Genomic DNA, 243,793 nt, shown 5'->3' on the forward strand with positions numbered 1-243,793 from the left:
TTGCCCCCAGTTGCCTCACCAAAAAAAAAAAAAAAAAAGATGGGAACAGGGGGATAATTATGGAGTTATCTATGGAAAAAACATGCATAAGAAATGTAAATAGATAGGAGGAATGAATAATGGGAAGATGGCAGAATAAAACAAATTCCATCCAAATAACTTAAAATAATTCCTCAAAATGAGTTTTAAAGTGGCAAAAAAAAAAAAAATTAAAATTGGGATAAAGCAGACTAAGACAACTTGGTAGGACATTAGGAAAGGTCTGACTTACGTGGGTGATGGTCTGGATGAGAGTAACTTTCTCCCCACAGGGTATAGGAAGGAATCCAGTGGGGATCAGGAGAAGATTGCAATATAGAGGATGAGGGGGAGGGACACCTCCACAGGAGTTGAAAGGTATTGGTGAAACATAGTCCCAGATTTGACTATGGGTTGAGAGAAGAGAGCATATACCAATGAGTCCCGTCACAGAAATGTAAGGGCCCTGCTGGGTATGGTCACTTCCAGGAAAGAGTAATCCTTGATTTCAGTTCCAAAACAAAGTCATCTGAAGGATTACAGGGAACATATGTGTTTATGGTGACAGCTATTCTGTGAGCTCTGCTCATGGATCAGGGGAAAGAAAAATATGTTGAGGTCATTCATAAACTAGAGCATGTGCCAAAAGAGTAGTGACCATACCAGGCCTTCCTGTGCTTCATAGTACTGTAAAGCCAAAGAGTCAAAAGCCCTCCAAATAGAGGTCTGAAAACAATAGCATAAAAATCCTGAAGCTTGAGACAGTATTCCCTACATACAAAGAGCAGAGCCCAACCATAACATAAACTTAACAGCCAAGAAATGGGCCATTATTAAAAAAAAAAAAAATGAGTAAACAATAGAGAAAGAACTTGATCATAGATAATTACTCGGGTGACACAGAAGATTGGGGTTCAAATTCAGAAGACAATGAAGTCAGAGCAGCTATTTCTAAAGCTTCAGAGAAAAGTTTTTGATGGTCACAAGCCCAAAAGAGTTGTTGGAAGAGCTTTTAAAGTATTTTTTAAAATAAAATAGGTAGAGGAACTTTAAAGATCAAATTAAAAAGTCAGGAACAATCAAAGTAATGCAAGAAAACAAAGACAATTATATAAATAAAGTCAATCAATTGGAAAAAGAGATCTAAAAACTTACTGAAGAAAATGACTTCTTAAAAATTAGAATTGGACAAGGGAAAGCTAATGGCTTTATAAAACATCAAGAAATAATAATAAAAGAATGAAAAAATAGAAGAGATCATGAAATATTTCATTTTTTAAAAAATGGACCAGATGAAAGAGAGATAATATGAGAATTGTTGGACTACATGAAAGTCATGATCAAAAAAGGAGCCTAGATGTTATGATTCAAGAAATTAAGGAAAATTGTCCTGAAGTTATAGAACTAGAGTTTAAAGTAGAAATTGAAAAAAAAAAAAAAAAACCAATGACCTCTGCCTAAAAGAGTTCCCAAAATGAAAACTAACAGGAATGTTGTAGCTAAGTTTCAAAGCTCTCAGGTCAAGGAGAAAATAATACAAGCAACTAGAAAGAAACAATTCTAGTACTGTGGAGCTATAGTCAGAAAACCCAATATTTAACAACTTCTATTTCAAGAGACTGATCAGGTTTAGCAACCAAGGATAACCTACTCAGTAAAGCTGAGTATAATCTTGCAAGGGGAAGAAATGGATGTTTAATGAGTTGGGGTATTTTCAGGCATTCTTAAGGAAAAGACAAGAACTGAATAGAAATTTTTATTTAGAAATACAAAAATCCAGATAAACATAAAAGACTAGTCATAAAAAAACTTAACAAGGTTGAACTATTTACTTCTTAGATGGGAAAGTGATATTGATAAGTTTTTTTAAAAAATTTGGGAGCAGCATGACACAAATGGAAATATGTTTAGAAGAATTGTGCATGTTTAACTTATATCAGATTGCTAGTTGTCTTGGGGAAGAAGGGAGAGAGAGGGAAATTTGGAACAATTTGCAAAGGTGAATGCTGAAAACAATCTTTAAATGTATTTGGAAAAATAAAATACTACTTAAAAAACAATGTTGTCATTACTAAGGTAATTGGAAAAATACACATAGTAGAGGACTTGGAGTTGAATTGATTATGATGAGATGATCTTAAAAAATAAAATTGTATAGGGAGAGGTAAAATGGAGCAAATTATTTCACGTAATAAGAGAGACAAATGGAATAAATTTTACAGTGAAGGAAAGGATAGGGTGAAGAGAGTACAATAACAGTCTGTGAACTGATTAATAACATATATATCTAGTTGAGTATAAAAGTCTTCTTAACTTACAAAGAAATAGGAGAGAAAGGACATAGGATAAGTGAGGAACTCTTAGAAAGAGATCAGGGAGACAGTAATCAGAAGTAAATTAGAGTTCTTTGGAGGGAAAGAGTAAAAAGATAACAAGAAGGATAAACGGGGTGGAAGGTGAGATAGAACAACTAATCATTATAACTATGAATGTGAGTGAGAATAATTCATCCATGAAATGTAAATGGGTAAATGGGTAAAAAAAAAAAAAAATGGATCAAAAACCAGAACCCAACAGTATGTTGTTTACATGAAACACAACTGAGATATATATAGAGTAAAAAATAAAGGACTGGAGTAAAAATTTATTGTTCTTTAGCTGGTATTTAAAAAGCAGACAAAGTTAAAACCAAAAAAAGATATTTTTAATTAAAAGAGATAAGCAGGGAAACTGCATTATAGTAACACAGTAGTTATTGCAGTTGTACCATATATAATGAAGTAACATGAATAGTAAATATATATACACCAAAAACTGTAGCTTCTGAATTTACAAAGGAAAAGGTAAATGAATTAAAGATGGAAAGAAAAAGCAAAACTATAAAAATGGGGGACTTTTCCTCTCAGAATTAGATATTTGAAAAATAAATAAGAACTCAAGATGATTAATAGAATTTTAAATAACCTAGATATGATAAACTTCTAGAGAGAACTGAATGGGAATAGATAGGAATATGCTTGTTTTTCTTCAGTGGTACAGTACATCTTTGCAAAAACTGACTATATGTTAGGGCATAAAGATTTTATAGTCAAATGCAGAAAAGCAGAAATATTAAATCCTTTTCAGGCCAAATGCAGTAACAATTTCATTCAATAAAAAGCCATGGAAAGAAATTAAAAATTAATTGGAGACTAAACAAACCAATCTTAAAGAATGAGTGAGCCAATGAAGAAGTCATAGAAACAATAAATAATTTTATTACAGAGAATGATAATAATGAAACAACATGCCAAAACTTACAGGATGAAGTAAAAGCAGTCATCAGAGGGAAATGTATTTTTCCAAATGCTTATATCAATAAAATAGAGAAAGAGTAGATCAATAAATTGGTATGCGATTTTTTTTTTTTGGTGAGGCAATTGGGATTAAGTGATTTGCCCAGGATCACACAGCTAGGAACTGTTAAGTGGCTGTGGCTGGATTTCAACTCAAGTTCTACTGCCTCCAGGGTTGGTGCTCTTTCCTCAATGTCATCTAGCTGGCTCTGTAATTAAAAAAAAAATACAAAAAGAAGAAATTTTAAATCCCTAGTTAACACCAAATTGAAAATACTGAATAAAAATGATTTTAATAAAACTTAATATAAGAAAACTACTGAATTAATAAATTTAACCAAGAGCTAATTTTATGAGAAAAAAATAAAATAGATAAATCAATGGTTAATAAGTATTTTAAAAGGAAGGAAAGCACTAGAATTAAAAGTAAAAAGGTAACATTAATATACCACTAAAGAAGATGAAATTATATGCTAATAAATTTAATAATCTAAGTGAAGTGGAAGAATAAACTGCCCAGATTAACAGAAGCAGAGTGAATATCTTAAATTAACCTATCTTAGAAAAGGAGATTGAATAGACTATAAACGAGCTTCCTAAAAAAGAAAAAAAAAATCAGAACAAGTTAGTTTTACAAATGAATTCTATCAAACATTTAAATATCAATCAATTACAATATTAAATAAATTAATTGAAGTAATAGACAAAAGAGTCCTACCAAACTTTTTATGAAACAAATATGGTGCTGATACCTAAACTAGGAAGCACAAAATCAAAGAAAGGAAATTATAGATCAATTTCACCAATGAAAATGTATACAAAAATTCTACATAAAATACTAAGTAGGAGACTATAATAGTATGTCACAAAGATTATATATTGTGACCAAGTGAGATTAATACCAAGAACGTAAGGATAGTTCAATATTAGGAAAACTATTAACATAATTGATTACATCAATAACAAAATCATTGGTGGCAGAGCCAAGATGGCAGAGAATAGACAGGTCTTTGAGCTTTTCCTGGCTTCCCTCAGATCAAGGTTCTGAATGGGTTTTGGAGTGACAGAACCCACATACATTTGGTGACAAATTTCCAGCAGAAGATATTCAAGAAAGATGTGTCTCAATCAAGAAGGAGAGGAGGTGTCCCAGTGCAGATGCAGAGCAAGGACCCAGGCCAGAGAGGCCTCCATGTCCTGGGAGAATCCAGTGGGAGGCTTTAGCCAAAATACAGTTCAATTGGCCAAATGCAAAAGGAGATAAAAAAAGCTAACTGAGAAAAATAGTTCACTAAAAATTTGAATTGAACAAATGGAAGTGAATGATTCAATAAGACATCAAGAATCAGTCGAACAAAACCAAAAAAATTTAAAAATAGAAGAGAATGTAAAGTACTGCGTAAATCATTGACATTTCTATATGTTACCCAAAAAGTCCAGCAGCAAGAGAAACAAAGAGAAATTCCACTCAAAATAGTCAGGAACTATATGAACACAATTACAAATAGAAATTTTAGAAAAGTTAGATGTCATATAACTTTGAAGAAAATTGAATTGGTATAGGAAAGAATATACTTTTTTTCTTGGTGATACCTGGAACCCACACAAAAATTGACTATGTATAAAGCTCAAAATCAAATACCAGAAAGACAGAAATAGTAAATGCATTTTTTCAGATCATGATGAAATAAAAATTACATGTAATTTACAAGAAAAAAAATAGACTAAAAATTAATTGGAAACTAAATAATCTTAAAGAATGAATGGGTAAAACAACAAATCATAGATACAATTGATAATTTCATCCAAGAGAATGACAATAATGAGGCAACATACCAAAATTTATAGGATGCAGCCCAAAAGGTTCTTAGGGGAAATTTTATTCTTCTAGATGGTTATTTGCACAAAATAGAGACAGAAAAGATAGATGAATTGATCATGCAACCAAAAAAAAAGCTAGAAAAAGAACAAATTAAAATCCCCCAATTAAATACCAAATTTGAAATTCTGAAAATAAAGGGGATATTAATAAAATTGAAAGTAGGAAAATGAACTAATAAACAAAACTGAGTTGGTTTTATGAAAAAATCAACAAAATAGATAAACCTTTAGTTAATTTGATTAGAAATGAAAAGGGTGAAGAGGGAATTAGATCAATAATTAGGAGCTATTTTGCCCAACTGTATGACAATAAATCTGATAATTTAAGTGAAATGGAAGAACACTTATGAAAATATAGATTGCCCAGATTGACAGAAGAGTAGTTTTTTAAATAGTGCCCTTTTAGAAAAAGAAATTGAACAATCTATTAATCAGCTCCCTTAGAAAAAACCTCTAGGGCCAAATGGATTTACAAGTGACTTCTACCAAACATTTAAAGAATAATTAATTTCAATACTATGCAAACTATTTGGAAAAAAATAAAGGAGTCTTACCAAATTCCTTTCATGACAGAAATATGGTGCTGATACCAAGTAGAGTCAAAATAGAGAAAGAAATTTATAGACCAATTTCCCTAATAAATATTTATGCAAAAATCCTAAATAAAATATTAGCAAAGAAATTATAGAAACACATCCCCAGGATAATACACTATGACAAAGTAGGATTTATACCAGGAATGCAGGGCTGGTTCAATATTAGGAAAATAATTAGCATAATTGATTATATCAATAACCAAACTAACAAAAATCATGATTATCTCAATAGATGCAGAAAAAAAAACATTTGACAAAATTCAAAACCCATTCCTATTAAAAACATTAGAGAGCATAGGAATGAATGGAGTTTTCCATGAAATGATCAGTAGCATCTATTTAAAACCATCATCAAGTATCATATGTAATAGGGATAAACTAGAACCATTCTCAGTAAGATCAGGGGTGAAACAAGATTGTACACTATCACCATTGAATTCAATATTATATTAGAAATGTTAGCTTCAACAATAAGAAAAGAAAAAAATTAAAGGAATTAGAGTAGGTAATGAGGAAACAAAATTGCAAGATACAAAATAAATCCACATAAATCATCATGTTACCAACAAAGTCCAGCAGGAAAAGATATAAAAAGAAATTCCATTTAAAATAACTGTAGATAATATAACTGAAAATCTACCTGCCAAGAGACAGTCAGGAACTAGATGAACACAATTACAAAACACTTTCCACAAAACTAAAATCAGATCTAAACAATTGCTAGAATATCAAATGTTAGACTGAGCTAATATAATAAAAATGACAATTCTACCTAAATTAATCTACTTGTTTAGTGCCATACCAATCAAACTGCCAAGAAATTACAGAGCAAGAAAAAATAATAATGAAGTTGATAGGGAATAAGAAAAGGTTAATAATTAATGATTTAAAAAAATGCCAATAAAGATGGCCTAGCTCTACCAGACCTAAAAGTATATTATAAAGCAATGGTCATTAAAACTATTTGGTACTGGCTAAGAAATAGAGTAGTTAATCAGTGAAATAGTTAGGTTTATAAGACACAGTAGTCAATGACTATAATAATCTAGTGTTTGATAAACCCAAAGATCCCAACTTCTGGGATAAGAACTCACTATTTGACAAAAATTGCTGGAGAAAACTGGAAAACAGTATGGTAGAAACTAGGGGCTGACCAACACCTAACACCCTGTACCAAAATAAAGTTGAAATCGGCTCATGATTTAGACAAAAAGAGTGATACTATAAGCAAATTAAATGAACAAAAGATAGTCTACCTCTCGAATGTGTGAAGAAGGAAGGGATTTTTGGCCAAAGAAGAATTCGAGTACATTATAGAAAGCAAAATGGATAATTATGACTATATTAAGTTAAAAAGGTTTTGTATGTACAAAACCAATGTAGACAAGATTAAAAGGGAAGCAGAAAACTGGGGGTGGGAGGAGGAATTAACATCCAAAGATTCTGATAAAGCTCATTTCTAAAACATATGGAGAAGTGACTCAAATTTATAAGAATGTTCCATTATCCAATTGATAAATGGTCAAAAGGCTATGAACAGACAATTTTCAGATGAAGAAATTAAAACCATTTTAGTCATATGAAAAAATGCTCTAAATAACTATTGATTAGAGAAATGCAAATTAAGACAACTGAGGTACCATTACACACCTCTCAAATTGGCTAAAGATGAAAGGAAAGGATAATGATAAATGTTGGAGGGGATGTGGAAAAACTGGAACACTAATATATTGTTGATGGAGTTGTGAACTGATCCAACCATTCTGGAGAGCAATTTGGAACTCTGCTCAATGGGCCATCAAACTGTGCCTACCCTTTGATCCAATAGTGCCATTACTGGGTTTGTGTCCCAAAGAAATCATAAAAAGGGAAAAAGATCCATATATATAAAAATATTTGTAACCATGTGTTAGCAAGTACGATCCCTGTGAGGCCTCCAATTGTAAAGAGGAAAATGAAGCCTAGGGCCCACAGTATGGCTGGAGATCATTTAATGTCTCCCCCATGTAGTGTAGCCAGTCAGCTAAATTCTTTAACACCAGTAGGAATTGCAATAATTATTGTAGCTGATGTAAAATATCTGAGTGGATGCCCATCAGTTGGAGAATAGCTGAAGAAGTTCTGATATGTGAATATTATAGAGTATTATTCTATAAAAGCTATCAGCAGGATGTTTTCTGAAAGGTCTTGAAAGACTTACATGAATTGATGCTAAATGAAGTGAGTAGAACCAAGAGAACACTGTACACAGTAAAAACAACACTATGCAATGATCAAGTCTATTAGATGAGGCTCTTTTCAACAATGAGATGATTTAGGCTAATTTCAATAGGCTTGTAATGCAGAGAGCTATCTGCATTCAGAAAGAGGACTGTGGGGAGTAAATGTGGATCACAACATAGTTTTTTCACTTGTTTTGCTGTTGTTTGCTTACTTTTTCTTTTCTTTCTCATTTTTTTCCCTTTATGATCTGATTTTTCTTGTGCAGCATGATAATTGTGGAAATATATGTAGAAGAATTGCATATAGTTAACATATATTGGATTACTTGGCTGCTAGGGGAGGGGTGGGAGGAAGAGAGGGGGAAAAAATTGGAATACAAGGGTGAATGTTGAAAACTATTCATATATTTTGAAAACAAAAAGCTAAAAAAATAAAATCATCAAAAATCATAGGATTATGTCAACAGATGCTAGAAAATTTTTTGACAAAATACAATACTCATTCTTTTTTTTTAAATGGAAGCATAGGAATACATATTCCAGGAATACATGGATTTTTCTTTCAAGTTTTAAGAAAACCTGAAACCACCAGCAAGCATTATCTGCAATAGTAATAAGTTAGAATCCTCCCCAGTAAAATCAGGAATGAAATATCACCAATATTATTCAATATTATACTAGAAATGTTAGAAAAAATTGAGTTAATCAGAATCAATAATAAAAACTATTTACTTTTGCAAGTGATATGATGTTAACGAGGTTCAACTAAGAAAATTAGTTGAAATAATTTTAGCAAAGTAACAGAATAAGAGAAAGTTGTATACATTAATGGCAGTGTTGTTCAAAGAATAACAGTGAATGACTAAAGTATTCTAAGTAATATGAATGTTCAAATTAACTATAAAGGACTTATGAAAGAAAATGCTATCCACTGCCAGAAAAGAACCTGCTTTGTGTTTCACTTACATATCTGTGCAGGTTTGAGAGGGAGGGAGAGAGACAGCTTAGAACTCAAAATGTAACCCACCCCCCCTAAAAAAAAGTTAAGAAAAACATGCATAGAATTTGAAAACAATAAAAAAGCTATAAGATTACTAACAGGATTGAGTGCTATATAAAACACTACGTAAATATTAGCTATTATTATCACTGGGTTCACATGTCCATTTAAAGCATTAAATAAGTATATCCCCTATACCAAGTAGAGTGTCTTGAGTAAGGTAGGTGCTTTAAAATATTAGTTGCATTAAAATAATAGCTAGCATTTATATAGTGTTTTAAGATTAATAAAGCACTTTTAAGAAAAGTATAATCCAGTAGTCAATGACTATAGTAATCTGGTTGGAATAAGGATTTATCCAGTGGCGCAGTATCATTTGGACATAAACTCAATGGGACTAAAACTATGTACAAACTACATGAAGTTTTGCTCACTTTCCCTGGAAAGCAAGGTGGCAGAGAGAAGAGTGTGCTCCTGAAATATTGCAGGGGATGGGGGGAAGAAGACATGAAATATTTGTATATTTGTGTTTGCATTACCTTCAAAATAAAAACTCATTAGGATTAAATGGAACTAGGTGATTAACTGTTGGGAACTAACAGTGAGAGGAACACAATGGAATGTCATTTTAAGCTGACAGAGAAATTTGCCGTGGTCTGAGAAAAGCAGAAACAAAATAATCTCTCCCCTATAAAGATCTTCATGAATTTTAGCGAAAAATAATTATCTCCTGAAGGTTTTCCCAATCTTGGCTTAGGGAGGTTCTTTGGCAAGTTATCCTTGACACCTTTTCAGTAGAATAGGCTCTGCCACACCTTGTATTTCTATGGCCAAGTTTTTAAAAACCTACAGGCCTCTCCATGTCATAAGGAGACAACAGAAGAGGACTCTATGTAAAATATACAGGTAATTAAAAAAACAGTGTATCCAACTTTTAAAGATTTAAAGGTTGAGGGTGCTAAGTGTGATAACAAGGATTGACAAATGAAGGAAACCTGCCAGATAACTGTTCTAAAAATGAAAGTTATAATTGAAGAAAACAAAAAATATGAAGTTCTATTAACTAATCCCATGTTTGTTTCATATTCACTGAATTCATTTTGTGAGAAAACACTTCTTTTGTTATTTTTATTCATAAACTTCAATTTGTAATGAATCTAATAGTCATATTTTAAATTGTTCAATAATTAACTGGCTTTCAAGTGATGAATTCTTGTGATCACCCTAATTTATAAAGACTGTCTGTTGAGATTGGAAAGATGTACATTCTATATCAACAAAGGGAATAACCATGCTGATTAAATCATCCATCCTTCAAAGTATCAAAGTTAATAGTGCAAGTAATTACATTTGGTGATCATGTTTTCTCAACCAAAAATTGGGACACATGGTTTAACAAAGTGAACCAAAGGTTTCACTTGCAAAACCTCTTTAAAAGCACTCTGTTTTCTTGAAATTGAAAAATCCAAGAAAAGGAGACATGAGGTTGATATATCCACATCCACATAACTATCAGTGGTAGTAATGCTAATTCATTCTTAGAATTTGAACATATAGATATGAAATATAATGTATCTCAAATAGTTACAGTTTCCCCATGTTTTCTTGTTTTTGTTAATAGCAATTCTTTTTCTTGTTTAGTTCTCAATGACAAAGCTTAGTGAAAGAGACAGTATGTATGGAAAGAATATACAATCTAAGAACATCTAGGTTAAAATTTAGACTATGCTATTACCTTGTGACCTTAGAAAATTCATTAAATCACTCTGGAACTCAGTTTCCTTGTTGATAATCGGGTTTTCATTTAAACTATATAACATCTCCAAAGTACTTTCCAACTCTGATCTTATAAACAAACCCCTATTGTTATTCCATCATTTTCATTTGTGTCCAACTTTTTGTAGCATTTATGCTACTTACTTTGTTATTAGTTGTTTGAAACATAATGTTATTAATTCCCCCTTAAAGAAAGTGTTCAAGAAGAATCTTCTTGATTGTTTGTCAAGAAAGACAATACCCTTGGCTAAGAAATAGATTAGTTGATCAGGTTAGGTTCACAGGACAAAATTGTCAATAATTACAGCAATCTTGTGTTTGACAAATCCAAAGATCCCAATACGAATTCATTATTTGACAAAAACTGCTGGGAAAACTGGAAATTAGTATGGCAGAAATTAGGCATGGACCCACATTTAACACCATATACCAAGATAAGACCAAAATGGGTCCATGATTTAGGCATAAAGAATGAGATCATAAATAAATTAGAGAAACATAGGATAATTTACTTCTCAGACTTGTGGAGGAGGAAGAGATTTGTGACCAAAGATGAACTAGAGATCATTATTGATCACAAAATAGAAAGTTTTGATTATATCAAATTAAAAAGTCTTTGCACAAACAAACTGATACAAACAAAATTGGAAGGGAACCAATAAACTGGGAAAATGTTTTTAAGTAAAAGGTTCTGATAAAGGCCTTATTTCCAAAATATATAGAGAATTTATTCTAATTTATAAGAAATCAAGCCATTCTCCAATTGATAAATGGAGGATATGAACAATTTTCAGATGATGAAATTGAAACTGTTTCTACCCATATGAAAGGGTGTTCCAACCCACTATTGATCAGAGAAATGCAAATTAAGACAACTCTGAGATACCACTACATATCTGTCAGATTGGCTAAGATGACAGGAAAAGATAATGATGAATGTTGGAGGGGATGCGGGAAAACTGGGACGCTTGTTGGTGGAGTTGTGAACAAATCCAACCATTCTGGAGAACAATCTGGAATAATACCCCAAAAGTTATCAAACTGTGCATATCCTTTGATCTAGCAATGTTACTACTGGGCTTATATCCCAAAGAGATTTTTTTTTCAATTTTTATTTTAACTTTTTATTGACAGACCCCATACCTGGGTAATTTTTTTACAACATTATCCCTTGCACTCACTTCTGTTCCGCCTTTTCCTCTCTCTCCCTTCACCCCCTTCCTCAGATGGCAAGCAGTCCTATACATGTTAAATATGTCACCATATATCGTAGATACAATATATGTGTGTAGAACTGAACAGTTCTCTTGTTGCATGAGAAGAATTGGATTCAGAAGGTAAAAAAATAACCTGGGAAGAAACCAAAGAGATATTAAAGAAGGGAAAGGGACTTGTATGTGCCAAAATGATCGTGGCAGCCCTTTTTATAGTGGCTAGAAACTGGAAAATAAATGATGCCCATCGATTGGAGAATGGCTGAATAAGTTATGGCATATGAATATTATGGAATATTATTGTTCTGTAAGAAATGACCAACAGGATGATTTCAGAGAGGCTTGGAGAGACTTACATAAACTGATGCTGAGTGAAATGAGCAGAACCAGGAGTTCATTATATACTTAAACAACGATACTGTATGAGGATGCATTCTGATGGAAGTGGATTTCTTTGACAAAGAGAAGATCTAATTCAGTTCCAATTGATCAATGATGGACAGAATCAGCTACACCAGAGAAGGAATACTGGGAAATAAATATGGACTACTTGCATTTTTTGTTTTTCTTCCCAGGTTATTTTTACCTTCTGAATCCAATTCTTCTTGTACAATAAGAGAACTGTACAGATCTGCACATATATATTGTATTTAGGATATATTTTAACATGTATAAGACTGCCTACCATCTAGGGGAGGGAGTGGAGGAAGGGAAGGGAAAAGTTGGAACAAAAGTGAGTGCAAGGGGCAATGTTGTAAAAAAAAAAAAAATTTACCCATGCATATGTTTGTCAATAAAAAGTTATAATTTAAAAAAAAAAAAAGACAATATCTTTGAATTATAATTAAGATTTAGACAAATGGCCACTATGCTACACTTATCTGTCTTATAAAGATAAGGAGTTTTTTGGTTTGTACCTATTATTCTATTGGAATAAGAAACTCTCTTTACCAATGAAACTGTTCGGCAATTTAGAAAGTCTTAGATTGTTCTTCATTTATTTCAATTGTGTCAACTCTGTGATTTCATTTGAAGTTTTCTTGGTAGAAATACTAGAGTTGTTTACCATTTTCTTCTGCAACTCATTTTACAGATGAAGAAACTTGAGACAAACAGGGTTAAGTGACTTGCACAGGGTTACACAGTTAGGAAGTGTTGAAGGTCAGAGCTGAATTCAGGGAGACAAGTCTTCCTGATGCTGGCCTAACATGCTATTTGCTGTGCCCCCTAGCTTAGCATGCTGAAGTTAAATGTTTGCCCAAAATCACAAAGTCAGTATGCTTCAGAGGAAGGACTGGACCTGAGTACTTCTGACTCTAAGACTAGCTCTCTATCAATTATCATCAGTATCTATTTGTTGAGGGCCTACAATGTGCCAAACACCAGGGATAAAAAGAGAAAATCAATTCCAGCTTCTATGATATAAAATAGATACAAAATACTAGCAAGAGGCAGCTAGGTGGTGCTGTAGTGCATAAGGTGACAACCTGGAATCAGAAGGACTTCTCTTTCAGGGTTCAAATCTAACCTGTGACACTTCCTAGCTGTATGATGTTGGACTAAGTCACTTAACCTTCTTTGCCCCAGTTATCTCATCTGTAAAATGAGCTGGAGAAGGAAATGGCAAGCCCCTACAGTATCTCTGTTAAGAAAATCCCAAGTGGGTCATAAGAAATCAGAGACATGGCTGAAACAAATGAACGACAAAATTGTAGGGGACATTAAAAACTAGGGAGGTGGAGAAGATACAATTAAGAAAGGCCTCTTTTAGATGTGTCACTTAAGTTGAGCTCTGAAAGAAGCTATGAATTCATTCTAAGACACAGACAGAAATATATTCCAGACTTGAGGAAGAGCCTTGCAAAGGCAGAGACAATAAGTGGATGCCATGTATGGGCAACAAGAAGTTAGCCAATTTGGCTAAAATACAGACCACTCTTGGTGTTCTGTGCTGATCCTATAATAGTCTCTAGTCCTTGTGATGACCACGTATTTAAAATCAGCTGGAGTCAGGAATTTAGGTTAAGGGGAAAATCTTCAATCTTTATTCTCAGTAGAGGTGATGGGGGGATTGCAATGCAATATGGGCAAGAAGGATTGCGATAGCAATATGGGCAGGAAGGATTGTGATAGCAATGTGGGCAGCTGCGACAAGAAGCCAGCTAGCAGAGGGAGATTGGAGCTGAAGGGCCATCGCAATGGCAATGCATGCAGCTGGGTCAAGACGCCAGCCAGAAGTCTCTCCTTCCTTCCCTTTCCACTCCCTTGTCTCCACCCACCAAAAACGTCATTTCCTATACAACACATCAGGACTTGCACAGAGTGAGCGGAGCCATTCTTTCTCCAAGCATATATATTAATAGAGTATGGTCCAATTTATTTAGCCTCACATGCTTGGGACCTCAGTGCATCAACTCAAGCCTCAGCCCATTACAAGTCCTTTAATAGTATCAGCTCAAAACAATTAGCCCTAAGAAAATGTAAAAACACTCCATTAGGTCTCAGCATACATCAGTTACCACTACTAGAATCCCTGCTCCACACCAGATAAACTACCAGACACCTACAGCCTCCACCAGAGCTCTCTCAGCACAGACCTGAGAGTCTCCCGTGGGTCTCAGGCAATGACCTACAGCCACTGGCACAAGAAGCCTGAGATAGTAATCCTTCCACACTGGGAGCAGAGCTCAAATTAAAAAAGAGAGAGAGAGAAAGAGAGAGAAAACAAAACAAAGAATCTGACCATGGAAAGTTATTTTGGATACAGGGAAGACCAAGACACAGACTCAGTAGAAGAAAAAAAAATGTCATATCTATGGATAAACCCCCCCCCCAAAAAAAAAAACAGGAAGTAGTCTCAAGCCCAGAAAGAACTCTTGGAAGAGTTCAAAAAAAGGAACTTAAAAATCACATTGAGACAGAAGAAAAATTGGGGAAAGAAATAAAAGCGATGCAAGAGAATTATAAAAAAAGAGTCAACAGCTTGGAAAATTGTTTTAAATTAGAATTGACCAAATGGAAAAAGAGATGCAAAAATCCACTGAAGAAAACAACTTCTTAAAGAGTACAACTGGCCATATGGAAAAGAAAATACAAAAGCCAGTTGAAGAAAACCACAGCTTAAAAGTTAGAACCGGGCAAGTGGAAGCTAATGACTCTTTGAAATATCAAGAATCAATCAAACAAATTTAAAAGAATGAAAAAATGCGAGAAAATGTAAAATATCTCATGGGAAATACAACTGACCTGGAAAATAGATCCAGGTGAGACAATATTAGAATCATTGGGCTACCTAAAAGTTGTAATCAAAAAGATGGATACCATCTTTCAAAAAATTTTCAAGAAAACTGTTCTGATATTCTGGAACCTGAGGGCAAAATGGGAATTAAAAGAATCCATAGATCATCTTAGGAAAGAGATCCCAAATAAAAACTCCAAGGACCATTGTAGCCAAATTTCAAAGCCATAAGGTCAAGGGAAAAAATACTACAAGTTGCCAGAAAGAAACAATTCAGACATCAGGAAATCACAAACAGGATTACATAGCTGCAACCTTAAAGGATTGAAGGTCATGGAACATGATATTCTGGAAAGCAAAGGAGCTAGGTCTACAAACAAGAATCACTTACCCAGCAAAATGAAGTATATAATACATCAAAGAAAAAAATGGTCATTCAAACAAATAGAAAAAAAAAAAAAAAAAGAAAGAAATAGAAGTATTTTAAGCTTCCATAAGGAAAAGTCCAAAACTAACTAAACAACTTGACTTCCAATAGCAACACCCAAAAGAAGCATAAACAGGTAACAAGGGAAAAGAAAATATAAAGGATTCAACAGAGCTAAACTGTTTACATCTGCACATAAGAAGATACTTATAATTCTTAAAAATTGTATCACTAATAATATAATTAGATAGAATTTACATAAACAATGGGTATAAGTATAAGGTGAATTTGAATAAATGACATAAGAAATAAAGATATGAGAAAGAATACATTGGTTGAAGAAGGAAGGGGAAGTTAGAATGGTATAAATTATTTCACATGAAGAGGCTTAAAAAACCTATTTCAGTGGAGAGGAAGATGGGAGGGTGGGCAATGAAAATCACTTGAATCTTACTCTCATTAGCATTGTCTCAAAGAATGTATAATATATGCAATCAGTAGAAATCTATTTTACTTGACAGGGAAATAGGAGAGGAGATGGTTAAGGAAAGCAGGAAAGGAGAGTGGTTGATGGAAGAGAAGAAGTAAGAAAAGAGAGGGCATATCAAGAGAAGTGGTAGAAGCAAAACACTGGTAAGGGGAGAAGGGGTAAAAGAAAAGAGAAAACTAATAGGAGGAAGAAGAGAATGGAAAGAAACACATAGGTAGTAATCATAACTCCCATACAATGGAAGTAGACAGCAGACTGGATCAAAAAACAGAATCCTGCAATATGTTGTTTAAAAGAAATTTGAAGCAGACACACAGAGAGTAAAGGTAAGAGATTAAGGAAAATCTATTATGTTTAAGCTGAAAGTATATACAGCAGGTAGCAATCCTGATCTCAGACAAAGTAAAAGCAAAAACAGATCTAATTTTTAAAAGATAGGAAGGAAACTACATTTTGCTAAAAAATACCATGGACAATAAAGCAATATCAATACTACACATAAATGTACTAAATGGTATGACATCCAGACTTTAAAGAAGTTAAGTGAATTATACGAAGAAATAGATAGCAAAACTGTACCAGTGACCTCAACTGTCTCTCCTCAGAACTTGTTAAATTCAACCAAAACATAAACACAAAAAACCCTAAGGAGGCAAATAGAATATTAGTCATCATAAGTTAGTAGAGTAAGGAATAGATCACCTAACAGATTTATGGGTGGAAGAATTCATGACCAAACGAAAAACAAAGGACATTACAAAATGCACAATAAATTTGGTAAAAACAAAACCAAGAATAAACGGAAAGCAGAAAGCTGGGAAACGATTTTTACATCAAGTGCTTCAAATAAAGATCTCATCTCTCAAATCTATAAAGAACTGAGTCAAATTTATAAGAATACAAGTCATTCCCTAATTGATAAATGGTCAAGGAATATAAACAGGTAATTTTTAGGTAAAGAAATCAAAGCTATCTATAAACATACAAGGAAGTATTCTAAATTACTTTTCATTAGTGAAATGCACATTAAAACAGGCCTGAGATATCACCTCACACATATCAGATTGCCTAATATGACCAAAAAAATCAAAGTGATAAATGTTGAGATTGTGGGAAAACTGGGACGCTACTGTACTGCTAGTGGAGTTGTGAACTGATCCAATCATTCTGGAGAGTAATTTGGAACTATGCCCAAAGGGCTATAAAACTGCAGACATTTTAAATCAGCTGTGTCACTATCCCAAAAAGATCATATTGCAAAAATGTTTGTAGTGCTCTTTTCATGGTGGAAAACATTGGAAATTGAGGGGATTACCAAACAATTGGGGAATGGCTGAATAAACTAGGGTATATGAATGTAATCAAATACCCTTGTGCAATAAGAAATTATGAGTAAACTGATTTCAGAAAAACCTGGAAAGACTTATACAAGCTAATGCATTGTACACAGTTTTGGCAACATTATATGATCAACTATGACTGACTCAGGTCTTCTCAGCAACATGATGATACAAGATATGTATAAAAGATTCACTATGGAAAGTTAGCTAAAGTTAGAAAGAACTAATGGTCTCTGAATGTATATTGAAGCATTTTTTTTTTCACTTATACTTGCAGTTTTCCCCTCCCTTTGGATCTATTATCTTCTTTCACAACAATGGGAATATTTTACATGATAGCAGTGTATAAACTATATCAAAATTGGAACTCAAAATCTTATAAAAATGAATGCTAAAAATTTTCTTTACATGTAACTGGGGTTTGGGACCAGTGTCACAAGCTGTCAGAGAATTTGTAGACTTAGGACATCTCTGAATGAAGAGGCAAAGATCTTATTATTATGTCATTGACTGGTGTGCTAAGTTCTGAAAGAGAAGTTGGCAATTAACAAGGGGAAAGACAGAGGTCAAGTTACCTAGCAGAACTTGCCATTAACAAGGAGGAAGACATTAATAAGACAAGTTAAGTCCTAATGAATTAGCTATTGTGACACTTTATTCACTATTATGACCCTTGTTAGCAGATTAATTTCTAAAAGGAATTAGCTACTGTGACACTTAGTAAGTAATTGGAATATAAGTATGGTCTTTTATAGAAGGAAAATAACCTCAGGGGTTGATATTATAACTTGGCCTTCTGATTGGATACTGAAACTGTGAGGACAAGTCAGTGCAAGGAATTTGACAAGGTATTCAACCAGGGCCTACTGCTAGAAAAGTCCACTTATCTTGTCAGTACTTCTCTCTATTTAGTTCAGGTTGTAGCTTAAATATTAAAATTCAGGCCCTCTCCTGTTACCTGCCCCTCCCTATGACCCACAAAGCTATCAAGGATCTGGAATCTATTTATTAGATTCTTATTTACCTCATCAAGATCATGAAGAATTGAGCATGACTGAAACCACTAAAAAACAACTGAACAAAGTGACTGCTATGTGTCAGGCACTCGAGTTCAGTAATAATACAAAGAGCTGAGAACACAATGAAAGGCTAAAAAAAAAAAATGTTTTCTGAGCTTTAGACATGGTCTAAAGGGATAAACAACATACAAACAACCATATATACAAAAGCTATATATAAGCCAAATAGATAATCAACAGAACAAAGAACTAGAACTAAAAGGAAGGTAAGCAAAGTGAGACTCAGGAGAGTTAACTGATTTTCCCAAGATCACAGGTCAGAAAGTAGCAAATCCAACTCTTTCTTCTAGATCACATCATTCCCAATAGTATTTTATTTTTCCAAATACATGTAAAAATAGTTTTCAACAATCATTTTTGTAAGACTTTGTGCTCCAAATTTTTTCCCTCCCCAAGACAGCAAACATTCTGATATAGGTTAAATATATGAATCCTTTTAAACATAAGGACCACACATTATTCCCAAACTAGTTTCTGAGTTGCAAGGGATAATAGATTAAGAGCTGGAAGAGGCTTCAGAAATCACTGAGGCCAATTCTATTATTTGATAGATGGGGAAATTGAGGCCCAGAGAGTTTAATCACTTGCTCAAGATCACATAAGTAGTAAGTGGCACAGCCAGGATTCAAATAAAGATCCAAATCCAGCATTTTTTCCAGTGTATCACAGCACCTCTTTATTAAGCACAAATATAGGCAGTATGTGAGATATGAATATATATTACTTTTAATATATATTTTCGCATATAAATTCCTACTATAAAGAAGTTTTCCACTTCCCCCTAAAGATAAGTACTCCCTTCATACCAGAGTGATGCCAATGTAGAAAAATCCCACCTGGATGCTTATTCAAATATGGCTTATTATTATTCACCAAAAATCTATTCCACAGTCTAACTTCATTATTTCTCTGTAGATACCATCATTTACCCTGTCCTCTCACATTCATGAACTTACAGATGTCCTTAATGCTCCCTTCTTTCTCAGCCAGACAGTTACTAAGTCCTGTTGATTCTACACCTGCACTGTCTCACTCTCTCTACCTCTCTGTTCCCACTGCCATTATCCTAGAACCTAATAAGATAATATTTGTGAACTGCTTAGCATAGTGCTTGGTATATTTTGGCCACAGTAGCACCATAGTGCTTATTCCACTCTCTTCCACTCAATAGGACAACCTGTCCAATCTTATCTAATAGTACTTTCCAGGTATATTGAGTGATTCTCTGAGTCATCGTGTCCCTAATAAGTGAAGTAATTGTCCCTTAAGATTTAGCCCTTGCTAAAAACATAGCTAGAATATTATTAGTTCTAATAATTTTAGAACAAAGACAAGTGGAAGTGTTTCTAGAAGAAAGACTCTGGGAGTAAAAGAAATGGAGATTTCATTTGATGAAAAAAGTAGGGATTTTAACTTGGAGAAAACAATAGCCCAAAGATAGAGAGGAACTTGCAATCACTTGGAAAAGGCTGGACAATGATTCAGAAAGACCTTGGTTCAAGTGCCAGAGGCACTAATGAGATTGTGTATCCCTGGGCAAATCACTTAACCTTTTCTCTATCTCATTTTCTTCATCTCTAAAATGGGGATAATAACACCTATGTTCCAGAATTGTGAGGATAAAATGAGAAGGGCAATGCAAGGTTGCAAAAAAAAGAGCCAAAAGAATACTTTCAAATGACCTGGGATCAAGTATCAGAACAGAATACACTATGGAACAGAGTAACATTTATTAAACATTCTGTGTCAAGCACTTCACCAAGTATTGAAAATATGTTATGTACTGATAAAGGCCTGATTTCTAAAATATATGAAAAATTGATGCAAATTTCTAAGAATACATGCCATTCTCCAATTGATAGTAGTCAAAGAATATGAACAATTTTTAGATAAATATTGGAATCTTTACAAACTGCTAACTCATTAGAGTTAATAGATTATTGATCTGATCTTGCAAGAAGATGTTTTGGGCCAGAACCTGAAACAAGGTACTAAGTAGAACTAATTGATACAATGCTTATGTTCACACCTTTACTCACTGGAGTTCACAAGTATGCCAGATTCACAAAGTAAACTTTGTAACTTTGTGAATTCACACTTCCCTTGAAGCTCTTAGGGCCAGAGAGCACTATGGGAGAAAACCCATAATCCCTCTCTCTTGTATCCCACAATTCCTCTCTCTCTCTCTCGGATAAAAGAAACAGATAGAGGCTCTTGGACAGATTTCAGCGGAATTACATGAAGAGAAGAGCATCAAGTCAGAAGAAGCCACGAGTCGGAGCTGAACTGAAGATTGAGAGGGCTCTCTCAGAGGCACAACCAGATTCATCTTCATCTCACACCACTGTGGTGGCTGGGCTCCTGCACTTCCCCCACTGAGACCAGGCTGGTCTGAAAGACTCGCCAGAAAGCTAGCCGAGCCCCAAGTGAAGGAGACAAGACATTCCTTCCATCTTTGTGCTGGCTGGAGGCAGAAGAAAGCAGAGGCAGAGGCTGAAGGACAAAACCTTTGGATTTGGAGACATTCGGAAGGAGCAGAGAGAGAGGCCTCAACTAACCAGGCTACTTTGGAAGGAGAAAATAAACGTTTGCATTTTTACCAGCTGGCTGCATTTGGGGTAATTATTGATCTAACTGATACTAAGGCTGCCTCCAAGAAAACCTCCCCCGAGAACCCTGCACCTCTCCCCCAGAGAGAATCTTCTCATATTATTTTAAAGAAGAAAAAGAACTCCAATAGATAAATAAATTAAAGCCATTTCTAATCATATGAAAAAATGCTCTAAATTACTATTAATTATATAAATGAACATTAAGACAACTCTGAGATACTACTTTATACCTCTCAGATAGGTGTAATGAAAGGACAAGATGATGAATGTTGGAGCAGATGTGGGAAAATTGGGATACCAATGCATTATTGATAAAGTTATGAAATGATCCGACCATTGTGATGGACTTGGCTTTTTTCAACAATGAGGTGGTTCAAAGCAATTCCAAGACTTATGATGGAAAGAGCCATCCACATCCAGAGAGAGAACAATGGAGACTGAATGTGAATCAAAACATAATATTTTTCACCTTTTGTTGTTGCTTGCTTGACTTTTTTTCCCTTTTGATCTGATTTTTCTTGTGCAGCATGATAAATAAGGGAATGTTTAGAATTGCACATTTAACCTATATTAGATTGCTTGCTGTCTAGAAGAGGAAGGAGAAAAATCTGGAACAAAAGTTTTTGCAAAGGTGAATAGTGAAAACTATCTCTGCATGTATGTGTAAAAATAAAAATCTATTATTTTTTAAAAGGTAAAAGAAGATTATGTGTAAAAAACAAAATAACCCTTATTCTAAGAGCTCACATTTCCAATTAGAGAAAACAGATATGGCTAAAGTATGGATGGAAAGGTCTAGTAGCAAAGAAGAGACTCGCAAATTCTGAAGGTGTATTGTTAAGGAGATCCTAATGAGAGCTGCTTTTGTGAGCATAATGTTGGACTTATTATAGATGGCCCCACAATATGGTTGCGTAATGAGTTGGCAAGTCGTTTCACTCATAAGTCTGATAAGGAAACTGCGTTTCAAAGAAAGTAAGTCACTTGCTCACAATCACAAAGCCAGTAAGCTTCAGGGATAAGATCGGAAGCCAGGCTTTTTCAACTTCCATTCTAGTACTTAATCTAGTATACCATGTTTAAAGTTGATAAGAAATATTTATTGCTTTTAAGGAAAAATATGCATCCTTTTCAAATCATAATACAATAAAAATATATTTGATAAGGGACCATAGAAACACAGATTAAAAATTAATAGAATAAACAACCTAATAAATAAGAATGAGTAGTTTGAAAAATCATAGAAGGGGAGAAGATCATTAAATGGGTAAAAAAAAAAAAAAACTTGGAAAAGAACAAATTAAAAATCCCCAATTAAACACCAAATTGGAAATCCTAAAAACTAAAACTAAGATTAATGAGACTGAAAACTTAAAAAAACTATTGAATTAATAAATAAAACTAGGAGCTGGTTTTATGGGGGGAGAATAAAATAGTTAAATCATTGGTTGATATGACTAAAAGAAAAGAAAACTAAATCACTAGTATCGAAAATGAAAAGAGTGAATATACCACTAAAAGGTGAAATTACATCAACTATTAGCACTTGTTTTGCCTAATTGCATACCAATAAATTTAACAATTTAAGTGAAATAGAAGAATATTTACAAAAATATAAAATGGCTAGATTAATAGAAGTTGAAATAAAATAATTAAATAAACCTATTTAAGAAAAAGAAATTGAATAGGTCATAAATGAGCTTCTTTAGAAAAAAGCATTAGGATCAGATAGATTTACAAATAAATTCTGTCAAATATTTAAAGATCGACTAATTTGGCCCTGAAGTCAAGAGAACTTGAGTTCAAATCCAGTCTCAGACACTTATTAGTTATGTGGCACTGGGCAAGCCCCTGACTGCTTCACACCCATTCCCCAAATAAATAAAGAACAACTAATTCCAATGTTAAATAAGTCATTTGGAATAATAGGCAAAGAATTCTTTTATGAAATAAATATAGTGTTCATACCTAAAACAGGAAGAACAAAAATAGAGATTCTTTTATGAAATAAATACAGTGTTCATCTCTAAAACAGGAAGAAAAATAGAGAAATAAAATTATAGAAAATGGGATATAATTGCAAAAATTCTAAATAAAATACTGAAACTACAATAAAATATCATAAAGAGTATATACTGTACTTATAACCAGGAATGCAGGATTGGTTTATCATAAGGAAAACTATTAACATAATTTGTTACATCAATAACAAAAGTAATAAAAATCATATGATTATACAATAGATTGCAAAATAGCAATAGATGCAAAAAAAGCTTTTGATAAAATGTAATATTCATTCCTATTAAAAACACTTGAAAGCAAAGGTATAAATTTTTTTTTCTTCAAATAAGAAGTATCTACCTAAAATCATTAGCAAGCAAATGTCTAATGGGGATAAACTAGAAACCTTTCAAAACTCAGGAGTGACAAGGATGCCCATTATCACCAATACTATTCAATACTATATTAGCAATAACAATAAGAAAAAGAAATTGAAGGAATCAGAATGGGCAATAAACAATATAATGATATGCTTGGAAAATAATAGAATTCAACTAAAAGTTAGTTGAAACAATAATTTTAGCAAAAGAGCAGGAGATAAAATAAACCTACATAAATCATTAATTAGCATTTCTATATAACCACCAACAAATCTTGCAAGAAGGGTAGTAAGAGATATTTCATTTAAAATAATTGTAGAGGGGCAGCTAAGTGATGCAGTAGATAGTGTATTAACCCTGAAGTCAGGAAGATCTGAGTTCAAATCTGGCCTCAGACACTTAAAACTTCCTAGTTGTGTGACCCTGAGTAAGTCATTTAACCCCAATTGCCTCAGCAAAAAAATAAAATAATTATAGACAGTATAAGGTACCTAAGAATATGCCTGACAAAATCAGGAACACATGAACATAATTATAAAATACTTTTTATACAAATAAAGTCAGATTTAAATAATTATAAAAATATTAATTGTCCATGGACAGGCTGAGCCAATGTAATAAAAATGACAATTCTATCTAATCTACTTATTCAATGCTATCTAAATTAAATTACAAAAAGTAATTTTATTGAGCTAGGAAAAAAATCATTTGAAAGAACAAAAAGTCAAGAATATCAAAGGAATTAATGAAAAAATATAAAGGAAGGAGGTCTGGCAGTGCTAGATCTCAAACTATATTACAACGTAGTAATTATCAAAACTAACTGGTACTAGATAAGAAATGGAAAGGTGAATCAGTGGATTAGAGTAGACAGACCACATATGATAGCAAATTACTATAGTAAACTTATATTTGACAAAGGTAAAGATTTAAGATTCAGGGATAAGAATATACTATTTGGTTAAAATAGTTGAGAACCAGTTGAAACTATTGAGAAAACTGGAAAGCAATCTGGCAGAAATTGAGTATAGATCAACATCTTTCACCATTTACCAAGCTAAAGTTATATTACCTAGATATAAAAGGAGATAGTGTAAGAAAACTTAAAGAACATGAAATACATTATCAATTGAAGAATTTACGAATCAACAAAGAGCTTTGTGCAGTATAAAAAAGATAATTTTGATTATATTAAATTTAAAAGATTTTATAAAAATAAAACCAATGTAGCTAAAGTCAAAAGAAAAGCAGAAGGCAGAAAGAGAATTTTTATAGACAGTTTCTTGGATAAAGGTTTCATATCTCAAATATATAATGAACTGAGACAAATCTATACTCTATAAATCATTCTCCAATTGATAAATGGTCAAATATGAGTAAGCAATTTTCATGAAGAAATTAAGACTATAATATATTCAAGTAAAAATGCTCTAAATCATTATTGATGAAAGAAATACAAATTATAACAATGTTAAGACAGGAAGAAGGGGAAAACAACAAATGTTGAAGAGGATATGAAAAAAGTGCAAAATTAATACACTGTTGGTAGAACTATGTACTGATCCAACCACTTTGGAGAACAATCTGGAATTATACCCAAAGAGTTACAAAACTGTTTATACCCTTTGACTCAACAATACTACTATTAGGTCTATTTCCCAAGGTGATCAGGGAAAAAGGAAAAGAAACCTTATGTTCTAAAATATTTATAGCAGCTTTCTTTTTGGTGGCAAAAAACTAGAAATTGAAGGGATGCCCATTAATCGGGGAATGGCTAAACAAGTTGTGGTATGATTGTGATGGAATACAACTGTTCTATAAGAAATGATGGCAGATTGTAGAAAAACATGGAAAGATTTACATGAAATAATAAAGAGTGAAATTAGCAGGACCAATAAAGCAATGTACATAATAGTAACAGTAATTGTTCCAAGAACAATTGTGAACAGCTAAGTTATTCTTAGTATTATAAATACTTAAATTAAATACAAAGGACCTGTGAAGGAAGATATTTTTCAACTTCTGAGACAGAACTAAGAAACAGCAATATGTGTGGTAAGGTTTTATATATTTATGTGTGAATATATACATACATATAAACATGTATACACATTTATATACTATATACATACATACAACACACACACAAACCCTATATGCCAACTGGCCTTTTCTTATGCAGGGTGAGGGGGGGAGAAAAAATAAAAAGTGCACATGAGAGAACAAAAGAAAATGTGGAAGGAAACATAGAAAAGCAGAGTAGTTTTGAAAATGATGTGTAGTATTTAATAGTTTTTCAAAAAAAAATAAACTGAACTAAAGATTCTAGATTTCATATTAAATCCCCTTTTTATGTTGTGCTGTGCACATGGAAATTTTTGGGGGGGTCTTTTTGTAATTAAGTTAAATATGAATAAAAAACCAAAAAAGAAATAATGTTTGTGGCAGATTTGTGACTTCATCTATTAAACCCCCGGTGAAGCAATTCTCTCCCCAGGTGCCAATCTGTACCACCCCTTGCAATATAGCCTTATGGAATTACCTAAATCACTGAGTGCTAAGTTCCCAAGTTCAAAAGCTGATATGCTGGAAGGCAAAACTTTGCCTGACTACAAGACCAACTTTTTATCCACTACAATCGCAATGCTTTTCTTATAGACAAGATATCACGTCTCAATTTTTTTTAAAGTAAAATTGTCAGGAAGTGATTAAAATCTTGGTTGATATTGGCTTAACCTGTTTTTCTCTATTACTGCCTCTCATGTAAGTAATAGAACATAATTTTGATACATATTTGAATGTGCTAAGTATATAAGAAAAATTCACAAAAATAGGTCCAGAAGTTGATATGAGGACAAGATCATTCTTGCCTAGTCCTACTAAAGAAGTCTTTAAAGAAGCAGCTAGATGTATATAGGCTCAGCGAATAGAGTTGGGTCTAGAGTCAACAACTTCTTAGTTCAAAATTTGTCTTCTGACAATAGTCATGTGACTTTAGGCAAGTCATTTAACTACTTGTCTCAGTTTTCTTCACTGTAAAATAGGGATAATAGTATTTCCCTCCCTCAAAGCTTGTGAGGATCACATGAAATAATATAAAGAGCTTAGCATAGTGCCTGGTACATAGTAGGTATTGTATAACTGCTAGCTATTATTATTAGAAAGCATCATTTGAGCTTTAAAGGGGACCTCAGAAAGATGGGTAGAATGTCAACCAGTAACAGTATCACTCCAATTATATATAATTTATAATATCTTATTATATTATACCATTATTACTTTATATCATATTACACCAAACACAGGGACAAAGACTAGAAATAAAATTAAGCAGTATCCAAATATTTGTCACAAACAGGTTGTCTCCAAAGCTTTAATTCAGGCATGGAATCAGTAAGACCCAAATTCAGATTTGATCTCAATTAGCAGCTGTATGTCCCTGGACAAATCACTTGACCCATTTGCTCAGTTTCTCCATCTATGAAATGGAGATCATAATAGCACCTACCTCCTCTAAGGACTATTAGGGCAAAATGACATAGTTCTAAAGTGCTACACAAACCTTAAAGCACTATTAAATGCTAGCTGCTATCATTATTCTTGTTATTTTGTGCATTTAAATCAGAGAAGGAATCCATAGCCTTCACACAAGATGTCAAGGGACTTTTAACACCAAAAATGTTAAGACCTCTTGACTTAGATTTTTCAGGTTCCTTTTCATACTATGGACCGGGGCTGTCAATCAGTCAGAAAATATTAGGTACCTACTATGTACCAGTCACTTTGGGTGTCTTCCGGTATGTTTTACCCTGGTCAAGATATGTTTTTCATCTACTCTTTTCCCAGCGTGAACGGTTCAGCCTCTTTTGTACAATTTAGATATCAAGTGTTCTAGAGCTCAGGAACATCATAATTTATCAAACCACACACAAATGAAACAACAGAATCCGCATTTGTTAATGATTATACTGATATTCATATGTCAATTCAATCCCAAAAGTATCTATTGAGTTATAGATATGGAAAGAGAATGGAGGAGGGGGAAAGAGACAGAAAAGACTCAATGAGTACACTAGATCTTTTAGAAAAAATCAACATCCTTATGGGTGAATTAAGGCCCAGAAAAATTATTTAATTTTTTAAATAATTTGGTCACAGAGACAGTAAGTGATAGAGAAAAAATTCAAACCTAGGTCTACTAACTCCATTATTTTGATCATTATCTCCAGAGCTTTTTCTACTATAGTAACAGAATGAGATCTATACATGTAAAGCTATTAGAAAACAATTCCAAAACAGCAGATAAACAAGAAAAGAGATTACGAATAAGTGCCAACGGTTTCCTAAAATTATTTATCAAAGACAAATTATGCCTAATTATTTATGTAGATCACTAAGTTATACTGAGTTTCCAATAGGACACAAAGAAATGAAACCATGCAGTGTCAACCAATTCAGCACTTCATTCTTCAAAAGATCTCTAGGATATAAATGTGGACCCTACTTTCACTGCAGATCACAGTCTTTTTTCATGCCTTACAAAAATGGCATTGTGAGTTGATGTTTTTTTTAAATCTGATAAAGATACTCCTGTGAACCCAGCTAAAGCTATCCTCTGATTGATGAGGTTTCAATTCGGAGTGATGAGACTAATGGTAATAAGAGAATTGTTAAAATCCCCTTTCGGTAGGCTGCAGGTTTAAAGTGAAAGAATTCACTAATCCCAAATTATTAATGGCAGAAATGAAACTTTATTGTTGGAACTGAGAAGCCAGCCTTTGCTAGGAAGGTTGACTTCCTCAGAGGCAAGGTAAAGTTCCTAGCAGTGAAATCCAGACAGAGAGGTAAAGAGGAGTGTGGTCCTATTAATGAAACAGATGAGAAAGATAAAGAGGGATTAACGCTGAAAAGAGAATGTCTTCTCAGCAGGCAGAGGGTCCTCAAAGGCAGCTATGCCAAGGTGAGAGAGGTTCCTTGACATGGCAAGTCCTGCTTTTGGCCCTCTGCAAGGAGTGAGTCCAGATACTGCCCTTTTAAAGGAGTCTTGAGGCTTCAGGAAGCCAAAGTTCCCAGGCTTAGATGCTTATCAGTTTCCAGGCCAGATCTCCTATTGGAATTAACATTTCAGAGGGGTGCTTTTTAACCAGCATTTCTAATTGAATAAAAGCTCTGGCATCCCCAAAAGATAACTTATCTAGGGGGATATGCCTTCCCCAGGAGGGGCAGAGATTTCAAAAGGGATCGCAGATCAAAAAGAAATAGTTTCAGTAAAGGGAACACAGTTTCAGAGTGATAATATTAAAGGGAACACAGCTTCAATAAAGGGAAGTTTCCCTCCCACTTCATAATGAGAGTTAAGTCTAATGACTTGGAAGGAACTTTATAAAAACTTAATGAGTCCCATAAAGAAATGAGAAGCCTGGTCATTTGCTCAGCCTTATACAATAATAATATTTAAGGTGGGATTTGAACAATTTTCATTCATCCTTTTTTAAAACAGGCCAATGATATCACAAGGATGTCTCAAGCGGTGCATTATCAGGCTTTAAGTGTAACAGAGATGCACAATCATCAGCATTACTCTCTCTTCCAAAGTCGTCAAAATACCATAGCAAGATAAAAGTCAGATCCCCTGGTGACAGCTTGGGAAGCAGTGGGTGACTCTGGTGTGTCTGATGTCTGACCAAGCTCCAAGTATTCCACAGCACCTCCATCAGTCTTCTTCATAGCCACTAGAACTGTTCTCATCCATCCGTTCACCTATGGAGAAGTCTTCACACACTTGGGGTAGGCAGTCTCCTAAATCATAGCTAGGATTTCATTTCAGTTATCCTCAATCTGGTTTAGTTTATCTAAGAGAGTTTTACCAGGTTATGACAGCTGTGCATGCTACAGCTTCTTGGAGCCACAGATGAGAGCTGAGTGCCAGGGACACACCAAAGGAGGATGCACAGTGTACAAAGCCCTCACAACAGAGGTGCTAGTCCTCCCTGAACACTCCATAACACCCCTCAGGTATTCCTGATTCTAAGTTTGCACTTAAAGTTTTTCCATTTTGGTAGGAACCAGAACTTACATTCTACTGGCATCACCTTTGGGCAAGGAAACTCCAGGCCCCAATGAAGCCTTAGAGCAGAATTCAATGGAGAATATGATCAATAAACACTGATAAATGAATAGTCCACTTTCACTTCCTAAATAAACAAAACAAACTTCTGAATTTTGATCGTTTTTAGGACCCTCTTCTTCTAATCTTCTAATCCCATGGAAATTGCTGAGAATTCACTTAATCAGCTTTTTCTGTGGATCATTCACTCCTCAAACATCTGAGCTAAGTCTTTTTCAATGGACATTCTAGAATTTGAGGGGTAAGGATTGATACCAGCAAATATTCAAAATTCTATCAGGCTGTGTGTTATGCAGCAATAAAAAAAAAAAAAAAGTTTGAGAATGCACAGCAGTCACATGGCACTGTAGAAAGAGACAAGGGGATAGGGTAAGAGATCAGGATGTTGGTTTCAATCTGTTTTACCACTTTCTGCCTATACAACCTTAAGTAAATCCCTTCATTCTCCCTAAGTCTGCTTTTTTAATATAAACTCCAAGGTCCTTTATAGTTCTAACATCTATGATCTTATGAATTCTAGTAAGAATTGCCTCATTTAAGCCTAAGACTTCCTAAGATTATAGATAAATCCTTTTCTTAGAAGCAGATGATCTCTTAAATTCCATTTCAATCCTATGATTCTGTAATTATAATGACTTCAGAAGATGAGGAAAGATTTCTGGCTAGAAAGTTAAATAGGATCCTCTTTCCTGGAATGTTTCAAAACTTGAACAAGCATGGGAATGAATGGAGAGAAAACTACAAAGCAAAGATTCTGTAACAAAACCCTGCGTGATTCTTTTTACATCACAAAAGGCAAGCTCATGTTGTGTTTGCTATTATCACTACACTGCATTCAATGCAGAATCAATTGCTATCATAAAGAGAGATAGGATTCAAATGGATAAGTGCTCAAGTTTCTCCATTTCAAATTTCTTTCCCATAATACCTCCAACTCCATTATACTGTCTTCTCCATTCTAATGATTTCAAATTTTCCCAAATGCCACTGTACAAAAGGTATGATAAATCAAACAAAAAGATAATAATTTGCAATCCTGAATAGAGAGCTCAAGAAATTGAATTTGACATATATTTCTAACAGGAATAGGGAAAATATATATATTTTTTCAGATACTCATGGAACATTGACAAAAATTCATTGATGTATTAGGGTACAAATAAGTGACAAGGCAGAATGCTTTCTACCATTGCACTTTAGCACCTTTTCTACTTAAAATCTTAGAGAAGTGTTAAGTAACTTACTTAGGGTCACATAATCAGATATATGTCAGAGGCAGGACCTGAATCTAGATCTTCCCAGTTATGTTCTCTTAACTGCTCTAATATCAGATATCTAATGTTTAATATCAGATTAAAAAGAAATAAAAACTGATTAATAAGAAAAATAGAGAATTATATGAAAACAAAGGTTTGCTTAGAGAGCAAATTACAGAAATTTTATATATTATATTTATATATACATATATATTTATAAAGTGATAGTTACAGTGATAAAGTTAAGTACATAATAATAGAATACAGCCAAAATAGCATTCAAATACTTTTAAATATTTAAATAATTACATTAATGTTCATATACTATATATCAGGATGTATCTTCATAAGTTAATTTTATCCTTCAAAGAATTTTTTTAAAATATACCATATATATTTTTTTAAATAAAGGTGACATTTTAACTGATTATTTTAGGAAGGTAAATACAGTCCTGATTCCCAACCTAATAAAGAGACAGGCAATGAAAAAAAACTAAAGGCCTTTATCATTAATATCTGTAAAAATGTGAAAATAATATAATATAAAGTATAACAATGTATTATCATTAAGTAGAATTCACATTAGAAACACAAATTTATTTTACTACAAAAACTTTTTGACACCAATATGAAATTATATAAACAGAAAAAGTTCAAGATACATCATCCATTGATAAAATTTTTCAGATTTTTAAAACAAGTATTTGACTCCAAAAGCTAGCAGTATGCTTTTTCCTTAAAAAAAAAAAAAAAAAAATTATTTGATATTTTATTTTCCCCCAGTTACATGTAAAGTTAATTTTTTAACATTCATTTTTAAAATCTTGAGTTCTAAATTCTTTCCCCACCTATCCTTCATCAAGAAAGCAAGCCATCTGATATAGGGTTAGATGTACTCATGTAAAAAAATACCAGCAGCCACATTATGAAAGAAAAAAATAGACCAAAAACAAAACAAAATCCTCAAGAAAAATAACAAAAGTGCTAGCAGTATTTGTGATGACAAATATTAGAAGTTCTCCAACTATGAACAGGGTTAAAGCAAAGATAATATATTTTCACCATCATTAACTCAAGTTTTATAAATATTAGACAATTTTTTAAAATTAAGAGGATATAGACAAGGAATAGACCTAAATATCTATTATTTTGGAGGTATAAAGGCAGTTAGGTAATTGAATAGAGTTCTGGTTTGAGAGTCAGTTCAAACCTAAGTTCAAATCCTGTCTCAGACATTGAACAATGGAGAAGTCTCTCATTTTCTTTACCTTGTTTCATCTCTAAAATAGGAATAATAGCCTTTATTTTCCAGAGCTTTTGTGAGGACCAAAAAAAAAAAAAATATATATATATATATATATATATATATACACATATATATATATATATATGTATACACACATATATATGCAGTGTATGATAGATTCACAATATATTAACATTTACATGTGCTCTTTAAACTTTGCTAACACTTTATATCTATTCTCATCTGAAAAATCAGAATTCTGCAAATTGTCCCTATTTTACAGATATTACTTGATCCTAAGACATATATGTATATGTATATATTTGTATGTGTATACTATATATGTATATGTGGCTACATCTATGTAAATAAAGTTATATAAATAACCTTAAAGAGTTACATAACTGTTAAATATTCTTATATACAAATAATATAGTTTATTTAGAAAACTAGAGAAAAAAACATTAAAGAAAGAAAAAACAGAAGAAAACCAAAGGGGGAAGGGAAAGAAAACTGAAGAGAACAAAAAAGAAAAGGAAAAGAAAGGAGAAGGGACAAAGGGAAGAAACAAAGGGAAAATCTCACCCTTAGCCCACCTACTTTTCTGTCCCCCAATGCTGTTGTCTCATACTCCTCATTCCTAAGATAAGACCATCCTTTTCTGTCCCTTCCTCCCTCATCTTTCTGATAAGTTCATCCTTTTCTAGCCCCAATTCCTATATATATGCCACTCCTCCCCCATATCTCTGATGAATTCATTCACTTCTGGCATAGCATCCCAATAAAGGGCTCTTTTTTTTTTTTTTTTTTTTGCCTCCAGAACCCTGAGATGAGTCATCTTTTTCTTTTTCCACTTCTATCTGATAAGCTCTTCCTTTTCTAGTCCCCCATCAGTCCGATGAAATGCTAACCGCTTCTCATCCACTTCTGCCTCCCATTCCAATTTGGAACCCCTCTTTTTTGGCTCCCCCATCTTTATGATAAATTCGTCCTCTTCTACACTCCCTCCCTTGATGAGCTATTCTACTGAACGTCCGCATCCCAGATTTTAGTCCATCCTCTTCCGCTCCCCACCCCTATCCCCTGGACGAGCAGCATTCTGCGAAAAGCACTCCGTATGCCACTTCTCTTTCGGGAAAGGGGGAAAAGGGGATCTGGGCTGCAGCCGCGGTTCCATCAGCTACGCCAGAAAGGGCCTCAGTCCCATCCATAGCCCCGGTCCATTCTGGCCCTGACTCCTCAACTGGCCGAAGGCCGAGGCGCCCCCTAAGGGACCTAGAGGCCGAAGCAGCAGAGCTCCTCTGGGGAGACGCCCAAGTTCCCTTCGGGCAGCCTTGCGTGCCCGTTCGCTGGAAAGTATGTGAGCGTGCGCGTGCGTGCGTGCGTGCGTGCGTGCGTGCGCTCTGCCGGCTTACGCTACGACATGAGTGCACGCAGACCCTCTAGGAGTCCGCTCCTGCGGACCCGGTGCGACTGAAATCTAGAGCTTGGCTGCTTCACGGATGTCTGGAGTCCTGGAGTCCCCGAGTCCCCGGCCTGGGAGAGCCTTGCGCAGTTGGGCCCAGTACATGTGGGTCTTAACTAAATTCTGCGGGTTTCGGTTTTTCCCCCTCTTTCTTTGTCCTCGATGAATCCAGTGGTTTGTAAAGTATGTTGGACTTAGAAAAACTTCGTTTTTTATTTTCTTCTGTGTTCTGTTCATAACACTTGTGAAGTATCAACAGTTCATGGCAGCAAACTTCCCCATATCACCCAGTAGCCACCCCCCAAAAATGAGCTTTTCTTTCCGGAAGAATCTTAGGATCATCAAAAATACTGTCTGATTTCTGAAGTCCCCTCAACTCTTCCTCTTCAGCACTAGCCTGCCTGTTTCGTTAGAAATTCATACTCAGGGAAAGATAGACATAAGCATTGCATATACATATATATGCAAACATATGCTTTTAGCTTATATATTCTACATATTTAGATATATGTGTATGTGTGTACTTATGGATACATGTATATACAAATTTATATTTTATTAACTATTCTATATATTTAGATGTGTGTATACATATACTTGTATATACATATGTAAATGTATATTCTATTTGATAGTATATTCTACATATCTATTATATATTTAGGTATATTATTTGTATGCACACAAACACACACACACACACACACACACACACCCCTAGATACATTCAGTGAGATATCTGGGTATCTACTACATAGTTGCGCATATCTATGCGTACTTAATTGTGTATATAAAAGGATATGGGGTCATTAGAAGGTAAAAGCCTTTTGACTCTAAAAACAGATCCTACTAATATCTAAATATAATTTATATATATATATACACACACACATACACACATATATATATGCATATATATATACATGTTAATAAATGCTATTAAATATATCCTAAAGCTTAAAACTGCACTAAGACTTTTAAGGAATTTGGTGGGTATAGGATATCTTTTCCCTTCATCTGCATTTATTATAAATATCCACATATAGATATTTGCATATAGAATATAAATATAAGTATATATTTATAGATACATAGACTATGTATAGGTATGTTTTATGTATATCTAGCTCTATATGTATACATATAGTTATATAGAGAATATAACTCATCAAACAGTGCATACCCTTTGATCCAGCAGTGTTACTACTGGGCTTATACCCCAAAGAGATCATAAAGAAGGGAAAGGGATTTGTATGTGCACGAATGTTTATGGCAGCCCTGTTTGTAGTGGCCAGAAACTGGAAACTGAGTAGATGCCCATCAGTTGGAGAATGGCTGAATAAATTGTGATGTATGAATATTATGGAATATTATTGTTCGGTAAGAAATAACCAACAGGATGATTTCAGAAAGGCCTGGAGAGACTTACATGAACTGATGCTGAGTGAAACGAGCAGGGCCAGGAGATCATCATATACTTCAACAACAATACTATATGATGATCAATGCTGATGGACCTGGCCATCTTCAGCAATGAGATGAACCAAACCAGTTCCAGTGGAGCAATAATGAACTGAACCAGCTACGCCCAGTGAAAGGACTCTGGGAGATGACTAAGAACCATTACATTGACTTCCCAATCCCTCTATTTTTGCCTGCCTCTATTTTTGATTCTTTTTGTACAGCAAAATAACGATTTGATCATGTATATTTATTTTGTATCTAATTTATACTTTAATATATTTAACATCTACTGGTCATCCTGCCAGGGGGTGGGAGGAAAGAGGGGAAAAATTGAAACAAAAAGTTTGGCAATTGTCAATGCTGTAAAATTACCCATACATATAACTTGTAAATAAAAGGCTATTAAAAAATTTAAATTTAAATTTAAAAAAGAGAATATAACTCTAGATGTTCATATCAAAATATATAATTATATTTTTAAATATCTCTAACTATATCTACATACCTAGATATGTTTTCATATATTTAGATATGTATATATATTTTTGATATTCAAATGTACATATGTAATATAATTGTCAGAATAGTATATCTAAATATATAATGGATGTTTAGTATGGATATATAATATAAAAATGTTCTATGTGATATCCAAATCTCTTATATCTACATATAATATGAAATAGATGCAAAAATCTCATATCTTGATATAAATTGTCTGAATATGTTTAGATATTTATATTCTATATATGAACATTTATATCTAATATACACATACACATACACATGTGAAATATACTGATGGTAAAGTTCAATAAGTAATGACTGCACATCAGAGTCTGGATGTTATTCATTCACTTGGTTTTTCAAGTGTATAATTAGGCCAAATTCTTTTAAGTGATTATGTATCTCATTTAAGAAAATATAATGTGCTTTGGTGTTTTGTTTTTTTGCAATTAGCACAATATTACTGGGAAACAAAAGTATCTGCATTATCTTCTATCTATTGGGAAATTCCTCTTTGATTTGGGATGCAACTATCACAATGATAGTTGTCCCCTTATAAATACCATGCTTTCAAGCTTATTTGATATTAAAAGTCTTTTCTCAGATCCTTTCCATAAAGACTCAGCCCAGGGCAGATACCACATCATTTCCCACCAGGATCCCAGACTTCACCATACCCATACACAGAGTACTTTTCACTCCTTCGCTTTTCCTTTCAACTTCTCTTTCTCTGTCATCTTCGCTATTTTCTTGTGAGCTCTTTTAGGTCAGGACTGTCTTTTACGTGTCTTTGTGGCCCCATGGCTTAGCACAGTGCCTGGCACAGAGTGACAATAATCATTTATTGACAATGGACTGGGCTCAGACTTAAAGTGATGGGTTCACAATGTTCTGTCCCACAGCTGTACCACATGCATAAGCCCATACTTAAAGCACAAAGACATTAAACTAAGATGTTAAGGACACTTGTGGCCAAGGAGGCCCTCTTGGCTTTTTTTTTTTCCACAGTACAGTGTCCCATCGAGTTCATATTTGAGCTTGGCTTACCAAAAGGATGAGTCATCCTCTTATTTGCAGTTGTCTTGGCTGTGCATTCTTTTTCCCCCCAGCTTTTATTAATATTTTATTTTTTCAAATACATGTAGAAATGGTTTTCAACATTCTTCATTCTTATAAAACTTTCTGTTCCAAATTTTTCTTCTTCCTCTTCCCCTCTCCCTCAGCTAACAAGCAATATGATATAGGTTAAATATGTTGAGAAAAAATAAACCAAGCAAAACAAATGACAAAAAGTGAAAATACTATACTTTGAATTACATTCAGTCTCAATAGTTCCTTCTCTAAATGCAGATGGCATTTTCCATCCCAAATCTATTGGAATTGCCTTGAATCATCATATTGGTGAAAACACCCAAATCCATCATACTGTCTTATTATTTCTATGTACAATGTTCTCTTGGTTTTGCTCACTTCACTCAGGATCAGTTCATGTAAATCTCTGCAGGCTTTTCTGAAATCAGTCTGCTCATCGTTTCTTATAGACAATAATATTCCATAACATTGATATACCCTAATTTATTCAGCTATTCTCCTACTGATGGGCATCCATTCAGTTTCTAGTTCCTTGCCACTACAAAAAAGGACTGCTACAAACATTTTGAACATGGGGATCCTTTTCCCACTGTTATGATCTCTTTGGGATACAGATTGGCTGTAGATTCTTAAATCAAACATATTACTTCTTAGAACTGGCACTTCAACAGACTTGCCTGCTAGGGCTCCTAGCAGAATTGTGTTGGCATCTCTAGTTGCTAGATCTCTAGAAGTACGTCTGACCTTTTAAAGATACTAACCTGTTCTTTCTTCATTTTGTATCCCCAGCACTTAGCACATTGTCTGACAACATATCTGTTGAATTTATTGAATCAGGAAAGCATATAGCAGCTGTACAGAGATGGGGCTTCCCTCTGTGTGCTTTGATGGGAATCTATCACCACCATCACCCAGCAATTCACAGGAAAGGGAATGAGAGGTCTGTCTGTGCCATTTTTCTGCACTCTTAGTTCTGGCTCAGCAGCCAATGACCTGCAAGTGTATCAAAAGATTTTTCATCCCCATGAAGTAAACTGACAGGAAATTGTCAGAGTATAGCAGTATGTTCTCTGAAATGGAAGGAAGGGCCCTTCCATTATGCATGCCAGACATAGGCTCCCCCAGACTCCATGTGGACTGGAATCAAGAAGGTCATACTGTCCATGCTATCAAGAGTAGATCTTCACTAAAGCTAAGAATGTAATGTCTTTATACTTTGGTAGAATCATGGTAGCACTTTCCCATTCTCCAACATATATACAAATTTCTTTTCTTTTCACTTCATGTCTTCCTTATCCCTTCCTCTTCTAGTACATTTTTTCTTCATCTCTTATTTTTTCCCTTTCTCCCATGCCTATACTTTGAATCTGCCAATGACCTGCAAGTGTATCAAAAAGGCTTGGGAAGAATAATTAAAATTCATATAGTGGTTTAAGGCTTGAAAAATAATTTATATCCACTGTCTGTCCCATTTGAGCCTGACAACTCAATGAAGTGGGTTTCCTCAGTTGAGGAAACTGAGGCTGAGAGGTTTAATGGTGTGCCAAGGGACATAGAGTTTAATATGTGACAGAGGCATGATTTGCAACCATATTTTCAAACTGAAGATTCTCCCTTCATCCACTATGCCGTATTGTTCTTATACAAGAAAATATGGATGTAATCCACAGTTAAAAATCAAGAGGATGTGTTAATTCACTTAGTTTTTGGTCATTTTTGGTTATCATCACACACAGAACAGGTAATACCAAACAGCATGAGACATAGGAATCTGTGCCAAGTAAGTCAAACCAGTTTCACCACCTTAACTGCATCTCCCCTCAGACCCTGGTAACATTTAATAATAACATTAAATAAAAGAAGAGGCATTAATATCTGCTTAAGGACCATGGGGATGTCTCCATCTCAGTTGCAGTTGAAAGCTTCTATCTTCTATTTCCTTGTTGAGATATGGTTCCCAGGAACTGTGTTACTTTTCTAATTGAATCCCCAGTGCTTAGCACTGTCTTTTGCACATAGTAAATGCAAGCATAATAAATGCTTTATTTATTCTTTCATTGTACCAAATAAAATTACAGCTTTTCTTGAGGACAAAGGAATAAGGATTCTTTTGTCCTTTGTGATGCCTGAGAAGAGATTTATCTGGTCCCTCTGTGCTTCATAATTAAAGCTCCCCTGCTTTGGAGGTCTTTATTTTCTTTTCAACCAGTTTCTCAGCTGAAACTTTTTCATATAGAATTTTTTTTTTTTGGTGATACTCCTGAGCCTTATGTCAGGAAGGCCTAATTTCAAATTCATACTCAGATACTGTGTGTGACCTTGGACAAGTCACTTCCCTTTTATCTAACTTTTCTCAATTGTGAAATGGGAATAACGGTATCTACCTTACAAGATTATTGTGAGGACCAAATGAGATAATATTTGAAAAATATTTAGCATAGTATCAGGCACATCATAGGCACTGTTTAAAATGCTTATTCCATTCCATGTTTACCTCCTGCCAGTTCCAGATATCATAAATTGTGTGTGTATGTGTGTGTGCGCGAGCGCACGCGCACGCACTGCTTATTTCATAAGCCTCATCACCTTTTGTCTTTTCCAAAGCAAAAGCAGGTATTTGACAGGCAAAGATTTGTGTTTGGTTAGGAGAGGTAATTTTTAAGCATTAGGTAAGTAAAAATATTTTTTACTTACCTAAAAATGCTGATGTTGGATGGCATTATTGTGGTGTATTTTACATAGCTCCACAGTTAGTAAAGGTAATAATCCTTTGCAGGACCATTTCTTCTTATGGCATGCTACTGGCCTAAGGTGTAGGAATTAAATGGTCCATAGAAAATATTTCCTAGTTCCTTTGCTTTCTCACTATCTAAAATGGAGTCTTGAACAGTCATGTGGGAAACTGTGTTGGGCCCAAAGAAAAATATTTTCTATTTTACAATACAGGCTCCAAATAAAGCCAACCTGGGATTGAATTTAGATGAAATATTAAACCTTTAGAAATATGGGGAATACAAAGAAATGTGAGGACATATTTGAAGTCATGCAAAGTAAAAGTAGAATCATAAAAATTGTAGAATGCATGTGTGAAAAAATTATTTAAAAAATTATAAAAGAAACTAAGACAGAAATTACACAGAGAAAAAGAACAGGATATGGAAACTAACGAGGTGATTGCTATAACTTTGTTAAAATTAAAATACATACTTTAAAATTGTAGATATAAAATTTTACAGGTTTATTAGGTAGAATCATTTGACATTAATTATTAAGTTTATAATTTTTTAAATTAAACACCAGATATTCAGAAATCAGCTTTGTTATAGCTGCATCATCTCGGGCAAGTCACTTTACTTCTCTGGGACTTGGTTTCCTCATCAGTAAAAATAAAGGGGTTGGACCAGATGAATTGTAAACTCCCTTTTAATCTAGATCTAGGATCTTAGAACCCCATGATTTCCAAGCAACCTTTCCCTTCACCCTGATAAGATTCTCTAGAAACAATAGCCTCCTGCCATTATTCTGAATCAGGAAACATCTGCACCTGCTGGTGGGTTAGTGAGTCTCCACTTCTTACAATCAAAATGGGGGGGAGGGGGAGAATCATTTTTTCCCCACCTTTCTTACCAAACTGTCACATGTCTTAGAATACTGAAAAACAGACTCATATATAGTATCTCTCACTTGTGATGTTAAGACTTGTTTCCCAAAGATAATTCCAACAGGGCTGGCTCAAACCATAAACTTGAATACAGACAATGGTTTCTTCTATGTGTGTTTTACCTGATAGACAACCACAGGAATTTCCCAAAGATCAAAGTTTTATTTAAGTCTCTGTATATTGTTTTCTACAATATAATGAGGTATGTTCATTTTCATCTGTGCATATCAGTGACTGCTTGTGCTTGATACTGACCACCATGCTTTGCTTTGTTTTCAAATTTCATTGGTTCACACATGTTAAAATTTGTAAGGTGTCAGTTGTTTTCCTCAGATCCCCACAACATTAAGTTGTGAGGCAAAAGAAGTCAGTTGTGTGTGAGGCACCACTTGTAGAAGAGAATTTGGTGATAAGTGAACAAGAGATTAAAAAAGCAAGAAGAAAATAGGCACAGATATGTTCCCTTCAGCTTACCCTTTTACCCCTTTCAAAGTCATTATGAAATACAGGACAGAGAAATGAGTTCCAGCTCAGTGTGCCCTTTCTAGACATATCTAGATATCAAATGATCCTGTCAACCTGCATTATTTCAATGACATTCTTATCCAAAAGTATACATTAAGTTTTGAGGAAACCTTGTATTTTTCACAGAATTTGAAATTTCCTTGACCTGCTAGCCCTTGGGACCCACTATAAGTGAATGTCCCAAAAGCCTTCAGGGCAGGCAATCAATAGTGGCCACCTACTCCTTCCTCCTATCCTTTATTAATCTGCTGCAGCCTGATAAAGAGCCCTAAACTTAAGTGGATTTTCATAACATTGTATACTTCATTACTAAAGTATTAGAATATATATTGCAGGCAATAAATTTCACAAAGATAAAAAATTACATTTTCTTTTTTCCCTTGTAAGTACTAGGCAATACTACTAATAATAACTAGCATTTGACACTTTAAAGTGCCCAAAACATTTTAAAATATTATCTTGTTTAATCCCTCTAACAACCTTCAGAGACAAGTGCTATTATTTCCATTTTGCTAATGATGAAATTAAGTCATTCAGATTAAATTCACAGCTAAGTATCTGAAGCTAAATTTGAACATAGGTCTTCCTGATTCCATATCTAGTACTCTATACTAATTATATTGAGAGATGAGAATACTTATATATGTAAAATATTACCATGCTATTCCAAAGAAACAGAAGAACAAATGTCAGCCAGAATTTCTAGCTAACAATTACAGGTTGGGTGGTGCAGTGGATAAAGTGTTAGGCCTGGAGTCAGAAAGACTCAACTTCCTAACATCAGATCTGACCTGATTAGCTATCTGACCTTGGGCAAGTCACTTGATCCTGTTAGCCTCAATTTCCTCACTTGTAAAACAAGCTGGAGAAGAAAATGGTAAATTACTTCATTATCTTTGCTGAGAAAACCCCAAATAGAGTCTTGAAGATTTAGATGACAGTTGAAAAGGACTGAACAACAAGAATATCTTCCTGATGGACTTCTCTGACCATGCCATTCCTCCACTAAAAAAACAAAACAAAACAAAACAAAACAAAACAAAACAAAACAAAACAAAACAAAACAAAACAAAACAAAACAAAAAAAAAAAAAAAACCCACAAACTTTCAATGGTTCTTCATTGTCTACTATACAAATTTCAAGTTACTTAAAACTAACATTCAAGTCTAGTCACAATCTGACACCAATTTCCCTTTCTGGTCTTACTATATAGTAATTTATTTCACATATTCAATGTTCTAGCTCAGTTGAATTACTCTGAATTTATCATTTGTGGGGTAGCATTTTTTTTTTACATCATTTGACTGGCTTTTGTAATCCTTCTGATTGATAGGGTTTGGTTGTTTTTTTTTGTTTGTTTGTTTTTTGGTGGTGGTAGTATTGGTTGGTTGGTTGGTTGGTTGCTTTGATTTTGATTTTTTTAAGACTGGGTCTCCCCATTTCACCTAAGAGGGTAGTATAAGGGATATACATGGAGCCAATTCTACAGGTGATAAGCATAGGAGCTGAGAAGTGCTAATCTGGAAAATTTTACCTCTCCTTAGGTACTCTAATGGTCCCTTGCTCCCAAAGGCTCTCAATATTAATGTCAATAGAGTAGACATTTGATTAGCCCAATCTGATGTAGGCCAGAATTCCTGAACTCTCCTTGGCTTCTCTGGGACTGGGATTACAGATGTGTAGCACCAGCCCAGCTGTTTTTAGATGTTATTTTTTTAATTGGCAAACTTGTTCCAATACCCCCCAATAAGCTTGAGTGGGCATCAAGGACAAAGAGGCATTTGGTAACCAATTTTTGACTAATAAGATGCCTTAAGTAGTTTAGAGGTCTTCCTATTTAGAAACAATACTTTTTTTAAACAACTTAATTTGACAATAGTAGTAGGTCAATTGGACTTCCTCTAAAAAACTATGGATTCAAAGCTTGTCCTTGGTTAAGATTTTAGAACATTATAGCAAGTTAGGCTATGGAAAAACTTCTTTAATGTGTAGATAGTGAAACCTATTTATAATCATATTATTTTCCTTCTTTCTGGCTCATGACATAACATTATTAGTTTGAATCCTTTACTTTGGGGGAATTTGATCTTTTTGAAAGCTTGGTAAATAATGATTCATTGCTTACATTCATAATAGAAGGAAATGCTCTATTTTAATTAGAAGTTAGTGAAAATAAAGATGTAGCTTTTTTCCATCTAAATTCACAGACCTCCTGAAATCTGGTCCATGGATACAATGTTAAGAAATTTTGTCTTAGACAGTAGTTTTAGCCAAATAAAGCAACATTTTTTTTCAATCTATTCCTTTTATTAACTCATTTTAATTCATCTATGATGTAGCATGACAAGGTAGATAGAGGCATGAGAAAGCTCTTGAGTTCAAGCCCTGCTCTGATACATAGTAGTTGTGTGGTCATGGAAAATTGATAGCCTCTTAGCACCCCTGGAAACTCACTAAGCCTAAAAATTAGAGTTTGTGACCAATTTGCATGGGCACAGGAAGTCTCTACATTATAAGTTCTCTACAGTGATGAAATCACAGACCTAAACTTTTTAAAGGAAGAGAAGCAAATGAGAAGCAGCCTACAATTCCCATTATGCTATGTAACAGGTACAGGCCCATGTAGAAGTAACTGCATTTTCTATGAGGCCCAGAAACCAGGATTGAGGTTTTTTTTGACAGAATTCAATATTGAATTCCCAAGGGATACTATGTGAGTATTTAAGGAATGTTATAATGATGAAGAGATGGTTAAAAACAAAAAGTTAAATTGAAGGCAAAAAGAGGATAGCCAGGGATTCCAATTCTTGTCAAAGATTGATAAGAAGCATAGATTAGAAATAAAAGGAATTTTAAAATCAGCTAGTCTAGAATTCTCACTTTACAGTTGAAGAAACCAAGACTAGGAGGTTATATGATTTGCCCTACTCTGTAATCCAGTCAAACTGGCTTGCTTTCTGTTCCCCACACAGAACACTCCATCTGCAATCTCTTTTTCATTGCACTGACCATTCTCCATACCTAGAATGCATTCCCTCTTCAATCTCCTATATCAATTAATTGCCAGTGTTGTCCCTTCCAACTACCTTGCATTTATTTGTATTTGCCTTATTTTTATTCTATGGGTGCTTTTATTGTATACTGGTTTCTCCTGGGAGGACACTCATTTGGGAAAGGGGTGATATTGATGCTTGTAATGTTAATGGGTTGGGATTTAAAAAAATTTTTTTTTCTTTTCATTTAAATATTTTTGCTAAGTCTAGGATTTTTTCCTCAGAGTCTTATTATCATGGCAATAGGCATATCTAGACTTGTATTGGTTGATGTCAGAGGTCCTTAGTTCATCCTAGGGTGAAGGCTTGAGCAATTTGAATTATACTTAATGGAAAACATACTTCACATGGCGTTGATTTGGCTGGCACATGTGACATAAGCACTTTGCATATTCTGTTGTGAGAAATGATTAAACTTAAAGGTCCACCTTTGAATCTGAAACATAAGAAATCATTTAGTTTAATTTCTCTGAAGGTTATCAAATTTTAAAAATATTGACTTGTTCTATTTTTTCCTACAACCTTAACCTCCATCCTTGAATCTTTGAGTAGGCATCTGCCACAGAGGCATGTTTCCTTAGATGGGTTTTTATATCAGAACTGCCCATCTCTCACCTCTTCAGGAATATACAAGGACCTTGCATTGATTAGTTTTCTGGCATGGTGGGGCCTGTGTACACAGCTGGCCAGGCTGAGCTGTTTCTGAAACATTGAACTGTGATGACTCATCCGTTCCATAGCTCGTTAGCTTCCCACTCTATTTTCTAACCCTGCTATTCCTCTCATTCTGACTGCTGCAAACCCACTTATTTTCAAATTTGCTCAACAGCCATTACATACAAACCAAATCTTGTTCATATTCAGAATACTAAGGGAAAGCAAGGATTAAAAAAGAGATAAATGATACAAGATGTTTTCTTAACATACTTCTTATGTGGAGAGAAAATATCCAAGCCTGGCTGCCAATAAAAATAAGTAAAATATCCTGATATGGACCATTATTCTAAAATTAGGGCAATCTAATCATTCTAACTTAAGATTTTTCAGTAAAATGTATTATATTTTAATTTGAAGATACTATCCCACCACAATCCTAGAAATGAGAACTGGCAAAAATCTTAAGGGGTTCATCTGATTTAGCCCCATTATTTTGAAGATGAAGAAACTGAAGCCCAAAAGAAATATCTGATTTGCCCAAGTAACAGAATTAGTAAGTAGCAGAGCCATGATAAAGCTTCCGAGGCAATGTAGTGCCATAGAAAGTGTGTATATTGCATTCAGAAAATCTGGGTTCATAGCCTTCCTCTGATACTTCCTGCTTATGTGACTATGGAAAAGTTATTTCCACTGTGGGCCTCAGTTTTACCATCTGAAAAATAAAGGGCTTAGACTATAAGGCCTCTGAGGTCTCTTCTAGCTACAAATCTATAATCTTTTATCTTCAAATCTGGTTCCTTTCCCACCTTACCCTATGGTCTACAATGGTGTTTTTCAGACTTTTCTACCTTGTAGCTTTTTCATGTCCCAGTGCCAAGATCAAACCTTCTACTATCACTTTCATCAAAAATGCCACAGGAATCTTCCTTCATTATCCCAAAACTGATTTGAGCCTACACTGAATGCAATGAAGAGGAAACAAAAGAACTTAGAGAAAGAGGAAGACACTGAAGTCACTAGAAGCAATCAAGAGGAAGAACAAAATTCTCAACATTTCATTTAGTAAGAACTCTGCCCCTAGAAGCATGAATATAATTATGCCTAGTCACCCAATCACCTTACATAAAATCTGTTTTAAGCCTACTGGTTTCCTAGTCTGTTTTGGGGCCTAATGCAGTCTTCATAGCCATGCAAATATATGAACCGAACCAGTGGGAATGGGAGGACTTCAGAGACTTTCTCCCACTAAGGGTTATAAATTCTGAGCTTACAAAAAGATCAAGTTCAGCCCTAGGAGAGCCTCCTTTCAAAAGAGGGGGATCAAGCTTTTCTTCATTATTTGACTTTTTATAGCCCTGATCTGCAGTGTCAGAAAATTCCTTAAAGCTTAGTTGTTCAATCCTGTGTCTAATTCTTCCTGAATCCATAGACTGCAGCACTCCAGGCCTTTCTGTCCTCTATTATCGTATGAAATCTGTCCAAGTTCACGTTCATTACTTTCATGATATCTATCAGTCTGGATAGCTAAGGTAGTATAGTGGATAGAATGTCAGATCTGGAGTCAGAAAGACTAGAGTTCATATCCAGTCTTAGATACTTATTAGCTCTGTGACCTGTCCAAGTCACTTGGCCCTATTTATCACAATTTCCTCATTTTTAAAATGATCTGGAGACGAATATGGCAAACTACTCTAGTATCTTTGCCAAGAAAACCTCAAAAATCACAAATAGACATATATGACTGAACAACAACAAATCTATCCTTTTATCATCTGCTTTCCTTTTCTTCATTTGCCTTCAACCTTTCCCAATATCAATGAATCTTGGCTTCTTATGTTGCCATAGTATTTTAAGCTCCAGGACTTGTCCTTTCAAAGAACAATCTGAATTAATTACTTTTAGTATTGACAGTGGTTTGCTTCACCACAATTTGAGATTGTGCAACTTTCTTATAATCCAATTCTCACATTCCTTCACTACTACTGAAAAAGAAATCATAGGTTTGATTATATAGACATTTGTCAGCAAGGTGATATTTCTGCTTTTTAGACACTAGCCATATTTGCCATAGTTTTCCTTTCAGATAGGAAATATCTTTTAATTTCCTGGCTGTAGTCACTATTTACAGTGATCTTTAAGCCCAAGAATATGAAATCTAACATGATTTCCATTCTTCTCCAAATTTTTGACAGAAAGTGATGGAACTAGTTGCCATGATCTTAATTTTTTCAGTTTTTTTAAATGTTAAGATTCAAGCCAGCTTTTGCATTTTCCTCTTTTATCCTCGTGAAAGGGTTTTTCATTCTTCACTTTCTGACATCAGATATTGTTCATATTTCTCCCAACTTTAATTTTGGTTTTTGGTTCATCCAACTTGACATTTCACAAGATATATTCTGCTAATAAGATAAATTCAGTGACCATATACAATCCTGTTATACTGCTTTTCTAATCTTAAATGAATCAGTTGTTCCATGTCCACTTCTAACTGTGATTTCAAGTGTTTTATTGTTGTAAAAATATAGACAGGAGAAAATTTTTAAATAATACATTATGTTTGAAGGCATTCTAAATAAAAACAATATCAGTGTTAGATATGTATATACCAAATGGTATACTTAAAGAGAAAGCTAACCAAACTGTAAGGAAAACTACATAGAAAAACAATAATCTTTAGGGACTTCAATATACCCCTTCCAAATTCAAAATACCCCAACAGCAGAAAAGGAAAAAAATGGAAACTGGTAAAGATCTAACCAAAACATTAGAAAAACTACATATGATAGACCTTTGGTGATAACAAAATATGAATCATAAGGAATATGCATGTCTTATCTTAATCAATTGGGGCAAACTCAGGAAAAAAGACAAAAGGAATTTATTATCACACCAAGGGGAGTTCTGGAGGTAAAGCCAAGATGTTGAAGTGAAATAAGAAAGCTACTCAAGTTTTCCCAGTTTCCCTTGAAAACCACATGAAACCAAGCCTCTGAACAGAGTTTGGTAGAATGAAACCATTCTCCACTTCATATTAGATTAGAAGGACTTCAAGAAAAATCAGTCTTATTAGGGTAAAAAGGGTGTTTAGCCTAGCTCAGACAGTATCTGGGAAAGCCAGTGTCTTAACCACAGCAGATCAGCAACTGAGACCCTGAGTCCTGGCTCAGTGGCAGAGCAGACCAGTGAGGCAGCCTTCAGTCTCAGCTCAGAAGGCAAATTGCCAGCTAGAGAAATCAGACTGTTTTCTTGAGAAAGTCCATAAGGCTACCCGTCCTGTGAGCAAGACACCTAACACAAAGGGCCCTTGTACTCAAAGCCAAGGCTCACAGCTGCATGGGAAGCTTGGGACAGCATCCCTTTTATCCTGAGAGCAGAGCTCAACTATAAAAGGCACAAAAGAGGGGTGAAAGAGAGAAGAAAAGAAAATGAGCAAGAAACAAAAAAAGAACTTTAACCATAGAAAGCTACTATGGTAACAGGGAAGACAAAAACACCAAACGAGGACAAAATGCCCACAGGAAAACTCAAAGAATGATATGAATTGATCTCAAACCCAAAGAAGCTTCTTAGACACGATCATAAAAGATTTTTAAAAACAAATAAGAAGGGTAGGAGAAAAAAATATGAGAAAAGAAGAGAGAGGTATACAAGAGAGAGTCAACAGCTTGGAAAAAGAAGAAAACAATTCCTTAAAAAATGCCCAAAAAAATCCATTAAAAAAAACCATTTTGAAAAGTAGATTTAATCAAATGAAAAAAGAAATACAAAAACTAACTGAAGAAAAGCACACATTAAAAATTAGAATTGGGCAAATGGAAGCTAATGATTCTGAGACATCAAGAATCAGTGAAACAAACTAAAAAGAATGAAAAAATGGAAGAAAATGTAAAATACCTTATTAGAAAAACAGCCAACCTGAAAAATAAAACTAAGAAAGACAATTTAAAAATTATTGGTCTGCCTGAAAACCATGACTGAAAAACAGAGTCTGGATGGCATTCTTCAAGAGATCATCAAGAAAAACTGCCCTGGTATAAAAAAAACCAGAGGATAAAATAGTCATTGAAGGAATCCATTGATCACCTCCAGAAAGAGATCCCACAAGGAAAATAACAAGGAACATTATTGTAAAACTCCAGCACTATAATTTCTGGCAACAGTCAGGATTATCCAAAATCTGGCAGCTTCTACAATAAAGGATCAGAGGCCCTGGAATACCATATTACAGAAGGCAAAGGACCTGGGAGTACAACAAAGAATTAACTACCCAGCGAGAAACTGAACATCATCTTTCAGAGAAGGAAATGTATTTTCACTGAAGATTAGTGAAGTAAGAGATTTTGAATCACTTCTATTAAAAGAAACCAGAACTAAAAAGAAATTTTGATCTTCAAACACAGGACTTAAGAGAAGCATAGAAAGGTAAACAGGAAGGAAATATATGTGTGTGTGTGTGTGTGTGTGTGTGTGTGTGTATTAAGGTTAAACTGTTTAGATGGGAAAATGTTATTAGTAGTTCTTGAAAACTTTTATCTTATTGGGGTATTTAGACAGGGCATACATGGATGGAAGATGTGAATATGACTGGAGTCTATGTGATGATATTAAACAAAAAGACATTAAAGGATGGAAAAAAAGTTTGTACTGGGAGAAGAGGAAAGTGGACATAAAATGGGACAGTTTAGATAACATGAAGAGCCACAAAAGACCTATTATGATAGAGGGAAAGAAGGGAGGGAGATGAGCATTGTCTGAAGCTTAAAACCATCAGTTTTGGCTCAAAGAGAGAATAACACTAACTCAGTTGGGTATAAAAATTTATTTTACCTTATAAGGAAGGAGGAGGAGAAAGGAAAGAAAAGAAGGGGTTGGATACAAGGGAGGACAAAAACATTGGAAGAAAGGAATAAAAGGGAGGAGGGGTGATAGAAGGGAGGGCAAATTGAAGAAGATTAGAAACAAAGCACTATTAAGGAAGGATAGGGTGGAAAAAGAAGTAAATACAGGGAAGAAAATAAAATGGAGGGAAATACAAAGCTGGTAATCATAACATATGAAAAACTAGTGTAATAAAATATGTTGTTTATAAGAAATATATTTAAAACAATTACATACAGAATAAGGGTATAAAGCTGGAGCACAATTTATTATGATTCAGCTAAAGCAGAGAAAAGTAAAAGTAGGGGGCGGCTAGGTGGTGCAGTAGATAGAGCACCAGCCCTAAAGTCAAGAGGACCTGAGTTCAAATCTGATCTCAGACACTTAACACTTCCTAGCTGTGTGACCCTGGGCAAGTCACTTAATCCCAATTGCCTCAGCAAAAAAGAAAGAGAGAGAGAGAGAGAGAGAGAAAGAGAGTGAGAAAGAAAGAAAACCAAAGGTAGCAATTCTGATCTCAGATAAAACAAAAAAATAACAATAGATCTAATTAAAAGAGATAAGAAAGGAAATTACGTCTTGTTAAAGGGTACATATACAATGAAGTAGTATTGATACTAAATGTATATGCACCAAGTGGTAGAGCATCCAAATTCTTGGAAAAGTTAACCCAGTTACAGGAAGAAATAGATAACAACACTATATTAGTGAGGGACTTCAACCTCCCCATCTCAGAATTAGATAAATTTAACCACAAAATAAACAAGAAACTAGGGAAGTTAATAGAATTCTAGAAAAACTAATTTTGATAGACATGTCACCTACATGTAATGGGCCAGAACCCTGAAGAAATATACTTAGGCAAGGAGTCTTACAACAAGGTGTTAACTCAGTGGAATTGATAAGACAATGGTTATCTAGTTTAGCATGGTGATTAGTAGTTCTCTAGTTCAGTACATGTACTTAGTACTTAATATAATTCTACAAGATTGATACCTATTTTACAAGATTCACACCTATAATGATGTAATTATAATAGAGTATGTAAGCTGGGACAAACTCGGCCAGAGACATTCATTCTATCTCCCACCTTTGTGGTGGCTGGAGGCTGGAGCACAAACTCCCAGACTCAGGGAGACTTCAAGACAGAGACTATCGTGGTGGTCCTCTTGCCTCCCCCCCAGAAACCAAAACATATTCTAGAGGACCTCCAGAAAGGTGGCCGGGCCCCAAGCAAGGAGACAAGACTGTGAAGAAGACAATAAAGATTTTTGGACTTTATCTCTGGCTATTCTTGTGGTGAAACAAAGGCTGGTCCAGAGACCTCCAGAATACCAACCAGAACACTACACCTACATAAAAATTGACCATGTAATAAGGCAGAAAAACTTCACAATCAAATGCAGAGAAGCAGAAATAATAAATGCTTCCTTTTTGGATCACAATGCAATAAAAATTATATTCAATAAGGGGCCAGGGAAAGACAGACTAAAAACCTGTTGGAAATCAAATAATCTAATTCTAAAGAATGACTGGGTCAGACAACAAATCAGAAACAATCAATAGTTTCATCCAAGAGACTGACAATAATGAGAGAACATTCAGCCACAGCAATTCTTAGGGGAAATTTTATATCTCTAATTATATGAATTATTATATCTCTATATATGAATAAAATAAAGAGGAGATCAATGGATTGGATGTGCAACTAAAAAAACTAAAAAAAGAACAAATTAAAAACTCACCAAAACTGCACATATTGGTGGACAATAAGGATTTGATCTGTGTGCTACTTTTTATAGACAGGAGTAAGCAATTTCCATAATAGAAAGATAATATTAATTTGTCCACATTTCAAGTGAAGAGATGGGATCAGAGTCACTCCAGCTCCTCCGTTGTTACAGTGTCATGGGAAGACTGAATTAGTGAGCATGTGTATCACTGCCTTATACTGCCATGTACTCAAAAGTTTTTTAAAAGGAGTCATCTAGAGTGACTCATTACAAATGGCTGACTTTCCACAATCCCCCTTTGGTACTAACATAATTTCTGCTACTTCCGTCAAATCAATTTGAGTAAATATTACTGGCTATAAGATAGGGGACTTAAATTTACAACAGGAAACAGTGTGGCCACGACTATCACAAAAACCATAACCCATGTTTCCTTCAATGATTTCAAAGTTGAATATAGTTAAGTAGAATCATAGTTCTATACATTTCTTAAGGAAACAAATCTTGTTAAGTCCTATAGATAAATATAAGTTAGGTTAAAGATTAATCTACATTTAAAGGCTTATAATGGACTAATTTTAGATAAGAGTTTCACATATTCCCATTTAGTAGTTGAAAACAATTAAGTCACTTTAGAAAGCACAACTTTATTTTATTAAGCAGTTGACATTCCATAATTCAGGTTTTGATCAGATGAGGTTATTGTAAAACAGAAGACTTTGAACTAGCCAAAAACATACAGGAGAAATGGTCCTTATCCCCAATCAATAAATAAAAGGAATCAGGGCATGCCTCTCTTCTAGACAAAACACTATGGGGAAAAACCCTCAAAGTAATGCAATTATCACCAATATTAAGTAATTTCAAGTTACCTTGTAACTCACTCCCAATGTCTATGCAGTTAGTACATTTTGACTCTCAAATGTTCCATGTCATTGTGGAAATTTACATTGTCCTTTAGACATTCTAGAATAGGTTTTGTTCTCTTTTGAATTCTTCTGATTCCAAGTCACTTGCAAAGATTCCTTAGGAAATTCTAAAATCTGTCAGTAAGAAGACAACATAATTTACCACAACTTTCTAAATATGTTTTTTTCCCAATAAACATGGTAAAAGAAAAAATCTCAAATCTTGTGGATTTCATTCTATTAATGACAGAATATTAAGAAGAACATAAAATTAGGAACCCATAATTATCCTAAAACTTCAGAGAATTTAAGTTTTTACATATTACTTATTTTTTCTATCTTTACATGAATCTTGTACCTGATACAGACAATGCTGTTGAAAGGCTGAAGGAATAATCTTTTTAAAAGATTGATGAGGGTGTAACTTGTAAAGTGAGTCCATTCATATTATCAGAGAGTTCAAAATGAGAGGAAAATGATTTAAAAGTTCTTCAAAATTATTGATGTAATTTTATTACTAAAATATTATTCAAGGTCTATATATTCAAGTAGAAACACTTGGAAGTCAGTTATATTTAGATATATACATATATATGTATATGTACACACATACACACACACACACAAACACACACATCCCAATTCTTAGAGAAAGTAGTCTATCTTACTGCTTTCTCAAAGTTTACTGTTAACCTTTAAATTTTTTAAAGTTTTATATCTTTGCAGCAAAGTTCTACGTTATTCACAGGGTTCCATAGCCAGATGGAATTTACCAGGTGGAAAATTTCCTGTTCAGGAAGAAAATAGAACAATGGGGAAATTGAGGTTTCTACTTTTACCTATGCTTACATAGTCAATCCCCCAATTTTCTTATGCATAGCAATTCTCAGATAGCATTCCCTTTAAGCAGCACATGGTATTCCACTTGAATGGTGAACTACTGGTTTAAATGACAATTCAGATAAACATATTTAGTTAGAGTAACTGAAAACAAAGTAAGTCATTTTAGAAAGCTTAAACTTTCTCTTGTCAAACAGTTGACATTATTATTCCATAATTTAGGTTTTAGTCAGATGAGGTTAATATAAACAGAAGACTTTCAACTTGCCAAAAAAAAAAAAAATAGAACCATATAAAATTAAGGTCTCAAGAGTTTTTTTGTTTGTTTGTTTGTTTGTTTTTTAACCTCAAATACCAGATTTTACTAATCATAATTTAGAATTAGGTCATTATTTTTCTCATGTTGCAGAAGTAGTTAGCAATGAGCACATCTTTTTTATCCTTCAATTATAAATTGGGTTTCATGCATATAGTGAATATAGTGAATAATAGCTTAGTCAAACTCCCCAGAAAATTATTAACTATAATAACTCTCTAGACTAACATATCTTTATACCTGCTAATCCCCAAAGGTGTAAATGAAATCTTTGAATCTAAGGTCTGTTCTTTCTAAGTTGGTTCAAAGATGTAACTTTAATATATATTATGTTTTAACAGGTGGAGAAGAAAACAGCAAGTTTGCTCCAATATCTTTGCAGAAATAAAAAAAAAATTAAAAAGCAACATTTCAAATGGAGTCATGAGTCAGGCTCAAAAATTGACTGCAAAAAAATAATTTCATAATTTTCATAAAGGATGAATATGTAATCTCAGTGAATTATTTACTTTGAGCAAACTTGTAAGTTTCCCCACTTTGGCTGAGAGTGGTCCTAGTTTCTCATACATCATTACCTTAGAATTTTATAACATGCAGTCCATAAAGCTGATAAAATTTTATGACCTTGCCCAAATAGAAAGTCTCAAGAAAGTGTACAGTTAAGGATAACTAAAGACATTTTTTGTTGCTTTTCTCCCAAAAGTAAGACATTATTATCCATTTAAAAGCAAAATGTACCTCATTAAATATTTAATTATTTTCAGACTTTTTGATCACATTCTTTTAATAGCTCAACTCATAATCTAACAGTATCTAGATTAAAAGAGGTTACTTTTCCCAAATTTTATAACATAAAAAGTTTTTATTAAAAAAAATTTAGAAACAGTAGTAACACATACAATAGCATGTCTACAAAACATGACATAAAACAAATGATATCATTTCAATTGAATACAGTTCCAAATTATTTTACACAGAAAATTATTCATTTTATAACTTTGGCATTCCATACTGATTGCATTTCAGTAAATTCAGTAAGTAAGAGTACTTACATTTACTAACATATATATAGTGCTTACCATATTTACAACTATGTCATTTGATCATCACAACAAGCCTGAGAGATAGATGCTCTTATCATCCCTTTTATAGATTAGGAAACTGGTAAACAGAAGTAAAGCAACTTGTTAAAGGTCATGTAGCTAATAAAATTCTGAGATTAGATTTTCCTGATCCCAACATTTTCCCAGAATGCCTTACTGCCAACTAGCAAATGTATTTTGCATTAAATTCTGATTATCCCAATTATCCTAACAGGAAAGTGTATCTCATTGTAAATGATATTATAATTTAGTTTCAGGACAAATTTCAACCAAAGAAAATCTGAATTTATAATCACAAATAGTAACAATTCAGAATCGCAATTTTCCCAAGGGGTATTAAGTGCCAACATTTCAAAATTCAGAGCCCACTGCCTTTAGTTGTCTCACTTTCAAAAATTCTTGATGGCCTTCCCACCTCCCCATAAATCTTTTTGGTTCCTTTAAAATCGAGCAGTGAATCAAATCAATTATTTTGTGTTCTAACCAACCCCTCCTCAATACTTTAAAAGAGTAAACATCTTACTTATTCTTTTCTATAGGTTGATTATGATCCAGTTGACATTAATATCAGAAGTTCTCGCTCTTTATTTCCCACTGAAAGTCTAATCAAAACATAGTAGGAGACTTTTTTTTTTATCCTCTAAGCTCCTTTTTCAGTGCTGTCTTAGCATAGTTTTTATGGGTAGCAAAAGTGTTCATCAAACTGGGACACTGATACATTGTTGGTGGAATTGTGAATGTATCCAATTATTCTGAAGAGCAATTTGGAACTATGCTCAAAAAGTTATCAAACTGTGCATACTCTTTGATCTAGCAGTGTTACTATTGAGCTTAGAGATCTTAAAGAAGGGAAAGGGACCTGTATGTGCAAAAATATTTGTGTCAGCCCTTTTTGTAGTGGCTGGAAACTGGAAATTAAAGGAATGCCCATCAATTGGAGAAAGGCTGAATAAATTTTGGTATATGAATGTTAAGGAATATTAATATTCTATAAGAAATGACTAGTATTATTGTATTTAATTTATACTTTAACATATTTAATATGAATTGGTCAACCTGCCATCTGGAGGAGGAGATGGGGAGAAGGAGGGGAAAAATTGAAACAAAAGGTTTGGCAATTGTCAATGCTGTAAAATTACCCATGTATATAACTTGTAAATAAAAAGCTAAAATAATAATAAAAAAGCAAATAAGTGGGGAGAGATGGGCAGATGAGAAAGCAAAGAGTGAGGGGAAGAAGACAAGGGAAGGATCTTTGGTTGGAGGGAGTGATTAAGTAATAGCAAGGCAAGTTTTGGAGCAGAATTTAATTAAAGAAGCAACAAGGATAGCAAAGATGTGTGTATATATGTGGTGGGTGTAGGTATGAATGTGTTGCATATATCTATATATCTTTACTTGTATACATAAATATATCTTTTCTTAAATGTAACTTGCTTGGGAGTGATAGGGAAGATGAAAGGAGGAAAAAAGAATAAAGTAAATAAGGTATGCAGCAGAGAACCAAAGAACAATTTACAAGGAAGTAAAGAAAAAGTGATCATTCATGAATATAATTTCTTCTACATATATATATATGTATATGTACATTCTTGATCTGACAATTTGTTGTTATATATTTTGAATCCTCGCTGATGTTCTTCTGGGCACATGACAATTCTCTTTTGTTTTGCTTTACTTTGTTTTGTATTTCTTTTCTGTTTTCTTTTTTTATTTGTTTTTTTTTTTTCAAATAAAAAAATGAAAAGGCAACAACAACAACAACAACAACAACAACAACAAGAAATGAGCAGTAGGATGATTTCAGAAAGGCCTGGAAAGACTTACATGAACTGATGCTAAGTGAAATGAGCAGATCCAGGAGATCATTATACACTTCAACAACAGTACTATACGATGTTCAATTCTGATGGACATGACTCTCTTCAACAATGAGATGAACCAAATCAATCCCAGTTATTCAGTAATGAAGAGAATCAGTTATACTCAGTGAAAGAATTATGGGAAAAGAGTGTGGACCACAACATAGCATTTTAACTCCTTCTGTTATTGTTCGCTTGCATTCCTTCTCAAACTATTTTTACCTTATTTCTAAATCCGATTTTTCTTGTGCAGCAAGATAACTGTATTGGTCTATCTGCAATCTAGGGGAGGAGATGGGGGGAAGAAGGGGAAAAGTTGGAACAGAATGTTTTGCAAGGATCAATGCTGAAAAATTACCCATGCATATATCTTGTAAATAAAAAGCTAAAATAAAAAAAAAGTGTTCATCTTCAAACTTCTCCAAGGTAAAAAAAAAAATCTTATATATAATATAAATGGAAGCCCATCAAGCCCATCCCACTTCCTGTTTAACCTCCTTCATGGAGCCCATTAAACTCTTCTTTTTCTGATTATTTCCTACAAAAGTATTATCTTAAATTTCAAAGCTATGGTCTTTGCTTTTTCCTTTTTTTTTCCCTCCTATTTTTTCAAGTCTGGTTTTTAATGTGTTCAACTAGCAATCACATTTATCTGGTCAAATTTGTTTCCCCCACAATCATAAACCTCAATTACCAAGTCCAATCTATGCTGGATAACCAGTTCCTGGTTTTTCCAAACTTTTAACATTATGCCTAAACAGGAATCATCAATCTTCTTACTCTGTGTTCCCATATTAGTACTAATACCCCTTTGACTTTTCTGTTCCTGGACAATCCAGTACTGGGTAAGGATCCATAGTCATCCTGCCTCCTCTTATGTGTTCAGCTTCAGTTTCTTTGTGCACAAATAAGAAAAAAATCAAATCTTGAATATGGAATTTAATTTTTCTTATCCTTTCAGAGTGTAGAGAGTTTAATTCTATAACTACTTCATGACTAGCTAACCACTAGGGGAGAGTCTGGATCAGACAAAGGCCTTGGTACTAGTTGCAAGCCAGAATGGACTTTTTCACTAATAGCTGCATAGGCTAAGAGCCCCTAAACTCCTGCCTGATTTGTTGAAAGATATCTAGGTTACTATCTCACCCTCATCAATGAAGGCAAACTCAGGAAGTAAAACAAAAGAAATTTATTAACACACGAATCAGCACACATTGATGGACCAGCCAGTATTCAGTCTTTTGAATTCTACTTTTTATAGAGAGAAGTAAGCAATTTCCATATAACAGAAAGACAATCTAAATTAGTGTTTCAGATGAAGAGATTGGATTAGGGTCACCTCAACCCTTCCTTCATTACAGTATCATGAGAAGATGGAATTAGTGTTCATGGGCTACCATCATCTTATATAGACACATTCTCAAAGTTTTTGACAAGATTTGTAAAAAGGAGTCAACCAGACTGATGCAAATAGCTGCTTCCCATAGCACTTTACAAAAGTTAACCCTTTCCTAGGGCATAATAAACATAAATATAGAAAGGTAGAAATGTTTTTAAAATAATTAAAACATTCTTTACAAAACACAGCACAAAAATTATAATTACTGAGGGAAATGAAAAGAAAGCATTTAAATTTAGAAACAATGTAATCTTGAAAAATAAGTAATCAGAGAACAATCATGAAATAATAATTATATGAAGAAAATGATAAGATGACAACATGCCAAAATTTATTTGGATATAGTCAAAACAGTTCTTAGGGGGGAAATCATTCTTAGATAAGTAATTTTCAAAGTTAGAAAAAACTAAGTCTGGTATAAACAAGACTTTAAAAAAAAAGAAAATTGATAAATCACTAATTTTTAAAAGAGATAAAAATCAAATTGCAAAAAAAAAAGGATTTTGAATGAAAAGGAGGCATTCCTAACAAAGAGAAAATAAAGAGAATCGTCAGAAAATGATACTCAATTATGTATTTTAAGAGAAATTGAAAACTTCAGTGCAATTTGATACATAAAATTATACCCAAAAATCTTCCACATACTCCAATACTTCATTACAGGTTGCCAAAGGCTATACCAACAGAATATAAACTTGATTCTGCCAGCTGGAAAGACTTTGAATTCCAGCAATAGTTTGATTCTGGTTTTTACAGAGCAGTTTAATGAATTTCAGAGAGGCTCATCAACTATAGCTTGGATGCTACTTAATGAATTCTTTGGCAATGGCAAACCATGATATAAATAAGAATATAAAATGATCCTCAGGCCTCAGTTAAACAATAGACTATTTTATAGAATTAAACAAGATAAAAAAGCATCTGGAAGGGAAAGGGACCTGTATGTGCATGAATGTTTGTGGCAGGTCTCTTTGTAGTGGCCGGAAACTGGAAACTGAGTGGATGCCCATCAATTGGAGAATGGCTGAATAAATTGTGGTATATGAATATTATGGAATATTATTGTTCAGTAAGAAATGATGAGCAAGAGGATTTCAGAAAGGCCTGGAGAGACTTGCAGGAACTGATGCTGAGTGAAATGAGCAGGACAAGAAGATCATTATATAGTTCAACAACAATACTATATGATGATCAATTTTGATGGACGTGGCCTTCTTCAACAATGAGATGAACCAAATCAGCTCCAGTAGAGCAGTAATGAATTGAACCAGCTACATCCAGCGAAAGAACTCTGGGAGATGACTATGAACCATTACATGGAATTCCCAATCCTTCTATTTTTGTCCACCTGCATTTTTTATTTCCTTCACAGGCTAATAGTACACTATTTCAAACTCCAATTCTTTTTGTACAGCAAAATAACTGTTAGGACATATATGCTTTAACATACTTAACATGTATTGGTCAATCTGCCATCGGGAGGAGGGGATAGGACTGGAAGGAGGGGAAAAATTGGAACAAATGTTTGGCAATTGTCAATGCTGTAAAATTATCTATGTATATAACTTGTAAATTAAAAGCTATAATAAAAAAAGACTAAACAAACAAACAAAAAAGCATCTGGAGGAATAAAAGAAACTGAAGACTATCAAGAGAATAAAAACAATAGAAGTGAAAAGAGTCTATTATTACCACCTATCAAAATATATTATAAAGCAAAGTTAATAAAATTATTTGTTACTGTTAAAAATAGAAGATCTGGTCAAAAGAATACACTAGACAAGCAAAATCTTGAAACTATCAAATATCTTAGCTTAATGTTTGGTAAACTCAGGAATACAAGCTACTAGAGGAAGATCTTCCAATATGTCAAAAATTACTATGAAGACTAGAAAGCATTTTGTTAGAACGTGGACTCAGAGAAATGTATTATGCCATTGGCCACAATCGTATAATCCACAATGGTTACACAATCTGAATATAAAAGGTCCCAACATAAGGAAACTTGATGAAAAAGGAGGGACTTGGCATACCTAGGTCAAGCCCAGTCAAGTTAACAAGCATTTACTAAACACTATGTACCAGGGCAGCTAGGTGGTATAGTAGATAGAGCATCAGCCCTGAAATCAGGAGGACCTGAATTCAAATCTGACCTCAGACATTTAATACTTCCTACCTGTGTGACTCTGGGCAAATCACTTAACCTCAATTGCCTCAGCAAAAAAAAGAAAAAAGCATTCTAAATACTATGTGCCAATCATTGTGCAGCTTTAGAAAGCTTTTAAAAGTTCTTAGAACCTTTTTTCCCTTCAAAATTTTTCTTAGATGCCATCTTGTAAAATCTTTCTGGATCTTCCCAAGTGCTGAATGTTCTCTTCTCCAAAAATTTGCTTTGTGTTTATTTTAAATGTATTTTGTATATGTTATTTATCAACATATAAGAGTAGTGAGTGTTTCATTTTTGTCTTCATACTCCAAATACCTAGCACAGTGCCTGGTACATAGTAGGCATTTGATAAAGGCTTAATTGATTTATTAACCTTAGAAGAGGTATATATGAAATGATGTAATTTTTCATTTTTTTGTCAGAGAAGTTATGGACTGTTAGTAAAGATGAAACACATATGAGAGAGGCCAGTTTGTTTATTTGTTTTATTAATTGTCATTTGGTTCAAAGGTTAAGAGGTTATTGAGAAACTAATTGGATATAAAATAATAGCAGAGTTTATAAAAGGAAAGCAGAAGGTGCTAAAAACTTTAAGACATTTGATACTTTAAATACGATGTACTTTTCTAATGACCAACAAATTCATATAATTCTAGGAGAAATGAACCACAGCCATTTTAACATTCTAGCTAAAAATTAAAAGACATTAAGATATGGCCCCCACATGGGAAGAAAGGTTGCAGGTGGTTCTAAGAAAAAAAAAAAAAAAGGAGTTAGTTTTATCGGCTTTGTCATGAGTTCAACAGCAAAATTTTACAGGATACAGTTATTTCATAGTTATTTTATTGGGCCAGCTAGATAGTTCAATGGATAGAGTACTAAGCTTAGAATCAAGAAGACCTGATTTTAGTAGATTTTGAATAAAGGTCAAAAGAGATGAAGATTGAGAAAAAGTCATTAGATTTGGCAAGAGATCTTTGGAGAGAGCAGTTTCAGTGGAATAATGAGATATAGAGTTGCTAAGAGTGTGACAGGAGCGGATACAGGGGCACAGATTACAGACATTTTCTCAAGTTGTTAAGACACAGGAGACTAGCTAACAGATTAAATAGATCAAGTGAATGTTTTTAAGTATAGGGGTAACATAGGTATCTTTATAGATAGTAAAGAAGCATCTGGTAAACAGGAAGAGATTGAAGATAAATGAGTCAATCACTTGTCCATGTAAAGGGGCTTGCCTTGGCAAGGAGAAAGGCCTTGTGGTAAGAACAAAAAGTAAAATTGTAAATGCAAAAGTAGCATTAAGGGATTATGAATAGATGAAATTATAAGGTTCTATCCCCCTTTCCTTTTCTTCCCCCATTTTCCTTGAGATTACTGGTAAATGTCCCTATTCACGGTAAATGAAAATACTAAAAAACAAAGAAGATAAGCAAGAAAGATGAAAGGAGGGAATGAAAACATTTTTTGCTAGTCTTTGTTTAATATAAAAGCAAAAGAAAGAAACAGCATGGGTCTAAAGAGGACGTAGCAAGTTAAAAAAGCTGGGGGCAGTGCAATTTGTACTAAACAAAGGATTTAAAAGATAACATCAAGAACAGGTGTGTCTTATTAAGGAGAAGCAGCATAGTGAGATGCTTTTGAGAAATTAAAAAAAAAAATAGAGGAAGCCCCCCAATGTATTAGGTGGATTTTCTGTAGAATTTAAGGGAAAATAAGGATAAGAATCTCACAGAGCTGGAAGACAAGAAAGTGAGAACTTCACCAAAGACATCACAGCTTCATCAAAGCTTCTAAAAGGTTACACAAGAAAAGAAGGAAGAGAAATAAATGAAAGACCACTTAGCAGCTTTTGAAAGGAGGAAATAATAGTAAGGACCCTTCAAAGTGAGGTGTTTTGAGAATACACAAGAGCTATAGCTGTCCACCAAGAGACTTTATTATGTGATAAAACAGGTCAAATGCAAATGATATTTTCATTAATTCTAAGGTCAGGAAATGAGGAATTCAAAGACAGACATCTTTGTAATCTAGGGATTTTGGTTATCTTGCCTCTTGAATCACTCTCTGTCTTTCTATCTCTGCCATAAAACAAAGCACCTTAGTGATTTTAGTAGATTCATAGATTTATTTTTTTTTCTTCATTCCACATTTTACTGAGGCTTTCTTTCTTGATTGCTTTTTTTTAAACAAAACTTTACAAATTACTTTTGCTTAGTGAGAGTTTTCTTCTAATAAAGGTAAACAGCTAGTAAAACTAATAACACAGTGACCCCAACTGGAAGTACGTGCAATATTTGATACCTGTAGCATCCACCTCTTGATTTAATAAAATTTATAGAAATCTATTTTTTCTTCCTCCAACTCAATGGAGAAAAACATTTTAAATAAAAAATACATAATAAAAAATCTCTAAATTGTTGTATGCAAAAACATATACATGTTTCATTCTGTACCCCAGATCTATCTATAATGGGTAGTATGTTTTATTTTTGGTCCTCTAAATTTTAGTCCTACATTATCCTTTTTCTTGGAGTTTTCATTTTGGGGTCTCTTTCTTGGATTCTTTCAATGGCTATTTTATTCTCTGGTTCTAGAATTGGGCAAGTTTTCTTTGATGATTTCTTGAAAGATGCTGTCTAGGCTCTTTTTTTTTTCATCATAGTTTTCAGGTACTGAAATAATTTTTAGATTGTCTCTCCTGGATCTATTTTCCAAGTCATTTGTTTTTCCAATGAGGTATTTTATATTTTCTTCTATTTTTTTTTCATTTTTTGGTTTTGTTTCACTGATTCTTGATGTCTCATTGAGTCATTTACTTCCATTTGTTCAATTCTATTTTTTAGTGAATTGTTTTCTTCAGTTAGCTTTTTTACCTCCTTTTGCATTTTGCCAATTGCACTTTTAAATGAGTTGTTTTGTTCATTAGACTTTTTTTTTCCATTTCACCAATTCTGTTTTTCAAGAACTTGTTTTCTTTTTCCATTTTGCCAAATCTATTTTTTAATGAGTTGTCTTCAGACAATTTTTTTTCCCTTTTACAAACTCTCCCACAAAGCTCTTATTTCCTTTCCTGATTTTTCTCACTTTCTTTTAAGATCTTTTTTTAATTCTTCCAAGAGAGCCTTTTGAGTTGGAGACCAACTTATATCACCCGTTAAGGCTTCATTTGTAGGCATTTTGCCTTTAGTGTTCTAAGGGTCTGTGGTCTGTTCTTCACTATTTTTATAATAGCTATCTATGGTCAGAACTTTTTTGCTTTTTTTGCTCATTTTTAAAAGTTGAGGTCTGCTCCTAGGGCAAAGGGAGATTGTCCCATGCTTCCTCTAGAGGGCGACAGGGTTTTTACACTTCCCTGGGACTGTTGCTCCTGGCTTCTTTCCTGTGCTGGTTGGGCATGGCTAAGTCCCACTTGTTATGCTGGGGTTCAGGGGCTCACTATTTGTCTTCTGTAATTGTGCTGGAGGTCTCTCAGCTAGTCTGCCGATCCAGGACATAGTAGCCAACTCTGTTATATTTTGGCTAAGAGCCTCCCACTAGATTCCCTGCACTGGGCCTCCCTGCATTTCACCTGTGCTGGGCTATGTCTCCCCCTGACCAAGAAACAGATCGTTCCCGAAGTCCTTCCAAGATATCTTCTGCTGGAAATTTGTTACACTTCAAATATTTGTGGATTCTGTCACTCCAAAATCGATTCAGAGGCTTGCTCTGTTGTTCTGAGGGAAGCCAGGAAAAACTCAAGCAGAGTCCTATCTACTCTCTGCCATCTAAGCTCTGCCTTCCAATGCTCCCCCTCCCCTCCCATTTTCTTTTTTCTTCTATCTCTTTTGGGTATTAGACTTGCATGGTATGGCTGGATCAAAGGATCACTGTTAAGTAAATCTTTTCAGAATGGTTGTATCTCAAAAAAAATCCACAGAAATCATCAGCATTTTTATATATTACCAATAAAGTCTAGCAGCAAGAGATACAAAGAGAAATTCCATTTAAAATAAATGTGAATAATATAAAATATTTGGGAGTCTACCTGACAAGGCAAAGTCAGGAACTATATGAACACAACTACAAAACACTTTGTACATAAATAAAATCAGATCTAAACAATTGGAAAAATATCAAGTGCTCTTGTGTAGGTGAGAGGATATTTTTTAAAATGACAATACCACCTGCATTTATCTATTTATTTAGTGCCATACCAATCAAACTCCTAAGAAATTATTTTACAGATCTAGAAAAAATAATAACAAAGTTGATCTAGAAGAACAAAAGGTAAAAAATTTCAAGAGAATTCATGAAAAAAAAAAGATGACCTTAAACTATACAATAAAGCAGCAGTCATCAAAAACATGTGGTACTGGCTAAGAAGTAGAGTAGTAGATCAGTGGAATAAGTTAGGTTCACAGAACAAAATAGTCCATGACTATAGTAATCTAGTGTTTGACAAACCTAAAGATCCCAGCTTTTGGGATAAGAATTCACTATTTGACAAAAACTGCTGGGAAAAGTGGAAACTAGTATGATAGAAACTAGGCATTTACCCATACCTAACACCATATACCAAGATAAGATGGAAATGGGTCCATGATTTAGGCATAAAGAGTGATATTATAAGTAAATTAGAAGAACACAGGATAGTTTACCTCTCAGACCTGTAGAGGGGAAGAAATTTGTGACCAAAGAAGAACTGGAGATCATTACTGAACACAAAATAGATAATTTTGATTATATTAAGTTAAAAAGGTTTTGTACAAACAAAACTAATGCAGACAAGATGAGAAGGGAAGCAATAAATTGGGAAAACACTTTTACATTCAAAGGTTCTGATAAAGGCCTCATTTCTAAAACATATAGAGAATTGACTCAAATTTATAAGACTTCAAGCCATTCTCCAATTGATAAATGGTCCAAAGATATGAACAGACAATTTTCAGAAGAAATTAAAACCATTTCTAGTCATATGAAAAGGTGCTCTAAATCTCTATTGATCAGAGAAATGAGAATTAAGACAACTCTGAGATAACACTTCTCAGATTGGAAAGATAACAGGAAAAGATAATGATGATTGTTGGAGGGGGGTGGAAAAACTGGGACACTGAAACATTGTTGGTGGAGAGCATTCTGGAGAGCAATTTGGAACTATATGCAAAGGGCTATCAAACTTTGAATACCCTTTGATCCAGCAGTATTTCTACTGGGCTTGTATCCCAAAGAGATCATAAGGAGGAGAAGGACCCACATGTGCAAAAATGTTTATGGCAGCCCTTTTTGTAGTGGTAAGAAACTGGAAACTGAATGGATGTCCATCAGTTGGAGGATGGCTGAATAAGTTATGGTATATGAATGTAATGGAATATTATTATTCTGTAAGAAACCATCAACAGGATGATTTCAGAGAGAACTAGAGAGATTTACATGAACTGCTATTAAGTGAGATGAGCAGAGCCAGAAGATTATTGTACACAGCAACAACAAGATTATACAATAATCAATTCTGATAGACATGGCTCTCTTCAACAATGAGACATGGCTCTCTTCAACAATGAGATGATTCAGACCAGTTTCAATGATCTTGTGATGAAGAGAGCCATCTATACCCAGAGAAAGGATTGTGGGAACAGAGCATGGATCACAACATAGTATTTTCACTCTTTTTGTTATTGTTTGCTTACATTTTATTTTTTCTCTTTTTTTCCCTACTTGATTCAATTTTTCTTGTGCAGCAAGATAATTGTATAAATATGTATGCATTGGATTTAACATATATTTCTACCATGTTTCACATATATTGGACTATTTGCCATCTAGGAGAAGGGATTACAGAAGGGGGGGTGGTGAAATTGTAACACAAGATTTTGCAAGAGTTAATGGTAAACAATTATCCATGCATATGTTTTGAAAATAGAAAGCTTTTTTAAAAATTTTAAATATTATCTACTCTGGGGGGGGGAAAAAAAGAATTGTTATATCCTTTTGTAAATCCACTAAGCAATGCATCAATGTTCCTGTTTTCCCATAGCCTCTCCAATTTTTTCATTTTTTGTTTTTTGATCTTTGGGACTCTGATAAGTATAAGATGGAATCTCAGAATTACTTTAATAGGAATTTCTCTTAGTTACTAGTGATTTGGAGAACTTTTTCATATGTTTGTAGGTAGCCTGGATTTCTTCTCTTGAGAACTGCCTGTTTTTCTCCTGAAATAATTTACAGATTAAGAAATGGCTTTTCCCTATAAATTTGTTTAAATTCCTCATGTATCTTAGAAATAGGACCTTTATTAGAGAAATTTGCTACAAAACTTTCCTCTAATCAATTAATTCTGTTTTATTAACTTTATTAGATTTGTTTGTGCAAAACCTTTTTTCATTTATGTAATCAAAATTGCCCAATATATCTTCTGTTTGGTCATGAATTTTTCTCTTACCCTCCAATCAGAAACAATTTTTTGCAAGTATTTATAATGTAACTTTTTATATCTCCCTATCCATTTGGAATTAATCTTTGTATAAGGTGTGAGATATTGGTCCATATCTAATTTCTCCCATCCTACTATCCAGATTTCCCAAATAGGCAAATTGTCAGATAGTAAGTCCTTATCCCAGTAGTTAGAAATCACCTGAAGATCTAAAGTAAAATTTTTAGAGCTTGATGAGAAAGTTTTTTTTTAAATATCAAAAAAAAAAAAAAACCCAACTGCTATGTGAATACAAAAAAAAAAAAAAAAAAGGTTTATCTGCTTAAGCTGACAATTGTTAATTTTAAAAGCTCTGATGTGATTTAGAAGAGCAATTGGCAACAAATGTTGGGGTTTAGACATGTGAAGAATTCACAATGGCTATTCTCTTTGGCAAAAGATAGATTTATTTATTTATAAACAAAATGAAGAGATACAATAAATACCAGGAATGGTAAATATAAAATAGATTTAGGAAAGGATATAGTTAGCAAGCAAAGGGATTTTAGCAATTAACAGTGGAAAGGACAAGTTCCTTAGTGGAACTCCCAATTAACTAGCAAAAAAGGAATACTCCTTGAGGTGGGAACATGCCATTAACTGCAGGCTAAATCCATAGAGGTATTTAGTACTCTAAAAGAGTTAAATAAGAAGGAGAAAAACACCATGAGCTATGATGGGATGAGAGGAAAAACACCATGAGTCAGAACATGGTGACAGGCTTAACCCAAAAGGAGTTCAGCCAAGATGTCATGGACCACAGATAGATTTATAAGGGGAATTTAATCTCAGAGGGTTGACATAACTTGGATTTCTGACTGGACATAGCAAGATGGGACTACTCAACACCTCCATAGACATTAAACTGATCCCCATCAGTGCTCTTCTGTGATTGCCTCAGGGAGTGATTTTACCAGTACTTCGAGCTCTCTCTGCCAATCCTACTTAGTAATCTAGGACTCCATCAGCTCAGCAGTGAATTAATCCAGAAGCAGAGATATGGTGTATTCCAAGCAGAGGGATGACTTTTCTAGTGGCTGGGCCATACCTAGAGATAAATTTGATGAAAGAAATTTTGTAGCAATTGCTAAGTTTGAACTTATTCTTCCCATGGACCAACATTTTTGAAATATACACAAAAGTGAGTTTTGTCTTATCAGTAAATATACCTTTGTAAATTTAATTAATATTACTTGTCTATTACAGCAACCTGCTAGTGGCTGCTGGGGATCTAATTCTGTCCAGCAGAATAGATCCCTTCATGTGAGAGCATGATAATGATAAAAGGAGACTGAGAGGCAGTTGAATTCTCTGATCTCTATCTTCTTACCTCTTATCTCAGATTTATTTCATTCCCAATTCACAAGCAACATCTGTGTCAGTAAAGAGTGATTTGCAATTCCTTATGATTCACAGGCTTTCAGAGAACCAACCCATCCCTTAATGGGATCCCATAACATTTTACAGGCTTTCTGGGTTTCATACTTAGGTGTAAAGGGATGAAACTCTGAATAGGTGCACTGGAATCAGACAACTGAGCACTTAAGGCTAATTACCTATTGGACAATAACTTTATTGGCATATGCTTGGAAAAATGGCTCTTCCCACTATTCCATGCTGGTTCGATCTTTTGGTATATACAGATAATTGTAGGAGGGATTAAGGGGTGGAGTGAGACAAGCCAGAGTAACTTTGGAGGAGGACAAGGTGAGAGAGGTTGGTGGAGAGTTTGTGGCAGTTTTGTCCATCTCTTTTACTTCTCCCCCTAAAGACCAAGGATTTTTGCTTATCCTGATTCTGGCTGATTCTGAAGCCTCCAGGGAGCTATCCTGGAACTTAGACTTAGGCATGGTCATTAACACTTGTAAACAAGTGTAAATACTTGTCCATATCAATGGACAAATTGATATTGGTGCTGCTAATGACTGGTTAGATGACATTGAGGATTTGGTAAAGAATTGATTGATATGGAAGAGAAAATACCAGATGGAAGCTCAAGAAATGATTGGCTCATTATCAGAGATAATATTATCTGAGGTAGGGTCCAAACTCAGGTCTCTTGACTTCATCCTGTGCTCTATTCCACTATTACTATCCTTGATTTTGAGATTTTTAACTTTTTCCTGCTGAGAGAGAGGCTTGAAGTACCACTAGGCAGCTTGGTCCACAAAGAAGGTTTGTGTTCAAAGGAAATATGGCATGCTGGAAAATACAATAGGTTTGATATCAGAGGATCCAGGTTAAAATACTGCTTATTAGGTCAAATGATACTACTTGTATGACTTCCCTCAGTTTCCTCATCTATAAAATGAAGGGATTAGCCTAAAGGACCTCTAATCTCTAATTCTTCCTGTTCTTAATATTGCTTTGTAATTCTTCCCCACTAAATTTCCTTATCAAATCTGTCAAGTTTACTCCTAAAAAACACACCACACACACTCCTAAGAATCTTATCTGTGTTACCTGAACTAACACTGTCCTCATTCAGCACCACTAACCACTCTGTCCCTCTAGGCATTTTCTTCCAGATATTTTCACAGCTAATGGCCCATTCCTTCTGTCTTACCCTTGACTTGATAATGCCCTCAGCTGTAACTGTTCTACCCTTGACCTAACAACATTATTATTCATTAATTATAATCATCCTGAGTAGTTTGCTGACACAGCATAAAATCCTTTATCTTCTCACATGTACTGACCAAAGAATTCTACAAATTCCCCCACTAAATCCCCAGATTAGAGTATGATAAATCTCAATAGAAGATTTGGTCTCAATTTTTTGAGAAAACAATAGGCATACTATTATATTTGAGGGAAAGAAGGGAAGGGCATGAACATAGTGTGAATCTTACTCTCATCAGAATTGGCTCAAAGAGAAAATATTAGACGTATTCGATTTACAGAGAAACTCCTCCCACCTCATTGAAAAGTGGGAGGGGAAAAGGGAAAAGAGAAGGAGCAAGCTAAATAGAAGGGAATACAGAAATTGTAAGGGAAAGGTTGAAGAAAAGGGGAGGAACTCTAAGATGGGGGGAGGGATCCTAAAGAGGGAGGGCTGCATGAGACAAGTGGTGCTCACAAATTTAATACTTGAGGGGGAAAAAAGAGAAAAGCATAATCTGGGGTTAACAAGATGGCAGGAAACACAGAATTAGTAATTTTAACTATAAATGTAAATGGGGTAAACTCCCCCATAAAGTGGAGGCGGATAACAGTCTGGATTAAAAGTCAGAAAATAATAGGTATATATGTAAGAACATTATAATCTATGTTATGTCTTCTAAAAGCAGAATTATAGAACATATTTCTCTATTGATGACTGAACAAATTACTGATTGGGCTAAATACAGTACATACACCTTCCTCCTCACAAAAATCTATCTCACATATAACTTGAACATGCCTCAAATTAGTTTATTTTACATTGTATCCCTATTTTACATTTTATACTATATGTATACCATTGTATACATATTTATATATTGTATATCCCTTTCTTCTTTCCAGAAAAATCTTATTTTAGGGATCTGGCTTCAGGAGCAAACTATATTTTGGATTAATTCGATAATTTATGTAACTTTATAGATCTTTGTAAAGCTTTTCACATTTTATGGATTCCAAAGTTCTCTCTACTGAAATGTAATAGCTCCAAATACCTTGATGACTTGGAACCAAAAGCTAAAACAAATGCAATGTAAATTAATAGTTTTAACAGGTATAGCTGCCAGATAGCTAGAGACTGAGGCAAAGAATTTTTGTATAAAAGACCTAACACCATTATTCTCAAATTCCCTTACATCCCATATCCTTTTTGTCCATGAAGTTATAATCAGGAGAGTTATCTCAAGTTTCTCTATCTCTATAAACTCAGAACCAATTAACCATGTACTTGAGTTTTAGAATATGGTATATTATGATCTGAAATTGATCCCTATCATCTAGCAATTCTGAGTTCATCACTGGGGTTTGGGGACAAAGAATTCATCCAGGAAAGAGGTTTTTGACTTTGTTAGAGTCTGTGAATCAAATGAAATGTATAGGCTGTCTTATAGATTTATTATGTTTTTATTTTTATTACCTTCTATCTAATCTGATTAAATGTTTTACAAATAAATAACTCAGCAAGAGATGAATTATCAATGTGCACAACCAGTGATGTGACAAATGGCAAAGGATAAATAGATGGGAGTAACAAGCTGAGCAATCTGATTGATGAAAACAAATGCATTCATTTCCTCCTGCCAAGGTAAGTGAGAGAATAGGCCATTCACACAAAAGTAGGGATAAAAATGAAACACACTGAGATCCTGACTAAAGAATAGACAGGTTGACTGACTCTGATAGCAACCCCTGGTGGAAGATAAGCCATATTATAATATGAATAAATGCCAAGTCCTTCATGTAGGCTCAAGAAATCAAAAGCTTAAGTATAAAGTTTGGGAAATCTGGTTTGAAAGAAGTTCAAGTGCAAACAGAGTTAGAGGTTTTAGAATCATAGATTGAGCAATAAAAGAATTTGCAAGTCATCAAATTTAAGCCCTTCCCTTTACAGATGGGAAAGCAAAGGCCCTGAGAGGTTCCATCTATTACAGAAGTGTGACACAGGAGAATAATGCCACCAGAGGCTACATTAATAGAAACATACTCTCTAGTACAAGAGATATTATAATCTCACCAAATTTTGCTCTGGACAGACTCTGGAATAGTGCTTTCTTGGAATATATTTGGGAAGGAAAATTGATACCTTGCCACATATTCAGAGAAATGTGGCCAAGATGGTAAAGAAAGAGAAATTTGGGGTGATAGGAAGTGAGAATGGGAGAAGGCATAACAGCTGACTTCAGTGATTTTAATAATTGATAGAAAGGAATGATCAAACATTGAGTATCTAAAAGAACTAGGATGAACAGTTCTTTTCCTGCACTTTGAGCTGCTCTGCAGTGGAATGGTGTATCTTCTAAGGTCATGAGCTTTCCTCTCTTGAGAGTTCAATTTGAACAGGGTGTGGATTTCTATCTGTTTGGGATGTCATAGGGGAGAATCTTGGAGTTAGGGTGGGAGATTAAGGGAGTCTTAAAGCCCTTCCAACTTTAATAATCTGGGCTAAGTAAATATAATGGATATGAAAGCATTTCAGAAGTCATAAAGTTAAATACAAATTATGGAAGAATGAGGAGAAATAAGGATTGTTCTGCTTTTTATCACACGACTTGAACATTTTGTTGAATATTTTGAGCTTCTAGATTTTTTTGGAAGGATATAAAAGAGAAAGAACTATGGGAAAGGACTACCTGTCACACTAATATTAGCCCTTTGAATGACTTGTTTGCTTCAGAAATGTTTCTGAAGGCAGCTAGGTGGCCTGGTGGATAGAGTCAAGAAGATCTGAATAGGGCCTCATTATTCCACGGGGCATCCTGATTACTCCTCACCCCCCCACTCACAATTTTCCATCGAGATCATGAAAACTAGTACTTCAACAATCCTTTAAATCAAAAAGCCTATTCCTGTATTGCTCCAGGGCCATATGCAATGATGAAAACAAACAGTTCTAAGACCATTGTGGTTACAACTGGGACAGCAGGACAAACTGGAAATTGTGGGGACAGGGACTAGAAAGTATGCCATGAGAAAGAACTCCTGGACAGGACTGAAAAAGAGAGTGTAATGTCCAGACTAGCTCTCTGGAGGACCTCAGGATTAGCCAAGTCCTTGGTTTTAGCAGGAGGGGTGAAGGAGGCAGAAGAGCTACCACATGGCTGGTCAGAAATGGAGTCTGGAGTCTGGAGTCTGGCATCTTCTCTGTGAGAGTTGTGTCTCTCAGCTGAGAGCTGTGGCTGAGAGAACGTTCCCAGTTGTTCCAAACCTTAAATACTTCAGTACAATTACATCACTACACCATACTGAGCATGTGCCAGCTGTAGAACATCACATCATTATATCACATTAAGTACCACACTAAGTATGTGCTTAGCTAGAGAATCATTATCTCATCAATCGTACTGAGTCATAAGTATACCTTTTCAGAGTTCTTGCCCTCTACAAGAGAGGACTTAATATCTAGACCCAGTGGAGTTTAGCATTTCAACATTCCTCCAAACAGCCTCTGCTTTTCAGCTGGCATGTAGCATTCCATGTGTACCCACATCAAAGAAGGTATGGGTTCTGATTTTCCCCTCCTTTTCGTTCTACCTCATTTTGAGTTGTGACCCACAGTTTGAGAAATACTACCTTCTAAAGCTCATGTCTCATATCCATTTGGACAAAATGCATCATTAAATTAATTAATCTCCATAATAGAGCTCAGTATTTACTTATAGGTCCACAAACTAAACAAGATTTTGTTGAATCTGGTCATAGAAATCCACATCTTTGTTTTAACATTTTCCTGAGTTATTGTTGTTTTATATGAGTCTGATAGTGGGAGGAGTGAAGGAGGCAGAACTCCAAACAACAATAATGCCTTTTACAGCAACAAACAGTCTAGGTAACGTTGTTAGGAGTGGTAAATTGAGCTGTTTTTCTTACTTGTTTTAACTTCCTTTTTTCCTTCTGAGTTCATGTTTATAAAGAAGAAAATTACAGAATTACACTATTTGACAAAAACTTCTGGGAAAATTGGAAACTAGTATGGCAGAAACTAGGCATTGACCCACACCTAACACCATATATGAAGATAAGGTCAAAATGGGTTCATGATCTAGACATAAAACATGATATTATAAATAAATTAGAAGAATATAGGATAGTTTACCTCTCAGACCTGTAGAGGAGGAAGGAATTTGTGACCAAAGAAGAACTAGAGATCATTATTGATCACAAAATAGATAATTTTGATTATATTAAGTTAAAAAGGTTTTATACAAACAAAAAGCAATAAACTGGGGAAACATTTTTACATTCAAAGGTTCTGATAAAGGCCTCATTTCTAAAATATGTAGAGAATTGACTCAAATTTATAAGAAATCAAGCCATTCTCCAATTGATAAATGGTCAAAGGATATGAACAGACAATTTTCAAATGAAGAAATTGAAACTATTTCTAGTCATATGAAAAGGTGCTCTAAATCACTATTTATCAGAGAAGCACAAATTAAGACAACTCTAAGGTAGCACTATACACCTTCAGATTGGCTAAGATGACAGGAAAAAATAATGACAAATGTTGGAGGGGATGTGGGAAAACTGATACATTGCTGATGGAACTTTGAACTAATACAACCCTTCTGGAGAACAATTTGGAACTATGCCCAAAATGTTATCAAACTATGCACATCCTTTGACCCAGCAGTGTTTCTACTGAGTTTATATCCTAAAGAGCTCTTAAAGGAAGGAAAGGGACCCACATGTGCAAAAATGCTTGTGGCATCCCTTTTTGTCATGGCAAGAAACTGGAAACTGAGTGGATGCCCATTAGCTGAAGAATGGCTTAATAAATTATGGCATATGAATGTTATAGAATGTTATTGTTCTGTAAGAAACAATCAGCAGATGTTTTCCAAGAGGCCTGGAGAGACTTACATGAACTGATGCTTAGTGAAATGAGTAAAACCAGGAGATCATTATACACAGCAGCAACAGGATTATACAATGATCAATTCTGATGGACATGGCTCTCTTCAACAATGAAATGATACAAACCAGTTCCAATTCTTCAGTAATGAAGAGAGCCATCTACATCCAGAGAGAGGACTATGGGTAAAGAGTGTAGACCATAATATAGCATTTCCACTCTTTCTGTTATTGTTTGCTTGCATTTTTGTTTTCCTTCTCAGGTTTTTTTTTTCTTTCTAGATCCTATTTTTCTTGTGCAGCAAGATAACTGTATAAATATGTATACATATATTGGATTTAATATATTTAATATATATTGGACTACCTGCCATCTAGGGGAGGGGATAAGGAGAAGGGAAATTTGGAACAGAAGGTTTTGCAAGGGTCAGTGTTAAAAGATTATCCATTGTATATGTTTTGTAAATAAAAAGCTATAATAAAATAAATTTTAAAAAAAGAAAAGAAAATCACAGAATTATAACTCCAAAACATAGATGAACTTCAGATCTCATTTAATCCAAGAGAAACTTCTAATTTAAATATAAATTTACTTGTATTATGAAGTTTTAAAGAGCAGTCACATGGCAACAGATAGCATGCTGTTCCCTGAGTCAGGAAGTCTCCTCTTCCTGAGTTCCAATTTGGTCTCAATCTGGCCTTGGGCAAGTTATTTGCCTCAGTTGCTTTTTCTGTCAAATGAACTAGAGAAGGAAATGGAAAGCTATTGCAGCATCTTTGCCAAGAAAACTCCAAATGTGTAAACAAAGAGTTGATTGTGACTGAGATGACTGAACAATTTCCATATACACAGTGGAAAAGAAAAAGATTGCATATGAAACTACAAATCTCTATTGCATCAAGATTGTTTTTCTTTTTAAGAATATAAATTCATTATTTCCAAAACATGTAAGAACATTAACATGATTGTCTGTGAGACCGGTTATTTTATTGTTTATTGAAACTAAAGCCAAAACATCTTTAATATTTGTCTAAACTGTATGTCCTGTGACATAAATATGTTTCCTTACATGAAAAGTTGCTAGCCAGTCTATATTGGCTTCCCTAAATCTTATAGCAGTCTTTGTGGGCTTGTCTATTTAATATATTAAATATAAATATAATAAATAAATAAATAAATGCAGAGTAAGTTAAACATAAGGTTGGAGAATAGGTGTAATAAGTATAGTTATTAAACCACGAGTTTATTACTGCTAAGAACCTTGATTTATTTTTTCTTATTTTGTTAAAGCTTTTTATTTACAAAACATATGCATAGGTAATTTTTCAACATTGACCCTTGCAAAACCGTTTGTTCCAAATTTTCCCATCTTTCCCCTTACTTCCTCCCCTAGATGGCAGATAGTTCAATACATGTTAAATATGTTAAATTATATATTAAATCATATATGTATATATATATATACATACATACATACACACACATAGTTATACAATTATCTTGCTGCACAAGAAAAATCAGATCAAGAAGGAAGAAAAAACTGAGAAAGAAAATAAAATGCAAGCAAACAACAACAGAAAGAGTGATGATGCTATGTTGTGGTCCACACTCAGCTTCTACAATCTTCTCCTGGGTATAGATGGCTCTCTTCATCACTGAACAATTGGAACAGGTTTGAATCATTTCATTGTTGAAAAGAGCCATATCCATCAGAATTGAACATCGTATAATCTTCTTGTTGCCGTGTATAATGATCTGGTTCTGTTCATTTCATTTAGCATCAGTTCATGAAGGTCTCTCCAAGCTTCTCTGAAATCATCCTGTTGGTCATTTCTTACAGAACAATAATATTCCATAATATTCATATGCCATAACTTATTCAGCCATTCTCCAATTGATGGGCATCCATTCAGTTTCCAGTTTCTAGCCACTACAAAAAGGGCTGCCACAAACATTTTTGTACATACAGGTCTCTTTCTTTTCTTTAAGATCTCTTTGGGATATAAGCCCAATAGTAACAGTCCTGGGTCAATGGGTATGCAGAGTTTGATAACTTTTTGAGCATAGCAGATCTAAACAAGATATAAGAGAAGAGGAAACTTATATTTAGCATAAAAGTAATATGCAATTAACAAACAATATAAGAAACAAGCTGATCACAGACAACATACAACACATATTATTACCACTATGAGGAAATGCTAACATCTGAATTCCAGCAACTGGGAGAACCCTGAGTCACAGTTATCCAGAGTCTCAAGGGAGAAGCAGTTTTAGGCAAGTAGTATCAATCCTCCTAACTGAGTTCTCAAAGTCCCTTTCCACTAAGGAATTTCATAGGCTGAGAACAAAGAAGGCACTATGCTAGATATTTTCATTTGATATGTGATCCTTGAGACAGAATAGCCCCCTTCAGGTACAGAGATGTTTTATCACAAAAGGTCCATCAAAGGTCCATCTTTATTCCTTTAGGAGATTATGTTTACTCCAGGAACTAGAGTTGACCAATCTTCCTAATGCTTCCTGAGACCTATTAGATAACCGGGAGCATGTTCCAAAGTTCTCAACAAACAAATTTACACAAAGGCATGCCTGAAACTCACTGGAACTCCTCTTTAGGATTTTCTACAATTCGGCCCTAGGATTGGGCATGTCCCCAATTTGGTCAAATAAAACAACAGGACTTTAACTTATAATCACACGCACACAGTCATTTATAGATGCTCAAAGCTGGTAGTCTAGAAGAAACCATAGTTAAAAAGGCAATTCATAATACAAGATTTAAAGCATAAACAAATATTTCAAAATGATAGGGTATAGGTTTGGCAAGTATTTCCGTATTGAGTCCCATCTTGATATCTAGGGAAATAATTGCTCTTGGATCTCATGCATCCAATATGCAATATCATAAATATTATGTATATTAGTTTCAACGGCACTTGATTTATTACTGTAAACACAACATGAGATATTTATGATCATGCACATTCTTCCTTCTGCAGCTAATAAGTAATAAGATTTGATTATTAAGGTTTACATAAGCTAGGGAATCTAGGGGTTCTTGGAAGTTCTGTAAACCTTAGACAGTTTCATCTGTAAGCTCTTCAGCAGCAGCAATTACATTGGTTAAAACATTTTCATAGTTTATATATCTTGCTTGTAGTATTCCAGTAGTCAGCAATATCCTTCACTGCCTTTGTAGTATAATTTATTCAATAATAGTTACCCACCAGAATAGGAATGACTTATATCTAGAACTAACTGGATTTTTAATCTTGAATCTACCAGGTATTACCCTTGACTTAATTTTTCTCAATTTGGTCTTGCATTCTTCTTCAAATGCCAAGGTAAAAGGAATAACCAGATTTGATCAGTGCACGGGTATCCCCTTAGTTCTCAGGCATTCCATAGCCAAAGAAATGGTACCGTTTGGGTGATGGGGCAACCAGTAGCATAGGCATTGAGATGTCTTTTGTCCAGAGTCTTTGCAGAGTACTTTAACAATTTTGCTTAGACATTGGTGTTGATCATTTATCTTAAATTCTTGACTTTCCTCAGAACCTATACTTATTACACCTATTCTCCAACCATATGTTTAACTTGCTCTGCATCTATTTATTTATTTATTTATTCTTTTATTCATTCATTCATTAATTTGTTGATTTATTTCAGATGTCCGACTCCTTAACACTGACATTATTCTATATTGTAGAGGCAGTTCTATAAAATTCTCTTTCTCCATTAGGGCACAAATACTCATTGTAATTACTTGTCTGTATCTAGTCACATCCATATACATTCTAAAATTTGACAAACATCAAACTGAATTGTTAGTTGTATATTCTTTTTCAGTGATAGTTACCTATATCTTAACCCAGAGTTTCCCATCTTAAGTCCCAAATACATTGTAACAGGGGACCTATCTTGATACTGTATAATTTGGGGTCCATTCACCAACCAATTCTAGTTTCTCCCCAAACCAATGGGGCTCAAAGTCCTTTGGGGATAGGAGCGATGATCTGATCTTTTGAGACTACTTCCTGCTGAGAATGGGCATAGAGCTGAGTCATCCTACAAGGTCCCATTTTTTTGGAGGGGGTGGTAAGCTGGAACTGATTGAAGTATCCAGTGGTTGATTCAGCTCCTTGAAGCTAGTCAATGCAGCTGTAACTGACCAAAATCTAGAATACAAAAACAAATCTAACAGATAGAGGTTAGGATAGTCTGTGATAAAAAGACAAACCCACAAGGACTAAATAAGATTTAGGGAAGCCAATATAGACCGGCCAGCAACTTTTCATGTAAGGAAACAGATTTGTGTCACAGGACATACAGTTTAGACAAAAATTAAAGATATTTCAGCTTTAGTTTCAGTAAACAATAAAATAACAAGTCTCACAAACAATCATGTTAATGTTCTTACATTGTTTTGGAAACCTTTAAGGACTTTATTTCATACAGACACAAACATCTAGTATTAGATAAATGATTAGGCCAAATACTCAATAACCTAATTATTTAGGAGATGATGACTACATATTTTCGAATGAAAACAGCAAGATATTACATAATTGAATTGTGCTCATAACTCCTATTGACCATTTATTCGAATTATAGAAATTTGCCATGGGAAGAAAAAAAACAGGGGCATGATTATATCATCAAAACTGATTCTTCAGTCCTCAGCCTGGGATACACATGACAGGATAAAGCATCTTTAGCTCAGTTTGATAACCAAGTATATCAATTCGACCTTATAGTCAGCCTCAGAAATAATTAAGTAGGCTCTTTTTCAAAGAGACATTACTGGAAGACTGAGTCAGAAGGATCCCACTTTGAGCAAAGGCCAAGGTTGTTTTCCCAATTCTTGTGCAGATACAGACTTCCATCTGTAACAATTCAGGATCACATTTCTCTGAGTAGCTTATGATAATTTCCTCAAGTGGTGGGTTACTGATTTAATAATTCGTTAGACAATCATTCCCAAATTCAAAATTCAAAATAATATTAGTTACAATCCCAAGAGATTTTATCTGAATAGCAAGTTTCATCAATCAGAGGCTTCAGAACTATCTATCTATGTATCTATCTATATACACACACATACATTTGTGTATATATATGTATATATATATATGCATATATATAAATGGTACTTCAAGTTCTGCTCTGTACATGACCATGTTTTTTTTTTCTTTTTCCTATTTGTTTTAAATACATTTTTAAAAATCAGAGCAGAATGAGAATTTTTTAATGTAAATGCAAGAACTCTAACCTGGAAAGGTAAATTTGAGCAATAAGAAGGGACTATATGATAATGGGATGCTAACATTCAAGTAGAGGAAGAAGAGAAAAATGCTCCTTAGGAACTTTCATATTTTCAAAGGACATTGATGGAGTCAAAGTTTTTTTTAAGGGTGTTTGTTATCTAAAATATATTTTAAAATAAAATATGTTAAGAAACTAAATCAAATTCATGTAACAGCAATTCTTCACATAGGTAAGTTGTTAAGGATATGAATTAGTGTTCCTCAAAACAATTGAAAAGCAAACTATCAGCAACCATAATGAAAATTTTCCAAATCACCAATAATTTAAAAAATGCACATTGAACAATTCTAAATTTCCACCTGATACTCATTAGATTAGCAAAGATGACCAAAAAAAGGGAAAATTAACAATTGTTTGAAAAGATGTGAAAGAACAGGCCCACAAATGTATTAATAATGAAGTAATGAAGTAGTGCAACCATTCTGGAAAGCAATTTGGAACCATACTAATGTGTTGAATTTATTAAGTTTTTTTTTTTTAAAAAGGTGTATATAATAGAAAGTCACAGCTACAGTTACAACCTTCATTTGTACAAAGAAAAAAATTTTTTTGGTGTTTTTCAGGTTCAGAATAGCAAAAACAAAAACAAAAAAAAAACATCAATTTTAAAAGTTTTTGAATCTTTCCTAGAAATGAAGTAAAACTCACTGTTGTGTATGACTTACAAAAGCTGCCTTCTTGAACCCTTTTTGGAAAATGAAACATTTACCACTCTATAATTCTGTGACTTCTCTTCCGTTCTCCATGATCTTTCAAAATTCATCAATACTGACTCAATAATCATACTTACTATTACTTCCAGTACCATGGGATGAAGTTTATTTGGGATAGTTATAGTATGATAAACACATTAAGAACAAAGAGCTGCCCCCTCATTCATTTTGGGTTTCAACTGCATATGACAAATTTTTCCCACCCTTCTCTATATACAAAAGTTATTTTCCTTTGAAGTGAAATCAGAAGCAAATTAAATTATTTTGGCTTCTTTTTTTTGAACATCATCATTTTATCTGTCTTACATAGGAATCTCATTCCTTCTTTGATTTTCTCTCATCTTCCATATAGCTTTAATAAACAAAAATGTCTTCAACCTCAATGCTATGGAGAAGTTTCAGGTCCTAACATGAACTCCTATAATTTTATCCCTTCTGAGATAAAAAAAAACAAAAGGAACTTCAGCATAGAGAACTGACTGATGTTATCACCTCATATTATCATTGATCTGCATTATTAAAATGGCTAGAGATTAGTTTAATTAACCATGAAAAATGGTTAATTTTACAGTACAGACCATCATCCAGGGAGGTGACTCCTGTGAAGAAGAGATCAGGCATCTCTCCCACAAGGCAATCAAGTCAATCTAATTGAAGCAGCCATGCACCATGAGGAAGAGAAAGAAAGTATCATATGTCTGGCCATTTAGAACATCACTACCATCATGACCATTATCCCCTCTCAAATCCTGATGGAATCAGCACAGGACCCTGAGCCCAAGAGCCCGAGAAAAGCAATGCTTTCATCTCAGAGTCCTCAGACATCATCCTGGAAAGTAACTCCTGTGAAGAGATAACCTGGACATTACTTTTGCAGGTGCCACCATCATGGCTAATGTAGACCAAGGAGAAAACATTTTTGCCACAAAAGTCCTTGGCACAGTCAAAGTGATCAACACCAGAAGCCAATGTGACTTATTAAAAGAAAGGTAATTAAAGAAGAGGCATTACTGATTTATGGTGGCTTTGTTGCTGTACCATAAGGACTATGGGATCTTTCCATCCGACATGCAAATGAAAACTTTCACAGGTATCTCCCCTATTAGAATATGAGTTCCTTGAGTTCAGGTATTGTCGTCCTTTAGGATTTGTATACCCAAACCTTAACACAAACCTTTGCATAAAGTAAGTGCTTAATAAATGTTTTTTTTTTAATGCTTTATTCATTCATTGTGTGTTCTGCCTGTTTTGGTGAAACTCTGAGTTCTTCTGGCTCTGACACTCACTAGCTATGTGACCCTGAGTAAGTCATTGCCACAGCTTCTCATTTTTCATCGAGAGATAATAATCCTTGCCCTACCTCAGGAAAATCCTTTCTAAACTTTAAAACATTGTATAATGGTAACAACATGATTGTGTGATGATCATCTATGATGGACTTGATTCTCCTTAACAATGTGGTGATTCAAGACAATTCCAATAGAATTGGGATGGAAACTATCATCCTCATCCAAAGAACTATGGAGGGAGAGTATGGATTGAAGTCTAATATTTTCATCCTTGTTGTTTATTTGTTTGTTTGTTTTCTTTCTCGTAGTTTTTTTTCTTTTGATCTGATTTTTCAGAAATCAGAGAAAGGAAGGAGGAAGAAAATTTGGAACACTAAGTCTTACAAAAATGAATGTTGAAAACTGTCTTTACATGTATTTAGAAAGACAAAATACTGTTGAAAATTTTAAGAAGAATAACTATTAATAGGAGTTATTTATTAATGATTCTATAATTAGTCATATAGTGATTAACAAAATCAATAAGTACGTATTGATTTATCTCTAAATTACTTACATTAGTAATGAGTAATTAGTAATAACATATCATTGATGACCATGAATAATCTGCCTAGCTAAGCAGGGCATAGGCCATGTTTTCTATGATAAGGAAAATTGCTATAGGAAGTGGGCACATAACAAGATTAGTAGGGAAGCAACAAACTGGGAAAACATCTTTACAATTAAAGGTTCTGATAAAGGCCTCATTTCCAAAATATATAGAGAACTGACTCAAATTTATAAAAAATCAAGCCATTCTCCAATTGATAAATGGTCAAAGGATATGAACAGACAATTTTCAGATGATGAAATTGAAACTATCACCACTCACATGAAAGAGTGTTCCAAATCACTATTGATCAGAGAAATGCAAATTAAGACAACTCTGAGATATCACTACACACTTGTCAGATTGGCTAAGATGACAGGAAAAAATAATGATGAATGTTGTAGGGGATGCGGGAAAATGGGGACACTGATGCATTGTTGGTGGAGTTGTGAACGAATCCAACCATTCTGGAGAGCAATCTGGAATTATGCCCAAAAAGTTATCAAAATGTTCATACCCTTTGATCCAGCAGTGTTTCTATTGGGCTTATATCCCAAAGAAATACTAAAGAAGGGAAAGGGACCTGTATGTGCCAAAATGTTTGTGGCAGCCCTGTTTGGCTAGAAATTGGAAAATGAATGGATGCCTATCAATTGGAGAATGGCTGGGTAAATTGTGGTATATGAATGTTATGGAATATTATTGCTCTGTAAGGAATGACCAGCAGGATGAATACAAAGAGTCTTGGAGAGACCTACATGGACTGATGCTGAGTGAGATGAGCAGAACCAGGAGATCATTATACACTTTGACAACGATATTGTATGAGGATGTATTCTGATGGAAGTGGATTTCTATGACAAAGAAACCTAACTGAGTTTCAATGGATAAATGACTATTCATCATTTTTTTGGGTGTAGCAGAAACAGCTACACCCAAAGAAGGAATACTGGGAAACGAATGTGAACTATTTGCATTTTTGATTTTCTTCCCGAGTTATTTTTACCTTCTGAATCCAATTCTCCCTGTGCAACAGGAGAACTGTTCAGTTCTGCAAATATGTATTATATCTAGGATATACTGCAACATATTTAACATATATAGGACTGCTTCCCATCTTGGGGGGGGGGGTGGAGGGAGGGAGGGGAAAAATCGAAACATAAGCAAGTGCAAGGGATAATGTTGTAAAAAATTACTCTGGCATGGATTCTGTCAATACAAAGTTATTATTAAATAAAATTAAATTAAAATTAAAAAAAAAAGGAAGTGGGCACATGACCATGATCCCAGATGGGAGGGTCTCTGGGCAGCACTGGATGTTTTCTGATATATATAGATAATTTTCAGTGTAAATAACCTAAATGTACATAATTAGATTTTTGTTAAAACCATAAAAAGCTGACTTTTTTTATAGAATATTATATTTTCAAAAGTACTGTCATATCTTTTTTCTTGTTGGTTGTCATAGCAGCCCTGGGAAGACAATGAGGCAGATATCATTATTATTACCATTTTGCAGGTGAAGAAAATAAATGGGGAGCAGAGGGTATACATATACTTATATAACCTACATGTGTTCATGCATACACATGAATACATACTTATAAATATAAGTGCATATATATGTATATCTGTTTGTGTATTTGCATTAATCCATAAATACATGTAGATATATACATGAGTGTTTCTCAAAGTATGGTCTGTAGACTTTTGGGAGTCCCTACGACTCTTTTATAGAGATCGGGGGTCAAAATTATTTTCATAATAATACTAAGAAGTTAATTGCCTATGAAAATACGACTTCTTTTTCCAACCACATGTTTCTGTGAGATTAGATTTTTTCCCTATACTTACCAAAACATCTTGCAGCAGAATGAATGTACAAGCAGATTTAAGAATTCTTCTGTCTTCTGTTGTCAGACATTAAGAAGATTTGTAAAAGTATGTAAAATAATGTTACTCTCAGTAATTTATTTTGTTTTCATTAAAATGTTTCATGTTAATATGTGGTAGACTAATTAAATATTATTTTAAATTAATAAACATACAGATACATTAAATTTTTATTAGTTTTAAATCCTAATATGATAAATGTAAATCATATAAACAAGGGGCCTTAGACTAAAAAGTTGAAGGATCTCTATCCTGGATAAAGAGACCAATAGAACCTGGAATCCTCAAGAGATATAACCATATATAAGATCACTGTTGTCCATCCAGGACCAATAAAAACAAGGCATCAAAAGTATTAGAACAACACAAGAAAATTAAGTTACTAGAATATAAGTGCCCCACCACTATAGTAATAGTTATTTTTCTGGGGCCAAGGTCCTATGCAATTATGCCTGTCAATCACATGGCAAAAAGCTTTCCTACCTGCCAACAATACTGGCAGAACTAGACCCACAAGGAAGTCAATCTTTTGCCAAGTTTTATTCCTTGACCAGTAATTGGACTCTAGGAGAGGAACAGAGAGAGTGATTGCAGATGTACTTTGGCCCAAAGCAGATAGCTGATGAAATAGATTGAGCTTTGGACTTAGAGACTAAATTCAAATCCAGTCTTAGACATTTACTAGCTCTGTGATCTAGGGCAAGCCACTTAAAATTTTTTTTTATTTTAGTTACTTCATCTGTAGAATGGGGATATTAATAGCACCTAGCTCCCATAGTTGTAGCAAGGATGAAATGAGAATTTTTAAAGTACTTTGCAAGCTTTAAAATACTATTTAAAATGTATCCAAAGTACAATATATATTGTTGTCATAATACCTGTGAGGCAATCCATGCCTAACAGATATTGTTCAATACATAGAGGACAGCAAACTCCCAGTATTTGTTTATATATCTTCCCTTTCTGAGGCTGGTCCTTGGGTGTTGACCTGACCCCAAATCTCCTGACTCTTTGTCTAACATTCTTAACACTATACACACTGGAACTTCAGGATTGCATCTTTCTTCCTAAAAAATCCAAGTTTAATGACAACATAGTATTTTCAACATTTTTGTTGTTTGCTTGTTTTTTTTTCTTTCTATTTTTTTCCTTTTTGATCTGATTTTTCTTGTGCAGCATGATAAAAGTGGAAATATGTATCTAATATTCTGAACACACTGCACTTGCTCAGTTGAAAAAGAAAATCAAATTGTTAGACTCAAAATTGAAAAGGGAGAACTTTCCACCAATGAAGAGGAAATTAGAGCAATAATTAGGAGTTACTTTGCCCAACTTTATGTCAATAAATTTAATAATCTAAGTGAAATAGAGGAATATCTACAAAAATATAGATTGTACAGAAGAGGAAATAAATTACTTAAATAGTACCATTTTAGAAAAAGAAATTGAACAAGCAATTAATCAACTCCCTAAGAAAAAATCTCCAAGCACAGATGGATTTACATGTGAATTCTACCAAACATTTAAAGAACAATTAATTCCAATACTATGGAAACTATTTGAAAAAATAGGGAAAGAAGGAGTCCTACCAAATTCCTTTTATATCACAGATTTGGTGCTGATACCTAAACCAGGTAGGGTGAAAACAGAGAAAGAAAATTAGACAAATTTCCCTCATGAATATTGATGCAAAAATCTTAAATATTAGCAACTCGATTATAGAAAGTCATCCCCAGGATAATACACCATAACCAAGTAGGATTTATACCAGGAATGCAGGACTAGTTCAATATAGGAAAACTATGAACATAATTGACTATATCAATAACCAAACTAACAAAAATCATATGATTATTTCAACAGATGCAGAAAAAGCATAAAATCCAATATCCATTCCTATTAAAAATAAAAAGCACTAGAGATCATAGGAATAAATGGATTTTTCCTTAAAATGAGTAGTAGCAGAAAGTCAAGGGGTGGAACCAAGATCGTGGAGAGCAGACATTACTTTCTGTGACTTCCTCTAACCTTCTCTCAAACCAACAGTAGAGTTAAGTCTAAAGTGGTTTTGAAAAACGCATAAATATTTGGAGTACAACACATTTCCAGAAGAAGATACCTTGGAAGAACTGCAGAATAGGTCTGTTTCAAACAGGCAGGGGGACAGGCTGCCGAGCCCAGATAGCCCAATGAATCAGGGCAAAGAGCTGGAGTGGGGAGTCAGAGTGTTGCAGCTTCCATGCACCTGGGAATCTTCAGTGAACCTCTTAGGCTACTCTGTCCTGGTTACAAGCAGGTAGTTTGGCAAATTATAAACCACTAAGTCCTGGAAGAAGGCAAGACCTAGGTACAATTACTCAGCACAGGAAATCAATCAGCAGAACTACCTCAGGGTAAACAAGCAGCTGTTGCTCCTTTTCATTAAGAGCAGACCTCAAGTCTTTAAAAAATGAGCAAAAAAACCCCAAAAAGAGCTCTCACCATAGATAGCTTTTATGGAGAAAGAGAAGAACAAACCTTAAATTCTGAGGTCCTAAAGGCAAATCAATTCCAGATGAAGCCCCAAAGGGAGATATGAGCTGGTCCCTATTTCACAAGGCTATCTTAGAGGATTGCATGAAGGATCTTAAAAGAGAGAAGAAAAATGGGGAAAGGAGATGAGATCTTTGCAAGAAAGGATGGGAAAAGCACATAACTCCCTTCAAAATAGATTTGATGAAATGGAAAAGCAGATAATGCCTTACAAAATAGATATAAAAAAGAAATCAATTTGATGAAAAACAAAATTTGTGAAATGGAAGAAAATGCAATGAACAAAACAATTCAATTGACCAAATACAAAAGGAGCTAAAAAAAAAAGATAAATGAAAAAAAATACACTAAAAATTAGAATTGAACAAATGAAAGTGAATGACTCAATAAAACTCCAAGAATCAGTCAAACAAAAACAAAAACAAAAAAGAAAAGAGAAAAAAATAGAAGATATAAAATACCCTCTAGGAAAAACAACTGACCTGGAAAATAGATCTAGGAGAAAATCGAAGGATTATTGGACTTCCTGAAAGCCATGATGAAAAAAAAAAAAAGAATCTAGACATTATCTTACAGGAAATCATAAAAGGAAAACTGCCCTAATGTCTTAGAATCAGAAGATAAAATAGCCATTGAAAAAATTCATTGATCACCTCCTGAAAGAGACCCCAAAATTAAAATCCCAAGGAATATTATGGCTAAATTTCAGAACTATTGCCCTAAGGAAAAGATATTGCAAGCATCCAGAAAAAAACAATGTAAATATCAAGGAACCACAATTAGCATTACCCAGGACCTAGCAGCTTCCACCTTAAAAGATCAAAGGGCCTGGAATCTGACATTCCAAAAAGCAAAGGAACTTGGATTACAGCCAAGAATAAGCTATTCAGCTAAAATGAACATTATCTTTTAGGAAAGAAGAGGGACATGAAACAATACAGGTGAATTTCCCCTATTTCTGATGAAAAGACCAGAACTGAACAAAAATTTGATTTCCAGACACAGAAGTCAAGAGAAGAATAAAAAGGTAAAAAGGAGAGAGCTCTTGAGAACTTTATTTCGGTTATGGGCATACTTAAAGAGTGTGGGTATAATTTGATTTTATTATGATAATATGAAAAAGAAACTAGAAGTGGAAAGGGGATCATACTGGAAAAAGAGGGAAAAGGAGGTAAAATAAGGGAAATTACATCTCACAAAGAGGCAAAGAAGATCTATTATAATTGAGGAAAAGAAGGGAGGGGGATGAGCATTGTGTGAATCTTACTTTCATCAGATTTGGCTCAAAGAGAAAATATCAGACATATTTGTTTTCACAGAGAAACTTGTCTCACCTTATAAGAAAGTGGGAGGGAAAGGGGGGAAAGAAAAGGAAAGACTAATAGAAGGGGAAACAGAAGTATTAGGGGAAAAGTATAAAAAAGTGGGAGGGATTCTAAAAGCGGAGGGCTATTTGAGGGAAGTGGTCATCAAAGCAAAATAATGAGGATAATGGAAGGAGGAAAAGAAATAGAAAAGCATAACTTTGGGTAAATAAGAGGGCAGGAAATATAGAATTAGTCATTTTAACTGTGAATGTGAATGGGATGAACTCTCCCATAAAATGGAAGCAGATAGCAGACTGGATTAAAAGCCAGAATCCTACAATATGTTGTTTACAAGAAACACATTTAAAGCAGAATGGTACATACAGAGTAAAGATAAAAGGCTGGAGCAGAATCTCTTATGCTTCAAGTAAAATAGAAAAAGCAAGGATAGCAATCCTGATCTGAGATCAAGTAAAAGCAAAGATAGATCTAATTAAAAGAGATAAGGAAGGAAGAAAGGGTACCAAAGATAATGAAGCAATATCAATCTAAACATACATGTACCAAATGGTATAGCATCCAAATTTCTAGAGAAGTTAAGAGAGATACAAGAAGAAATAGAAAGAAAAACTATACTCAATCTGACTCTCACAGAACTAAATAAATAGAACCACAAAATAAATAAGAAAGAAGGTAATGAGGTAAACAGAATGTTAGAAAAGTTGGGTATGATAGAACTTTGAAAAAAATTGAATGGAGCAAAAAGGAATTTACTTTTTTCTTGGTGATTCATGGAACCTATACAAAAATTGATCATGTATTAAGGCATAAAACCCAAATCAAATGCAGAAAGGCAGAAATAGTAAATGCAATTTTTTCAGATCATGATGCAATAAAAATCACATGTAATAATAAGGCCAGGAGAAAATAAACCAAAAGTTAATTGGAAATTAAATAATCTAATCCTAAAAAATGAATGGGTGAAACAACAAATCATAGACACAATCAACAACTTCATCCAAAAGAATGACAATAATAAGACAACATACCAAAATTTGTGGGATGCAGCCAAAGTGGTTATAAGGAGACATTTTATATCTCTAGATGCTTGCTTGCATAAAATTTAAAAAAGAGAATATCAATGAATTGGGTTTACAACTAAAAAAACTAGAAAAAGAACAAATTAAAACCCCCAATACCAAATTTGAAATTCTGAAAATAAAAGGATAGATTAATAAAATTGAAAGTAAGAAAGCTATTGAATTAATAAAGAAAAAACTAAAAGTTGACTTTATGAAAAAAAACTAACAAAATAGATAAATCTTTAGTTAATTTGATTAGAAAAAGGAAAGAAGAAAATCAGATTGTTAGTCTCAAAAATGAAAAGGGAGAATTTTCCACTAATGAAGAGGAAATTAGATCAATAATTAGAAGTCATTTTGCCCAACTTTATAGCAATAAATTTAATAATCTAAGTGAAATGAAAAAGAAAAGAACAAGCTATTAGTCAACACCCTAAGAAAAAATCTTCAGGGCTTAATTCCACCAAACATTCAAAGAACAATTAATTCCAATACTATGCAAACTATTTGAAAAAAATAGGGAAAGAAGGAGTCCTATCAAATCCTAAAATAAAATAATGACGCAAATATGTGCTGATATCTAAACCAGATAGGGGGACAACAGAGAAAGAAAATTATAGACCAATTTCCCTCATGAATATTGATGCAAAAATCTTAAATAAAATATTAGCAATGAGATTACAGAAAGTTATCCTCAGGATAATACACCATGATCAAATAGAATTTATACCAGGAATGCAGGGCTGGTTCAATATTAGGAAAAGTATTAGCATAATTGACTATATCAATAACCAAACTAACAAAAATCATATAATTATCTTAATAGATGCAGAAAAAGCATTTGCTAAAATCCAACTCCCATTCCTATTAAGAACACTGGAGAGTATAGGAATAAATGGATTTTTCCTTAAAATGATCAGTAGCATTTATTTAAAATCACCAGCAAATATCATATGTAATGGGAATAAACTAGAACCATTCCCAATAAGATCAGGAGTAAAACAAGGTTGCCCACTATCCAATATTGTATTAGAAATGTTGGCTTTGGCAATAAAAGAAGAAAAAGAGATTAAAGGAATTGGAGTAGGTAATTAGGATACTAAATTATTACTCTTTGCCAATAATATGACATTATACTTAAAGAACCCTAGACAATCAACTTAAAAACTACTAGAAATAATTCACAACTTTAGCAAAGTTCTAGGATACAAAATAAATGCACATAAATCAGTAGCATTTTTATATATTACCAACAACGTCCAGCAGCAAGAGATACAAAAAGAAATTCCATTCAAAATAACTGTCAAATGTATACTTATATTGTATTTAATTTATAATTTAACATATTTAATATGTATTGGTCAATCTGCCATCTGGGGGAGGGGGTGGGAGGAAGGAGGGGAAAAATTGGAACAAAAGGTTTGGCAATTGTCAATGCTGTAAAATTATCCATGCATATAACTTGTAAATAAAAAGCTACAATAAAAAAAGAACAATAATTAGGAGTTATTTTGCCCAGTTTTATGCCAATAAATTTGATAACCTAAAAAAAAAACTGTCAATATTATAAAATATTTGGGAATCTATCTGCCAAGGGAAAGTCAGGAACTATATGAATACAATTACAAAACACTTTCCACACAAAAAAAGTCAGATCTAATCAGTTGGAAAAATAGCAAGTGCTCATGGGTAGGCCAAGCAAATATAATAAAATGACAATACTACCTAAATTAATCTACTTATTTAGTGCCATACCAATCAAACTCCCAAGAAATTATTTTACAGATCTAGAAAAAAATAATAACAAAGTTCATAAGAACAAAAGGTCAAGAATTTCAAGGGAATTAATGGGGAAAAAATGCCAATGTAGGTGGCCTAGCTGTGCCAGATCTAAAACTATAAATTAGCAGCAGTCATCAAAACCATTTGGTACTGGCTAAGAAGTAGAATAGTAAAGAGGTTAATTCACAGGGCAAAATAATCAATAACTATAGTTATCTATTGTTCGACAAACCCAAAGACCCCAGCTTTTGGGATAAGAACTCACTATTTGACAAAAACTGCTGGGGAAATTGGAAACTAGTATAGTAGAAACTAGGCATTGATCCATACCTAACATCATATACCAAGATAAGGTCAAAATCCAAAAATTTGGATTCATGATTTAGACATAAAGTGTGATATTATAATAAGCAAATTAGAATATTTACCTCTCAGATCTGTGGAGAAGGAAGGAACTTGTGACCAAAAAAAGAATTAAAGATCATTATTGAACACAAAATAGATAATTTTGATTATATTAAGTTAAAAAGTTTTTATGCAAACAAAACTAATGCAGACAAGATGAGAACGGAAGCAATTAACTAGGAAAATATTTTTACATTCAAAGGCCTCATTTCTAAAATATATAGAGAACTGACTCAAATTTATAAGAATTCAAGCCATTCTCCAACTGATAAATGGTCAAAGAATGTGAACATTTTCAGGTAAGGAAATTGAAACTATTTCTAGTGTATGAAAAGGTGCTCTAAATCTCTACTGATCACAGAAATGCAAATTAAGACAACTCTTGAGATATCACTACACACTTTCAGATTGGCTGAGATGACAGGAAAAGATAATGATAAATATCGGAGGGGATGTAGGAAAAATGGAACACTAATACATCATTGGTGGACTTGTGAACAGATCCAACTATTCTGGAGAGCAATTTGGAACTATGCCCAAAGGGTTATCAAATTTTGCATATCCTTTGATCCAGCAATGTTTCTATTGGGATTATATCCAAAGATATCTTAAAAGAGTGAAAGAGACCCACATGTGCAAAAATGTTTGTGGTAGCCCTTTTTGTAGGGGCAAGAAACTGGAAACTGAATGGATGTCCATCAGGTGGGGAATGGCTGAATACGTTATGGTATATGAATGTTATGGAATATTATTGTTCTGTAAGAAATGATCAGCAGGATGAGACTTACACTAATGGATGCTAAGTGAAGAGAGCAAAACCAGGAGATCATTGTACATACCAACAACAAGTTTATACAATGATCAATTCTGATAGATGTGGCTCTTTTCAACAATGAGATGACTTAGGCCTGTTCCAATGATCTTGTGATGATGAAAGCCATCTACACTCAGAGAAAGGACTATGAGAACTGAAGGTGGATTACAACATAACATTTGCACTCTTTTTATTGTGGTTTGCTTGCATTTTGTTTTCTTTCTCATTTTTTTTAACTTTTTGATCTGATTTTTCTTGTGCAAGATAATTGTATAAATATGTATGAATATATTAGATTTAACATATATTTTTTACCATGTTTAACATATATTGGATTACATGCCATTTAGGGGAAGGGGTGGGGGAAAAGGGGATAAAAATTGAAACACAAGGATTTTCAAGGGTCAATGTTGAAAAAAATTATCCTTGAATATGTTTTGAAAATTAAAAAAAACTTTAATTAAATTTTTTTTAAAGAAAGAAAATGAAGGAAAACAACAACAAAGATTTATTAAGCACTTACTGTATGTCAGGGATGATTTTAAGTGCTGGGCATACAAAAAGAGATAAAAGACAGTTCTTTTAAAAATTATATGAATTTTTAAAGTTTCAGATTCTGTCCCATCTTCCAGTCTTTCCCCCATCTACTGAGAAGGTAAGCAATATGATACGCATCATATATATGAAATCATGCAAAATATATTTCCATGTTAGCCATGTTGTGGAGGAAAAAACAAGAAAAATAAAGTGAAAAAAAATGAGAAAAAATTTAGTAGTTATTAGCAGTTATTATTGTAACAGGTATTAGTTGGCATTGTATTTTCTCTGTCATGTTCCCTCTCACTGACATCCCAATAGAATATGAACTCCTTAATGGCAAAGATTGTCTAGTTTTTGTCTCTGTGTCTTTAGTGCCTAGCAGTGCCTGGCATATAGTCCATGCTTAATAAATGCTTTGCGATGGATAGGTTTATACAGTATAGACTGGACCTCACCATGCTCTTCAAATCTTCTTTAAAAGTTTGCTATCATATGTTTAACCACACTTACTAAAATGCATTCCCAAAAAAACATTTTCTAATGATTGTAATGCTTATAGAGCTATCAAAAGAAAGTTCCCTATAACAAAATGCTCAGTTTTTTGGTAATATTTGGTATGACCATAAGGAATGATGATGATAGCATTTATATAGAATTTTAAGGTTTGTAAAGAATTTTACAAATATTTTGGTTGGTTTTTACAACCCTGGAAGGTAGGTACTATTATCATATTCCATTTTACTGATAAGGAAACCTTTTCTAAGTGACTTCTTATACTTCAAGGTCATCATAAATATTTAAATCTATGATTCTTAGCATAGATGAAAATGTAATTTGTTTTTCATGTTTTATGCATACTATGTATTGCATAGCCAAAAGCCAGTGTGGGAAATAAGAAGTTAATGGTACATGCCAGTGGAAATGGTGTGTGTAGGTGGTATATCTGCATCCATTGAGATAGGAGCAGAGTGGAGAAAATACTCCATCAGTCAGTGCTAGGGACTAGCACTTAAAAACTAATAGGAGGAGAGAGCATGCTTAAGTAAGATAAAGAAATTGACTAGAGTCTCAAGTTGGCGTTTCCAGTATATGGTATCTGGGATGTGATTCAAAGAAATAATGGAGTCAGAAAACTAGATCTGATGCTTTGTCAGAATATCCTTTACTCCTTTACAAGAGTGCTAAGTCAGCTTCCACAGTCCTGATTAATGAGCCCCAGCTTCAGGCTGTCCTCTCTTTCAGGCTGTCCTCTCTTTAGGGACCAGAAATTTTGCTTTATGTCATGATATGTTTACCCTATCGCCTAGACTGGAGTCTATAGAATTGACAGTTAAATTGTCAGTCAAAGCATTTATACCTAAGAATTTGACAAATACTACAAAGTACTTGAATCATTTTGTTTATTATCTAAACTTAAAGAATGGAGAGAGGATTCTGGGAAGATGGTGGAGTAAGTCAGAAAATATAAGGTTCTTCATATTTCCTCGACCAAAAAAAAAAAAAATACATCACCTCAGAGCAGCAGAAATAAATATAGGGTAAAGCACTTGTCCTTCTAAGACAATTTGAGAAGACCCCAGAAAAGTCCTGATTTCCAAGAGCTGGAATTTGGTGTCTGAATGAAGGGCAAATACCTCCAGGCCAACTCTGAAGAATCAACAAACAACAAACTAGAGGAGGCTGGGTTAATAGGTAGTCTCAGCCTTAGAAACTTTTATTTTACAGACTGTGTGGGTCTCTGATGACTGAGTACTAAAAAAATTTAAGGATCTTCCATAGTCTGGGATGACACAGCACACAGGTATACTGACCAGATTTCTCCTAGACTTGGTCTGTGTTGTACCACAGTTTCCTTTTATTGTTCTGCCTCAGTTTCCCTGAATTGTTTTGCCTCAATCCCCCTGGTGGCAACCCTCACTTCCTGACTATTAGGACTGATATAACTTAGGGCTGGCTACTCTAGGGTCACAAATGGTAAATGATTAAACTCAGATAAGGGAAGACCTTCTATTTCAAACATTCTGGCTCCTAAGTCCTCCTAAATTATCAAGAATTTATGGTCCTCACCCCCTAACCTATCAGAACTGAATTGATGGTCCCTTCTCACACTCACCAGTATTTGGAATCCACCCCTTGTCTTTGTCTCCCCTGATCTCTAGAGCCATATAAAAAATGATCAGAATCTCATATTTGATACTAAATTCTTTGAAATGAAAGTCCTATTCAGCCCTGGGGGGGGGGGGGAGAAATGGATTCTGATCTTGCTCTCCCCCCAAAAAAAATCTCTCCCTCTCAGAAACTGAAATAAAATATTAAAAACTCTCTAATTTCTATCTTGCCTCAGTTTCTCCAGCACTACAGCTAGAGGGAAAAGGAGCTAACACACTCCTGGTGAGTGTGATTGCAAGGGGCAATTCTCCTCTTGGTTTCAGGCATTTGTAAGAGAGTTCTGTTCCAGGGCAGAGAAGACAACTGTGGTTTGCAGCCTCCTGAGAGATTGTAGGTTCAAAATCATCTGTGGTATAGTGTAGTTGAGATCCCTAGCTATAGCTTAGGAGTGAAGAAGAGAACCCAAACAACCTCAAAAAATAACTAAAAAAGGACCCAGATTTAGATATCATTTCCTATATCTTGGGATTATGACTTAATTTCACTAATAGCTGTTTAAAGCAAAATAAAACAAAAATAAGCAAACAAATAAATAAAAATGAATAAGCAAAAGAGAATGAACCTAGCCATAGATAGTTATTATGGGGATAGAGAAGATCTAAGTTTATATTCAGAGCAAGACAATGGAGTTTAAAATTTTTTCAGTGAAAAATGTCAAATGATACAAGAACCAAAAAAAGTTCTTGAAAGAACTTTAAAAAATGTAAAGATCAAATAAAAGAAATTGAAGAAAAAAATGGGAAAAAAATTAAGAGCAGTCCAGGAAAATTAAAAAAAAAAAAATGGGAAAAAAAACAACTGGAAATAGGGAATCAAATACTTAAGGAAGAAAATAATTCCTTGAAAACTAGAATTGAGCAAGGGGAACCTAATGACATTTTAAGACAGTAAGAAATCATGAAACAAAATTAAAAGAATGAAAAAATGAAAGAGAAAATGAAACATCTCATCAGAAAAGCAATGGATCTGGAGAAGAGATCATAGAGAAATAAGAATAGTAAGACAACTTGAAGAATATGATTAAAAAAAGAATCTTGATACAATATTACCAAAAAAAAAATCAAGAAAAATTTCCCTGAAGTTCTAGAATAAGTAGAAATAGAAAAAAAATCCACTGATCGTCACCAACAGGAAAATTTACAAGTTTTAAAGCTCTCAGGGGTTAAGGAGAAAATATTGGAAGCAACAAGGAAAAGTAATTTAAATATGGTGGAATTACAATAAGACCTATAAACTACTCAATTAAAGTTCCACAGGTCTTGGAACATTATAGAGCAAAAGAACTGGGGTTTTGGCCAAAGGTAACTTACTCAGCAAAGTTAAGTATAATTCTGAATTTTAAAATATGGATATTTAATGAACTCAAAGCCTTTCAGGTTTTTGTGACAAAACCCCCAGAAGTTAAGGAAATTTTGACATATAACATCAAAGAGAACTATAAGATAAATATTAAAGATCATTTTTAAGGGACTCAATGTATATTTCATATATATGAAAATATTAGCAGTACTTTTATGAAAGTACATAAGTCTGTTGGGCTGTCCACGTTGTTCTAATGCTAAATATACACTTGCCAAAAAAATTATTTTATGGAGAACTCACACAGGACAAGTGCTCACAAAATGGTCAGAAAAAGCAATATAAGGATATTCTCAAGATATTTCTTAAGAACTTTAGAATTGGTGGTGTGGCATGGGAGACACTACACAGGACTCCCCAGTATGATGTGCCCTCATCAGAGAAGGTATTCTGCTTTATGGGAAAAAAAAAAAAGCAGAATTGAATTAGCCCAAAAGGAAACATGAGATGTGCAAGATTCACATCGACTATTTGTGTCTGATCTGTGACAGAGCATTTTGAGCTTGTATTGATCTGATCTGCCACAGTCAGACACACTGTAATTTGATTCTAACATAGTGATATCATCTTGGTGCTCTCTGAAAATGAAGGACAGCAACCTAACCTAACCTAATCATCATTTTTTGGGTAATTTGAAAAAGGTATGAGCTGAGTTGAGAATGATGGGTGATTCTAAGGAAACAAACAAACAACAACAACAACAAAAACTCTAGAGAGAGATTAAAAAGTAGCTAAATATCTTATATAAATGAGACGTAAAAGGAAAAGTTGATACAGAAGAAACTTATAGCAAGGAAGATGAGTAGTACTAGAACCTTATTTTCATCAGAAATGGATTAAAGAAGGTAATAACATATATATCTAGAAGGGTATAAAAGTCTTATAAATTTAGAAAGAAGGGGCAAGGAGATAGGGTCGAGGATAAGAGAGGGACTCTTAAAGAGGAGGGTAGGTTAAGAAACAGGAGAGTGAAGTAGCCTGTGCAAGTAAAGCAGAGGAGTGAGGGGGGATAGGGTAAATAGGGTGAGAAGGATAACGGCGAAAATAGGAAGAAGGAAAATACACATGTAATTGTAGCTTAGAATGTGAATGGGATGTATTTACCCATAAACAGAAATTGTAGGTTAAAAGTTTGAATTCAATAAATATTGAAACAATATTTCAGGAAACATAAAAATGAGAGATACACACAAAGATAAAAGGACAAGAATAGAAATTAGTATATAAAAAAGCAGGATAGTAATCATAATCTCAGACAAAGGTAAAGTTAAAATAAGTGAGCCAATTACACTTTGTATCAGCAATATAATTCAATATTGTTTTAGGCCATTTAAAATATCTAGATAGTATAAAACATCTGAACATATACCTGCCAAAATGAACTATATGAAAATTAATATAACATATTTTTATACAAATAAACTCATATTTAAATAATTAAATATTTGTTGTTTATGGGTAGGTGAAGCAAATGTAATTTTTTAAATTACAATTTTACCTATTTATTCAATGTCATACTATAATTAGAGAGAAAGAAGGGAATTAGCATTTATTAGTGTCTGCTATGTGCCAGGCACAGAGTGAAGCACTTTATATTATCTCATTTGATGAATAAAGAAACTGATTATAAGTTTGGAAAGTTATGAGGTTCTTTGCAGTTGTAGCTGGTTTTTGAAATATACTTCAATTTTTGCCATCAAAATTTAAGAATAAAGATTTTAGATATTCAAGTCCAAGGTATTTTTCTAACCCTGGTTTCTTGATATCCTGAGAATATCTCATGGATACTCAAAACTACTCTCTAAAACCTCCAACCCTCCACCAAAAAAAAAAAAAAAATCAGTCTAGTGTTTGGAGAACTTTAATTTCAAATTTAATACATGGCTTAGAGGCACTGGATGGTAGATAAGTGGTGTACTAGTAAGCATAAGGCAAAAGATGGGTAACCAAAAGATTAATGGAATTTGTGTGGTTTTTCCTCACTTGGAAGAGGTAGAGTTATCTTAGACTCTTAATTAGATGTTGGAGTTTTTTGGTTGTTGTTGTCTGTTTGTTTTGTTTTGCTTTGCTTTGCTTTTTGCTGTAGCTGTTATTTTAAATCTTCCTTTTGGAATACAAGTAATCTGTGAGGAGCACAGAGAGAGGTCCCTGCAGCTGCTGACAGAGTAAACTAACCCTAAACCTTGTAGTAGCTATAGCCATTTTCATTTCCTGACTTAAATCTCAATTTACTAAGAGAATCCAGTAATGAGCCACTGAACCATGTTTACTCAAGAATCTATTAGAATAATGATGACTACTCTACTTTCTGCTTCTGCCTTTTGTTTTATTGCCAATGTAAACAAGAGCTTTATTTACTACTGTTTTTCTACTTCTTTAAATTTGCTTTGTTGTTGTGCAATAGTTTTTCAGTTGTGCCCTACCCTTTATATCCCCATTTGGGGTTTTCTTGATAAAGAAACTAGAGTCGTTTGCTGTTTCTTCTCCAACTCATTTTATAGATGAGGAAACTGAGGCAAAGAGGGTTAAGTGATTTGCCCAAGATCACATAAACTAGTAATTGACTGAGGCTAGATTTGAACACAGGTTTTCCAAATTCCAGGCTCATACACTGCCACCTAGCTGGTTATTTAAATAAAATTAAAATTAAAAATGATGGTTTTCTCAGATAAAGCTGATTTGATTCTTAAATTAGTATCTGCAGATTTTAGCCAACTTAAGTAAAGTCTTACTGCCAACCTAGAAAACAATGATCATCTGGGGACTCAGAACTTTTAAAATGTTATTAACTTATGAATTTTTAAGATTTCTAAAATCACAGAGAGAAAAATATGCTGCTTAGAATTGGTATTCCTGGCCCACACCAAAAACCTCAAAAAAATGATTTTTATCTATAGGTCACTTGGAATAAGCAGCCTTTGAGCTTTGCCTAACACACCTTTGTACTCTCCTCAAGATGAGGGCCAGGTGAAGTAAAAGTAGGGACCTTGAGAAATTTTACAACCCCAGATATTCCTGATGGCCAACCACCAGAAAAGAATCAATTTCACTAAATGCCTGAAAGAGAAGAGAGAAAAATGTTCCTCGATCAAACTGCTCTCCACATTGACATTTGATGGCTACTAAGTAAGGATTTCATGCAGAAATTCACACCCCACTTCCATCCCGCACTCTGCTGTTGCTTTTTTTCTCTAAATTTTTTCCAAGCATATTGGCTTATATCATTAACTATACACACAGCGGCACCTGCTGGCTATGTTATTTATTTACCATAGAGAACTAAAACTGAATAAAGGCTTTTGGAACTGCAGGCTTACGAAGAAAGGATGATTTAAAAATATTAATTCTTCTACTCCTCCCACTTGTGACCCCTTTTCACCTGAGAAATTTTTACACAACCCCAGCTACATAAGCATATAAAATATATATACAAATCAAATATTTGTTGATAATCATAATTTTGTAACCTCTACATTCAGTTAGGAGACCCCAATATGGGATTGCAAATCACAGTTTATAAGAAGCTGGGATTTAAAACATTCTTTTTTCAAGACATTTCTTTTTTGTTCTTTCATTTTCTAAATATAACCAAGTTTTTAACATTCATTTTTTAAAATTTTGAGTTCCAAATTCTCTCCTTCTTCCATTCCCTTCTGAAAGTTGATATAACATCAACATGTGTAATCATACAAATTTTTATGTTAGTCATGTTGTAAAATATAGGCCCTCTCCCAAAAAAACACAGAAAAAAGATAAAGTAAAAACAGTATGCTCCAGTCTTCATTTAGACTCCATCAGTTCTTTCTCTGAAGGTTGACAGTATTTTTCATCATGAACCCTTAGGATTGTTTTGGATCTCAGCTATTGCTGAGAATAGCCAAGTCATTCATGGTTAATCATTATATAATATTACTGTTACTGTATACAATGTTCTCCTGGTTCTGCTCATTTTACTTTGCATCGGGTTAAGTCCAGGTTTTTCTGAGAGCATCCTGCTCTCAGAATTCTCAGCATTTCTTATAGAACAATAGTAGTCCATTACAATCACAGACCATAACTAGTTCACCCAAATGACGAATATCCCCTTAATTTTTACTTCTTTGCCACCACAAAAAGAGTTCTTCTAAATATTTTTGTATAAATGGATTATTTTCTCTTTTAAAAAAATCTCTTTAGGATACAGATCTAGAATACCATTATTACTAGATCAAATAACATGCACAGTTTTATAGTTCCAAATTGCTCTCCAGAATTGTTGGGCCAGTTTACAATTTTACCAACAGTGCATTGATGTTTCAGTTTTCCCACATCCCCTTCAATATTTATCATTTCCTTTTTCTGCTATATTAACCAACTATGAATATGAGACTCAGAGTTATTTTAATTTGCATTTATCTAATCAATAGTAATTAGGAACTTTTTTCATATTAATACAAATAGTTTTGATTTGTTCATCTTGAAACTGCCTGTTTATACCTTTGACCTTTTTATTGAGGAATAACTTGTAAGTAATAATACACCATTGACAACCATATGAAATAATGCTCCAAATAACCAATTCAAAAAGACTCTGAGATTTTACTTCAAACACAACAAATTGGAAAATATGGCAAAAAACAGGAATAGTCAATGTTGGAAGACCTGCAAAAATGGTTGTAAAGAACTTAGCGACTACTACCAAGCTAATTAAAGTCAAATTATGATTTCCCATCTGTTTTTCCTAGGTAGAAGTATCAGCTCTCCTGTAAGAAGTGACCATAGTAAATGCCAGCCGAGTTGTAGAAAAGGGCAGCAGCATGTGCTTTGATATTGTTTTTAAATGCGCATCTAACAGGATTATAAACTCATTCCTTTTTAGACATGTGTACCTATAGGAGTCACTACAGATTATAAGAATCATTGATTATGTGGGGGAGTGGAGTGTTGTTTTTGCATTTTTAACACCATAATTATTCAAATCAATTGTAGTTTATCACAGATTCTCAGATAATTATCACCATTTTACTTAGAAAAAACAGAGAAAGAAATTAAATGACTTTCTCAGGTTAACAGCTACTGTCTGAGGACACATTTTGAACTCATGTCTTCCTGATTTCACGCCAAGACCTCTGTGTATTGAGCCATCGTTTTTTTCCTCAAATAACAATTCCCTTGTCTTTGAAAACTTTTCACAATCTGCTTCCAAGCTACCTTTTCAGATTGTTATTAGCTTACCACCCAAACAACCCTCTTTGCAGAGATTATTCCTCCTGCCTCCAGCATATATTATGTACTTGGTCTAGTTGAGCCATTCTTTCCATCTATATTTTCTGTATTTTTTTTTTTTTTTTTGGTTTAGTTTTGTCCAACTCTTCATGACCCCATTTGGGATTTTCTTGGCAAAGATACCAGAGTGGTTTGTCATTTCCTTCTCTAGTTTACAGATGAGGAAACTGAAGGAAACAGGAAGGAAATCCTAACTCTAATCCTAGGATTTGCCCAGGATTACACAGTTAGTAAACCTGACTCTATGCCCAGCATTCTATTCATTATATTACCTTACTGCTTCATTTTCTGTGTTACTATTTCTAATGAGCTCTAATTGGAGCTCATTATAGACTGACATTACCATTTAATTCTGGTATTCCACTCTGATGTATTTGTTATAGAAATATGGAGAGATATTTTCCATTTTCCTCCTTTTTGTTGTCCTTTCAGTTTCATCCTTAGATGGTCTCAAGATTACCTGACTTAATTGGACCTCTTACCAAGCTAGGCATACATAGGAGCAAATTGAACGGTGATAGGAAAAAATGTATATACACATACATATGCATATATAAACACACACATCTATTGAGATAGCTAGTTGCATATGTATTTTATAATATGCATTATATATTCATTGCTAATTAATATATATTAGTTGTATATTTCTTATATATGTGTGTGTGTGTGTTAGCAAGTAAGCGCCTCCATAAACTTAAAGATTTTTATACCTTGCCCTCTAGGGAATCCTTAAATGTTGAATAGATAGCAACAGATAGTGCTGATTCAAGGAGACAATCTTAGGAAAGATTAACATGTAAATATAATTATAACCATTATAAATTCCCGCCTTCTCACTAAAGCAAACCTAGTAGCACTGTTCCTTTTTCTTCCACAAACTGTATTGTGGCATTTTATTTTTTCCTTTAGAGCTGCCCTAATGTTTTTAATATAAATGTGTGCTTTATTTTATCAATTTTTTCTGATAATCATGTGGTTTCTGTTTGTTTTGTTATTAATATAGTCCATTAAGCTGATAAATTTTCCTAATATTGAACCAGCCCTGTATTCCTGACATAAATCCTACTCAGCCATAGCATATTATCCTGAGGATAAATTGCTATAATCTCTTTGACAATATTTTACTTAAAACTTTTGCATCAATATTCACTAGGGAAATTGATCAATTTTCTTTCTCTATTTTGGTGATTTTCAAGCCTGATTTCCCTAGAATACAAACAAAAATGGTGGTAACCTGGCAGGAAGAGATAGGATTCACAGAATGTTATTTGCCTTGGGCCCTAAATCCAGGAAATTTTAGATTGACAGAATGGTCAAATTACCTATCATCCTCCATCCTCCTCATTTAAAAGATGAGAAAACCAGAGCCCTTGCCCATGATCACATAGAGAAGAATGGGCATCCACTTGAATTTACTATTGACAGAGTGCAACAGTCTTTTCACTATACCACACTGATATGATCCTTATTCCTCTGAATCATCCTCTCTCATTCTCAGGGACAACCGTCCTTTTTGCTAATAAAGATATTGTCCCTGTTCTAATTGTAGTTTAAATAAATGTGTTAGATTAGAAATTTAGATAATAGTACTTTAGTAATGAATTAATCCAAATATAAGCCACCTTCTAACACTGAAGGGACAAAAATTCATAGGTGTACATTTAAAATAAAAATTATTATTATAAAATATCCATGGCAAAATTACATTCAAGTTTTACATAAGCCAAATTTGTCCTGTATTCCAACAAATGTAGTAAAATGCAAGGGAAAGAAATGTCATAAAAATCTAAGGATCATCTTTATTATTGTACATTCTTCCTTTCTTGCTCACAAAGTAAAACATAAAGAAACAATCTAATTCTTAATGTTTATGGAAGCTGTCTGCTATTAATATTATCCATTTTTTTCTACTGGAAAAATATTAATATAATTATTGTTTGTGGTTATTCAGTCATTTAAGAAGTGTCTGACTTCATGACCCCATTTCAGGTTTTCTTGGCAAAGATAATAGAGAGGTTTTTGCCGTTTACTTCTAGCTCATCTTATATATGAGAAACTGAGGCAAACAGGATTAAATGACTTGTCCCAACTCATAAAGCTAAGTGTCTGAGGTCAGATTTGAATTCATGAAGATGAATGTTCCTGATTCCATGCCTGGTGCTCTATCTCTTGAGCTACCTGCCTGCCAAAATTATTATAATAGAATATGTAAACTGTAACCTTTCTGGAAGCTAACAGAAAGAACCTAAGTATTTTCATCTTTCTCTATATTTATCTTTTATATTGTTGTTGTTTCCTACAAGACAATGATAATTTATTACATTCATGTACCATGATTTGTTGAACCATTCTCAACTGATAGACATCTACTGTGTTTCCAATTTATTTTATTTGCATTTCTTTTATTGATGCATTGAAGTAGTCTTTCATATTGTTAATCACTTGCAATTCTTTGTTCATATCTGGTAATCACTTACATATTGGTCTATGGTTTTTGATTTATATATTTCTGTTAGTTGCTTATAAATCTTTCATATCAAACCTTATTGAGAGATATTTCATATCAAGATTTTTTTCCTTAGTCTTCTGCTTTTTCCTTCTCATTCCACTTGAATATCATGTAATTTAAATCATTTATTTTATCTTTTATTATCTCCTTTATTTCTTATTTGGCTGAGAATTTGCCCCTTTGCCATATCTGTGAAAAGATATCTAATTTTATTAACTTCTAATTTTTTTATGAAAGGACCTTTAATTTTAGAACACATACCTATTTTGAATTTATTGTGCAGCATGAAAATATTTATCTAAGTCTAATTTCTTTCAAAATTGCTTTCCAGTATTCCCAACAATTCTCATTAGAGAATTCTTCAAAATGTTTTCAGATTTATCAAATGTTACATTAAGTTCAATTATTTATGATTCTTACTTATGTAACTTGTTCCACTATTTTATTCTTTATTTAATTAGTGGCAAATTGTTTTAATGATTACGACTTTACAATATGAAGTTTGAAACTACTTAATTCTCTTTTCAGCCTCACTTTTCCTCATTATTTATTTTCCTTGATATTCTAGATCCTAAAATTTTTCATTTAATATGACAAAACTGTCTAGCTTTGTCAAGGATTATATTCGTAAATTTACTGTTATAGCATCAAGTCCATAAAATAACTTAGGTAGGATTGTCATACCATCGAATACATCTTTAGTTATTTAAGTCCTTTTTTCTTTTTTGACTTTTAGGAGCATTTTAAATTACATCTAAATATATTTTAAATGTACTTTGCTAGATTGATTTCCACTTATTTTATGCAATTTGTGGTTATTTTAAAGGGGACTCCCCCCTCTTTATCTCTTCTAGATTGTATTATTTTTGCGTTGAAATACTCTTTTTTTTTTTTAATGGATATGTTTTACATGCTGAATCTATTCTACCTTGACAAACCATGAAACAAAGAACAATACATAGAAATGGTGAAGGAAACTTTGCTGTAGAAATTGGTCTTGCCATCCTTATTATCAAAAATCAGGGGGGGGAAAGGGAGTTGTGGCTACATGGAAGTTTAGCTTAACAGTTTAACTTAACTTTTTCTTGAAAAGGAAAATAATGGAGTTGTAAAAGCTCCTAGTTGGGAGATAATAAGCTTTCTTCAAATTAATTTTTCCCTCCACCATTTTTCTTGCTTGCTTTCAATACTTAATGCCAGTTATTTCTGTAAGATTTGGAAAATTATGTTCATATTCTAAACTGGTGCTGTCCTTGGCAGCCAAGTTCCTTCTCTGGGCAAGGAGATTCAGTCTTTGGCTAAATGAGGAAAATTTCAGACTCTTACACCCTTTCTTGTTATGGAGATTGTTTTATTATCGGTTAGGTTTGTAAGTTATAGTCTATGTCCATGTTTGTTTCTTTATAATTTTCCCATAATGAAGCATTAACAGCTTGATGAATGGTCAGTTTATTGTTGATTTTGATCTTTACTTTGGAAACAGATAGATGGTCCTGTAGACACAGTCTTGGGCCTAAAGTGAAGAAGACCTGAATTCAAAAATAGCCTCATTTGGTTGTGTATCTCTAAAGAAATTAAACCTCTCTCAACCTGTCTCAATGTTCTCATTTGTAAAATGGGAATGATAACAGCACCTACTTCCCAGTTTTGTTGTGAAGATAAAATTAATAAATATTTGTAAAACTCTTAGTAGTGCCTGGCACATATGAAGTACTTAATAAATTCTTGATGCCTTCCTTCCTTCCTACTCAATCAAGTCAAGTTTATGCTCAAATACAGTTTATTCCAAAATGATTCTCATATTGGTAACTATCATTTGTTTGTCTTAACTTTTTAAAAAGCATTTTATTTTTCCAAATACATGTAAAGACAGTTTTCAATATTCATTTTTGCAAAATTAGTATTCCAAATTTTTCTCCCTTCTTCCCCAACCCTAACTTCTCAAGACAGCAAACAAACTTATATAGGTGAAATGTGTAATTTTTTAAGCATGTTTTCATATTTGTCAGGTTGTGCAAGAAAAATCTGATCAAAAGGGAAAAAAATACAAAGAAAGAAAAAAGCAAACAAATAATATTAAAAAAAAAAAAGGTCAAAATACTATGCTTGGATCTACATTCAGTCTCCATAATCTTTCTGGATGCAAATGGCATTTTCCATGCCAAGTCTATTGCAATTGCTTTGCATCACCACATTTTTGAAAAGAGCCAAGTCCATCACAGTTGATTATCATATAACTTGTTATTGTGTACGATGTGCTCTTGGTTCTACTCATTTTACAAAGCATCAGTTCTTATAAATCTTTCTATACTTTTCTGAAATCATCCTGCTAATCATTTCTTATAGAACAATAATATTATGTTACATTCATATACCATAACTTATTCAGCTATTCCTCAACTGATGGGCATCCACTCAAATTCCAGTTCTTTGCCACTTCAAAAAAGACTGCTACAAACACGATGCCTGTCTGGGTCCTTTTTCCTTTTTATGATATCTTTCAGATATAGACCCAGTAGAGATGCTGGATCAAAGTTTGATTGCCCTTCGGACTTAGTTTCAAATTCTCCAAAATGGTTGGATCAGTTTGCAACTCCACTAATAATATATTAATGTCCCAGTTTTCCCACATCCCCTTCAACATTTATCATTATATTTTCCTGTCATCTTAGCCAAACTGAGAGATGTGAAGTGTTCCCTCAAAGTTGTCTTAATTTGCATTTTTCTTTTCAATAGTGAATTAGAGGCAAGAAATCAGAGAATAGATAGGATATTGCCCAGCTTTCCTTAGAAATAGCACTAGATCAAACCTGTACTTGGATTTTGGAGTCACAGAACCCACAAATATTCAGAGTGTAATAATTTTCCAGCTTAAGATATCTTGAAATAACTTCAGAAAAGGTCTACCTCAACTGGGGAGACAGGAACAGGGGCCAGCATAGGCAAAGTACAAGAAGGCCTACTACAGAGAATTTGGTGAGAGGCTCTTAGCTAAACTACAGCAGTGTTGGCTACTCTGTCCTGAATCAGAATGCCAATGGATCAACAGCTCAGTTGTGAAATCACCAATATAACTACAGAAGGCAAATTGTGAGCCCTCAATCCTTAGCATAACATGAGGAACTTGGCCAGGCTCATCCAGCACAGTGGGAAATCTGAAGCAACACTGGCATCAGTACAGTCAGTGAAAGGCCTTGTCTTCCTGCAGAGAAAGCTCAGTAGGGCTTCCTTGTGCCCTAGGAGCAGACCTCAACCTTTAGCTATGAGCAAAAAAGCTCATAAAGAATTACTTTAGAAACATGGAAGATTAGAACACAAACCTAGACAAGGACAGCAAAAAAAAAAAAAAAAAAAAAAGCCTTCAGGTGAAGTCTCAAAGAGGGATATGAACTTGTCTCCAGCTCAAAAAGTTCTTTTAGAAGAGTTCAAAAAAGGATCTTAAAAGAGAAACAGAAGAAAAAGGGTGTTGAGGTCTAGCTTTGGGGTACCTAAATGAAATTAGGGTTAAGTGGCAGGTTTGGGGTACAGATTCGGCGCAAGGGGGTCTAGTAGCGGCGCGAGTTCCCAATAAAAGCATTTATTGGCCCGGAGAGCTAGATTGATAAAAGAGGTTTATTATTGGATAAGCAAAGTTAAAGTATAGGCGAAGGTAGAGATAAGGAGGGCACTGGACAGAGGGTCCAGTGGACAGAGGGTCCTCACATGGTAGCCATGTTTGGAATCTCTGCAAAGAGGGGTTCCCAGCGTGGCCTTTTTATAATAGGAGACTTAGCTTGAGGGGCTTTCAGGTGTAGCCCCAAAGTTGGTTCAGATCTGGGTGGGGCTGGGAACAGGTCAGATCTTTTATTGGAATTCAAAGGGACCAGGATTTATGAATTAAAGGGCAATTTACATTATTAACTAGGAGAGGGTGGGAATCTAGAAAGGAATCTTTCCAGCATCAAGGGGAGAAAGAAACCAGAGCTATGCAGGAAAATTATAATAGTTTGGAGAAAAAAAGCCAACTCTTTAAAAAATAGATTTGATGAAATGGAAAAAGAAAATAATTCCTTAAAAAATAGAATTGGAGAAATAGGGGGAAAATCCACTAAACAAAACAACTTCTTTAAAAGTACAATTGATAAAGCAGTGGTTACTAAAACGTATTAGCTAAGAAATAGACTAGTTGATCAATGGAATAGGTTAGGTTCAAAGGACAAAACAGCCAATAACTTTAATAAGATAATGCTGTAAAAAATTACCCTGAACTATGCTCAAAAAGTTATCAAGCTGTGCATACCCTTTGATCCAGCAGTGTTTCTACTGGGCTTATACCCCAAAGAGATACTAAAGAAAGGAAAGGGACCTGTATGTGCCAAAATGTTTGTGGCAGCCCTGTTTGTAGTGGCTAGAAGCTGGAAAATGAAAGGATGTCCATCAATTGGAGAATGGTTGAGTAAATTGTGGTATATGAACATTATGGAATATTATTGTTCTGTAAGGAACGACCAGCAGGATGAATACAGAGAGGACTGGCGAGACTTACATGAACTGATGCTGAGTGAAATGAGCAGAACCAGGAGATCATTATATACCTCAACAATGATACTGTTTGAGGATGTATTCTAATGGAAGTGGACCTCTTCGATAAAGAGAGCATGGAAGATCTTTCTGTTTGGGAATGAAATGACATATTTTGTAGGTAGGAATCTGCAAGTCACTTTTATTTGGTTTTATGTAAAGTCTTGATAACAATTACAAGATCCAAAGAAAACAAACAAAATGTAGAAATAAGATTGAAAAATTTCTATTTAAACTATTAAGCTTAATTGGACTGATGCTTAACTATAAAAGAAAGATTACAAATACAGTAAGTCACTAACATGGAAAACTGTGTTAGTCATAGCAGAAACTAGTACATAGTAAAGAAAATGAGGGCTTTATACAAGTAGATTACCAACATTAAAATTCATGCATTTGATTTAGAAAAAAGCCCTTCAGGCCCCTAGCAAAACAAGGAAAAATATACTTATTAGAGTTAAAAAAAAAAAAAAATCATGGAGCCAAGAAGAAAAGTACAGTAAAATGGGAATATACAGTGTTCAATATATCTCAATTGCATCTGAGATCAAGACTCACTAGTTTTGAATTTTTCCTTACCTCTACTGGCTGCTTCCCTACCTGCAAATAACATCTTTGTCTCCCCCATCCTCAAGAATACCCTTCCTTTGATCAATTCATCCATGTTAATCATTAGCCTCCACTTTCCTTTCTCTCACTCTTTTCTTAACTTTCTGAAATCTAGCTTCAACTGCATTTAGCTCTAACCTACTAATGATCTCTTAATTGCTACATCTAATGACCTTTTAAAAATCTTCATCCTTCATTGCTCTGCTTCCTTCAACATTGTTAGTTAACCTTTCTCCTAGGTTTGATATCCCTTCAGTATCTTTGGCTGAATCTTCATCCAAGTTGCATGTGCTAACAAACAGGAAATCCCCCAAGACTGTGTCATGAGTCCTTTTCTCTTCTTCTTCTGTACAATTTTGTTTGGTGATTTCATATTAGTAAGTAAGAAAGTACCATGCTACTTTAAAACTAACCATAGTTTTATAGCTGGACATGACTACTTATGTCAATGAGTGCAACTCCCTTCTTTTACAGAGAAACAAATTGAGGCCCAGAAAAGTAAGTTATTTACATAGAGATTCTTAGAGCTAATAAGTGCATATTTTTTCAGACTAGAAGAAGGATTTAATTTTGTTCATGTTGAGCTTGAGGGATCAGAGAGGTAACCAGCGAACAGTTGGAAAAACACAGGACTAGAATACTGTGGGAAGAAACTGAGACTGGATTACTCAACTTGAGAATCACTTTCATAGTGAAGTGAAGCTATCAAAAAAGTGAAGTGAAAAGCTATCCAGAAAGAGCACCAAGGACAGAGCCTATCCAACAGAAGGTAAACAGTAATATTCCTATCAACGTAATAGATCACATAAGCATCGCTTGTGGAAATTTTAAAACTTCTTTAATTATGCTTAATACTAATTACTAAATTTTTCAAGAGGATCCAGAATTTTTATGGCAATACTTACACTCCTGAATTTTGAGTAGATTTTGAATCTACTGTAATTTCAGTATTTTCCATGGTGCTTCTATCAACTAACTAAAATACACACAAAAAAAACCAGAAAAGTTAAGTATTCATAAAAAAATTAAATGTATTAATTCTTCAAATAATTGGTCTTCTATTTTTATGTCCTTTATTTTACTGCCCTCTCCCAACAAATTAGGGAGCCAACACTCCATCTAGCCTAAAGGTAATACAAAATTATAGTTTGTTTTTGTTTCAAATACAACTGCTTGTGTGGGAAAGGGAGTCAATAGCTTTGCTGAACTGAAGGATATCTTCCCAGAAACAAAAAAAGTTGTCAAAGTTATCTTGCAGAAACTCCATTTTAAAAAATATATACTGTAATAATGTAGAAATCAAAAGGAAACGCCTGTTAAAAATAAAGTTCACTTCACTATCTCTCAAAAAAAAGGAAATTAGAAGGTATAAACCTAAAAAGCATTTCCACAAGTATCCTGTGTTTTAAGCTATATTAGCAGCCCTTGGTGTCAAAAAATTGAGTTGTTGTGGTCACACTGGCAGTGGAACCCTGGACTTTTTAGGGACCCTTAATTTCTCATTAACCCCAGACAACTAAGAGGGAGAAGGTACTAACCTGCATCAGTAGAGGGGTTTTCCTCAACAGAAGATACCTTATATCAATTAAATCCCAGATCCTCCCCCAAAACCCTTAAATTAAACCCCTTATCTGATTAAGGAACAAGCAGCTCTTAAGTATTTTTCTTCAAATGCCACTCTTTTGTTTGTTTGTTTTTGCTGTATTGATAAAAGTCAGTGGTAAATATACTGGCTCTATACCCTATCCATAGTTAGAGACTTTCAATGAAAAGCATCCAAATATCTTTTCCTGATCTTACCAGCATTTTTCCACAGAATAATCAGCACTCTAAGAGCACTGGTAAGTAACAAATTAAGCATTACCTCATCTATATATCACCAAAAGGAATGAGAACTTCCTTATCTGCTGAATTGAATATGCATTTATTTAGGAAGAGTGATCTCATCATGAAAGGCTTGAGGGGAAATCTCCTATTAGAAACACTTGCTATTTTTCAAAAAGAGTATATCATTTATCAGAAGAAATAATAAAGAGAAATAAGGCAAATGATGAAATGATTTAACATTTCTGTGTCTGCTCTGAGTGATCAGCTATTGAAGATATTTCAATACTGTATTTTCCTTTGAAGTTATAATGATTGATAGTAATTTTTAGAAATTAAATAGTTATAAGCAAAAGCAGTTTTGAAGAAACTCATCAGATGAGGTTGATTAGGCATAACTAATTGAAGAATGTAAAATCTAAAAATGATGTACAGGTATACAATGCTTCCTGTACATGAGCACTAACATTTATGATTGAAGTTCATTTATATTACACTTTTTATACCCTCTATGGGCATTCATTGCACTAATGCCATGTGGAATTAACAATAAAGAGAATATAATTCTCAGGAAGAAATTCAAAGCAGAGCAAAGTACCAAGACAGACAGGAGTAAAATACAAAGTTTAAGTCAAATCTGCACACATTAGTACAATGAATATAACAAAGAATTTGAGAATGTGGGAGAGGATGGTCATCACCAACTGGAGAACAATGGAATCAGGAAGTTTTCAGGAATATAGCACATGGCATTATGATAATAGCTAGCATTTACACATAGTGTCTTATGGTTTACAAGGTGTAGCATAAGTAGGTAGGTGGGAACATATATTAATAGTATTTTAGGCATTTTTACCTTGACATTTTCATGTTTGTTTTGGATGTTAATTTCATACATTCAGAACCACCAAGGGACTCAGAAGGGCAAAAATAATATCATGGATCTAAATGGACTGGGTCTAGGATCTTTCAGAAGCAGTGCTATTTCAATCAACATTCCAAAGTAACATTGTGGGATCCTATCTTTCTATTATGAGACCTACAGAAAGGGTCTCAGAAATCTCTAGGTGTCTGAATTTCATTCTTTGAAATGGGTTAGAGGATTAAAAAAAATTGTCATCTTTTTCCTCATGCTAATCAGACATCACTTAAAAATTCTTTTCAACATACTGTGAGACAAGGATGATTATCAACTCAGTTTGTATATTACTCGGTTCTCATCCTGAAGAAGATTGTCAGCTATGTTTTTCATGCTATTTTTATCATGGATCACATCAAGAAAAATACAGAGCTTTGGAAAAAAAGTTAATTATTATTACTATAGGGAAAAGCAGCATAGTGAGCTCTGAACTTGGGTTCAGGAGAAAAAAATCAAACACCTGCATTACAAAATTTACTAAGATCTAGACCCTGGGCGTGATTTATCACTAAGTACGTTTAAGCTTCAATAGCAATCTCTACAAAATGGTAAAGAAAACAGTCATTAATAATGGGATCACAAATCTAGAACTGGAAGGGACATAGATTCTAAACTTTTCATTTTATGATTAAGGAAATGATCGTCCAAGAAGTTAAAGCCCAAGGTCTCACAAATATAGTAAAGAGAAATAGGTTTTGAACCATGATTTTATAACTTAAAATCCAGCAGTTTTCTACTGAACCATATTGATATTATTAATATTAACACATAATTTCCATTAATGTAGGTTAATTAATATTAATTGTGTTGACATTGATATTAATATTGATATTCTTAGCTATGAATATTATATTTATCTAGCATCTTTCATCCAAGATTATTCTGGTTAACCTAATAAGCAACTAATCAATTCATATCATTTAGAAAAATATTATGCTGGGGCAGCCCTGAAGTCAGGAGGACTTGAATTCAAATTTGACCTCAGACACTTAACACTTCCTAGCTATGTGACCCTGGGCAAGTCACTTAACCCCAACTGCCTCAGCAAAAAGGAAAAAGGAAAAAAATGTTATGCTACTTAAAAAATGAACCTTTGTTCCCTCTGTTTTCATTTGTATCAGTCTTTTGGAGTGACACAGAAAAATAAAAGGCGATTTCAGAATGGATCTGGGGAAAGCAATTTATTGCTACAGAAATGTAAAATAATGATTAAATATTCCCAATTAATGTTGTGATTGAATTATGTTTAAAAGCAAAATTCTTTTGAAAATCATTATAGATCACATAGATCTAGAGCTGGAAGGGACTATTACAGATACGTAATTGAGTTCCCGTTACAGGTAAGAAAACAGAGGTCCAATCACAGACAAGACTTGAACCAAAAATCTTTATTTTTAAATAACTTTTTATTGACAGAACCCAAGCCTGGGTAAATTTTTTTACAACATTATCCCTTGCACTCACTTCTGTTCCGACTTTTCCCCTCCCTCCCTTCACCCCCTCCCCCAGATGGCAAGCAGCCCTATACATGTTAAATAACTCGCAGTGTATCCTAGATACAATATATGTGTGTAGAACCGAACAGTTCTCTTGTTGAACCAAAAATCTAAGATTTCAGGGGGCTGTTGTTCTAAGGTTCCAGGTTGGTAATTGCGGCACTTACCGTAGAATTAGCCAAATCCAGATTCGCCTACGCTCCACCACAGCAAGCACAAGGGATAAGGGGAATATCTAGGAGAAGGCTAAATCCCCGGAGAATGAGAAACTGAGTCCCGCCCCAGTTTTTCTATCCAGGCAGAGCCCCTCCCACCATTCCTCTTTAAGGGGAGGAGCTAAACTCGGTTCTATTTCACCTACTTTTCTCAAGAAGGGGGGGCCCCACTCCCAATCTTAGAATTCCAAGATAGGCCCCGCCTACTCCTCGTGCTCTCCCCACACTTCCCTACCGATACAGGCTGAAGTCCCACCCCCTCAACAGTGAGTGACAAATTCCCCGGGGAGACCGTTTAAGCCTCGCCCCCTTGCTAAGCCACACCTCTGCTCCCTCCCGCCACGCTTTAGTAGAGAGAAAGAGAGAGAGAGCTCATCGCCAACCTATGCGTTATAGTTTGATTTTTCTAGCGATGGAGCCGTCCGAACTTGCGATGTTCTGCCCTGATAACTGAGGGGCCGGCCGGTCCTTCACAGCAGTAGCTCCACCTCCCCATTGCTCTGTGTAAAGCGAGGGTGAACTGCTGCCAAATCCCGGTTCGCCCGCAAAGGGATGGGGAGGCTGGCTGGAACCCAAGTCGCTGGAGGAGGGAGAGGGGTACGAACGGCGCCGAGGGCCAATCCGCCCCGCGATGGGGAAGACTGCAGGACTTCAAGACCACACCGCTCGCTCGGCACAGGCAAACGGACCTTGTGTTTCTCTGAGCCTCGGTTTCTAGTCCGGGAGGGGCGGAATAAAACAATTTGAGGATCACTTCCAGACTTGACTGTGTGTTGAGCACTTGTTGAGTCCCATCACCACCCGGGTTAAGATGTCTTTTCCTGGCCAGTCTGCTCTGCAAGCGTTTTTTAAACGCCAGAGAAGTCTAGCCCTGGGGTGGACCGCCCTATTTGGCTGCCCAGTCCTTTTCAGGCTCGGTGATATCCTCACTCCCCACCCCGTCCATTGAAGATCTCTGAGCTGCAAGATGATATTTAAAGCAGTTTGGTTTTCCAATAAGGGCAGAATTTATTTATTTTTTTTAAAAAACCACATTTATTATGCACTTACAAATAGAGAACTACATATAAAATAAAAATTGGAGTGGTCAAGGTAGCGATTCCTAACTCGAAATAAATATGTGACAAATTCACAATGGCCATTTTGTTTTGCCAAAAGGGACATTTATTTAGAAGAGGTTGTAGATAAAATGAAGAGGTAAAATAGGTACCAGGAGTGGTAAATATGAAAAAGATTTGGGAGAGCAATAGGATTATGAAGGAAAGGCGTTTGGAAGAATCCATTGAAATAATATGCCATGAGATATGAATACGCCATTGATTGGCAAAAGAATATAAAGGAATTTAACATCCTAAGAGTTAGTTTCCCTATAACAAAGAGAAAAACACCATGAGGCTTGGTGGAGGGTGAGAGGAAAGACACCGAGAGGTAGAACTCTGGGGCGGGCAAACCCAAAGAGAGTTCAGCAAAGATGGTGTAGACCATGGCAAATTTATTGAGACAATACAACCTCAGGGGAGGAGGAGAAGTACAAACTAAGAATTTGGTAGCTCGGAGGAAGGCATCAAGAAGGGAAGGAATACATCTGACTGACGCGGCTAACACCTGTCTAAAGATATGTTAATATCTCAAAGGTTAATATCCCAGAGTTTGGAGGAATAAACTATGGGGCTGATAAAGAATTATGCCTGAATGGACTTCTTCCTGATATGGGAAGAGAATAAATTCAAAGTCCACATCAATTTCAGAGGAGGGTACTAAGATTAAGGAGAACAGGGAAGGGCTTCTTGTAGAACTTTTTCCAGTTTAGTCTTAAAACAAAGAGGTTGTATCCCTGCTTTTATTCCTCGCCAAATTGGCAGACATGCTCGGAAGCTACATTTACTACTAAGCTGGGGTGGGTTTAGGTAGCTAGGATTATAAAGACAAAAACCACAAATCGGGAGAGGGAGGAGTAATCAATATTTAATTAGGTTTGACCTTTGGTCCTTTGGGCTGGGCTTTTTCTCGGAATTCTCATCAAATTAGGCACTGGTTTGAGCTAGTTTTAGAGATTACAATTCATCTTCTGGGAAAGGTAGGTTGGAGCAGAATGTTCTCTTGGGCTTGTTGGTTCAGTAGAGGTCAACAAGAGGTAGTCTGAGTTGGTTCAGTAACTGCTCACACAATAGGGAGTTTCAGATTAAGTAAGCAAACTGCAAAGGATTTCTGATTTGTCAAATTTAAGAGATTTCTGATTGCTTGATTCTGATTCAAAGTCAGTCTGGCTTCTGGATAGTAGGGGAATTTGAGCAAATCAAGATGATTAATAAAGTAATTTATCATTCCACTTTCACTGTATAAAGCTTATATATTTAGTTGTAAGGAAACAAAACCAAAAGTGCTTATCTCTATTTTATCCTTTTTTAAAAGTAATTTAGTATTTATTTACTTTTAACATTCTTTTCTTTTTAAATATTGAGTTCCAAATTCTTTGCATTCCCATTCCCCAACATTGGGAAGGCTAGAATAGTATATGAATTATACATATAAAGTCATGCAAAATATTTTTCCATGTTACTCATTTTTTGCAAAACAGAAAAAGATAAAAAAATATTTCAATCTGCATTTAAAGTTAGTCAGTTTTCTCTCTGGAGATGACTTCATATTCTAAGTCATAAATAAGAAAAACTTCCAACCCAACTACATCTTTAGGATTTCTGAATTCCCAAGTTTTAATCCCAAGGTGGACCTAACTCAGTTTTACAAAGAAAAAGGGATATATGATCCTATTCTTTGTAAACCATCTGATTTCTGAAGAAAGAAACTTGAGCCTGGGGCACAGTCGACCTTCACTCAATTTTAGAACACTGTTTCTATCTTGTGAGATAGCTTTCACAGTTCACTTCATTCATACTGATCAGAGTAGCCAACTCTTTCACAGTTAATCATCATTACAATCTGTCTGTACTACATACAATGATCTGGTTCTTAATTTACATTTGTTCATATAGATCTTGCCATGCATTTTTGAAACCATTCCATCATTTCTTATAATACAATAGTACTCCATCACAATCCCATACTACATTTTGTTTAGTCATTTCCCAATTGGTAAGCATCCACTGGATTTTCCTTTGTCAGTACAGAAATAGCTATTATAAATATTTGTTTGTACATATACGTCCTTTTCCTTGTTTTGATCTCTGCTTTACAAACCTAGTAATGATAATGGGTCAAAAAGGCTGTCTTTAAAAAAAAAAAATAGAGACAAATTTGGCCTGAAAAATTTGAAAACTAAGAAATTTATTTTCTTTTGCAATACTGCCTGGCCTTGATACATCTTGGGGAACCAAGAAAAATGGCCCATTAATGCATCAATTAACTATAGCACTATCCAGCAGCTTGATTTGTTTTGCCAAAAACAAGGTAAGTGGATTGAAGTTCTCTATGTCCAAGCCTTTATGGCCTTGTCTGGAGCTTCTAAATTAAGACAGCACTGCAGGATACTGCTAAAATTTACTGAAGGGGAATCAAAATTAAATAATGATCTTTTAGATGACCCTCTCCTTTTTCCTTGTCCAGGGACACAAGATTCCTTTTCTGTACCTCCATGCAGTCCTTATCAGGAGGCCTGGGAATCCCCTCCAGAACCACCCCCTTATCAAAGTCAGGACTTTATGTCTGAAAATATTTCAATTCAGTCCCCCTTACTTTCTGAAGTCTCAGATCCTGAGACTTCCCAACCTCTACTCCTTAGTCCCTCTCATACAAGAAGTGGGACTCCTTTTTCTCCTTAGGATCCTGATTCAACCACCTGTTCTAACCTCTGCCCACTGAGAGAAGCAGCATACTCTCAGGGAGGGACATTCAGGGTACAGGGGCCTTTTTCAATGTTAAATCTCTCCCAGATTAAGGAAAAACTTGGCCATTACTCTGAAGACCCCACTGAATTTATTGAGGGGCTTAAGACCATTGCCCTCCAATTTGATCTTTCCTGGGGAGATGTTAGTTAGTATTAACCAATCTGCCCCAGATATACAGAGGAAGCTGCAGAAGTTAGTTTTGGGCCCTCAAACTTCCCAGACTCAACTGTTAGAAACACCTTTTGGAGTCTTTAAAAAAAAAAAAAAAAGTGACCGAACTGCAGCAGAGGAGGAAGACTTCAGAGTCAGAGCAAGAAACAAAGTACGGGCTCAAATTTTAGCTCCTGCCACATCCAGGAACTAGGGTTCGTGCTTCAGGTATAATGGACAGGGTTACCGGGCTTGCAACTGTCCTCAGAGAAACCCTCTGGTCTTTGCCCCAAGTGCAGTCAGAAGGGTCATTAAAAGAGAGACTACAAAAAGAGAGGTAGAGCCACCAACCACTGCCCTGCTCTCCCCCAACCCCCCCATCCCTGTGTCCTCAAGACCTGGAGTGATGGGGCCCAGGGTTCAGCCAGGCTCCCCTTTGTTCTGTCACAACTGAACCCAGGGTAACTTTGGCTGTAGCCGGTAAGACCATTGAATTTCTTTTTGTTTCGCGGGGCTTCTGTGTCTTGCTCTGGCACTCTGGTCTCACACACCCCTCTCCCCACAGAATAATGGGGATTGAAGGGAAATTTAAGAATTGTTTTGAGACTTTCCCTCTGACTTGCCAGTTTGGTGATCTGTTATCCAAACACCCTTTCTTATTATTCCCTCCTGTCCTGCTCTCTTATTGGGGCATGATTTAATGGTGAAATTGGAGACCAAATTTTCCCTTCTCAGACCTCCAGGTAACCTTTTTGTGCTTCTCTCAAAGCCTTCCCGTATTCTCTCTGAAATCTGGGAGAATATAGTCTTCTTTCTGGGACCAAGGAATCTCTAGGCAAGCTACTCATGCTGTCCTAGCCTTACTCCTTAATCCCAAGGGACACAAAATGGTTTTCCACTCTAGAACTTAAAGATGTCTTCTTTTGTATACCTTTACATAAAAATTCACAATTTCTTTTGGCTTTTGAATGGGCAAAGCCAGGGGAACATCCTCACCAATGAACTTGGACAGCTTTGCTCCACGGTTTCTGAGATAGCCCACACATATTCTGACAGGCACTGGCTAAAGATTTAAGGAATTTGGAGCTGCTTAATAGCAATCTCATCTAGTACATGGATGATATTTTGATCTGTAGCCCCACCTGAGAGGCTTCCTTAGATGCAGCCATAAAAACTCTCAATTATCTGGCCTCTAGAGGATAGAGTCTCCTTATCCAAAGCCCACATCACCTGCCAGTCTGTCAAATATTTGGACCATGAATTAACTTCCACCTCCCATTCTCTCACAGAGGAGAGAAAGCAAACAATTTTTTCTCTCCAGGAGCCTGCCTTAAAGAGGCAGCTAAACACTTTCCTTTCATGGCTGGTTTCTGCAGAATTTGGATACCTAATTTGGGGATTATTGCCAAGCCCTGCTATGATTCTATTCAAAGCCCTGACAACCTTCCTTCCACTTGACTGGGGCCCAATCAGGGCAAAGTTTTTAAGATCCTGAAAATCAAACTGACTTCTGCCCCTGCCCTGGCCCTACCTAACTTAGAAAAGCCTTTTACTTTGTATGTGGATGAAAGAAGCAGCCAGGCCTTAGGGGTCTTAATTCAGGTTTGTGGACCTGATGCCAGACTGATTGTCTATTCTCAAAGAAATTGGATTCAGTATCCTTAGGATGGCCCTCATGCATTAGAACAGTGGCTGCAATGCCCTTCTAATTGAAGAAGCCTTAAAATTCACCCCAGTGCAGCCACTGGAGATTTTGACCTCCCACTAGGTTTAGAGCATTTTAGAAGTCAAAGGGCATCAGTGGCTTGCTGGTGGGAGGCTTATTAGATTCTCCTACTAGACATCCCCGATCTGACGCTCTACATATGCCGTACTCTTAATCCTGCCACTCTGCTCCCTGACAATATTCAATAGGGAGACATCATTCATAATTGTGAGGATGCTTTAGATTCTGTCTACTCCAACTGACCTGACTTGAGGGACATTCCTCTTGACAACCCAGACGGTGAACGCTTACAGATGGGTATAGTTTTCTTGATAATGGGGAAAGAAAAGCAGGTTATTTGTGGTGACCCTCAATGGCACCCTGGAAGCTAAGCCATTGCCTCCTGGAACTTCTGCCCAGAAAGCTGAACTCATTGCCCTAACCAGAGCTTTGGAACTAAAGAAGGGAATGAAAATGAACATCTATATGGACTCCGAATATGTTTTTCATATTTTGCATGCTCATGGGGCTATATGGAAAGAAAGGGGACTTTTTACAGCAAAGAATTCTATTAAATATTTAGGAGAAATTCTACAGCGATTGCAAACTGTCTACAAACCCAGAGAGATTTCAGGCATTTTTTTTTGTTTTTTTGTTTTTTTTAAAATAACTTTTTATTGCTAGAACACATGCCAGGGTAATTTTTTACAACATTATCCCTTGCATTCACTTCTGTTCTGATTTTTCCCCTTCCTCCCTCCACCCCCTCCCCGAGATGGCAAGCAGTCCTTTACATGTTGAATAGGTTACAGTATATCCTGGATACAATATACGTGTGCAGAACCGAACAGTTTTCTTGTTGCACAGGGAGAATTGAATTCAGAAGGTATAAATAACCCGGGAAGAAAAACAAAAATGCAAGCAGTTTATATTCATCTCCCAGTGTTCTTTCTTTGGGTGTAGCTACTTCTGTCAGGCACATTTTGTAAAGGACACTCACTTCAGACCAAGGGAAATAGGTTTGCAGATTCAGCTGCTCAAGCTGATGCCCATTCACCCCTGACTCCATAGTTATCTTTAATCCCCCAGCTCCCTGATTCTTATACCCATTCATATAGTTCACAGGAATAAACCCTTGCAGAAGAAAAGGGATACATCCTTTCTTCTTCTGGCTGGTTTCAAAAACCCTCAGGCCAACTTTTAATCCCAGAGGCAAGTCAGTGGAAACTTATTTTTGGTCTTCACCAACCTACCCACTTGGGAAGAAATGCTCTTCAATTCCTTGTGAACTCTATTTTTACTGATCACAAAATGAGAGAAACAATTAGACAGGTCTGCCAGACCTGCCCAGTTTGTGCCCAAGTAATTCCTGAAGGAACTGTTAAACCTCCCCCTCTCCTGAAGCTTATTGAGAGAAGGGGCACATACCCAGGGGCAGATGGGCAAATTTACACATATACCCCCTTGCAGAAGTTTCAAGTTGCTTTTGGTCTTTGTTGACACCTTTACTAACTGGGTAGAAGCTTTTCCCTGCAGATCTGAGAAAACTCAGAAGTTATCAAAGTGCTTGCTAAGAGATCACACCTCACCCTGGCTTGTCTGGCTCCTCGCAGAGTGACAATGGCCCAGGCCTTCACTTCATAGCTAATTCAAAACTTAAAATCATCTACCACCTCCACTCTGTCTGGTATCCTCAGACTTCTGGGAAGGTGGAGAAAATGAATCACACCCTCAAATGAGTCCTTACTAAACTGTGCTTAGATACTCAAGAGAATTGGGTGAAGAATCTCTCATTCAGGCTTCTTGGAGTTCTTAGAAAACATTAAGCATGGCCCCTTTGAACTTCTGTATGGGAGGCCCTTCCTAACCTCTGACATTCTTGTTAGACCCAGAACAGCATCTGGTCACCCAGTTTGCCACACAGCGTGATGCAGCTCAGAAAGCCCTTTCTGAATACACAAATGAACATCTCCCTAAACCTACAGATGCTTATACTCAGACTGCCATCCCTGTAAATCCAGGGGACATGGTATATTTGAAAACCTGGAAGCCTCAAGGTGCTGACCCTCTGGGAATAACGTGGAAAGAACCATATAAGGTCATTCTGACTACTTCAACATCAATCAGACTGGAAGGGTTCCTCAGATGAACTCATGTTTCTAGGATTAAAAATGCTGCTTGTGAATGACCAGCAGGATGAATACAGAGAGGACTGGCGAGACTTACATGAACTGATGCTGAGTGAAATGAGCAGAACCAGGAGATCATTATATACCTCAACAATGATACTGTTTGAGGATGTATTCTAATGGAAGTGGACCTCTTCGATAAAGAGAGCCTTAATTGAGCAAAGATGGACAGAAGCAGCTACACCCAAAGAAAGAACACTGGAAATGAATATAAACTGCTTGCATTTATGTTTTTCTTCCCGGGTTATTTATACCTTCTGAATTCAATTCTCCCTGTGCAATAAGAAAACTGTTTGGTTCTGCACACATATATTGTATCTAGGATATACTGCAACCCATCCAACATGTAAAGTACTGCTTGCCATCTGGGGGAAGGGGTGGAGGGAGGAAGGGGAAAAATCAGAACAGAAGTGAATGCAAGGGATAATGCTGTAAAAAATTACCCTGGCATGCATAAAATTTAAAAAAATAAAAAAAAATGCTGCTTGTTACTTCGCTTTCAGACATTTCAGAATATTCCTGTGAACCCATGGAGGACCTGAAGCTACTCTTCCACAGGACCCCTGAAAATACTCTGGAGAAAGAAGGGTGCAACAATTGTCTGCTTCCTTCTTTCTCTCTAATTTTCTTTCTTACTATTTTTCACTCCAAGGATGAGAACTTTGCTCCTAGTATTTTCTCTCCAGCTTTCTTGGTGTCATTCTGTGGCAGACAGTAGGGTGCCAGTAGGGTGTTAACCCTTTAGTCTTTCAGGTTTAGGGAGCTTCATGGGCATTTGGGGTATTCAGGATTGTTGGGTGGGCCATCAGCATCCTCAAGGCAGCCCACAGGTGAGACCTGATACATATCTGCAAAGGCCCTAATTCCCAAAATGTCACCATCTCCACCTTGGATGCTACCCCAATTTTAACCTTCTCACTAGATTTGTTTCCTCTAGGCTCCAAGACACAAATTTCCAACTACTCTTTCAGTCTGAAGATCATGGGATAATTAATTTGGATACTCCACATCCCCTAAATGTTGCTGCTGCCATCTTCAGATCTTGCACTTCCCCTCCTGGCCTGAACCACCATCGAGCATTGGAATACTTCTATGGCCCTTGTCAGCTTGAAGCAGCTCCGGAAGATGAGATTTCTGTCTCTTTGCCCCAAATGAATTTGGGAGTAACTGCTTAAGGGAGAATGATGTAGTAGGACTCTTTGGTCTCTCGATCTTTATGGGGTACCTGGATCAGAAAACCCTGAATCTTCAGGCTCTGGCCCATCACTATCACTCTCCACCTTTATTACCTAGAGATTACTCTCTATCTTCTAGCCTTGAAAACTCCTAAAATAATCACCACCCTTAATTCACCTGGAGACCACCACCCTCCACCCTTAATTCATCCAGAGATTGATCCTTAGGCCCAAGCTACAGAAAACTGAATAAAATTCCTCTCTCTCAATTCTGAACTCTTATAAATTTGAGCTAATTATATATTTTAGAAATGAGGCCTTTATCAGAACTTTTGAATGGAAAAATGTTTTCCCAATTTATTGCTTCCCTTCTTGTCTGCATTAGTTTTGTTTGTACAAAAACTTGTTAACTTAATATAATCAAAATGATCTATTTTGTGATCAATAATAAACTCCAGTTCTTCTTTGGTCACAAATTCCTTCCTCTGAGAGATAAATTATCCTATGTTCTTTTCATTTGTTTATAATATCATTCTTTATGTCTAGATCATGAACCCATTTTGATCTTATCTTGGGTATGTGGTTTATGTGTGAGTCAGTGCTTAGTTTCTGCCATACTAGTTTCCAATTTTCCCAGCAGTTTTTGTCAAATAATCTTATCCCAAAAGTTGGGGTCTTTGGGTTTGTCAAACACTAGATTGCTATAGTTATTGACTATTTTGACACATACTTTTTAAAGAATGCTGAGTCAATGTTATAGAGACTATAGAAAGATTATATCCTTTTAATGGAGCCATTGGTCCAATCAATCAGAAGAAAAACACTGGAATTATATGAACAAAGTGATTAAACTATTCACATTCTTTGTCACAAATCACAAAGACCCAAGACAGAGAAATTTAACAAATACCCATATATTCATAGCAGCACTTTATTTTGGTGATAGCAAAAAACTGGAAACAAAGTGGGTAAGCACAAATTAAGGAATAGCAGAACAAAATGTGGTATATGAATTTAACAATAGTATTAAAAAAAAAAAAGGACCAACAAAAATTCAAAAATATAGGACGATTTTTTATGAATTGATACAGAATGATGAGTAAAAACAGAACAAAATACACAATTTTACTATAGTAGTATAAATAAAAACATTAAAAGGAAACTAAACACTGAATAATTATAATAACTAATCTTGGTTCCAGTGAAACCTGAATAAGGAACCAGATAAGGAAACTTGAATTCTCTTTTCAAAGGCAGGGAACAGTGTTACATATATTGTTATACACAGAGTATATCAGTTATTTTAACTGTTTCTCATTGTTATAAGAGTGGATTCAATTCCAAGGAGAGATGGGCTATATACAATATATTCAGAAATTGCTGGGACATTCATGCAAAGATAATAATGCAGAACAACCTTATAGGCAGGTCATGAAAGATCCTCTATCTTAATGCTTCATAAAATAGAGATAGATAGTAGGGAGAAAAACTATTTTAGAGAAGTTTAGCAAAAGGTCCAATAAGTCAGGTAATTTTGAGAGTATCTAAAGATGAAATTGGAAGGACAACAATTCTCATCAGTGATAGTAGGACACTTTTCAATTCTAATGTTAAGGCTCCACAATGACATAGAAATAGAAATACAGAAAATAAAGATGGAAAGAAAAGCTCAAATAGACTAAGTATATGCATAAGTGATTTGTAATGGAAGCATGGAGGACAATCTACACAAGGACCTATATATGCTATATGGAAGGTTGTATGTGACAAATAGGAAGGTCGCTTGTTTGGATTATAAAGTGAAGTGTACATATGTGTATAAGTCTTTTGAAAAGGCAGTTTGGAGCCAGATTGTGAAGGATTTTGAATGACAAAAAAGTTTTTATTTTAGGCAAAACAGTGTACATGGAATAGTACATGGAATCAGGAAGATGAGTTCAACTAATTTATTTTCTGTGTTGCTCTGAGTAAATTACTTAACCTTTCTCTGTTTCAGTTTTCTTAGATGCAAAATGGTGATAATTATCTGTTAATAAACCACTATTGATTTGAGTAATTATGGTAAAAACAAATCGACATTAATGGGCATTATAATCTAGAGTGCCAGCTGATGGTCATGTTAACGCATACGTACTTTTTTTTTTTTTTTTTTTGCTGAGGCAATTGGGGTTAAGTGACTTGCCCAGGGTCACACAGCTAGGCAGTGTTAAGTGTCTGAGGTCAAATCTGAACTCAGGTTCTCCTGACTTCAAGGCTGGTGCTCTATCCATTGAGCCACTAACTGTCCTGTGTTCATACATATTCTGACATGGATACAAATGAGTTGGACAATGATAGAAAAATATATATATACATACTCCTACTAAGGCAATTAATTACGTGTTTTATATAGCATTACACATAAGTTGTTAACTAATATGAATTCAAATTGTGAAGAAGTTGCATATATATTTACACATATATAGTTGCATATATATATTTTTATGTAAAGCATGCATATATATAACAAAATCCTTGATGATTTGAAGCATTCCTAACTGACAGCTATCTACTATGTTTCCAATTTTATTTGCATTTCTCTTATTACTGCATTAGAATATTCTTTCATATTGTTAATCACTTGTGATCCTTTATCAGTAAATTATTGTTGGTGCATATATATGGGTACATGTGTTTTTGGTATAGTAAAAATCTGTTCCCTTCCTACTGCCCTTAAGTATTTCATATCAAACCCTATTTAGAGATATTAGATACCAAGATTTTTTTCCTTAGTCTTCTGTTTTTTCCTTCTCATTCCAGTTACAATTTCATGTGATTGAAATTATTCATTTTCTTTTGTAATCATTTCAATCCCTTATTTTAAGTCACTCCATCATAGCTGTGAAAGGCACCTTATCTTTTCTTTTTTTTTGTTTTTATGGTAGGACTTTTAATATTCAAATTGCGAATTTATTTTGAACTTATTATATGAATATACATGTTTATCTAAATCCCAATTTGGCCTAATTGCCTCCCAGTATTCCTTACAACTCTTATTAAACCTGTTTATTTTTTTGTTAATGGTAATGTTTTAACAATTATTATTTGACAATATGATTTACAATAAAATTAATCTTTTTATCCTTTTTTTTCCTTAGGCAAAATTGGATTAAGTGACTTGCCCAGGTTCACACAGATCAGAAGTATTGTTTGAACACCTAGCTGCGCTTTCACCCTTACTTTTTCCTATTATCTATTTCCCATGAGATTGTAAATGCTTATTTCTTCCAGTTGGATGATTAAATTTTCTAGCTCAAATCAAGCATCCCATTGGTAGTTTTATTAGTATAGCACCAAGCCTATAAATTAGATACTTAGGCAAGATTGTATTTAAGAGTTTTTTTGCCTCTGTCTTTTAGGAGCATCTGCAATTGCATAGATTTTGAGTGTCCCTTGGTAGACAGCAATTTGTAGTTATTTTAAAAGGAACTTCGCTTCTTGTTTTCAGTCAAATTACATTATTTTTATAGAGATTTTTTTTATTTTTATGATTTTTGTACATTAAAATTATTCTCTCTGAACAAACCATGAAGCAAAGAATACATATTGATAGAAAAGGAAACATTGCTGGAGATAATCAGTCTTGATATCCCTATTATCAATAAAACCAGAAAACAAAAGGAAGCTGTGATTACATGGGATTTTAACTAAAAAGGTTCTTCTAAGAAAGGCAAACAAAAGTGTTTTAAGAGCTCCTGGTTGGAAGATAACAAGCTTTCTTCAAATTTTTCTCCCTGTCATTTCTTGGTTTTTGTTGTTTTAAATGAGATAATACTCTTTATAACCTTTTACCAGTCATCTGTGTAAGGTTTTGCAAATCAAGTCCATATTCTAAATTGGTGATGTCCTTGTAGCCATGTTCCTCCTCTTGGCAAGGAGGAACATCTAAAAAGACTCTTGTAGATTTTCTTATTATTGGAGACTGCTTTATATCAATTTAGCTTCAGTAGGAAAAGTTATAGCCCAGGTCCATGTTTGTTTTCCCTTTTTGTAGCATTAACAGGTTATTGAACTATCAGGTTTGTTATTGATTTTGATCTTTACTCTGAGATGGTCTTGAACAATAAAGCCTCAGTTACTTATTACCTGTATCTCTAGGCAAGTTAAACATCTAGCTAACTCACCTGCAAGGGTGTTGTTAAGGATAAAATGAATAAAGCTCTTAGTGATATTTGGCTTATACTAGGTACCTAATAAATCCTTGCTTCCTTTCTTTTTTCTTACTCAACCAAATCAAGTTTATGATCTCATACAGATTATTCCAAAATGACTCTCACGTTAGTAACAAAAACTTACTCTGTTTTAACCATGGCCAGCAGCTTCCAGTTTTACATTTAAATGTATTCAGGATAATTATCTTGCGGAAAATAAACTCCCTGTAGTTAGCTAGACCTTGGAAAAGAGTCATTTTCTGATGCCAGAAAATGTTCTCAAAGCCTTTCCTAAATGAAAAAACCTACCAAATATACATAAAGAACTACATAGCAATAAGACATTAGAGCAGAACCCTATGGAAGGGTATCTCTCTTTTTATTTAGCACAAGGCTGTGAAACAATTTTTGTATTGCATGTGAATTTGGGGAGGTTGTGGTTTTTTTGGAGAAGAGCTTAGAGGGCAAGTTCCATTCTTGGAGAATAGGCACACAACTTCCCTTTTCTTGCTTAATCAGCAAATTCAATGCATCCCAGCAAGAATAGTCTAACTTAAGATCCATGGAATGTTTGTGTATGTGTCTATGTGTAGTTATGTGCGTGCATGCGTGCCAAGTCTGTGTACGTATATATATTTATATATATACACATTTTATAATAGCTTTTTATTTTTTCAAAATACATGCAAAGATAGTTTTCAACATTCACCTTTGCAAACCCATGTGTTCCATATTTTTCTCCCTCCTTTTCCAGTACTCCCTCCCCTAGACAGGAAGTAATCCAATATAGGTTAAATGTGCAATTCTTCTATACATATTTATCATGTTGCACAAGAAAAATCTTTTCAAAAAGGAAAAAACGAGAGGGAAAAAAAAAGCAAACAAAAAAGGTGAAAATACTGTTGTGATTGATCCACATTCAGTCCCCAGAGTCCTCTCCCTGGATATAGAGGGTTCTCTCCATTACAAGTCTACTGGAATTGTCTTGAATAACTTCATTGTTGAAAGAACCAAGTCCATCCCAACTGATCATCACATAATCTTTCACATTGCTGTGTACAATATTCTTAGTTCTACTTACTTTACTTAGCATCAGTTCATGTAGTTCTCTCCAGGTCTTTCTGAAATCATTATTTCTTATAGAACAATATCCTACTACATTCAGATACCGTAATTTATTCAGACATTTCCCAATTGATGGGTATTCACTCAGTTTCCAGTTCCTTGTCACTACGAACACTTTTACATATAGGATTCCTTTCCTTTTTTATAATCTCTTTAGGATATAATAGACACATTGCTGGATCAAAGAGTATGCAGTTTGAGTTCTCTGGGTAGTTTTAAATTAGTCTCCAGAATGGTTGGATCAATTTATAACTTCACCAAACAATACACTATTGTCCCAGTTTTCCCACATCCCCAGGGAATGTTCTTTATTGCCTTGTTCTACATTCTCAGAGATACTGGCATAGTAAATAGAGATATCGGAGAATAGTAGTCCTGTATTGACTTCAGAGAAAGAAATATGGAGTTTGAATGCAAATTGAACTATTACTTTTTGCTCATTTTTCCCTTTTGTTCTGATTCTTCTTTCACAACATGACTGATGTGGAAATATGCTTAATATGATTGTACAGGTATAATTTAGATTAGACTGATTGTAATTGGGGAAAGAAGGAGGAAAAAGTGTACATAAAAATCTTTAAGACGTCAAAAACTACTTGTTTTTTTAAAAATGAAAATGGCTAGTCAGGATTATGATGTTGGTTGGCTATTGTGTTCCATTATGCCACTCTATAAGAAACTTCCTGACTAATTTAGAAGATTCAATGGTAAAACCTTTAGGGGAATAAAATATTTTCTTCATTATGAAGTTCACAATATATCCCTGAGTACAAGAATTGTAGAGTTGGATGTTTTCCCCCATTAGAATGTAAATTCCTTGAGAAGTAATTGTCTCTGTTTTTGAAATTGTATTCCCGCTCTTGGTACAATGCCTAGAAACACAATAATCAGTGAACAAATGATCTACCCCACTGGTTCTCAAAGTATGGTCTAGAGAATCCTGGGGAATCTCTGAAACTCTTTTACAGAGTCTACAAATTCAAAAATAGTTTTTATTTCCAATATGATAAATGTCTATAAATATAACCCAGATAAACAAAAACGCTTTGGAGAGATCCTCAATAATTTTTAATAGGATAAAGATAAGGAAAAAAAAAGTTTGAGAACCACTGATCTACCCTATAGATTTAATCCTTATTAGATTATTATCCTTATTCTTAATTATCCTTATTATATCTTAATTAATTAATTACATCTTATATTAATTATATAATTAATTACATCTTATTATCCTTATTATTAATCCTATATACTAAAAACACCAGAACACAGTTTGCTATCAGCAGTGCCAAGTATATATTCAGTGGATGATACTCCAATTTCAAGTATGTTTTGAGAAAAATAAGAGTTTTGTTTCAAATTTTAAAAAAGGGGGAGAGAAATGAGGGAATTTTATAGAAATTATTTTTAGAAGTAAAAACACTCTTAAGTAACACATCTTTATTGTAAAAGTAGTCACACAAATATAACCAAGTACCATTTACAATTACATGCTATATTTAAATTACATAAATTAGAAACATCATTTATGCACCAGTAAAAGGGGAATATCACCACTTGTAAGTCTGGGCTTTCCCCACCCTCAAGTACAATTAAAAATCACCAGACAAAAAGATTGTTGATGACATTAAGTAGGAATCAAGAGACCTGGATCTCAGCTCCTCACTAATGCTGTTCTTATGCTAATCATTGCACTTCTTTTTGCCTTATTTTTCTCACCTGTAAAAGAAAACGGCCTAAGGACAGCTGAGTGGATAGAGCATAATGGTCTGGAGACAGAGGGCTGTATTCACAGGCTCTTTACTAGTGTGGTCTTAGACAAGTCACTCAATCTCACAGCCTTTTTAATAAAACAACGTAGTTGGACTAGGTGGCTTTACCCCTGAGGTTCCTTTCAGTTCTAGATCTATGAGTCTATTTTAGAGTCTATGTTCAGTAAATCGGCCAAAGGTTTTAGAAAGAAATGAAGTCTTGCTACTGTTTTCTCATCATTATAAATGTCTCTGAAAATAACTTAACAAACAGATATTCTTCAATAAAGAGTGCCAAATATTTGGATAGGTCTCAGCCATCTTTGGAAAACTTTGATCTTGTGTCTATTTGGTTTGTTCTTTGTACATTAAGACTGATGTTGACTTGAGAAGCTGTCATCAGAACCATTTTTTCCATTGATCTGAAGATCCAGTTTGTACTTCTTCCTGTCAATAACTCCATTCAAGTAAGGATTTCATGACCTCATTGATTTTTGTGAGCCAAGCCTCTGATGATTAGGCCATTGATCAGTTTTCAAATGACTTTAATAAATACCATGTTGCTTCAAATTGTATCTCCAGCATCTATTAAATTTGTGTTGCTCAGAGTCAGTCATTTTTCAGTTTTTCACACAGCAGGTCATTAGATGCCTTCCGGCTAACTGACAAGTCAGCCCATCTGATCAGTGTGGGGACAAGCATCCCTCTGGTAAACAAGGTGCATTGAAATACCTTGGCTTAGGAATGAATCCTGCTTGCACTAGATGATTATGTATGGCTCAAAGACAGCATCTGAACTCATCCACATTTTTGCTCAAATATAATTCTGGTTTCTAAATTTAATATTCAAGTTAGTTTTGATAGATAAAAAACCTAGCCCCATGTCCCTTATGTGTTCAGAAACGGAGTAAAATTGTTACATATTAAACAAACTTCATCTATGGTCTCCCTTGTTTAATTCTAAATATGAATTTTGCAATTAAAAACATGGTATGGTATCTAGCCATACCATGATTATGGCAGAAGTTCTGAAAGCATTTTCAGTCATTTGACAAAAACTGAACACAAATTCAGTTAAAAAAATCTGGGTCAGAATGACTAAGTCTCACCTGTCTGTGAAGAAACTCCCAGAATGGAAACTCATTCTACTTCTGTTGATCAGTCTTTACTGCCTGGAATATTGATAAATCAAGTGACTTGCCCAGAGAACACATCTCAGACAGTGCTGCAAACCATGTCTTCTTGGCTCCAAGGCTATCCTTTTAGCCATTATGCCATGCTACATTTCATGTTAACATATTCAAAAATACATTTGTAAATGTGTTAATTTTTCCACAATCCCTTCAAAGCCCATGACTATTTCATTGAGGATTCTGTTCCCTAAGTCTGTAATTACTTTTAAAGTTTTGAAGATATAATAGTTTCTTCTTATAACAAATGTCTATTTGTTTTTCTTTTCAAAGTAAATATATCAAACCCTAATCAGCTGGTTTCAATTCCCTAAATTTGAGGTAGCAATGTGTTGGTTCTATTAAACGGAGAAATAGTGATTCTCTCCCAAGCTCCCAAACCCACTCATTGCCATACTGTATTAGGCTCAAGGTGTTCAATTAAAATTACCAAGGAAATGTAGCCCTCAGATTTATCATTCACTGGTTTGGCATGCAAATGAAAATGCATGGATGTTCTTAGGGGAAAAAATAGAGTTCCTTGGTAAGCATGGACATGATACATGGCACCTGCTTCTTTGCATGGAAGGTAGCATCTAAGGAGTAAGATTCAAACTCTGTGGCGACCTTCCGATTGACTCTGGTAAGGATTTGCATGATTTCAAGTTTGTGAGCATACTGTTTCAACACTGCACAAAGTGACTGGATAAACCATGAACCATCCTTTGAATTTCTCCAAGAATAATAACCTACAAAACAATAAAATCCAGTCATGGAGTGACAATTATTGAAACTGACCTTACAAATATTTATATGAAGTTACTGAGAAAACTACAGAACACAGGTATTTCAGTATGCTTCACTGGCCATAGGAAGACAAAATCCTTTGTAACTTGTACCTGGTAAGCCCTTAATAAGCTTGTTGACTTGACTCATTCAGATTTCAATCTGCTAATATTTCTTTCCTTTTCTAAATGACCCCACCTTCTCCTATTCTAAGAAACAGATTATTGGGTAATATTTAGTAACAGTCCACCTGCTCAGACACACTGCTGATAGTAACACAATGATAATGATTATCAGTTCCCTGTTTAGTCCTTATGTTGAGGTCCCTCTGCATTCTCTTTCTCATCAAGAGGCAGAATAGTGGGCAAATCAAACTGCCCACTTTGGGCTCAATTTTTTGAGAGGGTAGTGGATGAGCAGGATGCCAAGATAATTTCCTCATAATTTCCATCATGAGGAATACACAACTTGACTTATGTTCAGCAAAGGGGTAGGCTATTAATAGGAATATTTGAACCATGTTATCAAGTATGATCATCTCCAATTTACCAAGGACAATGCTGAGGAAGAGAGGTTAAATGTCTTTCCCACATTTACTGAGTTTTTAAAAAACAAAACTATTATAATTCATGCTACTTATACTCATTTTACCATTAAAAGCATAATGATGAATGTCAAAAGACCTCAGGGCCAAGAATCAATCACAAAATTGTGATTATCGGGCACAACAAAATTAACTACATCCTGCTAGAATTAAAATAATAACCACAATTTTTGTAATACTATTCTCTAATCAACTGAGTTATAACTCTTCCTTGCATTAAGACTTAAAAAAAAAAAAAAAGACTAGTCTTAGTGACTAAAAATAACGCAATACTTTGACAAATATCAATTTTGGTTTTAGGTATTTTCTTACCTGGGGCTGTAGAATATGCATATAAGAAGTCTGCCTCAACAGGTATTTTCTGGCATGTTACATCCTCATCAGTGGCACTATCTGTCTCAATACCACAATCCAACTCTGTGCCTCTACATGCCTAGTAAAAAAAAAACAAAATCCAATATCACATGTAGAATCTAAAGTGAATTTTTAAGACTTAAAAAATCATTAGCATAAGTCCACTGGGCTTTAAATTCTAGGTCAGAAATGACCGATTTCAGGAAATTCTCCTCCTATCTTCATCTGACATGTTCCAGGCCATTTGTTCTTTGTCATTTTAAAATAGGAAAATTATATACAAGTAAATTCCATGTCTTATTACTTGAAACACTAAATTGATATAGGGAACTCCCAACTGAGGAAACTCTCCCTACCAATGCAGGTTGGCACATTAGACTTGGACAGCTGCCTAGAGCTCTGTGGAGTATAATGATTTGCCCAAGATCAAAATGTTAGTTCATGTTAGGCAGTGCTTGATCTCAGGACTCCTGATTCCCAAGTCAGATGCTCCCATCCTATTTTACACATAAAAGAATTTTTGAACAATCAGCAGTAATTTATTATTTTTAGAAATGATTAATTAAGTTATTAGCTTAGAATCATACAATCTCAGAGAAGAAAGGGAATCCATATTACCTAATCTAAGCTACATCTGATCAGGAATCTCTTCTATTACATTCCTCTGTAAGCAATCATTCAGCTTCCACTTGATCCAAGGTAGTCCAGGACACCTTTGGACAGTATGTATATAATCTTTAAACTGAGATAATATTAGCCTTTCTAAAAGTGCTACCCGCCATCTCAGATTCTGTCCTCTAGGATCTAGGTCTAATCTTTTTAGATGACATCCCCTCAACTATTTGAAGACAGCTATCCTGTCCCCATAGGTCTCATCTCCTCCAGATTAAGGATGTACACATTAGCCTAGTCACACTGCTCTGAATATACTCTAGCTTTTTAGAATCCACTCAAGAACATGGTACCCAGAAATACAGTACACTCCAGATGTCCTCAGCCCTTAGTATGTTCTCTACATCAACATAGCTAAACATGGTATAAATATTTAACTTGTTTCTATGTGCTGGTCAGTCCTTTTAAAAATCAGACAACTCAAGCTTCTCTGGATTTATCATTGACATTGAGGACAGCAGAGACAAATGGAAATCAACAACCTAACAGCATAATTGTAATTTTACTTCTACAACTGTTTAGTGAATGTTTCAAATAAGAAACAAAGTTCCTAAATTAAAATATCCTTGAGAATGAAGAAAGCTAAAGGACTTCCAGCTATAACACAAACCAAAAAACCAATACCCAAATATTTTACCTGAATGATAAAAATCTTTGGTTTTCCTGTAAGACTTTTACACTTATCACCTTTAAAGAAATATGTTAATCTTTTCAGTTCAACAGATCCATCTGTTCCAAAGATGATTCCTTCTTCACCATGACTTAGAATCACACAAACAAAAGTGCTCCTTTGGCTGTGATCTTCTTTAGAAACTAGGAACATATTACAAAAACGAAAAAACTACATCAGAACTAGGACTATGAGAACAATAAAATGAAAGAGGTTTGAACTGAAACCTTAAGAAATTCTCTGGTTCAGTTCTTGTTTTGGGGAATTGAAATACATTGCAAGCAATTCCAAAGTTGGAATGTAATAGTCTTGCAAAATCTCACTAGGTAATGTCTAATCATAAGCATTAACTCATAGTCAATCTATAAATTACAGTGGTACCTCAGTATTCATCATTAATTAGTTTTACAAGACACAATGAGTGAAGAAAATGACAAGCACTAGACGAATTTTTCCCATAAGAAGTACATCTTCACTTCACAGCCTAACCATCTTTCTCCTACCAATTCTCCAGAAGGCCAAGTGGGGTTTCTAGCTGCAGAGAAGAAAAAGAAGCCAACCCAGCGCAGCCCAGCCCAGCCCAGGTCCTCTCTTCTTGATCCAAATGATTTTCTCAAAAGGAGTGTGAACTTTACACTCTTCCCCAACTTCCAGGCAGAGGGAGTGGCAGCCCTGGATGTGGAAACAGCTGTGGTCTTATACCCTCTACTAGCTGGGACTCAGAGCTGCTAGGAGTCCTCAATGCCATCAGTGCCACCTCCATCGTGGCTCCTACCGCTGCTGTTCCTGCTGAGCATGTTGGCAGCTCCATCCAATACAAGAATTTGGGGAGCCCAGAGACTATATCCTATAATCACATAGACCTGCAAGAACTGTCAAGATGCACCTCAGCAATGTGGGCTCCAACCTGATAGTCCTACGCATTGCCACCTTTGCTAAGGAGGAGTGTCCCACAGCCAAGGGTAATGGGTGGGGGACGGGGAAGAGGGATGCTGGGCAGTACTCTTGGTCAAGCTCACATCTCTATTACTCAACCAAGTGGGACTAATCCTAAGCAAATGTCAATGCTGAAGCATTTTTTTGTTGAAATGTGTCAAATAACTGAATTCAACCAGTTTCAAAGTTGATAAGTGCCAAAGTACCAATGTATTACTTACCATTGTAAAGTAATTCAATTATTTCTTTACATGTCAGATCATTTTTATTTCTGACTTCATATTTCAAGCTTTTGAATGTATCCCTAAGATGTGCTGCATCTACATCAGTCCCAGAACGAAATGACATGCCTTAGAAAATAAGGAGAATATTTAGTTGCAGTTTTTATTGAAAGCAAGTAAACAAAAATGATGAAGACAGAAATATGCTAATCATTTTATATAGCTGAGGTTGAATTTCTTCAACTCAGATCTTCCTGATTCCAGCCTCAGTGCTCATCAATTTAACCATGAAGTTGTAAAGCTATTGCCTCACTGACAAATAGTTAAAGGATTAGAGCAAGTAACAGGAAGAAATTCAAAGCAGCCCTAAGAAAAATTAAGGTCAAAATGGGTTCATGACCTAGGCATAAAGAATGAGATTATAAATAAAATGGAAGAGCATAGGACAGTTTACCTCTCAGACCTGTGGAAGAGGAAGGAATTTATGACCAAAGAAGAACTAGAGATCACTATTGACCACAAAATAGAAAATTTTGATTATATCAAACTGAAAAGTTTTTGTATAAACAAAACTAATGCAGACAAGATTAGAAGAGAAACAATAAACTGGGAAAACATTTTTAGAGTCAAAGGTTCTGATAAAGCCCTCATTTCCAAAATATATAGAGAACTGACTCTAATTTGTAAGAAATCAAGCCATTCTCCAATTGATAAATGGTCAAAGGATATGAACAGACAATTCTCAGTTGAAGAAATTAAAACTATTTATAGCCATATGAAAAGATACTCCAAGTCATTATTAATCAGAGAAATGCAAATTAAGACAACTCTGAGATACCACTACACACCTGTCAGATTGGCTAGCATGACAGGGAAAGATAATGGGGAATGTTGGAGGGGATGTGGGAAAACAGGGACACTGATACATTGTTGGTGGAATTGTGAACACATCCAGCCATTCTGGAGAGCAATTTGGAACTATGCTCAAAAAGTTATCAAACTGTGCATACCCTTTGATCCAGCAATGTTTCTACTGGGCTTATACCCCAAAGAGATACTAAAGAAGGGAAAGGGACCTGTATGTGCCAAAATGTTTGTGGCAGCCCTGTTTGTAGTGGCTAGAAGCTGGAAAATGAATGGATGCCCCTCAATTGGAGAATGGTTGAGTAAATTGTGGTATATGAATGTTATGGAATATTATTGTTCTGTAAGAAATGACCAGCAGGATGAATACAGAGAGGACTGGCGAGACTTACATGAACTGATGCTAAGTGAAATGAGCAGAACCAGGAGATCATTATATACCTCAACAATGATACTGTATGAGGATGTATTCTGATAGAAGTGGATTTCTTTGACAAAGAGATCTAACTCAGTTTCAAATGATCAAGGATGGACAGAAGCAGCTACACCCAAAGAAAGAACACTAGGAAATGAATATAAACTGCTTGCATCTGAATCCAATTCTCCCTGTGCAACAAAAGAACCGTTCGGTTCTGCCCACATATATTGTATCTAGGATACACTGTAACCTATTTAACATGTATAGAACTACTTGCCATCTGGGGGAGGGAGTGGAGGAAGGGAGGGGAAAAATCGAAACAGAAGTGAGTGCAAGGAATAGTGTAAAAAATTACCCTGGCATGGGTTCTGTCAATAAAAAGTTATTTTAAAAATAAATAAATAAATTTTTAAAAATGCAAATGAAAACAAGGTTTCCTCTTATATGTATCAGACTAGCAAAGTTGATAGAAAGGGTAAATTATTGACACACCTATGGGAAAACATGTATCATCAATGCATTGTTGATGTAGCTGTGAATTAGCTTCAGCGTGGACATTTGGAATTGCCAGTCAATGTGGATTTCTAGATCACAAAAGTTGCTAAATTGCCTCTACAGGTATAGAACAACTTCAATACAAGGAACAAACTCCAAGAAGATGAAAGAAAGAGGAAAAAGAGTCAGTTCTTTTCATGATGCCATAGTAAGTAGTAATCCAGTAAGGATTGCCTATCAATCAGGGAAAACATGAACAAATTATGGTCTATGAATATGACGGAATACTGTGATTGTACTGTATGACATGATAAAGGAGATCAGTTTCAGAGGAACCTGGGAAGCTTTGTAATGCAATATAAAGCGAGCAGAACCAAGAGAACAATTTATAAAATGGCAACTATTATAAAAACAAACAACATTGAAAGACTTAAGAACTGTGATCAACACAATGACCAAGCACAATTCCAGAGGACTCATGATGAGACATGCTAACCACTTCCTGACAGGAGATGGACTAAGGATGCAGATTTTAGATGCAATTTTTGGGAAAAGGCCAATGCAGAAATTTATTCCATTTGATTATACTTTTGTTCTAAGTATGACTTTCATGCCTTCTTTTCCAGGAGGGAAAGTAAGAAGGACAGAAGGTAGAGTTTTGTTACCTATAAAACATAAAACTATTTAAAAAAAAAAAAAAGAGAGAGAGAGAGAAACCATGTGATCAGATCAAAGGTGGAAAGAATCCAAAATGGACTCTTTTGAATACAAAAAAGATCATAGACGCTAGTTCCTAGTTAGATCAAATTAGAAAAATCCTGTAGCTATTTAGCAGTTACAATAATTTATTTTCTTCAGTGCACATTTCTTTTAGTATAGCTTTTTTATTTATAAGATATATGCATGGGTAAATTTTTTAGCACTGACAATTGCCAAACTTTTTGTTCCAATTTTCCCCTCCTTTCTCCCACCCCCTACCCCAGATGGCAGGTAGACCAAAGCATGTTAAATATGTTAAAGTATATGTTAAATACAATATATGTATACGTGTCCATACAGTTATTTTGCATTGCACAACATTTTTAACTAACTATATGTAGTCTAACATATACAAAGCTGATAGTAATATTTATGTTACAAGATCTCATTATTTCCCAAGATAATGACCTGCTTTCTGTTAAGGACCAGCTAATGTATTTCTTTTGCATTAGCCATATTCAGCACTTGGCACAGAGTTAAGGACAGAGAAGGTGCCTTAATTCTGTCATAGAAAAACTAGCTATTGTTCTAAACCACACAATTTTATTTCTCAATCATTTAGCTGATATTTTCATAGTTAACTTTTTTTTGCGGGGTGAGGCAAGAGGATAGAACTTGCCCATGGTCACTCAGCTAGCAAGTATTAAGTGTCTGAGGGTTCACTGCAACCTCTAGTTGCCCTGGTAACTAATTTTTGGCAATAACAATACGCTGACCGTGGAGCTAGAACACCAAGGCCCATTTCTGCTATTTAGCTGTGTAACTTTGTCCATGCCAATCACTTAAACCTCTCTGGGTCTCAGTTTCTACTTCCACAGAGCAAAGCAGATAGATTGTTTTCAGTAAGGTGCCTCCAAAAAAAAAAAAAAAAAGTTAATATGTATCTAGTCATTTTGTAAATCAGTTAAATAATGAAATGATATTATTTGGTACCATCAAAAGAGAAACCTAGCTGAATGTGTAACTTTGTACTCCTTCAGAAATGCTCCTTAACAGTGTGGTTTAACATATGAAAGATCAGTTTCTACAAGGGAGGGAGTCCAACTAGATGTCTTTCAACTTTCAATGACCCTTTGATTTTTCTAAGGAAAAGCTAGGTGCAAGAAAATCCAAAGGAACCTAAATTTGGCTCATGAAACTTTAAAAGAGATGATCAGGTTTTTAGTTTAACCATTAGCATTGCACATTTAAAAACATTAGCTAATTATTCACTACTGCTTATGGAATGTGGGGAAAATAACATTATGATACATACCAGTGTTTGGGTGAAAATTTTTATTATTTATGATTACACATAACCCCATTTCTGGATAATCCATTTTATAGCTGTCTGATGACAGTCCAGATTCCACAGACTTGCTACTATGGAAGATCTTTCTGTTTGGGAATGAAATGACATTTTGTAAGTAGGAGTCTGAAAGTCATTTTTATCTGGTTTTATCTAAGATCTTGATAACAATTACAAGATCAAAAAAAAAAAAGTAGAAATAAAATTGAGAAACATCTATTTCAACTATTAAGCTTAATTGAGCTGATGCTTAACTGTAAAAGGATTACAGATAGTATACAGTGAAAAAAATTAGGGCTTTATATAGGCAGATATATATATATATATATATCTGCCTATATAAAGCCAGATTATAGTCATCACAAATATTAAAACTCGTACATTTGATTTAGAAAAGTCAAGCAAAGCAAGGAAAGATATACTAATTAGAAAAAAATAATCATGGATCCAAGAAGAGAAGTACAGCAATATAGGAATTTACAGTGTTCATATATTTCAATAGAGTCTACCCCCACCTCAATCCTACCCTTATCACTCTTTGTCACGTCATATAGAAACACCTCACACCTTCATTATTGAAAGAGCCTGCTGTCTGATCTTCTGGTCTTAAAACGTCTTCCCATTTCAATCTATCCTCCATTCAGCTGTCAAATGCCATGTTACTTAGACCTCTCCCTACTCTCTCAACAAATTTCACAATTACCTCCAGGATCAAATAGAAAATTTTCCATTTGCCTTTTAGAGCTCGTCAGAAACTGCTGCCTTCCTACCTTTCCACTCTTACCCCTAATCTTCCTCTACAACCCATTGACACTAACTTCCAAACTTTTCTTCACCAAAGATTCTCTTCTCTCTCAATGTGTTCATTGTTAGACTGGGTCTCCCTATCTTGCCCAGGTTAGAGGGGCTCCTGACTGATTGATCCCATTGCTATTTCCATACAAGTCCTGACCTGTTCCATTTCTCAGCTGGGCAGGTTCACTCTTTCTCAGGCATATAAAAGATCAAAATATCATAACACTAGCCTCTTGTAGCAGACTGTAGAGCTGGGTCATCAAGGCCAGCTGGCTAATTGTATTTTCACTGGCTGTCCCCTATGTCTCAACTCTTTCCCTACTTCCCTTGGTTTCCTAGCTCCCTAGTTCACTCAAGTCTTAGGTAAAATTCCATCTTCAATAAGATGCCTTTTCTGATATCCCTTAAAGCTCATGCTTTAATTTCATTCACAGAATGAATTCTCTACATATCTTGTTTGTACATATGTACCTGTTAGCTGACATCTCTTCCATTAGACTCTTAGCTTCTTGTCTTTCTCTGTATTTCCAGTTTTTACAAAGTGCCTGATTCACAGTAAGCACATGAGAATTTGCATATGATATTTAAGGTGTAAAAAAGGGCTGAGTAACCTTTATTCAGCATTTTCCATATTAGTAGGTAAGAAATGCCCCTTAAAAATTAGCCACAGATTTAGAGCTGTATAGGACACTAAGTGCAGCTCCCCTGTTGTACAGAAAGATAAACTGAGGCCCAGAAAATAAAGTGACTAATTTAGGTTCATAGAGCTAGCAAGTGTTTATATATTTTCATACTATAAGAATTTAATTTTGTACATTTTGAGCTTGAGGTGTTACGAGAGACACAACAGGCTGCTGGAAAAACACAGGACTAGAACACTAAGGAGAGACTGATATAGGAGTTGTCTAAATGAGAATCACTTTCATGGTAAAGTCATAAAAAAGGAGCTATCAAGGAAAAAGTGAAAAGCTATCAAGGACAAAGCCTAGCCAATTGAAGATAATACAGTGACTTTCCTTGTCAATTTAATAGATTACATAAGCATTACTGGAATAAATTTTAAAACTTATTTATACTAGTCCTTTAAATTTTCAAGAATATCCAGAATTTTAATGGAAATACTTACAATCCTGAACTTTTGGAGGACTTTGAATCGATTGTAATTTCAGTATTTTCCATGGTGCTTCTATCAACTAACTAGAATACAAAAAAAGAAAATGAGAAGTTAATCAAAATTCATAAAAACATCTGACTTTTTAAATGCATTAATTCTTTAAATAATTGTTCTTTTAGTTTTATGTCCTTATTTTACAACCCCTCCAAATAAATTATCTTGAGTTTCACAGAATTAAAGATTTGACCCATTAGAGAGACAACTCTCTATCTAGCATAAAGGTAATGCAAAATTATAGCTCGTTTTTGTTTCAAATAGTCAAACTTTGTGGGGGACTGGGAAAGGAAGTCAACAACTTTGGTGAACTGAAGGATATCTTCAAACTATCTTTCCAAACACAAAAAAGTTGTCAATATTATATTGCAGAAACTATTTATATTAATATATACTCTGTAATAATGTAAACATCATAGAAATTGCCTGTGGGAAAAAAGTTCATCTCTTTCCCTCACAGAAAGATAGCTGTGAAGTAAAGCATTTCCAGAAATATCCTATATTTCAAGACATATTAGAAGCCCATGGTACCAAGAGATTGCAGTTGTAGTGGATATAAACAGTGGGACCCTAGACTTTTTAGGGACCATTAATTTCGCACTACTACAGACAACCAAAAGGAAAGAAGGTACCAATCCACATCAGTAGTTTTCCTGAGCTAGATGTCCTGTATCAATTAAATCCTCTATCTTCCCCAAAAGTCGTTAAAAGAAACCTCATTATTTAAAAGAACAAGCAATTCTAAATATTTCTCTTCAAATCACCACTCTTTTTTTGTAATGGCCAGGAACTAGAAACTAAGTGGATGCCCATCAACTGAGGAATGTCTGAATAAGTTACAGTATATGAATGTAATGAAATATTGTTCTATAAGAAATGATTAGTAGGCTGATTTCAGAAAAGCCTGGAAAGACTTACATGAACTGATCCTGAGTGAAGTGAGAAGAACAAAGAGAACACAGTAAAATGATTATGTGATAATCTGAGGGACTTGGCTTTTCTCAACAAGGAAGTGATATAATGCAATTCCAATAGAGCTGGAATGGAAAATGCCATCAGCATCCAGAGAATTATGGAGTCTTAATGTGAATTGAAACATAATATTTTCTTTCACCTTTTTTGGTTTGTTTTCTTTCTCAAAACTTTTATCTTTTAGTCTGATTTTTCTTGCACAATATGACAAATATGGAAATATGTTTTAAAAATTGCAAATATTTAGCCTATATCACAATGCTTGCCATCTTGGGGAGGGAAAAGGTTAGGGAAGAGAGAAAAATTTGGAACACAAAGTCTTACAAAAATGAATTATTAAAACTATCTTTACATGTATTTGGAAAAATGAAATATTAAAAATAAATATAACCAATTTATACCTTATCCATTCTCAAAAAGATACTTTCACTGAAAAGTAGAAAAATATCCTTGATCTTACCAACATTTCCCCACAATAGAAGAGTACTGGTGAGTAACAACCCATTACACCATTACCTCATCTATTCCTAAGGGAATTATGACTTCCTCATCTTTTTAATTGAGTATGCATTTATTTAGAAAGAGTGATCTCATCTTGAAAGGCTTAAGGGAAAAATCGCCCATTAGAAATATTTTGCTAGTTTTCAAAAAGATTACATCATATTATCAGAAAGAATAATAAGCAGAAATAAGGCAAATGATTAAAAGATTATTTTTATTTCAACATTTCTGTGTCTGTTCTGAATGATCAGCTACCGAAGACATTTCAGTTAATCCTATATCTTTCTTTGAATTCACATTGACACCAATTTTAAAAAAATTAAAAGTTATTAACAAAAGCAGTTTTAAAGATACCTCATGAGATAAGGTTGAGTAGTCAGAACTAATTGAAGAATGTAAAATCTAAAAATGATATACAAATATACAATATTTCCTGTACATCAGTACAGACATATTTATGATTGAAGAGCACTCCATATTACACTTTTTATACCTTCTAGGTGTATTATTTATTCATTGTACTAGTGCTATAAAGAACTACAATGGAGAAAATGTAAACCTCAGAAAGAAATTCAACTTAAAGCCAAGGCAAGATAGTGAGTGAAATACAAAGTTTAGCTCAGATAAGGGCACCCTAGAAGAATGAATACAACAAATAAAGACCTGAGGGAGGTCATTAACCAATTGGGGAACAAGAGAATTACAGAAAATTTTCTGGACTATAACATGACATTATGATAATCAATAACGACTAGCTGGCATTAACATAGCATTTTATGGTTTACAAAGCATATAACACATATTGTGCTTTAGTTAGTATTCTATTTAACAACATGTTTATAACGTCTACTATATTTGTTGTTCAGTGGTTTCAGGCAAGTTAGACTTTTTTGACTCTCTTTCGGGTTTCTTGACAAGAGACTAGAATGGTTTGCCACTTCCTTTTAAAGCTCAATTTACAGATGAGAAAACTGAGGCAAACAGGGTTAAGTGGTTTGCCCAGGGTCTCAAAGCATTTAGTGACTAGTCCACATTCAAACTCAGGAAGATAATTCTTCTTGACTCCAGGCTCAATTCATCCACAATACCACCAAACTGCCCATTCTGTCATTTACTAGGAGAAAATTTGATAAAAACTAAGCAAAAAAGCAGTACATCTTAAAGAGTTTCAAAACTCTGCAAGTAGTATAGCATGGCAGCTAGAGAGCTGACTAGGGATACTAAAACTGTTTACTTTATCACTTCCAAAAAAAAATTTTTTTTTCAAATTCTACAAGGGTTACCTGGGTCCTCTACAGAACAGACTTAAATTCCCTCACTCTTTGTAGAAAAGGACAGAGATGGTAGGGAAGAGGAAGATATGAAAATATCTTGGTCCCTGCCCTCAAGTATTCCAGAAAAGGAAGTGTATGTAGAATTAACCCAGAAAGACCTAACAAGTCTGGGTATGAAGGTACGTGGTACAAAGCACAGTTCAATTTTATATCTATAAATAAAAATAATGCAAAGATATCTGCTTCCAGGATCAGGTCTTAGACATTCAGAAAAACACCAAAACATCAAAATGAAGTTTCTGTCACCAGAGGTCATCAAAGAGAAGCTAACTGACCAGAGAGGCTTCAGGAACATTATTGAATAATTCATGTTTCAGGTTAAGCCTCTTTTGATTCTGGGATTTTTATATTTCTATAATGAGAAGTCTCAGCTAAATTATTTTTATTTATTTATTTTCAATAGTATTTTATTTCCCCAAATCCATGCCAAGATATATATATTTTAATTTTAATAGCTTAAAAAAAATTTACAAGTTATATGCATGGGTAATTTTACAGCACTGACAATTGCCAAATCTTTTATTCCAAATTTTCCCCTCCTTACCCCACCCCTCACCCCTCCCCTAGATGGAAGGATGACCAATACATGTTAAATATATTAAAGTATAAATTAAATACAAAATAAGTATACATGTCCAAATTGTTATTTTGCTGTATAAAAAGAATCAGACTCTGAAGTAATGTACAATCAGCCTGTGAAGGAAATAAAAAATGCAGGCGGGCAAAAATATAGGGATTGGGAAGCTGGTTCAGTTCATTATTGCTCTGCTCCATTAGAACTGATTTGGTTCATCTCATTGCTGAAGATGGCCAGGTCCATCAGAATTGATCATCATATAGTATTGTTGTTGAACTATATAATGATCTCCTTGTTCTGTTCATTTCATTCAGCATCAGTTCGTGTAAGTCTCTCCAGGCCTCTCTGAAATCATCCTGCTGGTCTTTTCTTACCAAACAATAATATTCCACAATTTATTCAGCCATTCTCCAATTGATGGGCATCCACTCAGTTTCCAGTTTCTGGCCACTACAAACAGGGCTGCCACAAATATTCTTGCACATACAGGTCCCTTTCCCTTCTTTAAGATCTCTTTGTGATATAAGCCCAATAGTAATACCTCTGGGTCAAAGGATATGCACAGTTTGATAACTCTTTGAGCATAGTTCCAAATTGCTCTCCAGAATGGCTGGATGAATTCACAATTCCACCAACAATGTATTAGTGTCCCTGTTTTCCCACATGCCCTCCAACATTCCGCATTATTTTTCCCTGTCATTCTAGCCAGTCTGACAGGTGTGTAGTGATATCTCAGAGTCATCTTAATTTGCACTTCTCTGATTAATAATGACTTGGAGCATCTTTTCATATGGCTAGAAATAGTTTCAATTTCTTTGAGAATTGTCTGTTCATATCCTTTGACCATTTATCAATTGGAGAATGGTTTGATTTCTTATAAATTAGAGTCAATTCTCTATATATTTTGGAAATGAGGCCTTTATCAGAACCTCTGACTTGCCAAGATATTTTTCAACATTTACCTTTGCAAAACCTTGTGTTCCAAATTTTTTTCCCTCCCCAAGATAGCAAACAACCTCATACAGTTTAAACATCAGTACTTATAAACATATTTCCACTTTCCTCATTCAGCTGAATTCTTCTTTTTAGGATTCTCTTTTTAAAAAATTATTATACCTATTTAATTTGTTTTCTTCTAAATATATTTTCACATTTTTCATGTTGCACAAATCAGATCAAATGGGGAAAAAATGAGAAACAAAACAAACAAACAAAAACAACAAAAGTGATCATACTATGTTGTGCTCCACATTCAGTCCCTATGGTTCTCTTTCTGGATGCAGATGGTTCTCTGCATCATAAGTCTATTAAAATTGGCCTGAATTACCTCACTGTTGAAAAGAGCCAAGTCCACCACAGTTGATGATCACATAATTTTCTTGTTGCTATGTACAGCCTTCTCTTGGTTCTACTCACTACTCTTAGCATCAGTTCATGTTACTTCTCCAGGCCTTTCTGAAATTTGCCTACTGATCATTTCTTATAGAACAATAATATTCCATAACATTCATATACCATAATTTATTCAGCCCTTCTCCAACTGATGGGCATCCACTCAGTTTCCAGTTCCTTGTCACTAACTAGTTCTTTCCTTTGCTCTCTTTTGTTTGTAGCTTACTTTACATCACAAAGACTAGCTATAACTGACTGACATCTTCATATTTATTCTGGTTATCAAACTACTATGGGACTGAGGCACAAAGGTAGTGTCACAGATTCTTTAAGACTGACTGGGCCTAGGACCCTTCAGAAGCTGTGTCACTTTGACCAATGTTCCAAAGTAAATAGGCAAATAGCATCTTAATATTACTATGAAAATAACTTTGACTCAGACCCACTGAAAATGTCTTAGGAACCATCTAAATTCCATACTTTGAGCACTACTGGGATAGAGGACTACAAATAATCATCTTTTCCCTCATCCTGATCAGGTATCACTTAAAATTTTTTCTTCAATTCTTTATGGCATATTGATGATCATCAACAATTCTCATCCACTCACTATCAGCTAATGTTTCTTTCATGCTGTTCTTAAAATGGTCAATATCAAGAAAATAATAGAACTGAAAAAATTTACTGTTGTGCTCCACATTCTAGGAAGAAGCATCACAGGAGAGAAGAACTCTGGAAGCAGCACCAGAAAACAACACTTAGATTACAAAGTTTACTAGTGTTAAAACTCTGGATTAAATCACTAAATTATTTAATCTCTCTAAATCTTGATAGCAACCTCTATAAAACAGTGGTAATATCTATGTTATTAGGTCATGGGATCATAGAACTGGAAGGAACATAGATTCTAACCCCTTCATTCTTTAATATAAGAAACTAGCCATTCCAGGAAGATAAAATCCCAAGTCCCACAGACATAGTAAAGGCAAATAAACTTTCTACCCTGGTCCTAGTGTTGAGGGACACTAATAGCATTTGAGGGTCCCCAGATCAGTGTTACAGGTATTGCAAAAGAATTTGCAGACCCAGTCTCCAAGTTAAGTTGGCAGAAAAGGGTTTATTTGACGCTGAATTCTCAGAGGGTTAGATTCCAGATAGGAAATGGCACCAACAGAACAGTTTTTTTTTATTCAGTCCCACAAGACCCAGGCAAGGACTCTATCATTGATATGTTGATTCACTGACCCAAGGCTAGGGAGTAATATCGCGATGAATTAAGGGTGGTTAGTGACATTTGATTATCACTTACCAGAGCAATGTACTGAGGAGGACTGGGCTTTAAAGTTTTCCTGAGGCCAGTATCTATGTGGCTAAGCAGTGGTCAAAATCAGATACACAGAGTTTCCTCAGACAGACTTTAAACCATAAAATTTAGGATTTCCTGACCCATTGCCAGAGTAGAAGGCCCCCTTCACTTTAGTGGTCAGGGGACCAAAGAATCCTTTTACATCACTAGGATGTAAATAGCCCAGCACATTTTCTATCTACTGTACCATGTTAATATCATTATTAACAAACCTTTATTAATAAGTTAACTAAGATTAATGTTAATGTTGCTTAGTTAACATTAAAATTTGTGATCTTTATTTTAGTTATGAATACCATCTATTTACCTTTGAAGTGGGTTATGATCCCTTTAAGAAACTGTATTTCCTAGTTATCTGTGATCCCTTTCAGAATCTCAATCATTCCTGGGGAAGGCTTATCCTCCCCAGATAAGTTATCCTTCCAAGATGCCAGGGCCTTAGATTCAATTAGAAATTCTAGTCAAGAAGAACTTTGAAGTGTTGTTAATTCCAACAGGAGGATCCAGGTTGTCCCAACCCCCACCAAGACACCCAATATAAAAACTTCCATCCAGGAAGGTCTTTTGCAGATGGACCTCTGTAACTCGCTCAGCTGTCAAGACTTTCTGTCAATGCAAAACTCCATTTTCCCATAGATCTGCCACTACAGAAGTCAGTCTCTTGGTAAACTGGTTTCTATCCAACAATAAACTTTCATTTTGCAACTAATAATTCGGGAATGAATGAATTCTTTCACTCCTAGAACCTGCGGCCAATTTAAAGATGATTCTTAACAACTCTCTTATTGCCACTAATCTCTAGATCACCAGAAATCTAGACCACTCAAACCTTATCACCTTCACTTTCCATGCAGGCTTATTATGAGACTCACCAATTCACGTCATTAAAACAATGTTATGCTACTTCATATAAAAAAAATGAACTTTAGTTTCCTCATTTCCATTTGTATTTATTAGTTCAGTTTTTTGGGCTGACGCTTACAAAATAAAGAGGAGATTTCAAAGTAGTTCTGGGAAAGCAATTTACTACCACATAAAGGTAAGACAATGGTTAAATGTCCTAAACTAATGGTTGTAATTGAATTGGGTTTAGAAGCAAAATTCTTTCAAAAACCATTATAATGTCTCCCTTTTGGATTTCAAAATTGCAAAAACATTTATTTTTTAGTTGAAGTGTTTCCTATGAGACAGTCTGATAAAAATGTTTGCTTTATATTGTACTAAGGTTAAAGTTGTAGTTAAGAACATGCTTCTTAATTCTGTTTTCACTTCCTCAAGTATCCTGCATAAACTGGTTTGGAAAACCAAAACCCAAAGCAAGATCAGTACAAAATACCCAGATTCAAGGAGAGTAATAGGCTTATTTTGCTTTTGCATAGCTAGAGCACTTTAAAGCCACGGACAGTCAAAACATTTAACAGCCAGAATACCCTCCAAGGAACAATTAAGTCAAAATTTCATCACCAACTGCTTCCTTAGTTTCATTTTTATTGTTACAGTACACTGTATTATTCAATTCTATTAAAGATCCTAACTATGACTTTCTATTAAGTCCTTTTCAGATTTGATGCAATTAGTTAACGTTAATTATTAAGTATAGGCAATGATAATATCATGGTTTGAAGAAACATAAGAGGAAACAAGTAACTGTTGGGAGGATATGGCTCAATTGGGTAAGCTATATGTGAAAACTGATCAGATTCCAATGGTAAAAGTGTTAGTGTGTAAAGGCCTAAGTATCTCAGATGTAGATGTGGAAGGCATTATTACAGGTATCTAATAAAACCCTTTTTACAAGTAAGAAAACAGGCTCATAGAGGTTAAGAAAGGATTTAAACTAAGGTCCTCTAATTACAAAGCCCAAGTCTGTCTCTGTCTCTGTCTCTTTCTCCCCTAGAAAAGAGGTGATTACATTTTTCCGGGGCAGCTAGGTGGCCCAGTGGATAGAGCACCAGCTCTTAAGTGACCCTGGGCAAGTCACTTACCCAAATTGCCTCAGCAAAAAAAAAAAAAAATTTCTGGCTCGACTAAAAGAGGATTTAAAACAATTACAAAACCCTCTCTCAACCTCAAGCCTAGAAAGCTCCCTAGCTCCTCCACCCCCGCCCCCAAAAAGGAGACAAATTCAAGGGCCCCAGGGCATAGTCATTTTGCAGAGCTAAGAGTGAGTGGCTTAAAACTCAGGATAGTCATCGATTAGTCATGGCCCTAGGGATATTCTAACTAAACAACAGAAAAAAAAATAGGAGACTCCCTACAGGCCTTCAGAGAGTCATCCTCTTCCCATCCAGGCTGAGCCCGAAGTCCCTTCCTTCAGCCCACTTTCCCCTTCTTCTCTTCCCTCCCGGTCTGCCATCTTCTGGGTATTGAGCGGTTGGGCAGGTTTTTTGTGGCAGACCCCATCGGATCGTCACTGCTGGGAAGCGCTCCGAACTGTTCTCCGATCTTCCTCCCGCTCCAAGCCACCACCCCGCTACATCATCCCCAGATGGCGGACAAAGGAAAGACCCCCACTCCCGCCAGGCGAAGCGCAGCCGCAACCCCGCAGGATGAGGGGAGGAGAGTCCTATCCCTTCAGCTCTGGTCCCGTCGGGATCGGGCGCAAATTGACGGGAAGAGAGGGGACAGGAGAGAAGAAAGGAGGGAGAAAAGCGAGGCCTAGGCGGAGAGGGAGCACCCAGAAGCAGCAGCGCTCGGTATACCCAGCTCAAGGGGGACAGGAGGAGTATGGGGAGGGGACGCCAATTCGAGGGTCCCACGAAACCGGGGCTGAGCATGGCACTTACCGCACAACGCCCGAATTCACCTCGGCAGCACAGCAGACTGCCCGGGAACTACGGCCAGAGCTCCGCAAGATGCGCTAGCCCCCTCCCCCTGCCAGTCTTGTTCGTCTGCAGTGGCGGCGGGAAGCACAACTGTCCCAGACCTCTAGCAAAAAGCACGGGCAGTTCTCCCCACCTCACGTTTAACGGGTGGGCCCCGCCTCTGTCTCCACCTCACCACTCTTTCCTCCAGAGATAGGCTAAATCCGGCCCCTTCTCCCGTGAGTGACAAGCTACGCTTTTTTTCCAGGGAGTCTGGATAAGCCCCGCCTCCGTTGTGTCTCCAACATAAGCTCCACCTCGGCCTGGGCTACTTCGTCTTCGAGAAGGTCTCGCTCCAGCCCTTCCGGGCCTCCGTTCCCCCGTTCCCCGCCCTACGCACACGCCTGCATACTGACGCACGGTGGGCAGGGTCGCATTGGCGCCCAATTTGAGTTCTACTAGACGCCCGGATTCTGCTTTGGAGCGATCTGTCCGGGTTGATAACTAAGAAGCTGCTTGGACCTCTACCCCAGCTGTCTCCCCATTTCCCTAGGTAAAATGACGGCTATCGGTACCCTGATTTCCTGTAGAAAAGTGGGAAAGCGAAAGAAGGGAGAGTGGGTCTGGGCCGCGAGACGAGCGAAGATCGTGGGCTGGGTGGAGAGTTCAGTTTTTAGAGGGCCAGTTCGCGCAGCGCTGGAGAAGGATGCATTGAGCTTCAGCCCCCAGCTAATCTGTCAGGCCTTGTATCTGGCCTCAATTTTTCAATGGGGGCTGGGGAGCGAGGGCAGGGGAGCGCCGCCGGAATAAATTACCTTGAAGGCCCCTGCTGGACCTTTAAAAAACCTGCTGGTTTTGCTTCCGTGGTGAGCACTTGGTACCCCGTCCCGTGTCCTCTCCTAAGCTTAGTTTTCTTATCCTGGCCAATAAAGCGAGCACCATCTGATCCCGTTGAACATCGCCCCTCTGGCAATCCCTTCAAACCCCTCCAACCTGTCCTATGAAAGTTTCTGAGCTGCTAGATGACTGTTTAGTTTTGCAGCAAGTGCCTGACTTCCTTCACAAAACATGAAGTACTTACTATGTGGCGATAAGGCCTTTAGGTGGCTCAGTGGATGGATAGAGCAGTGGGCTTGGAATCCCGAAGATTCATCTTCATAAGTTCAAATCCTACCTTAGATACCTTCTAATGTAATGACGGAGAAACTGAGGCAAGATAGAGATTAGAGAGGTTTTAAGATTTTATTAGAGGGAGAGTTTGGACTCGGGGCAAAACAGAATCCGTGTTGATCCCAGCCAGCTGGATCCGACTCTTGTCTCAAAGTATCCAGCAAGGAGGGAGGGGTTCCAGAGACTCTTATAGAGCTCCAGAGATCAGAGAAACAAGGGGGAGTAGAGCTCTGGTGAGCAAAGTTCCAGGAAAGGACCATAAATTCTGTTCTGACAGGTTGGGGGGAAAGGAGGAAGCTAGGAGCCATTAGTCTTCTGTACTTTATGACTCTTTGGAATCCTAGTCCTAATGGCCAGGAAGGGGGTTGCCACCAGGGAAACTCAAGCAGAACAGTTTAAGGAAACCGAGGCAGAACAATGCAGGGAAACTGAGACATAACACTAGCTGTTTGCCTCAGTTCCCTTATCTGTAAAATGAGCTGACAAACCATTCCAGTATCTTTGCCAAGAAAACCCCAAATGAGATTATGAAGTGTCAGATATAGCTGAAAACCGAACAACACAATGTGGCATTGGGAATAAAAAGACAAAAATGCCCTCTAGAAGTTTATGTTATATAAGAAAAAGGGATTAACAGAATAACCATTAACTAGTCATATAAATGCAAATTACAATCAATAAACATTGACCAAGCACCTGCTTTGTCTCAGACACTCAGCTAAAGGCTGGGAAATACAAAGGCAAAAAAAACCCGTACCTTTCTTGAGCATATATGATTTAATGGAGGAGAAGGCATTTATTATAAAGAAAGAAATTCTGTACTAGATAAAAATTGGGAGTACTCTCTGAGGGAAGCTTGATGGCTCAGTACATAGAGCCCTAATCCAGCCTTAGACACTTAATAGCCCTGTTGCTGCTGTCCCTCCTCCCCCCACCATGAAGAGTGGCAATCCATTCCTGTATCCTTTCTTTTTTTTTTTTTTTTTTGCTGAAGCAATTGGATTAAGTGACTTGCCCAGGGTCACACAGCTAGGAAGTGTTAAGTATCTGAGGCCAGATTTGAATTCAGGTCTTCCTGACTTCAGGGCTGGTGCTCTATCCACTACCTAGCTGTCCCTGTATCTTTTCCAGGGTAAGGAAGAGTCAAAATTGAACAAGTCTCAGAGGGAAGACACTAAATTTAAGAAGAATAGGGAAAAGTTTCTTGGAGAAGGTGGGACTTTGGCTAAGACTTGAAGAAAGCCATGGAAAACTTAAGAGGTGAGGATGAGGAGGGAGAGAATTCCAGGCAAGTGGAACAACTATGGAAAATATTCTGAAGAATTCTAAACAACAACTTCTGCCCACCAGAATCTCACAATTTAATGGTGAAGACAACATGCAAGCAATTATATACAAACATGATAGAAACAGGACAAATTGGTTGGAAAAAGCTTAAAAGAAATTGGAACTTTAGATTGGATTTGAAGAATGACTGAAAGGGAAAAAAGATGGAAATCTAGTCAATGAAAAATTCTTTAGTTAAGAGATGAAGTGTCATGTCAAGAATGGCCAAGAGGCACTTGATGCTGATTGAGAGCGTATATAAAAACACTGAAAAAGTTGTGATAAGATGCAGGAGTTGAACCTAAAAAATATATTGGGATTTCAGGTCAGTGTCTGGAGATTTCTCAAAAGAATTTCTAAATTTAGAAGCACAGGTTTTATTATATTGTTGGCAGTGAGCTAAGTTCCTAAAGGGAGTTTAACAATTAACAAGAAAAAAGATACAGGCTAAATTTCCTAGCATAACTCCTGAGGTTTAAGTTCCTAAAAGGAGTTAGTGAAGAAGTGGAAGAACTTGTAGGTTCTTTTTTTAGGAGAAAAATAACTTAAGGCGTTGACATCTATAACTTGGTCTTCTGATTGGCAACAATAATGTTGTCTTTGCAAGGAAATGGACAAGGAATTCAATAGGGCCTACTGCCACTAAGGCTCACTTAAGAACAAGATAATCCTGTCTGTGCCTTTACCTGCTTGCCTCAGGGAGTAACTTGACCTGATTGTGTACAGTAATTCAGACTCTCTCCTGTTAATGCCAAAGGGCCCACCTAGCCACCAAGGACCTGGGGTCTTATTCATCCCATCACATGGATAAGTCTAGGTTAAGAAGTACTATAAAGAGTCAAAAAGGATGCTATATTTGATTCTGGGGGTAATGGGAAGGCAATGTTTGAGGATGTATGGAACCATGCTTCTTGAACCTAAGCATTAGGAAGACCAGTTTGGCAGCTGAGTAGAGGATGGATTGAATTGGGGAAAATGTAAAACCGAAAGACCCAAAGCCTTTCCTTTCATGAGGTGATTAGGGCTTGACTTCTAGTCTCAGGTCAAGTGCCACCTTCCTGAACTCTTTCCCTCTGGTTCTCCCTCAGCTGTTAGGGCTGTTAAGAAACACTCTCAAAACTGCCTTGACTTCACTTCGTTTTTATGTTATCACTCCTATTAAATTAGGCTTAGTAGATAAACTCTTCCAAGTATTTGCCATTGTATCTTTTGCATTTGGCTACTAAAATAGTCTTTGCCTTCTTGGGGGTTAATTTAATGCCTTTTTTTTTTTGTCCTTTTGTAGACACTTTCACTAATTAAAATAATTTGGTGTTGGAGTTCATATTGTGAACCAATTGCCAGAATATTTAATACCCAATCCGATCCTAAAGTCAAGGATTTAAAAAAAAAAAAAAGATACCAAGTTGTCTGATCTTTCATTGACTCTTTGATTAACTTCAAACTTGTGGGAAAAGGGAAAAGGTAAGAATTTGTGCTAAGAATCATACTTTTGCTACCCCAAATATGATCTTTGTCCATGACTTCCAAAAGAATCTTGCACAAGTGCTTTATTATGGAATGATGGTGGTGACCCTGGGGTTCTGAAGACTGCAAGGTAATACTGAAATAGGATGGTTGGGTGGTCTCAGTGACAGGCTTTATCAACTATCCAAAGGCTAGTAAATAAGCAGATTACTACAGAATGGCTCTTTTGATTGATCAAAGATGGGCAGAAGCAGCTATACCCAAAGAAAGAACACTGGGAGATGAATATAAACTGCTCGCATTTTTGTTTTTCTTCCTGGATTATTTATACCTTCTGAATTCAGTTCTCCCTGTGCAACAAGAAAACTGTTCGGTTCTGCACACATATATTGTATCCAGGATATATTGTAATCTATTCAACATGTAAAGGATTGCTTGCCATCTGGGGGAGGGGGTGGAGGGAGGGAGGGGAAAAATCGGAACAGAAGTGAATGCAAGGGATAATGCTGTAAAAAATTACCCTGGCATGAGTTCTATCAATAAAAAGTTATTAAAAAAAAAAAAAAAGAATGGCTCTTTTGGCAACTGTGAAACAGAAAAATACATAGCAACTTCTGTGTGGCACCTTTTTCTTTTTGTAGGGTTGTGACTATAATGGAAAAGAAAGCAAAAGAATTCTAACACTCACACAAACTATTGGGGGGCAGAGAATGGATTGTATAATTGCTGAGGGATAATATTTTAGACATCAAAAGCTATGAATCCATGTATTTAGGCAATCTTTATGAGAATCATCTAAACAGGTTCTGACAGTATTTTTAATGAAAATATGAGGGGTAAATAAACTTCTGCAACTACCATTCAGCCAAGCACATCTTTATTTTCATGATTGAATGAAAAATGTATTGACTAAAAAGCTTTAATTTAGTAAAACAAAATGCCACATTAATGGCATTAGGTTAAGGTAACAGAAAATTTATTTATTTGATAGATACAATACAGAAAATTTTGTCAATTCCTTGATTATTAATAGCAGGGGAGGCATAAAACATTGGACAATGTTGAATACAGAGTCCAAATGGACAACATAAAACCCTAGATTGTATACCAAAGATTATTCTTTAACCAACACTAACATTTCTATGTTTTTTCCCCAGGTTGTAAGAGTGAAAAATAAATGATAAAACCAAAAAGATTTGATCCTTCATGTTCTCTATTTTCTTGTCTTTTGTAAGCTATCCTTCCCTCCCATTTTATTTTGATACCATTTCATATCAGACAACAGAGGACAAAACTAGAATTTTTAACACTATTAACAGTGTTATATTTGGAGGAGAAATTATGCTATTACTGGTATTATATAAATTATAATTTAATAGCTTAAATTACTTTAAAATACTTTGCCCATGACAATCCCATGAAATATGTAATAAAGTGAGTTTATCTAATTTTATGTTTTTCCCTGTTGCTGAACTTTGTTTCATTGTTTAATTCTCATAGGGCAGCATATTCTTATGTGCATGTGGGATAGGCCAAAGTTGACTTGATATTGGATTCATTCTTCTTGAAGAATAGATCTGGGGTAGTTGTGTTCCTTATCCCAACCTATCAGATTGTTTAGCTGAACTCACTAGTAACCTCTAGCTCTAACCATCCATTCTATGAATTTCCTTAAATTCTTTCTAGATCACATTTCTTACCACGCCAAGGACTATTGGAGAAAGTTATCTGGGTGAATGTTTGGAACTTCTTGTTTCAGGCATGTCTATTGCCAATTTTATTCTAAGTTATTATTTTTATTAAAATTGTAGAGATTTTTCTTGATTTATAGTTTATTATTATCATAAGGGGAGAGGGTGTATTTAAAGTAACTTTTCACAGTGGAATAGTTCTGGACCTGGTATCAGAAAGGCCTGAGTCCAAATGTGGCCTCAGACACTTATAAGTTATGTTACACTGGGCAAGTCACTTAAATTCTTTTGGCCTCAGTTTTTTCATCTGTAAAATGGGCATAGTAGAGCCTATGTTGCATTGTCATTGTATCACATAATAAACACCATATAAATGTTAGCTGTTATTATTGTTTTTAAAGTTTTTAAAGCTAATTATACATTCATATTCTCCAGCAATGTCAAAACTAAAAATTTTAGCCTTTTTTTCCCATTTCTCTTTCATTTTGTTGAAGGGTCATAGAATTGAGAAATGAAAGCAACCTTAAAGATTACTTAATTTATCAAATCCATTCCCCCCATTTTGCCAGTCCAGAAATATGAACTGATTTGCTAGAAGTCAAAGACTATAATTTTTTTTCCTGAAGGAAATAAATTCTAGATATTTAATTTTGTATTCATTTTTCTATTTATCAAAACAGAAATTATCAGATGAGGATTTCCAAAATTGAGAATTTGTATTTCCATAGTTTCTAAACCAATGAAAAGAAAATGGGAAGAAAAATTGAGGAAGATTGGAGAACGCGCATCCCAGTATGAAAGGAGACCACTGGGCTCAATTTACAGGCCACGGTTGTCTAAGCCAGAGGACCCATCCTCTGTGTGGAAGCTATTTCATCGGCAAGCTCAAGCTTTTAGCTTTGTCAGAACTTGTAAAGAGGTAAGATAACCTTTCTCATCCTTTCTATTTAAAATGTTTTACAACTTAAATATATATGTGTGTATTTTAATTAGCATTTGGTGTCTTCTGGTTATATCTGGAGCATCTCAACATCACCTGACTTGAGAATGGCCTTCAGGGAGTTCCTGACAACTTATTTTACCTTAACTATGTGAAAACAATTGTAGCTGATATCTAGTCAGTGGGTATACTTGAATTGCTATAGGTGAAATTTGCTTAGTTGATGTTAGATGATACCTCTTTGCCCTTATACAGAATGTTTCTCATAACCAAAGACAATGAGAAGAAGCTTAGTCACTATAGGGTCCTGTCATTGACTGAAGAACCTAAGAGTTTGGAGAAGTAGTGTTTCCTCAGGTCCCTTGTACTTTTGTGATAATCTGATTAGACTGGCTCTTCTGAGGGAATAAGATAGTTTGTGATTTCTTCTTTAGTAAGTCCCATCTTTTTGACCATTTCTTCAGTAAGACTTGCTACCTTAAATGATACGGGAAGTGATATTTGTAAAGGGCTTAGCATAGTGCCTGGTACATAATAGGTGCTACATAAATGCTTATTTCCTTCCTTTTCCCTTCCTTATTCTTATAAAGTCAAGGGATCCTCTCCTAGCTAGCTAGGGTCAAGTTTCCCAATAATTCAACATTATGCATGCAGCAACTTAGATGCCACATTGAAGATGAGATAGAAGTTAGGGAATACTGGGTCCTGTAATTTTATTTTGGTACTTAATGAAAAGCCCATCTGAGCAATATAAGAAAAATCTTCCTTCTCCCCTGGAGAGAGAAGTCCTATTGCTTTCTACTTAAGCCTTTTATAATAGCAGTCTTTTGGAAAGAACTATTAAAGAACTGTATTCAAGTCTGTTTCTTAAATTTTTCAGACCCTGGAAGGAGTAGAGAAAAATTCTATTCATCTATGTTCTCTGGGTATGCCCATGCTCTTAAGCAACAGAGAGAGTCTATGAGTAATTAAATTAGGCTTATTCAATGTAGCCATAGTGTTCATCCCCATCATTGCTTCCAACTAAACAAGCAGCCTGTTTCATTTAGGCTTCTTTTGGACCTGAATAGAGGTTTCACAGGCCTACTCAGCTTGTTGCCTATTTGGTTCCCAATTCTCTGAACACTGTTATCTTGCTTTAGTGTGTAAGAGACTTGTCATTGGATCACTATTAATCTTCCTATCTAGGGTCCCATACTTTCTCTGCCTGCCATTAATAGGAGTAGATAGATATTGGAGAGGAATGATGATGAGGATGATATTTATATAATGCTTTAATTGTTTACAAAAATTGTTTCCCCATGACAGCCTTTTGAAGTATGCAGTAAAATGAGTTTACCTAATTTTAAAGTTGGAAAAATGAAGACACAAAAAAGTTTTAACTTGCCTGTGGTCACTGTGCTCAATCCTGGAATAAATACAAAGAATGAAAGAGACCATGGTCTTATTCTGTATTTTCTTGCTATGATCTCCACAGCAAAATTTAAGAGAAACTAGCACTATTTGATTTTTACAACATTCTTTAGTATCAAGAGAAACTTAGCAAAGAAGCCCTGAAGGGAAGTTTCAGCCAAAATGAAAAATGTGGTGGTGGTGGTAATGGAGGTATTTTAATTGTTTTCATAATATAAAAGTTAAATTATTAAATAATTTAATAATTAAATGATTTGATTCTGCATTTTGGAGCCATAAATTATAACTAGTTTCTTTCAAAGTACTCTGGGACATCTTCTTTTAATAATTATATATATTTTAATTTTGAATATAATTTAAATATTTATTGTCATCCTGATTAAATTACCAAAAATATATGGCTGGATTAGAAAAAATAATAAAATTAATTTTGAATTTCAAAAAGTCAAGAATATAAAAGAAACTGATAGGGGGGGAATTAAAGGAAGAAGGTGTGGCAATACCAGTTCTTAAACTATATATTAAGGCAGTAATTATCAAAACTATTTGGTACTGGCAAAGAAATAGAAAGATAGATCAATGGAACAGAGTAAACATACAATTTATCTCAGCAAATAAATACCGTTACCTTGTGTTGAAAAGCAGTCTTATAACAAAATAAAACAGTTAAATGCAATCAATTTGACTTTATCCAAAGATGTACAATACAGTTTATATCTTTAGCATCATTCCCACTTCTGTTTTTAAAAAAATGAACAGAAATCAGTGTTTTCTTCCTCCAATCCACCACTCTATTGTAGGAAAAAAAAAGGGGAGTGGGAGAATTTCTCGCAATAGCTGTGTACGAGAAGAAATGCATCTCTCTGACCCTCTTAATCCATCACATCTCTATCTTGGGAACTCTGCTTCTTCCTTGGCCTTCTGAAATCTTGGAGTACCATTGTATTGATGGGAGTTCTGACAGCTTTTAAAGTCATTTGTCTTTACTTGTAATCATTGGGGATCTTCTCATTTTGTTTTTCAATTTATAGAAATCCTTGAAAATATCAGTTTTGTATCAATACTATATGATGATCAATTCTGATGGACGTGGCCCTCTTCAACAATGAGATGAGCCAAATCAGTTCCAATAGAGCAGTAATGAATTGAACCAGATACACCCAGTGAAAGAACTGGGAAATGAGTATGAACCACTTCATAGAATTCCCAATTCCCTCTATATTTGTCCGCCTGCATTTTTGATTTCCTTCACAGGTTAATTGTACACTATTTTCAAAGTCCGATTCTTTTTGTACAGCAAAATAACTGTATGGACATGTATACATATATTGTATTTAACATATTTAACATGTATTGATTTACCTGCCATCTGGGGAGGGGGGAGGGAGGAGGAGGAAAAAAATTGGAACAAAATGTTTTGCAATTGTCAGTCCTGAAAAATTACTCATGCATGTATTTTGTAAATAAAAGGCTATAATAAAAAAAGGAGAAAAAAAAAGAAAATATCAGTTTTGTAATATTGATGCTATACTATGAATTGTTCTTCTGGTTCTTTTGCTCTGCATCTGTTTACATATGAACCCAAATTTAAGGTTCTTTCCATAATACTCAGAGGAGGAAGAGAAAAAGTAACCATAAGTAATAGAAAAATATGGCTAATCCTATGGGAAAATAATTGCTTAGGTAAAGGAGGGGAACTCAGGACTGAAAAGGAAAAATGAAAATCCTGGTAGAATTTGAATTACTATCAAAAAAAAAAAAAAACAAAAGCAACTTTTAGGGAAGTAGATAGAATTTCACTAATCAACAATATATCTACTCAAGTCTAGCAACTTTGCCTCCCCTCCCCCAGAAGAGAATACCACAGCTGTTCTGTGCACACTAGTCAGCTGTTTTTATCATAACTTCCTGAAAATACTTTCAGAGATTAGTCAAACAACAAAAAAAGTAGCTGATCTGTAAGCAATCCTGCATGTAATGATTATAGACTAACAGGTAGCCAAATGAAGCTGTTTAACACTGATATATGAAATCTTGATTCTTTTTCTTGCTTTTCATGATATGAAAATGGTAATTCCTAATTTACAGAGAAAAATTACTTGTGATTGATGATGAATGAATTTTTAGCTAAAGTAGTAAATAATTTGCAGTTTCACTTTCAAGAGTTTAAGGAATTTGGGCAAGAATTCTTTGACTTTTGAAATGTTATTTTTGTCTTTTTAAAGGATGTACATGTATTTGCTTTGGAACATAAAATGGGAGATGGACAACGTATATATCTTGTAACGACTTATTCTCAACTCTGGTATTACTATAAGTCCCGGTAAGTATCCTGTGGAAGCATTATACATGGGCCCAAATGCATATATTTCTTTTCCTCTTTTTGTAAGATTAATATAATCAAAATTGGATCTCATAGTGGTGATTTATACAATTAGTTATTTGACAAAACCTAATTCTGAAGCAAGAATCATTTTTATGGTCCTTGATAAATCTTTTGTTAGCTGTTAGAAAGAAATGATTCAATTATATGACCTAGCTCATGAAATGGCCCTTTCAGAGACATATATTAAGAGTATGCCACTAGAAAAAAATTAATATTCATGTTATAATCACAAAGAGCTAAATACTTGATTTAATAAGAAAACACATGATACAAAAAAATTTATTGTGTAACAAATTTATACCATTAAATTAAAGATTGTCCACTTAAATGTTACAGAATTGTGAAAATCTTTATAGTAATCCATAAATGTGTTTAAATTCTTAATTTTATCAAAATCTCATAATTTTATTTATTTAATGTTTAGCAAAGCACTTAAGAACATTATCTGATATTTTCACAGCAACTTTATGAAGTAGATAAGACAAGTATTACTTCACTGCTTCCAAAACCTCATAATTTTTATGAAATGTCTGAGTACTCCTTCCACTGGCCCAGCTGTTAGTTCCTTCATGCTATGGCCAAAAATATTTAGCACTTGGTGGCTCACTTGGTGCTGATGAGCTTCTGTGAACAATCTCCTTTTAGCTTTAAAGAACTTAACAAGTCTAGTCTGTGTCTTTGAGCACCTTCTCAAGTTGGTAAGATCTGTCTTAGAATCCCCTCCCCTTAAATTGCCTCCACCCACACTCCACTGGGCTTGGCCTGGGAGGGTTCAAGTTGTCCATGACATGCAAGAAAATAGAGTGTCAGAGTAGGATTTAGGTTGAAGAAGACAAATGTTATTATCTACATTTTACAGATGGAGAAACTGAGCCTGAAAGCACTTACATAACTTATCTAAAGGAAAAAATCTATATTGAATCCTAAGTCCAGTTCCTTTTTACATTATACTATCATCTACATTGTGGCACCTAGGTATCCCAGTGTTTAGATTGCCTGGCCTGGGGGTCAGCTGGTTTCATACTAGATTGTAACCCTGGGCAGGTCACTTAACCCTGTTTGCCTTAGTTTCCTTATCTGTCAAGGAGAAGGAGATGATAAAGAACTCCAGTATTTTTGTCAAGAAAACCCTAAATTGGACTCAAACATAATTGAAATGACTGAACAGCAATCCTCTACATTGTTTAATAATCATATATAGGCAAAACATAACTTACCAAGAAGTCTGCCATTTTAAAATAAAACACAAAAGTAACTGACATGAAATGTGTAATTTGAATTTTTCACTTTAGGAAAAATCTCATGCACTGCTATGAAGTTATTCCTGAAAATGCTGTTTGTAAGCTTTATTTTGATTTGGAGTTTAGTAAACTTGCCAATCCAGGAGCAGATGGAAAAGAAATGGTTGCACTGCTAATTAAGGTAAAAGCCTAGAAGATACCTAAGTTGTTGTTAATATATTCAATTATTTATTCATAGAACATGTACTCAGTTTATGATATGTATGAATTGCTTATTTGCCCTGATTCTCTCTCTTATCATTTTTCATTTTTTCCTCTGTGATATTCTCTTTTTTGGGGTGGGGGATTTTTTTTTAATTAAAGCTTTTTATTTTCAAAACATATGCATGAATAATTTTTCAACAATGACCCTTGCAAAACCTTGTGTTCCAAATTTTCCTCCACTCCCTCCCCTAAATGGCAAGTAATCCAATATATGTTAAAGATATTAAAAATATATGTTAAATTCAAGTATATACATACATGTTTATATAATTATCTTGCTGCACAAGAAAAATCAGATCAAAAAGGGAAAAAAAATGCGAAAGAAAATAAAATGCAAGCAAACAACAAAAAGAATGAAATGCTATGTTGTGAACCACCCTTAGTTCCCACAGTCTTTTCTCTTGAGTATATATGGTTCTCTTCATCAAAAGATCATTGGAAGTGGCCTGAATCATCTCATTGTTAAAAAGAGCTGTGTCCATCAGAATTGATCATCTTATAATCTTATTGTTGCTGTGTACAATGCTCTCCTGGTTCTCCTCACTTCACATATAAGTCTCTCCAGGCCTCTTTGAAATCATCCTGCTGATTGCTTCTTACAGAATAATAATATTCCATAACATTTATAAACCATAACTTACTCAGCCATTCTCCGACTGACTCAGTTTCTAGTTTCTTGCCACTACAAAAAGGCCTGCCACAAACATTTTTGTACATGTGGGCGCCTTCCCCTCCTTTAAGATCTCTTTGGGATATAAGCTTCATAGAAACTGTTGGATCAAAGAGTATGCACATTTTGATAGCCCTTGGGCATAGTTCCAGATTGCTCTCCAGAATGGTTGGATCAATTCACAACTCTACCAACAATTTATTAGTATTTTCCCACATCCCCTCTAACATTTGTCATTATCTTTTCCTGTCATCTTAGCCAATCTGAGAGGTCTTAATTTGCATTTCTCTGATCAGTAGTGATGACTAGAAATGGTTTCAGTTTTGTCATCTGAAAATTGTCTGTCCATATCTTTTAACCATTTATTTGATATCTTCTTGAAGCAGATAGTGAACAGAATGGCATGTTGGGCCATTAATAATAATGAATAAACATACATACATGAATAAATAAAGGAGGAAAATCTTCAATAAAAAGAATCTTTAACATTTACTAAGACAGAAACAAAGGAATTAACAAGCTATAAATGTTTTTGTGCAGTGTGTCTCTTTTAAGTCTCTAAGTTCTGTTAACTTTGTTTTTTAGTTTTCTTACCTTTCTTAAAAACTTAGTTTACTTATTTATTTTAAATATAGTTGAAGTGTATATATACATAGTTCTGATTCTACTGATCTCACTTTAAATTCATAAAGAAAAGATCATAAATTTAAAGTTGGAAGTGTCTAAGAATTAATCCAGGCCAAATCCCTCTGAGGCCCTGAAAGGTGATTGGGGGGGGGGGGGTGAAGGGGGGGAGGAAGAGATAGCTAGAATTCAAATGTAGGTGATCTAATTTCTCAGCAATCAGCAAGAGTTTATGAAAGGTCTATTCTGGGTCAGGTACTGAGGATGCTGACAGAACTGAAATAATCCATCCTTTTAAGCAACTTATAAATCTCTCAAGGGAAGCAACATGCACACATAAAGAGTACATGCAGAGTAAATACAAAGTAATTTTGCAGAGGCGGGACTAAAAGATCAGGGAAGGCCTCACACAGGAGGTGGTGTTGGAACAAAGCTTTTTAGGAAACTAGGCATCCTAAGAGTAGGAGGGCAAAGCATCTGGGGCTTTAGGGATAACCTGTCCGAAAGTGTGGAGGCACCAGATGGAATGTCAGGTGTGAGGAATAGTTAAAGGCTAGTTTGACTGAATCATAGATTTGAAGGGGAATAATATAGAAGATAATATAGATAAATGTGAGTCAGATAGTAAAGCACTTTAAATTCTGAACTGAGGAGTTTATATTGAGTCTTAGAGGTAATAGAGGACTACTAGAGTTTATTGAACAACTGATTGATAAAAGTCAGATATGTTCTGGAGGAATATCATTTTTGCTGCTATGTGGAATATCAGAGAGAGAAACATGAAGCGAACTGCAAGATGGCAAGGGCCTGAATTAAGGAGGTACTGTTCCTTGCATATAGAGAAGGAAACAGATTAAAAGTTGTAAATAAACAAGAATCCAATCCACATCTCTAAAGCCCTGAAAAGTGACATAGGAGGAGGAAGCTGGGATTCAAATGTCAATTCTGCAATTCCTCAATCAGCAAGATCTAAAAAGAGTCTTCTGAGGCAGGCTCTGGGAAGGAGACTAAATCCTAAAAACAGACAAGATTTGGCAACTGTTTGAAGATGTGGAATGAGGGAGAACAAGAAATTGAGGCTTGACACCAAGTGTACAAGCCTGCATAAAGGTAAGGATGGTGACATCCTCAACAGACATTGGAAAGTCTGAAAGCAAAATGGATTTTTAAGAAAAGCTCTGTTTTGGCCATGGTGAGTTTGGGATCCCTACAGTCCATACTCTGAAATATCTAGTGGGCAATTTGTGATAGTGAAACTGAATCTGGGCAAAGTCAGTATGGTTCTGAGAGTCATAAAGATAATCATTGAATTCTTGGCGGCCAATGAGGTCATGAAATGTCAGAATGTATAGAGAGAAGAGAAAGAGGGGCCCAAGAGAAAGTTAAGGGGTGAAATGTAGATGACGATTTAGCAATTAAAACCAAGAATGAGCAGTAAAATAGGGAATGTTACAAGAGAGCACAAGAAAAGATAGTCAACAGTGCAGAGTTAAGATGATCTAAAATGGATCTAGTTAGTTGTATGATTTTTTGCAACTCTGTTCAGCACTGATTGCATAAGAGAAAAGGCACTGGATGATGAGATTAATTAGAACTGGAGCTGGCTAAGGTGTCTGGATAATCACTTTATTAATTAGGGGTAGTGAATAATTAATAAAAGCATGGTCATTTAATCTTTCATAAAAGATGAGAAAGATGAAGATTAAGAAAAGGCAAAAATTGTTTGACAATGAAGAAATCTTTGGTAACATCTGAGAGTAGTTTCAGTTAAGTGTTAAGAAGCCAGATTGTAAAGGGTTTATCAGAATGAGAAGAGAGTAGAGGCAACTTGTGTAAACAACTTTTTAAAGTAATATAGAAGAGAGGTTTATAGATATATAAAGCGATGGCTAGTAGAATCTAGTGAGGATTTTTTAAGGATACGGGAGACTTTGAAGTTTTTATAGACTACAGAGAAAGAATTGATAGGGAGAGGTTAAAGAATAGGGGAAGAAAGGGATATGAGTGAGGAAAATCTATTGAAGACAAGAGGGAAAGATATTAAAATTTTGTGCAGAAAAAATGACCAAAAGATTCCTTCTTCATTAGATAGTGGAAAACAGGAAGAGACTAGGGATGATGTCAAAGAGTTATAAGAGTTAGAAGGGAAGGAGGAGGAATGCTTGGCTGATGGCCTTAATTTTTCTTGGTAAAAGTATAAGATGTAAGCCCCTTGGATGAATGGGTAAAAGAGAGAGTGCTATAAGAAGCTTGAGGAGAAAAGAGGTTTGGAACAGCTATTTGTGGTTAGTGGGCTAGAAAAGCTGTTAGGGAGATTCTCAAGGATGCCTTAATGCAGTAAGGACACAGTTAAGATGATCTAAAATGGATTTAGTCAGTTGTATGACTTCTTGTAACTCTATTCAGCACCACTTGTATGAGAGAAAAGGCCACAGTGAGTGATGAGATTAATTCAGTATTAGGAGTTGGCTTAGGTTTTTTTTAATTGGCTGGGATAATAATTCCACTTAGATAATGATCTAAGTGGGATAGAATTTTGTTTGAGCAAGGTCAGTAGTGTCCTTCAAAGACTGGCTGTGTTAAATCTATAGGGGTTCGTTTGTGAATAAGGAAATAGAAAGGAAAAAAATTGTAATCTTAATGAATAATTGATTATTAATATGAGGTAATAGGGAAAAGGAGTAAAGAGCAAAGGACAGTACAGAGTTGAGCTGATTAGCATGGAATCCAGCTTCATTTTCTTGTGATTCATACCAACACTCTATATCTTGTCTCCATACCTTTATACTAACTCTCTTCCATATACTTCCCCTCACTTCTGTCTCTTAAAATACCTGATTTTCTTTCAACTCAGATCAATTACAGTCTTCTTTGTTTGGGCTTTCCTCTTTTTCAGTTGCTGGTGCTCTGTCTCCCCACCTGCCAAGAGAGAATTCCAAACCTCATTCCACATAATCAGAAATGAAAAAATGAACAAGTGAAAGTGGGACTGTATTTTTTTTTTTTAGAGTAAACATTACTTCATGAAAATTCTGGCAGTGTAAAAAGTGTAACTTTATTTAACATTATCATCCCTTCCCCTCCCCTCCTTTTTTTTTTAAGGAAAAAGTTTGTATAAGCTTGTTGGTTATTTTGCATTAATCAAATTTATAATTCTTGAAAACTTTTTGGTTAGGCCTAGATCCTAAAAAGATTAAAATCAAAGAAATAAGAAAAAGGTCTTATATACATAAAAATACTTATAGTAGCTTTCTTTTGCAATGACAAAAACTAAAAATTAATAGGATGACAGATAAGGAATGGGTGAATGAATCATAATATATGAATAGGAGAATTACTAATATGCTGTAAGAAATAGATGATTCCAAAGAAATGTGGAAACATTCGTATGAACTGATGCAGAATGAAGGGAGCAGAGCCAGGAGAACAATTCATATGATAATATCAATAAAAACAAAGCATTTTGAGAAGTTCTGTAAACTGCTAAAGAATAAAATGAATAGAACCAGGAGAACAATTTACACAGTAAAGAGAAATATCTTTGAAATTTATAAGACAACTCTCATTAATACAATAACTATCAGTGACTACAGAGGATTGATGATAAAACATATTACCTACCTCCCAACAGAAAGGTGACAGATTTAGGATGTAATTTGTTTTGTTTGACATTGCATCTTTTGCAAAAAGAATTTGTTTTTCTTTTTCTCCTTTTTAAAAAATTGGATGGGAAGTAAAAGGTAGAAAAAATAGATTTCTGTGAATTTTACAAAACAAATTATTTTTAAAATATTTAAATTACATTTAAATAAAAATATTTAAAATATTTTTAAATTTTTTAAACTAAAACATATTAGTTGCTATAGTGTGGAGGTATGCTTCCAGTTGAGATCACAATATTAATTTTCCTTTTTTATTTTACTTTGTTGCAAGAGACTATATATGGTAGGGATAATCTGTAAATATTTGTGATAGTAAAAACAAAACATCAATAAAATTTTCAAAAAAAAAAAGCTTTGCCCTTCTAGCTTAGATAATAAAAAATCCCATTTTTATATCTTGTATCTAAAGAGTCAAAAAAAATTGTTAAGTACTTAGTGTGTATCGGGTACTGTTAAGTGTTGATAAATACAAAGAGAGGTAAAAGTGCATTCTTACAGTCCAGTGGGAGAGATAATATACAAATAAGCTATAAAGAGGAAAAATTTGAACTAATTAACAAAACTAATTTGAATTAATCAATAGGTACTAGCATTAAGAGAGATTGGGAGAGGCTTTTTTGAGAAAGTAAGATTTTATCTGGAACAGGAAGCCAGAAATGGAGATGAGGAAGCAGAACATCATGCCATAGAAGACGTAGAATCAGTAAAAATGCCCAAAGCTGGAAGGTTAAGTGCCTTGTTGAGGAACAGCAAGGAATCCAGTGTCACTGAATAGCAGAGTACATGATGGGGTAGAGGAGGGGCAAGTTAAGAAAACTTAAAAGACAGTGATTTTATATTTCATTCCAAAGGTGATCGGAAACCCCTGGAGTTTGAGTAATGGGGTGACATGATCAGACCTGTACATTACTCTGATAGCTCTGAAAGTGCCCTGGTGGGTGCATCCCTGCCATTGGTATCAATTACAATGTCTCCTCTGGGTTGTTATAGTATCCTTATGTGATCTTTATAGAGTCCTTTTTCCAGGTTTTTTAGTGTTTCATAGATACAAGCACACCACTTGGGAAATACATCTATTATCTCTATGACTGATCCACTTTTCCCGAGAAAGACATTCTTGATGTAATGTCATTTATTCTACTTCTCGGGTTTCATTATCGCTGACAAGTCTTCAACCACTATGTCTCTTTCAATTGTCCTTTGGTTTAACTGCCATTTTAATTATCTCGAAACCATGCTGATCTATGATTTACTGTGATAGTACATTGCTAGTAGAGTAATACGTTACACAAATGGACATTTGTATTAGCAGCCAACTTGAGCATTAAAAGTGCTAACTAGTTTCCCAAATGTGATTCATCCTGCTTGTTTTCTCCTATTCAGTTATAGATCCATTTCATCCATATCCAGTACTTAGTTCTGCATGTTGTAATCTGATATTTTCAACTACTTTGTTTTTCTCCTATAGATTTCTAGACTGTCTTTTATTTATTTTCTTATACTGTTCTCCAATTTATTATAGCAAAGTTTCAGTGTATAAGATTTGCATTATTGCAAAATATGGTTTCTGAAATTAATGTCTTCTTTTTACATCTTTCAAAGTATAAATAAGTCTGATGAAAAGACTTTTATCTTTTCAAACTTCTGTGGGTTAATAATTCCATCACTCATCTTTTCCATTTTTCAGAGTCTTTCCCTCTCCGATATGTCTTAAAAATCAATTTCTTGATTCTTTTAATGGGCTACATAGTATAAGACTTTTTTCTGTGTATGTGTGATCAAATTTATCCAAGGTCAGGGCACAGAGCAACACATTCTTTTTACTGGGTAACATGTCCTAAGCATTTCAGTTGCAGTGAAAATCTTTTTTTTTTTTTTTTAATTAATATAGCATGTGTTGATTTACATTCAATTTCTACAGTTCTTTTTCTGGATGCAGATGGAATTTTCTATCTAAAGAATATTGGGATTGTTTCAAATCACTGAACCACTGAGAAGAACCAATGGACTGTATCTTTTAAAGTGGTGATGAGTATTACTGAGGAGGGCCTTTAGTGTTCTGAGCTTTGGTGAAGTCAGTACAGTGTCACCCACAAACAGAAATAGCTTGTGAATCTTGCATCTTTACAGAAACTTCTTTCCTTTGGACTTGGTGCAGGACACACTTCCTGACAGTGAGCAATGCCTATAGCAAGTAGCTCCATTTTTACCTCCTATTACATTGATAATTGAGAGAATTAATGAGCACTATTTCTGCTTGAATCAGTTAATGAGTGTTTTACCATCTTAGCATTTTACATAAGTCTCTTTATAGCCAAGAATCTTTAAGATTGTATTTTTCTCTGCTGAATCAAATTCTTTTGATGTAATCAGATATTAAACACTGGGTTCTTATGTTTGGTAGTTAGTTGACTTTTATCTTTTCAAACTTCTGTAGGTTAATAACTCCATCACTCATCTTTTCCATTTTTCAGAGTCTTTCCCTCTCCGATATGTCTTAAAAAATCAATTTCTTGATTCTTTTAATGGGCTACATAGTATAAGACTTTTTTCTGTGTACGTGTGATCAAATTTATCCAATTTTTATTTTTTTTAATTTTTTAAAATATTTTATTTTATTTTATAATAACTTTATATTGACAGAATCCATGCCAGGGTAATTTTTTTACAACATTATCTGTTCCGATTTTTCCCCTCCCTCCCTCCACCCCCTCCCCTAGATTGCAAGCAGTCCTATATATGTTAGATATGTTGCAGTATATCCTAGATACAATATATGTTTGCAGAACCGAACAGTTCTCTTGTTGCACAGGGAGAATTGTTATCCAATCTTTAAATGCCATTTCCATTTTCTCTTATCAGGAACTGAAGTGGTAGAGTTCATGGTTATCAGTGATTAAAATAGGTTCTCAAATGTTAGCAGACTTGCTTTGTTGTTGTCATTGTTTTAAATGTATCTGTTGTTTTTCTTGTTTGATGTTTACATGCCCTTAAGATGATTTGTCTTAGCTGAGTCTCACATCAAGCTTCCTGTAGGTTGTCTTCTTTCCTTTCCACTGAATCCATTCCCCTCCAAGATGGGGAGAATGCTGTCAGATCCCATATTCCAAGCTCTTGGTTGTCATATTGCTCTGCTTGGCACAGAAGTCCAAACTATGTGATCAGAAGCAAGATTACAAAAGTTTTCTTCTTTTGACTTCATTTTTGTGATTATTTTACTTTGTTTAACTTCTGTAAGGAAATAGTGATAATCAGAGGCAATGTTTTTCCTTTTGTCCATTTCATAGTACCATAGGTTTCCAATTTAAAGGTCAAATCATCTAAGCCCTCATTTTAGAGTTGAGGAAATAAACCATAGATGTTGTGACTCATTTAAGGTCACAGAGGAAGTAACTGACAGAGCCAGGATTTGAACCTGTGTTCTCTGCCACTATACCACTCTGCTTCCAAATTATTTCCTTTCTCAGAAACAACAACTGGTATTCATGGGTATGGTATGGATTGGAGATATTTGAATGGCATACATTGTTGACATTCAAAATGAATCTTTATTACCTCATTGATGTAGACATGCCCTTTTATTTGTTTTTCATATTTAACATATATAGGACTGCTTGCCATCTTGGAGGGGGGGGTGGAGGGAGGGAGGGGAAAAAACGAAACATAAGCGAGTGCAAGGGATAATGTTGTAAAAAAATTATCCTGGCATGGATTCTGTCAATACAAAGTTATTATTAAATAAAATAAAATAAAAATTTATTTGTTTTTGTTGGGCCAGTTGGAGTTAAATAACTTCTCCAGGGTCACACAGCTAGGAAGTGTTAAGTTTCTGAGATCAGATTTGAACTCAGGTCCTCCTGACTTTAGGGCTGGTGCTCTATCCACTACACCACCTAGCTGCCCTGATAATTTGCTTTTTTAAAAAGCTTACTGATATTTAACATTAAAGATAAAATTATGCAAGAAGTCAAGTATTACAACTTTGCTTTTAATGATTTAATTTTCCATTTTTGGTACAATGTTGCATGTAAATTATTGTTTACATGTCAACTTAAATATATAAGAGAAGTATTTCAGTTTACAATATGATCCTGATAAAACCAGTCATTGGGTAGATTTTGTTTGCATCCAAATTCTTTAATATGTATGTGTGTATGTGCGTTTTTAATTTTTTTTTTTTTTTTTGCTGAGGCAATTGAGATTAAGTGACTTGCCCAAGGTCACCCAGCTAGGAAATGTTAAGTGTCTGAGACTACATTTGAACTAGTGCTTTATCTACTGTGCTACCTAATTGCCCCTCTAATATATTTTCTTAAGAAAAATTAAAGCATTCAAACTACATGTATTCTTGAATTTTCTAGCATGTTTGCAGAGCCCTTCAAGAATTATTCAATGTTAATTGTTCGACAGAAGATGTTCTCAATTTGGATTCCAGCACTGATGAAAAGTTTAGCCGACATTTAATATTTCAGCTCCATAATATTGCATTTAAAAATAATATCCATGTCGGTAAGTGCATTATTTCCAAATTTTTAATAAACTTAGCTTTTCTAAATCATAGGATTGTTTTTTCCCTGCTGAATCACAATGTATTAAAAGTAAATGTTAAGCTCCATGGATATAAGATGCAACATATTATAATTAAAAGAGAGCTGCATTTGGAATTAGAGAACCTGTGTTCAAATTCTGATTCTACCATTTTCTACCAATGTGGCCTTGGACAACTCACTTTCTCTGGGCCTCAGTTTCTCTCAATGGTAAAATGAGGCAGAAATGGCCCCAGTTTGAGGTCTTATTTTACGGTGTCTGTTTCCTGACTTCCTCACCCTTTAATGCCTTCTCATGATCTCCCAAATGTAGATTTCAAAACTGTATCTTGGGCTTCAGTGGGCCACAATCTAGGTAAGGATGAGGATATGGGGATAGTAACATAGGGAAAATATATGCAAAGCTAATGTAAGCAAAAAGATAGGGCACACGTATAGGGAAGGAATTGGAATGGTTTCTGCCTGTGTCATAATAGGATCTGTAAGAAGACCATTTTGACTGATACTGGTATTCTGCTGGTTGCTGCTATATGACAACTAGCCATAGAACAAAACTGCTCTGAAAAACTAAAAATGAGTATCATACAGAGGGCAACGAGAGAGGGAAAGACATGTGGTATGGGGATAAGCAGGATGTAATATAAAACAAAGAAGAAACTCCAAGTCACAATAGTGAAAAACACTATGGCCTGATGATGGGACAAGAATGAGGACTTGACAGGTGGAAAGCTATTATTCATTGATACCTGGGCAATGCCAGGAAAAAAGTGAAAAAGTCCTTCAGCATTCTGGGTGAGCCTCCTGTGGGAGACATGGACAAGAGGTATATGGGATACGTGGATTTGGTGGAAATACAATTTGTAGCATTGCAGGGAATTCTTAAATCATTGAGATCACAGATCCTTTTAACTATTTTTTCTTCACAACTATTTTGTGGGAGAGGTAGCATAAGATTTATTATTCCAATTTCTCAGATGAGGAGACTCAGGTTTTTAGAAATTAAGTGATTTCCCTATGGTCACAAAGTCAGTGATTAACTAAATAATTTTCCCTCCCTGATTTTTGACTCCAAGTCCTTTACTCTTTCTACCATTCCATGTAGTCTCCTATCTCTCTGACAATTTCTCGTTTCCATTAATTGTTCTCCCTTCTGAAGATTTCTCATGCTCTATTCTGAAAACTTGTCTCTTCTTTTGCAATTTCAACCACTTCCTTGGTTTTAATGCATGTCTCTGTTCTGGTGACCATCAAATAGTCATGGAAATAATTATATGGAAGCCTAGGGACGTTGGGGCCTTGGAACATTTTTATGAAACAATTGTGATGTCTCCTCTTGAGGAGCTCACAGGCAATGGACTAACATATAAGCAATACTGGCATTCAGTTTTCTTAAAATAAATAAGGGCTTAAGGGACTGGACCAAAATGCTAAGAATGCTAACTGATAAAGCAGATTATTTTACTATGCATTAACTATACATTTTTTTCTCTGAAAAAAGCTAAAGCATTAGGGGAATTCTTCTCTCCCTGGCATATCCAGATATGCCATGTAGCCTTACATGCCATGTCACCTCAGCAGGGCCGGCCCAGGAGGTGAAAGGGGTTTTGGCCTCTGAGGCAGGAGTTTGTATCTTACAGGAGTTATAGGAGCTGCTAATAGGTTCCTTGATTTAACTAGTGGTGTGTCCTCTTGCTGGATCTCCTTCTGGGGTGCAAGTCAACTCCACACATCTCTATTCTGTAGTTCCACTTATGTCAGTGCTGAGTGGGCTGGGCACAGGTAATCTCAAAGGAGAGAAAGCATAAATAGACAGCTCTGAGAGGAACTCACTCTCTTACTTCCTGCCCATAGCATATCATATTCTAGATGTGGATTAATAGAAATGCTAGGGATGGTGAGGCTAGAATAGTTAAAGCCAGCAATAGGAATTGGGGGTGTCCTAGAGGAAGGGCATTGAATGGGTCAAGTTCTTGAGAGATCAGCCAATGGGATCCTTTCACTAAATGGAAGCAAATTACTTGGGCATCAGCTATAAATTTAATTATTCAAACATGATGTAAGATTATTTGATCACTTTTTATTCTTATTTCTTTTCCTTTTGCACTATAAACATAGGTCCAAAGTAAAAGGGAAAACATTGATTTACTCTGAAGGTGTAGAAAACTTACTCTTAGGTAAATATTGTTAACATTAGAAGTTTTAAATTGAATAAAACAATTGCTTCAATTAATAGTATGTTTTCTTTCTATTAGGTAACTTTGTTAAAAAAATTTTGCAACCTGTAATTGAGTTAGATGACAGTAAAATTAATAAGAAGATACCAGAAGTAACAGGACACATATTTTCCTCTTCAAAAACAATAGTGAAACCAGAAATCTCTTTTAAAAATACATCTGAAGATAAAAACACTGCAAAAAGCCAGCCCTTAAATTCAAGCAAGATAGAAGATTTAAGCACATCTGAGCAAAATGGAGCAGATCTTTCTTTTTTAATTGTGAAGAATAAAGGAGGAGATGATCACCTTTTTGTAGATGTAGGTATGTAAAATTTTGTGAACTCATATGTAAACTCATAACTATTTAAATTGTTATTCTATCCAGGTAGCTTTAGGCTAGCCGTAAAGAAAATTGGGAGAAATAATTTTTAGTGGGCTGATCAAGAAATAGTTCTATTGAAAGAAAAATTCTTCATTTGGTCTTTCACCCTGATTAATAAGGCAAAATTCAGGACAAAAAAAAGTATTAAAAAGAGTTTATTGTAAATATGTCAAGGTAACAACTGATGATCACTGCAGATCGCTGAAGGCTTCAAGGTGGGACACAATTTTATTGGTAACTTTAAAGGCTATCTTAGTTAACAAAAGGAGTTAAGCCCTTGCATCTTAGTGCAGGGTTATGTGACAAAAGAGCAAGTAATACAAAAAGTCGTACACTGTGTGCCTTTCCCAAACAGAGCCTCTCCCAATTCTGACTGGCAAGCAGGGCTAGGAATTGAATCAATATAACTTTCAGCAATACACAAATCCAACCATGCTAGTCGTCAGTGGCCAAACACTGTCTGCCTTGCTTCAAATGTCACTTGTAACATATATCCAGTTCCTAAAAGACCTGGCACCTAAAGAGAAGGTAAGGGAATAAGCATTAATATAGCACAGTTACTATTGACAAATATTATTTGTTCTTCACAACAACCTTGCAAGATGAGTGCTATTACAGATATAGGAAACTAAGGCAAACAGGTTAAGTGACATACCGAGGGTAGGTTACGTGACATACCGAGGGTGTCACAGGTAGTGAGATCAGATTTGAACTTTTTGTGTAATATGAACATGTTAATAATGATTTTGCATGAGGGAATTTGCCCAACCTTGCATCTATGTCCATTTATGTAATAATGAGGAACTGATTTATTTAAATGTTCCTTGACAACTTAAAAGAAAACTTTTGTAATCTTGAAAAGCTAATTTTTTCCTGACATGCCTAATGTAGATTATAACACTGAAGTAATATATAATCTTTAAATAATACTTTGTGTAGCCAGTAAATAATAGCTTACATAACAATAATACATATGGTTCACAAAATGCTTTAAGATCAACTTTTAATATATATGTATATATGTGTGTGTGTGTGTATATATATATATATATATACACACACACAATATATATGTATTGTAGGAGTTTATACAAGAAACAGAAACTTTCGGCTATACAAATCATCTAAATTGGGAAAATGTGTGCCTTTGGAAGTAGCTGAAGATAACAAATTTTTTCCTAAATATTCAAAGATTGTTTCTGAAGAAAACCAGTATTTCCTTTCTTCTTTGGTCACCAACATCAGGTAGGCAGTGTTAGAATTAAGCTTTTTTTGATTTGTGGTGATTGTGGTCATATTTATCAAAGAGTATTTGATGTTTTCAGGGGATCATTTGAAGTTTCTGGGTTCTCTGGGAGTCACCCCTTCTAAAAGTAGAGATTAGTATCTCTTTGGATGTCCATGGGAAGGATCTCAGAGTCTTGTTATTTAGAGAGTGTCTTTACATTCAAATACAGGCCTTTCCCCTGAAATGAGCAAGGATCTTGGAGAATAAGGACTCTTCCTCCTCTCATAATCACATCTCCCTTTCACCTTCCTCTGTCCTATACCTTGTCTTCTATGCCCTTTAGTGGCAAGGGGGCAGAATTATCACCCAGAATAAAGTCTGTTATACATTCAGCTTTCTTATCTGTAAGATAACACTCTTCATACAATTAATGACCAGATTAGAAGTTTCATGTAGGAAGGAAGACCCGACTTCAAATCTAAACATTTAATTAGACACTTAATTGCTACATGAACCAGTCACTTACCTGTCTTTCTCACTTTCCTTGTCTGTAAATCAGGGGTAATAGTAGCATATCCCCTGAAGTTGTCAGGATCAAATGAGATCTTTGCAAATCTCTTGGCTTAGTTTCTGACTCATACTAGGCTCAATGTCAATAAGTAGCCTCAGCATCAGAAGATCTGAGTTCCAGCCATGACTGGCACTAGTTAAGTAAATCGCTGAGCCTTTTTTAATATAGAGATAATAACAATTAAGACTGGTGCTGTTTCCTGGTTGTATAAAAAGTACATTTAACCCTTCTAGTGTTGTCTCTATAAATGAGATGATAAAAGAACCTGGATTTCCTGGCTTCCTATTGAGAAATTTACTTAGTACGTTACATTGCCTTTCTAACTTTCAAGCAACAATAATTTATTTTCTACTGTGTGCCAAACATTATGCTAATTGTTACAGTTACTTCACGATGCATTTGCAGCAGTCCTTGTTTACTTTGTCATCAGAGGGAGTCATTTATCCAATAGTTATGATCTTCCTTTTGAGGGAGAAAGGGGGATTATGTAGCTAAATATGGTGCAACACATACAGATGTTGAATTAATATTTAAAATGTTCTAATGTTTAGAACTTAATTGCTGTTCATGACATTTTGTTTTTTAACACTAATATAATGCATTTTCTCTATTTGTGTTCTCAGATTCTCAGACACTTTAAGAATCCTTACCTGTGATGTACCTCTAAGTAAACAAAAAAGGATTGAATGTTTTAATAATGCTTGTATCAAAGGTACAATTCTTAAAATATTAAATAAAAATTTAAAAAATTTCTCAAAAGTTTATTGTCTTAAAATTAAATGAGATCTTTTATATATGCAATGTTCTTGTTATAGATTTCTTAGTTTAAAAACTAAAAAGTCATGCACTTAATTAAAAATCTGGATTTATCCAAACTGCTAAGGGATAGTAGAATTGGCCTGGTTTTAAAATTTCATTCTTTGCTAAGCTGTTCTCATTGCCAAAAAAGGCAAGCAGGAAAGGAGGAAAAACAAAATATGGGCACTTGTTCGACAGCTCTGAATAAGTACAATCTAGCTGTTATCTTCTAATTCTTCAGTAGCTCACACATTCCCTTTCTTTTGCTGCAGAAGGTATCATTGAAGGCTTCCAATGTTCACCATACCCTGAAATTGATAACTTTGTTCTTTCTTTGGTGAATAGAAATGGCATTAAAGGAGGTAAGTATCTTTGTTGTTTATTGAGAATTGTTTAGGCAATTTGGAACTATGCTCAAAAGGTTTTCAAACTGTGCATATCCTTTTTCTACTGGGCTTATATGCCAAAGAGATCATAAAGAAGGGAAAGGGATCCACATGTGCAAAAATAGTGGGTGCCCATCATTTGGAGAATGGCTGAATAAGTTCTGGTATATGAATGTTATGGAATATTATTGTTCTGTAAGAAATATTCAGCAGGATGATTTCAGAGATTCCTGGAGAGACTTACATGAATTGATGCTAAGTGAAATGAGCAGAACCAAGAGATCACTGTATATGGCAACAACAAGATTATACAATGATCAATTTTTTTTTAATGTTAAAAAGTATGTTAAATACAATCTGTATACATATCTATACAGTTATCTTGCTGCACAACAGAAGAATTGGAAATGCTATGTTGTGGTCCACACTCATTTCCCATAGTTCTTTTACTGGGTGTAGCTGATTCTCTTCATTACTGAACAATTGGAACTGATTTGGATCATACGATGATAAACTCTGATGGATGCGATTCTCTTCAACAATGAGATAGTTCAGAACAGTTCCAATGATCTTGTGATGAAGAGAGCCATCTGCACCCAGAGATAAGACTGTGGGAACTATAGTTTACACCATAGCACTTTCAATCTTTTTGTTGTTTGCTTGTATTTTATTTTCTTTCTCTTTTTTTTCAGGTTTGATTTGATTCTTGTGCAGCAAGATAATTGTATAAATATGTATGCATATATTGGATTTAACATATATTTCTATCATGTTTAATATATATTGGACTACTTGCCATCTAGGGGAGGAGGTGGGGAAATGGGGGGGGGGATTGGAATACAAGGTTTTGCAAGGGTTAATGTTGAATTTTCCATGCATATTTTGAAAAATGAAAAGCTTTAATAAAAAAAATTGCTTAGATATGGTTCTCTTGAATTTATAAATATTGATGATGTTTCAGGAATTCGGTGTTGGAACTACTTTTTCCCAGAAGAATTACTTGTTTATGATATTTCTAAATATCGCTGGTGTGGAAATATTAAAAGAGCCCACAAGAGTAATAATATAATGTAAGTAAATGCTTAGTATTTTAAAGTATGCATTAATAAATTTATTGCCATTTTATTGGATTTTTGTAAAGAATTATGTTGTTTATATTTACAATTTATTTCTAATAATATGTATCTACTACATTTCATTTTAATTTATTTGAAAATGTAACATTTATTTCACTTAGTCTTAAGTCTTAAACTAAGGAGATCTGTTGGATCTGGGAATGGAATTGTAATATCCCAGAGTCAAGGACAAAAAATGGGATCAGGAGAGTTGAGTAAATGAGGAATCCTGAAAAGGGAGAGCAGAGCTAACATCAGAAATAACCTTGTATTATTTACCTTTGTAATTTTATACACCCCCTATTTAATTCAAATGCAAATTGAATCAAATCAGAGCTGCTGTAGAATACTAGCATAATCTTCAACCTAATCTTGGGTAAATGGATCTGAGTTGAAATAAGCCTCAGATTAGCTAGCTTGTCTGACTCTGGATAAGTTTCTTAACCCCTCTTTGTGTCGTTGGAGAAAGAAACAGCAAAACAGTTTGTTTCCCAACATAGTCATGTAGAGTCAGGCAATTAAATGACTGAACAGTATCCACTTTCAAGACCCTGTTAGCTCCACTGGGGTCTTTTGGTCATTAAGAGATCAGCTAGCCTAACTGATAAACTTAACTAATAAATTGATACTAAAAAATCAGATACAAAGAGGCAGACATAGTCCCTTTTGTGTTTCCTTTACTGGCTTTGCCCTCTTTCCTTCTGCCTCTTAAATGTCACAAGTTCTTAGACTTTTGCTCTTTTCTTTTCCTAATCTCCTGTAGCTTCAACTATTACATAGATGACTCCCAAATCTATAATTCTTCATGGTCTCCTCCAAGTCTCATTGGGTGTGTATGGAATGAACATTTCTAGTTGCTTTAAATATATGCCTTCCAGTTGAGACATTAGACACAGCACTTAATGTTTTAGGGTCACATGCTCTTATGTAAAATGAGGAGTCTAGACTTGATGGTCACCAGAGGGTTCCTGTCTAAGATCAGGCTCATCACTATAAGGTAGTATGGCCCAGTGATCCTTACCTATAAAATAAGAGTGTCGAAAAGATGACTTTTAAGAACCATTCCAATTCTAAATGTATTTTCTTATGATTCTTATCAAATGATACAAAATTCCACTTTATGACTTCCTTTCTATCTTCCTTTCTCACAGCCATTTTAAGGCAGTGGATAGAGCACTATCCCTGAAGTCAGGAGGACCTGAGTTCAAATCTGGTCTCAGAAACATAACATATCCTTGCTGTGTGACCCTGGGCAAGTCACTTAACCCCAATTACCTCAAGAAAAAAAAGTATAACTTTTTATAAAAATTTTTTTATAAAATCTATATGCCCAAAATACTGCTTGAGATTTTCTGTTTAACTCATTTAACACTACAGTCATTCCAAGCAGCAAAGCTCTCAGTTAACTGAAATTCCACTACTCATTTTCAAGACAAGTTTCTCCAAGAAGTTTTCTTCCATCACTGTAGGTCACCCTGATTTTTAATGTTTCAGTATTACCATGTGGAATAAATTGTTAACTTTTCTTTTGTCTCCAAAAGTTCAGAATAGTTCACCGAAGGCAGGGAACTTTTTTAATGCTTCTTTGTATCCTGCATAAATTGTGGTATAGTGTACAGGGACATATAACAATGGTTAATAAGTAAGAGGTTACAAATTTTATAGTAATAATGTTTATTATTGAATTTTCTGTACTGTATAAATGATATGGTCTAGTCTCCGAGAAGAGTTGGAAAAGTTATTATTAACAGAGAGATGGGAGAACTATGGGTAGAAAATGTTGCATAAATATCAGATAAAGCTAATCGGCTTGATTTTGCAAAACTTTTATTTTTCCTCTATTGTAAGAGACTTGCTGGAGGGGGGAAAGAGAGGTATTGAGAAACAAGGGATAATCTTAAAAATAAAAATCAATTGATCTATCAATTCTGGAAAATAATGTAGAATTATCGCCCCCCCCTCCCCCAAATGTTATAAAAATATCTTTTATATCTCCAAATATTCTTTAACCCAAAATGAATATAGCAGCTAGGTGTCTAAGGAGGCTTTAAAAAAAACAAACAAAAAATACAAAAGGGTTCTACCATGAGCTAAAATAAAAGACGAGAAGACTTAATGTTTATGTTTATATTTGAAGGATTCTGGTGGATCTGAAAAATGAAGTTTGGTATCAAAAATGTCATGACCCTGTCTGCAGAGCAAAAAACTTCAAATCTGATTGTGAGTTATTAGATTCCTTAAGACAGTTTTTTTTCCTAGAAATTAAAAGAACAGTATGTTTACTTTAAGCAATAAATACAATTCCTCTTTAATTTAGGTTGCCCATTGCCACCTGAAGTATGTCTTTTATATCTGTTCAAAGAGGTATGTTTTTGTTATTTTATTTTATAATAGTTAACTTGTCTTTGAATTAAAGGTATACATGTTTATGAATAATAAGTCATTTTGAAACTTCCTAAATTATTCTCCCCTTTCTCAAATATATCTATATGATTAATGACATCAAAATGATCCGATTGCTATTATAATTCTTTTGTATGTTCATTTTTGGAATTTCATACATACTCTGGCCAACCCTTCTCAGAAATTTTAAACCACTAGTATAGATAAAACACAGAGGACAATGCAGCAATTTGAACAACTGGGTCCTTAAATTTCTAAGACTGATTCCTACTGAAGTTTATTCATATTAGGACTGTGAATAAATCTCTCGATAACTAATGCAGCAAGCTTTTTTTTTTTTTAATTTTTATTTAATAATTACTTTATATTGACAGAATCCATGCCAGGGTAATTTTTTTTTTTTACATTTCCTTTGCACTCGTTTCTGTTCCAATTTTTTTCCCTTCTTCCCTCTACCCCCTCCCCTAGATGGCAAGCAGTCCTTTATATGTTGGATATGTATGCAGCAAGCTTTTAAAGTTAACTTTTCCCCATGATAGTAGAGAAATCACGTACTCTATATGAAGAAACTGGAAGCTAGTTTAGAATATGTGTATGTAAACAAGACTTTAGGAAACAAATAATAGTCCAAATGAAAAAGAGAGAGATTTTAAATAGAAAGTGAAAAACAAATGAATTAACAAAATCAAGAGTTGGCTTTTTAGAAAGATCAATAAAGTTGGCAACTGTTTGTTAGCATATTCATAATTAATAAAGACAGCTCATCACAATTAGAAAGGAAGATATAACAAATATAGATATAAAGATACAATAAAGAGTTTCATTAGTAAATATACACAGCTACATGCTAAAAGCTGGATTTTGACTATGACATTAATGGAACTTTTTAGGTTTTTGTTTGTTTTCCACAGAAGCTTTCTTAAGGATTCTTAATATTTTCATTTTGCTGTCTGGTTCCCTTGGGCAATTTTCCATTTCCTGAAATACTTTTCAAATTCTTTTTTTAATACTTGAATTTCTTCCCCACTTGTTTTCCCTTTTTATCTCTAGATTTGAAATGATCCTTTATCCTTTTTGCTTTAGTTTTACTCATTTATCAAACTTTGGTTTCTGGTCAGGCTTTGGATTCTGATATACTTTTAGGTGAAATAATCCTTATTGGACTCCACAGCTTCCTGTGCTGAATTTCTGGTAATAATTAAGAAAATGTACAAAAAGTAAATAAAAAATATAATAAGGGCCCTGACTTAAGCCCCTTTAGGGCTTAAGCCTCCTTTCTAGGCTTTCAGAAGAGTACTAAGAATTGGGGTCTTTTGTTCTGAGCATTTCCTCATCCCAGATGTTTAGTGCTGCTCCTGGTCACTTCTAAAGTTCGCCCATCGGATATTCCTCCGAGGTGTGTCTGTCCTCTGTTCCCTGTCGTCACCAAAGAAAGGTCTGAATGGCATGACCTCTGCAGGTTCTAGGAGGCTATAGGTGTCATTTGACTTTGTTGGCAGCCTGCCTTCCTTGTGCCAAGGCTCTTGACTTTGTGTGTAAAGGGCTGAAACTTTGAGTAAGTGCACTGGATTCAGACAACCAAGCACTTAAGGCTAATTACCCATTGGATGATACTCTATTAGCTTATGCTTGGAAAATGGCCCTTCCCACTATTCTGTGCTAGCTCGATCTTTTGGTGTATACAGAGAATTGTATGAAGGATGATGGGGTGGAGTAAGACAAGGCAGAGTCACTTTGCCTGTAGAGAAGGAAGGTTGTGGCTATCTTGCATCCTTTTCCTTGACTTCTATCCATAAAGACCAAGGATTTTTGCTTATCCTGACTCCGGCTGATTCTAAGGCTTCCAGGATGCTAACTCGCAGTTCTAGGGTTGCATAATAATTTGCGTAGTAGAATGTTCTCATAAAATTTCTTGGTCATTATTTGGTCTAGTATGATTCTCAGGGAAATATGGGAGCTAGGCTGCCTGCCTCAGAGACTTTATTAAATTAATCTTATAAGTCTCTAAGGGTTATCTTGGTAATAGGTTTCTGATCTGTGATTTTGTTTGAATTTTTTTAGGATGAAGACGACCATATCTTAAATGGAAGTGACACTAAACAACAGTCCTCACATTCTCAAGAATTATCTCCTAGTATACTGACAAGAGAGGTGCCTTCAGGTGCAGAGTGGGATAATGGGATTGATGACAGCTGTTTTTTGGAAGCCGTTGAAGATGCTGAATTAGTTGAAGCCACAGAGAAGAGTATGGCCAATGCCAGCCTCACAGAGGATGAGATTCCTGATGCACTTCTCATAGAAGTGTTAGAAGAACAGAAAACAAATTGGAGTGGGAATATAATGTGATTTCAAATAGCTAAAAACAAAATGTTGGTTAAACACATTGTAAACAAATGAATTCACTGTTTGTTGTGGGATCCAGTCCCATATATGCTCCATCATATTGGTTATGTCATTCTGATCAACCTACTCCTTGGTTATAAAATAGGCAACTTTCTGGGACTGTCAGTGCAGAGGAACTACTGACTTCATCTGAGAATTATCTATTCTGTTGAATTCACAGGGTTAATCTGGAACCTTAAAACTGATCATTATAATACCTATTATTGAATTTTCTTTTTGTACATTTTCTTAATGATTACCAGAAATTCTATTAAATGCTGGTTATTATAATTGGTGCTATTGTGGGAACCTATGTACTTGTATTAGTATTATGCACTAGTACAAGTCTAACACTTGTCTAAGTACTTAGCACTTAAGTGCTATTTCACATCACAGATATCAGATCTCCAATATATGAAATATTGAACAAAAGTCCCAGATAACCTGTGTAAAAGCATGCCAACAATATGGGTACAGTAGAGTCTGTACAGGCAAGTCAGAAATCCAGGGCCACAAACTTGATAACCTTAATGTTGCTTGAGTCCTGGGCCCACAAAACTTGCAAAATCAGATATCGCCTCCTCAGTTAATTACAATGCTCAAGGATCTGAAGTGCTCTGGAAGCTCTTGGAAACTTTTTTCCCTAAGAAGCAGGGAAAACTGGTCAAGTATCATTGAAATTTCAGAAATTAGATGTTTCCCATACAAAACAGACCTGGCTTTGGTACTGTCTCTCCTAAGATCTGAGACTGAGCTGGCTTCTTAAACAGCAATTAATTATTAAGCATTAGAGATACAAAGACAAGCTATATTTGAAGAAAATCACTTTGGCAGCCAAGGGGAAGATGATCTGGAATCAGGTTGCCCAGCCAGAAGGGTGACAATTGGGTGAATAGAGAAGTTGATTGATATGGCATGTTGATTGATATGTTGGAAAGACAGAAAGGTCAACAGTATCAAGTCAAGCCTGGATGATTATGATTCCTCATGACCTCTTTTTGGGTATTCTTAGCAAGTATACTGGAGTTCCAGGTTTGCTCTTTCTTTCAGCTCACTTTACAGATTGAATCAAATTACATTACAGACTGAATCAAATAAGTGACTCTGCCTAGACACAGCTCTATCCACTGCATCATCTAGTGCTCCAGAATTTGGAGAAAAGAGAATGAATTGGTTTGGATGTATTGAATTTCAGAAGTTTAATAGATATCCTCTTCTGAATGTCTAAGAGATATTTGATGATGTGATATGAGTTCAGGAAAGGATTGAACTTAGGATCTGGGAATCATTTGTATAATATGAGTTGATGATATTGCCAAGTTAGACAGCATAGTGGGAAGAACGTCTCACACAATGGATACCCAAGATCTCCTCCCCCCCTTCCCAATTATCTGAAGCTTTCAATAGGCTACAAGCTTTGTCCATGATCTGTTTTTCATCTCAGGCCTACCTCTTAATATGGAAAAGGAGCAATGGAGCTCTTTTTCATTTTAAAGAACCATTAATTTAAATTCTAAAATCTAGGCAACTGGACTTCATTTTGAGTCATTCTTCACTGGATAAATGAAATGGTCAAACTGTCAACAACCATTTGAAAAAATGTTCTATCACTAGTAATAAAAATGCATTTTCAAATCAAAATGAATTTTCACCTTAAACTATTGAGGGTGGAAATTGCAGGAGTTGTGGGAAGAAAACACTTGTGAAAGCTATGAAATGTTCCCAATAATCATGCCAGATTTTGCCCCTGACCAAAAAAAAAGCTACTAACCTGAGCCTTCTCTCTGATCTATCCCCATGACTGTTGTGTGTTTGTATGTGTGTATATACACAAGAAGTTAATTTAAAGAAAGGCTTTGTTGTGTCCCCCAAAATTCATGGGAGTATTACTTGTTTTAGTAAATAGTGTGCCCCTTGTAGGCACACTACAATTGTGATGTGGAAATATTAAGTGAAACCAGGAACAGAGTACACATGACAAGAAGAACCAAAACAAAACTCAAGTAATTTTAATAGCCAAACTTGGTGCCAGAAGAATTGAGAAACCAAACTCCTTTCCATTTCTCTATAGAAATGGAAAGTGGAATATTTGTGAACTACTGGATACATTCTCTGGGTTTTTGTTAGTTTTACAGTTTTTATCTTTTTTTTTTTTTTTTTTTTGGAGGGGAGGGAGTTAAGTAAAATGAAAGTCCTGCTGGGTTGGGAGGAGAAAGTATACATTTAAAAGTCAATATATAAAACCAAGAGCAAAATTAGAAAAAATAAAAACTATAGTTAAAAAAAAAAAAATGAAAAATATGAGCAGAATGCACCATGCTTCTTGTCCCTTCTATTCTCTTAGATCTTTTCTTTTAAGCCAAATTAAGAAAAATATTGTGACTCAAGAAAGTATTTTTTAACAAATAATTATATTTACTCAAAGTTTTGTGTCTATTTTTTTTCAAATTTTTAGCACTGCAAAATTAATGTCAGATTACTGTCATTCAGAAATAAAATTGAAAGCTTTAATAGCTACTAAGTTCAGTTCAAAATAAATCCCTTTAAATCTGAATGTTATCTTGTTTTTTTTTTATTAACATCTTTTTTAAACTATTCACAAAACTATATAGACCTTCAACTAACTAGGAATTACTCCAAAGCAAATTTTCTAAAATAATGATTTTTATATTTAACTACAGTTTAATAAATTATGCTAAATTAGATATACAAACTTAATTATCTCTAGGAACAAATTTATTCCAAGATATACCTAAGGCAGGTTCTCTCTCATTTGTGGTCAGAGAGCTGCTGAAGGTGAGAGTTGATTTTCTTCAGGTGTTGTGCTGCTCCCGAAATGCTTCTTGCTTCAAACAGCAGAGCTGGTAGGCTGGATGAGTCATACTATTGAAGGAAAAGTAACTGAAATGACTGTATAGTGAGAATGCTCAAGATGAGTGAAGTCAAGACATTTACCTGCTGCTATCTATATCTTACAATTCAGTATCACTTTGCCTTGTATTCAGGTGTAGGGAAACAGCTCTGGCCTTTGGATGCAGAGCGCTGGGTTTGAATCCTTACCAAATGTGCAACTTTGGGCAAGTTCCATCTCTTAAAAGGGCCTTGCTGGATGAGACAAGTTCCCAAGCCTAGACATTCTGCAGCACCTCATTCTCACTATGCCCCTTTTCTCCTTCCTTCACTTCACACCACCAGTGAGCACTAGGAGCATAGGGCCAGTAATCTGGGGGGTTGAAAGATGATTCATAATAACCTGAACATTTCAAGATCTGGTTGAAGACTATTGTCCTGCCACCCATGTGTTATCTAGTGGATTTATTTTATATCAGTTACCCTACGTTATGGCTGTTGTAAGAAGCAGTGTCTTTGGAGCCTCCTTTTATAATTGTGCCTTCATAACAGAGAATAAAGGCAAAAGAAAATATAGAACTAACAGCTAAACCAAAAATCAGAAAGAAAAGGGAGGAGGAGAAAGAACCACAGACATTACTGCATGTCTTTTGTTTAACACTGATAATTCCTGAAGCAGGATTTCTTGCCTTCCTACCCTGGGACAAATTGCGCTGATTAGGCCAGTTACTAATTGGCTTTTTTCTCCCTAGAATCATACTATGACAAAGTTAACTTGTTTTTATTACAAAAAAGATTGGTATATAATAACAGTTAAGTTCATTTTTAAAAATCGGCTTCACCAGCTTCTGGAAAGTTTTCTAAAATACATAGTAAAATAACTTTTTCCATAATGTACCTTTCAGAACATTCAGAACATTATTACCATTCTCATAGTGAGTTGATATATTTATCAAGTTATAGTGAGATGATATAAACTTAAAAATATCTAATAACTTCATTCCAAGACAGCTCTAGCAGGAGAAAAGAACCCAAGGAGGAACTATGGGATCCATGGGAAAGGTTCTCCTGGGGTCTCTTGTTCATAACATCTGCTAGTGTTGTGATGAAATAATGACTGGATAACCAAGTAATTTTTGTTTATCAATAATCTTTCCCAAATGCAATAAATTCTTGACTTAGGTTTTATTTTACTTTCATTATTTTAACTAGATGAGGAAGCTGATTATACAGGGAAGAACTCTTCAAGGATGGCAGATAGATTTCCAGTCTCCCTGGATCCAAAGCATGTAGCTGGAGTTTCTGTTTGTAGCTGTAACTCAATCCATCTGTACCAATTAAGACCAAATGCATATCGTCCAGGCAATATGGAAAAAGCAATATTTCTGTGCAATTAACCACAGCTTTACAATATTCTTCTGGCTACTTCAGAGATAATCCTCATTCTAGAAACAAGTATGTGCTTTGGACACCACAGGCTCTGCTGCAACAAGAACTTGGTCCCTTCGTGAGGAAAACACTCCACTTACCAACAGAGTCAGAGAAAAGTGAAATTCTGTTGAGGCCATTGGGCACAGATATTTGGGGATCCCTAAAGCTGCTTGCACCCTCCTTTTCATTTAACTATTTTATATTTGTTCTCTGTGAACCTGTGTATTTTTATGATCTTGCCATATGTTTCAATTACGACATTTGGATTCCTCCTGCCTGGTATAGCATCAGCATCACTAATATATAGCATATGCATTATGCTATATGCTTTACAATTATTATTGTCCTTTGATCTCCACAACCCTGAGAGGCAAGTGCTATTATGATCCCCCTTTACAGATAAGGAAACTGAGACAAACGGGTTACTTGCCAAAGGCCACAGTGTCTGAGACCGGATCTGAAGTCTTCTGGACTCCAGGCCCAATGCTCTAGCTAAACTTAATAAATGCTTGCTAACTAATTCTGGTGAAAACTGGCCACCAGTGGAATCAATTAGTTTTCTTGGATTAAAAAAATACAGTAATTGCGTTCAATAAGGATTTGTATAAAAGGCATAAACTTTACCTTAAATCTTCTGTAAGCAAACACTCTTAGCTTCAAATAAAGTATGACTTTTAAATCTTTATTCCTTATTAAGTAATTAGATACTTAAAATCATTTAAGAGTATAATGAATGGATCCTTTTAAATTGCTTCAGTGATGTGTACAGCTAGGGGAAGTCTATGTAGACACATTATGAATAGGGACCCAGCCTGGAGTCAGAAAAACCTAAGCTCAAATTCAGCCTCAGACACTTACCAACAGTGACAGGTTACTTTGCTGCTGTCTGCCTCAGTTTCCTCATCTGTAAAATGGGGATTTTACAGCACCAACTTCCTAGGATCTCTGGGAAGATTCATGAACATTTGCAGAGCATTTTGTGACCAGGTTAGTCTGTGAGAGCTTATGACCTTGGCTGAGCTGACCCCCAAAGAGATATAAAGGGACTGTTTCTCCTGAAGTATAATGAAGAAACCAAAATAAAATCAAGTGAAACTCACCTCTTCTTTTCCTAATGGAGCTTGCCTATTAAGAACTGCATAATCATCATGAAGCTGTTTTAAATTGGAGAAAAACCATGTTGCTTCTGTGAAGGAGGATTTTCTTTCTTTAAGTTCCTCATATTTTATTTGTAGATATTTCAGCTGTGGTTCAGTCCTGAAACAAACATTTTTACCAAAGGCATAACAGGTATTGAAGTAAAACCATAGCATGTGACATAAACACAGTTATGGGCTCTCCAAGTGGCCAAATGGAGGCCTTCAGTGGTTTCCCCATTCTTTTTCTTATGCCTCTGGACCATTTCATCTTCTAGACCGAAAGCAATATGAGGGCAACGATAATAACAAAACTTGGGAGCCTCATGGGAAAGGTTCTCCTGGTCTTTTGTTCATAACATCTGCTAGTGTTGTGATATAATGACTAGATGACCAAGTAATTTTTGTTTATCAATAATCTTTCCCAAATGCAATAAATCTTGACTTAGGTTTTATTTTATTTAATCTAAGAAATAGATTAGTGGATCAGTGGAAAAGGTTAGGTTCACAAGACAGAATAATCAACTATAGCAATCTAGTGTTTGACAAACCCAAAGACCCTAACTTCTGGGATAAGAATTCATTATTTGATAAAAACTGCTGGGATAATTGGAAATTAGTATGGCAGAAATTAGGCATGGACCCACACTTAACACCATATACCAAGATAAGATCAAAATGGGTCCACGACCTAGGCATAAAGAATGAGATTATAAATAAATTAGAGGAACACAGGATAGTTTATCTCTCAGACTTGTGGAGGAGAAAGAAATTTGTGACCAAAGATGAACTAGAGACCATTACTGATCACAAAATAGAAAATTTTGATTACTTCAAATTAAAAAGCCTTTGTACAAACAAAACTAATGCAAACAAGATTAGAAGGGAAGCAACAAACTGGGAAAACATCTTCACAGTTAAAGGTTCTGATAAAGGCCTCATTTCCAAAATATATAGAGAACTGACTCAAATTTATAAGAAATCAAGCCATTCTCCAATTGATAAATGATCAAAGGATATGAACAGACAATTTTCAGAGGATGAAATTGAAACTATTACCACTCATATGAAAGAGTGTTCCAAATCATTATTGATCAGAGAAATGCAAATTAAGACAACTCTGAGATACCACTACACACCTGTCAGATTGGCTAAGATGACAGGAAAAAATAATGATGAATGTTGGAGGGGATGCGGGAAAACTGGGACACTAATGCATTGTTGGTGGAGTTGTGAACGAATCCAACCATTCTGGAGAGCAATCTGGAATTATGCCCAAAAAGTTATCAAATTGTGCATACCCTTTGACCTAGCAGTGTTTCTATTGGGCTTATATCCCAAAGAAATACTAAAGAAGGGAAAGGGACCTGTATGTGCCAAAATGTTTGTAGCAGCCCTATTTGTAGTGGCTAGAAACTGGAAAATGAATGGATGCCCATCAATTGGAGAATGGCTGGGTAAATTGTGGTATATGAATGTTATGGAATATTATTGTTCTGTAAGAAATGACCAGCAGGATGAATACAGAGAGGACTGGTGAGACTTACATGAACTGATGCTAAGTGAAATGAGCAGAACCAGGAGATCATTATATACCTCAACAACGATACTGTATGAGGATGTATTTTGATGGAAGTGGATTTCTTTGACAAAGAGACCTGAGTTTCAATTGATAAATGACGGACAAAAGCAGCTACACCCAAAGAAAGAACACTGGGAAACGAATGTGAACTATCTGCATTTTTGTTTTTCTTCCCGGGTTATTTCTACCTTCTGAATCCAATTCTCCCTGTGCAACAAGAGAACTGTTCGGTTCTGCAAACATATATTGTATCTAGGATATACTGCAACATATCCAACATATATAGGACTGCTTGCCATCTAGGGGAGGGGGTAAAGGGAGGGAGGGGAAAAATCGGAACAGAAATGAGTGCAAGGGATAATGTTGTAAAAAAATTACCCTGGCATGGATTCTGTCAATATAAAGTAATTATTAAATAAAAATTTAAAATAGAAAAAAAAATAATCTTTCCCAAATGCAATAAATCTTGACTTAGGTTTTATTTTACTTTCATTATTCTAACTAGATGGGGAAGCTGATTATACAGGGAAGAACTCTTCAAGGACAACAGATAGATTTCCAGTCTTCCTGGATCCAAAGCATGTATCTGGAGTTTCTGTTTGTAGCTATAACTCAATCCACCTGTACCCACTAAGACCAAATGCATGTCCAGGCAATATGGAAAAGGCAATATTTCTGTGCCAATTAATCACAGCTTTACAATATTCTTCTGGCTATTTCAGAGATAGTCCTCTATTTTTCAAGTATGTGCTTTGGACACCACAGGGTTCTGAGTAGGAGGAACTTTATAAATGTCAATTAAAAAAAAGACTTTGACTTCTATATATGGTATTATTTATCACTCCTAAAATTCTATGATTTTATCAAGTATTTTGGCAACAATTTTAGTTAAGAAAAAGAAAACAATCTACAATTGTATATCCTGATATCGTTGGGTATATGATATTAGGCAAACCAATGAAGATCAGTCAATAAACATTAAGTGCCTACTATGTGTTAGGCATTGTGCTGAGCACAAAAAAAAAAAAAAAAAAGAGGCACAAGATAGTCCCTGCTTTTCAGAAGTTTATAGTGCAATGGGGACAGACAACATGCAAACAGATACATGCAAATTAGAGGGAAGACACTACAATTAAGAGGTGCTCACAAAGATTTCCTACAAAATTTCATTTGGAGCTTAAAGGAAGCCAGGAAGAGCAGAAGAAGGAGGTGTGGGGGATAGAGAGAATTCCCAAAATGGATAGAACAGCCAAGAGGCCGGTGTCACTGGATCAAATAGTATATAATGGGGAGTAAGATGGAAGAAGACTGAAAAGTAAGTGGGGAATTTTTCATTTCTCCTGAAGGCAACAGAGAATCATAGGAATTTATCAAGTAGGGGAGGGAGTAACATGGTTGGATCTACTTTTTAGGAAAATCACTTTAGTGACTGAATGACGAATGGATTGGAGAGCATGGAGAGACCTGAGGCAGGCAGACGCACCAGCAGCTATTGCAATAAAACAGGTATTCAGTGATGTGGATTTGCACCAGAGTAGTGGCAACGGCAGAGAACAAAATGTATCCCAGACATGGCAAAGGTGAAATCGTTAACACAACTTAGATATGGAGGGTGTGAGAGAGGGAGGTAGTCAGAATGATTTCTAGTTTGTGTGAGGAAATGAGAGCATGCTGTCACCCTCTGCAATACTAAGAAAGAGAGGTGTAGGGGAATATTTAAGGGGAAAGGTTATATGAATATATTGAGTTTAAGACACATACTAGATGTCTAGTTTGAGATGTCTGAAAGGCACCAGAAGATAACAAGATTATGGACCAGAGCTGGAAAGGTAGATTTGAAAATCACCAGCATATAAATCTATGGGAGCTGATGAGATTTCCAAGTGAAGTACTACAAGGGAAAAGAGAAGAGACTCAGGGCAGAAACCTGAGAGACTACATTTAGGAGTCAGGAGATCTAGGATCTAATCTTTACTGTGTTCTTAGGGTTGGCATTAAATCACCTTGGGCCACAATGTAACCCATAATAGGAAGATATTTGACAAGATGATGTCCTCAATTCTCTTCCTTATTATCTTTCTCATATGGTTCTGAAATTGTTTTGTGCTCTAGCCTCTCCTAAAATTGATCAATTGATCAAAATACATTTATTAAGTACTTGTTATAAGCCAAGAACAATGCTAAGCAAGCATTAGGGAAACAAAGAAAGATTTAAAAACAAACACTTTCTGTCCTACAGGAACTCACATTCTAATGGGGGAGACAATATAAATAACTACAGATACACAAGATATATAAGAGAGAGAAGAGGCAATTTCACAAGGAAAAACCTCCTACAGGAAGTGGGATTTGTGCTGAGGCTTGAAGGATGACAGGAGACAGAGGTGGAGAACATGCTGGGCTTGGGGATGGGAGGTGACACAAAAGGCCCAGCAAGTACAAAGGTGAAGCTAGACTGGAAAGGGAAAGGGGGCGGGGAGGAAGAGGGGTCAACTGTATGCAGAATGGAAAAGAAAGAAGTGTCTGAGTTTAAATAGAGCTTTAAAAGTCAACCCAGAGGAGAGACAAACACATCTCAATCTTTTTTGGCATCTCCCCCAGTCCTGGTCACAGAATAGTTACCAAATACATGTGGGTTGAGGAAATGATATAATGTCAGACCACAGATGAGCCAGGCCCCACGACACCTTCCACTGCCCCTCCCCAGCATCAGACCCAACTCCGGCATGCACTTCTTTGTTCCAGATGAGAGCTCCCAATCTAATCCTGTGTCCTGGATCTTGATCTGATCTCTCCGCCACAGTGCCTAAGATGTGAGCTGGGACCCACCCCATGAAACCAACACCACTGGGCTTTAAGATTAAACAGAAAGCAGCAAGAGAGACCAATACATGGGTCCAGGTTAATTCTATAAAACTGATCTTATGAAGACAGATTCTCTCTGGACTTCAACCAAAGGTTTCATCTGTAAAGATAAAAATTAGTCTAGAACTTTCAGTTCTAAAAATTCTTCAAATCATTTACCTTATTAGTTGATCTTGAGCTTCAAATAAACATTTCCTTTTCTTATTGATATTTGTAATCACCTAAATAATACAGTAATTATTAGTTACATGTACATAGAGGTTTAGATAATCATTATTATAGTTGGCTTGTATCTTACTATGTGCCATCTTATTAGATTTTTACAATAATTTATTTTACTGATGAGGAAACTGAGGCAAAGAGAGATGAAGTGACTTCCTATGTGCTAAGCACTAGGAAAACAAAGGAAAAAAAACAAAACAAAAACCAGTTCCTGCCCTCAAGGATCACACAGTGCTCAAGCCTGATGGGATCTCAGGTCCCTACAGTTTATTCACTTCATTTTCTACTTGCCCCAGGCAGAGACAGCATGCTACCCTGGCAAGACTCAGACATACAACATCATAGGACCCCAGACTTAAGAGCTGGAAGGAGTTCAATCCCCTTCACATAACAGCAAGGTTACATGGCTCCCTGAAATTCTGTTAAGGGGCCTCATGAACTCATCTTTTTTAGTTGCCATTATTTTCCAGAAAAACTGTACCCCGAGCATGCAGGGTACCCTGGAATGTGTTAAGAATAGACCCCCACCCTCACAAACTACCAATGATCATATCAATAACAAAACTAACAGAAATCATGACTATCTAAATAGCTGCAAAAAAAGCTTCTGACAAAATACAATATCCATTCTCATTAAAAACAGTAGAGAACATAGGAATAAATGGAATATTTCTTAAAATGAAAAGCATCTATCTAAAACCATCAGCAAGCATTATATCTAATAGGGATAAGCTAGAAGTTTTCCAAGCTCAGAGGTGAAATAAGGATGCCTGTTAGCACACTACTTTCAATTATTATTCAATTCAATATTGTTCAATAACTAGAATTGCTAGCTTTAGCAGTATGAAAAAGAAATAGAAGGAATTAGAGTAGGCAATGAGGAAACAAAACTATTTCTCTTTCCAGATGATATGAAGGTTTACTTAAGAGAATCCTAGAGAATCAGCTAAAAAACTATTTGAAATAATTAACTTGAGCAAAGTTGCAGGACCATAAACTAAACCCACATAAATCTCATCAGCATTTTTATGTTACAAAAAAGAGAATGAAATCTCACTTAATTTGGCAGTGTCAGGATAAACCCAGGAACTATATGAACACAATTACAAAACACTTTTCACACACAGTGATGAAAAAATATCAAGTGCTTATGGTTTAAGCTGAGCTAATATAATAAAAATGATAATTGTACATAAATTAATCTACTTACTCAGCACCATATCAAAGCCAAAACATTATTTTATAGTGCTAGGAAAAAAAACCAACACAATTCATCTGGAAGAACAAAAAGTCAAGAATATCAAGGGAACTAATTGAAAACACACACACACACACACACACACACACACACACACACACACACACACACACACACACACACACGTGGCCTTGCTGCTGTACCACACTTATTATAAACTATTATATAATAATATCGACTATTATAAAGTGGCAATCATCAAAAACATCTGGTATGAGTATGAGCTAAGAAAAAGTGGCAGCTCAGTGTAATAGGTTAGGTTCATCAGACACAATAGTCAATCAACGATTAAAGTAATCTACTATTTCCTAAATCCAAAAACTCCAGCTTCTGTGATAAGAACTCATTATTTGGAAAAATTTGCTGGGAAAACTAGACAATAATATGGCAAAATCTAGGTGAAAAATTCATAATTCTATACACCAAGATAAAGTTGAAATGGGTTCATGATTTAAACAAAAAGGGTAATAACTATGAGCAATTTAGAAGAGCAAGGTATAGTTTAACTATCAGATCTTTGGAGAAAGGAGGAATTTATGACGAAATAGAACGTTATGAAATGCAAAATGGATAATTTTGATTACATTAAATTAAAAAGGTTTTGCACAAACAAAATCAATGCAACCAAAATGAGAAAGGAAGTAGAAGGCTGGAAAACAATTTTTACAGCCAGTGTTTCTGATAAAGGCTTCATTTCTCAAATATCTAGAGAACCAAGTCAAATTCATAATACAAGTCATTTCCAAATGAATAAATGGTCAAAGGACATGGACGGACAACTTTAAGATGAAGAAATTCAAGCCATTTAAAATCATATTAAAAAATGCTCTAAAATCACTATTGATTAGAGAAATGCAAATTAAAACAACTTTGAGGTAATACCTCATTCCTATCAGACTGATTAAGATGACCAAAAAAGATAACAATAAATGTTGAAGGGGATGTGGGAAAACTGGAATACTAATACATTGCTGATGGAGCTGTGAATTGATTCAGGAATACTGGAGAGCAATTTGGAACTATGCCCCAACGGCTATAAAACTGCAATCCAGTTGTGTCACTATTGGGTCTACATCCCAAAGAGATCATAAAAGAGGGGAAAAACCCACACGTGTTAGAATGTTTGTAGCAGCTCTTTTTATGGGAGCAAGGAACAGGAAATTGAATGGATGCTCATCAATTGGAGGAATACTAAAAAAGTTGTGGTGTTTGAATGTGATGGAATATATTGTTCTATAAGAAATGATGAATAGGCTGATTTCAAAAAGCTTGGAAAAACTTACATGAACTGATGCTGAGTGAAATGAGCAGAACCAGGAAAACACTGGGTACAGTAATAGCAAGATTGTGTGATGATCAACTATGACAGACTTAGCTCTTCTTAGCAGTACAATGATTTTAAGATAATTCCAATTGACTTGGGATGAAAAATGCCATCTGCATCCAGAGAGAGAACTATGGAGACTGAATAAAGATTAAAGCATACAATTTACACAGTTTTATTTTTCCCCCTTTCTTGTGGTTTTTCCCTTTTGTTCTGATTTTTCTTTGACAACAAGACTGATATGAAAATGTTTATAAAGATTGTACATGTATCAAATTGCTTACTGTCTTGGGGAAGGGGGAGGTAAGGAAGGGAGAAAAAAAATCTCTTTATATTTTTATATTTAGTTGGGGGAAAAAATGAGTCTTTTCCCTTCCCCAACATTTGTTCTTTGCACCCCAAGCTGAATTCCCATGTGTCCTTAGGAGGCAAAACAGGTACTACTCAATGTGTGCCAGGCTGGAAAAATGCTTGTATAGCTGGGGTCCTTTGCAGATAAGTGGACTCTCCCATATTCATAGTCTAGTGGTTCCCCCAAGGGGGGAAAAATGTGGTTCTTGCTTCTCCCCTTTGGGAAGGGTTTCATCTCTTTCCCACTTTTACTGTGCCTCTCCCTTCCCATGCCATACCCTTCAGGTAAAAATATGTTTTTTCTGCCTTCTTTTTGTTATTTTGTCATAAATATGCAAATTTCTATAAAGATTATGAATTCAAGTTTCATATGCATGTTCATTTCACTTGTAATAAACTTAGCTTTTTCATATGTCTTGTGACATTGTGATTACCTGGTGATGACTCACACAAGAAGTAAATACCTGAAATGGAATAACCCAGGGCCTTTGACTCAAGAAGCCGGGTTCTTTCCATTGTACCACACTGCCTTGGTGGTTGGAAAGGGTCTTAGAGAAAGTGAAGAGATGAGTCAAGAAAACTACTGTTAGCTCACCATCAATGACTCAGTAGGAAGAACGTGGAAAGAGTCCAGTCACACGGAAGTAACAAAGTGCTGTCACATGATATAGGAGTCATTTGATGTTAGTAAACTTCAGGTTCCAGATCTATAAAATGACAGTCTCCAAGTCTCCTCTATGATCCCATATGATATTAGGACAATTGGTATCAATTCCTGATTCAGATACATACCAGTCATATAAACTTAAGACTTCAAATGTGAAAAAAATCTGTTGTAATTCTTAAATCAATACAGAAGTGTATTTTGTTGCATTTCGTAATCAATGTGTAGTGTAAATATAATTTTCCTCATTACATGGATGAAGAATCAGGCCTAAATAAATGCTTTGTCTAAGATCACACAACTAATAGGGCAGCTAGGTAGCACCATAGGGCATAGAGATCAGAAAGCTCCTGAGTTTAAATATAACCTTCAACATGCATTAGGTGTGGGGTCTTGGGCAAGTCACTTAACCCCATTTGCCTCAGTCTCATCACCTGTAAATTGAGCAAGAGAAGAGAATGACTAACCATTTCAGTATTTTTGCCAAGAAAACCCCAAAGAGGGTCATGAAGGGTCATGACACACACTCATGACTAAGAGAATTGCAATCCAGATCTTCTGACTCTGAATCCAGAAACTCAAAGTTTCTTGGACTAACATGAACACTGCCAATGTTGTGTAGTCATTCAGGCAGCAAGGCGAAGTAATGAATAGAGTTCTGGATTTAGAGGAAGGAAGATCCAAGTTTCAATTCTGCCTTAGGCAATGAATATCTATGTAACCCTAAGCAAGTCACTTCACTTCTCCATGCCTCAGTTTATAAAAGCATCCACTTCCAAGGACTGTTATGCCAACTACATGAGTTAATCTATGTAAAGTACTAAAGCGGAACATAAATGTTTGCTATTCTTCTTGTTATTATTGCTATTATTTATATTTTTTATAAAAGTATATCACAAATCATAAATGACCTACCTTGGCATTCTTCCTTTTTAAATTTTTCAGTTTCTGGACTTCGGAAAGCTACACACAAAACAAAACACATTTACATTCAATGTTCAGAACTAGACATTGTTTGTGTTTCAATTTTTAATTGTAATTTTTTTTAATTTTTAAAACTAAAAATTGCAATTAAAAAAAATTTTTTTTAACACAGAACACATGTATGGCACAATGATTATGTCAATGCTGGCTCCAATAAGGTCTCTCATAGACCATAGATATGGGTGTATGGAAGGAGATTCTAGCTTTTGGTCTAAAGAACAAAATAAAATGTTTAAATATTTCAACAACTCATGTTCAGAAATGGTGGTTTCACACCAATAAAACTTACAATTTTAATAAATTGTTCCTTAAAAACAGAATAAAAACTGTCGATTGCTCTTTGGCAAATTATAGAATCCACTTGCTGCCTGTAAGAATAAGAAAGAGAAATTTAGGTGTTTACTAACAATAAAATATATGTTGATATAAACTTTTAGTTTATGTTGTTCTTTTTACAAGAATAATGAATGTGAATTTTAAATTAATCAATTATCCTTTTTGTAGGTTGTATATAAATGATGAATTTCATATATGCACACATGCGTATACACGTATACACACACACACAAAATGCAAGCACATAGATTCAAAACTGTGGAGTTAGTCTTCATAATCTATTTTTGAATCCAGTAATGATGGAAGCTCCATTGTTTTTTCAGAGTCTAGTTTGGGTAAATCTAATCTAATCACTTGGGTCTTTCCTAATATGTTAGCTAATAAAATAATTTTAAATAATTTTTAGGAGTCAAAGACTATTCCTGCCTGGATCGTTTGGTTAGATGACAAAAAAATGCCATCAACTTCAAAACACTAATTCCTAGAGAGAGATTATCAAACCCTTTGTTTACTGATAGAAATCCTCCAAGTTCAAGCTTTGCAAATTATAAGCACTCAACAAGTTTCTGTTGATTTGTTTTTATTTCTTGAATTCTCTGAGGGAGTAATCACTATAATGGATAATCTGTCAATAAAAGTAATATTAGGTCAACATCAGTGACTTAGAACTTTCTCAACTTAAAAGAAATTCATGGACTTAAATTCATAAAGGAAACAGAAATATTGTAAAGTGTCAAATATAACTTTTTCTGAATTGTGGGATTTAAAAAATTAATACGGAATCACATATTAAGTTTAATAGCATGTAATAAGAGATAAAGTCAAAAGCCTTTACTTTCTCTCACAGTGCTGTGTAATTATTTTAGGCAGTTAAGAAGAAAATGGCATTATACATCATGATTACCTTTGAAAAGAAATTCTATCCCTATATTCCAGACTGAGTTAGACACAAAGATTAAAGCGTGTAATCCCTGCTTTCTTGATGTTTATAAATTGTGTTTTTAAATATGCGACAGTGGAAGATAAAGGAGTAAATGACATCACCAAATGTCTAAGAGGCTCAGAGGCTAAAACCTAAATATTCAAAAAGCCATGAAAATGGACTGATTCCACATGCTAAGCCTAGGGACCGGGCTCTGCTTTTACTGATTTCTGATAGTATCTTACTCTCTTCAGTAGATTTTTCAAATCTTCTGCTAGTGGCTAATAGCCATCAAAAGAGAAAGAGAAAGAGTTTTCAATCTGGATATTCTCTTCCATCACACAAATTCTTCTTCTTTCTCTTAATCCAATGGCTTCTAGCACTCTTCCCAATTCAATGAAATGGGTACTTATTCCAGCGTTCCTCTCCTTATATAATCTTCTCCCTTGCAGATTCCATCAACTCAATGGAGTGGCTTTCACTATCTTTCTGATGATTCCCACACTCAGGATTCTCTCCAGACCACTTGGAGTAAATGACTCGGTTTGCACTGAGAAAACTGAGTCCTTAAATCTGATGGGAGGTCCCCTCAACTTGATTCCTCAAAAAAAAAAAAAAATACTCAGTATCATCATCCATTCTCTTCCACCATCATCACAGAGGAAAAATAATCACTATTCCTTAATAAGGTAATGCCTCTAATTGTAGACTTGACCTTATCTCCCATGAGGACTCCAATCTCTTTCCCTCTTCACTGACTCTTTTTCATCTGCCTAAAAACATGCTCATTTATCACCAATCCTTAAAAAAATTTTCCCATTACCTTTCTGCCCATTTTTTCCCCTAAGTTTGGAACAGATCCCATTTTTTTTAATAATAGCTTTTTATTTTCAAAATATATGCAAAGATAATTTTCAACATTCACTCTTGCAAAACCTTTGTTCCAATTTTTTCTCCCTCCCTTTCCCCACTCTGTCCCCTAGACAACAAAGAATCCAATACAGGTTAAACATGTGCAATTATTTTATACATATTTCCATATTTATCATGCTGCAAAAGAAAAATCAGATTAAAAAACAAAGGAAAAGCAAAAAAAAAAAAAGCAAGCAAACAACAACAGAAAAGGTGAAAATACTATGTTGTGATCCACACTCGGTCCCCACAATTCTCTTTCTGTATGCAGATGACTCTCTTCATCACAAGTCCAATGGAAATAGCCTAAATCACCTCATTGTTGAAAAGAACCATGTCCATCAGAATTGATCATCTCATAATCTTGTTGTTTCTGTGTACAATGTTCTCTTGGTTCTAGTTCTACTCACCTCATTTAGCATCAGTTCATGTAAATCTCTCCAGATTTCTCTGAAATCAGCCCGCTGATTGTTTCTTATAGAATAATAATATTCCAAAATATTCATATACCTTAACTTATTCAGCCATTCTCCAACTGATGGGCATCCATTCAGTTTCCAGTTCCTTGTCACTACAAAAAGAGCTGTCACAAACATTTTTGCTCACAAGGGTCCTTTCCTCTTTTTTATGATCTTTTTGGGACACAGATGACCAGAGTATGCATAGTTTGATAGCCCATTGGGCACAGGTCCAAACTGTTCTCTAGAAGGATTGGTTCAGTTCATAACTCCATCAACAAAGTATTAAGCATCCCAGTTTTCCCACATCCCCTCCAACATTATCATTATCAATTGAAGAATGGCTTGTCTGTATGTATTTTAAAAAATTAAAAAGCCAACAAAATAAAATAAGTACAAAAGAGGAGACATAAAATTAAAGAAATAGGCAAGTTGAAAAAAAATAAGCTAGACATGTAAAAAAATAACCCTAAAAACTGATTTTTCTAAAAGATCAACAAAACTGATAAAAATAGCCAATTTGTTAAAAGAAAGAAAAAAAAAAAGAATTGGCCAGTCATTCTCCAACTGAAATATGGCTAAAGGATATTAACAGGCAATTTTCAGACAAAGAAATTAAAGCCACTTCTAGTCATATGAAAAAAATGCTCTAAATCACTACTGACCAGAGAAATATAAATTAAGACAACTCTGAGATACTACTATACAACTCTCAGATTGGCTAAGATGACAGGAAAATATAATGATAAAAGTTGGAAGGCATGTGGGAAAACCGGGACACTAATACTTTATTGATGGAGTTGTGAAATGATCCAATCATTCTAGAGAGCAATTTGGAACTATGTTCAAAGGGCTATCAAACTGTGCACACCCTTTGATCCAACCAGTGTCTCTACTAAGTCTGTATCCCAGCTCATTAAAAAGGGAAAAGGATCCACATGTGCAAAAATGTTTGTAGCAGCTCTTTTTGTAGTGACTAAGGAACTGGAAACTGACTAGATGCCCATCATTTGAGGAATGGCTGAATAAATTATGATATATGAATGTTATGGAATATTATTGTTCTATAAGACATGATTCAGCAGGCTTATTTCAGAAAGGCCTGGAGAGACTTACATAAAGTGATGCTAAGTGAAATGAGTAGAATCAAGAGAAAATGTACACAGCAACAACAAGAGCATGTGATAATCAACTATGATAAACTTGGCTCTTTTCAGCAATGAGGTGATTCAGGCCAATTCCAATAGTCTTGTGATAGAGAGAGGCCATCTTCAACCAGAGAGAGGACCATGGGGATTTAATGTGGAACACAACATAGTATTTTTACCTTTTTTGTTGTTGCTTGCTTGCTTTTCTTTTTTTTTTCTTTTTTGATCTAATTTTTTTGTGCAGCATGATAATTGTGTAAATATGTTTGGAAGAACAGAACATGTTTAACCTATATTGGATTACTTGCTGTCTAGAGAAGGGATTGGAGAAGGGAGGGAGAAAAATTTGGAATACAATGTTTTGCAAGGATGAATGTCAAAAATTACCTTTGAGTGTATTTTGAAAATAAAAAGCTATTATTAGAAATTTTTTAAAACCATATCAATGTTCATCAATCCTTTCCTTTTCTATTTTTTTAATAGAAAGTATTTTTGCATGTGTTGTGTGTGTGTATATATATACACACACACACACACATATATATATATATATACATACACACACACATATACACACACACACACACACACACACACATATATATATGTAATTCCCCCCCCCCCCCCAGACTGCTTTAGAAACATCCTGGAAATAATGGTTTCAATTACCATTTTTCTTTCACATAATTAATAATTGATTTTAGGATTTATTCTCTGACACAATGATTTTTCAAGATTTCAATGTTAAGTTTCCATTTGGGTCTCACATGATCTTTAATATACAATCCAAACTATTAACTGTGTTCTCCTTTTCCGTCAGAACAAAACTTCTTGAAAAAGTTATGACTACTTCACCAAGGGTTCTCTCTTAAACTTCTTATACTATAATCTTGTCTCCTTCAGAGAATCAGTGGTTATTCTTGCCCTTTCCTCCCACAACTATAATAATGTAAGTTGCTCTTTTAAAGGCCCTCTTGAGTTTGACATATTCAACTCTTCCTCGACTTCTGCATTACATATTAATCTTGGTATAAAGAGAATCTCTTTTCTTGGCTTTAGAGATGCCTTCTCTTTTAGTTCTCATCTTGCTTGAGGTACTTTCCCTTCTCCATACCCTCTGATGATTCTTCATACTCTTCTCCAGCCCATAAGGTGAATATTTATGAGAGTTGTATCCCAAGTCCTTATTTTTCCTTTATAAACATTCTCCATTGGTAACCTATGTCTTTCACTATCAAACACTTAGAAGCACAATTTATATCACAACTTAAATACATTAGGTAAGCAGGGATTGCACTCTAATCTTTGTATAATTTAGTAATGTATATATTGGATACTTCCTTATTTAAGATAATATCCCTATTATTGTGTAAAAGAAAAAAAGGTTGAAGGCTTACTTGTACTGTACCAGGGTGTCCTCAAATGCAGATAACACAATATGTGACTTTGCTTTACCTCTGGTAGACCTTTTCTTCTTCTCTAGAGATGAAATACACTGAGAGTCTGAGAAATAACAAAGATATAAAAAGGAAAACATTTCAATACTCTCCTGAAAAGTTAAAAAAAAAAAAAAAAAAGCCATGGCATTCTTATAACATGCCTAGCACTGGATTTAGAGTCAAAAGCTCATTAGATTCAAAAGAATCAAAAGGTTGAATGCCAATTCTGTTCCTGAAGACCTGTGTGACTTGGGGCAAGTTAATCTCCCCTGGATTCCAATTTACTTATATACATATAAGCATATATTACATTTTGAAAATTAAAAAGCTATTATTAGAAATTCTTTAAAACCATATCAATGCTCATTCAATCCTTTCCTTTTCTATTTTTTAATAGAAAGTACTTTTGCATGTGTATATACATATATGTAATTCCCCCCCCCCAGACTGCTTTAGAAACATCCTGGAAATAATGGTTTCAATTACTTATTATTCAACTAATTATTATTTTAAGAAAAAACCTAAAACAATGGATTAGATGACAGATAAGGTATTTTCTAGCTCTAAATCCCATTAACCACATATCATATTAATCTAAGATTATGGATTCCCAGATTCAAATGTCTTCATATCTTATATCAAATCTTAAACATTTTCTATTTTGATATTGCTTCATTGAACATCATACCATGATGAGTACATCTTCAGTCTTTCTTCTAGTATGAGATTTTATATCTATATATCACACACATACACACACATATATAATATGTATATACAATAGACATATAATAATTGGTCAAGAATAGGATATCCAGTGTATTCTGATGGAAGTGGATCTCTTCGATAAAGAGAATTAATTCAGTTTCAATTGATCAAGGATGGACAGAAGCAGCTACACCCAAAGAAAGAACACTGGGAAATGAATATAAACTGTTTGCATTTTTGTTTTTCTTCTCGGGTTATTTATATCTTCTGAATCCAATTCTCCCTGTGCAACAAGAAAACTTTTCGGTTCTGCACACATATATTGTATCTAGGATACACTGTAACCTACTTAACATGTAAAGGACTGCTTGCTATCTGGGGGAGGGGGTGGAGCGAGGGAGGGGAAAAATCGGAACCAGAAGTGAGCGCAAGGGATAATGCTGTAAAAAATTACCCTGGCATGGGTCCTATCAATAAAAAGTTATTAAAAAAAAAAAAAAAAAGAATAGGATATCCAGGAAATTCCCTTTTATAATTAATTTCATATTTTAACCCTAAGTTAATTCTAGAATTGATCAACAAGTTTTTATTAAGCACTTGTCATGTGTAAGACAGATACTCTGTCAAGCCAAGGTAATAAAGACAAAAGTGAAAACATTTTTGCCCACAAGGACTGAGATCCAGAAAGAATAGAAGCAGAGAAGAGTCCCATTTTCAAAAAGCTCAAGAATGCAAATAAGTGGGAAAGGCCCCTCTTTGAATAAAAGCTTCTAGGAAAATTGAAAAGCAATTTGGCAAAAATAAAAGTCCAAATTTCTTATAGCATATATCACAAAAAGCTCCACACAGGACAGATCCTAAAAGTGAAAGATCGCATTACAAAAAAAACAAAAATTAAATAACTAAAACATTTAACTACAGAAAACTACAGAACTACAGAAAAGGAGGAGAATCCCTAACCAACCAAATAAAAGATAATATTATTTTAAAAATAGTATAAATCACTATAAGAACACACACACAAAAACTTTTGGACAAAATCAAAACATACTAGCTGGGAATCACATAAAAATATTATGTTTTAATATGAAAAGTTATAATAATTATCTCCAAAAAACTTTTTTATAATATATAAAGAGTTGTTACAAACATGCCATTTCCTAAGACAATAAGTAGTAACTAGATATGACTAGTTTTCAAAAAAAGAAAAACAAATGTTCAAACCATAAGCAAGTTTGATCCAAATCACTTGATAAAAGAAATGTAAATAAAATGAACTGTGATATTTGATCTCATTCCCAATAAAGATGATTGAAAAATGGAAATGGCCAATGTTGAAAGGGCTTTATGAAAGTATTCTATTATGCTGTTGGTGAACTTGTGAATCATTCTGGCAATCAATTTGTAATTAGGTGAGAAAATTCACTAAATTGTACCCCCCCCCCTTGACTGAAAGATGTCATTTTCATATTCTCCAAGGTTGTCAGTGGCAAAAAAAAGTCCTACCTATGTGAAAGGAATAAATCATTTGGACCCCTGGCTCTATTCCAATCAGTATTAATTTGATAGAATAATCTCAAAGTTCTGTACATCAGGTCCCAAAGCTGTGAGCTGCAAATTCTAAGTTCACTTACTTAACTAGAGGAAGTTGGCTAAAGGCTTTCCATTCTTGTTTTGCCTTATATGGTGACCAAGCTTAGCAGAATTCACAACTACGTGGAAAATCCCCCAAAATATTTTTTTACCTTCAGATTAATCCCTTGTCTGTTCCCCCCGCCCCCTGCCTTTTTTGAGGCAATTGCCAAGGGTCACATAGATAGTAAATGTTAAGTGTTAAGTATCTGAGGCTGGATTTGAACTCAGATCCTCCTAAATCCAGGGCCGATTCTATATCCACTGTGCCTCCTAGCTGCCCCATGACTTATGCCCTTATGACCACTTAGGTCACTGACTGTGACATTTATACCACTTTCCTCCTGCCCAAATTAAGAAGTCTGTCTATCTACTTGTTGGTGAAGTTGTGAACGAATCCAACCATTCTGGAGAACAATTTGGAATTATGCCCAAAAAGTTATCAAACTGTGCATACCCTTTGATCCAGCAGTGCTACTACTGAGCTTAAAGAGATACTAAAGAAGGGAAAGGGACCTGTATGTGCCAAAATGTTTGTGGCAGCCCTTTTTGTGGTGGCTAGAAACTGGAAAATGAATGGATGCCCATCAATTGGAGAATGATTGGGTAAATTGTGGTATATGAATGTTATGGAATAATATTGTTCTGTAAGAAATGACCAGCAGGATGAATACAGAGAGGCTTGGAGAGACTTACATGAACTGATGCCGAGTGAAATGAGCAGAACTAGGAGATCATTATATACTTCAACAACAATATTGTATGAGGATGTATTCTGATGGAAGTGGATATCTTCAACAAAGAGAAGATCTAATTCAGTTCCAACGGATCAATGATGGACAGAATCAGCTACACCCAGAGAAAGAACACTGGGAAATGAATGTGGACTACTTGCATTTTTGTTTTTCTTTCCAGGTTATTTTTACCTTTATATTTTACCAATTCTTCCTGTGCAACAAGAGAACTGTATGGTTCTGCACACATATATTGTATCTAGGATATACTTTTTAACATGTTTAACATGTATAAGGCTGCCTGCCATCTAGGGGAGGGAGTGGAGGGAGAGAATGGAAAAGTCAGAACAGAAGTGAGTGCAAGGGATAATGTTGTAAAAAATTACCCAGGCATATGTTCTGTTGATAAAAAGTTATAATTAAAAATAAAAAATAAAACTATGAGAATTCCTAAAAATAAAAGCTATTATTATTTATTTATCAACAGAAATACATAGGTTCAAAGGCTTTTCTATAAATTAACAATGTTCAACCGAATTGAAGTTAATAAAATTGCTGGGTTTGAGTCTTCTGAAGTGATACTATTACTCCATGCTTAAAAATTTCTTTCAACAATAAATTATTTTTGGAAATGCAAAAAAAAAAAGTCTGTCCATTTTATGTGGAAATATTGTTTCACCCAACTTGTGACACTGCTAATATATAACTTATGCATCACATGTCAATCAATGGAACTATTCTGTATTTGGTATAGTTGTTCTAGAAAAACAGGACATCTAGTCCTATAAATACCCTGGAAGAGGTGGCATCTCAGATCATTCGGAAGATCTAACGTCTACTTCACTGGAAAGGACCATGGACCCTTTAATAAAGAGTTATTGGTTTAGACCTCTACCTTAGTCTCCCTTATTGTAGATGGGATAATTTTAATCCCCACATATGCTATACCCCATTTAAAGTAACCTATGAGATTCTGCCCTGATATTTATCAGGAGAGAAACACACCTGAATTGTTCACTGGGTATGAACACAAGGCTTGGACACTTCTCTATATCAGATAAGCATTCTCTTCAGATTGCCTGAGTTACTTGGTCATGCCTTCTAGGGTCTATAGAAAACTAGCAGAATAGAGAAGAGATAATTCCAGCTAACTCTCTGAGAAAGCATAGACTGAGGGATCGAGAGGCACAGAGCCCAGATCCTATCTCAGTCCCAGTTTCCCTTTTCCAAATTCCCCACTTCACGAAATACCCTAATTAAATATGACTAATTGACATCAACTGCTAACCACAGCGGAAAGCATGCCAGTTATAGAATTATGAGCTATATTATTAATCCTGATGGCATGTAGTAGCTGTGTTCCTGAGAACCTGACTTGTCCATACAAGCGAGAGTTGGAAAAGAAGCTTCAGAGCATGCCTGAACATATATAACAATTTATTTTAACAACTTTTTATTGCAACAACAATAACAAACTGGAAACAAAAATGAATAACCATTGAATAGAGAATTGCAGGGCAAACTATATAGAAATATAAAGAAAAACTAAGCAATCAACCAGAGGCAGTGCCACATGGTCTACAGAGAGCAGGCCTGAAGTTGGCCTTGAAACCTGGTAGGACTTCTACCTTGGACATATCCTGGCTAGGGGACAAAGGCATGTCACTTAATCTCTCCAGGCAGGTTTTCTAACTCTATAAATTTCAGAGGGATCAACTGTCATTGGTTGAGAGAAGTTTCCAATGAGAGGTTGCTTACATTTGATTTGGTTCCTGTTTCCAAGAAATCAAGTAAGTACTTATTCCGTGTCAAGCACTAGGTGTGCTGGGGATAAAATACCAAAAATGAATAAGCCCTGCCCTCAAAGAGCTTACACATATATAAACAGGATGCAAAGGCAATTCTGAGGGGGAAGACACTAACAACTGGAGAAAGTGGGAAAGAGTGCAGTTGAACAGTCTTCAGGAATCTTGGTTCTAAAACATGTAAAAAAATCTAGAAGCAAAATGCTGAAAAGCAAATGAGAATTTCAAATAATAGAGCCAAAGCAGTCTGCCACAGATTTCAAATGAATGTACCAAGTCTCCTCTAGGATTTTTGGAAATCAACAGAAAGGGGAAAAAATCCACTGATCCATCCTACCTTCTTTGAGAATTCTTGCAACACTGCTATCAGTTGTAATGAGGTCCTGAGTAATTAGGATCGGCAGAGAAGGCAAGTTGGGAAGGACATTGATGGGTAAGGTCAGCCTTACAGTCCCACCCCAGTGGAGGTTTTTTGTGTAACCATACCTTACAGAATCCAGTCAGAAAGCCAAGTGATGATGTCAATCCCACCCTACCTCACCCCCGATTAAATTTCTGTAATAAAATTGGCTTGTGGCCTATACCATTCTTGGCTAAATCCCTATTGGGGTTAACCCATCACAGCATTATGCCCCATGGTGTTTTTCTCCTCATTCCTTCCTCTTGTTGTAGCATTTTTTCCTTATCAGAGCTAACTTTTTTAGGATACTAAACTAAATCCTTTTTGGGATTTAGCTTTCCAGTCAATGGTGTACTCCCACCTCAAGGTGTATTCCCTTTCTCCTGATTGCGAGTTCCTTCAGAGAATTTGTCTTTTCCATTTTTAATTGTTAACACCCTTTTCCTTGATAACTATATAGTCTCCCAAATCCATTTCATATTTACCACGTCTATTTTACCTTTTCACTTTGTCCTAAACCTCTTTTCACAAAGGTACCTTTTGACAAAGAAAAGGCTCTTGTGAATTCTTCACATGTGAATTGCTAACAAACTATTATCATTTAAATTGCTCTCCTCAATCTCATCATTTGGTGCCAATTGCTAACCTCGATCTCATCAGTTGAACACTGCTTTGTATTATTCTTTTATTTTTTTCTATGTTCAAAGCCTGAATTCAAAGAAATATGAAAATGCTTGTATGAAATGAAAATGAGTAAAGAAAGCAGAACTCAAGAGGTTTATGACATACATGACTACAATAATGTAAACTGAGTCCTGGGAAGCTAATAAGCAAAATTAACCTTGTCCTCTCAGTAGAAATGTGGGAAATGTATAATATGTATATGTAGTCGATATATTAGTTGCCTTTGGTTTTAATGGTTTGAGATTTTTTATTTTTTTGCTATATCAAAGGGCTTAGGAGTAGGGAGAGTGTAATTAAGGGTAACATTCAATCGCAAAACCATTTTTTAAAAGAAAAAATGTAAACCATCCCCTTTGTTTAAAAGATGAAAGACTTTGGTCTAGAAAAGCTTTTGTCATGACCTTACAACTGAGTGTCAGAGCCAGAGAGAGATTCTGGGTTTTCTGATGTCCCATCCAGTATCCTCTATTGTTGACAATGACTTAAAAGTCCAGAGAGCTAGGGAAATGAGGTGAAGCTAGATAAATCAATGATTAGCAGCAATAGCACTGGCAGTTCCTTGGAATAACCTGATGTTAGTTGCCAAGTCCAGTGGGGTCACATCTTTCTCTTCCTGACTGTAAAGTCCTATTCTACTTCTTAGACTTGTGATCTTGCCAACATGCTCACAGTTTTCTCATTTTGTTCCCATGTGAAAAGACTGCTTTTTTTCTCAGGCCTCCCAGTGGGCCTTTATGGCTAAAATCAGAGGGAGCCGAGCTTGTTGTTTACAATTTTCCTAGGCACAATAAAAAGGATATTCTTAGATGTAGCTAATTTATTTAAATCTAACAGTGCCCAATCTTCAGGATAGAGAAGAATAGCTCCTTGGAAATTATCTCAGTCTTAAGAGTTACTGGTATTGATATAGAGTGAAGTTTCTTCCCTGGAAGTTTTCTTTGCCAATGAACACAGAAGTCCATGCCCTATCTATAAGCAATATATTTAAATTTATTTCCTAAAAAGAAATCCCCCCAATTACTATAAAAATTATAATAGTCAGTATTTGTTACCTGGGTTTAATGGGTGACTTTCAGATTTCTCCTTTTCAAGAGAGATCCCTCTTCTGAGAGTCTTCTATAAAGAACACAATATAACTTGATAAATGGACACAATCACTGAAAAACATACTGATAAGCAAAATAAATAAATAAATAGGCGATTAAATAAATAAATAAAAGCAAGGCAATATGTAGAAAGAATATTAAACATTTTCCTATACTTATTCTAATATGAAACAAGAACATTTAAAAACTAAATTATACTTTCAAAAATTAACCTTGAAAGCATGAATTATGTCATTAACCAAAAGTGGCATTGAATTGATTGGATATAATGTTCTGGAGCACTTTTCTCATGAATTCAGTTTAAAAAACTTTGAAGTTCAGGAGAATGAAGGATTATGAGGAGGAAGGGGGAAAGGGGAGTGAAAAGACAGACAGACAGAGAGAGATCATCCCTTAGCCACAGTGTTCTTTACCTAATCCTTGTTAAAAATTCATTTCATTCAATTGACATAAGGGCTTTGGAAAGCCAGATATAGGATCTTGTTGGCCACAAGGCAATTTTCTGTTGACTGATTTTTTTGGGAGGGGAGGAGAGAGGTGCCAACATGCTGGGTTCCTATGATGATACAAAGTGGAATCACTTGGCCCCTTATAACTGGCACTCAGTTTAAATAAGAGTTTTCTTTTTGTAAATGAGTTCATATAGATATATAGATAATATCATGGCTGACCTCAAAGGCAATCTAGTCCTCTTTACCTCAATAAGAATTGCCTCTATGACATATCTGATAATCGATCAGATCATATTTTATTTAAAGACCTTTGGGGGAGTTACACTACACTCCAGAGAAGGTCCATTCTACTTTTTGATAGCTTAGAGTAGCTGGATGGTTTTCATTCACCTTCTATCCACTGTCCCTTTGTGGCCAGGGAAAAAAATTTTTTTGCATTCAGTGTATTAATTAGATGAATTAGCAAAGGCTATAAGACTAGAATTCCAATGCTTTTATTTTACAATCATAAAAGATTAAGTTTTCACATCCCTCCAATTAACTCCTTCAAATACTTTTAATAGGAAGAAAGAATGGAAACACACATTAACTTTTTCCTCAATCTTTTTCACTCCTTTCCCTTCTTTCCCCCTTGTCTCCCAAACATACTTGGAATTATTTGGGAATAAATGACATGATCAAAGTCAAATTCCTACCTATCAATCCTCACTAGAAGGAGGGATTATAATATTTATTCTCCTTTCATTACTTGTTTTTTTAAATTTTTCAATAGTATTTTATGTTCCAAACACATGCAAAGATGGTCCCCAATACTCATTTCACCAAGACCCTGTGTTCCAAATTTTTTTAAATAATAGCCTTTTATTTTTCAAAATACCTGCAAAGATAGTTTTTCAACATTCACCCTTGCAAAACCTTGTGTGCCAATTTTTTCTCCCTCCCTTCTCACCTCTCCCTTCTCTTAGACAGCAAGCAATTCAATATAGGTTAAACATGTGCAACCTTCTAAAGGTAGCTCACATGTGTCATGGTGCACAAGAAAAATCAGATCAAAAAGGGAAAAAAACCAAGCAAGCAAATAACAACAAAAAAGGTGAAAATATTATGTTGTACTTCACTTACATTAAGTCCCCACAGTCCTCTCTCTGAATGCAAATGGTTCTCTCCATCATAAGACTACTGGAATTGCCCTGAATCACCCTCATTGTTGAAAAATATGTGCTCCAAATTTTTCTCTTTCCCTCCCTTCCCCCTTTCCCAAGATAGCAAACAATGCAATATAGGTTAAATATATCCTTCAAGCTTGTCTCCATATCTCTCATGCTGTGCAAGAAAAATAAGACCAAAAGGGAAAAAAACCGTAAAAAAGAAAAAACAAACAAAACATTTGACAGTGCCATAGACCCCTTATTATTACTAGCATGATTAATAAAATGATTAATCATTCAAAATTATGTCTCTCAGTGTTTTTATACTACTTCTGGCCCCAGCTGATTAATTCTAAGGCTCACACTTTGGATTTCCCACTATTCTAGGATTTCTGGTAGTGATCCTCTGCTATTTCTGCCTCTGGACACAGAATCTTGCATGCTGTTTTGTATGTCTGATCTTATTGGGATACTTATGTCTTATTTGACTTCACTGTTATTGTTTTTTCTGTCCTCATTTTTCTGCATTTCTGTAGTAGAGAAAGTCACTTACTGTAGTTGATCATTGGATTTCTTGGTAACTGTTAAGCCTGGTGCAAGTTTCTAGTTCTTGCTGGAGAGCCAGTATGGGAGGTAGGTCAATTCCCTCCCTCCTTCCAGTGACCATCTTGTCCAGAACTTAAACTTGAATAAGGGAAAAGAACATAGGAACGCGTAATGACCAAAGATTGAAAAATTTCTTACCGCTTCATTCTTGGTGACAAGTGATGCTTTTCCAGCAACAAAGAGTTCATTAGAAAACACTGACTCTGCACATTTCTCTGGAAGGTTTGTAGAACATACAGGTGAGGAAGCTCTAGTCTTCTGCTTTCTCATTCCCTTTACTAAATGTGTCACTCTGTCTGAAATGCTTTCCGATTCAGTATCATCATCAAGTAATGGCCTGGATTTTCTTAATGCCTACATAAAAATCAATAGCAGCACTATCTATGAACATCATTTGAAATTATTAAAAACTCTACTTTCTAAGCAGCTGGCACAATGTGTATCAATAGTTACATGTGAAAAACTCATTTTTTAGATATTTAGTAGGCCTAATAATATATAAAAGACTTGGGATCCTCACTCTGCTACTTACTAACTGCATTACCTTGGGAAAGTCAATTAGCTTCTGTCTTAATTTCCCCTTCTGCAAAATGGAAATAATAAAATCTGTACAGACTAAGAGAATCAAATCAGACAGTAGTTATAAAGCATTTTGTTAAATGAATGCATCTAAAGATGACAATTCAATAAAAAACAACATCCTAATGTACAGCAACCAAATATTTCCTTTTCAATAGAAATGCTATTTTATATCTCAAATAGAAATTCCTTTCCCCCACAAAGCTGCAGCTACCAAATTAAGTCTTTATCTGTAGCTAATCTGATCTACTGATTTGAAACATGCAAGGCTGGCAGATAGTCTCACTTACCTTTTTTGTTCTCCCTATTATAGAACCTTCTTCTTCCTCAGATTGATTTTCAATCACTTCCATGCTGCACCAAACAATAAACAATGCAAACTTTAATCCATGTGTCTCTTTTACAAATCATTTAAAATTAAGATACTTAAGATATTGTGTAAATTTTGCAATACTTCTTTAAGTTAAACTATGGGAAGATGTCAGTTATTAAGCATGAAATCTTTGCCAGTCAGTGATCCATGGGATTATCTCAATCAATTATCACATGGGCACTCCTACCAACACAAATTGAGACCCTGCTTAATTGCCTTCACAGGTGGTCATCATAAGTTGCTATGTTTCACAAACATCATTCCTCTCCCTGTCTTCTCTCCCCCTCCTCTTCCCCCTCACTAAATTAGTGATAAGCTCCGCTGAACATTGAAGATGCACATTCACAAGTCCCTCACTGGGCCTGAGGTCAAAGATCTCCAATATTAACCTGGAAGCTCTTGTCCCATCTCCTAAAGGAATTCTCTTATTTCAGAAAAAGAATATGCACTGACTTTTTTCAAAGACTAGAAAGAATTCAAAAGAATTCATGATTTTTCTAACCATAGAGGAGGAAAAGAAGCATTAGCTTCTCACCAGTATGACCTCAGCGGCTGCTTCTCCTCTGTGGGTCTCTATTTAATTATATAATGTTGAGATTGAATTCAATTCCCTCCAGTATTATATCTAAGATCATATGCCAGATGTTGTTTGAGCTAGATTAATTTTCTCTTTAAAAGGATCCCCGAGACCCATCTTGAATTTAAAAACAATAATTTTTTTTAATTTCATGAATTCTCATGGGATAGGAGCTACACAGAATTTTGCTTTAGTATTATTCATTTTAAGTAGTAAATAATACAAGCAAGATTTTCATGAAATATTAGAGCACAATTCCTCTCCAGAACCTCAAGCAACAGAAATGTTGATTATGTTTTCATCTTTACCTAATAAGCAAGCACACCAACTTGGTCAGTGCTAAATCTAATTCTGAAACATCTCAGTTTATCAAACAGCATTTCCTTTCTAAAATTCTATACAATACTTTCTGAGCCTTGTAAGTCATTTTGAGTTCCTACAGGCCGTACCCATCGAAGCCCCATCTAGTCTGATCACACTAGAAGACTTCAAGAACAAAAAATAATGCATTGAGAGAAAAAGACCAAAGCATCATTTATAAAAGTCATCCTGGAATGATGAAGCATCATGGCAGAGGTGTGACACCAGAGCAGCACAGAGGACTAGGTGATGATATCTTTGTCACTGAGGACCCAAGAAACACATTAAGATACAAAACATCCATCAGGAAGACTGGCAGTGGCAGAGAAAAGGGTACTAAGAATACTAAATTTGTTTTGTTTTGTTTTGACCACTTCTTAAGACAAATACTAAAGGTGATTTTTGTACAGGATCTGTGATTTCACTGATTTGTTGTATGACCAGTAAGGAACTTCTAATAGATTATACTATCAGATCAGCATCCTCCCCCAAAATAAAAGTCTTAGAAAGTAGCCTGGAGCACTGAGATGGCATCAAAGGTGGAACTTGAATCCAGGTCTTTGTTTCTAAAGTTACCCTTTCAATCTTCTAAGCCCCCACAACAATTAACATAAAATAATAATAATAATATTTTTAAAGGCCTGAAAGGAAATTTGATAAAATTTAAAATTAAATCATATAGATTATACCTCAGATTTAAATTTTAAAATAAATTCCTCTACCTTCTCGTTTCTGGAATATTCTGCTCAGACTAGCAACATATTAACATCCAAAAATGAAAATTGCAATTTGCAATTTTTCTGATGGGAGAAAAAAAAAATCAGGCTCTAAGCTATTTTAAAGGAATTTGAGAATTCTGCAAATTGCTAATTTTAAGAAGCAAGTTCCTACTTTAGTTTGTCACAAAACTATGATATCATTGGTTTAGGGAAGTTCCAAGAAGGAAATTCCCTCCACCAATGCCAATGGGCTACTTTACATTGATATAACTCTTAGAGCTATCCAGGACCCTGAAAGGCTAAGTATGTGACCAGTCCTATGTGCACAGCTACTATTGGACAGGAGATGGGTCTGACTCCAAAGCTTATTGTCTGATACTGCCCTCTATAGGTCCTGATAAGTAATTATTGTAATGAATTCAGATAGCTAGGCAGTTGCCTTCAACATACCTTGTTCTTGCCTTTTTTCCAGATGGAGTGGAAACAACTGAAGGGATCAGGGACTCGCTAGGTCTGAAGATTTCCTCTGCTTCCGAATACAAAGCAGTACTATGTAAAGGAGCAACTACATAAAACATAAAGAGGACAATGTTAAAATAACATTTGAGTTGTAACAAATTTTCTCCCCAAAACCATAGGATCAAAATAAGAGCCTCATTCTTGAAAAAAGGTTAATATTCATCTTTTTTTTTTAATGGTGAAGAAAACAGCCAAACTAATTTTTTTTTACCAAGTTATGTTGTTATAAAACAAGAAACAAATACTTGCTATAAATCAATGGAGAAAAACATCACTGAAATTTAAGTTTGTCAAATATAGTTATTAAGATTATCTAAATATCACTTAAATTATAAAATTGGTATCAATGATTCTATAAAACAATGAATACAAGTTACATAACATCAACCTCTGAATATCAGTAATGGCCCCCAAAGCCAACAGTATGAAATACAGTCAAATACATTTTAAGACAATTAATCTAGTCATTAAATCAAAGTAACTAAGACCAAACTAAGCACAAGTACAATAAATTTAGTTTTTCAGTTTTATCATCATCAATGAGTAACAGTAATGCCATGCAGTCCAGTTCCCAAAGTAATAAAGTATCTTTTTATAAACAGGTACATTGCTTATGAAATATTTCACTTCATGTTAAAACTTAATACATACTATAGGTAAATATATTAAAATTCAATCCTAATAAAAACATAAAAAAAAAAAAAAGACTTAAAAGCATGCTAATTACTATGTGCCGGATGCTACTGAAGATTCAAGTAAAATCCCTACTCACAATGTTCTTTATATTGTAATGGAAGAAAGAAGTACATATAAAAATACATGCATAACAAAAATACTTGAGTATGATCCTTCATATAGGAGTCTATCAAATTAATTAGCAACAATTGATTCTGACTCCAAAAAGGAGCCAATAAAACCTCCCAAAACCTTAGTAGTTTATATGACAAATTAGTCATTTTGCCTACATTTCAAAAGGAATTTTTATCTTTATGATTACATTCAAAGTATTTGTATTTTGGAAACTTAAGATTCAAGGATTAAAATAAATATTAGCACAATATTGTTAAATTGTTCTATGTGAGAAAAACTTGTAGTATTTTGCCTACAGGTATGTAATGCAATGTACTTCACAGTAATTTTACTATATTATTCTACTTATGAACACCATCTGGACAATAAGAAAACTTAAAGCTTTTGGAAGTCCTTTATCATCATTACACAAACGCTAAAGATTGAATAGAAGTAATGCTGCTATATAATATGAATTGAAAATATTTCCAACTATTAAAAAATAGCCAACTCAGATCTGAGTACTGGATACAGTTTGCATTTCCCACAAATATATTTAAAAGTGATTTAAATATATATATCCTTTAAGTATCAAACTAAGATAATCATTTTTAAAATTATTACTTAGATGGTGGCTATGCTTTAATGTTAATTTTCATTTCTTTTATCAAATAAAGCATTTGAACAGATTCATGTTTTTGAAAATCTGACATTTTTTACATACAGTTTTGATGAAAAACAGCCAAATTACTCTTGTCCACATTTTGACTTTGATGTGAATTCTTTACCATTAAATTAAGGAGTTACCATTAACTCCTGGAAAATGAATAGATGTTTAATAAAAGAATAGCAACCAGGCAGTTTTAATGCCCACATCCTCTAATGTTATCAAAAGATGAAAAGGATACTCACAAATGGTACAAAGTGAAGAGAATTAATTAAATTATATAGATTGGCTTATAGCAGCTTTTTTTATAGTGGCAAAGAACTAAAAACTAGAGGGAGGGGAGCCCATTAATTAGGAAATAGCTGAACCAATTCAATAACTAATGGACTATTACTGTGCCATAAGAAATGACCACAGGGCTATCATCAGAGAAATCTGAGAATTCCTATTTGAACCAACACAGACTAAAGTAAGCAGACCTAGGGAAACAATTTCTACAATCACACTGTAAATTCACACAACTTTTAAAGACTGAAGAATTCTGGTCAATGTAATAACAAATCATGATTATAGAGGATCTGATGAGCTGTGCTACTTACTTCCTGACAGGGAAGACACAAATAAGACATTTAATTTTGGATATGATCAAAGTAGGAATGTTTTGCTTGACTGTCTTTAGAAAAGTCTTATTCTGGATTTTTTTAATCAATGGGGATGGTAGAGGAAGAAAACATATAGCTTTTAGTTGGGAAAAAATACATTTAAGATAGTTTTTTAATAATAGATTAACAGTAACCCCAATCAAGTGAAATATTTATAAAGTTTTTTTTTTTTTTGTAAACTCTCAAGTACTATATAATTATTATTTTTGGCCTACAGTGCCCTATGCTTAGTCTCCTGCATTTTATTTGAAAGAAATACTGAGGGGATTATATTAGTATGATTAAAACTGTGTTAACCAAGACTGACCAGGCAGCTTATAGGAAATTCATAGAATCACCTGGAGAGGACCAGAATGATCATCTAGTCTAGTTCCCTCAACTTAGAGATGAGGAAATTGAAACTCAGAGGGGGTTAGATGACATGTCCAAAGTCATATATTGTGACCGAACTGAGATTCAAAGAGATATCCTTTCCATCTAGATTGAATCCTTTTCCACTTTTCCATGCTAACACCTTATTCTTCTTGAGAAGGTTTTTGTGAAATATTAAAAGAAACCAAAGTGAGAAGAAGCCAACTGGGAGATGAGTTCCAAAAGTCAGACCAGAATCACTAAATTGTCATTTAGTTCCCAGTAGAGGGAATGCCCTATGCTGATGTGTCCACCAGCCTGCAATCCAGCCTTGTGCTGTGTTGGCCCACATTGTCATTCTTCTTCTTGGACACCCTCACCCCCATACATGATGCTGAAGTTGCTTACCTTTGCAGTCTTCCATTTCATTTTTTTTAATGCTGTTGTAAGCTTTATTTTTGTTGGTTTGTTTGTTTATTTATTAAAGTTTTTTTTTAATTTTCAAAACATATACATAAAGAAACGACTAGCAGGATGATTTCAGAAAAGCCTGGAGAGACCTACATGAACTGATGCTAAGTGAAATGAGCAGAACCAGGAGATCATTATACAACAATAAGACTATACAATGATCAATTCTGATGGATGTGGCTCTCTTCAACAATGAGATAATTCAGGCCAGTTTCAATGATCATGTGATGAAGAGGGCCATCTACACCCAGAGAGAGAACCATGGAAACAAGAGTGTAGAACACAACATAGCATCCTCATTCTCTCTGTTACTGTTTGCTTACATTTTGTTGTCTTTCTCAGTATTTCTTTTTCTTCCTTCTTCATCTGATTTTTCTTGTGCAGCAAGATAACAATATAAAAATTATACACATATATTGGATTTCACTTTTTTTTTTAAACATATGTAACATGTATTGGACTACATGCCAGCTAGGGGAGAGGGTGGGGGGAAGAAGTAAAAAATTTGGAACAAAAAGTTTTGCAAGGATCAATGTTGAAAAAAATTACTCATACATGTTTTGTAAATAAAAATCTTTAATTAAAAAAATATATATATACATGGATAATTTTTCAACATTAGCCCCTTACAAAACCTTGTGTTCCAATGTCCTCCCTCTTCCCTGGATGGCAAGTAGTCCAATATATGTTAAACATGGTAGAAATGTTAAATCCAATATATGCATACATATTTGTACATCTTGTTGTACAAGAAAAATCAAATCAAACAGGGGAAAAAAATGAGAAAGAAAATAAAATGCAAGCAAACAACAAAAAGAATAAAAATGTTATGTTGTGAACCACACTCAGTTCCTATAGTCCTCTTTCTCGGTGCAGATGGCTCTCTTCATCACATGATCATTGAAAGTGGACTGACTCATCTCATTGTTGGAGAGTCATGTCCATCAGAATTGATCATCATATAATCTTCTTGTTGCCATGTACATCCATTCCTTATTCTTATCAAATGACCCGATATTGAAGGTGTTTTGGATGTCAGCAGGAAATAAAATTTACAAGTACTGGGCTTCCTGCCCATCCTTGAGCACAGAATATCAAGAAGGCTTGTGGGTCATGGGTATCAAGGTGTACTTTGCATAAAAATATGATGAATTTGTAGAAACAGAAAAAAGAGGAGTTTACTGAACTATCTTCATGATAAGCAATTAATCAATTAGCTAATATTTATTTAGTACCTACTATGCTGCCAGATGCTACTGGAGATTCAAGTACAATCCCTACTCACAATGAGCTTTATACTGTAATGGAAAAGATAAGCACATAAAAAGATAAATATAGCATAAATAAAAAATTAATTAATACAAAATACAAACTGGTATTTACAAATACAAAGTAGTTTGGAGGGAAGATACTAATGGTAGTAGAAAAGAGGTACAACCAAAGGGGAGTAGAATTAGTTAAGTCTTCATTTGGAGATGATCTGAGTTTGAGTACTTTTTGTGATATGTTCAATAATTAACAAATGGATAAGTTGGTTGCTCTTTATGCTCATGAGACCTCTTAACTAACATTTTAAAAATATGATAACACAATTTCTGGGTAATCTAATCATTTTACTAATAATGCCAACATATTAATAAAAGAACCAGTGGCAATCCTGAATGCAAAAAGTAATCAAGATGGTGGGGCTGGGCTCACATCTTATATGCCTTTTAAAAAAATAAAGGATCATGCCTGAGATGCACTTTGTAAAGGACAGGAGCTTATAAAGTGGAGTTAAGGGGAGAATGCAATCCAAGCATGGGAGATAGCTAGTGTAAAAACACAAGGACATATGAAAATAAAAGAATGAATGAGAATGAATATTACAATGAGGAACTAGAGTGGTTACATGTCAAAGAGAGACTAAACCAAGTCTTGGGTAATTTATTCAAAGAATTTATCCCTTTCCAAACCTAAGTAGAGCACAATGGCTTCCTGGGTAGAGTCTGAACAAGATTAAGAAAGTTAATCCAACCTTCAGTAAAGATTTCAGAAAAAGTAGGAGGGGATCTCCCCATGATATTAATAATTTTTCTCACAGAATACCCTTTTTTTGCTCCTTAGATATTGTTTCCTTGTGTTCAAAAGATTAATGCTTTGTTTAAAGAACATGACCTGTATATTTTGGTTGTTCTCCTCTTTTGTAATATTAATGTTATGTCTCAGGGCAGCTAAGTGGTAAAGTGGATAGAGTACCATCCCTGAAGTCAGGTGAACCAGAGTTCAAATTTGGCCCACCTAGCTGTGTGACCCTGGGCAAGTTACTTAACTCCACTTACCTCAGCAAAAAGAAAACAGAAATGTTTTGTTTTCCTGTTAGGATAAATGAAATCTTATTTATGCCTGAAAGCTAAGAAAGTATTTTGCTCTTAATCCATGTGCCACACTGAGGTGTTTGAGCCAATGATCATGTAGCTTATCTGGCCCTACTTTCTAGTTTTGAAGAAAAGCTAGAGTTTCTGCCTCTTATTTTGACATAATTTTGCTGCAATTGATTATACTGACAATGCACAGCTTTCTTTTCTTGTTTGTTTCAATGTATATTTTCATTGGATTGGATTTCTTGTAACTCAAAGACAGAAGTTATCCATATCCTTCTCTTTCCTGGATGGGAAGTCTCCTCATCTGTAATTTCTTTACTCCTCAAATCTCTGTAGTAAAATTTTTGTTTGATTAAAAAAAAAAGATGCACTTTTAGAGGCTCAGGACTTTATAGAGATAAGGTGAGAATGTATTATAGGCATAAGAAATAGCTGGTGCAAAAACAGATAATCATTCTCCATGAGAATCAGAGAGCTAAAGATGACAGGAAAAAATAATGATGAATGTTGGAGGGGATGCGGGAAAACTGGGACACTAATGCATTGTTGGTGGAGCTGTGAACGAATCCAACCATTCTGGAGAGCAATCTGGAATTATGCCCAAAAAATTATCAAATTGTGCATACCCTTTGATCCAGCAGTGTTTCTATTGGGCTTATATCCCAAAGAAATACTAAAGAAGGGAAAGGGACCTGTATGTGCCAAAATGTTTGTAGCAGCCCTGTTTGTAGTGGCTAGAAACTGAAAAATGAATGGATGCCCATCAATTGGAGAATGGCTGGGTAAATTGTGGTATATGAATGTTATGGAATATTATTGTTCTGTAAGAAATGACCAGCAGGATGAATACAGAGAGGACTGGCGAGACTTACATGAACTGATGCTGAGTGAAATGAGCAGAACCAGGAGATCATTATACACTTCGACAACGATATTGTATGAGGACATATTTTGATGGAAGTGGATTTCTTTGACAAAGAAACCTGAGTTTCAAATGATAAACGATGGACAAAAGCAGCTACACCCAAAGAAAGAACACTGGGAAACGAATGTGAACTATCTGCATTTTTGTTTTTCTTCCCGAGTTATTTATACCTTCTGAATCCAATTCTCCCTATGCAACAAGAGAACTGTTCAGTTCTACAAACATATATTGTATCTAGGATATACTGCAACATATCCAACATATAAAGGACTGCTTGCCATCTAGGGGAGGGGGTGGAGGGAGGGAGGGAAAAAAAATCGGAACAGAAACGAGTGTCAATATAAAGTAATTATTAAATAAAAATTAAAAAAAAAAAAAAAAGAGAATCGGAGAGCTGGTCAATCTGGCTAAATCAGAGTGGCAGGGGGAATAATGCCCTCCCCAAAATTGGAAAGTTAGCTGAGGGCAAAAGATCAACAGCACCTCATAGTAAGTTTTTGGAGATATGATGGGTGAATAGACTCCAGTACCAGGGAAACTCCAGGAAGCTTGGTGTTTGCTTTAAAAGAAAAAAAAAAAAAAAAAAAAAAAAAAAAAAAAGACAAATTGTGGTTTGGCTACAAATATTGAGATTTTACAATTATGATGATAAAAAACCAGTATTCATTCTTCATCTTTATTATTTTCTGGATCAGTTGGGTATAGGTATGGCGAGCCACATTGGTGACTAGAATAATTAGCAGATATGAGTGAAAGCTGTTTTCTGGGTAAAAAAGGTTAGAGCTTTGGAAATAAACAAAAAATTGTTGGATTAGGAGTCAATGATGTGGCTCAGGAAGCAAGGAGAACTGGATGATAGCCAGATACACATCTTTTCTTTAGTATTTGCAAATTCTCCCCAGGGCCCAGATCTTTATCCCTTAAAGGGAATAAACTTTACAAAATGGAAGGAAGCTCCTAGAATAGATTAATCACAGAATTGTAAGAATAGTCAAAAAATCTTTTTAAGAGAAGAGCAGGATTAGTGATCATGAGGTGATAGTAATTGGAGACAAAGAGGGGAGCTGAATAAGAAAGGCCATAATAGAGAAGAAAACCATGATGAACATAATTCAGTGGATCCCAAGAATCCCTGGAAACAAGAAGAAAATAGCACAATTCCAGATGGGAGTTTCTTGGTTTTGAGATCTTTTTCAGCTTTAGCACAGTACCAGACATAGAGAAGCCCTTAATAAATGCTTGCTAATTAACTAAAGGGGAAAAAAATACAATTAGAATGCATCCTAAATTATTCTAATTCATTCATTTGAGCAAGAATTATTCTGCTTTTGTGTGCCAGGTTAACCCATCTTTCCCTTTTTGCACTACCCGACAGAGCACAATGCTGCAAAAATAAACTAAAATTATTTTTTAAGTAACAATAACTGCACAAATGTAAAATGTTCTTATTGATTGATGCCAGAAACCCAGCTTCAACTCATCTAAAAAGGAGGAAAATTATTTCAAATAAAAACAAGCACTTCTCACACCACAATCCTTAGATATAGGTAATGAATTTTTATATTTAAAGATTTCTCTATATTTTAAACTAGTATCTAGTAACACGATGTTTTAACTCAACTTAAAAAAAAAAATTGCATACTAACCAAAAGAATCACCCAATTCTTCATCTTGTTCAGTTTCTTTTACCTTCCCAATAATTGAGATATCCAGGTCTTCAGGGAAAGGTAATTTACAAGAAAGATGCGATGGTTTTTTCTTTGGCTAAAAGTGGAAAAAGCCAAATAATTGAATTGCATTGCCACTAAAAATTGAATTTAAAGAGGATACTCTTGCTATCATAGATGTTACTCTTCCATTTCTACTTATTACACCTCTTTATGCAACCCACATAGGGATCTACCTGAACACTGTCTTCAATAATGTAATTCATAAATTATAAATACATTAATTATGTAATGGAAATTGCTATGACAGCTTTTTGACCACCTATTCATTTATAGTAATGTTTCTATTGAAACAATTTCTCTAGAAAGTTAACTAAAATTGTATTTTCAGGAAACTGATTCACAACATTTGGTAGAGGTGTACACCATTTTATATCCCCAGCACTTATCAGCACAGTGCTTGGCACTTAGAAGGCGTTTAATAATTGTTTACTGATTTTTAATCCCAGCACATACATGGCAAAGGTAACAAGAATGTGAAGAAACATAAGATTAGACTTCAAAGATTGTTCAATCACCAAATACACTTCCAAGAAATATGCATCACATACTTTCTTCTTCTCACTTCCTACGTTCTCCTAAATGAAGACTCCCCAATTTTTTTTTTAAGCACAAGATTACACTCACTTTAGCAGCATATATACTAAAATTGTAACAATAAAGACTAACATAGCCCCTGAGGAAAGATAACATGCAAATTTATGAAGTGTTCATATTTTTAAAACTTAAGATCAACACAAAAAAGCAACCAGGATTCCAGAGGGCCAATGTTGAAGAATGCTCTCCATTTCTTGGCAGAATGGTAAATATGTCCGATGAGATACAATGGTTTTAGACAGGGTCAATATGGGAATTTTTTTGCTTGCCTCTGCATACTTGATGCATGTTTTCTTTCTTTTTTGCTCTTCAGGGAGGGAGAGGTAGATGAGAAAAAACATTAAAGAAAAATAATTTTTTAAATTAAAACTAATATAGCACAAGGCTAGCAATATCCCCAAACTCTGCTCCTAGAAACATTTCCCTTCCCCAACAAATAATCTAATTTTCTTAATAATTTACTTCTGAGAAAGAACATTTCATTTTTCTCTTCTTTCCTTGCTTTCATTTAAAATCTTTTCCCCTGTTTGACCTGAGAAAGATCTCTTCAACAATCACTTAGTATTTGGTAGCTAACTAAACTCAGTTACATAATTTAATAGTTAGAAGGGATTTACTCGACTATAGAATCCAACCAATGCCTGAATAAGAATCCCTTCCAATAAAACCAACAAGTCTGATCTCTGCTTGAAGACCTCAGGAAATAGAGGACCTAGTCATTCCTCAAGCATCATTCCATTTTTGGATATTATTAAGCCTAAATCCAACTTGTACCTTTACTCCTAATTCTACCGTCTGTTTTCCAGGATAGAAGGTGATAGTCCAGGTATGACCAAAATACTGTAATTAGGGAAGAATGCAATCTTTTCCCTTCTAAGGAAACTATCAACTTTTTCCTCCTCTGCCCACAAATTTTCTTATTCACTACAGTATGAATTTTGTTCCTCCCATCTTAATAGAGCTTTTTCTAATCAAGCTCTGCAATGATTTACATTTTTAATTGTGATTACCTGCTATGAAAACAAGGAAACTGTATTTCCTCAGTATTTTAATTTGCAATCATCTGTTTCCCTAGACTGTTTGAATTAGAAACAGACCATTTTAGTGGGAAGAAAATAAGACTTCCACATGGTAAAAGAAACATTATACAGTCATGAATCCTGTACCAGACACTATCAGTCACAAACAAAACTTTAATCTCTAACTGAATTTAGCTGTTTTCAAACTATCTTGATTCACATTTCTCATCAATAACAATCCTTAGGAAGTTAACAACAATAACAAAGACCTGGCTAAAAATTGTGTTACAAGTAACTCCGTAATTGCACTTTGGGTGCCTTTATGACTCACAACAGGAAAATTTCCTATAGCAATTTGCTCTGCAATATTACTTCCTTAAATGAAGAAACATTGGGAATCTTTTATGAAGATATCTTCCAGCAAGGGACAAAAATCATACTTTTTCAACACAGATCCCTACACTTGTTTTGATACTTCGCTGAGTCACTGTCCACTACATGTTAACTTAGAAAATCACAGCAAAATATTTTAATTTACACATTTCAATTAAGATAAACTGCCCAAAGTACAATGTAAGCACCAAACTCCTTTTGAGCTGGTTTTAAATAGCTGCTCCTGCTTCCCATTATCTCTTGACTCTCACTCAACTCAGCCAATTTTCAAAAAACAAAACTAATAACACTTCCAATTTTCAGCACACTCACTAATAGTTATTTAAATCTTCTATGGCTCCATTAAAAAAAACAAAACACGATTTTTTTTTCATTTTGCCAATTATTAAAGAGTGATTACTTTAAGACAAAAAGGATAAAGGCATTTAACCAGGAATTTAAAATATAGTTTTAACTTTGGAATTCACATCACTCCATTATCTTTAACTTTTGTCTTACATACAAAAACAAAGGCCAGGATTTTCCCAGAATAGTCAAGTAATCTGAGTCTATTAACATGACAGAATTACACATAAATGAACATATTTTAAAAATACAGTCTAAAAAGAATTAGCTAACTATGGAATTATATAAATTTTAATGTTTCAACATATCTGACACAAAGTTTAAATATAGCTGAGCTTATGAACAAAACAAAAACACAAATAAACAATTGGCACTTTTTTTCAGGTAAAGACAAGAACAGCACCAAAACAATAGTTAGAATATTATGTAAAAATGCTTTTGCTAATTAAACTAAATCTAATAAAAAGAGAATAAAAGCCAATAGTAGCCTTTATCTGATATCAACACAGAAACATTCTATGTTAATTTTTTTTTTGGCTAAGAAATCAAACGAAAGAGACATTCCAACAGCTCCCAAGATCATTCAATCCCTATTTGCAGGGAGGATGGTGGACAGAAGGTATGGGAGTAGGAATCAAATTCAGTTCTCCAAAGATAAAATCTGGGGGGTATTTAAAAGGGGTCGGGTTACTTTAAATCAAATATGCAGAGCTAGACATTCTGGTCCAATTTTCAATACAATTTAAACGCTAGTCCTGTTAAAAAGCCACCTGCAAAAGTATACCCCAAATCTTCAACCTGTCTGTCCATCGCAGACTATAAAATCCCCAAAAGTGAAAATTCTTCCTGCATTTTAAAAGACAGATCTTATCACACAAACAGCACTTCGGCACTCTGGCAATAGACAATGTTTCCAGTGTAGTCGGAGCAGAATATGTATGTGTGCAGCAACAGAAAGAATGTTTAAGAAGCCAGTGCTGTCCGTGGCGCGCATCAGGCTGCCCCCATCACACTTGATCGCGCAGACGAGCCAGTCTCTGGGACAGTTCATCCTGCTCGGCCGAGGCGACCGTGGCCACAGAGCCCGTCTGCCCCTGGGGTAACTCCATGTTGAGATCCAGGCCGGCTTCATCGGCCATCTCCTGGAGCAGCAGGTCCACTTGGCCTTGCGGCGTGGTCAGAGTGGTGGTATTGCTCATTGTGTCTTCCATCTGCTGCGTCTGGACGTCCAGGGTCTCGAACTGGTGCTCGAATTTGTCCATGAGGGCCGAGATTTTCTCCAGGTTCATGCTCCTCAGCGCCACGTCCATGGACTTCACCACGCCGGCCAGGGACTTGGTGACTTTGCCCATGGTCACGGCCGTCTGCACTCGGGCAGCTACAGCGTCCACGCGGGCGCTCAACCTCAAGAAATTGACGCCCTGGTTCTTCTGGCGGATGGCATTCTCTGCGTGGATGCGCGCCACCTCCGTGTTACCTTTTTGGATAGCCTTCTTAATCTTGGCCTTCTCGGCCTTCTCCTCCTTCTCACACTTCTTGGCGCTCCTGCTGAGCTCCTTGGCGGCAAATTTGAGGTTGAAGAGGTGTTTCTCCATGGCCGACATGGTTCTGACGCTTGTTGAGAGGCCGCGCCCGGCCCGGGAGGGAACGAGGCAGCTGGGACTCCTAGTCCAGGGAGACTTCTCTCCAGGACTAGGCTGCAGCGACCAGCAGGGATGGGATAGGCAGCTGGTCTGGGAGGCTCCCCCGCCCCTATCCCGAGTCTGGCCGAAAACACCGCCCACACAGGCCGGCTCGTTTGTTTTGGATCCCACTTCCTGTTTCGACGTGCTTTGTGTGCTTGCGTAACTGACTACGTAAGGGGGCAGGCTCAGGAAGGGGAGGCGGAGACAATATCAAGGCCCAGGATAAAAACACAAAGAGCAGGGAAAGCGAAATTAAGTAGAGGGTGGAACCAACAAGCAGACAGGGGCGGAACCAGGACGCGAAAGGGGCAGGGGCAACATTTCACTAGCTTCAGGTATCAATAAGGGTTTAAGGTACCAGCAGCAGCTACTAGGCTATGTCATTCATGGGCGGGACTAACACAAGACAGGGGTGGAGTCAGCATCTCTCTAGTTTCAAACAATAAGAAGGGTATAAAACAGTGCCCCTACGAGACTGTCGAGGAAGGGCCAGAACGAGAAAGGAGGGCTAGTGGCATCTCACTCTAGCTTCAAGCACCACATAGGGATAGGGTGTGAGCAGCAGTTCATTGGCCTAGGTCAGCAAAAGGCAGGGACACAGTGGGAAAGGGGCGGGGACAGCATCTCATTCTAGCTTCAGAAAGAGGACACACTAGAGAGAGGAGGGAGAGGCCAAGATCAGTACAGGAACCGGGCAGAGGCAGAGCCAGGAGCTAGCAGGGGCGGAATAAGCAGCAGAAAGGGTTAGGTACTCAGTAGAAGAGGCGGGGCCGATGCAGCATCAGTTTTAGGCACATCACGTGAGCATTAATGAAGGCTAGACTAATTATTCAAGGGGCACGGTGCCCTTAGCAGGCACGGGGGCATCTCTGAGAAACCCTGTTCAAAACAGGTGATGACCGATTTCTTAAAAAGCAAAGAAATGAGCAATATAATGCAGTTACTCTGTCCTGAACTCCTTTTCTTTACTTTGAAGAGCCTTATACTAGTGTTTTCCTTGTATTAATTACTGGAAGTCCACACACACACACACACACACACACACACACACACACAGTACACCCTATGACAAGGGAAAACACAAACCGCATCTGATTTTTCTTCATCTGTAAAATGAAGGGTTTGCAGTAGCTAAGATCTCATAAATCCAGGATTCCATCTGGATAGAATATTTTGTCCCAGTGATTGAGGGTTCCGTTTTCCATCCTCTCGTCCCCAACACACCTCTTCCTTCAAATGGAATGCATGTTATTCATATATTCCCTAGACTTGATTCCTAACAGCATGGGTGGGATTGGAAATCAGATGGCCGTTTTCCAGTCTTGGCTCTGACACTACCTATTGGTGTGACTCTGAGCAAGTCACTTTATTGTAAAAGTGGAATAAAAGGAGGAGACTGGGCACCCTAAGTCTGAGATCCAATTCAGCTCTAAATCTATGATACTACATGTGAGGTTCAAATTCACCCCAGCAACCTGCCACAGTAAGTACCTTTCAGACCAGGAGCCTAAGGCTCTGAGAGAGTTAAGTTTAACTTGTCCAGGTTCATACAGGAGAGACACCTCGGGGAATTTGATCTAGGTCATAGAATTGTGTGGGACAAGACCACTGGCTCAAATAAATTAAGGAGATTTCTCAAAGCAAAAGCAGAAAGGAATTTTATTATGATCTCACAAGAAAGGGCATCTCCCTCCCCCACAAACAGTTAGGCAAGGAGAGGAGGCCTAGTTAACAGACAAGAATTATATAGGGCTCTGGGGTAATACTCCCTATAGGCTGTATCTTTGCCCTGATTAGCCAGGACAATGATGTCACATTCTAAGTCATAAATGAGGAAAAACTTTGAACCCAATCACATCTTGAGGACTAAAATTACCTTATATGGGAGTTTCAATGCCAAGGTGGCCCCAACTTAGTCTCACAAAGAAAAGGTCCCATTCCTTAAAAACCACATGATTTCTGGAGAAAAAAACCTGGCCCTGGGTCACAGCCGACCTTCCCTTAATTTTTAGAACAGTCTCCATCTTGTGAGACATCTTTCACAGTTCACTTCATTCAGAATCATCATAGTTGAGAAAAGATCCTTAGAAACCACTGGATCACAAGAGTTTAGATGAAGTAAAAGGGGCCTCAGAGGCAATGCCTCTGATAGCATTTTATGGATAAGAAAATGTATCTTGGACACAAAAATGTAAACTGAACCTTTCTCATTACTCAGTCTAGCATGGTAATGGCTGGGCAGCATTGAGTTCCAACACTGTCCTAGAGAATTCCATCCCTAAGCAGGATAACACCTTTGACTTTTTGTATTTCTCCCACATATCAAATCAAAAAAACTGCTTCAGAATACTGTTAACCTATTTCCTTTCTTCCTGTATCTTATTGAGATCCTACTTATATCTCCACATTATCACTGCATCCTGTCTTTCAAAAACACAGCTCTTTGTTTCTGAGGTAGTAATTAGAATCATTTTGGGTGAATTCTGTGACTGCACTGCTTCATCTTTAAGCCTTTCAATGACAACACATTGCTAAGACCATATCATGCCTCTTCAAAGAAAAACAAAAAACTTCAATGACTTATTGTCTTCTAAATATACTATTGATCTAAGCATTCAAAGCCCTCCACAACCCAACTCAAATCTATCTATATAACATTATTTCAACCTATTCTCATCTCATTCAGCTATCTAACCAACCTATTCTACTCTCCAACCCCATTCCCATCCTTTCCTTTTTCAACACTAAGTTTCTGATTATTTCTGTTCCCCATGCTTCATTTTTCTTCTCTTGAAGTCTGTCCCTTAGAGGTCTAAGTAAATGTTACCTTTTCCAAAGTGGACACAAAGGAGGATGGTAAAAAAAAAAAAAAATTGGGAAATATGCTTCAGATTTTAGAAATTAAAAATGAGATGCCTTTTCTCTTTCTCTTTATACATCACAGATGTATAAAATGCCTGCATGCACACCTTCTTCAAAAGAGTCATGGTGAATGCCAAATACTGAAAGAAAAAGAGAAAAGGAGGAAAAAAGGAAGGAAGGAAAGAAAGAAGGGAAGGAAAAAAAAAAGATGGAAGATATTAATAAACAAGAAACTGCTCATTATAGACAAGTGAGTCATGTCAGAATCAGCTGTTTGTACAGTTAGACTGTCAACTAGCTACAAAGGTCAAAGTCAACAGGAATAAAGCACAGGACTAAAATAACTTCAACAAGACTTATTCAAACAATCCACTGATATCCAAAAATGGAAAATGAAAAAAAGGCAAAGATACTCACTTGAACAATCACAATTTCCTACAAAATCTTAACCAAAGTAAAGCAGTCACCAAAGTAAAATTGCTATCCCCCTCCCCCTCTCTCTCCAAAGTAAGACAAAACACAGAAACCACCTTAGGCAGCAAATGCTTCAACTTTTTTTTTCCCCTCAAGTGGAGAGACATGGAACTAAGAGCAACCATGGATTTGAGTACAAACTCATTTTAAAAACCCCTTTGGGAAGGCTAGTAGAATATTATTATGAGCACCAATTATGGAAGCTCTCACATGGAATCTCGCTGTGAGTGCTTGTTCCTATACACCTGCCTTCTCAACTTCAAGTGTACTATTCATTTTTTCCCTCATTTAGCACATGAATTGAAACATCAAAGATGTAAAACAATGAAAAGTCATGGAAGGAAAAAAAACATGCAAGTTTGGTGTGAGAATTCACTGAACACAGAATCTAAAAGCATTTGTAAATGAAATTGGGAGGTAAACAACAAAAGTGATTTATACTGGAACAGTGTCTCCCATTTCCATTATCAACAACAATAAAGACCACCCAATTGGACTTCTGTTATGTCAGTCATCAATATGTTTAATGAGGAAGTAGAAATAGGACTTCAGAAGACACCATTGGGAATAACTGGAACAAAAGACTCATTGCAAAAATCCATGCTAAAGGCTTTGTGGGATGAAATGCACTCAGATATCACAAGAACCCTCAAATAGGGGAGGATACCAAAAGTTTGAATAAAAAAATAAGATTATATCAATACGGGACATCAATAACAGGTTGCATTCTCATTCAACCAACTTTTTATTAAGCACCTACTATGTACAAAGTACCAGAAATACAAAGATTTAAAAAAACAAACAAACCAGCCACTGTCTCTGTCACCATAGCATTTATCAAGTGAATACAATATGGTGTCATACAGAGTCAGCCTTGGGAGTCAGAAAGACTGGGTTCAAGTCTTGATTTTGACCCTTATTATTTATTTATAATGTATGGATTTATCTTCTCAGTTTTCTGAGAAACTCTAGAGCCTATTCTAGGTAGAAGGGACAAAATAATTAGAAACTTGGAGAGGGAAGAGGAAAGGATGGTAATAGAGAATGGAGAGTAGTATAATTTAAATAGAACTCAAACCATAAAGTGTGAGATAACTATAGATAGAGATGTCTGAGATGGATTGTAGAGGGTTCTGAATGCCCAAGAAAAGCACTATATTTGGTAGGTAATATAAGCCACTAAAAAGTTTTTAAGTGATATTTCATTAAATTCAGCAAAAACAATTGCATTAGGATAAGAGCATTAGCAACCAAAGCAGGGGTTCTTAGCCTAGAATATGTGAACTTTTTAAAAAAAATAAGATGTTATTATACTTCAATATAATTTTTTTCCTCTGAAATTTTATGTATTTTGTTATTGTTCAATCATTTCGATCGCTGACAGTGTTTGACTCTTCATGACCCCTTTTGGGGTTTTATTCACAAAATAATGGAGTAGTTTTGCCATTTCCTTCTCTAACTCATCTTACAGAAGAGGAAACTGAAACAAAAAAAGGTTAAGTGACTTATCCAAGGTCACATAGTTGGTAAATGTTTGCAGCTGTATTTGAACTCTGGAAGATATACTTTCCTGACTCCAAGTCTGGCCCTCCATTCCCTATGCCACCTAACTGTTCTACTATGTATTTTACTACATTCCAAAACATTATTCTAAAAAGGACTTCACAGGCTTCCCCAGAAGGCCTGTGAGTCCATGAAACAAAAAAGATTTAAGAATTCCTCAATATTACAGGAATTAGGAAAAGCCTTTTTAAGTATTGTGATATATGAACCACGCTTAGAAGAAAGCTAAGGCTTTCTTTAAAAAGCTAAGAGAAGATGGAAGGTGGAAAGACATTCTAGTAACAGTCTGTGGAAATGCACCGAGCAGTTTGGCTGAAACAGAGTATGTGATCAGGAATAACACTAAAAGAGAGTGAATCATCAGTGGTATCCCATTGTTGCCAAAGGAAAATAAAACTCCCCAGCCTGGTATTTAAAGCCCATTACAGACCTTTACAGACATCATGAGGCAATAAACCAGAGAGATTTATATACTACCTAAAGGTGCTCATCACTGTCATGGAATATCTTATTCAGGATCAAAATGGAAGAAGGATTCCCTACTGCCCAAAGGTTCTACCTTTTTGTGTGTCATGGACCCCACTTAGTATGGCAAAACCTAGGGATCTTTCTCAGAAATTTGTTTTAAAATTCATAACTAAAGGAAGTGTTTTAATTAGAAGTTAGTGAAAATAAAGATGTATAGAGAAATGCAAATTAAGACAACTCTGAGATATCACTACATACCTGTCAGATTGCCTAGAATGACAGGGAAAGATAATGTGGAATGTTGGCAGGGATGTAGGAAAACTGGGACACTGATACATTGTTGGTGGAATTATGAATACATCCAGCCACTCTGCAGAGCAATTTGGAACTATGCTCAAAAAGTTATCAAACTGTGCATACATTTTGATCCAGAAGTGTTACTACTGGGCTTATATCCCAAAGAGATTTTAAAGAAAGGAAAGGGACCTATATGTGCAAGAATGTTTGTGGTAACCCTCTTTGTAGTGGCCAGAAACTGGAAACTGGAAACTGAGTGGATGCCCATCAATTGGCGAATGGCTGAATAAATTGTGGTATATGAATATTAGGGAATATTACTGTTCTGTAAGAAATGACCAGCAGGATGACTTCAGAAAAGCCTGGAGTGACTTACATGAACTGATGCTGAGTGAAATGAGTAGGACCAAGAGATCATTATATACTTCAACAATGATACTATATGATGATCAATTCTGATCGACGTGGCCCTCTTCAACAATGAGATGAGTCAAATCAGTTCCAATAGAGCAGTAATGAATTGAAAGAACTGGGAAATGAGTATGAACCACTTCATAGAATTCCCAATCCCTTTATTTTTGTCCGCCTGCATTTTTTATTTCCTTCATAGGCTAATTATACACTATTTCAAAGTCCGATTCTTTTTGTACAGCAAAATAACTGTATGGACATGTATACACATATTGTATTTAACTTATACTTTAACATATTTAACATGTATTGGTCAACCTGCCATCTAGGGGAAGAGGTGGGAGAAAGGAGGTGGAAATTGGAACAAAAGGTTTTGCAAGCTGAAAAATTACCCATGTATATATCTTGTAAATAAAAAGCTATAATAAAAAAAAAAGAAAAGAAAGATGTATATTTTTCCTAATTCAAATTCACAGTTGCAACATTAAGAACTCTTACTATAGATGCTGCTGATTATAAATAATAGCATGCTGACTGTATAAAATCCCGAACATTACAAACCTCTTCAATGAAATCCATGATTACTCATCAAAAAATACTAGCCTAACATACATAAAAAATACTAGCCTAACCATACATGAAAAACTAAATGAAAAACTATGAAATACAGTTGGAAGACTAGTGTGTTGAGACAGTAAATCATTAAATTAGGACAATGGCCGCAGATAGATAATGAGTTACACATAAAATCAAAGAAAAGGAAAAGAGGAAACTGGCTATATATAGGAAACTGCTCAGTACTTAGTGACCTAGGTACTCTCTAACACAAACATCTATACTTTTTAAATGCAAATGTTTTAAATGTATAGTTGCAGAGTCTGGTACAGTGTAAGAATAAAAGCTGTTATGTAGTTAAATCTAAAGTTCAAGACAGAAGAACAAAATAGGAGCAAGCTATATATATTTTCAAAAATAACAAATGCAATTTTTGTTTTTTTTTCCTCAGGTTATTTTTATCTTCTTTCTAAATCTGATCTTTCTTGTGCAACAAGATAACCGCATAAATATGTATATGTGTGTGTGTATATATATATATATTATATATAACATATGCTTTAATATATTTAACATGTATGGGACTACCTGCCATCTAGGGGAGGGGATTAGAGGGAAGGAGGGGGAAAGTTGAAACAGAAGTTTTTGCAAGGGTCAGTGTTGAAAAACTACCCATGCATATGTTTTGTATATAAAAAACATAATTAAAAAAAATTTTTTAAAGGTAACAAATACAAGAAATGGTGTTATCAAAGAAATGCATGAAGGGGGTAGGCTAGCCAAATATAGAGGGGGACACTGAAAATTGATTTGTTTTCCTGATTTTGTTTAGATGTAAACAAATTAACATAGATTTAACATTAAATATAAATTTAATATGTTATTGATGCCATTTGTGCTTACGTGGGCCTAGCGGCCAATAGGTAGCTCAGTGGGTGGGACACCAAGTCTGGAGTCAAGAATACTGAATGGCCTCAAATACTGTCACTTACCCCTATTTGCCTCAATTTCCATATCTGTTAAATGAGCTGAAGAAGGAAATGGCAACCCAGTCCAATATTTTTGCCAAGAAAATACCAAATGAGGTCACAAAGAATCAGACATGAGTTAAAAACAAGTAAACAACAACTACAATCACAATAGCTTTACTCACAAATGAATTGTTCTCAGAACTTTGTCTCTCAGAATTTCTCTCTCATCAAGAGAGTCAACTTTTCTAGAAACACAACAGATAGTGGGCCTGAGGGCTGCCCTGATCCTCATGGAATAAAAACATGGAAAAAAGCCTGCAGCAGGCTGAGTAAATCCTTTATGGAGAAAATGTATGGATCATAACATCACAGATGTAGAGCTGGAAGGAATCTTAGAGGCAATCAACTCCAACATAGTTATTTTAACAAATGAGAAAACTGAGGCCTGGAGAATTTAAGTGAATTAATCAGTCACACTAATAACATCTGAAGCAGCATTTGAACTCAGTTCTTACTGTTCCAAAGCAACCTACATCCTGGGAGAACTTGGACAACAAGCCCACAAGATATCATAGTTTGTCCTAACTGTATCTAGCTTTACTTGAATGAAGGAAGTGACCACTTCAACTACACCACAGACTAAAGATTAAAGACGTGAACACTAAGGATAGTCTTATCAATATCTAAGAAACAGAACTAAGTTCTTGCATTTATTTTGCATTGTTGTTTGGCTTGAATTACACTAAAATATAAAAAGGTAACTTACCTCTTTTCTTTGACTGTGTCTCCCTGTTTTCTTTAACTCTTTCTTGGGACTAAAAAGAAAAAGACAAAACTGTCAATTTCTTTGCAATCTCTTACTTCTCTTTTAGAGGTAATTGGGTTAAGTGAATTGCCCAAGGTACACAGCTAGGGTCTGAGGTCACATTTTGAACTGGGGTCTTCCTGATTCCAGGGCCAGCGTTCTATCTACTGTGCCACTTAGCTGCCTCTCAACCACTTACTTTTCAGATGCCTCCTTTATGTTATCTGATTCATTTTTGCTCATTCAATAAAAGAACGAAAGCCCTCCAAAACCTGACCGTTAGGTGGATAGATTACTGAACCTGGAGTCAGGAAGACCCAAGTTCAAATCTAGTCTCTAACACATTCTAGCTGTGTGACCCTGAAGTCACTTAACCTGTCTGCCTAATTTCCCCATCTGTAAAATGGGGATAATAATAGCACCTACCTCCCAGGATTGTTGTAAAAATAAAATAGCACATATAAAACAATACTGGCAGACCTTAAAGTATGTAAATGGCAGTCATTATTATTAATAAAATCACTATTTCTGTCTCTTCTGACATACAACTTTCATAAAAGCATATTCTATCCTCTGAACTTCCACTTTTCTGTCTTCCAAATCAGCCCCTTAGCTACCTAGTTACAACTTCTACTTTGGCTTAAACTGCATTTTTTTTTTTTTTTGAAGAGCACTTAGCAATATTAGCAACAGAAATGAGGTATAAAAAGGAAAATTAAAAGAACAGTCTGAGGGATGGATAGATGGATGGAAGGAAATTAAAAGAATAGTTATCAGCAAAGAACTTAAAAGTCTCTCTTTGCACTTAAATTGGATTTATACTTTGAAAACCCAAGGTAGACAGAAAAAACAAATTGAGGTAATCATGATGTGGGCCGCTAGGTGTCTCAGTGGACAAAGCAAAGGCCTGAAGTCAAAAAGATCTGAGTTCAGATCTAGTCTCAGACACTTAGTTGTGTGACTCTGATCATGTGATTTAATCCAGTTTGCTTCCATTTCCTCATCTGTAAAATGAGCAGGAGAAAGATGTGGCAACCTCTCCAGTACCTCTAACAAGAAAATTCCAAATAGGGTCATGAAGAGTCAGACACATCTGACATGACTCCATAACAACAAATTAGGATGTGGTAGAAATGATGCAAGATTTAGAAGATGGAAGACCTAGATTTGAATCCTGTCATTTACTGCTTATAAGACTTTGGTTAAGGCACAACCTCTAGGGATCTGTTTTCTTATATGTAAAATGGGAGTAGGAAGAGATAGCCAAGATGACCTCTAAGATCCCTTCTCACTCTAAAAGTATACATATAAAAAGGAAAGGGAGAACATCTTTCACAAAAATGACAAAATGTAAGCCAGTTTGGGGGCATACTTATACAGGTATACAAGAAACTTAAAGATCACCTAAGGTTTTTGTCCAGGCTTCATCCTAATTGTCTCACAATCTTATTCAACGGTACTAATTAGCCCCACTCCACCCCAGCCCCCTTCCTATTCTTGGCCTCCATATAACACTCAATAGTCTAGATCTTTTGCGGATCATTCTTGCTCTGGGAGTCTCTTCCCTCCTCCTAGCCTTAAACACACCCTTCCCAAGGCTCTATCCTCTAAATATTTTCCTTTATCTCCTCCTAGGCAATCTTATTCACGCCTAAGGTCAAAGGGCACTAAAGAATTCTAACTTCCCCTACTAACTCAGCCACACCATGGCCTGTAAACAAACGATACTAAGTAAGGGCTTCCTTCTCCAGTTCTAAACTATAATTCTGACTGCCAGTTGTTTGTTTTAGACTTGGACTAACGCTGTTTCCATAATAATGATGATGATCCTTTTCTAGTCTTCACTGTTTCCATAATAATGATGATGATGATAATCACACTATGTAGAGCATTTATATAGGAATTTACAAATATTATCTCATTTGAGTTTCACAATAACCCTGGCATTTCCAGAGATGTTGGTTGCCATTTTACAATTGAGGACTGAGGCAGAGGTTAAACAACTTGGGTCACATAGTTGAATGCCTGAATCCAGTTTTATACTCAGTTCTGAACCCAATACTCTATTTCCTGACCAACTAGCTGCCTCAGAGGGACCTCAGAGGGTACATGGTACAAAGGCAACCTGAACAAGAGTCTTCCTACATTTTTAGCTTCTACTTGAAGACCTGGATAAAGCTCTTAAGGGCTTCCTCCCATGATCACAAATTCCACTGTTGGACAGCTCCCACTATTAGGCGGTTTTTCTTGGACAGTTCTCTATGAAAGAAAATTGTTGTTCACCCCAGCCTCAACCTGCCTTTGAATAACTTCCACCAGTTCCTAATGAATTATTTTGTGGGGCCCCAAAGGATCTCAGTTCTACATCAACAGACCAACAAATACATGAAGACAACTTTCATGACTCCACTTCAATCCCCTACCAAGACTTCTCTTCCTTTCCCAATTCTCATATCTGAATCTCCTCTTCTGGACACACTGCCTATGGCTGAAAGAATAAAACACAAACTTCTTTTTTTTAATTAAAGCTTTTTATTTTCAAAATATATACATGGATAATTTTCAGCATTCACTCTTACAAAATCTTGTGTTCTAAATTTTTTCCCTCCCTTCCCCCCAACTCCTCCAAGCACAAACTTCTTAACCTGGTATTTTAGAGTCATTAACAATTCAGCTCTAACCTATTTTTCGAGCCTTATTTCACTACTTCCCTGGATCATCCCTAATTTCATCCTTCACAGAAGCATCCTATCCACCTGCTGAAATCATGCACCTTCAAGGCCCAGCAAGCACCATCTCATCTGTGAAGCCTGCCCTGACCTTTTATTTACTTTATTTACTTATCACTTCCTCCCCAAATTTTTCCTGAAATACTTTGGATCTCTCCTTTACCTCACTACATTCCACCTTGTAAACTGATTATTGAATATATATCTTATTTATCTAAGAACACATCCTGTGTCCCTTTTTATCTTTGCATCCCTAGCACCTAGCACAGTGCAATATACAGAATAGATGCTTAATAAATATTTTATTGAATTTAAACTGAAGCCATCATGGTAACAGATTGCATAGAGCAGGAATTCAGGGATCTATGCATATATTTCATCTGATGTATCAACTTGGATAGGAAAAAAATTATTTCACTAATTTTTAGTTTTCTTTGTAAAGCTATATATTTTATTTTTTGTATTTAAAAAGTATTATCCTTACTGCAACATATCCAACATATAAAGGACTGCTTGCCATCTAGGGGAGGGAGTGGAGGGAGGGAGGGGGAAAAAAAATCGGAAAAGAAACGAGTGCAAGGAATAATGTTGTCATTATAAAGTAATCATTAAATTAAAAAAAAAAAAAAGTATTATCCTGAAAAGAGTTCATAATTTCACCAGGAAGCCAGGGGGAGTTGCTGATACAAAAAGGGGCCGACAGCACCAGTCTGAAAAATCTGAACTTTATTCAGGAAGTAATAGGGAAGGATGGATATGTAGAAAAAATTATTATGGTGATTTTTCTATGCTGATGGAAAAATTTGGTATATGGGAAAAATCATATATTTTTGTAATTATCAAGATAATATAGGTAATGAATACTAATTATTTAGATTTTTCAGAGCTGCTTCTTCCAGCTTGAGAGTCAGTCTTACAATGCAGCTTGAAATAATCAATTCTTGACAATGCTTTTCTGTGTAAGTGAATCAAAGTGAATCAAAGTGAATCAACCTATTCCCGTCACAGAACTCTGATCCTTTCCCTCCTCCTGTTCGCTATCTGGAGATTTGAAACAGTCACTTCTGAACTGTTCTCACAGGATTGTCCTAGTATTTGTGGACTTGTCTGGGAAATCTCTTGGATCCTGAAAATGATTGTATTGTAATCTACCTCTACCTCTACCTCCCTTCACATTTATGATTTGTGTATAAATCTCTATCTTTTCTACAGGAAGAGGTCTCCTGCCCAGGAGAACTTACAGTTAATAAAGAGAATACTCTAAAAAGATTAAACAGCTACTTGATCTATAAAAACTTCTTGAGGCCGGCTTTGTTCTGCTCTAGCTATTCAGAGTTCAGAGACTTAGTAAAATTCTGTTAACAGGTATAAGAGATATAGAGTTGGTTTCTTGATCAGAAAGGCCAGCGACTCCTTCTGACTGTATGGCTTTGAGAAAAATCACTTAACCTCTCAGTGCCTAGCAATTTTCTAAACCTACAAATCGTAGAGCAATTGCCCATCTAAACTGGCAGCAAGGGTTCTCTTATTGAGTATTTCCTATACCAGTAAAATTAAAGATTTAGTTAAAAAAAATAATAAAACAGGGAACTGCCAAAACTCTTAGCAAAATGCCTGTCACACACAAAGTAGATGCTTGATAAATATTTATTGAATTGAAAGTGTCTTAAGCAGAATGACATAAATGGTCATTCCAACATAGGGATAAAAGTAAAAATGATTTATAAAACATTCTAAATATAAGAACTGCCAAGTTTTCCATACATACAATAACTTAGAAAAAGAGGATTGTGCATGAAACTAAGAATTTTTATTATGCATAGTTTGGCATTTAAGTTCCATTTTTTCTTGCCTTCTTTCTCTTCTGTTCATTAAAAAAAATGCTTCAACGACTTTTATTTATTTTTTTCTACTCCTCACCTTTTTTGGGGGGCAATCTCTCCCTCAACTCCCTCCCCCTCCCAACTCTCTTCTTACAACTATAAAAAGGAAAAAAAAAAACTTTTGTAATAACTATGCACCACTGAACAGAACAAATTAATTACACTGCCTTTAGAAGAGTGACATAATCATAATCAATATTTATATAACATTATGTGCCAGGCATTGTGCAAAATGCTTTATGATTATTACTTCATTTGATCCTCACATAAAACCTAGGAGGAAGGTGCTATTATCATCCCCGTTTTACAGTTGAGAAAACAGGTAAGCAGAAGTAAAGTGACTTGCATAGTCACACAGGTAGAAAGTGTTGGAATGGATTTGAACTCAGGTCTTCCTGACTCCAGGCCTGGCACTCTATTTGCTCTTCTCCATCTGTTCTCTCTAAAGGGAGAAGAAACTGGACAGCAACATTAAGAGTGGAGTTGGAAACAAGATCTGTCAGAAAGCTATAACAATACTCTGGACAGATCAGAAGAGAAGCAGTGAGCATAAAATGGGGAGAAAAATGGCAAAGGTAGAGATAAGGGAAGGATAGTCTTGGTAATTGATGAATGAGAAGAGAAGGAAAAAAGTCACTAACTCATTCATCAACAAGCACGTACATTCAATCAATAAACATTTATTAAGGGTCTACAATATACCAGGCACTGTGCTAAATGCCCGGAAATCTATTAGAATTACAAGATTTACAATTAAATGGAATTTGCTTAGAACTGTGTGCCCAGCACTGTACAGAGATCAACGTTATAAGGAAGTTTTCAAACATCTGAAGCAAATGGCACAAGGGATATTTGGGAAGAAGACACAAGAGTTCAAATTTGTCCAAGAGACATACATCAGTAGGACCCTTAAAAACTCACTTAACTTCTGTACCTTATTTTGATCTGTAAAATAGGAGAAATAACAGCACCGATCTCACAGGGTTAGCATGAGGATTAATGAGCAAATATGGAAATTGAGTTACGGAAAAGTTACATTAAACATATTGCCATGTATGATATAGTTATGATATAATATGCTGGCAATTATTGTTACTTATGGGTTTAGTGGTACCCATGATAGCAATAGGGAAGTTCTCTGAGGGGGCGGGCTTTGGGAGAAATAAAGCAATCGATGGATCCGAGCAGCTGTGGACGCTTTGAGGTTGAAGAGGATGTTGGGTCATTCAGATTGGAGTGGCACTCAGGAGACAATTGGGTCTACAAGGAAATCCAGACGGCTTAGACAACAATTAAGAAACCTGGAGAGGGAAGGAGCCAAACTAGAATAAAAGGGAATAAAAGGGAAAATGCAAGCTCTCTGGGGACAAGGGTTGTTTCATCTTCGTTTCGGCATTCACAACGCCTCGCATACAGTGGGCGCTCAGTTTGTGTTTAATTAAAGAGGAAGGCCTAGAAAGGCTCGGAAAGCAAACAAGAAAAAAATGTTCCAAAAAAGGGATTCAAAAGTGAGGAGCAGGAGGGCGTATCCTCGGGAAACGAGAGCGCTGCAGCAGCCATCAGATCAGGTCAGTGAGACCGAGAACAGGTCGAAGGGGAGGTCACTGGTGACTTTGCAAAGCCCCCTGGGAAAGGGAATGAGGGAGGAAGGGGAGCCAAAGTTAAGAGAGACAAGTGGGCGGTGAGACTGCCGGTAACCGCGGGAAGCAGGCTGTCAAAGTCTGCAATCCCTGGAAGAGCATGGGATCGAGGTCGGAGTGGTGGAGACTTTCCGAGACAACAGCAAGGAGGAGGGGCACTTAGGTCCCGGAGGGCTGGAGAAGCCGTCCCCTGCCCCGAGAAGGGAGCACTTACCTCGCGGCTCTGCCAGGCCTCGAACTTCGCCGCCGGTCCATGTTTGGAGCCTCCGAAGTGTTTTTAAGTGTTGTAGCCGAGTGTAACAAGACAGACCCTCCCTCCTAATAGGCTCACACTCCGAACAATACCATCCGCCCGGGTCTCCTGCGCAGTCCAAAAGTTGAAAGTCAAAGCCTGGATTTCCCCTCTGACCGGATCTAAATCTAGACCCTCCTTTGGGCCGGATACACAAGATGATCCGATCTTTTAAAAAGAAATCTGGGCCGGGATTTTGCTCCCGTCCGCAGCCCGCCTTGGCTTTCAAATTCCACTGGCTGCGTCTTCTTCCTCTTATCTCCTCCTTCCTTCCCCTCCAACCATTAAGCAGTCTTCAAAAGCGGAGAGGGCACTTTGAGATTTCAGCTCCGCCCTCTGATCGTCCCCATTGGTCTCTCCAGCCTTACGTGGCTCTAGATGCGTTCAAAGTTACCCAGCCTTCAAGTGTATACCTTTGATAAATCAACCAGAGCAGAAAGTGTGCCTGCCCCTGTATTAAGCGCTGACAATATCAAGCAAGGTAAAAACTACCTCCAACCTTAGCACAGACCTACGTCTCATACTCCATATATAGAGAAGGGTGGAATAGATGGACAAAGCAGAAGTAGAGAAATGAAAATGGATAACTGATTACCTTAAATTAAAAAGGTTATGCACACAAAATGTTTGTAGCAGCCCTGTTTGTAGTGGCCAGAAACTGGAAAATGAATGGATGCCCATCAATTGGAGAATGGCTGGGTAAATTGTGGTATATGAATGTTATGGAATATTATTGTTCTGTAAGAAATGACCAGCAGGATGAATACAGAGAGGACTGGCGAGACTTACATGAACTGATGCTAAGTGAAATGAGCAGAACCAGGAGATCATTATACACTTCGACAACGATATTGTATGAGGACATATTTTGATGGAAGTGGATTTCTTTGACAAAGAGACCTGAGTTTCAATTGATAAATGACGGACAAAAGCAGCTACACCCAAAGAAAGAACACTGGGAAACGAATGTGAACTGTCTGCATTTTTGTTTTTCTTCCCGGATTATTTATACCTTCTGAATCCAATTCTCCCTACGCAACAAGAGAACTGTTCGGTTCTGCAAACATATATTGTATCTAGGATATACTGCAACATATCCAACATATAAAGGACTGCTTGCCATCTAGGGGAGGGGGTGGAGGGAGGGAGGGGAAAAAAAAATCGGAACAGAAATGAGTGTCAATATAATGTAATTATTAAATAAAAAAAAAAAAGGTTATGCACAAACAAAACCAACACAAACAAGATTAAAAGGGATGCACAAAACTGGGGGGAAATGTATACTCAGTGTTTCTGATAAAGGCCTCATTTCTAAAATAAAGAACTGTGTCAAATTTGTAAAAATACAAGTCATACCCCAATTGAGAAATAGTCAAAGAATATGAACAGACGGTTTATAGATGAAGAAATTAAAGCTATCTGTAGTCATATGAAAAAATGCTCTAAATCACTGTTGATTAGGGAAAAATCTAAAGTGTCACCTCACACCTCTCAGACTGGCTAAGATGACAGGAAATTACAATGATAAATGTTGGAGGGAATGTGGGAAAACTGAGGCGCTAATGCATGGTTGGTAGAGTTCTGAAGTGATCCAACCATTCTGAAGAGCAATTTAGAACTATTCCCAAAGGGCTATCAAACTGTGCATACCCTTTGATTCAACAGTGCTATTACTAGGTCTGTATCCCAAGGAAATCATAATGGAAGAAGGACCCACGTGTGCAAAAATGTTTGTTGCAACTCTTTTTGTGGTGGCAAAGAATTGGAAAATGAGTAGATGCCCATCATTTAGGAAATGGCTGAATAAGTTATGGTATATAAAATTAATAGAATATTATTGTTCTACAAAAAATGATGGACAGGCTGATTTTAGAAAGACCTAGAAAGATTTACACAAATTGATGCCAAGAGATACACGTAGAACCAGGAACATATAATGCCTGCTAACAGCAAAATTGTGGGTTGATCAACTTTGAAAGACTTGTTTCTTCTTAGCAGTTCAGTGATCCAAAGCAATCCCAAAAAACTCTGGATGGAAAATGCCATCCAGATTCACAGACTGAATTCTGGAGACTGAATGTAAATCAATACATGCTATGTTCGCTAATTTTTTTCTTTTTTTTTCCCGTTTTTTTCCCCCCATGGTTTTTCCCTTTTGTTCTGATTTTTCTCTCCCAACATGATTCATAAGGAAATGTGTTTTTTAAAAATGTATGTACATATATAAGCAGAAAAAATAAAAATACTTTTAATAAAAGAAGCTAAAAATAGGAAACAATAAAACAAATATATACAACAAAATCTACAAGAAAGAAACTGACTTTGGGGACTGACAAAAGATTCTTACAGAAGATAGAAGTTTATCTGAGGC

The 243,793-nt window shown here is 35.2% G+C and overlaps 4 protein-coding genes, 1 long non-coding RNA gene and 1 other non-coding gene across 9 annotated transcripts; 3 read left to right on the forward strand and 3 right to left on the reverse strand.

The window, feature by feature from the left end:
* The first annotated feature begins 113,218 nt into the window (after positions 1-113,218).
* LOC127542049 (uncharacterized) lies at positions 113,219-113,868 on the forward strand. Its single transcript, XR_007948531.1, has 2 exons — positions 113,219-113,304; positions 113,449-113,868. It is a non-coding gene; the product is annotated as an uncharacterized LOC127542049 (long non-coding RNA).
* A 9,141-nt stretch (positions 113,869-123,009) lies between these two features.
* On the reverse strand, positions 123,010-149,875 carry CASP3 (caspase 3). The gene is made up of 7 exons (XM_051967514.1): positions 149,296-149,875; positions 140,326-140,396; positions 138,372-138,493; positions 134,581-134,709; positions 133,391-133,566; positions 132,040-132,160; positions 123,010-131,086 (listed from the first exon to the last, which is right to left on the reverse strand). The coding sequence occupies exons 2-7, from the start codon at positions 140,376-140,378 to the stop codon at positions 130,857-130,859; spliced, it is 831 nt and encodes a 276-aa protein (XP_051823474.1). The 5' UTR covers positions 140,379-140,396; positions 149,296-149,875; the 3' UTR covers positions 123,010-130,856.
* A 5,751-nt stretch (positions 149,876-155,626) lies between these two features.
* PRIMPOL (primase and DNA directed polymerase) lies at positions 155,627-184,244 on the forward strand. The gene is made up of 12 exons (XM_051966396.1): positions 155,627-155,886; positions 159,546-159,643; positions 160,999-161,128; positions 170,529-170,676; positions 172,967-173,251; positions 174,394-174,556; positions 175,734-175,822; positions 176,181-176,270; positions 177,256-177,364; positions 179,547-179,629; positions 179,727-179,773; positions 181,874-184,244. Exons 1-12 carry the CDS (start codon positions 155,707-155,709, stop codon positions 182,156-182,158), a joined length of 1,707 nt encoding a protein of 568 aa, XP_051822356.1. The 5' UTR covers positions 155,627-155,706; the 3' UTR covers positions 182,159-184,244.
* CENPU (centromere protein U) lies at positions 162,296-242,548 on the reverse strand. 4 transcript variants are annotated; one of them, XM_051966398.1, is made up of 14 exons: positions 241,345-242,548; positions 234,840-234,888; positions 222,353-222,470; positions 214,410-214,524; positions 212,221-212,284; positions 211,490-211,705; positions 209,092-209,155; positions 202,035-202,140; positions 197,151-197,229; positions 196,793-196,840; positions 192,218-192,279; positions 187,576-187,732; positions 184,947-185,077; positions 162,296-165,424 (listed from the first exon to the last, which is right to left on the reverse strand). In XM_051966398.1, exons 1-13 carry the CDS (start codon positions 241,383-241,385, stop codon positions 184,964-184,966), a joined length of 1,233 nt encoding a protein of 410 aa, XP_051822358.1. In that variant the 5' UTR covers positions 241,386-242,548; the 3' UTR covers positions 162,296-165,424; positions 184,947-184,963. The 4 variants fall into 4 exon arrangements, with proteins under 4 accessions (XP_051822358.1, XP_051822357.1, XP_051822359.1 ...); XM_051966397.1 differs by lacking the exon at positions 162,296-165,424 and adding an exon at positions 173,449-173,828; XM_051966399.1 differs by lacking the exon at positions 162,296-165,424 and having other exon boundaries at positions 184,985-185,095.
* LOC127541219 (charged multivesicular body protein 1b-1-like) lies at positions 222,834-226,596 on the reverse strand. Its single transcript, XM_051966401.1, has one exon. It carries the CDS (start codon positions 226,389-226,391, stop codon positions 225,795-225,797), a length of 597 nt encoding a protein of 198 aa, XP_051822361.1. The 5' UTR covers positions 226,392-226,596; the 3' UTR covers positions 222,834-225,794.
* LOC127542212 (U6 spliceosomal RNA) lies at positions 223,053-223,154 on the forward strand. Its single transcript, XR_007948597.1, has one exon. It is a non-coding gene; the product is annotated as a U6 spliceosomal RNA (small nuclear RNA).
* Positions 242,549-243,793: the final 1,245 nt, after the last annotated feature.

The sequence above is a fragment of the Antechinus flavipes genome, chromosome 6, assembly GCF_016432865.1.
Source record: "Antechinus flavipes isolate AdamAnt ecotype Samford, QLD, Australia chromosome 6, AdamAnt_v2, whole genome shotgun sequence".
In the NCBI taxonomy this organism is placed as follows: domain Eukaryota; kingdom Metazoa; phylum Chordata; class Mammalia; order Dasyuromorphia; family Dasyuridae; genus Antechinus; species Antechinus flavipes.

Bases quoted from the DNA above. Each gene is read 5' to 3' on its own strand.
- CENPU (XM_051966398.1), bottom strand. From the start codon at position 241,385: ATGGACCGGCGGCGAAGTTCGAGGCCTGGCAGAGCCGCGAG. The intron at 222,471-234,839 runs GTAAGTTACCTT...TTCCACTTTTAG, and splicing joins GACACAGTCAAAGAAAAGAG to CCAAAGAAAAAACCATCGCA. The intron at 192,280-196,792 runs GTAGGTCATTTA...TGTATTATTTAG, and splicing joins TAAAAAGGAAGAATGCCAAG to GTGATTACAAATATCAATAA.
- LOC127541219 (XM_051966401.1), bottom strand. From the start codon at position 226,391: ATGTCGGCCATGGAGAAACACCTCTTCAACCTCAAATTTGCCGCCAAG.
- CASP3 (XM_051967514.1), bottom strand. From the start codon at position 140,378: ATGGAAAATACTGAAATTACAATCGATTCAAAGTCCTCCAAAAGTTCA. The intron at 133,567-134,580 runs GTAAGTAATACA...ATATGTTCCTAG, and splicing joins AATTGAATTACTTTACAATG to TTTCTAAAGAAGATCACAGC. The intron at 132,161-133,390 runs GTAAAATATTTG...TTTTTTTACTAG, and splicing joins CAAAGATTTTTATCATTCAG to GCATGTAGAGGCACAGAGTT.
- PRIMPOL (XM_051966396.1), top strand. From the start codon at position 155,707: ATGAAAAGAAAATGGGAAGAAAAATTGAGGAAGATTGGAGAACGCGCA. The intron at 176,271-177,255 runs GTAAGTATCTTT...ATGATGTTTCAG, and splicing joins TAGAAATGGCATTAAAGGAG to GAATTCGGTGTTGGAACTAC. The intron at 179,774-181,873 runs GTATGTTTTTGT...GAATTTTTTTAG, and splicing joins TTTTATATCTGTTCAAAGAG to GATGAAGACGACCATATCTT.